Source organism: Equus asinus, chromosome 27, assembly GCF_041296235.1.
Source record: "Equus asinus isolate D_3611 breed Donkey chromosome 27, EquAss-T2T_v2, whole genome shotgun sequence".
NCBI lineage: Eukaryota > Metazoa > Chordata > Mammalia > Perissodactyla > Equidae > Equus > Equus asinus.
The window spans coordinates 5,305,761-5,594,118 of record NC_091816.1 but is presented as its reverse complement, the minus strand read 5'-3'; the positions used below and the strand labels follow the sequence as shown (position 1 = coordinate 5,594,118).

The 288,358-nt window shown below is 35.0% G+C and overlaps 2 protein-coding genes across 2 annotated transcripts in view; one reads left to right on the top strand and one right to left on the bottom strand.

Moving 5' to 3' along the window:
* ADAM2 (ADAM metallopeptidase domain 2) overlaps positions 1–90,058 on the top strand; it is a 151,009-nt gene extending 60,951 nt beyond the window's left edge. Inside the window, exons 8-21 of the mRNA XM_070499715.1 lie at positions 11,853–11,924; positions 12,359–12,525; positions 13,581–13,662; positions 25,736–25,872; positions 31,835–32,015; positions 33,722–33,814; positions 33,942–34,137; positions 51,274–51,379; positions 64,170–64,353; positions 82,942–83,019; positions 83,231–83,372; positions 87,772–87,931; positions 89,284–89,347; positions 89,751–90,058. Coding sequence (XP_070355816.1) covers positions 11,853–11,924; positions 12,359–12,525; positions 13,581–13,662; positions 25,736–25,872; positions 31,835–32,015; positions 33,722–33,814; positions 33,942–34,137; positions 51,274–51,379; positions 64,170–64,353; positions 82,942–83,019; positions 83,231–83,372; positions 87,772–87,931; positions 89,284–89,317 — 1,632 coding nt within the window. The 3' untranslated portion in view covers positions 89,318–89,347; positions 89,751–90,058. The remainder of the gene's footprint in view (positions 1–11,852; positions 11,925–12,358; positions 12,526–13,580; positions 13,663–25,735; positions 25,873–31,834; positions 32,016–33,721; positions 33,815–33,941; positions 34,138–51,273; positions 51,380–64,169; positions 64,354–82,941; positions 83,020–83,230; positions 83,373–87,771; positions 87,932–89,283; positions 89,348–89,750) is intronic.
* Positions 90,059–93,899: 3,841 nt separating this feature from the next.
* On the bottom strand, positions 93,900–281,362 carry LOC106832509 (disintegrin and metalloproteinase domain-containing protein 18-like). The gene is made up of 23 exons (XM_070499714.1): positions 281,252–281,362; positions 275,384–275,439; positions 272,763–272,841; positions 272,293–272,369; positions 271,119–271,296; positions 259,761–259,826; positions 252,136–252,207; positions 251,764–251,930; positions 250,831–250,912; positions 239,259–239,395; positions 235,980–236,163; positions 224,198–224,293; positions 221,063–221,261; positions 217,229–217,334; positions 199,800–199,989; positions 184,059–184,139; positions 170,951–171,069; positions 168,502–168,503; positions 141,736–141,889; positions 119,582–119,842; positions 107,448–107,580; positions 106,973–107,079; positions 93,900–94,179 (listed from the first exon to the last, which is right to left on the bottom strand). Exons 1-23 carry the CDS (start codon positions 281,360–281,362, stop codon positions 93,900–93,902), a joined length of 2,937 nt encoding a protein of 978 aa, XP_070355815.1.
* Between the last annotated feature and the right edge of the window lie 6,996 nt (positions 281,363–288,358).

Genomic DNA, 288,358 nt, shown 5'->3' with positions numbered 1-288,358 from the left:
TTTCACATTTTGAGGAACTGAAAAATGGTTTTCAAAAGTGGTTGCTGCATTTTTTGTTTCACCAGCAATGTATAAATATATGAGTTCCAACTTTTCCAAATTCTCAACATTTTTCTTTTGAGGAAGATTAGCCCTGAGCTAATGTCTGCTGACAGTCTTCCTCTTTTTGCCGAGGAAGACTTGCCCTGAGCTAACATCCATGCCCATCTTCCTCCACTTAATATGTGGGATGCCTTCCACAGCATGGCTTGCCAAGTGGTGCCATGTCCTCACCTGGGATCTGAACCGGTGAACCCCGGGCCACCAGAGTGGAAAGTGCACACTTAAGCACTGCGCCACGAGGCAGGCCCCTCTACAATATTTCTTATTGTTTGTCTTTTGGATTACAGTCATGCTAGTGGGTGTGAATTGAATTTAATTGTGCTTTTGATTTGCATTTCCCAATGTATAATGATATTGAGAATATTTTCATTTTCTTATTAGCTATTTACATGTTTTATTTGGAGAAAAGTCCATTCAAATTGTTTACACATATTTTAGTTGGGTTATTTGTCTTTTTATTGTTTACTTCTAAGTGTTCTTTATATATTCTGGATGCTAGACCCCTATCAGATATATGACTTGCAAATATTTTTACCCATCTGTGGATTTCCTTTTCATTTTATTGATGGTGTTATTTGAAGCATAACATTTTTAAATTTTGAAAACATCAATCTTTCTCCATTTATATGTTTTTGCTCTCTTCTTCAAATATCAGTTGACCATAAATATTGGAATTTATTTCTGGACATTCAATTCTATTTCATTGATCTATAAGCCTAATCTAATGGCAGTAGCACACTGTCTTGATTACTGCAGCTTTGTAGTTAGTTTTCAAATTGAGGAGTATGAATCCTCCAACTCTCTTCTTACTTAAAATTATCTTTTAATTCTGGATCACTTTAATTTTTGTATACATATTAAGATAAACTTGTCAATTCCTGCAAAAGAAAGGACAGTGGGAATTTTGATTGGCATTATATTGTATCTATAGATCAATTTGAAAATTATTGCCATCTTAATGATATCAGATCTTCCAATCCATGAACACAGGGATGACTTTCCATTTATTTTTGTCTTGCTTACTTTCTTTCAACAATGTTTTGTGGTTTTCAGTGTTTATTTTTCACTTCTATTTAAAAATTTATCTCTTGGCATTTTTTTGTTTTTTCGATGCTGTTGTAAATGGATTTATTTTCTTAATTTAATTTTTATATTATTTATTGCTGGTGTATGGAAATGCATTGGTTTTTGTTTATTGATCTTGTATCCTGCAACTTTGCTAAAATCACTTATTAATGCTAATAGTTTTTAATGGATTTCTTAGGACTTTTCTATATACAAATCTTTTTGTTGGTCAATAGAGAGTTTAACTTCTTTTCCTAGATAGACGCATATTATTTCTTTCCCTTGACTGAATGCCTTGGCTAGAACCTCCAGTGAAAGATGGAATAGAAGCAATAAGAACAGGTATCTTTCTTATTCCTGATCTAAGGGGAATAACATTCAGTTTTTCACCTTTAAGTATGATGTTATCTGTGGGTTTTTAATAACTGTCCTTTGTCAGGTTAAAGGAATTCCCTTCTATCCCTAGTTTATTGAATTTTTTAAATTATGAATAGGCATTGTATTTAGTCAAATGCTTCTTCTGTGTCTATTGAAAGGATCATGTGGTTTTGTCCTTTATTCTATACTATGTTGAATTACATTGATTGGTTTTCAGATATTAAACCAACATTGTATTTCTGGGGTAAATTCCACTTGGTTGCAGTGTATAATCATTTTTATATGTTGTGTACTTTGGTTTGTTAGTATTTTGTTAGGACTTTTACATGTATATTCATGAGACATATGGCTTTGTCTGTTTTTTTTTTTCTTGTTATATCTTTTCAGGTTTTGGTATCAGGGTAATACTGACCTCATTAAATGAGTAGCAAAGGGTTCTCTCCTATTTTATAGAAGAATTTGTGAAGAACTGATGTTAATTCTTCTCTAAATATTTGATAGAATTCACCAATGAGGCCTTCTGGAACAAGTCTATTCTTTGTGTGATTTTTAAAAAATGCATATTCAATCCTCTCATTTGTTATGTTTTCTATTTCTTCTTGTGTCAGTTTGATAATTTGTGTCTTACAAGGAATCATCCATTTCATCATAGTTGTATAAATTGTTACCACACTGTTGTTCGTAGTGTTCCCTTATAATCCTGGTGCTTTCTCTATGGTCAGTAGTTGTAGCCCTTCTTTCATTCTGAATTAGTAATTTAGACTTCTCTCTTATATTCCTGGTCAGTGTAGCTAAATGTTTGTCAACTATATGAATGTTTTTTTTAAAAAATCAACTTTACATTTTGTTCATATCCTATGTTGTTTTTTGGTCTATATTTTAATCATTTTTCTCTGATCTTTATTAATTTCTTCTATCTCCCTTTTTTGGGTTCTTTGAGTTTGCTCTTTCACTAATTTCATTAGTGGAAGTTTAGGTTAATAATTTGAGATGCTTGTGTTGTTTTGTTTTAAAATAACCATTTCCTGTAAGTTGCATTCTGAACACTGCTTTAGCCGAATACTGTAAGTTTTACTACATTGTGTTTTGAGTAATGTTATAGTACTTCCTAATTCCCCTTGTGATTTCTTCTTTGATTATTGATTATTTATGACATTGTATAATTTCCACATATTTTGAACTTCCCAAATTCTGTTGTTGATTTTTTATTTAATTCTATTGTGGTCAAAGAACACTCTTTTCTTCATTTAGATTTACTTCCTTTCTTGTTTTATTTACTCTTAAGTACTTTAGATTTTTCAGTAATGTAAATGAGATTTTTCATATCAAATGAGGAAAACATTAATTGTTGTAGATAGCTACCATATCCAGCCTCCATACTCTATTCTCTTAATAATTGCAGTAGTTTTACTAGCGTCTTATGGGTTTTCTAGTATAAAATATATCATAAGCCCAAAGACATAGTTTTATTTCTTCTTTCCTAATATTTGTGGCAGTTATTTTATTTTCTTGTGTTTTTGCATTCGTGAAAATTTTCCTCACCATGTTAAATAATGAAGGGAATAGCAAGCATGCCCTATACTTCCTAGTTTCAATTTAAAAGATTTTTTTCATTTAGAATAATGGTGATTACCAATCTTTAGTTGTTGATATTGGAGTTGTTGTGTCTAGTCTTTGTCATATTTAAGTAGTTTTGCTTAGTTTCCATTTTTTGTGTTGTTATTAGGAATTGCTGTTGAATTTTATCAAATGCCTTCTCAGCATTTATTATTATGACAATGCAGGTTTTCTTTTTCAGTTTGTTGATATAGTGGGTTATGTTTACGTATTTCATTGCTTTTGAACCTTAGTTTACTGGAAAACAACTCTGCCTCATCATCACATGTTATTTTTTTGATACATTGCTGGAATCTATTGACTAATATTTAGAACTTTTTCTTTATATTTATGAGTGCAGTTGTTTTAGTTTTGTTGAATAGATCACTTACCACAGAAGAAACCTGAAAATGATTAAAGGACTATTATTGAAAAACTCATCAGGAACTTATGAGCTCATGGCTGCATTTTATCTAATTTCTAAGTAACAGATAATTGCATTATATTCTAATCTAGTGGTTTTTAAACTTTTGTATGAACAAGAATCACCTAGGAAAACTGGTTAAAAAAAAAAAAACAGACAGCAGACCCTGCTGTACTTCAGCAAGTCTAGGTCTCTGTATTCTTTATTAGCTTTTCAGGGGATTCTGACATTACCGAAATCTGAGAACCACTGTTCTAAACTATTTAGAAAGCTTTCACTTCATCTGATAAAGACAAAAAAATTAATACTGAAATCTGATAAAGCTAGGACTTTTTTTTTTTTTTGAGGAAGATTAGCCCTGAGCTAACACATGCCAACAATCCTCCTCTTTTTGCTCATGAAGATTGACCTTGAGCTAACATCTGTGCCCATCTTCCTCTATTTTATATATGGCATGTTTGCCACAGCATGGCTTGTTAAGCAGTGTGTAAGTCCATGCTCAGGGTCTGAACTGGTGAACCCCAGGCCACTGAAGTGGAGCATATGAACTTAACGGCTATGCCACCAAGGCTCGCCCTAAAGCCAGGACAATTTTATCTTTTTAAAACTTGTCAGATTATATCAATCCTCTGCTTAAAACTTTAGAATAGTTTTCTTTTCTCTCTCTCTCTTTTTTTATTGAGGTATAATTGACATACAACATTAAATTAATTTCAGGTATACAACATAATGATTCAATATTTATATATATTGCAAAGTGATCACCACAATAAGTCTAGTTAATATCCATCACCACACATAGTTACAGAAATATTTTTTTCCTATGACGAGAACCTTTAATATCTACTCTCTTAGCAGCTTTCAAATGTGCAATACAGTATTATTAACCATAGTCACCATACTGTACATTACATCCCCATAACTTAGTAATTTTATAACTGGAAGTTTGTACCTGTTGGCTCCTGTCACCCATTTTGCCCATCATTCTCCACCTCTTGCAACCACCAATCTGTTTATCTGTTCTCTTATCTATGTATCTATGAGCTTGTTTTAAAAAAAATTCCATATGTAAGTGAGATCATACAGTATTTGTATTTCTCTGCCTGACTTATTTCACTAGCATAATGGCCTCAAGGTCCATCCATGTCACAAATGGCAAGATTTCATTCTTTTTATGACTGAATAATATTCCACTGTATATGTATATACCACATTTTCTATATCTATTCATTTGTTGATAGTCACTTAGGTTGTTTCCATATCTTGGCTATTGTAAATAATGCTGCAATGAATGTGGGGGTGTATATATTATTTTGACTTAGTGTTTTTGTATTTTTTGAATAAATACTCAGAAGTGGAATAGTTGGATCATATGGTAGTTCTATTCTTAATTTTTTGAAGAACAGAACTGTTTTCCACACAACCATACTGCTTTCCGTAGTGGCTGAACCACTTTACATTCCCTCCAACAGTGCACAAGTGTTCCCTTTTCTCCACATTCTTTCTGGCGTTTGTTATCTCTTGTCCTTTTGATGATAGCCATTCTAACAGGTGTGGGTGTGAGGTGATATCTTATTGTGGCTTTGATTTGTTGTTTTGATTTAAGTGATTTTTCCATTCATTTTTAATGCCATTATTTATATGTTTGTATGTATGTCTGCCATTTTGATTTCTTCTTTGTTTCATAACTATTTTTCTATATTTTGTAACTATTTTTTCTCTTGTATTGTCTCCTTTTGTCATAAGTGGATATTTTCTAGTTCTACAATGTTTTTTAAGTTTATCTTTTTATTAGAAGTAATTGTATACTCACATGCCATTGTAATAATATATAGAAGTCCTTGTCTGTGATGGATCCATTGGCCTCAGGACTTAGAATTTTATGGGTACCAATGGCAAAAACTTTTATTTTAGAGTTTTTACTCTTGAATCTCCCAAACCATCTGGTTCTTTCACCCAATCCTGAAGGATCTATAACTTTTCTTTATCCTAGTTTTAACACACTTTTAAACAACTAACCACCCAGTAACATCTTTGATGACTTTTCTGCCCTATCTGCTGTCCAAAAGTTATGTCCTTGGTCTTCTTTCTTACATGTGCATTGGTGGGTTCTAAATTTGGATTTGAAACATTTACCATAGCTTTGTTTTCTCAAATGTTGACACAGAGTGCTTAAACTATTGATGTTCATCTTAACTTATTTCTATGTGTTTTTGGATTTGTGTTGTTTCTATATATGTATTACCAATAATGTTGTTGTTGTTGTTTTTTACTGGGTAAAGTATGAATAAAATATATATTAAAACAAGAAAAGAACATACAGAGATTCTATGTATCCTTTAAGTGATTTTTTTCCAATTTGTAACATCTTAACTACTATAGTACAATATTACGTCTGGTATATTAACATTGGTAGTCAAGAAACAGAATAATTGCATCACAGGGATCTATTGCTTTTATTTTTCATAGCGACACCCACTTCTCCCTCACCCTGCTTTCCCTGATCTCTGGAAACCACTAATCTGTTCTCCATTTCTATACTTTTTTCTTATTTCCAAAATGTTGTATAAATGGAATCATTCAGTAAGTAACATTTTGGATTGTCTTCTTTCACATGGCCATTCTAGGAGTTTTCTTAGCATTAACTACTTAAACAAATATTAAGTCAGTCCATCTTCTCTTAGTGCAAACTTCTCTGACTTTCAGAGAAACCGATGTAGCCAATGGCAGTATTTTAGGGGTTTCAAGGTGAATTATAGTAATATACTGGTTTATAATTCAAATTTCTTAAATCTGCCAAATCATTTACCATTTATCTGTTCTTCATTTTCAAAATTTTGTCTTTGTTTTTCTTTTATTTGTTGTTCTTGTGAGCCTTTATTTTTCTATTGATAACTTTTATAATTTTTTAATAAGGTTTCAGGAAGGCATGGCTTTGAATGAGTATAGTCAATCTACATTCATTATTCTTCCTGTTTAAATCTTATAGTTTAAAGCTAACATTTTTTTCAACAACTATTATTAACTATTTTATAGTAACACTATATCTTATTTGTAGTGTCTTTTTAAAATTTAAGGTATAATTGCCATACAACATTATATTAGTTCCAGGTGTACAACATAGTGATTTGATATTTGGATATACTGCAAAGGAATTACCACAACAAGTCTAGTTAACATATATCACCACATATAGTTACAAGTTTTTTTCTTAACGATAAGAAATTGTAATATCTACTCTCTTAGCAACTTTCAAATATACAGTACAGTATTTTTAACTGTAGTCACTTCGCTGTGCATTGCATCCCCAAGACTTATTTATTTTACAACTGGAAGTTTGTACCTTTTGACCACCTTCACTCGTTTCACCCACTCTCCACCTCATGCATCTGGCAACCACCACTCTGTTCTCTGTATTTATGAGCTTGCTTTTTTGTTTTGTTTTATTTTTTGTTTTTAGATTCTACATATAGGTGAGATCACATGGTATTTGTCTTTCTCTGTCTGACTTATTTCACTTAGCATAATGCCCTCAAGGTCCATCCATGTTGTCACAAATGGCAAGATTTTCTTCTTTTTACAGCTAATATATATATTTATATATATATATATAAATAAATCACATTTTCTTTATCCATTCTTCCACTGATGAACACTTAGTTTGTTTCAATGCCTGGCCTTTGTAAATGATGCAACAATAAACATGAGTGTGCTCGAAAGGTATCTACCTTTCGAGTTAGTGTTCTTATTTTCTTTGGATAAATAACCAGAAGTGGAATTGCTGGATCATATGGTAGTTCTACTTTTAATATTTTGAGGATTCTCTATACTGTTTTCCATAGTGGCTGCACCAATTTACATTTCCACAAACACTGCATAGGGGTCTCTTTTCCCCACTTCCGTGACAATCCTTGTTATTTCTTGTCTTTATGATAATAGCCATTCTGACAGTTGTGAGGTGATATCTAATAGTGGTTTTGATTTGCATTTTTCTGATGATTAATGATGTTGAGCATCTTTCCTTGTACCTGTTGGCCATCTCTATGTCTTCTTTGGAAAAATATTTATTCAGATCCTCTGCCCATTTTTAATCAAATTGTTTGCTGTTTTTGCTTTTGAGTCATATGTGTTCTTTATATATTTTGGATATTAGCCCCTTATCATAGATATGATTTGGAAATATTTTCTGCCATTCAGTAGGTTGCCTTTTCATTTTGTTGAAAATTTCATTTGTTCTTTAGTGTGTTGTAGTCCCACTTGATTAATTTTGCTTTTGTTGCCTTTGCTTTCTGTGTCAAATCCAAAAAGTCATCGCCACCTGAGTGGAAGCTTTCCACCTGTGTTTTTTTCTAGGAGTTTTATGGTTTCAGGTCTTATATTGAAGGCTTTAATCCATTTTGAGTTAATTTTTTTGTATGGTGTAAGATAGTGGCCCGTTTCATTCTTTTGTATGTGGCTTTCTAGTTTTCCCAACATCATTTATTGAAGAGACTTACCTTTCTCCATTGTATTTTGTTGGCTCCTTTGTTGTAAATTATTTGACCATTATGCATGTGTTTATTTCTGAGCTTTCTATTCCACTCCATTGATCCATGTGTCTGCTTTTATGACAATACCATACTGTTTCAATTACTATAGTTTGAAAGCAGGGATCATGATGCCTCCAGCTTTGTTCTTTCTCAAATTTGCTTTGGCTATTTGAGGTATTTTGTGATTCCCTACAAATTTTAGGGCTATTTGTTCTATTTCTGTGAAAAATGCTATTGGAATTTTGTTACAGATTGCACTGAATCTGTAGATTGCTTTTAAATTTTAATAATATTAATTCTTCTAATCCATGAACACAGAATATCTTTCCATTCGTTTGTGTCTTCTTTAATTTCTTTCATCAATGTCTTATAGTTTTCATTATACAGGTCTTTCATTTCCTTCATTAAATTTATTATTAGATATTTTATGTTTGGTGTAAGATAGGTGTGTAATATAAGATTCTTTTTGATGCAATTTTAAATGGGATTGTTTTCTTAATTTCTCTTTCTGATATTTTGTTACTAGTATAAAGAAATGCAACAGATATTTGCATATTGATTTTATAGCCTGCAAATTTACTGAATTTTTAAATTAGTTCTAACAGTTTTTTGGTGGAGTCTCTAGGGTTTTCTATATATAATATCTTGTCTTCTGCAAGTAGTGACAGTTTTACTTCTACTTTCCAATTTGTATACCTTTTATTTCTTTTTCTTGCCTATTTGCCCCGGCTAGGACTTTCAATACTACATTGAGTAAAAGTGGTGAGAGTGACTTGAGGTTTTGGCCAGAGCAATTAGACAAGAAAAATAAATAAAAGGAAACCTAATTGAAAAAGAAGAAGTAAAACTCTGACTGTTTCTGGATGACATGATTCTACATATGGAAAACCCTGAAGAATCTGGCAGAAACTATTAGAAATAATTAACAACAATAGCAAAGTTTCAGGGTACAAAATCAACTTACAAAAATCAGTTGCATCTCTATATACTAATAAAGAACTAGGAGACAGAGAAGTCAAGAACACAATCCCATTGAGGCAGGCCCTGTAGCATAGTGATTAAGTTCACACACTCTGCTTGGCAACCCAGGTTTTGCAGATTTGGATCTTGGGCATGGATTTAGCACTGTTTGTCAAGCCATGCTGTGATGGCATCCCACATAAAATAGAGGAAGACTGGTGAGATATTAGCTCAATGAAAATCTTTCTCAAGCAAAAAGAGGAAGATTGGCAACAGATGTTAGGTTGGGGCCAATCTTCCTTACACACACACAAAAGAATACGATCCCATTTACAATCACAAAAAAAGAATAAAACATCTAGGAATAAACTTAACCAAGGAGGTGAAAGACCTATACACTGAAAACTATAAGACATTGTTGAAAAAAATCAATTTGAAAGAAACTGAAGAAGACATAAGGAAATGGAAAAATATTCCATGCTCTTGGATTGGAAGAATAAACATAGTTAAAATGTCCATACTACCTAAAGCAATCTACAGATTTAATGCAATACCAATCAGAATCCCAATGACATTCTTCATGGAAATAGAACAAAGAATCCTAAAATTTATATGGAACAACAAAAGACCCCAAATAGCCAAAGCAATCCTGAGAACAAAGAACAAAGCTGGAGGGATCACAATTCCTGACTTCAAAATATAGTACAAAATTCTAGTAATCAAAATAACATGGTACTGGCACAAAAGCAGACCCACCAATCAATGGAACAGAATTGAAAGCTCAGAAATACTACCACACATTTATGGATAGCTAATCTTCAACAAAGGAGCCAAGAACATACATTGGAGAAAGGAAATTCTCTTCAATAAATGGTGTTGGGAAAACTGGACAGCCACATGCAAAAGAATGACGGTAGACTGTTATATTACAACATATACAAAAATCCACTCAAAATGGATTAAAGATTTAAATGTAAGACCCGAAACCATAAAACATCTAAAAGAAAACAAAGGCAGTACACTCTTTGATATCAGTCTTAGCAGTATACTTTCAAGTACCATGTCTAAGCAGGCAAGGGAAACAAAAGAAAAAATTAACAAATGGAACTACATCAGACTAAAAAGATTCTGCAAGGCAAAGGAAACCATGAACAAAATGAAAAGACAACCCACAAACTGGGAGAAAATATTTTCAAATTATATGTCTGACAACAGGTTAATTTTCAGAACATATAGAGAACTCATACAACTCAACAACAAAAAAACAAACAACCTGATCAAAAAATAGCAAAGGATCTGAACAGACAATTTTCCAAAGAAGATATACAGATTGCCAACAGGCATATGAAAAACTGTTCAACATCACTAATTATTAGGGAAATGCAAATGAAAACCACAATGAGTTCTCACCTTACACCTGCGAGAATGGTTATAATTAACAAGACAAAAAAAATAAATTTTGGAGAGAATGTGGGGAAAAAGGAACTCATACACTGCTGGTGGGAATGCAAACTGCTGCAGCCACTATGGAAAATAGGATAGAGATTTCTCAAAAAATTAAAAATAGAAATACCATATGATCCAGCTATCCTACTACTGGGTATTTATCCAAAGAACTTGAAATCAACAATTCAAAGAGATTTATGCACCCCTATGTTCACTGTAGCATTATTCATGATAGCCAAGACTTGGAAGCAACCCAAGCAATTCCATATATATATGGAATACTACTCAGCCATAAAAAAGACAAAATTGTTCATTTGCAACAACATGGAGGGACCTTGAGGGTATTATGTTAAGTGAAACGAGAAAGAAAACACCATATGATTTCACTCATATGTAGAGGATAAACACACACAGAAGGATAAAGAGAACAGATTAGTGTTTACCAAAGGGGGAGGGAGTTGGGGGGAGGGTGAAAGGGGTAAAGGGGCACATATGTATGATGACACATAAAAACTAGACTATTGGTAGTGAGCACGATGCAGCCTGTAAAGAAAATGATATATAATAATATGCACCTGAAATTACACAATATTGTAAACCATTATGACCTCAATAAATAATTAAAAAGAAATAAACAAAAAAGTGGTGAGAGTGACCAGTCTTATCTTGTTCTTGATCTTAGAGGAAAAGCTTTCACCTTTTCACCATTGAGCATGAAGTTGGCTGTGGGTTTGTCATATGTAGCCTTTATTATGTTCAGATACGTTCCCTCTATAACCAATTTATTGAGTTTTATCATGAAAGGATGTTGAATTTTGTTAAATGCTTTTACTGCATCATTGATATGATCATAGAATCTTTATTCTTTATATTGTTAATGTGATGTATCACACTGACTGACTTGAACCATCTTTGCATCCCTACAATAAATTCCACTCGATCATGGTGTGTGATCCTCTGACTGTGCTGTTGAGTTCTGTCTGCCCATATTTTCTTGAGGATTTTTGCACCTATGTTCATGAGGGATATTGGTTTATAATTTTCTCTTCTTGTCATGTCCCTGTCTGATTTTGGTAGCAGGGTAATTCTGATTCTCACAAAATGAATTTGGAAATGTTCCCTCCTCTTCTACCTTTGAAAGAATTTGTGGTGTTTCTCTGGAATTTTTTAGATTTTCTATTTTCCACACTGAATGTATATTTTATTTCTATAATAATAAATAATGTTTAAAAACTAATAAATTGGTAATTTAAAAAATTTCTTAACTCATTATATCAAATTTTAGACAGAGTAGTAGTCATTAAATATTAAGCAACATATATATAGGTCTAAAAGAAAGTTATCTTTTTCAGTATAGTCATCTGGGTTCTGATACAGCTATTGTCACTCAAAAAGTTTTCCAGTTGGTTGGACTGACCAATGCCGTAAGTGTTCACTTTTTAGTACTTTTGCATTCACTTGTGTTACTTAAATAATTCTAATACTTCCTTTTATGACACTGCCTGAATACACATGTTATGTGAAATAGGGAAAGTCATACAACCATTTTAAATTTCAGTTTTCTAACTGTTTAATAGGAATAACAGGAACTGTATATACCCATTTAGATTATTGTGCAGATTAGATTAAATAAAGCACTTGAATGGAGCTTGCTTAAGTATAAGCATTTCAAAATGTTAATTATTGTTTTATTAGCAGTATTTATTACTTATTAATATACTTTATAAGAGCCAATCTAGACTTACAGTTCAGTTGTTTAATATTTGTCATCAGTATAATGTTTATTTTCACAGATAAATTACCAAATTTATTTAAACCATGATGTTTGAATATATTTTCTCGATGTTTCCTATTTTAGATCTTTACTTCATTTAATGTTACAATAATTCTATCTTCATTGGAACTTTGGATAGATGAAAACAAAATTTCAGTAACCGGAGATGCTAATGAATTATTACACAGATTTTTAAAATGGAAAAGATCCTATCTTGTTTTACGTCCGCATGATGTGGCACTTTTACTCGTGTAAGCATATCTTGGCATTACTAAATCTTACACAAAGAAAACATATCCAATTTGATATGGATATCATCAGGATGTCAAGCTTTTAGGGAAAAAAATCTTGTGCCATTTTTTCTTACATACAACATCATGTGAATATTAGTTTTTACAACACAGGTCTTATGGCAGAAATATTGATATCAATTATTCTATTTATTTTTTGTAGTACTGTAGTCTATTTATTGTTTGTAGTTACACCTCACTCCTTCAATTTTGTTACCATATGCCTTCTTAGAGTATATATCATTAAATGTGCCTAACTATACATACAATGGTAACAATATCTATCTGAAGAAACATACCTGAATGCTATGAATATAGTAACTTGAGCTTCTTTTTATGCTTTTTTTCCATAAAATAATAACAAAAATAACAAGGAAATCAAAACACTATGGTATATTTTAATATCTCTAACGTGCCATATTCATATTGTGCTGCATTTTTAAAAATATAAGCCTCTTCTTTATTATATAAGCTCTTTGTTTTCTCTTATCAATATTCAGGACCTATATATTATATATTATTATATTACATAAAATTCATATATATATAATTATAATGTTTCAAATTATTTCCTGTCCTACAAATATGCCGCACTTTTGCATGGCTGTGCCAGACTAATTCTATCTACTTAAGGGGAGCCTTCAGTTCATAAGGTGACTCTGCCCATTTATCAACTACATTACCTTAGCACTCTAATCTTAAGGAATTTTATTTATTATTTTGATATTTTAGGAATTACTTTAATTTTTAAAAAACACTACATACAAAAAAAATCTTTGTTATTTTCTAAAAATTCCATATGAGAATACATTTTCTAATATTTGTTTTTAAATCTACTGTTTTCAACAGAAGCTGACACAGTCGCTTCTTATGATTTGTTACCCTAATGGGGGTGGAAAGATCTATGAATTTATTATATAAGCACACAAAACAAAACATTGTATTAGGCAAATTCAATATTAATTGTGCTTAATTTTACATAATTATTTGATTATGATCCTTTTTTAAAACTTAAGTTACAGAGAAAAGTCAAATTATATTGGTGCAACCTTTCATGGGAAGATATGTGAGAGACAGTATGGAGGAGCTGTTGCTCTGGTATGGTATGGTTTAATTTGCTTGGCTAAGATGTATAAATAGAATGCTATTTAGATTAATATATAGTTAAATATTTTCTTATTTTATTATTTCTAAGTATGTTAAAATTTGCATGGTGATTCTAGGGTTCTTTGTCTCTGTTGCTGATAGAAATGTTTGACCTATAAGAAGTCTTAATCAAACTTAATACATATAAAATTTTTACCATTTTCCTCTCATGAATTCAAAATATCCTTTTTAAAAAGTTGACTGTGATGTATTTTAGTCTTATAAAATCCTCATGAATTTTTCATATACTCAATATATAATCACTAATTTATTTTAATTTCGAGCTTAAATTTTGAATTTTTAAAAAATTTATGTAGCTAACATAATTATGAACCAGATTAAAATAAAACTTTTTAGGGGCTGGCTCCATGGCCGAGTGGTTAAGTTTGCGTGCTCTGCTGCGGCAGCCCAGGGTTCGGATCCTGGGCATGGACATGGAACTGCTCATCAGGCCACGGTGAGGTGGCGTCCCACATCCCACAACTAGAAGGACCTGCAACTAAAAATATACAACTATGTACGGGGGGTATGAGAAGATAAAGGAGAAAAGAAAAAAAAAGAGATTGGCAACAGTTGTTAGCTCAGGTACCAATCTTTAAAAAAAAAAAAACTTTTTAAACTATTTATCAGTTGCCTTGAAGTGGTTTGTGGGGCATAGGTGAAGAATAACAGAATCAAATGTCCTAATCAGCATTATCTTAGTAGAAAATCTTAGTGTATTTAAAATTGCTATGTTTTTGCCCCTATTTCATAATGCTATGGGTATTCTGACATAGTGAACTTGACTTTTAAAATTTTTTGTATGTCTGCTGGAGTTTGAGGGAGGCAATGCACAATACTTGTTTCAGTGAACAAGAGAAGCTAAGTGAGGATATAAACAGATGAATCTATCAAATGGAGACACGAATTTCATTTTTAAAATTCAGAAATCATAGTTTGGAAAATATGGCTTATATTTATGGGCAAGTCATTACCTAGTGTGAAAATGAATAAAGGAAACCTCATTAAAATGGAGTCAGGAAGCCCTGAAGGGAAGGCTCTCCCTGATGTACCAGCCTGTGTAACCCTAGGAAGAAAGAAGATTAGAATTATTTTGACAAGGAGGAACATTAATCGCAGGGGACTTTTATCTCCTGCTTTGACGAGGAAGGAAGATCCCTCCCTGCCCCAGTAACAAGGCACTAATCACTGCTTGCAGCCAAGGAGAAACTGCCACACCCTCGAACTATTGTCCTTCTCCCATGAGGGTTCAAATCAACCCTTCCTGGTTCCTCCTAAACCTTAATAAAAGCAGACTCACCTGATAGCTTGGTACACTTTACTTTTACAAATTGCAATTCTTTGATTCCAAATAAACGCTTTGCATCTTGAACTGATTTCTTGTTTTCAGATTAACACTAGTTTCAAAAGGTGGAATTTGCCTAATTTACCCAGTCACATACAACATTGAAAAATCTTAAGACATATAGAGCAGGACCTTCATTGATTAACAAAAATGAGAGCAGAACTCATTCTTCTCTTGGTAACTACCAAGGGAAAGCGAATGCCGTTGTTGATTGGAAAGTGTGTGGCTCATGGGCAGAGGGCAGTGGCCTCTGTAGTGAGAGGACAGTCAGAGATGAGCTTTCCTAGTATTCTTTATTCTCCATGCTTCATTGTGCTAAGCATTGCCTGACCTTTCACCGGAAACATCAGCAGCAGCCAATGTTCACAGGAATGAGCTGTTGAGGAAAACACTTGAAGCTGTGCCCTCTGATGTTTAAACACCCACCACCCTGCCTACCTAATGCCTCAGGGCTGTGGAATAAGATCTAGGAACTATACTCTTCCAATGCTACTCTAACAGTTTATAGGTGAAACCATAACCCCAGGTAGTTTTGGGGTGAACAGAGGCAAGTAAGAATAAGCAGCAGGATATTTCTGATGTCTGCGCTCATCTGCTCACCTGTCCTGATACAAGTATGCTGGCTCACAGAAACTGACACAAGCTAGTTCTTGGCCTCAAAGATTTTATGCATTACAATAACCAGACATGTTATCTGTCGACCTCAGTTCATGGACTATGTAGATCCTGAGTATTAAACTTCAGAAGAAAACACATTACACAACAGAGACAAATTTCAGAATATATATTCACAGAACACTGTCTCCAGCCACTAGCAGTTCAACTAGGTGCCTTTGCCAGGAACTCCTTCCTGGAGTCTCCTCATGATTCCTTATGCTGCAAAATGTGGCAGGAGGGGAAAAAAGTGGGTTATCAGATGAAAAGCCACATGAAAATTACAAAAAAGAGGAGATTAAAATGCACACCAACAATGAAATGAAAATATTATAAAGAAAAATTGCTTTTTTTGGTCATTGTTTTTATCTTCTACTTATGATTGAGATTATATGGTATTTGACTTTCTCCCTCTGACTTATTTCACTCAGCATAATACCCTCAAGGTCCATCCATGTTGTCACAAATGGCCGTATTTCATCATTTCTTATGGCTGAGTAGTAGTCCCTCGTGTATAAATACCACATCTTCTCTATGGAGATTGAATTGGTGGTTACCACAGGGGAAGTGGGGAGGGGGGAGGGCAAAAGGGGTGATTAGGCTCACATGTGAGGGGATGGACTATAATTAGTTTTCGGGTGGTGAACAAGATGTAATGTACACAGAATTTTGTTGAAGTGTTGTCCCGTTCATATAAAATTCAATTGTCCTTTATAATATTGTAGAGATGTCAATGCAGTCCTGATCAAAATCTCATCAGACTTTTTTTGGTAAAAATTGATAAGCTGATACTAAAATCTTAAATATAAACATAAAGGAGAAAATAGATAAAGCAAGTTTGGAAATTTGGAAAAGTTGAAGATATAAATTTCTTGTAACACTACAGTAATTAAGATATTACAGTGTAGGTAAACTGATCAATGTAACAAAAAAATCTAAAAATACGTTAGGATGTATATAATCAAATGATTTTTGACAAGTTGCCGAGTCACTTCTAGTCATATACTAAACAAAAATAAAAAATAAAATTAAAATCAAGTATTCGTAGTAAACTTTAAGCCAAAGACATTGTTGAAATATAGGAGAGATCGTGATGGGAAATTTAAATATCTAAAGATATTACTAAAATAATTCACGATAAAATTTGAGGAGTGGGGGAGTAAAGGCAGAATAATTAAGGAAACTAGTGTCTAATGAATTTTGCAGAAAATAAACAACACTGAAAATCAGTGAGCTAATTATCCAATCTAAAATGTGTGAAAACAAAATAAAACTGAAACATGTGGAAGGCATGACATAAGATCAAAGCAGAAATCAATGAAAGACAGATTATGGGTAGAATAGAGATACTTAAAAAGGATATTAGGCTTTTAAAAAAACTGAAAACAAGCATATTTCTGGCAAAGCTAGTTTTTATAAAATAGAGTAAAAATACACTAATAAACATAAAAATAATAGGGAACTGCAGATATAGATAGCATTAAGGAGATAGAACAACTTATAACTTAAATTTGAAAACTTAGACAAATAGTACATTGTTAATAAGACCCCATCATTTACTAAAACTACACAAGAAGAACTAGAAATTCAGAATAACACTATTCAAGAAATTAATTTATTATTTAAAAGTCTTCTTACAAGGAACAAACAATGCTTTTAGGGGTGCATTCTACACAATTTCTAGGGAATTGAATATTTTAATCTCATACATTTATAGAGCATAGAAAAAGAGAAAACACAAACTTGGAAGTCAGAAATACCATAATAACAATAATAATATCAAATGATGCTACACAAAAGGAAATTAGAGGCTAATTTATTCACAAACTTAGAGGAGAGGTAGAAATTATAAATCAGAATACTAACCAACTGAATCCAGCAGTTTATAAAGATAATAGACCATGACCAAAGTGATCTTATCCAAAGAAAGAAGGATCATTTAAACTTAGAAAATCGATTAACATCATTAAAATAATGACATTTATATTACTTCAGTTAATGGCATTTGCTAATAAGAAGATACATTAAGATATTTTGGTAAAATTTGATGGAATGTGAAGTAGACTATTTTAGCCAGGGAGAACAGGGAAAAACTTTGAGGAGAAGATATTTATGAGGAGGCATGAATGGTGAGCCAAAGGCAGTCATGGCAAGGTCTTGGAAGTCAGAGATCATGAGAAAGATTGTCAGATTCAAGGGCTTTCTGATAGAATTGAATGTCATGAACAAGATGATTGGGAAAATATTAAGATTGTTGAAGTAAGAAAGAGTCTAATTATTTAAGGCCTTACAGATCTCGGTAAACAGTTTTGGATTTTATTCTCTTTTCATTGAAGAGGCACTGAAATATTTTAAACCAGAGAGAAATATTTCCCTAGTTGCCCTATGGAAAACTAATTGTAGAGGAGTGAAGATCCTAGGCTAGGAGCCCAGTTAGGAGACAAGCATAGATGAATGATAGAAACTGGTGTTTTATTCTTGGATATGTGAGAAGCAGATTTTATCTGGTATATGTTATGAAAACAGAACATATAGGACTTGCTAACTTAACAGATACATAGCATGTATGATGAAAAAATCAACGATTATGCCTAAGATTTGTCTTGGAAAACTAGAGAGGGAAAGGTGGGGAAAGATTTGGAAGCAGAGGGGCAATGGAAGGGTGGAGAGTTTTATTTTGAACCTGAAACTGTGAAGTTTGAGAGATGCTTGTGATGGTTAATTTTATATGTCATTTTGGAAAGTTTTTGATGAGATTAATATTTAAATCAGTGAAATCTGAGTAAAGCACATTACCGACCATAATGTGGATGGGCCTCATCCAATCAGTTGAAGGCCTGAATCGAACACAAAGATGGTATTCCCCAAGCATGATGGAATTATTAGCAGGCTGCCTTCAGACTTCCTCTGCACTATCAGCTTTTCTAAGTCTCCAGGCTGCTGGCGTTCAGACTAGAACTGCATCATTGGCTGTCCTGGGTCTCCAGGCTGCCAGCCCACCCTGTGATTTTGGACTTGCTAGCCTCCACAATTGTGTGAGCCAATTCCTTATAATAAATCTCGCTATATATATGCTATGGGTTCTATTTCTCTGAAGAACCCTGAGTAATGCAATGGCTAATTCTTAAACATAAATATGTACTTAAACATTAAAAGATAGGTGCATGATAGAGATGATAATGATGATGATGATAGGTAGATGATAGTTGATAAAAAGAGAGATAGACAGATATAGATGGTAGATAGGAGGACATATAAATAGATGGATACATCAATAGATAGGTAGGTAGATAGATAGATAGGTAGATAGGTAGATAGATAGATAGGTAGGTAGGTAGATAGATAGATAGATAGATAGATAGGTAGATAGATAGATAGATAGGTAGGTAGGTAGGTAGGTAGATAGATAGATAGGTAGGTAGATAGATAGGTAGGTAGGTAGATAGGTAGATAGATAGATAGGTAGGTAGGTAGATAGATAGAAACTGGTTTCCCAAAGTCACATTTCTCTGCTATCTCCCTGGTATGTTTCAGTTACTTGTGTTTGCCCTTTTTAGTTCCCTGGGCAGAATCTTTCCTTCTTCTGTCATTGCACCACCTCTGGACCCCAAGCAGTGGAGAGCAGAGTATGAGAAAAGAAAAGAAAACTACATTGTTTGGTCCCAAACTCTTGAACTGACAGCTCCACCAAAGGGAGAGGAAGCTGTCCCGCCTTCAGAGTTTTGGCTTTGTGGTTTCCCACTTTTAGTCACTTTGGTGCTGCTCCCCTATGGAAAAATTATCTAGGAGATGGGGTATAGGGGAACAGAAGGGAAAGGAGATAAATAAACATATTTACCCACTCTCCCTGAGATTTAAGAGTTTCCTTTTCTAGTCTTCAATCCAGAACTAGAGAATTTCTCCTGGTTCTCTGTCTGCACTACAGCGCTCACTTCCGAATTCAGACTACATTGCTGTCAGGCCAGGAGAGACAAGAGGTGGAGAGGGAGAATGATAATCTCATTTTCAACTCAGTGGTACTTTGAATTCTGTTGTCCTTCCCCATCTGACTGCTAATTCTTTCTCTGTTCTGCCCAGGTTTTATGGTTGAGTGCAATGAGAGAGAGAGACTGGTAAATGTTTACTCCATCTTTATGGAAATGGAATCTGTACCTTGAAATTTAACCAATGAAAATTTATGCCGTGTAAATACTAAACAAAAGCAATTTGCCTTGGCTATATTAATAGCAAATAAAATAGATGTCTCAGTCAGCTTGGGCTGCCATGCCAAATAACGTAGACTGGGTAGATTAAACAACGAATTTATTTTCTTACAATTCTGAAGGCTGTAAGTCTGAGAAAAGGATGCCAGCGTGGTCAGGATCTTGTGAGAGCTCTCTTTTTAGCTTGCAGACAGCCACTTTTTCACTGTGTCTTCACATGGCAGTGGGGCTGAGGGGAGAGAAAGAGAGAGAGAGGGAGAGATCTGTTCTTCCTTTTATAAGTCTACAGTTCTATCAGATAGGGCCCCACCTTTATGCCCATATTTGACACATTGAGAGTTAGGGTTTCAATATAGGATTTTGAGGGGGATATAATGCAATCCATAGTAGTAGCCTTTAAAGAAAGATGTGTAATGAGAAATAAAGAATATTTAATGATGATAAAATGAATAACCGAAGAGGAAGACACAGTGATTATAATGTTGTATGCACAAAATTACTTTGCTTCAAAATATATAAAGCAAATATGAGAGAATAAAGGAAAAAGGACATCCATAATAATATCTGAGAATGAAGAAAAACCTAACTCACTAATATTATTTTTCATTTTGTCAAAACATATTTAAAAAGATCTTATGCCAAAAAGCAGCAAATTATTATTTTATTTTTAATTTTATTGAGGTATACTTAACATAGAAAAACTTACATATATTTTGTGTGCATTTTGATGAATTTAACTTATGCATAAATCCATGATACCATCGCCACAAACAAGGCAAAAACATATCCATCACCTTCAAAAGATTTCTTGTGTCCCCTTGCTGTTTTTTAAATGTAGAGTATTTACCAAAATAAATAATATAATGGGAAATACAGCAGTATCAATATAAAATGATTGAACTCTTGCAGGGAATACTTTCTGACCATAGTGAATTTAAACTAGAACTAAATAATAGATTACTAAAAAATCTCTAAAGGCTTGCAAATGAAACAAGAAATTAATGCTCATTTTGAACTAAATAACACTTAAAATACAGCGTATCTAAACTTCTGAGATGCCAAAAAAGCAGAGCTGAGAGGTACATTTGTAGCTTTAATTGTACAAATTAAAATAAAATTAGTTTGATTATAAATTATCTAACTCCAAAAAAATATAGTTGTAGATTAAATTAAAAGACTAGAAAGTAGGAATAATAAGAAATAATATTGACTGCCAATAAAATACAAAACTTACACATAAGAAGAAAATCAAAGTCAAAAGTCAATCGCTTGAAAAGTTAAGTGAAAATGATAAGCCCCTAGCAAAACTGATATCCTACCACAAAAAAAGGAAAACAAATTATCAAAGCATTTATTGAAAAAAGAGACACCAGGAGATGGCCTGGTGGCGCAGTGGTTAAGTTCGCACATCCGCTACTTGGCGGCCCAGGATTCGCCAGTTCAAATCCCTGGTGCGGACATGGCACCGCTTGGCACTCCATGCTGTGGTAGGTGTCTCACATATAAAGTAGAGGAAGATGGGCATGGATGTTAGCTCAGGGCCAGGCTTCCTCAGCAAAAAAGAGGAGGACTGGCAGTAGTTAGGGCTAATCTTCCTCAAAAAAAAAAAAAGGAAGAAAAAGAAAAAAGAGACACCATCACCGCAGATCCTACACACATTGTAAATATGACAAGGTATATTCTCAACTAACTTATGGCAATAAATTTGGATAAAATTAATAAATTTCATGAATAATAAAATGTATCAAATGAATAGAAAAGAAAATCTAAACAGCCGTTGATCTACTGGTATAATTGAGTTGGTAAATAAGACTCCTTAAAAACAACCAACCAGAAACTCTATGATCAGATGGCCTCCCTGAGGATGTCTTCAAAAGTTTTAGTGCTGATGTTAAACAAATTCTTTTAGAAAATATAAAAGGAGGGGCTATTTCTCAACTTGTTGTATGGAATGAGATTTATGCTAACCATATGTTAGCAAAGAGGATTCTGCAATGTATCAAAATGGTAACACGACATGAGCAAATAGGAATTCCCCCAGGAATGCAAGGGGATTTTACATTTGGTAATCAATCATCATCTACCATATTAAAAAAAGGAATAGCTGCTGAAATACATTTGGTAAAATTAGAACCCATTCACAACAAAAGAAAAAGATAAAACTCTTGGGAAACTAGACGTAAAAGGGAACACCTTTAAGAAATTGTTGCCCACTCTAGGGTCGTGAAGCTATTCTTTTATATTTTCTCATACAAGCTTGTTTTTACCTTTTGGTGATAGATCTATAATCCACATTAAAATAATGTGTTTGATGTGAGTTGGGGGCCAGTATTTTTTAGGTCACATTAGGTAGGCAATTGCTTCATGACACTCATTTAACAGGTTATTTTTCTTTCACAGAATTACTGTGGTGCCTTTGTTGTATAAATCAAGTCATCACATTTCTAGAGCTTTCTGGGCTCTTTTATGATCATTGGTCTGCTTGTTTGTCCTTTCACCAACACCACATTGTCTTAATCATAGCTTTATACTAAATCATCAAAAATGTTAGTGTAAACCCTACTACTACTTCTTCAGACTGATTTCGATATTCAGTTAGCAGACATGTGATATCTGGTTGTATCTGCTCCTGTCTGAAATGTCCATGGAGACATTTGGTCCATGCCAAAAGGTCCTGTCCAAAAGCATTTGACACAGACCAAGTATACTCACCAATATTTTGGACAGGACCAAATGGCAAGGACCTTTTGGCCTGGACCACATGTCTGATGGACAAAATGTCTTATGGACCTTTTGGACAGGACCAAATATCAGGGACCTTTTGGTGTAGACCAAATGTCTTGTGGACATTTTCAACAGGATCAAATGTCCTGCAAGGAGGCATTCTAAGTCCTCTGCATTTCTGTTTTAAAGTCAGCTTGTCAACTTCAACAAAATCTGGTTGGATTTTGATTGTTTTTTTTTTTTTGAGGAAGATTAGCCCTGAGCTAACATCTGCCACCAATCCTCCTCATTTTGCTGAGGAAGACTGGCCCTGAACTAACATCTGTGCCCATCTTCTTCTACCCTACATGTGAGACACGTACCACAGCATGGCTTGCCAAGTGGTGCCACGTCTGCACCCGGGCCCCCAATTGGCGAACCCTGGGCCGCCGAAGCGGAATGTGTGCACTTAACCGCTGCGCCACTGGGCCGTCCCAGATTTTGATTGGTTTTGAGTTGAATTTTTAGGTCAATTTGAGGGAGATTGACATCTTAACAATACTGAGTCCTCCTATCCATGAAATGGATAAACATGTCTCGTAATAGTCATACAATGTAAGCAGTGAAAAGAGCCACTACTGTTACATTCAACATTGATGAACCTCAGAAACTATATGTCGAGCAAAAGAAACCAAAAATAAAACAGTATTTACTTCATGATGCCATCTTTATTGAAGCTAAAGTGTAGGTAGAGGTAAACAAGATTGTTAAAAGTCAGAACAGAAGTTGCGTTTTGTGGAGAGGTAATGCCTGTAAACCTGCTCACGAGAACTTTCTGAGTGATGGAAATATTCTGTATCTCACATCATGTGGTGGCTATGCAGGTATGTGTCACAAACACCCACTTTGCAAATATGTGTGTATATATATATATGCACATATAATGTGTATAAATAAATTATGTATATGAATGTATATATTTGTAAATATTCTATATTTACATATATGTATATAAAACTGCAACAAGTCACTTAAGATTTATGCACTCCACATTAAATTATTTAAAAGGCATGAAACCGTCACATGAAACAAAATGCTATTAATAACTTCAAATGGGCAATAATCAAAAGAGATAAAAATGTTTTAATTTCAATTATTAAAAATAAAAATTATCAGATTGCTTGCTCTTTGTTAGTTTCAAGCTCATATATAATACCACAGAAATTTTAACCCTAAAGAGTAAGAAAAAGAACAGAATATGTCTCCAAAGGAAAATTGATGCGTGAATATTAACATAAAGCAGCAAAATAGATTTTTGAATTTGAACTGATTCATTATTTAGGATGAAACAAAATTTTACTGGCTTTACATAATAAACCTGAACTCATATGTACCTAACCAAATACCTATAAAATACACAAAGCAAACACTAAAATCTACTGGCAGGAATAATCATACTTGGATAATTAATTTATTAGACCAAAAACTTAGAAAACGTGAGCAGTATTAAACAAACTTTATCTAAAAGGCATATGTAGAATCTTGATTCTTAAAATTAGAGACTGGAAGTTTTTACAAAGCATGCATGGCAGGCACATTTTTAGAAAGTAATCCTGTGTTGCACAACAAAGGAAGTCTCAATCAATACTTACTACTTGTCTGCAAATTTCTCAGTCTAGTGATTGGCAAATAAGAAAGCTTTAAAAATGTCAGTTGCTGTTATTATTATTTGGCAGCTGTTGTCCCAAGCAGGTATTATTAGCCAAGTAAACTTGTCTGCTTAGTTGTAATTTTTTTCCCTATATATATATATATAAAAATCCAGTGCTGAATTTTAATTATTTCATTACTTTATTTTCAAAAAGTAGTTGTAGCAACATCCTGTAGGAAATTCTTATACTCCAGTCCATACCTTTTTCAAGTTTTTCATACTTTACATACATTATGGACTAAATTGTGTCCCCCTAAAATTCATGTATTGAATCCCTAAGCCCCAATGTGACTATATTTGGAGACTAAGCCTTTAAGGAGGTAATCAACATTGAAGGAGTTTGCAAGAGTGGGCTCCTAATCAGATAGGACTGATGTGCTTATAAAAAGAGGAAGAGAACCAGAGATGTGTTATCTCTGTGCGTGCACAGAGGAAAGCCCGTGTGAGGACACAGAGAGAAGGCGGCCTTCCACAAGCCAGGAAGAGGGTCCTGCTGGCACCTTGATCTTGGACCTCTAATTTCCAGAACTGTGAGAAAATAATTTTTTGTTATTTAAGCCAATACAGTCTGTGGTATTTTGCAATGGCAGCCCGGTCCGGCTAATAAAAGTCCAATGTGAGATTGTCACAAGAAGAATGTAAAGAAATGTCATCTTGGGCTGGCCTCCTGGCCAAGTGGTTAAGTTTACCTGCTCTGCTTTGGTAGCCCAGGGTTTTGCCGGTTTGGATCCTGGGCGCGGACATGGCACCACTCATCAGGCCACCCTGAGGCGGCGTCCCACCTGCCACAACTAGAAGGACCCACAACTAGAATATACAACTATGTACTGGGGGCTTTGAGGAGAAGAAGAAGAAAAATGATAAAGGCATTTTAGTTTTGAAAATACATTTTAAACAACTGTGGAAAGTCAGCATTTTTATCATCAGTCATTATTACTATAATGTAAATTAATTCAATGGGTTAATTTATGATTTTTTAAAAATGTATAAAACATTCATATGAAATATCATCTCCAAATAATTAAATTACAAGTGAACACAACCTGCTAATGATTTGACACTGTATATGCACATGTGTGTGTCTTTAAAGATTTTATTTTATGAGTCCAAATATAATTATAACTATTGTTATATATAATTAACAATTTACTGGGGCAATTTTTTTCTTGGCCTGATGCCACCAAATGAACCATACATTTATGTTTTGGTAAAATTTCAGATTTCACTTTTCTTGTTTTTCTTATATTCTAATGGTACTTGTAACGTATTAGGCTGATATGAATGGCACTTCTGTGGTTAACGTGTTAGATGCCTCTATTCCATTTTATCATGTGACTATTTTTTATAACTATGTTATTCTCCAGGTAAATGAATTCTCTTCTAAAATGTACTATTATGGTTTTTTTCTAGCACCCCAGAGCCATAAGTTTGGAATCACTTGCAGTTATTATAGCTCAGCTACTGAGCCTCAGTATGGGGATAGCCTATGATGATATTAACAAATGCCAGTGCTCAGGAACTGTCTGCATAATGAACCCAGAAGCAATGTAAGATGCTTTACTTTTATATGCTTTACATATATAGTTTATATGAAAAATAACTGGTGTATTTAGTTTAAGAAAGTCTAGGCTGTTAAAATAATTACTAAGGGTCAAATATAAGCTGTGACCAATGACCCCTAGATGAAAATACATGTTCCAATGCCCATGCTGCATATTGATCTCAATATCTCTTGTAATCTATTGTCACACTTGCCTCCTCATATGTGATCTAACTCTGCATTTATCATTATGCTTACTTGCATGACTTTATTATTTAATGAATGATTTGATAAACCAAATACAGGCTTGTGATCACTATTTAAGAATAATTTATTAGTATGGCCTTGTCTGCATGCTTTCCTTCATTCTGCCTTGGCCTGAAGTCTTGACATCTATTGACTTCAAAGATGGTGTTATTTAGCCTTTTCTTTGTCACTAGAGAAGGGCTTTTGCACTATCCTTATTATGCCTCAAAGATCTAGTGACTTTGTTTGCTATTATCATCATTATTCTTAGAATAGACCATGAGATTTTATAGAATTAGGGCCAAATAGTCAGGGGATTAAGGGAAACCATCATCCAGTCAGTGACTGGAGCCAGCCTCTTATCTTTCTGATGGGCAATTCTTGAAGACGTTTTCTGCTTCTCAGATTTCTTAGAAAATCAAGCCCCATTGTCTACAGCAGCAAACTTGATAACATTTCACTCTCTCCATTCCTTCACTCCTGCTTCCACAATCATTTCCTAAAAATACTTGCACTCAATTTTTATCTCAGGCTCTGATTTGAGAGGAACCAATATAAAAATAGTTATCCCAGAAGTGGTTGTAGAAAACAAACTTTTATGAAATGATTGTGAAACTGGATCAATAAATGATCTGATGGCAATGAGGATTTCTTTGACTGGAGATGATGTTCAGAGAGGGTACTGGAACAGGTCCAGTCTGTGATGCAAGATGCTTTATTCTTTGGTATTTATGACCATTAAGATACAATAAAACTAAAGATATTCCTGGTAGATCCTGGTAGAATCTCTGAGAAGTATCAATAGGAAATTTGTGGTGCAGACCCCTAGCGTTCTCTTACAGCTCCTGGTGGGTGACTGGAACCTTGTAGAGTTGAACATGCATCCAGGAAATAGTAAGTAAGTGACTATGTTACCTAAGTTAAATATTTTCATCTTAATTTGGGTATTTTCAGGTCTACAAAATTGTAAGATCAAGTGAGCATATTAATCTATCTGATGACTAAATGGTATATCTGGGAGGAAGCTATAGATGGTCCCGAGAGCATAAGTAAATAACATGAACAGAGCTCCCAGATCCCCATGTCACCTACATCTGTTACATCTCTCTCAATATTTTTCAATCACTTCACACCAACAACCCAATGGGAGTTCCCTAAAACTGGCTGCTAGAGGAAGAAAAACCTGTTTTGTTTAAAGAACAGTTTCTCTCAATATGTTAACTGGAATATAAAAAAATTTACTGTTCCATAATATTCTCCAATTAGATTTTAAGACCTTAAGACAACTGGGAAATGGTAAATGTCCTAGTGAGCATATTTACAAACAATACATTTAGTTTTCCATCTTGTTTGAGAGAAGTACCAGAGATTGGGATCAACATAGCCTGAACAGTGGCAAATGACTTGGGTATTTGATCAAGGATCTAGGTGCTATAAGATTGGACATTTAGGGACAAGGAATTGTGAGAAAGAGGATGTGAGTTGATTTAGAGTAGGCACAAAGTATGTGGATCTTTATATATTAAGTTCAAGTCTCACCAGTGAGTATTTACTTCACAAGAAGCATTCAGTGACCTGGTCAACATATTGAAATCCATGAATGTCAACCAGCTTCTTCCCTAAGCTATCCATTAGTCATCCCCTTCACAGGAGCAACCTTCAACCACTTTATTGGAATACCAGCTTCCTGGCTGTCTAAGGACAGTTCCATTAAATAGTCTGTACACTTCTTTGTGGTCTCAGCAGACTGGAACCACTATTACCTTCTGAATAAAACATACTTATATTGACTTTTCCTCATTCTCTCTTTCTCCATCACTGTTCCCTTAACCCTGCTTCCGTGGGTTACATCCCAAATGAATTTCCCGTAAACAAGTTTATGCTTTGCTTTTTGTTTGTTTTTCTAGTTAATCTAAATAAAGATGGTTAACATTTTATATAGTTCATATTAATAATGTTGAGCACTGCTTATTAAATTTTTATTTACCTTTGATTACATTACAATGTTTTTTTGCAAGTTTAAAACAATTTTTACAAGTTTTTTACAATGATGATATTACATTGCTTATGATTCTGATTGTAATGATGATAATGGTTATAATGGTAAAGAAAAGATAGGAAGGATGAAAAGATCTTAACTGTTAATAGCTCTTTGGACCCTCTACCTCCTAAATATTGTCAAGGTATTCTCTGTTCAATTTTGAAATAGGTTATTTTGTTGGGATTCCTGAATTATTCTCATCATGGTCTGGTTAGAATCTTTCAAAACGCAATATTTCCTCAATCTTTTTCTTTGGAGAAATTATTAAGTGTAAATAGATTTGTCTTGGTTGTTTTTTCTAATTATATCTGTTTATATGACTTTGAAATTTCCAATGTTTGTGGCAAGCATGTAGAAATTTTATTGATTATTTTGTATTGAATTTATATCCTACAGCTCTGCTAAGTTAATTCTGGCACTTTTACTTTAGCTTTATTAAAATTTTACACGTGTAACAATCATATATTATACACACAGTTTTACATTTTCCTTTTAAGTCTTTATATATATTTTTTAAATTTCTATCTTTTTGTCTTATTGCAGTGGTTAGGACTTCCAACACAATGTAAAATGAAAGTGGAATATGTGGCTTTTTTGCTGTGCTTCTGATTTAATGGCAAAATCTTTCCTCCTTCACTGTTAAGTCTGTTAGGTGGAAATTTTTCATACAGGCTTTGAATCAGATTGAGGAAGTTCTTCTTTATTCCTTGTTTGCCAAAGTTTTCATCATAGATATATTTCGTCACACATTGAGATGATCATGTAATTTTTTTCTGCTTTATTCTGTCGGTATGTTGAAATACATTTTATTGATTTTCTGTTGTTTAAATAACCTTATTTTCTTGGAATGAACCACATTTGGCATGCTGCATTATCCTTTTAATGTATTTATCCTGTTTGTCGCTGGATTTTTTTTTTCTAACATTTGCTTCCTTATTTATGAGGGACATTGGTGTTTAGTTGTTTTATCTTTTAATTCCTTTGACTGATTTCATTGTCAGGGTAATTTGGGCCTCATGAAATTTTCTAAAAGTGATTTAGGAAAATTGATATTAATTCTTCCTAAATTATTTGATAAAATTCACCAGCAAAGCCATCTGGACTTAGACTTCTCTTTCAAGGAAGGAGTTTAGTAATTAATTTTTAAGATATGAGGCTACTTAGATTTTTATTATTTTTGTTTTTCTAATATTTTCATTGAAATTGCTTAATTTGTCATAAGGTTTTTTGTATTCTTCATTTATTTTCCTTTAAAAGTCACTAGAATTTATGGTGATATGATCTTTTTTTATCTCTGATACAGATAATTTGTGTTTCTCTTTTTCTTTCTTAATCACTCTAACTTGGATTTCATCAAACTATTTGATTTTTTCAAAGACTATATTTTCATTTTATTGACTCCTGCCCATCACTTGTCTACCTTATTTTTTCTTTATTTATGTATAGCTTATGGTAAATTTGTTCTTGTTATTCTCCATAGATTTTTTATGTGAAAGCTCAAATAATTGATTTTAAACCTTCTTTCTTTTTGTTTAAGAATTTTGAAGCTATACATTTACTTGTAACCAACATTTCAATTACTTACCACAAAATTTGATATTTTATATTTCTTTTTCATTTAGTTGAAATATTTTCAAACTTTCTTTGTGTTTCCTTCTTTGTCTAGTGGATTATTTTAGAAACATGTCAGTTATTTTTGAACATTTGTGGATACTCTAAATGTCGTTTTGTTATTGATTTCTGATTTAATTTTGGTTGTCATCCAAAAATATATATTTAGATGTACATCTTTTGAAGTTTATTGAGACATTTAACAAAAGTGTTTTTTATCTCTTTTCCATTTTTCCTTGATTCCCTTTATGCTGTAGAAGTTAAAAGTATGTATTGAGTGTTATTTTTCTGTTTTTGGTTAGTAATTGAGATCCCTCTGATAATTTCTTCAAAGTTATATTTGAAGACAGGTTTTATTCATTTCATTTCTGAGTGTTATTTCTTCTAAAAAATGCAAAATATTGGACACATGTTTACTTTATGGATTGAGGAAAAGATGCTCCATTCTATTATTCTCTATCTCATTGTGATGAGAACATTCCATCCTGTTGTCAATGTTTTGCAATTTTTTGGTGGGGAAATGAACGTCTGATTAAAACAGTAATGTCCTGATTGAGATCAATTATCTGACTGATTAGGCCAATTATCTGACCTTTCTACATGTCCACTCCTATCTTTACAAAAGGCTAAGAAATGTAGGCATCATACAATGAAGCCATGTATTAACTGAACATAAGAGGCTCTATTATCATAAGGAAGATGATGGGAGAATATGGAAGAATAGAGAATGGAAACATCCATCAAATCTGGGCAGAGATTCAAAATGCAAATAAATTCTCCAACTGGACATAATTATGGTTGATGTTTTCTTTCTAATGACAACATTAGTTTTTTTTACCAGAAAGCCTTTTTTACCCTGTAAGCAAGTTAACACGTAGTAAACATATCTTGCATTGCCTGGTTCTTAGTAATATTAAAGTTCTATTGCTTTTTCTCCTTTTGGTTTCTGGTATTTAGGTAGAAATCATCTGAATTATTGGCAAAGTAGTAATAAATCCATTATTTGTGGTTACTATAACAAATGAGTATGTTCAAGGAGGATGTGACCATGAAAAGAAAAATACCAAAATTGGTAGTTTGTTCAAAAATCTCTAATTTGTTTGAGGTCCTCATGGGAATAACACTTTCCTGTAGTAATCTAAATGACTAGGTTTTGAGTCTATTGCCTTAAAATTCACTAAGTCCATGTTATGTATATCTAATTACTAATTATATACATTCACGATTATATTTTTTACATGTTAATACTATTCAGAATAGTAGAAATTATAATGAAACAGCAACTAAAGAATCTACTATTTAAAACACATGGTTTCAACCATACACTCATTCATTTTTTAAAAATAATCATTGTGCTCTTAACTTTGTGTTAGTGAACAAAACAACTGGAATGTTTTTCTCCTGGAGCTAAAAATTAGTAGGACAAGCTAATCAATAAATAATTAAATAAATAATATTCCAGTTGTGGATAAATATTTTGAAGAAAAATAGTTGTCACAAAGGGAATAAAGAGAGGTAAAAGGGTGGCATCTTAGATTTGTGCTTAGAAATGTTATCTCTTTGTAAACACTGAGTAAAGAATTGGATATTGGACTCTAGAATTTAGATAAGTTTATATTAGAGAAATAAATATTTGAGTTGTCAAGTACAGCTGTTATTTAAAATATAGAACTGGATGAGATTGCCTATGAATAAATATAAAGAAGGGAAAAGCCCAATCTCTTTTGTTAATACAACGGTATTATAATATTTAGAAGTCATGAAAGGAAAAGGAAGCCACAAATGAAATAGAGATGGAGCACTTTGTGAGGTCAGATCTTCAAGAGAAAGCAGTGTCACTAATAAGTGTAATACAAAAACCAATAAAATTTATTGATTAGTTATTTCTAGTAAAAATATTTAGCATAAATTCTTGCTCAATTGACTTCCCATGCACACAAAATAAAAGTTTGACGCTAACAAAATTGAGCATTTTGTATGTTGTGGAATGCTATTAAATAACTTTATTCTGAGGCTAGGTGGTTTATGGAAGCAATGCTTACAAAAAAATTGAAGTTTGATGCATTTTTAGTCATTTCAGTGGTGTGAAGAACTTTAGCAACTGCAGCATGGAAGATTTTGCACGTTTTATTTCAAAGCCAAAGTCCCAATGTCTTCAAAATCAGCCACGTTTAGATCCATCATACAAAGATGCAGAGTGTGGTAATCAACAAGTGGAACAAGGAGAACAATGTGACTGTGGGAGTGAAGAGGTTGGTACTAATTTGGAAGAATATATGCCAGAATTACATAAAAATTATTAATTTTTGTAGTGTTACATTGCCATTTCCCCTAATTTGTCAAACTCACTTTTCTACAAAGAAGGCACTAGGGATTATAATAAACTAATGAGTGCACTTATATATTGGCATATGGACTCAGTGGTTTATAGATTATCTATATGGTGATTCTCAAGGTCATTAATCCCATAGCTGAGTTGACCTCGGTTTACACTTACCCTGAGTATATTCTTCCCTAGGATTTCTTCTTAACCTAAGATCCTCTGCCATTCAGAAAGACAGAAATAAAGCTTTTACAATTGAACAAGAAAACATAGGAGACACATTTGTGGCTTTGAATATTTTAAACCATGTCAATCTTTAAGTCAAAAAAATTTGAGCTATACATAAGCAATAAAAGCCAGTTTTTCCAACCCACAGAAATCTTAGTCAGATAAAGCTGCTAGATTGGAGGGAGGTGAAAGGGTAGAGATAAAGGGAATAAAATGAAGAAGACAGAGACTGTGAGACTAAGAGTGAGTGTTATGGACCTGACAGAATCAAGAAGACATGAATGGAGTTCAGTGTTCCCTACTGCAACAGTCAAGGTCATTCACGTGTACCCTCTCCAACATGAAAAGTGTGTTTTCAGATACTTAGTTGGGTGATGTGCTTTTTCAGGAATTATTCCCCAGTACCTACTTGTTTTTGCTTGTTTGGATCCAAACGAAAACACCTTGAAAGTTTCTAATAAAAATTGAGAGTAGTGTGTCTTAGCTCTGTTAAATGTCATCTAATTGAGTCCCACGCCCCTGTGATATAACTTCACCTCTGGAATCCCCCATAGTTAGCAATAGCAGTGACATTGATTTGGCAGAATAGTCCTGTAAAATAATGCAAATTTACTGTGCCCTAGTATCATGCTATAACTCATTCAGACTACTGAAATCCATGATTTACTTTTGTGTAACTCACTGAAATTTTTTTGCCCAACTAACCATATTTCAAATCCCTGGAAATTTAAAAATGTGAATGTGTGTGTGTGTGAATACACTGTCTCTCTAGCCCTCTCCTTACTTATTTGTTGCTTTTATTAAGCTTAATAATAGAATTTTTAAAAGCAGAATCACTGGGCATAGATAGATGAATTATAGCATTGAACTATACATAATAAGATACAGAGGAATGTTATAAAGGTGATCATTTCCATCATGTTCAGAAATACTATTTTCTAGCTCTTCATATTTCAAGAATTAAAAGTAAAGCAAACTTTGAATATCCCATAAAAGTTACAGACATTAAAATTGAATAGATTCATAAAGGTTGATTAAGAACTAGTCACTATAATGAAATTGTTAAAATCATAACTTCTGTTTATTTCATATCTTGTATTTAGCTATCTCTTTGTCTACAAGAGCCAGAGATCTTCTTGGTATCTTGGCTTTGGTGCACTCCAGGGCTTTGGAAAATCCTACTACCAATAGAGTGAAACCTACTCTAGGGACATAGCAAATACACAGTCTCACACATAGTAGGTAACCAATCAGTGTCTGTTAAATGAGTGAATAAGTGGCTTTTTTCTCTGTTTGCACACTTGTAAGTTAAGCATCTATTTGTATATTATATAATATGTTTACATCATTAAAATACCTATCCAATGTAAATAAAAGATACTTCAGAGCATTTGATTTTCTTTTCAGGAATGTGCTAGTGATGCATGCTGCGAAGCTGGTACATGTAGACTATCGGCTGATTCAGAGTGTGCTGGAGGAGAATGCTGTCATGAATGCAAGGTAAGGGCCTCTTCAAAATTCCATATTACCTATGTAACAAAGTTATCATTCTTTATAATATTTAATATATAATAATTATAATGTTCACATTCTGCTTTATTCAGTATCATTTGCTTGCTCCCATCAGTTTAAGGCGAAAGGAGAAGAGTGTAGGGCTACCTTTGATGAATGTGATCTCCCTGAATATTGCAATGGATCATCTGCATCATGTCAAGATAACTTTTATGTTCAGGATGGGCGCTCATGTTCAGAGAATCAATGGTTTTGTCTGGAAGGAAAATGTAGGAGTGGGTTAAAACAATGTGAGGATACATTTGGTGAAGGTATTTATTATAATTTGATTTTCCATATATGTGTTTTTCTGGAAACTGAAAAGAAATAGATGTTGATATATAATTGTGATTTTTTAAATAAATGTGACTTCTAGTTTAAATATTTTAAAGGATTATAGAAAGAGAAGAGGAATACTATAAGGAACAAAATCATGCAAGTTGTCTGGGTTTAAAATTCAGAATTATTTCCACAAAATAATAAAGAGAAACATTCAAAGTCTATGGGATCTGCATTTAGGACAGAAAAAGGAAGACTGAAAACCATCTACACTTCCCTCCCTCACCCCATCTCTATGGTTTTCTTAGTAATTATAGAATAAATACTTATGGCTATGGACATTAAAAGGGTCATAAATATAAGATGGCATATGAATACAATTTAAACCAAACATACAGACACCCACAGACAAATGCACATGTTCATACTGGGGAACTTCAAGGATGACTCATGAAAAACCCAAAGAGAAGTCATGGAAATCCAGGACCTATGAAATCATTTAAAAATGGTATGAACTAAGGTTGAAAACAAAAAGGAAAGCCATGGTACAAAATATACATAGAATCATTTGCTGAAGAAAATGGAAACAGCAGCAATGACAACAGTATTTCATGTCCATATCAGAAGAATCAAGAGCAATTGACAGAGGAAATATTTAGAATATTCATAGAAATAGCCAGGTGGGTCAATTCTATTTCAAGTGGAATAGGTAGCAATGCCAACTCTAATGTCTGTGTAAAAGGGAGTTGTAAAGTGATTATCAACTCCCAAAATGAACATTCAATCAGAATGACTATTGGTTTGAAGAAAGGCCACATAAAGACACAAGGAAAGAAACTTATAAAATGGGAAAGTGCTCTCCCGAGGAAATGGGTGATTTGGAACCACAGTGAGGAAATTTTGAAGAGAGAAAGACATATATATATATAGAGAGAGAGAAGAGATAGAGATAGACATAGAGATGAAATAGAGATAGACATAGAAATGAGATAGAAAGAGAAAGTAAGAGAAAGGAAAATAAGATTTTGAATTGAAAGGTATACTGTTAAAGTTTTTTTAGAAAGTACATTGGTTAAATCACTGAAAAGGTAGAACTTCTGTTTAATCTGACAGGTGGAATTGAGAAATTCACCCCAATACTAAAATGATAGATACAAAAATGGGAAGTATTTGCATTTACTTTCCAAATTCATCTCTGTAAGTATTGTCAAAAAAAGGGGAGACTAAACCAGGAGAGGGAATAATTAAGCCAAAAGACAGGATAATCATAGAAATTAGTAAAAGCCGTTGTTGACTAATATACATACATAGAGAAATGAAAAATTGGTATAAATCAAATATTCGTTTTATAATCTAACTACAAGAAGAATGATAAAATAATGTGAAACTAAAAGCTAATAAAGGGAACAAAATAAAGGCAATGAAAATATTTGATTAACACAAAAGAAGGCAATAGCAGTGAAAAAAAAGAACATAGAATAGGAAAACAAATACTAAGGCAGATGATTTATATTTAAATATTTAGCAATTACATTAAAACCTGTATTAAATATTAAAGTTATGGAAAGGATGTAGTAGGTAGTGACAGATGCAATCACAAGAAAATGACTAGAAAAATCAAGAAACATTGTGTTGATGACATTTTTAAAGCCATTAGAATACAGTGAAACCAAAGAAAACTAATGGTCTAAACTTCCACAGGAGGGAAACTTTGCATATATTAGGGGACTACTGTCAGCCATTTATGTTCCTAGGGACATTGCAGATTCTGAAAGTTGAAGATCAGGCTTGGCTTGGGCAGAAATCTTCTACTAGAAAAAATGATTAAAACGTTTTAGCAGTTGGAATTTAAGGGGTTGGAGGGGGGGTTGTCAAGACCGTAGACCATTGTTTTTCCATGAGGCATTCTTGGAGCTTGAAAGCTGCTCAGGAACTTGGTCAATTAGGTCAAAAACATTAAAAAGACATTACAGGGGCCGGCCAGTGGTGAAGTGATTAAATTCACATGCTCCCCTTAGGTGGCCAGGGTTTGTCAGTTCTCGTATCCCGGGTGCGGACCTATGGACCACATATCAAGCTATGCTGTGGCAGGCGTCCCACATATAAAGAAGAGGAATATGGGCACAGATGTTAGCTCAGGGCCAATCTTCCTCAGCAAAAAGAGGAGAATTGGTAGCGGATCTTAGCTCAGGGCTAAGCTTCCTCAAAAAAAAAAAAAAAAAGACGTTACAAACTTCCCTGTAGTCACAAGATGGTCAAAGACCCAATGGTGAAGGAATCTTGCATCCAGAAAATCTTAGTCTTTTCCTAAAAGCTTTTGTTACATTTTGAAGTACTTGTATTAGTGTAGGCTGGGAAATTGTTCTGAGATTCTCTAAAGGTTACATATTTATCCCTGGCAGACTTTCAGTGAAGAGAAGATAAATGCTTGCAAAGCTCTCAATCAGTAGCTTGCAAGGTCCATACCCAAAATAAAGAGGTAGATCCAGAATCAAACTACACATCAGCCCTTAGCCATTTAATTGCTTGATTGGATTTAAGTGATTACTACCTCACCCAATCTGCCCAACTCAGGAGAGGGAGTCATTAAAAAGATAAGATAGAGAATGGAAAGAAGCAATAAGATAAGAACCAATAATTTTCCAAATGGAATAGGTCAACTCCCAAATTCAAGATAGTCTAAGAATCTTAAGAAGGATGTCTTTAAAGAAAAAAAAAAACACATAAAGACATCATAGCAAAACTGCTAGAAAATAAACAGAGGAGAACAAAAACATCTGGGGCATTTGGAGGAGACACAATGCCTTTAAGGGAGCAAAAAAGAAACAGACTTCTCATTTCTCAACAATTACGAAGCCAGAAGACAAAATAAAGCCACCTCTCATGGGCTAAAAGAAAGGAATTGCCCACCTAGGATTTTGTAACAAGCAAAAATACCCTTCATGTCTTTTCAACAAATGTACTTGAACAACTGTATAGTCACAGGCGGAAGAATGAATTTGAACTCCTACCTCATACCAAACACAAGAATTAACTTGAAATGTATCATAGGCCTAAATGTAACAGCAAAAACCATAAAACTTTTAGAGGAAAACATTTGCATAAATCTTAGTGACCATGGATTAGGCACTGCTTTCTTAGATATGACACCCAAAGCACAAGAGCCAAAAGAAAAAGCCATGAATTGGACCTCACCAACATTTTAAAAAGCTTTTGTTCTTCTAAAGATATCATCAAGAAAGTGAAAAGAAACTCAAGGAATGGGAAAACGTATTTGCAAATCATATTTCTGATAATAGAATCGTATACAATATATGTAAAGAACTTGCTCGACTTAATAAAAAGACAAATAGCCCAAATTAAAAAATAGGCAAAAAATTTGAATAGACATTTTTCAAAAAAAGACAGAAATGGCCAGTCACAGGAAAGATGCTCAGAATCATTTGTCGTTAAGGAAATGCAAATCAAAACCACAACAAGATACTTGTTCACATTCATTGGGATGGCTATAATTTAAAAAAGACAATAGCAAGTGTTAGGATGTAGCAAAATCAGAACTATTGTGCATTACTGCTGAGAATATAAAATAGTGTAGCTGCTTTAGAAAACATTTTGGCAGTTTTTCAAAATGTTGAACATAGCAATTTTACCCCTGGTATGTACCCAAGAGAATTGTAAACATATATCCCCAAAAAACCTTATATACAAATGTCCATAGCACCATTATTCATAACAGCCAAACGGTAGAAACAACCCAAATGTCCATCAACTGATGGATAAGTAAACAAAATATGTAGTATTATTAGGCAATAAAAATTAATGAAGTGCTGATATTTGCTCAGTGTGGGTGAATTTTGAAAACATTACGCAAAGCTAAGGAAACAAGTCACGAAGGACAAGATATTCTACCATTCTATTTATATTAAGTGTACAGAATACACACAAATATATAGAGACAGAAAGAAGATTAATGCTTGCCTGGGACTAGGGAAGGGGGAGAGGGAAGGAATGTGTTTGTGTCTGTGTTGTTTGATATGTATCCAATTTAATGTTACGGCATATTGATAACCACCTTAGCTGTCACTATTTAATACTCCTGAATGGAGGGCAATGCAGTATCTGCTATATACTAAGAGCTTGTTTGGTTGGTTTATTGGCTGGTTATCTTTAAACCTAAATGTGTCAATGTCTCTCAGTTTTGTCTTCTATTCTCTTGGTTACTTTTCTCTACCTATGCCAGTCCTACACTGTTTTAATTTCTCTGCCTTTATAATTATTCTAACATCTCAAGGCAAGCCATCTTAGCTTTTTATATTTCTTCGTATATCTTGACTTGGCCTTCTGTTCTTCCAAATGAATTTAAGAACCAGATTTATAAATTAATTCATACATTAATTTTCATTGAGTTGATGTCCATGTAATACTGAGTTATTCTGTGATCTAAAGGCTGTGAAGTAGTATCATGTAGTTTTGATTTGCACTTACCTGATGACTAATGATGAGCATATGTTCACGTGCTTATTGGCCATTTCTATATCTTCTTTGGAGAAATGTCTATTTAAATCCCTTACCAAGTTTTTAATTGGGTTGTCTTTAAATTATTGAGTTGTAATAGTTCCTTATATACTCTGGATACAGGTTTTTTGCCTAATTCATGTTTTGCAAATATTTTCTCCCATTTTGTAGATTATTTCCTCACTTTCCTGATGACCTCTTTTGAAGTACAACGTTTGATTTTAATGAAGTTCAATATATTTATTTTTTTCTTTTGTGCTTGTGTTTTAGGCATCATATCTAAGAAAACATTCCCCAATTCAAAGTCCTGACTTACTCCTTTGTTTTCTTCTAAGAGCTTTATAGCTCTTGCTCTTAAATTTGGTTCTATAATCCATTTTCAGTTAATTTTTGTGTATGGCATGAAAAATTGTTCCAACTTAATTCTTTAGCATGTCCAGTTGTCTCAGCATCACTGTTGAAAAGTTGACTATACCCTCACCTAATTGACTTGGCACCTCTGCTGAAAAATCCTTGACCATAAAAGTAAGGGTTTATTTCCAAACTCTCTGTTCTATTGCATTGAGCTATATGTCTATATGCTTGTGTCAGTAGCACACTGCCTTGATTACTGTAGCTTTGTAGTTTGTTTCAAATCAGGAAATTTGAGTAATCCAACTTTTTTCTTCTTTTGAAGATTATTTTGGATATCTGGATCTCTTGCATTTCTTGAATTTTAGAATCAACCTGTCAATTGCAAAAAAAGGCAGCTGGAATTTTGGTAGTAATTGTGTTGAATCTGCGTATCAATTTGAGGTGTAATGTTATATCAACCATATTAAGGCTCCCAGTCTATGGACATGGAATGTCTTTCCAATTATTTGGATCTTCATTTAAGTTTTGTATAGTTTTGTAATTATCAGTGTACAAGGCTTATATTTCTTTTGTGAAATTTATTTCTTGATATTTTATTCTTTTTAATACTGTTATAGATAAGATTTTTCTTAACTTCATTTTTGGGTTGTTCATTACTCCTGTATAGTTATCAATTGATTTTTGTGTGTGTAGCTGTAGTTTATTTTATTTTATTTTTTATTGTGATAACATTGGTTTATAACATTGTATAAATTTCAGGTGTACATCATTATATTTCGATTTCTGTGTAGATTACATCACTTTCACCGCCCAAAGACTAATCACAATCCAGCACCACACACAGGTGTCTAATCACCCCTTTCACCCTCCTCCCTCCCCCCTCCCCTTTGGTAACCACCAATCCAATCTCTCTTTCTATGTGTTTGTTTGTCATTGTTTTTATCATCTACCTATGAGTGAGATCATACAGTATTTGACTTTCTCCAACTTATTCACTTAGCATAATACCCTCCAGATCTGTCCATGTTGTCACGAATGGCCAGATTTCATGGTTTCTTAGGGCTGAGTAGTATTCCATTGTATATATATATATATATATATATATATATATATATATATATGCCACATCTTCTTTATCTAATCATCAGTCGATGGACACGTGGGCTGCTTCCACATCTTGGCTGTTATGATAATGCTTCAGTGAACATAGGGGTGCATAAGTCTCTTTAAAATGTTGATTTCAAGTTTTTTGGATAAATACCCAGGAGTGGGATAGCTGGGTCATATATTTCTATTTTTAACTTTTTGAGAAATCTCCATACTGTTTTCCTTAGTGACTGCACCAGTTTGCATTCCCACTAGCATTGTGTGAGGGCTCCCTTTTCTCCACAAACTCTCCAACATTTGTTATTTTTTGTCTTAGTGATTATAGCCATTATAACAGATGTAAGGTGATATCTCATTGTAGTTTTGATTTGCATTTCCATGATGATTAGTGATGTTGAGCATCTTTTCATGTGCCTATTGGCCATCAGTATAACGTCTATGGAAAAATTTCTATTTGTACCCTCTGCCCACTTTTTGATTGGATTGTTTGCTTTTTTCTAGTTCAGTTCTGTGAGTTCTTTATATACAAGGGAGATTCACCCCTTGTCAGATATGTGATTTGCAAGTATTTTCTCCCAGTTGGTGGGTTGTCCTTTGGCTTTAATCCTGGTTTCCCTTCACCTTCCAGAAACTCTTCAGTCTGATGAAGTCCCACCTATTTATTTTTTATTTTGTTTCCCTTGTCTGCATAGACAGAGTATTCGAAAATATCCTTTTAAGACTGATGTCAGAGAGTGCGCTGCCTATATTTCCTTCCAGCAATTCTATGGTTTCAGGTCTTACCTTCAAGTTTTTGGTCTATTTTGAGTCTATTTTTGTGTATGGAGAAAGATAATGTTCTACTATCATTTGTTTTGCATGTGCCTGTCCAATTTTCCCAGCACCATTTCTTGAAGATTTTGCCCATTTTTTAACTGGGTTGTTAGTTTTTTTGTTGTTGAGATGAGTGAATTCTTTGTATATTTTGTATATTAACCCCTTATCAGATATATGGTTTGCAAATATCTTCTACCAGTTGTTAGGTTGTCTTCTGTTTTGTTGATGGTTTATTTTGCTGTTCAGAAGCTTTGTAGTTTGATGTACTCCCATTTGTTTATTTTTTCTATTGTTTTCCTTGCCTTGTCAGATATGACACTTGAAAATACGCTGCCAAGACTGATATTGAAGAGCGTACTGCTTATGTTTTCTTCTAGAAGTTTAATGGTTCCAGGTCTTACATTCAATTCTTTAATCCATTGTGAGTTAATTTTTGTGTATGATGTAAGACAATGGTCTACTTTCATTCTTTTGCATGTGGCTGTCCAGTTTTCCCAACCCCAATTATGGACGTTTCTTTTCTCCAATGTACGTTCTTGGCTCCCTTGTCAAAAATTAGCTGTCCGTAGACATGTGGGTTTATTTATAGGCTCGCAATTCTGTTCCATCGATCTGTGTCTCTGTTTTTGTGCCAGTACCATGCTGTTTTGGCTGCTATAGCCTTATAGTATATTTTGAAATCAGAGACTGTGATACCTCCAGCTTTGTTCTTTTTTTCTCAGGATTCCTTTGGCTATTCAGGGTCTTTTGTTGTTATATATAAATTTTAGGATTCTTTGTTCTATTTCTGTGAAAAATCTTGTTGGAACTTTGATAGGGATGGCACTGCATCTGGAGATTGCTTTAGGACGGATGGACTTATTAAGTATGTTAATTCTTCCCATCCAAGAGCATGAAACATCTTTTCATTTCTTTGTGTCTTCTTCAATTTCTTTCAATGATGTTTTATACTTTTCAGGGTAAAGGTCTTTTATCTCCTTAGTTAAGTTTATTCCCAGGTATTTTATTCTTTTTGTTGTGATTGTAAATGGGATTGTATTCTTAATTTCTATATCTGTGACTTCATTGTTTGTGTATAGAAACACAATGGATTTTTTATGTTGATTTTGTATGCTCCAGCTTGACTGTATTCCTTTATTATTTATGTAAGTTTTTTAGTGGATTCTTTAGGGTTTTCTATATATAAAATCATGTCATCTGCAAATGGTGACAGTTTCACTTCTTCCTTTCCAATCTGGATCCCTTTTATTTCTTTTTCTTGCCTGACCGCTCCAAGACTTCCAATACTGTGTTAAATAAGAATGGTGAAAATGGGCATTCTTGTCTTGTTTCTGTTCTTAGAGGGATAACTTTCAGTTTTTCTCCATTGAGAATGGTATTAGCTGTGTGTTTGTCATATATGGCTTTTATTATGTTGAGGTACTTATCTTTTATACCCATTTTATTCAGAGTTTTTGTCATAAATGGATGCTGTATCTTGTCAAATGCTTTCTCTGCATCTGTTGGGATGATCATGTGATTTTTATTCATTTTGTTAATGTGGTATATCATGTTGGTGATTTGAAGATGTTGAAGCATCCCTGTAATCTCTGGGATAAATCCCACTTGAACATGGTGTATGATCTTTTTAATGTACCATTATATTTGACTTGCTAGTATAATGTTGAGGATTTTTGCATTGACATTCATCAGTGACGTTGGCCTGTAATTTTCTTTTTTTGTGTTAGCCTTGCCTGGTTTTGGTATCAGAGTAATGCTGGCTTTATAGAATGAGTTAAGAAGCTTTCTCTTCTCTTCAATTTTTTGGAAGAGTTTTAGAAAGATAGGTATTAAGTCTTCTTTCAATGGTTTGTAGAATTCTCCAGGGAGGCCGTTGGCTCCTGGCCTCTTATTTTGGGGCAGGTTTTTGATTACTGTTTTGATCTCCTTACTGGTGATTTGTCTATTCAAATTCTCTATTTCTTCTTATTCACTTTTGGAAGGTTGTATGATTCTAAGAATTTATCCATTTCTTCTAGATTGTCTAATTTGTTGGCATATAGCTTTTCATATAATTCTTTCATGATCTTTTGTATTTCTGAGGTGTACGTTGTAATTTCTCCTCTTTCATTTCTGATTTTATTTATTTGAGGCTTCTCTCTTTCTTTTTGCTTGGTGAGTCCAGGAAAAGTTTTGTCACTTTGCTTATCTTTTCAAAGAACCAGCTCTTAGTTTCATTAATTTTTTAATTGTTTTTTAAGTCTCTATTTCATGTATTTTCATTCTGATTTTTATTATTTCTTTCCTTCTACTGATTTTGGGCCTTGTTCTTCTTTTTCAAGTTCCTTTAGCTGCTCTGTTAGCTTGTTTCTTTGACATTTTTCTCATTTGTTGAGGTAGGTCTGTATAGCTATAAACGTCCCTCTTAGAATCGCTTGGCTGTATCCCATAGATTTTGGCATGTTGTATTTTCACTTTCATTTCCTTCCACATATTTTTTGATGTTTCCTTTGATTCCTTTTGACCCAATTGTTTTTCAGTAGCATTTTGTGTAATCTCCACATATTTGTGGTTTTTCCAATTTTCTTCCTGTAGTTGCTTTCCAGTTTCATACCTTGGTGGAGAGAAAAGATGCTTGGTATTATTTCAATCTTCTTAAATTTGTTGAGACTTTTTTTGTGATCTAATATGTGATCAATCCTGGAGAATGTCCCATGTGCATTTGAAAAGAATGTGTATTCTGTGGTTTTGGGGTGGAACGTTCTATATTTGTCTACTAAGTCCATCTGCTCTAATGTGTCTTTTAAGGCCAATGTTTCCGTATTGATTTTCTGTTTGGATGGTCTATCCATTGGTGTAAGTGGAGTGTTCAAGGCCCCAACTATTATTGCGTTACTGTCTGTGTCTGTTAATAATTTTTTTTCTAGATTTAGGTGCTCCTTTATTGGGTGGATAGATATTTACACGTGTTGTATCCTCTTGTTGGATTGTTCCCTTTATCATTATGTAGTGTCTTTCTTGTCTCTTGTTATGGTTTATGTTTTAAAGTCTATTTTGTCTGATATATGTATTGCTACCCCAGCTTTATTTTCTTTGCCATTTGCATGGAGTATCTTTTTCTATCCCTTCACTTTCAGTTTCTGAGTGTCTTTAGGTCTGAAGTACGTCTCTTGTATGCAGCATATATATGGGTCTTGTTTATTATCCAGTTGACCACCCTATATCTTTTGATTGGAGCATTTAGTCCATTGACGTTTAAAGTAGCTATTGATAACTATGTACTTATTGCCATTTTGTTATTTTTTTTCTAGGTGCTTTAGTCGTACTTCTCTGTTCCTTTCTTCTCTTGCTCTTTTCCCTTGTGGTTTGATGGCTTTCTTTAGTATTATGTTTGGGTTTCTTTATCTTAATTTTTTGTGCATTTATTATAGGTTTCTGGTTTGTGATTATCATGAGTTTTCTATATAATAACCTATGTATATAGCAATCCATATTGAGTTGATTGCCTTCTAAGTTTGACCTCTTGCTAAAAGTTCTACTGTTTTACTTCCATCATCCCACATTTTGTTTTTGATATCATATTTGACCTCTTCTTCCTGCATGTGTATCCATTACTGTCTTATCATTGAAATAGGTAATTTTAGTATTTTTGTCTTTTGACCTTCATATTATCTTCATAGGTGATTGATCTGTTACCTTTACTGTATTTTTCCCTTTACCAGTAATTTTATTACTTTTTTTGGTTAATTTTCTTATTCCTATTTGTGTTCTTCTCTTTCCCACTTAAAGAAGGCCCTTTACCATTTCCTATAAAATTGGTTTCTTGGTAATAAACTCCTTTAATTTTTGCTTGTCTCTTAAACTCTTTATCTCTCCTTCAATTCTGAACGGCAACCTTGCTGGGTAGAGTATTCTTAGCTGTAGGTTTTTCCTTTCAGCACTTTAAATATATCATTCCACTCCCTTCTGGTCTGTAAAGCTTCTGCTAAAAAGTCAACTGATAGCCTTATGAGGTTTCCTTTATATGTCACTTGTTGCATTTCTCTTGCTGCTTTTAGGATTCTCTCTTTAACTTTGGACATTTTAAATATAATGTATATTGATCTGGGCTTCTTGGGTTTATCTTGGTTGGTGCTCTCTGTGCTTCCTGTACCTGGATGTCTGTTTCCTTCTGTAGGTTAGGAAACTTTTCAGCTATTATTTCTTCAGATATCTTCTCTGTCCCTTTGTCTCTCTCTTCTCCTTCTGAGACATCTATAATATGAAAGCTAGTGTACTTGATGTTGTCCTAGAGTTCCCTTAGCCTGTCCTTGTTCTTTCTAATTCTTTTTTCTTTTATCTGTTGCTTGGGTGATTTCCTCTATTCTTTCATTCAGCTCACTGATCCCTTCTTCTGTATCATCTATTCTGCTATTGAGTCCCTGTAGTGAATTTTTCATTTCCAGTATTGTAGTCTTCATTTCTGATTAGTTCTTTTTTATATTTTCCAATTATCTGTCGAAGCTCTCACTGAGTTCACCCATCTTCTCCCAAGATCAGTGAGCACCTTTATACCTTTTTGTTTGAACTGTTTGTCAGGTAAATTGTTTATTTCTGTTTCATTTCTTTTTCTAAGGTTTTTCCCTGTTCCCTTGCTTGAAATGCATTACTTCTCCTCCTCATTTTGCCTCTTTCTCTGTGCTTTTATCTATGTATCAGGTGAGTCAGCTATGTCTCTTGATCTTGTGGAGCCCTAGCACAGTTGGCTGCAAGGTCTGATAGCACCTTCATGTTGCAGTTTTTCTGTTAAGTGAGTAGGTCCCCAGTGTGGCTAGTTGATAGGCTCAGGGGCTTATAATTGCTGTAGGCCTCTGGCCTATAAGGCTGTTGTCAGCTCTCTCATGCTTGCAGCTAGTAGGGCTGGCCGCAGGCATTGGAGCCCCCAGTTGTTTCATGCTTTGGAAGGTGGGGGCAATCATTTCTGTGGCTTTTGGAGGATGCACAAGTCTCTGAAGCTGACAGGTCCCATGGCCCACTGGTCCACACACACTGTCAACACAGTCCTGGTCCTTGCACACATCCTTATCCCCTGAAGCAGACCAGTCACCCCACTGCAGAGGCCCCCACACACTCTACCAGGGCCTCATACACTCTACCTCTTCATAGCTCACACCCTACCCTGCAATGTTGGACCCACTTGCCTGCCTGTAGAGGATCCAGGCACCAGTCTATGCAGGCCCACAAGTTTCCCAAGGGCTTTCTATTGGGTGGGGCCAGTCCTTAGGGTGGGCCTCTTACTCTGGCTGAGCTGTATTAAATCAGTGCTCTAGGTTGCTGGGCAGACCCTGGGCTAACAAGCCAGTGGAAGAACTCCAATGGTGTCTGCCAGCTTCTGTGTCAGCACACCTATACTAAGTCACAATAATGGCTGTTGCCAATGTCTCAATCCCTGGAGAGGGCTCACCTCTCACTGAGATGTGCCCAGGGTGTATCAGGTGAGTCTCTTTTCAAGAAAGGGCTGTACACCTTTCTTTCTGGTGATTTTAGATTGCATTCCAAAATGGGTGAGTTTGTGCATGGGCCCTTTAAGAGCCAGCTTTTTTCCACTTACATCCAATAGCTTTTCTAGAGGTATTCCTCATTGTAGTTAATAGCCAGTAAAGCCAGATATTAGGACACTCATCTTGGTTGTGGTGAGTCCAAAAGTTGCTTATAGCAGTAACACTCCCCAGCTCAGGTTCCCCACTCCTCCAGGGAAGGCCACATACCTTGGTATTGCTCCCAGCCAGCCATAAATTTCTGTGACTCATGAAGGTGACGATTTTTCTTTCCAGAAAGGAATTTCCGCCTCTTCCACTTCAGTCAGAACTGCCCCTTATTGCAGGGGTTCTTTTTACACAGTTTCAATTCTCTCTCAGGGGTAATTTTTCCTTTGAAATTTGTTTTGAATTTCCTTTGAATTTTGTCTTGAAATCCTTTACTAGTTCTAATAGTTATTTTTAGTGGATCCCTACTATTTATATATATCAGAAAATGTCTGATAATTAAATGCACTCACATTATTTTGCAAACATCACCATCATCCATCTCCAGAATGCTTTTCATTTGCCCAAGCTGAACTCCATACCCATTAAACAATGTCTCACTCCTCTATTCACTCCTAGTAAACACCATTCTTTCTGTCTCTAAGAAACTGACTACTGTTGGTACCTTATTTAAGTGCTATCATACACTATCTGTCCTTTTGTGACTGCCTTATTGCACTTAGCATACTATCTTCAAGGTTCATCTATATGTCAGAATGTCTTTCCTTTTCAAGGCTGAATAATATTCCACTGTGTGTGTGTGTGTGTGTGTGTGTGTGTGTGTGTGTGTGTATCACATTTTGCTTATCCACTCTTCTGTCACTGGACACTTGGGTTACTTCCACCTTTTGGCTACTGTGAATGATGCTGCTATGGACATGGGTATATAGCTATCATTCAAGTCTCTACTTTCAATTCTTTTGTGTATGTACCCAGAAGTGAAATTGCTGAATCATATGCTAATTTTATTTTTACTTTTTTGAGTAACCGCCGCACTGTTTCCCACGGTGGCTCCATCATTTTACATCTCCATCAACAATGCACAAGAGTTCCAACTTCTCCACATCCTTGCCAACACTTGTTATTTTCCTTTTTTCTGATCCTGGCCATCCTAATGGGTATGCGATTGTATCTTGTTGTGGTTTTGATTTGCATTTTCCTAATGATTAGTAATGTGGAATATCTTTTCATGTGCTTATTGGCTATTTTTATATCTTCTTTGGAGAAATGTCTATTTTAGTCATTTGCCCATTTTTAATTATTTTTCAGTTGTTTTTTGTTATTGTTGAGTTGTACAGTTTCTTTATATACTCCAGATATTAACCCTTTATCAGATACATGATTTTCAAATATTTTCTCCCATTCTGTGGGCTGTTTTCACTCTATTGATTTCCATGCACAAATGTTTTTAAAATTTTGATCTATATTTTCTTTTGTTGCCTTTACTTTTGGCATCATATGCAAGAAATGATTGTCAAATTCAGAGTTAAAAAGCATTTCCTCTGTATCTTCTTCTAAGAGTTTCATAGTTTTTGCCCTTACATTTAGGTATCTGATCCATTTGGAATTAATTTTTGTATATCACATAAGGAAAGGGTTCATCTTCATTCTTTTTCATGTGGATATCCAGTTTTCTCAATATAAATTGTTGAAAAGACTGCCCTTTTCCAGGGAATGGTTTGGCATCCTTATGAAAAATTATAGCATCTATGGAAGGATTTATTTCTGAGATCTTTATTTTATTCCATTGGTATATATATATGTGTGTGTGTGTGTGTGTTTATGACAATACAACATTATTTAGAATACTGTAGCTTTACAGTTAATTTGAAAATCAGGAAGCATGAGATCTCAAAGTTTGTTCTCCATTTTTGAACATTTCTCAAACATTATCCTATTTGAGGTCCTTTGAGATTCCATATGGATTTTATGGTGAATTTTTCTTTTTCTGCAAAAACACATTGTGTATATTTTGATAAGGTTTTCATTGAAGCTGTAGATAACTTTCGGTAATATTGTCATCATAGTATTACTTTTCCAACCCATAAGCACAGAATGTCTTTCCAGCTATTTGTATCTCCTTTAATTTTGATCAGCAACATTTTGTGGGTTTCATTGTACAAGTTTTTTCACCTCTTTGGTTAATTTTGCTCCTAAGTATATTTTTTCTCTTTGATACGATGGTAAATGGAATTGTTTACTTAATTTCCTTTTGGTATTTTTCATTACTAATGTATAGAAATGCAACAATTTTCACATTCACATTTTCACATTAATTTTATATCCTGAAACTTTGCTGAGTTTATTTATTAGTTCTAACAGTTTGCGTATGTAGCATTTAGAGTTTTCTATCTTTATATAAGATCGTGGAGACTTTAACAGACATAATGTTACTTCTTTTGTTCCAGTTTAGATGCTTATTATTTCATTTAGTTGCCTATTGCTCTGACTACCACTTCCAGGACTATGTTGAATAGAAGTAATGAAATCCTGCATCCTTCTCTTGTTCCTTATCATAGAGGAAAAGCTTTCAATCTTTCACCACTGAGTATTATGTTAACTATGTTTTTTATAAATTGCTTTTATTATATCAAGGTACCTTCCTTCTACTTCTAGTTAGTTGAGTGATTTTATCATTAAAAGGTGTTGAATTTTGTCATATGTTTTTTCTGCCTCAATTGACATGATCATGTGGGGTTTTTACCTTCATACTGCTATTTTGTTGTATGACATTTGATTTATTTTTGTACATTGAACCATCCTTGAATTCCAGGAATAAATTCTACTTAATAATCGTGTATAGTGCTTTTAGTATGCTCTAGAATTCAGTTTAGTAGTATTTTGTTGAGGTTTTTAAAATCAATATTCATAAGGCATATTAGGCTATAGATTTCATGAGGATTTTTTATGTCTATATTCTTGAAGGATATTGCTCTCAAATTATTCTTCCTTGAAATCTAACAAACCCCTGAGAATAGAGATTTTCTAGGTAAGTGAAAGTTTGGATAATTCACTGTGCTCTGGGTATGGTGCTTTTAACAAAGCTCAAAATACGTCAGACCTCTTCATTAGCCATAAGGTTGCTGGCTTTGGGCTACCAAGCCTCTGAGGAGAGAGGAGAATATCTCCAAATTGAAACATCACAGACCCCTCTGTTCCACGACTGTATTAGCTAGGATTTTACCAGAGAAACAATATCTGTAGGATATGTAATTATACTCTCTATGTATATGTATATCTATAGATATCTATACATATATGTATTAAGATTTATCTTATGGCTTATGTGATTCTGAGGGTACAGCCTCCTTTCTGGGAGATACCAGTGAGCTGAAGTGAGGCAGAGGGAGAGCATAAACATGATGTCCACTGCACTTTATCTCCTCAAAGAACATTAGTAGGTTCTAGATGTGAGGCAAACCAGATGCCTTCCCCTCAGGCTGAAGTTCCAGGAAAATCAAAGGTGTCTCTTTCACAGAAAGACTGAGTATGTGTTTCAATCAGCTATCTGGCTGTGCACTGGAGGGGATAGCTGGCCAGGAACTGTCTCTGATTACCATCCCATGGGACCCAGGAATGAAAGCTCCCCTGGCCACTAGAGCCAGGTGATCTAGGACATACCTTGGAAGCAGCCATAAAATCAGGACTTTTTCTTCTTTTAGGTATCTAAAATGAGAAACTTATGACTTTAATTAAACCAGAAACTGATAGTTCTTAAAGTTTGATTAGAGTTTAGATAAGGCTCAGTTTACATCTAGTTCACTCTTATTTCAAGGGTGTAACTCTCCAGGGTTTTCAACTGAGAGTTGGTATATTTACTGAGACTCCTTCCCCTGGCAGGTATGTAGACAGAACTGCTGAAAAATCTGCACTGCTTTACGGAAGTCATCTCTTTATATTTTCATCTCTTTCTCTTCACATGTTTAGAAGTAGGAAAAACCCTTGAGGGGGGAAGAAACTATATGTTGAAGCCCCTTGAGTCTAATTTTGTCACTATAGCTATGAAAGATCCTCCAGCTTTTGCCTATTTTTAATGTCTACCAGCACTGGTCTGTTTCCATAGCTAAGCTTCTAATTTTGACTTCTCAGCTATAACCAGGTTTGCAAATAGCCCCTGTGACAAAATCAACTGCTTCTTTTCAATTTGCTACTGCCTCTAGGAGTTACAACTGAGATTCTAACATGTCCACTGGGCCTCTTCCTACAGTGTGTCATTTTTCTTCAGCATCATAATGCAGTGGTAAATCTCCCTATCAAAGGCTTTTGGTTTAGTCTTTCAACTAGAATAGAACTGATGGAGGTTATGGTGAATAAACTGCTCTTTAAGGAGGATGGATCTTATGAGAAGTAAACACATTATGTGTATAGGTTGGATAGTGAGTGTGAAAATGAAACAACTGTGACTCCAAAAATTTTTGATCTGAGGAAATTATGGTAAAAAGTAGTAAGTTTAGTGGTTTGACATTTATGCAGATTATTGACCAATAAGTCAATTATTTGTTTAAAAAGTTTCTTATATACTTATAGATATATATCTTTTGACTTACTAAAAATTAGAAGACAAATTGGTTAATTCTAAGATATCTGTTTCGATTTTAGATAAGAATGCTTTCCATTTTCAAATATTTCATTGAAGTGGTTTTGTGTGATCTTAAATGCAGTTTTTATTTTCAATTTTATGTTATGATCTTATTTTGCACCATATGTTTTAAACCATTTCAGAATTTTAAATGTATTCATTAATTATTTTAAATTAATATAAGTTCGATATGACTAACCACGTATTTTTTTCAGGTGCAGAGTTTGGTTCTTCAGAGTGTTTTGCTTACCTTAATTCTAAGGCTGATCAATCTGGGAACTGTGGTTCAGGTCCTGACGGATACCAACCATGTCGGCCTAAGTATGTTTTAAGAAATCTATCTCAGAAACTCTATTTATTGCCTCATATTTGAAAATACCACCACATAATTAAGTTTATATATTATTAAAATATTACCTGACCATGAAGTAAGACTATATTTAATCCAATTATAAATGTCTTAAATACAGATTGTCCGTACCTCTCTTTGTCATATATCCAAATTATCCCTTATTCCTTTCTACAGAGTGTTTTTTGTTTTTTGAGGAAGATTAGCCCTGAGCTAACTGCTGCCAATCTCCCTCTTTTTGCTGAGGAAGACTGGCCCTGAGCTAACATCCATTCCAATCTTCCTCAATTTTTTATATGTGGGACGCCTACCACAGCATGACTTGCCAAGCGCTGCCATGTCCGCACCTGGGATGGAAGCGGCGACTCCTCAGGCAGCCGAAGTGGAACATGTGCCACTGCACCACCAGGCTGGCTCCTACAAAGTGTTTAATTCACATATAAGTACATTAATTACCCTTTAGTTAGAAGGACTGATCATTTTTATTGTGCATGCTGTCACTTTAATTTTACAAAGGATGACCATTCTTATAGTGATGAAATGAAAATGCATGAATTTTTACTATCCAGGAAGTAAAGCGCTGTGTTTAAGAACATTTACTCTACAGCCAGACATCTTGGTTTCAAATCCTAACTCTGCTGCTTTCCTACTTGTGTGAGCTTGGACATGTGCTTCACTTTTCTGATATGTAAAATACAAATATCAATTGCACTAACGTCATTAGGCTGATTCCAGTATGGAATTTACATACTCTACAAAAAACACTTAGAATGGGAGTGACACATAGTATGCGCTATATGCATTAATTATTAAATATGACAATTAGTATATATGTTAGAACTAGAATGTTGCTGTTATTGTAATATTTTATTTTGATATTATTTCAAACTTGGTTTGACAGTAAAAATTCTGTAAAAAACTTAGAGTTTGCATGAATAGCACAGACTCCCTATATATGCTTTACCCAGATTTACCAGTTGTTTACATTTTTCCCTTTTGCTTTATCTTTCTGGTTTTTTTTTTTTTTGAGGAAGATTAGCCCTGAGCTAATATTCTGTGCCAATCCTCCTCTTTTTGCTGAGGAAGACTGGCCCTGAGCTAACATCCATGCCCATCTTCCTCTACTTTATATGTGGGATGCCTACCACAGCATGGCTCGCCATGCAGTGCCATGTCCGCACCCTGGATCCAAACCCGCAAACCCCACGCTGCCGAAGCGGAAAGTGTGCACTTAACCGCTGTGCCACCGGGCCGGCCCCATATCTTTCTGTTTTTATTTTTAACTCTCCTCTCTTCAAAATGATTTTTTCTAAACCATTTTAATGTAAATTGGATACTGTGCTTATTTACCCCTAAATAATTCGTTGTGTCTTTCTTGAGAATAAAGATATTTTCTTACATAGCTATATTGTAGCTGTCAAACATGGATCTTATAAAGCTTCATTAGTTGTCTCAGTAAAATATTTATAGCTGTTTTACCTTGTTCAGGAGCAAATCCAGAGTATTATGAACATTAGTCATGTATTTTTAAACTTTAATCTAGAACATTTCCTTTTTTTTCTTAGTTTTTTTTTTAATACTATAGGTTAATTATTTTGTAGAATGTCCCTAAATTTGGGTTTGTTTGATATTTTTCATAATTAGATTCATGTTATGCATTTTGGCATGCTTCTCACTGAAATGATATGGTACCCTCAAGTGCAATTTTTCAAAGGTACATACCATCCTCTCTACATACTGGGATATTTTAGGTTAAATTATTTGGTAAAGTTAATTTTCTTAAGGTCTCTCAATTGTAAAGTTATTCTTTCCTTTTGTGTTTAGTATGTATGTGTGAGGCATTATATTGAGACTATGGACATATTCTGTTCTTCTTCAAAGTTTCACCTACTTAGTTTTAAAATACATTCACGATTTTCTACCTCCATTACTGACTCTGCCTTTAAGCTAGAAGTTTACTGTAGGAAGAAGTATTCCCTTCTCTATATTTGTTTATGTTCTTATCTATTATTTATATCAGTTTTTTATTTAAATCAGATCAGACTCAGTAATTATTTTACTCAATAGTATAGACTATATTACTGCCATTATTTATTTTGATACTTTTTCAAATTGTCTCAATTTTGGCTAGCGAGAGTCCCTTCTAGTTGGCCACAATGTCTTTTTCAAAAGTCTGTATGACTCTTTAAGAACTTCCGAATTTTTCTAGCACAAAAAAGATGTTCTAGGCTCCTGTTGTACTTTTCCTATCCTTGCTCTGGATTCAGCTATTTATCCAAGAATCTCAGGTTTATTTTAGTAGAAAATAAGTATCTGGGCACCAAGTATGCTTACTTCCACTGGTTTTCATTACCCCTAAGCCCTCTCAGTTAACGGAGTTAGAACACACAGGCAATATATCCCCATACGTGTATCACAGATTTATTTCTGTATCCATTTGTTTATATCTCTGTATGTAAAACATGAATTTATAATGACAATTTTATTTCCAGTTAAACACCACAAAGTACATTTGGTACATTTATAAGTTGCTTTCTCATATGCTCAAGCCCAGAATGCACAGAAGTTTGTTTCACAGTTGCTAAAAGCGTATACTGACCAAGGGAAACATTCTAGCTGTTATGCCTATATTTTCCTTTAAGTCATTGAACATTTTTATATTAGTTGCTATAAAATGCTTCTCTGCCTATTGCAATATCTGTGTCATTTTAATATTGGTATCTAGTGATTTATTTGCTCCTTGACTATGTCACATTTTAATTATTTTTGGCAAGCCTAGCAACTTTTTTGCCTTATGTTGGATACTATGAATAACACCTAATGGAAACTTTGCATTCATTTATGCTTTTCTGAAGGCTATATAATTTTGTTATGGAAGGGATTTAACATAGCTTGACTCATACTATAAACAACACCTCTCTGTGAAAAGCAGTAGAAAACACTGTTCGTTTCTTTATGCCTACTCGGATGCTTTCTATGAACTCACTAGAGTCATGAGTGCACATTGCTGAGTTCACTGATCAGCCAGGATTTAAGGTGAAGTTTATATGCACATTTTAGTGCTCAGTCTCTCTTAATTTCCAGTAATCTAATTGACATTAGGCCCATCTTTTAATCCTGTCCTCTGATTATTCAAGCTAAGAAGATTGCTGTGCTGTCATGAATTTTAAAAAAAAGAAGCCACATTCCAAAATATCTCATGATGCAGTTCCAATTCTTAAGGCTCATTTACCATATAATCCTTCCCTTTCCAGTTACATTCCAAGGCCTTCAGGGTGTGTGTGTGTATGTATTCTACCTTTACCCACTCTTTAACAGTAGAAATTATTTTCAGACCAAGTTCTTTGTTAATGCCTTCCAGCCAAAGACCGCCAGAAACACACCCATGCTGAAAAAGTTGGGTTTATTACATGTTGTAGTCAGTGAGACTGCACTCTGTGGGAAAGTGTGGGATATCTTAGTTTTGGAGTTTTTAAGACATTATAGGACTTGGGCTTGTGTTGAGTGATTTTCAATAGGGTTTCGGGAAGTGCATCTTTGCTCTGAATTGGATGTTTTTAGGAAATGGAGGTAATTCTATGATTGGGTATCTTAATAATCTTAAATATGAAGAAGGTTGACTAGAGTGAAACTGACAGTGTAATTGGTAATGAAGCAACAGTCACTCATCTTAGCTGAATGAGAGGGAAGTTTAGTAATTTTGCCGCTGGACAATGTTTATGTTTTGTTATTCTATGTTCAGACATAATTTGTGGAGCGGGCTTGTTTTTTTCTTGATCATCATGGTCACAGAGTGACTTGGCCTAAAGTTGGTGTTCTTGAAATTGCTATGTTAACACATAAGCACCATGATCTAGCTATGAGTGCAAGTCAGCTTGCATCAACTCCAAGGCCTTGCTGTTAATACCAGACCTTCATCTGAATGTCAGGGGCTACTTTTCTCTTTTTCATTTCCCTCTTTTGTCCAAAGGCAGAAAAAGTCAGGCCATAGAAAAATTGCTCCAAGATTCCTAGATTTTTGTTATTGCTAAAGATTTACTGATTAGGAGGTTATTTAGAGAACATGGTATGTAGATGGGCTGGCATTAGTCTCCTCTTCCCTTTTGTTGTGGGATAATTTGTTGAATCCTCTGATGTAGCAATGGCTATGTGGTAGCATTTGAGACCTCAAACAGGATTCATGGAGCAGTTAAAAATTTTGTGGTATAACATCTGCTATAAGCAGACCCTCACATTAATCCATCAGACATAACTCTGAGGATATCCATTGTGTTAAAACATTGCATATACCTTAAATGATGGACATAGTGGTAACTCCACAGTATATAATTTATTTACTTTTATTAATTAATGTGACTTAGGCCTGAAATCTTAATTTTAAAATTACCCAATTAAAAGGTAAATAGACATTAAATTTATGTTTAACAAATTTCTATGAGTTCAAATAATTTGAAGTGATGGATTTAAAGAGAGTTTTTGTTTTTATTCTTCATTAGATAAAATGCAGTTTCCTATCTAAAATGTATGTAGTTCAGTTTCTTTGCTACAGCGTAGTATACATGGGTCTTGCAAAAGAAAACTACTTTTTTGAACACTTGTATGTGAAATGGATTAATCTTTTCTCTTTCTACCTCTTACGATTTTTTAAAAAATTTAATTTTTATGTTAAATACTTGAAAACACTACTGTTTTACCTTTATAAATTTTTGTTTAAAGTCCAAGTATAAACAAAGCACACTAAATATAGAGTATGTAAACTCCTGTTGAATTTTTTGATTGTCTTCATTTTGGTTGGTTTTATTTTATTTTTTTAATTTACATAGACTATAATAATTGAATGTACCTTAGGTATACAACTTGATTAATATTTCCATCATGCAAAAACGTTCTTTCCAATCTCTGTCCCATACAACCTTATCTTGATGATTATAGATAAATGTAGTCTGTTCGAAAACTTCATGTAAATGGAATCCTACAATACGCAATTTTTTATGTTACATTTAATATACTTAGGATAATTTTTTGAGGTTCAAATAAATTGCTCTTATATTACTATTTTATTTTTAATTGTTGATTAATTCTGAATATCACGGAGAATTATATATACGCTACAATTAATACAATTAGTTTATCCATTAACTTATTGATTCTCAATTATGTTATGTATTGTTTTTGGCTATTATGAATAAGGCTGCTATAAACCTTCAAGGTCAGGTGAGATATACTTTCATTTATGTTATGTAGATAAATCATAGGAGTACAATTGCTGAGTTGTATGATAAGTTCATATTAACCTTTTTAAGGAACTACCGAACTGTTTTCCAAACTGGCTGTGCAGTTTTACATTTACACTGGTAGAATCCAAGTGTCTAGTTTCTCCAAAATGTGCTACTACTTGGTATTGTCAGTCTTTTTCATTTTAGTCATTCTAGTTGTAACTTACTTTTGTTTTAATTTGAATTTATCTAATTAACAATTATTTTGAGTATTTTTCCAATGTTCACTTTTCCACATTTTCCAATGTGGGTATCTTCCTGTGTAGTGAATCTGTTCAAATTTTTTTCTATTGTATTTGCAATGGTTTAGTCTTCCTACCGTTGAGTTTTACCTTTGTATCTTTTTATTCTGAACTAATTGAGGATTCATGGGAAGCTGCAAAAATAGTAGAGAGAGAATAGAGAGGTCTCCTGTACCCTTCACCTGGTTTTCCCAAATGGTAACATTTTATATGACTTATATCATATATATCTTATCTGTAGAACAATATCAAAACCAGGAAATTGGCTCTGGTAAATTTACAAACTCTACCCCTCCTTGTTCATCAGTTTTACGTGCATTAGTGTGTGTGTCATATGTGTGTCTTGTGTGTATGTGTGTGTGTGGTGAATTCCCATCTTAACAATGTTGAGTTTTCAATTAATAAATACGGAATTTATATCTAAATTTATTTCAGTCTTCTTTAATTTTTTCTCATCCACATTTATTAGTTTTCAGCGTTCAAGTGTTGCATGTATTTTGTTAAATGTATTCCTAAACATTCTACTTTTGAAAATATTGTAAATAGAATGGCTTTCTAAATTTCATTTTCACATTGTTCTTTACTGACATATAATAATAATAATAATTCAAATAATATTTTATATTGATCTTTTATATTGTGTGATTTTCCTAAACTTTTTCTTTTTTTGCCATGAGTTTATTAGCATTTCTATGACCAGGATTGTGTCATCTGCAAATAATATCTGAATTATTTATTCTTTTCCAATTGGGATGTCTTTAATTTGTTTTTCTTGCTTGATTACACTGTGTACATATCCATTAAAATGTTGAAATACAAGTGTAGAAAGAAGAGACACTTGCTTACTCCCAATTTTATGGGAAAAATTCAGCTTTTCACCATTAAGTTTATTGTTAACTCTTTTGTTATTGTTAGGGTTTTTTGGATACTCTTTATCTGATTGAGAAAGTTCCCCTGCCTTCCTACTTTTTTGAGAGTTTTTAATCTTGAATGGTGATTGTATTTTTTCAAAGTCTTTTCATTTATCTATTGACATGATTCTATATTTTTTGTCCATTCTTCTATTCATATAGCATATTACATTATTTGTTTTTCAGATGTTAAACCGACTTTAGGTCATTTTTTTATTATCCACTCTGACAATGTCTGGCTTTTAATAGGTTGTTTAGACCATTACCAATAAAAGTGATTATTGATATAGTTGGACTCGTATCTTCTGTCTTCAAATGTAACAATATATAATATAGTAATAGTCCACCTTAATAACAGTGTACTACTTCATGTGTAGTGCAGGCGTATCATAAGAGTATCCCAATTCCTCTGTCCAGTCCCCTGCAACATCACTGTTATTCATTTTAATTATCATGTACTATAAATAGCCAATACGTTCTTTGTATTATTGCTTTAAGTAGACAGCTATCTTTTAGTTCAGTTAAGAATAAGAAAAATAAAACATTTTTCTTTTATTTATTCATTTTCTGATACTCTTCCTTTCTTAATGCAGATCCAGGTTTCTGAATCATGTCACTTTCCTCTGCCTCAAGACCTTCTTTTAACATTTCTTGCAAGACAGATCTGCTGGCAAAGGATTCTATTACTTCCTGTTTTTCTGAGAAAGATTATTTCTCCCTAAATTTTGAAGGATAATTTCACAGGACACAAAATTATGAGTTAGATTTTTTTCTTTCAACACTTAAAACTTTCTTCCACTTGCTTGTTAATTGCAAGTTTTTGATGAAAAGTCTACTGTAATTCTTATCCTTGTTCCTCTGTAAGTAAGATGTGAGCCCAAACTAGTTGCCTTCAAGATTTTCTCATGGGCTTTGGTTTTCCTCAGTTTGAACGTGATATTTTTGTGGGTGGTTTTTGTTTTGGTATTTATGCTGCCTAGTGTTCTCTGAGTTTCTTGCATTTGTGGTTTCATGTATGTCAATAATTTTGGAAAAATCTTGGCCATTATTTTTTCAAATATTTCTTCTTTCCCATTCTATTTCTTCTTCTTCATTTCTTATTATAAGTACATTACACTTTTTGATATTGTCCTATAGTTCTTGGATTTTCTATTTTGTTTTTTTTCTGCTATTTTTTATCATGATGTTTCAGTTTGAGAAGAAGTTTCTACTGACCTATCACTGATTTCATTGAGTCTTTCTTCTGCTGTTTTGATTGAGTTTTATTGATGGGCCCTTGGAAGGCATCCTTCATTTCTGTCACTTTTTTTGCTATCATTTCCTTTTGACTCCTATAGTTAATTCTTACAGTGTCCATATCTTTGATGATATTTTCTCTCTGGTCTTTCATGTTGTCAACTTTTGCCTTTAGAGCTTTTAAGATATTAATCATAGTTATTTTAAATTTCGTATCTAACAATCTCAATGTCTGTTTTATATTTGATTTGGTTCTGATGCTTGCTTTGTCTCTTTAGACTGTGTTTTTTTCTTGCCTTTTCACAAGTCTTGTACTTTTTTTTGTTGAAAGTTGAGCATGTTAATTTGGGTAATAGGCACTGAGGTAAATACTCCTTAACTGTGAGGATTTATGTTAATCTTTTTAGGGGCTGTGTCTAATGTTTGTTGTAGTTATAAGTACCAGAATCTTCAAATTTCTCTAGTAGGGTAGTTTCCTCCTCCTCTCTTAGAATTGAGGCTTCCTTTTGTTCTGCCCCTCAGAGGGAGTATGTGTCTTGCAGTTTTTCCAGATGTAATCCACTTTTATTGTTACAGGAGACTTGTTAGTATAGTGGTAGGGTGTGGGCAGGGGACCTTCTCTTGTTTTCATATAAGCCTCAGTCTTTAAATGTGCCTGTATCTCAAAGGAGTGGCTTTCAGAAGTGTTTCTGTCACTCTTAGGTATACAGCTTCCCCTCCCATGGTCACATCCTCTAGTCCCTGCCACAGCTACAGCATTCCCAACTATTTTCTTAGAAATTTCAGTATTATTGATTATGACTTTATTTATTATTTTTTCTTAGGTAAGACAGGAAGAGTGGAGTTGGCTAGAGTGGAATGGAATTCCCTTTCCCCAGCTAGGGATAATGTTTCCAAATTGCCCTCTGATAAAGTCCTTCCACCTGCAGATTAAGCCTTTGTGATGAAGAAGGGTCTGGGAAGGTTTTACAATGGTTACTCTTTTCTTTTCCCTGCAAGGTCTATATGGAGAGTTCCTGGAGAAAAGGCATGTAAAAATATGGTGGTGCCTTATGACTGTGCTCCCTGGGAGCTTCTCATTCTCACATTAGTCCCCACTAGGTCTCCAGCAATTTGTCAAAATCAGTATATATATTCCTACAGGCTTATGTAGTTCAGCAATTTCTGCTCCAGGTACACAAATTGCAGGTGCTGTAATTATTTTTTCTCCATGTACTTAGCTTTCCAGATTTATGTAGGTGGTTTTCTCTATAACCTCAGTTCTCTGATGGGTACAAGAAAAGTCACCGATTTCAGTTTGTTCAGCTTTTTCTTGTAATAACAGGAGACATGACTTCCAAACTCTTTTTGTAGCTGTTGTACAAAATTTTAAAGAACTTTAAGATAAAAATCACTTAGCTAAAAAGTAATTACTATGTTTTAAAGGGATATTTTATTCATTTTGTGATATATTTATAGAAGTGCAAACTCCAGAATTCAGAATCCCTTTAAATTTCCCTTTGTGCCAATTTGGAATCAATCCTGACTTCTGATCCCAGCCACAAGCAACCAGGGACTTGTTTTTTATCTTCATGCATTTGCCTTTTCTGGAAATTTTGTATAAGAAAAATCATACAATATGTAGTCTTTTTGTCTGGTTCTTTTAGTTATAATGTTTTTGAGTCATCCATTTTGTAGCATATATCAGGAGTTCATAACTTTTTATTGCTGAATAATATTATATGGTATGGATATAACATTTTGTTTATCATTCACCAGTTGATAGGCATTTAGAATGCTTCTGGTTTGGGGCTATTAAGAATAATGCTGCTGTGAACATTCTTGTGCATATTTTGTTTTGTAAAGCCATATATTTGTTTCTCGTGGGATACAACAAGTGATAAAGGTATAAGTCTTTGTGTTGATATACATTTTTTTTCATTTCACTTGGATGTACACTTAGCAGTGGAATTGCTGGGTCATATGGAAAGTGTATGTTTAACACTTTAAACATATCCAAATATTTTCCAGAGTGACTGTGACATTGTACATTTCTATCAACAGCGTATGGGAGTTCTAGCTTCTCTACATCCTCAGCAACATTTGGTATTGTCAGGACTTTTGGTTTTCTTGCTTTTTGCTTTTTGCCATTCTGAAGCATCTCATTCTGGTTTTAATTTGCGTTTACCTATTGATTTATGAAATGACCACTCTTTTATGTGAGTATTAGGTATTTGCATGTTGTCTTTGGTGAAATGTCTTGACAAATCCATAGCCCAGTTTTAAATTGGGTTTTGTTGATATTATTGAATTGTAAAAGTAGTTTACATATTCAGAATATAATCTTTATAAGATATATGAATTGTAAATATTTTCTCTCAGGCTATCTTTTGTCTTTCTTTCTTATGACATCTTTTGAAGGGCAAAAGGTTTCAATTTTGATGAAGCCCAGTTCATGTATTTTTTACAGATCATGGTACAGATCCATATAGTATCTAGGAGATCTTTGCCTCATTGCATAAAAGTTATGAAATAGAAATGTTTGTCATGTTCCTGATTGAAGGGTGATAGCATTCAATCTTTCAACAGTAATCATAGTGCTACTAGTAGATTACACATATAGCTCTCTCAGTTTGAGGAAGTTCCTTTCTATTCCTATTTAGATGAGAATGTTCATCATGAATCAGTGCTGAATTTTATGAAATGCTTATTCTGCATTCTTTGAGATGATTATATGTTTCCCCCCCTATATTCTATGAAATGGCTCTTAGATATGAACCCAGTCTTGCATTCCTGAGTAAATCCCACTTAGTCATGGTGTATAAATTACTTTTATATAGTTCTAGATTTGATTTGCTGATTTTTTGTCAAGGATGTTTTTTGCCTATGTTCATTATATTGTGATATCTTTGCTTGGCTCTGATATCAGGATAATATTTGCCTCATAGAATGAGTTGGACAGTGTTTTATCCTTATCATTTTCTATAAAAGCTTGTGTAGAATTAATATTATATTTTCTTTATATATTTCATGGAATTCACCGTGGAAGTCATTTGGCCTTTGGTTTTTCTTTGTGATAGCTCTGTTTATGAATTGGAAAACACATTTAGATTTAGGCAAATTTAAAGTTTCCTCCAGTGTTGCCTCCCATCAGTCTTTCTCAAGTATCCTGGCACATGCATGTAGCCTTCCAGTCAGCCAAGGATGTGGTGTAAAAAGAGCTCATCACCACCCTTTATGGAGCTGTCATTTCCAGGATCATGCCTTTAATTTCTGACTGGTCTGTCACTAACCACAAATGGGACCTCACCCTTAGGCTAACAGTGCTACTGGTTTTAGATTCATTCCCTACCAACTTTGCTACTTTTATTCAAAGTGATGCTGGATGAGTTTTTTTTTTCTCTCTGCACCAAATCACAAGTGACCCCTCTGTGGCCAGCCCCAGTGGCCTAGTGGTTAAAGTTCAGTATGCTCCATTTCACTGTACCAGGTTCAGTTTCCAGGCACAGAACCACACCACTCATCTGTCAGTGGCCATGCTGTGGAGGTGGCCCATATAAAAAAAAAAAAACAAAAAAAAAAGAAAAGGAAAATTTCCAACAGACGTTAGCTCAGGGAAAATCTTCCCTAGCAAAAAAAAAAAAAAAAAAAAAAAAGAATGACCCTTCTGGCATTGAATTTATTGGTTTTCATGGCCAGCCCTGCCCTAGTAAAATGACAGCCCCAGCTGACCTGGGAGAGGGCAAGGGAACAGACTCAGGCAAAAAGACTACAGCCTCTCACTATTCTTATTTGATTTTATAGCATCTGTTCATAAATGCTTTTCAATTTATTGTTTACTTTTGATCCGTTTTCCTAGCGCTGGAATGGTTGTTTTGACAAATTTGCTCAGTTTTATACTTGTTTTGGGGGAAGATGATTTAATTGTATCTTCTCTCTCTCATAGCCTCCTCATTCAGATTTATCTATGCCATTTTATTTATTTTGTGTCTGATTTATCACAAAATCTAGCAGTGACCCAAGATAAACACTCTCATCTAACTAGGAATACAAACAACTTCTTCAATCTGATAGCTATATGTATTTTGTACTTCTACAAGTTTACATCTAAGATAAATTCCTTTCAATGGGAAGAACTCAGTTTACATTTTCTTTAGTCCAGGACTGCTGGTGACAAGTTTTCCTAATTATTGTCTGAAAACACCATAGTTCATTTCAAAAGACATTTTCTCTGCAGAGAGAATGGAAAGGCAGTAGTTAGTTTGATTTACCTTTGAATCTGTCATTCAGTAATCTTTTGGTTTCCATTGTTTCTGTTGGAAAGTGAATCTTAGGTTGTATTATTGATCTTTGCTGTTAATCCTTTTTCATTTTCTGGTTAATTTCATGATTTTTTTTCTGTGGTTTACAGCAGTATCATTATGATGTATCTTAGTGATTTTATTTTAATATTTGTTGCATATAATGCTTGAGTATGGGTCTCATTGTCCTGTCAGTTTGGGACCCATAATGATGAAAGTAGGCATTATGTTTGAAAAACTGAAAAGGAAATCCAATAAGACTGGTAATTAGATACACTTTATTAAATTTTTAGGATAGAATAAGCTTGAAATTGATTATGTTTAAGAATCAGGGGCCAGCCCGATGGCGTAGCAGTTGGGTGCATGCCTTCTGCTTCTGAGGCCTGGGATCTGCTGGTTCGGATCCAGGTGCTGACGTGGCATCCCTTGTCAAGCCATGCTGTGGTAGGCATCCCAGATATAAAGTAGAGGAAGATGGGCACAGATGTTAGATCAGGACAAGTCTTCCTCAGCAAAGGGAGGAGAATTGGCAGCAGATGTTGGCTCAGGGCTGATCTTCCTCAAAAAACAAAACAAAGAATCAAGAAAAGAATGAAGAAATATTTACAAAAAAGTGATCAGGCTAGCTAGCAAGTAGTTCATAATTATTAAAATGTTCAGTTATTATTAACATTGCAGGCAAGGCCCTTTTTTTTGGTGTTTCACAATTAATTACATAAATCTTTTTGCAAACTTTCAATGCTTTAAATATTTTTGCTTTAGAAATGATATTCTCTGTATTGAAAACTAATGATTTTCATTTATTGGTAAATTATAGGGATCTTCAATGTGGAAAATTAATATGTAAGTATCACAAAGAATTTCTAGTTAGTGTTCCAAATGCCAGTACTATTTACACCAATGTACAGGGAGACATCTGCATCGCATTGGAGTTTCCACACGATTATAAAGAGAGCCCAAAGATGTGGGTAAAAGATGGAACTACTTGTGGCAAAAATAAGGTATGTAGTCTTTTATTCCCAAATAACTTCCTAACATTTTATATTCTATTTTTAAAACGCTTATTTGGTTTTTCCTTATAATTTAAGTGCACATTTGATTTCAAAAGTAGAACATTTTGAAAATAAGAAAAAGTTTAAGGAGAAAAAAATGTAATCTACGTTCATGCATAGATGATATCACTAGAATATTTCATTGGCTATTTAGGACATTTTTGTGGAAATTATGTATATTCACTGAATTGAGAATCATACTGTTAATTCACTGTATTTTACTAAATTATCTTGTATTACACAGATAGTACTTTTAATGTCATGAATTATCTTTCAATATAATTACTTTAGAATAGCTGTTAAAATAATATATGCCCATTTTAGCAATCAAAATAATAAAGAACGCACAGTGTAAAGCAAAAATCAATCAAGGACACATATCTGAGATGTAACTACTTTTTCCATTTTCATGAGCCTTACAAGAACTCTTTATTTATATACATATATACACAAATATTGAATACTTATCTAGCCATATTAACTGTAAATTTTTCCAAAAATAATCCATCCTCTTATCTGATATTACTCTTTTATCATTCCATGTAGTACATATGAATATGTATCAACATTTTCTGTCTTAGATTTTTTCCTCTGTGAAATATATACTACTTATGTATACATACATAAATTCACAACAAAGCTCAAGCTCAAATTATTCTCATGTCCAAATTTTAAATTATAAAACATCTTTGGTCTAATAAGAAATAAATCATTTATTTAAATCACTTATTGAAGAACTGAGGGAAAGGTAAACTATAACTGACTTGAAAGCAGAAGATGTCATTTTGTGAAAGAGGAGTAAAAATTCCATGTTTTGGTTGTAACCAGGTATAAATGAAATCTCACAATTTTTTACATCTTAATTGTATATCATTATAAATGTATACATATTTAAAATATATTATTTTTATCTAATAATTATGGAGACATTTGCCTTACATATTGAAGTCCTAATTCAGCCTAATTTTACTAACATTCAGTTAGAAAATTGAGAAGTAAAAAGGGATACAAAAGAAAAATTGTCAGCATTCTCAAATAAAAATTCAGTCATTTTAAAACTTTTATAATTTTGCTTTCCTGAAATTTACTTTGCAAAATATTTCCCAAATTATTGCCTAAACTCTTTAATTTTTAGCTCTCTGTTATTTCTAAACAATCTAACATCTAGTCTGTATGAGTTAGGAATTGCACAAGAAACAAGAACCACCAAGTATGGCCTAAACAGTTTATGGTTTATTTTTCCTCACCATGTGAAAAAATTGAGGAGATTGCCCATCCAGAGAAATGTGGGCTTCTACCAAGGCATCAACGATCACGACTCAGTCTAGTTTTCAGCAATAGGTCCTCTACAGTGATACTCTTTCTTATGCTTTCGAGATGGTTTATGGAACTCCAACTATCCCACAGTTCAAGGATTATTGGAAAGAGCTAAGGGAAAAAAAGGGTGCATGCCATATTTATTCACCGCCGTTAGTGAACAGGGATATTTGGCAGTCACCACTGTGCTAAAGTATTCATAACCAAGGTGATGCTTCATCAAATAGTCATCTACTTCAGCAGCTTTAAAACATGCTACTGTTCAACATTAAAAAAGCAATTCAGAGGACCAGCCCCATGGCCTAATGGTTAAGTTTGGCATGCTTCACTTCAGTGGCCCGGGTTTGTGAGTTCAGATCCTGGGCTCAGACCTATATCACTTATCAGCCATGCTGTGACAGCGACCCACATATGAAATAAAGGAATATTGGCACAGATGTTAGCTCAGGGAGAATCTTCCTCAGCAAAAGAAAAAAAAGCAATACATAATGATGTTGGAGATGTTGCTCTTCCAAGGTAGGGAGGTAGAGGGGCTGGGTAGAGATTTTGAGAAGTGGTCACAAAACTTTGGCTTCATATAAATCATATATTTCTATTAGAAAAAGATGATCAAGCTACACGTGTATTAGTGCTCTAAGAATTTTTATGTATTCTGCAAATTAGACTGCCAATGTTTTTTAAATACTTTATATATAAATATTCATTTGGATTAGGATAAACACATTATCACAAGGCATTTCAAAATTCCTTTTGTCGACATAGAAATAGCAAGAGTTATTGGATCCTATACATAATTGTTTCAATTCTCAGAGATTAGTGACTAAGTATAAACAAATAATTGTACAAATTACCAACTACTTGTACATAGTTAATCCTAAAAGGAATCTAACAAGAATTTTCTAAGATCTGTATTTAAAAATCTTGATGTTGAAATTCAAGTGGAAATTATAAGCATAAAACCTGATTTAAAAATGTTTTGTCAAAATAAATAAGCACAGATCCTCATTAAAATATTTCAGGGGGCTGGCCCAGTGGCTTAGTGGTTAAGTTTGCGCACTCAACTTTGACAGCCCAGGGTTTGCTGGTTCGGACCCCGGGTACAGACTTATGCACCGCTCATCAAGCCAAGCTGTGGCAGGTGTCCCACATATAAAATAGAGGAAGATGGGCACAGATGTTAGCTCAGGGCCAATCTTCCTTAGCAAAAAGAAGGAGGATGGGGGGCAGATGTTGGCTCAGGGCTAATCTTCCTCAAAAAAAGAATATTTCAGGAAGATGAGAGTAGGAAATATCAATGCGTGATTCTGAGGGAGCAACTGAAGGAGTCATAAAGGGATATGATGGAAACAAGAAATCCCAGACAGCTGCCATAATTCTCAATGTCTAGCATCTTCACTATGGCTAACCACAAGGGAACATGTGAGGAATGTGACATCACCACTGAAAACAGAAATGATGATAATTATGAACACTCCAACTCTTTGGTTTTATACTTTTTTCCTTGAGTAAAAAATGTAGAAGATTACGATATGAAAAGATGTCTCAATGTGCGTAGGGTAGTATTTATTTGCTTCATCTTCCAGAATGGAAAAGAGAAACTGGTTTCAAGTTGCTAAAACATGAACAATTTGTGTGGTTATATAAAAGAATAAAACCCTGAAGATATACATAAATCTACTGATGGAATCACACTATTGATGGAAATGAAGTAGAGGCTTGGGAGTGACTTTGCTAAATAGAAACTCAGTCATAATCAATTTTAATTTTCAAATGTGTACAACATTTAAAACTGTGTTCCTTAAGGTTGCCCCTTTATTTCTTATTTAAAAATTTTTATTATTAATTAATGTATTTCAAATTGTTTCAAAAAATTTCTGTCTAGATTGATTTGACTTAACTTGTGTTTTATTCACATTTAATCTCTTTATTGTATTAAATAAATTTTCTGCTTCCCTTTATGCTGTCAACCAAAGAAAATAATTCAGTTTGCTCAGACAGTATATTCCTCATTTACTAAAGAATTGAATATACTATTTTTTAGGGTGCCCTTGGCTCATATGGATAACAGTATATACCATAGTCATAACATGAGTTTAGTGATTTTACCTCTTTTCCAAGTGTCTAAAGCACTGAATATGAAATACATACTATTTTTTGTGGTAAAATATGCATAACATAAAATTTACCACTTTAACTGTTGTTAAGTGTACAGTTCAGGGAGATGAGTACATTCACATTATTGTGCAACCATCATCACTATCCATTTCTAGAAAATTTTCATCATCCCAAAGTGAGACTCTGTAAACTATAAACTATAACTCCCCAAGGACACCTCTTCACAGTCCCTGGTAATCACTATTCTACTGTCTGTCTTTATGAATTTAAATATTCTAGATACCTCATACAGGTAGAATCATACAATATTTGTCCCTTTGAGTCTGGCTTATTTCACCTGGCATAATGTTTTCACATTCATCCATGTTGTTGCCTGTATCAAAGTTTCATTCTTTTTTAAGGCTGAATAATATTCCATTGCATGTTTATACTATATGTTGTTTATCCATGCATCCATCAATGGAAATTTGATTTGTTTCAACATTTGGCTATTGTAAATAATGCTGCTATCATCATTGGTGTACAAATGTCTGTTAAAATCCCTGCTTTCAGTTGTCTTGCTTATATACCTAGAGGTAGAATTACTGGATCGTATGGTAATTCGGTTTAATTTTTTGAGGAACTTTCGTACTGTTTACCACTACTTACATTCTTTTTTTTCCACTCTACAGAGTTTATTAAAGAGACAAGCATTAACAACAGGCACTCCTATAGCCTATTCTGTTAGCTTTCTAAAGCCCCAGTGCTCAAGCAGATGCTCCATCTTCTAGACTAAGAGGCAGGAACTGGTACCTGTAGGGTCTGCATTAGGGTCCTGATCCAGGATCAGTGTACATAGCATTGCCCAGGAATTAAACCTTGGGCGCCTTTCCCAGGCATAGAGGCTATAGACCTAGGGAGATTTTTTTTTAAATTATTATTTTTTTTTATTGAGTTACTGATAGGTTACGATCTTGTGAAATTTCAATTGTACATTAATGTTTGTCAGTCATGTTGTAGGTGCACCACTTCACCCTTTGTGCCCACCCCCCACCCCACCTTTCCCCTGGTATCCACTAAACTGTTCTTGGTCCATAGTTTTAAATTCCTCATATGAGTGGAGTCATACACAGATTATATTTCTCTTGCTGGCTTATTTCACTTAACATAATTCTCTCAAGGTCCATCCATGTTATTGCAAATGGAATGATTTTGTTCTGTTTTGCAGCTGAGTAGTATTCCATTGTATATATGTACCACATCTTCTTTATCCATTCGTCTGTTGATGGGCACTTAGGTTGCTTCCACATTTTGGCTATTGTAAACAGTGCTGCAATGAACATTGGGGTGCACAGGACTTTTGGGATTGCTGACTTCAGGCTCTTTGGATAAATACCCAGTAGTGGGATGGCTGGATCGTATGGTAGTTCTATTTTTAGTTTTTTGAGGAATCTCCATACTGTTTTCCATAGTGGCTGCACCAGTTTGCATTCCCACCAGCAGTGTATGAGGGTTCCTTTTTCTCCGCAACCTCTCCAACATTTGTTGCTATTAGTTTTAGATATTTTTGTCATTCTAATGGGTGTAAGGTGATATCTTAGTGTAGTTTTGATTTGCATTTCCCTGATGATCAGCGATGATGAGCATCTTTTCATGTGCCTATTGGCCATCAGTATATCTTCTTTGGAGAAATGTCTGTTCATGTCTCCAGCCCATTTTTTGATTGGGTTGTTTGATGTTTTGTGGTTGAGTTGCGAGAGTTCTTTATATATTATGGATATTAAGCCTTTGTCAGATATATGACTTGCAAATATTTTTTCCCAGATAGTGGGTTGTTTTTGTTTCAATCCTGTTTTCATTTGCCTTGAAGAAGCTCTTTAATCTGATGAAGTCCCATTTGTTTATTCTTTCTATTGATTCCCTTCTCTGAGAAGGCATGGTGTCCGAAAAGATCCTTTTAATACTGATGCCAAAGAGTGTACTGCCTACGTTTTCTTCCAGAAGCCTTATGGTTTCAGGTCTCACCTTTAGGTCTTTGATCATTTAGAGTTTATTTTTGTGAATGGTGAAAAAGAATGGTCAATTTTCATTCTTTTACATGTGGCTTTCCAGTTTTCCCAGCACCATTTGTTGAAAAGACTTTCTTATCTCCATTGTAGGCCCTGAGCTCCTTTGTCGAAGATAAGCTGTCCATAGATGTGTGGTTTTATTTCTGGGCTTTCAATTCTGTTCCATTGATCTGTGCACTTGTTTTTGTACCAGTACCATGCTGTTTTGATTACTGTAGCTTTGTAGTATGTTTTGAAGTCAGGGATTGTGATGCCTTCCGTTTTGTTCTTTTTTCTCAGGATTGCTTTAGAAATTCGGGGTCTTTTGTTGCCCCATATGAATTTTAGGATTCTTTGTTCTAATTCTGTAAAGAATGTCATTGGGATTCTGATTGGGATGGCGTGGAATCTGTAGATTGCTTTAGGTAGAATGGACATTTTAACTATGTTTATTCTTCCAATCCATGTACATGGAATGTCTTTCCATCTCCTTATGTCGTCATCCAATTCTCTCAGAAAGGCCTTGTAATTTTCATTATATAGGTCCTTCACTTCCTTAGTTAAATTTACCCCAAGGTATTTTATTCTTTTTGTTGCGATTGTGAATGGTATTGTATTCTTGAGTTCTTTTTCTGTTGGTTCATTACTGGAGTATAGAAATGCTACTGATTTATGCAAATTGATTTTATACCCTGCAACTTTGCTGTAGTTGTTGATTACTTCTAACAGTTTTCCAATGGATTCTTTGGGGTTTTCTATATATAAGATCATGTCGTCTGCAAACAGCGAGAGTTTCACTTCTTCCCTCCCTATTTGGATTCCTTTTATTCCTTTTCCTTGCCTGATTGCTCTGGCCAGGACCTCCAGTACTATGTTAAATAAGAGTGGTGATAGAGGGCATCCTTGTCTCGTTCCTGTTTTCAGGGGGATGGGGTTCAGTTTTTGCCCATTGAGTATGATGTTGGCTATGGGTTTGTCGTATATGGCCTTTATTATGTTGAGGTAGTTTCCTTCTATGCCCATTTTATTCAGAGTTTTTATCATAAATGGCTGTTGGATCTTGTCAAATGCCTTCTCTGCATCTATTGAGATGATCATGTGGGTTTTATTCCTCAGTTTGTTGATGTGGTGTATCACGTTGATTGATTTGCGCATGTTGAACCATCCCTGTGTCCCTGGTATGAATCCCACCTGATCCTGATGTATGATTCTTTTGATGAATTGCTGAATTCTGGTTGCCAAAATTTTGTTTAGAATTTTTGCATCTATGTTCATCAGTGATATTGGCCTGTAGTTCTCTTTTTTTGTGGTGTCCTTGTCAGGTTTTGGTATCAGCATGATGTTGGCCTCATAGAATGTGTTAGGAAGTGTTCCATCTTCCCTAATTTTTTGGAATAGCCTGAAAAGGATAGGTATTAAATCCTCTCTGAAAGTTTGGTAGAATTCCCCAGGAAAGCCATCTGGTCCTGGGATTTTATTCTTTGGGCTGTTTTTGATTGCTGTTTCAATCTCTTTCCTTGTGATTGGTCTGTTCAAATTGTCTGCCTCTTCTTGAGTGAGCTTTGGGAGATTGTAGGAGTCCAAGAATTTATCCATTTCCTCTAGGTTGTCCATTCTGTTGGCATATAGTTTTTTGTAGTATTCTCTTATAATCTGTTGTATTTCTGCAGAGTCTGTTGTTATTTCTCCTCGCTCATTTCTGATTTTGTTTATTTGAGCTTTCTCCCTTTTTTTCTTTGTAAGTCTGGCTAGTGGTTTGTCAATTTTATTTATCTTCTCAAAAAACCAGCTCTTTGTCTCATTGACCCTTTCTACTGCCTTTTTCGTTTCAATAGTACTTATTTCTGCTGTGATTTTTATTATTTCTCTCCTTCTGCTGACTTTGGGCTTCATTTGTTCTTTTTTCTCTAGTTCAGTTAGGTGTGCTTTAAGGTTGCTTATTTGGGATTTTTCTTGTTTGTTAAGATGTGCCTGTATTGCGATGAATTTTCCTCTTAATACAGCTTTTTCTGTATCCCATATGAGTTGGTATGGCATGCTATCATTTTCATTTGTTTCCAGGTATTTTTTTATTTCTTCTTTAATTTCTTCAATGATCCATTGCTTGTTCAGTAGTGTGTTGTTTAGTCTCCACATCTTTGTGCCTTTCTCAGCTTTTTTCTTTAATTAATTTCTAGCCTTATAGCACTATGATCTGAGAAGATGCTTGTTATTATTTCACTTTTTTTAAATTTGTAGATGCTTGCCTTGTTTCCTAACATATGGTCTATCCTAGAGAATGTTCCATGTGCACTTGAGAAGAATGTGTATTCAGCTCCTTCAGGGTGGAGTGATCTATATATGTCTATTAAGTCCAATTGTTTTAGTTTTTCATTCAGCTCCACTATTTCCTTGTTGATTTTCTGTCTGGATGATCTGTCCATTGATGTGAGTGGGGTGTTGAGGTCCCCTACTATTATTGTGTTGTTTTTACCATCTTCCTTTAGGTCTGTTAATAGTTGCTTTATGAATCTTGGTGCTCCTGTGTTGGGTGCATAGATACTTATAAGCGTTATTTCTTCTTGATGAAGTGTCCCTTTGATCATTATATATTGTCCCTCTGTGTCTCTCTTTACCTGTCTTATTTTGAAATCCACTTGGTCTGATATGAGAATTGCAACACCTGCCTTTTTTTCCTTGCTATTTGCTTGAAGTATTGTCCTCCACCCCTTCACCCTGAGTCTGTGTTTGTCCTTGGGGCTGAGGTGTGTTTCCTGGAGGCAACAAATTGTTGGATCTTGTTCTTTAATCCATTTTGCCACTCTGTGTCCTTTTATTGGAGAGTTCAATCCGTTCACATTGAGAGTGATTATTGATGCATGTGGACTTAATGCTGTCAATCTGTCGCTCATTATCTTGTTTTTCTGTGTTTCTTTTCCTGTGTGCTTTAGACTACCCATTTAATACTGCAATTTCTTATGCTGGGTTTCTTAGATTTTTCGCTATCTATGATTTGTGACTCTGTTCTGTACTTTATTTTAGTGTCTACCTTGAAGTTTGTATTTAGAATCTCGTGTATAATATAGTCTATTCTCTAGTGGTCTCTTACTTACCAGACCAATACTGATTTAGACCCTTTGCTCTTCCCCTCCTAAATAATTATTTTCATTTTTTATTCCAACTCGTCTTATTAATTTGTAGTTAGAGTGCTAAGATCGTCCTTGTTTTGGTAGTTTCCTTATTTTTACCCTAATGCTATAGTTGAATATTTGCTATCCTGTTCTGGTTCTATCCATCGGTCTCCCTAGTCTGTGGATTGTGTCCCCTTTCTCCCTTTTTTCTTTTTTCAAGTATGAGAGCCTTCTTGAGGATTTCTTGTAATGGAGGGCTTTTAGTTACAAATTCCCTTAACTTTTGTTTGTCTGGAAAAGATTTAATTTCTCCCTCATATCTGAAGGAAATTCTTGCTGGATAGAGTATTCTTGGCTGAAGGTTTTTATCCTTTAAAGCTTTGAATATATCACTCCATTCTCTCCTAGCTTGTAGGGTTTCTGTAGAGAAATCCGCTGACAGTCTGATAGGGGCTCCTTTATAGGTTATTCTCTTTTTTTTCCTTACTTCCCTGAGTATTCTTTCCTTATCATTCCTATTTGCCAACTTTACTATTATGTGCCTTGCGGTGGGTCTTTTTACATTGACAAATCTAGGAGATCTAAAACCCTCCTCTACACACATTTCTCCGCTGAACCCTAGATTTGGGAAGTTCTCTTCAATAATTTCGTTAAGCACACTTTCTGCTCCATTTTCCTTTTCCATATTCTTGGGAATTCCTATGATCCTTATGTTCTTACTCCTCATTGAATCCATTATCTCTCGGAGATTTTCCTCATTTTTTAAAATTCTTAGTTCTCTTTCTTCCTCTGTCTGGCGCCATTCAGCCTGTCTGTCCTCGATTATGCTGATTTTCTCCTCTATGTTGTCTATACAGGCATTCAGGGAATCCATATTCTGTTTTATCTGGTCCATTGTGTTTTTCATCTCAAGTAATTCTGTTTGATTCTTCTTTATGATTTCAATCTCTTTTGTGAAGTAACTCCAGAACTCGGCTTGTTTCTCTATCTTTCTCTCTACCTCATTGAGTTTTTTGATTATAGCTGCTCTGAATTCATTATCACTTAGTTTACCTACTTCCAAGTCCTCAGGACTTAATTCTGTGTTTTTATTGTTTTCCTTCTGGTCTGGGGCTTTTATAAATTGCTGGATGGTAGAGGAGCGGTTTTTTCTCATGGTGGTAGAATTCAGTTGCAGTTACAGCCTGTCGCCACTAGGTGGGGGTTGAGAGCGGCGTGTTAGCTCTCCGCCTTGGGGCAAGATGGCTGCGCCCACTGGCTTTGCTGGCGGGGAGGGGCTGTTACTCACACGCGCCGGTCTGGGTTCACATCAGTTCTGTTCTCTGGTCTCCCAAGGCCCTTGATTTATAGGGTCCCCATGGACGGAAGCTTCCCCCCCCCCCCGTCAGCGGGTCTCCACTGAACCAGCGGCAGGAGTCCTGGATGATCCCCCGGTCGCGCGGGCCTTCCCCCGCTCCTTCCCGACCCGCGCCACAGCTAACGCAGACTCTAGGGGAGGGAGCGATGTTCTCTCCTACCGTTCCAGCGCCTCCGAAGGGGTAAAGCTAGGTTTATGATCTCCGCCTTCTTGGTATTGTAGGTCTCTAATGAGCTGGCATTATGTTTATTCTCTGAAATTCAGTTCTTCCAATCTTTTGTTGTATTTTGGAGGGGAGAGAATCCCGGGTCAGCTCACCCTGCCATTTTGCTCTGCCTGCACTCTACATTCTTATCATCAATGCATAAATGTTACAGTTTCTCCACATCCTCACCAAAATTTGTTCTTTTCCATTCTTTCATAATAGCCATTCTAATGGCTGTGAAGTGGTTCCTCATTATCATTTTGAATTTTACTTCTCTGATGATTAGTGATATTGAACACATCTCCATATGCTTACTAGAAATTTGCATATCTTCTTTGGAGAAACGTCTATTCACATCCTTTGCCCAATTAAAAAAATTTTTTTTCTGTAAACTAGTTATTTTTTAAAAATTTTTATTGAGTTAATGATAGGTTACAATCTTGTGAAATTTTAGTTGTACATTATTGTTTGTCAGTCATGTTATAGATGCACCCCTTCACCCTTTGTGTCCACCCCCCACCCCACCATTCCCCTGGTTGTCACTAATCTGTTCTCTTTGTCTACATTTTTAAATTCCTAATATGAGTGAAGTCATACAGAGATTGTCCTTCTCTATCTGGCTTATTTCACTTAAGATAATTCCCTCAAGGTCCATCCATGTTGTTTCGAATGGGACGATTTTGTTGTTTTTTACAGCTGAGTAGTATTCCATTGTATATATATACCATATCTTCTTTATCCAGTCATTTGTTGATAGGCATTTAGGTTGCTTCCACATTTTGGCTATTGTAAATAATGTTTCAATGAACATTGGGGTTCATGGGGCTTTTGGAATTGCTGACTTCAAGCTCTTTGGATAGATACCCAGTAGTGGGATAGCTGGGTCGTATGGTAGTTCTATTTTTAATTTTTTGAGGAATCTCCATACTGTTTTCCATAGTGGCTGCACCAGTTTGCACTCCCAGCAGCAGTGTATGAGGGCTCCTTTTTCTCCACAACATCTTGAACATTTGTTACTATTAGTTTTAGTTATTTTTGTCATTCTAATGGGTGTAAGGTGATATCTTAGTGTAGTTTTGATTTGCATTTCCCTGATGATCAGCGATGATGAGCATCTTTTCATGTGCCTATTGGCCATCAGTATATCTTCTTTGGAGAAATGTCTCTTCATGTCTCCTGCCCGTTTTTTGATTGGGTTGTTTGATTTTTTGTTGCTGAGTTGTGTGAGTTCTTTATATATTATGGATATTAAGCCTTTGCCAGATGTATGACGTGCAAATATTTTTTCCCAGTTTGTGGGTTGTTTTTTTGTTTCAATCCTGTTTTCATTTGCCTTGAAGAAGCTCTTTAGTCTGATGAAGTCCCATTTGTTTATTCTTTCTATTGTTTCCCTTGTCTGAGAAGACATGGTGTCCGAAAAGATCCTTTTAATACTGATGTCAAAGAATGTGCTGCCTACATTTTCTTCTAGAAGCCTTATGGTTTCAGGTCTCACCTTTAGGTCTTTGATCCATTTTGAGTTTATTTTGGTAAATGGTGAGAAAGAATGATCAATTTTCATTCTTTTACATGTGGCTTTCCAGTTTTCCCAGCACCATTTGTTGAAAAGACTTTCTTTTCTCCATTGTATGCCCTCAGCTCCTTTGTTGAAGATTGGCTGTCCATAGATGTGTGGTTTTATTTCTGGGCTTTCAATTCTGTTCCACTGATCTGTGCACCTGTTTGTGTACCAGTACCATGCTATTTTGATTACTATAGCTTTGTAGTATGTTTTGAAGTCAGGGATTGTGATGCCTTCCGTTTTGTTGTTTTTTTCTCAGGATTGCTTTAGCAGTTTGGGGTCTTTTGTTGCCCCATATAAATTTTAGGATTCTTTGTTCTAATTCTGTAAAGAATGTCATTGGGATTCTGATTGGGATGGCATTGAATCTGTAGATTGCTTTAGGTAGAATGGACATTTTAACTATGTTTATTCTTCCAATCCATGTACATGGAATGTCTTCCCATCTCTTTATGTCGTCATCCATTTCTTTCAGAAAAGCCTTGTAATTTTCGTTGTATAGTTCTTTCACTTCCTTAGTTAAATTCACCCTGAGGTATTTTATTCTTTTTGTTGCAATTGTGAATGGTATTGTGTTCTTGAGTTTTTTTCTGTTAGTTCGTTATTACAGTATAGAAATGCTAATGATTTGTGTAAATTGATTTTATACCCTGCAACTTTGCTGTAGTTGTTGATTATTTCTAAAAGTTTTTCAATGGATTCTTTGGGGTTTTCTATATATAAGATCATGTCATCTGCAAACAGCGAGAGTTTCCCTTCTTCCCTCCCTATTTGGATTCCTTTTATTCCTTTTTCTTGCCTGACTTCTCTGGCCAAATCCTCCAGTACTATGTTAAATAAGAGTGGTGATAGAGGGCATCCTTGTCTCATTCGTATTTTCAAGGGGATCACGCTCAGTTTTTGCCCATTGAGTATGATGTTGGCTGTGGGTTTGTTGTATATGGCCTTTATTATGTTGAGGTAGTTCCCTTCTATCCCCATTTTGTTCAGAGTTTTTATCATAAATGGCTGTCGGATCGTGTCAAATGCTTTCTCTGCATCTCCAATTTTTAAATTTAATTGAGTTTGGTTTTTGTTGTTGGTTTTTAGGAAATTTTATGTATTCCAGATATTAATCCTTAATCAGATATATGATTCAAAAATATTTTCCCTTATTTCATGAGATGCTTTTAACTCTATTGATAGCATCCTTTGAGTTACAAAAGTTCTTAATTTAGATGAAGTCTCATTTATTTATGTTTTTTTCTTTTTTGCTTGTGCTTTTTGTGTCATATCCAAGAAATAATTACGAAATTCAATGTCATGAGGCTTTTCCCCTATATTTCCTTTTAGGAGTTTTACAGTTTTAGCCCTTATGTTTAGGTCTAGGATCCATTTTGAGTTAATATTTGGATATGGTGTAAGGTAAAGTTCCAAATTCATTCTTTTCAATAGATGCTCAATTTTCCAAGCACTATTTCTTGAAAAGATTGTGCTTTCCACATTGAATTTATGTAGCAACCTTATTGAAAATCACTTGCCCATATATTAGAGACACTATTTTGGGGCTCTTTATTCTTTTCCACTGGTCTCTATGTCTGTCTTTATATCAATACCACACTTTTTATTACTGTAGCTTTGTAGTAAGTTTGAAATTAGTAAGTGGGAGTCCAAATTTTACCTTCTTGTCTAAGATCATTTTAGCTACCTATGGTCTCATGAGATTCTATATTTTCTAGGATGAACTTTTTTCTATTTCTTCAGAAAACATTGGGATTTTACAAGGATTGTGTTGAATCTGCAGGTTGTTTTGGGTAGTATTGACATCTTAACAATGTTTGTCCTCCAATCCATGAACATGGGTTATCTTTCCATTTGTTTGTGTCATTTTTAATATCTTTCAGCAATGTTTTGTAGTTTTCAGTGTAGAAGTCTTTCACTTGAGTTTATTCCTAAATATTTTTTGATGCTATTGTAAATGGAATTATTTAACTAATTCCCTTTTCAGAATGTTCACCCTTAGTGTAGAGAAATGTAACTGATTTTTCTGTGTTGATTTTGTATTCTGGAACTTTGCTGAATTTCTTTATTAGTTCTAATATTGTGTGTGTGTCTGTAATATTTATAGTTTTCTACATATAAGATCATGTCATCTGTGAACAGAGATAATTTTATTTCTTCATTTCCAATTTGGATAATTTTTATTTCTTTGTCTTGCTCTGGATAGCATTTCTAATACTATGTTGAATAGAAGTCATGAAAACAGTCATCCTTTTCTTGGTCCTGATCTTAGAGGAAAAGCTTTAAGTTTTCATCATTATATATGATTTTAGCTGTCTCTTTTTTATAGATGGCCTTTATTACATTGAGGTTGTTTTCTTCTACTACAACTTTGTTGGATGTTCTTATCATTAAATGGTGTCAAACTTTGTAAAATGATTTTTTCTGCATCAATTGAGAGGGCTGTATGTTTTTTCCCCTTCATTCTTTTCATGCGGCATATTATATTCATAGATTTTTGTATGTTGAACCATCCTTGCATCCCAGGAGTAAATTCTACTTGGTCATGCTGTATGAACTTTTTAAACTTCTGCTTAATTTGGTTTACTAGTGTTTTGTTGAGGATATATATGGTTATGTGCCACATAATGACATTTTGGTCAATGATGGACCACATATATGATAGTGGTCCCATAAGATTCGTACTACATAGCCTAGGTATGTAGTAGACTATACCATCTAGTTTTATATAAGCACACACTATCCTTTTTGCACAATAACTGAATTGCCTAATGATGTGTTTCTCAGAATGTATCTGTGTGGTTAAGTGACATATGAATGTGTTTGCATTAATATCCATTAACAATATTAATTTGTAGATTTCCTTTGTTGTAATGTCTTTGTCGGGCTCTTTTATTAGAGTAACACTGGTCTCATGGACATCTGGAAGTGTTTGCTCTTGTTCGATTTTTTAGAAGAATTTGAGAATTCTGTCTGCTTCATATGTTTTGGAGCTCTGATGTTTGGTACATATGGGCTTATAAGTGGCATGTTTTCTTCCTGAATTGATCCATTATCAATATAAAATGTCCTCTTTTGTCTCTTGTAATAGTAGTTGATGTAAGAATTATTTTGTCCAATATTATTATAGCCATTTCTGTTCACTTTTGTTACTATTTGCATGGAATATCTTTTTCAACTCTCTTACTTTCAACCTATTTGTGTCATTAGATATCAAGTAAAACTTCCTTGATATCTTGCAGAGAGTGTCTTTCAGCATATAGTTGAGCACCATTATCCATTCTGCCAATCCATGCCATTTGACTGGGAAATTTACTCCATTAACATTAATGTAATTACTGATAGAGAAGGACTTGCTTTTATCATTTTATTATTTGTATTTTGTATTTTGAATAGCTTTTTTTGTTCCTCAGTACCTCCATTACAAACTTCCTCTAAGTTATTTGATGTTTTAAGTTTAGTTGATGCCTTCTCTCTCCTTGCAGGTTGACCTCCAACACATTTTGATTTCCTTCTCATTTCCTTTTGTGTTTATTCTATAGATATTTTCTTTGTGGTTACCAGGGGTTTACATGTACATCTTTAAACAATCTATTTTGGAATTGATAACAAATAAACTTGAAGCACATACAAAACCTCCATTTCTTTACAGTTTTGCCCTTCACACTTGTTTTTGATGTCAAAAATTGCATCTTTATACATTATGTATTCATTAATGTAGATTTACAATTGTTTTTTTATGCACTTGCCTTTTAAACCACATAGAAATTTTAAAAATGAAGTTATAAATCAAAATTAAAATAATACTCATTTTGATATTCCTCCACTTAACTTTATCAGAGATCTTCATTTCTGCATATGACTTCTAGTTACAGACTAGGAAACTTTTACTCAAACTGACAAATTCCTTTTAGTATTTTTTGTAGGCCAGGCCTCATGGTAATAAGCCCCTGCAGCATTTTTGTTTGTTTTTTAACCTGGGAATATCTTAATTTCTTTATCAATTTTAAAAGACAGTTTTGCTGGATATAGAATTCTCAGTTGGTAAATTTTATTTTTTTTCAGCACTTCAAATATATATCAGCTCACTGCCTTCTGGCCTCAAAGGCTTCTGTTGAATAATCTGCTATAATCTTATTGAGGATCCCTTGTGCATGATGATTCACTTTTCACTTGCTGCTTTCAAGATTCTGTCTTTTTCTTTGACATTTGACTGTTCGATTATAATGTGTCTCGGTATGAGTCTCTTTGTGTTTATCCTACTTGGCAATTGTTGATCTAGGATTTGCAGATCCATGTCTTTCTTTAAATATGGGGCATTTCCAGCCATCATTTTTCATATAATCTCCCTCCTCCAGACAAAGACCCTGCCATGTAAGGGAAGGAGTGGGGCAAGAGTGAGCAAAAATGCCACAAACTTTTCTACCATTTTGAATACAGCTTTTTCTTGATTGGGCATTTGCTTGGTTGCTGTAGACCTTTGGCTTCCAGAGCCCCTGTAGGTTATTTTAGCCAGATCTTCTTCTTATTTTTAAAAACATCTCCAAGGAAGAACAGGACATGGTGCTTCCTGGTGCACCATTTTGCTGATGTCACTGTCTAGTATTTTTTTCAGGATTTGGTAAAACCAAATCTGTCACTGGCGTAGGGTGCACATGATCATTTAAATCCTACATGCTTGGCCACAGACAGCCACTAAAGGAATGCTGGCTCCAGTTTTTTATTACTTTTGTGGAATCACATTGTCTCACATTTTCTGAACCTAAAAATAATTTTTTGCTTTTTCTCCAGTACAACCATGTGTTTTTTTCAAAATATAGATGCACACATTTTTTATTCACCATTTTAGGTTCTGCATCTAAGAAACTTTCTACAGAAACTTATTCCACCCTAGTGACAGGAATAGGAACCTGCATTATCTTTCTTATCTCAAAATAAATTAAAAAAATCTATTTCAGACAGTTTGGTGAAGAACCATTATTTTCATTATATTATATTATATTATATTATATTATATTATATTATATTATATTATTCCTGTGTGGTGTTAAGTTCTGTGGTTTTGTAGCTAGAGTCCTGTTAAAGAAGTACACCTGTTAAAGAAGAAAAAATTCCATTGCACAAAAAGAATACCAATAATACCAACAATCCCTTCTTAACTTCTTTTTCTCTGACTCAAAGAATTTATTTAATGGTTATGAGAATCAGGTTTATCTCCTTCTGGATAAGAGCTCTGAAAATTATACATGTAACTTCTCTGCCCTAGTTCTAGTTAGGTGTTAAGGCATCATTCTAACAGAACAGACATGTTTCTGACTATAGCAGCACTAGTCTTTATCCAGAGCTAGAACTTTTATACTATTACCACAACACTCAAAATAACCTGACCATGTTTTTATCATCATTATATTTCCTCCTAAGTCTTAAACAGAGGTGTGCATTTCCATAATTATCAGACACCATTAATAATGTATTTTTCCATATTCAGTAATGTTTAGCAAAACCTATGTGAGCAGATTCACTCTCTGATTTTAAAAATTAGTATATTATGATCATATATTTTCAAGAGGGAAGGATTCCAAAGAAATATTGACAATATTATTTAGAAATATTTTTGATGAAAATGATATTTCCAATTACATGTTTTTTGGTTTATCATCAGTCACTCTGAGTCTATGAGTGTAGTAAACGTTTTTGAAAATTTGAAGCATAGTATTATTTGATATTACAAACTGAAAGAAGTCTCAAAAAATAATATTTATAAATGTTTAAGCTTTATGCTTAGCTTTCCCTTTCTCAGTTAATTGTGCCACCACCAGAGAGTTAGACAAGCCAGAAACCTTGATATCATTGACCCATCTCTCTTTTCATCCTCCATATATAGTCCATCCCTAAACTTAGGTGGATTAAACCTTTTAACTGTATCTCAAATACAACCACTTATTTCCATCTACACCACTACTATGCAGTTTCACTCTATGGTTACCATTTTCCTGGACTATTGTAATGACATTCTAATTTGTCTCTTTACATTTTCCCTTGCCCTTTCCATCCTCTTTTCCAAAACTACTTTTATCAGCTTTCCATCTTCCAATTAAATCTCTAAATACAACCAATTGCTTGTAGGTTATAGGCTCACATTCTGATTAAGATTGTAAGACCTTACACAATACCGCCCTAACAACTCCTATCACATCTCATTTAGCTTTCTTGTTTGTGTGTTTCTATATATTTTACTACAATATGAAATTTTTGTTTTTAACTGCTGTGTTCTCAGGGCCAGGAATATTGTAGGACTCAAATATTTAGTAATTAATAATTGAATAACTGTTTTTTGTGTAACAACTACACTCAATATTTTTTAAAAATTTCATAACATATTTCATTGTAGGGTCATTTTAAATATTATTTCTTTTCCTATAAGTATTTCTTTTTTCATTTCTATGCTTCATTAAGTCCTGCTCCACATCAGGGCTCAATAAGAAAGTTCTACTGTTCTCATATTAAGTAAATTCCCTGTATTTCATTCTTTTCTTTCATAAAACTATGCTTTTCTGTAGCATTTATCACAGCTTTATCTTTCCTTTTATTTATTTCATGTGTGTACCTCCTATCCCAGTATTAAAAAGGAAGATGCTTTATTGTTTTGTTTACTCTCAGATAATCAGTTTCTCATCTAGTACTGGAAATACAATAGCAGTGTAAATTAATCACTTATTGTTAGAATATTAATATTTATTGTTAAATGAATACCTCTTATGTCAATATAATATGAAATATTTTAAGTTAAATGCCAAATACAGATGGCATTTCAGTTAACTTACTTCAGCCTATTTCCTTTTTAGGTTTGCAGGAATAAGGAATGTATAGATGCTGCATACTTGAATTATGACTGCACTGATGAAAAATGCAACAATAAGGGTGTAAGTACTCAGTACTCTGAGGCAAGAATAGAAGTAATTGACAGTGATTCAAGGAGAGCAAACACACAGCTAAATACGTCCACACACACACTCATATACTCATAAACCATATAAGAAAACCATTCTTATCTGACCTAAGTATTATTTTAAAATTCAACTTGAACACAAATATTTCTAGCTACTTATAAAATGATATTTCTCCTGGTTTCAGACATGCAATAATAAAAGAAACTGTCACTGTAACCCTACATTTTTACCACCAAATTGCACATCTGTAGATGGTTCATGGCCTGGTGGAAGTGTTGACAGTGGCAATTTTCCACCTGCACAAAAACCTTCCAGAAGCGTTTATGGTAAGTATTAATATCAAGTTCAAAACATAATTAAAACAACATTTTAATTGATTAAATTTAATCAAATAAATAACACTTTACCAATTTATATCTAGATTATGTTTGGATACCAAATAATAAACATATGTGGCTATTTAATTTATGTTTTACTTCCAGAGAATAATATATTATAACATAGGTAACATAAATATGTCAGTATGAGCCAAGGTAGAAAAATAGAAATCAACTTAGTCCTTCATACAGAAAGAATTCAATATAAGGCATCTGGTAACACATAATGGCAGAGATAAAAGCCAATCAGAGAATGGTGAAGCAACCCAGAGATTAGCAACAACAGGAATCTACGACCACTTCTTAGGGCTGGAAGGACAATAAAAGGAGATGGTATTACTAGGACGAGAATCTGAGCCATCTAACATGATATACAACTATGGTCAGGGCTACATACTAGGATATAGACCACTAGGAGAGGTACTGTCTTGCATGAGGTAAAGGTATAGAATATACAGAGCCACTTATTGGAGATGCTGGAGAGGAAGGAGGGTAAATACCCTAGATCTTTCACTCTTCTGACCCTCCAAATTTTATCCGGTGATTTCCATTGGCCAGATCTAACTAAAAGAGAGAAGATCAAGGAGCTTGGGTAATATAGTTTCCCATAATTTTTTGTGCAAAGCAGGGATAGATTTTAGAACAAGCCAGCATATCCAGTGATGCTTAGGGCCAGACTGTCTTTATATAAAAACCTAAATTTACAGATAAAACAGGTTTTTTCTCAGATGTTGAGCCAGAGGTCGTTCTTAACATTTCCACATTCATTCTAGCGCTTGAAATGTTATATTTAAGGCCATATGGTAATAGATTATTGTTAAAAATATTATAACGTATGTAATGCTATTTCCATTTTAGTAGTAACAGTTGTCTTGTAATAGCTTATCTTCAAATCGACTGCAATTTGTTGCTTCTGTCTATACTCACACATGGCATTTCCTCAGTGAGCAGAGGAGACTACTCTTTTCCTAGAACCCAGGTTGGCCTTAGTGATGTGATTGATCAATAACATGTATGGAAGTAAGTTTCTGGGACTTCTGTGGTCCTCCTGCAGATTCTCACTGGGTCTTTTAGAATACTAATTCTTGGAACTCCCATTATTATAATACTCATTCTATTGAAAATCATTTGCTCTCTATAAAATTTGGCTACAATGAGACACAGAAAAAAACAACCATGCAACTAAGCCTTCCACCAAATGCATGACCTACAAAATTAAATAATTTTATTGTTACTAAATTTGGGGATAGTTTCTCGCACCTTTCTCTCTCTTTCTCTCTCTCTCTCCCTATATAATAGAAAACAAAACAATTTGGTATCAAGATGGTGTATTTATATAACACGAATCTAAAACATGTGGCATTAGCTTTGGAATTGGATGGTGTGTGGAAGGTTGAAAGACCTCTAGGAAACTGTTGAAGCCTCTTAGGATACATTGAATTTGTCTTGAGAAAACTATTGGTGAGCACTTCAAAGACACCTTAAAACATGTTATTAGAAGTTGGAGAAATGAGGACATTTAGTGTGAACTGGTGAATTGTTTGGCATCACTGCTGCCTGTGGTAATGTGGAAAATAGAATTCGTGCTTCTGGTCGGCAAGATTTCCAGGTAGATTGTAATGATTTCCTGGTAGGTGACTTAAGCTACTTATGATAAAATACAAGAAGACAATAATAATTAAATGAAATAAAACAATCTATTAAAAAATTAATGAAATTAAAGGAGAAGTTCAATTTTTAAGTAAAATGTAGAGCAAATATAAAAGAGCTAGGATTTTTGTTTGTTTATTTGAAAATAAAACTAATTATCATCCTTGGACTCTTCCAGGAAAATGTTCTCAAAGCAGGAAATGACCAATAGCTTAATTTGAGATATTGAGCAATAAAATTTGATCTCAGATAAAAGTTTGCAAGCATGTGACTGAAAACCTCTTTGTTAAAACCTCATAAAAAGTTAAATTGATGACTCTTAGACACCTTCATCTGTATGAAAGGGCTTCTAAGTATTGTATTGGAATGCCTCATAAAAACTCCCCAAAAATAATGCTACTAAGAATCTTAAATAGGGTAAATAGGCCTCACAGGATCCCATATAGAAAAAAACCTTTTTTCTGTATGTCAAAGCTATTCGTGTGTGTGGCCTTTGTTTAATGGAGTTTATTTTAATTTGATACATATGAAATCTTCATGTTTTTGAAAGAATTATATCAGCTCAGACTGAAAGACGTCAAGACAATATGTGTGCACTTTTAGTCCTAATCAATTACGGGCAAGAAGCAGGCTGATAAAGCTACTCATATGTAAAAAGAGCTACTCCTTATAGAAAAGGAATTACAAATCGAAGGGGATAGCTGAGAAACCAGAACTCAAAACTTCTTTGATCTGTGGGTTTATGATTTTTTAAAATCAACACCAAGAAAAATAAACAAAAAAAGTAAAGGTCTAGATGATTTCAGAGGTTAATTCCACCGGATTTTTGGAAGGAAGAAATACCACTTTAAAAAACAGTTCTGGGAGGGACTCCTATCACCTTATTGTATGAGGAAAACATAACCCTGAAGCCAAATCCAGACAAGGAAGTTAACAAAAGAACAATATCTTTAACAAACTTAGATATAAATATTCTCAACAAAGTATTAGCTCATTTTATATAGCTATATATATTACCAGGATAATAATCCATACTAATTGGGGTTTATCCTAGGAATGCAAGACTCTTATCACTTGAAAATCACTTGAAAGTCAATTAGTGCAATTCTCCAAATCAAAAATTTTTTTAAGGTATTAGTTTTTCATTTGATGCAGAAAAATCATTTGACAAAATTCAACATTAGGAAATTTTAATAAAGCAGCAAACGACTGACAGAAGTAGTAATCATCTGATAAAAAGCATCAACAAAAAACATAGCTAATATATCTTATGATGAAATACATTGTTTTTCACAAAAAAATTGGGAGCAAGGCAATAACCTCTGTTCTCATGATGTCTATTCAACATTTTACCATAAGTCCTAGCCAGTGCAGTAATGAAAGAAGAAGAGATCAGGAGCATACAGATTAGAAAGTGTGAAATAAGACTGTAGATGATATGATTAATTACATAGAAAATCCTACGGAATCTACAGAAATACTACTACAAATAATAAATATCTTTTGAGAGGTCAAAGGAAACAACATGCACAGGTCAGTAGTATTGTTATATAATAGCAGCAGTAAATGGAAATCTACTTAAAATCAGTACTATTTACGATACTATCAAAATATAAAATATTTCAATAAATTTAACAAAAAATATGCAAGACCTTTACACTGAAACTAAAACAAAAAATGCAGATAGATGTTAAACATACAAATAAATGGAGAAATATGCCATGTTCACCTATGGAAAAGTTTGTTATTGCTAAGATGTCAGTTCTCGCCAAATTAAATCTATAGATTAAAAAACTCAATTCTTAAAGCATGCAATTATTTATATAGTAACAATTTGATTCTAAAATACACACAAGAGTGCTTAGAATAGCCAAACAACCCTGAAAAAGCAGAACAAAGAAGGACAACTTAGTCTGTTTGCCTCATATGAAATTTAGTGTAGTATAGATTTAGTAATAGTTGCAGTAATCAAGACTGTGGCATTGGCAAAAGATATATGAATAGATCAATGAAAAGGATTAGAGTAGTTAGAAATGTATTGATTAATTCCTCGTTAGTCAGTTTTTCAAGAAAAATACAAAGCTCCATGGAGAAGGAAAGTCAGTTCAAAACATTGTACTGTAACAACTGGATATCCACAAAGACCAAATGAACCTCAAAGTCTCAACTTACTTAACAATTCATATGGAATAGATCATGAGTCTAAATGTAGAAGCTAAAACTACATATCTTCCTGAAAGAAACATAGGGAGATTACTACATGACCTTGGAATAAGCAATAATTTGTTAGATAAAACATGAAAATACATATGAATGCAATAAAAGAAAAGATAATTTGGACTACATTAAAATTTTATTATTTATACGGTATTTCTTACTAAAAGAGTATTGCGAAAAAATTCAGTTCTTACAGGGATCACAGTTTAATTCTTTTCATCTACATTATTAGATAGTTCTGGAAAGAAACTTATGGAATAGAAAGTTCTCAATAAAAAAGTAGGGGATAGGACTATTATGTTAAGAGAGGACTCTCTTCGGGCACTTATGCTGTCAACTTATCTACCTTATATAAAGATGTGAAAATGATAAAATTATTAAATTGTTTAAATTTTTATTCCAATAGTCATATTAAAATATAGAAATGTCTTAGCTATATTCCTGGTAATTGCTTTAAAATCACTCATGTTTTCTCTCCTAGAAAGGCGCTTTATTAAGAGTACTTACCATTCCAAACCTATGAGATGGCCATTTTTCTTACTCATTCCTTTTTTCATTGTTCTTTGTGTACTGATCGCTACACTGGTAAAAGTTTATTTCCAAAGAAAAAAATGGAGAACTGAGGAATATACAAGCGATGAGTATATTGATTTCATATTTGATTCTTTACTTTTATAATTTCTTGGCATACATATAACATTAATAAATAACATCATGATAATGTAACCAGTAATAATTTAGATCTAATTCTTACCTTTATATGGAAATTTAGTACTTAATATATTAATGATTAATATAATGAATAATAAACAGAATTTTTTAAAAGGTCAGCAATTTTAATTTTATAACAACTTGTACTCTGTTCAGGGTAAAATTAAGTGGAAATGATTTCTAGTTAATGTTTATCTACCTCCTTTTATTATTTGATCCTAATTATTAAATGCATATTAAATATTACTTTACTTTTTAATATTTTTATATTTCAAAAAATTTTGCATATGTTATTTTATTAAAAGGTAGCAGGAAAATCTGGGAGAGTAATTAGCATTGAGAGAGAGGCAGCCAGAGGTGGAAAAGTTTAAAAATTAATATATAATAGTTCAGATTATAGCCATAGCTAATCTACAGAAAAAATAATACAAATGATTTTCCATTAAAAAGACTTTAGAAATATCTGAAAATATGCATCAAGAATAAAAATATTAGGGGCTGGCCTGGTGGTGTAGTGGTTAAGTTCATGCACTCTGCTTGGGCAGCCCAGGGTTAGCAGTTCGGATCCTGGGCACAGACCTAGCACTGCTCATCAAGCCACACTGTGGTGGCATCCCATATAAAATAGAGGAATACTGGCACAGATGTTAGCTCAGGGCCAATCCTCCTCACAAACAAATGAAAAGAATGAAAATATTAAAATTGGTTTACTTCTCTTCAGAGAAACTGCTATAAAATAATTTCTGCCTTTACTTAAAATGAATTGAATTTTATCAAAATATTTTGTTGATAAAATAATGTAAATTAAAATGGAATACATTTTCTGGAAATATTTTGAAAAGTTTATGTAAAATTGCTGAAATAATATGCAGTGTATAAAATATTTAACACAATCCAGTTAATACTGAAACATATTAAAGGGATTTTCTTGTATTAGATGACTTTATTGTGGGAAAACTGCTGTCAAATATCTTTAGGAGAAAAAGTAGCTAGTAAAATTAGTAAAAAGCAGAAGATGAATGGCAAAAAAAAGTTTAAAGCTATCTGAGTACATTTTCAGGTAAATTTATATTACTGTGTTTTTTCTCATGTTAGTCTTGATTACCAGTTGAGATTTATATATACCAGTTATAAATGGTAAGATATTCTCAAGTAGTGGCTGCTCCCAGATCTCATGTAAGAATTCAAACTGTTTCAATACTAGTAGATAGTGCAGAGTTTTATAGACCAATCTTGAAGAAAATATAATTTTAAGTGATTATTTTTATTTTTAAACATGTAGGCAACTTGAAAGTGAGAGTGAACCCAAAGAATAGCCTGGAAAACAGAGAATCCATGATATCACAGTGAGTATCAAATATTTTAAGAACAAGCAGGAGAGACAGAGAAGCAAAATTTTTGCATTAGATAAATATAAATACATATTAAATGGTGATATATAACTGCATATAATAAAAATTAAATTGGAGAATATTTTTCAAAATTGTAAGCTATATATCATAGACACAGTAAACTAGAAATGACATTTCAATTTGTCATTTAAAAAATTTCTTGCAGTATCTTTTAAATTTTTTCTAATAATTTTTAATCCTTTAGCATTTGTGTATTCAAAATGTTGGTTAAAAATAAATTACATGATATAACTCTACTTTGTAATAAGACTACCCTCATACTGTTTGTTGAATTAGCCATAATTTTTAACTTGATTGGTCATCTAGGTGACTTTTTCTCCTTTATTTATTCCTCCAGAGTAATTCTCTTCGATGGACAGGAAAAATGGAAAATAAAAAATACATGCATTGCCTGATTGCCTGGGCTTCAAAACTTGCATATTATGGTTTTGAGCTGACCAGAAAAGATAGAAGTTTTCTAATATAATGTAATATAACATAACATATTTATATATACACATAAGTCCACAAAAACTATTTGTAAGAAATGCATGTTTATGAGTTTTTATATTACATATCTCTTATTTTTAAAGTTATCTCATACTAACTCTGTTAATCAGTAGGCATCAGATAAGGAAATGTTATAATAAATGCAATGTCATGATTAACGGTCACTGTCATATTTTAAATTGAGATGGTGCACAGTTGTGTTATAATCTGATGGTTCATAACCAATCAAAAGACAATGATCCTAAGATTTGGAAAGAATTCTCAAATATGTGCTGCTTACAAAAGACACAATTTCAGTTATATAAAAGTTCAAAGTAGAGGATGGAAAAATATATACGATGGAACTATACAAAAACTTTGTACAAAAGAAAGCTTGATAGACTAACATGGAAAGCATTAATAGAGGTAAAGAAGGATATGTCATAATGCAAAGGGTCAATCTAAGAGGAAGCTATAATAATACCAATCTGTTAGGGTTCTCCAGAGAAGCAGAACCAACAGGAGATATAGATAGATAGATACATAGATACATAGATACATAGATACATAGATAGATAGATAAATGAGTAGATTTAGTATAGAGATTGGATCCCATAGTTAGGGTGGCCAAGAAGTCCCATAATCTGCCATCTGCAAGCTGGAGACCCAGGAAAGCTAGTAGTGTAATTCTGTATGAGTCTGAAGGGCTGAGAATTAGGGAGCCAATGGTGTAAGTCCAAAAACTAGAGAACCAGGAGAGCCAATGGATGTCCAAGAACAGGAGAAGATGGATGTCTTAGTTCAAGCAGAGAGCAAATTCGTCCTTTCTCCACCTTCTTTTGTTCTGTTCAGGCCTTCGATGGATTGGATGATGTCCACTCACATTGGTAAGGGTAACCTTCTTCACTCAGTCTAATGATTCAAATATTGATCTCTTCCAGAGACAAACTGACAGACCCACCCAGAAATAACGTTTTATCAAATATCTGGGCATCCCTAAATTGACACATGAAATTAACCATCACAAGTCTACCCCTTGACAGCTTGGCACCCATATATGTTTCTTTAAGCCGTACTTTATCTCCAAATAAAGTTCGTAACTCTTTCTAACATGATATAACTAACCTGCATACAACAAAAAATGCGCTAATCCCTTCCTCAGAAGAGGAAATAAAATCCTGATAACTTAAATACTATGATGTGAAATTAACAATACTTAAATACTAATATAAAATTAACACGTTACATGAAATGAGAGTTAGAGGGACAAAAACCCTCTAATATTTGCTTGATATATGTATATATACACATATGTATTCATAACAAAATAAGGAAATACTCATGACATTACAGTCCATGTTTCTGTAACTGGTCATATAGTTGTAGCTGGTATTTATAACTACCTTCTTCTATGCATTCTGTATTTCTTTGGATTGCACAAGCACCTGAGCTGGTTTAGTGGCCCAAACCTTCACTTCTAAAGGGTGTGGACCATCAGTAGTCCTGTCTGGATTGAGTTGTTGTAGTTTTCCATTAACCTTAATTACAGGGCATAGTAATACAAAGAGACATCCGAAAGGATCTCCTGTATTCCATACATACTCTTCCTTACCTCCATTGTTTAATAGTAGTCTAATTTCCCCTTGTGAGTCAAGACAAATCACCACAACAAATACCTTAGCTCCCTTCTTTTCCTGTTGATTTAGAGTCATGAGGAGTCAAGACTTCCATCTGGCCACTTGAACTTAAGTTCCAGTTCAAGGAATCATTGTTTTGTTTCCTGGAGAAAGCATTCCTCCATCTGGCACTAAGATCTCTAGGCCAGCAGAGCTTAAAGTGGAAACAGGAATCAAAAATTTGCTCACAAGTTGCATGGGATATTAGTAAGTGGTGCCACTCATATTTCCACCCTTCAATTCCTGGACCCATGAATCATGGCAATTGGAGAAATAGTACCATATGCTGGACATTGATTCGGAGCATATACAGTCTTCTGGAGAACCTTGCCCCAGCCCTGAAAGGTATTGACACCTAGCTGATATTGAGTGTTCAAAAGGCCATTCCACCATTCTACCAAGCAAGCTGCTTCAGGATGGTGGGCAAACAGTGAATTTCATGAGTTTCATGGCAGGGCCATTGCTGCACTTAATTTGCTGTGGAGTTAATTCCTTGACCAGAAATAATGCTGAATATAATACCATGATGGTGGGTAAGGCATTCTGTAAGTCCACGGATGGTAGTTTTGGCAGAAGCATTGCATATAGGGAAGGCAAATTTGAATCCAGAGTAAGAATTTATTCCAACAAGGAAAAAACACTGCCCCTTCTATGATGGAAGTAGTCTAATGTAATCAATCTACCATCAGGTAGCTGACTGATCACCCTGGGAAATGGTGTCATATCTGGGGCTCGGTGTTGGTCTCTGCTGCTGGTAGATTAGGCACTCAGGGGTGACTGTAGCTAGGTCAGACTCAGTGAGTGGAAGTCCATGTTGCTGAGCCCATCCATAACCTTCATCCTTGCACTTTGTTCATGCGCTCATTGAGTGATAACAGGCATGGCTAGGGAAAGACTAGTTTTTACAGAATGGGTCATCCTCTCCACCTGATCATTAAGCTCCTCTGCTGAAGTCACCCTTTAGTGAGCATCCACATGGGACACAAATATCTTCACATTTTTTGCCCATTCAGAGAGGTCTATCTACATGTTCTTCTCTAAATATTTTTGTCACCAGTTTTCCATTCATATTCCATCCAAGTCCCTGACCATACAGCCAAACCATCAGCTACAGCCCATAAATCATTATATAGTCCTGTGTCTATTTCTTATTAGAAGAAAAGTGCACAACCAGGTACACCGCCTAAAGTTCTGCCCTTTTGGGAGAATTTCCTTTCACCATTGCCTTTCAGCGATGTCCAAGAGAGGGACTACAGTGCTGCAGCTCTCCACTTTTGAGTTGTGCCTGAATACTGCAGAATCATCTGTAAACAAGGCCCAAGTCTTCTCTTCCTCTATCAACTGATGGTAGGGAACTCCCTATGAGGCCATAAATGTAAGCTTGGAGAGAGAAAGGAGTGTAGCAGGAGTGGGGACCACAGGAATTTAGGCCACTTCTTCATGTAGTGTACCTGTGCCTTCAGAGCCTGCTTGCACATGATAACATAGTTACCATTTCCATTTGATGATGCAGTGTTTCTGTCCATGATCAATTTTACAGCTTGGTGGGACAGAAAACACCCAGTTCATGATGGGCTCAGGTCTCATGCTAAATTGGTGGCTCGTGGTAACGCGTCCAGTCTCTACTTAGGACCAGTAGCAAGCCAAGATCTGTTTCTGAAAAGGAGACTAGTTATCTGTAGGTTATGGCAGTGCTCTTATCCAAAATCATAAATGCCTGCACTGTGATGCACCTATAGGGCCTGCCAAATGTTCCAAACAGCATCCCTATCTGCCACTGACAATTTAAGAAACATTGGATCTGCTGAATCACATGGCCCAAGTGCCAGAGCAGCTTGCATTGCAGCCTGGACCTGTTGCAGAGCCTTCTTTTGCTTTGGGCCCCACATAAAACTATCAGCTTTAGGGGTCACTTGGTACATGGGTTGGAGTAACACACTCAAATGAGAAACATGTTGTCTCCAAAATGCCACTACACATTGTGCCTCTTTCTTGGTTGTAGGACACTCCAGATGCAACCATTTATCCTTCACCTTAGAAAGAATATCTAAACATGCCCCACACCACAAGACTCCTAGAAATTTCACTGGACATAGGGATAGAAGTCCCTAAACTTTTAATCACATTTATTTCCTACTGTCTGACAGCAAATGTCTTATTAATAAGCCTAGAGTACTTGCTACTTCTTGCTCACTGGGTCCAATCAGCATAATGTCACCAATGTTACAGACCAGTATGATATCTTGTGGAAGGGAAAGGTGATCGAGATCTATATTATGACATAGGGCTGGAGAGTTGATAGACCCCTGAGGTAGGACAGTGAAGATGTATTGCTAGCTTTGTCAATGGGGCCTCATGGGGAAAAATTCATCTGCCAGATAAATCGCTGCATACCAGGAACCAGATGTGTTAATTTGCTCAAGCAATGAAACCACATCTGGTACAGCAGATGCAGTTGGAGTCACCACCTGGTTAAGCTTAATGTAATCCATAGTTATTCTCCAAAAACCATCTGTCTTCTTCACAGGCCAGATAGAAGAGTCGAATGGGTATGTGACAGGAATCACCACCCCTTCATCTTTCAAGTCCTTGATGGTGACGCTAACTTTTGAATCCCTTCCTCTACATTAAACCAATGGACATTGGACATTTACAATTTGCTCATGGTGGGCCATAATTTGGTCCATGTTTCAACCAACCCAACAAACTGTTACAGCACTTTTAACTCTCTGAGCTACAGCATTAAATGAAGAATCTTTGCTTAGAGAGCCCATATTAATAAATTTGGCCTGATTCAATTTTATATTCCTTCCACTATTATTCCACACCCTTACTATCCATTCCTACACAGGTTTCCCACTTCTGCTTGTATAAATTAGAAAACTCTGTTAGTTCTTTTGGAGTATAGCTCACCTCTTCACGGGTCACACTTTGTATCTTATCTTTACTGAAACTTGAGTCTAGTTATAGATCTAGAAGCAAAAAACTGTGGTGAGGGTGAGTCCTGAGGAGAATCAGCATTGCTTTGATGTCAGGGGAGGCCATTTACCATTTTCTCAAGGCTAATCCCCTCAAATGGAGGTGGAAACTCTGACACCACTGTGGATGGAGATGCCACTGTGGGTGATGAGGTCACTACCACTGTGGTCGAGGAGGAAAATTTTGCTGAAGATGGGGAGGCCAATTCCACTGAGGGTGGGAGGCCTCTTCCACAAAGGAGACTCATCAGAATTTAGGGATTCAATGTTCCCATACATCCCCATCTCAACTTACAAGAGCCCATTCTTTCCCAGTCAGTGCCTTCACTTAAATAGTAGACACCCTGCAAGCCTGGGAGTATAACTTGGATTATAATTCAGCCAATCAGAGGATGAGTTTCTCCATTTAGCTTTCAGCAATTTCAGTCCTTGAGCTGCAGGAGATAAGTCTCTCTTAGGGCACACCTAGGATCTCTTAGATCATTTATGCAATGTGTGATCTTGGAATTCAAATCCCAAGATCTTCCTTTTTCTTTCCCCACATTGTCCAGTGACATTAAGAGCAATCAACCAATGTTGTTATATTCTTTAGTTTTCAAAAATTATTCAAAGCTATCATATTCAGAATCACTTGGCTCCTCACTTCTTATAAGTGATTGATTAGGAGTATCCAATGCAGATATTTTGCATAATTCTGGAAATAGTTGATGCCATGAACTATCAGTGCTCTCTTTATGAATGGAAATAGAGTCATTAGCATTTTTAATCAGATTAAAAAGCCAGTTCCAGAAATCCCAGGACCAATTCAGAAAACTCATCTTTAAAATCCTCAAATCTGTATTAGTCAGAGTTCTCCAAAGAAACAGAACCAACAGGTTATATGCAAAGATACATATGAAATTTAATATAGGAATTGGCTCACATGGTTATGGAGGCCAAGAAATCCCATTATCTGCCATCTGAAAACTGGAGAAAAAGAAAAATCTGTAGTATAATTGAGTCCAAATCTGAAGGTCTAAGAATGGAAATTGGGGGATGTTATAAGCCCCTGTCTGAGAACGAGGAGTACCGATGTCTGAAGGTGGGAGCAAATGGAAGTCTCAGCTCAAGCACAGAGTGAATTCAAGCTTCTTCTGCCTTTTTGTTCTCTTCAGGGCTTCGGATTGGATGATGCCCACCACCATTGATAAGAGTGACCTTTACTCAGTCTTCTGATTCCAATGCTAATTTGTTCCAGAGACACCCTCATAGAAATGCTCAGAAATAATGTTTTACTGGCTATCTGTGTCTCCCTCAGCCCAGTCAAGTTGACACATAAAATTAACCATCACAACAAATTATGACTTTTAATATAGAGTCAACATATCTGAAGCAAATACAATCAGAAAAAAAGAGATTTAGAAAAATTATCAAGTATAGCAAGGGATTTGAACATGATAAAATACATGGCCTACTTGACATAGACAACACTGTACCCAACAACTGAAAAATGTACATTTTAAGTACACAGGAAAGATTTGCTGATATATATACCACATTCTTGGATATAAAACAACTCAATTTCTCATGACTGAAATATTTCAGATTATGTTCTCTGTCTAAAAAAACTACAAAAATCCCCTAATATTTGAAATAAGCCATACATTTCCAAATAATCCATGCACTAAAGAAGAAAATTCAATGAAAATTCAAATATACTTTGAACTATATTATATAAAAATACTATAGGAAAAAATCAATATACAAAACCTAGTGTGTTTCTATAGACTAATATGGAATGATCAAAAAGAGAAATTAAGAAAACAATCCCACTTACAATTGTACCAAAAAGAATAAAATACCTAGGGATAAATTTAACCAAGGAGGCGAAAGCCCTGTATGCTGAAAACATTGATGAAAGAAATTGAAGAAGGTACAAGTAAATGGAAAAATACTCTGTGTTCATGGATTAGAAGAAAGAATATTGTTAAAATGACCATACTACCCAAAGCAATCTACAGATTCAATGCAATTCCTATCAAAATTCTGATGGCATTTTTTTTTACAGAAATAGAACAAACAATCTTAAGGTTTGTGTGGAACCTCAAAATATTGCAAATAGCCAAAGTAATCTTGAGAATGAAGAATAAAGCTGGAGGCATCACACTGCCTGATTGTAAACTATGTTAGAAAGCTATAGTAATAAAAAAAAAGAAATAAAAATAAAAATGGAGGGGCTGGCCTGGTAGCATAGTGGTTAAGTTGGTGCACTCTGCTTTGGTGGCCCAACATTTGCAGGTTCAGGTCCCAGGTGCAGACCTACACACCACTCATCAAGCCATGCTTTGGCAGCATCTCACATACAAAAAATAGAGGAATATTAGCACAGATGTTAGCTCAGGGCCAATCTTCCTCACCAAATTAAAAAAAACCCACACAAATGGACACCTAGATCATTGGAATGGAATAGAGAGCCAAGAAATAAACCAACACATATAAGGTCAATTAATTTAAGACAAAGAATTCAAGAATATACAATGGGGAAAGGACAGTCTCCTCAATAAATGGTGTTGGAAAAAGTGGACTGTCACATGCAAAAAAATGAAATTGGACCACCATCTTACACCATACACAAAAATTAACTCAAAATTGATTAAAGACTTGAAAGTCACACCTGAAACCGTAAAACTCCTAGAAGAAAACATAGGCAGTTAACTCCTTGACATCATTCTTGGCAATGAGTTTTTGGATTTGACACCAAAAGGAAAGGTAACAAAAGCAAAAATAAGCAACTGGGATTACACTCAGCTAAAAAGTTTCTGCACAACAAGGGAAGCCATCAACAAATGAAAAGGGAACCTACTTAATGAGAGAAAATATGTGCAAATCATTTATCTGGTAAGAGGTTAATATCCAAAATATATAAAGAGCTCATACAACTCAAGAGCGAAAAAACAATCCCATTAAAAAATGGGCGGAGGATTTGAACATTTTTCCAAAGAAGACATACAAATGGCCAAGAGATACATGAAAATATCCTCAATATCACTAATCATCAGGGAAATGCGAATCAAAACCACAGTGAGCTATTACCTCACACCTGTTAGAATGGCTATTGTCAAAAAGACAAGAGAGAACAAGTATTGGCAAGGGTGTGGAGAAAAAGGAACCCTTGTGGGAATGTAAATTGGAAGCCACTATGGAAAACAGGGCAGAGGTTCCTCAAAAAGTTAAGAGTAGAGGAGAGGCGGATCCAAGATGGCACCGTGAGTAGTCCTCTTTGTCTCTCCCCCTTCGAGTCTACAAATATTTGGACACTTATCGCTTAACAAAGGATATCCAGACAGCATCTCAGGACGTCTGAGAGACCCACGCGACTATACATTGGAAGGCAGATGGACTTTCCTCTGGGAGGATGTGGAAATAGGTGAAAACTCTCCGACCCCGACCGAACAGCCTAGTACCCGCAAGTGGCTTTCTTCCAACGGACGCCCCCAGAAGATCAACACACATCTAGGGCAGGAGCGAGCACACAACAGAGGAGCGACGGTGGAAACAGGTGACCAGTACCCTACCTAAACACCCCGCAATTACTCCTAAACGCAGAGGGAAACTTTGGAGTTGCACATCTGGGCCTGCAAGGAGAGTCTCTCCCCACCATTGGCGGGGAGATCCCGCCTGGTGTTTGCGGTGCCCGGAGGGTCCCAGAGAGAGTCACTGAGGGTACGGAGGTCTCCTGGCTGCCACTGCCGGCACAGTGGGGCTAGGGATTGCCAGAGATCTCCGAGCGGACTGGGGCTGGGTGAAGCTCCAGAGGCCGACTCCACGCCCCGGAGGGGAAGCTCCAGAGTTCCGCCTGGGCAGCAGACAAAACTCTCTGTCTGCCATTAGCAGAGGGGCCATTCCCAGCATTCAACTCCGGGAAAGTCCCAGAGAGAATCCCAGAGGGCAGGGTGACCTCCAGCTGCCATTGCCCGCCCTGTGGGGCTAGGGATTGCCGGAGATCTCAGAGAGGACTGGGGCTGGGGGAATCTTCAGAGGCCCGCTCCACGCCCCAGAGGGGAAGATCCAGAGTTCTGCCTGGGCAGCAGACAAAACTCTCTGTCTGCCATTAGTGGAGGGGCCACGCCCAGCATTCAAGACTCCAGGAAGGTCCTGGAGGGAATCCCAGAGGGCGAGGTGACCCCAGGCTGCCGTTGCCTGCCACGCGGGGCTGGGGATTGCTGGAGATCTCGGAGATCTCGGAGAGGACTGGGGCTGGGTGAAGCTCCAGAGGCTGGCTCTGCGGCCCGGAGGGGAAGCTCCAGAGTTCTGCCCAGGCAGCAGACAAAACTCTCTGTCTGCTATTAGCGGAGGGGCTATGCCCAGCATCCACAATACCGGGAGGGTCCCAGAGAGGAGAATATCAGGCAGGGTAGCAGCTGACCAGCTACCACTGAAATCAGGATCTCTGGCTATCCCCCCAAGACAGGGCTCCCCGAGTTCCTGGGGAACAGGACTGGGGCTGGGGGGAGTTCCAGCGACCCAGCTCCGTAGCCTAGGGGGAAACCCTACAGGCTCACAGCAGCCTCAGGGAAATCCTCTACACAGCACTAGTAGAAAGCACCCATCTGGCAGCCACAAGGCTGGAAGACCCCGGGACAAAAGTAGCATAGCTAGGTGAACTAACCACAGACTGTAGAAGATGCCAATAGCTCTCCTGCGACCCATAGTGGACAAGTGAGATTTTGTGGGTGCCGACAGTGATGGAGCGACAAATATAAGTGATCCCAACCCTGGCTGCTGGAAAAGCCCATAACACCGTTGCAGACCCCAAGGAGGGAGCACGTCTAGGTGGGCTGCAACAGTACGCACCAGCAGCCTGAAGCCCCCCTGTGACGGCCCCCATGGCAGAGGAGGGAATCCAAAGGACCACTGTGACTACGAGGAGGGGCCCAGGCCCAGTTAGCAACTGCGGACAGGGTTCCTGGTTGGTGCAGTATAAACAGCTGCTCCCCCACCGCAGCAGCTGAAACAAGTGAAAGGAGCAGCTAAACTCTATCTCTATGTGGAGGCACAAATCAACAACATCAAGCAATATGAAAAAATACATTAAATTTCCAGAACAGAAAGAAAATAACAAATACACAGAAAACAATCCTAAAGAAAATGAGATATATAACCTAAATGATGATGACTTCAAAACAGCCATCATTAAAATACTCAATGAGTTAAGAGAGAATTCTGACCAACAACTCAACGAGTTCAGGAGCTATGTCACAAAAGAGTTTGATATGATAAAGAAGAGCCAAACAGAAATATTGGAAATGAAGAACACAATAGAGGAGATTAAGAAAAATCTAGATGCTCTGAACAGTAGGGCCAATAATATGGAGGAAAGAATTAGCAATTTGGAAGATGGCAATATAGAATTGCTGCAGGTAGAGGAGGAGAGAGAAGCAAGACTAAAAAGAAATGAAGAAACTCTCCGAGAATTATCAGACACAATTAGGAGCTGCAACATCAGGATTATAGGTATACCAGAGGGAGAAGAGAAGGAGAATGGGGCAGAAAGCCTATTCAAAGAAATAATGGCTGAGAACTTCCCAAATCTGGTGAGGGAGATGGATCTTCAGGTGACAGAAGCCAATAGATCTCCAAACTTTATCAATGCAAGAAGACCAACTCCATGCCATATAGTAGTGAAGCTAGCAAAAGTCAACGACAAGGAGAAAATACTAAGGACAGCCAGGCAAAAGAAACTAACCTACAAAGGAACCCCCATCAGGCTATCAGCAGATTTCTCAGCAGAAACTTTACAGGCTAGAAGAGAGTGGAATGATATATTCAAAAATCTGAAGGACAAAAATCTACAGCCGAGAATTCTCTAGCCAGTGAAAATATCCTTCAAATACGATGGAGAAATAAAAACTTTCCCAGATAAACAAAAATTAAGGGAGTTCATTGCCACAAAACCTCCTCTTCAGGAAATCCTCAGGAAAACCCTCATTCCTGAAAAATCCAAAAAAGGAAAGGGGCTACAAAACCAAGAGCAGAGGAGATAAGTAGAAGGACAACAACAGAGAGTAGCAGCTCTTCATCAGAACAGATTAAACCATGGGACGAGAAACAAAGGAAATTGAAGAAAACCAGAAAACAAGACACAAAATGGTAGTGGTAGGCCCCCACATCTCAATAATCACTCTAAATGTAAATGGATTGAACTCCCCAATCAAAAGACACAGAGTGGCAGGATGGATCAAAGAACAAGATCCAACAATATGCTGCCTCCAGGAAACACACCTCAGCCCCAAAGACAAACACAGACTCAGAGTGAAGGGATGGAGAACAATACTCCAAGCTAATAATGAACAAAAGAAAGCAGGTGTCGCTATACTAATATCAGACAAGGTAGATTTCAAAGCAAAACAGATGAAGAAAGACAAAGAGGGACAGTATATAATGATAAAAGGGACTCTCCACCAAGAAGACATAACACTTATAAATATATACGCACCCAACACAGGAGCACCAAAATTTGTAAAGCAACTCTTAATAGAACTAAAAGAAGACATCAACAACAATACAATAATAGTAGGGGACCTCAACACACCATTAACACCAATGGACAGAACACCCAGACAGAAAATCAACAAGGAAATAATAGAATTAAATGAAAAATTAGACCAGATGGACTTAATAGATATATATAGAACACTTCATCCAAAAACAGCAGGTTACACATTCTTCTCAAGTGCACATGCAACATTCTCAAGGATTGACCATATTTTGGGAACCAAAGCAAACATCAATAAATACAAGAGAGTTGAAATAGTATCAAGCATCCTTTCTGATCATAATGCTATTAAACTAGAAATCAACTATAAGAAAAAAGCAGAGAAAGGTGCAAAAATGTGGAGACTAAACAACACGCTTCTGAACAAACAATGGATCATTGAAGAAATTAAAGAAGAAATCAAATATTATCTGGAGACAAATGAAAATGAGAACACGACATACCAAATCATTTGGGATGCAGCAAAAGCAGTCCTAAGAGGGAAATTCATCACAATACAGGCTCACATCACTAAACAAGAAAAAGCTCAAATAAGCAACCTCAAACGACACCTAACAGAACTAGAAAAAGAAGAACAAACAAAGCCCAGAGTCAGTAGAAGGAGGGAAATAATAAAAATAAGAGCAGAAATAAACGATATTGAAACAAAAAAGACAATAGAAAGGATCAATGAAACAAAGAGTTGGTTCTTCAAAAGAATTAACAAAATTGACAAACCCTTAGCCAGACTCACCAAGAAAAGAAGAGAGAAATTGCAAATAAATAAAATTAGGAATGAGAGAGGAGAAATCACAACAGATACCAATGAAATACAAGAGATCATAAGAGAATACTATGAAAAACTATATGCCAACAAATCGAACAACCTGGAAGAAAAGGACAAATTCCTAGACTCCTACAACCTCCCCAAACTGAATCAGGAAGAAATGGAGAATCTGAATAGGCCAATCACAAGTAAGGAAATAGAAACGGTAATCAAAAACCTCCCCAAAAATAAGAGTCCAGGACCAGACGGCTTGTCTGGAGAATTCTATGAAACATTCAAAGAAGACTTAATACCTATTCTTCTCAAACTGTTCCAGAAAATTGAGAAAGATGGAGTACTCCCTAACACATTCTATGAAGCCAACATCACTCTGATCCCCAAACCTGACAAGGACAACACAAAGAAGGAGAACTACAGGCGGAGATCACTGATGAACATAGATGCAAAAATCCTCAACAAAATTCAGGCAAACCGAATACAGCAATACATCAAAAAGATTATACACCGTGATCAAGTGGGATTTATACCAGGGACACAGGGATGGTTCAACATCTGCAAGTCAATCAACGTGATACACTACATCAACAAAATGAAAAACAAAAACCACATGATCATCTCAATAGATGCAGAGAAAGCATTTGACAAGATCCAACACCCATTTATGATAAAAACCCTCAATAAAATGGGTATAGAAGGAAGGTACCTCAACAAAATAAAGGCCATATATGACAAACCCACAGCCAACATCATACTCAATGCACAAAAACTGAAAGCCATCCCTCTGAGGACAGGAACAAGACAAGGGTGCCCACTTTCACTGCTCCTATTCAACATAGTACTGGAGGTGTTGGCCAGAGCAATTTGACAGGAAAAAGAATTAAAAGGAATCCAAGTAATGAAGAAGTAAAACTCTCGCTGTTTGCAGACGACATGATCTTATATATAGAAAACCCCAAAGAATCCATAGAAAAACTATTAGAAATAATCAACAACTACAGCAAAGTAGCAGGGTATAAAATCAACATACATAAATCAGTAGCATTTCTATACACTAACAATGAACTAACAGAAAAAGAACTCAAGAACTCAATCCCATTCACAATCGCAACGAAAAGAATAAAATACCTTGGGATAAATTTAACCAAGGAAGTGAAGGTTCTATACAATGAAAACTACAAGACTTTCTTGAAAGAAATTGACGACGACATAAAGAGATGGAAAGACATTCCATGCACGTGGATTGGAAGAATAAACATAGTTAAAATGTCCATATTACCTAAAGCAATCTACAGATTCAATGCTATCCCAATCAGAATCCCAAGAACATTCTTCACAGAAATTGAACAAACAATCCTAAAATTCATATGGGGCAAGAAAAGACCGCGAATTGCTAAAGCAATCCTGAGCAAGAAAAACAAAGCCGGTGGAATCACAATCCCCGATTTCAAAACATACTACAAAGCTACAGTGATCAAAACAGCATGGTACTGGTACAAAAACAGGTCCACAGATCAATGGAACAGAATTGAAAGCCCAGAGATAAAACCACACATCTATGGACAGCTAATCTTCGACAAAGGAGCAGAGGGCCTACAATGGAGAAAAGAAAGTCTCTTCAACAAATGGTGCTGGGAAAACTGGACAGCCACATGCAAAAGATTGAAAATTGACCATTCTTTTTCACTACACACCAAAATAAACTCAAAATGGATCAAAGACCTAAAGATTAGGCCTGAGACAATAAGTCTTTTGGAAGAGAATATAGGCAGTACACTCTTTGACATCAGTTTCAAAAGAATCTTCTCGGACACTATAACTCCTCAGTTGAGGGAAACAATAGAAAGAATAAACAAATGGGACTTAATCAGACTAAAGAGCTTCTTCAAGGCAAGGGAAAACAGGATTGAAACAAAAAAACAGCTCACTAATTGGAAAAAAATATTTACAAGCCACTTATCCGACAAAGGGTTAATCTCCATAATATACAAAGAACTGACACGGCTTAACAACAAAAAAACAAACAACCCGATCAAAAAATGGGCAGAGGACATGAACAGACATTTCTCAAAAGAAGATATGAATATGGCCAATAGACATATGAAAAGATGTTCATCATCGCTAATCATCAGGGAAATGCAAATCAAAACTACACTAAGATATCACCTTACACCTGTTAGATTGGCAAAAACATCCAAAACCAAGAGCGACAAATGTTGGAGAGGTTGTGGAGAAAAAGGAACCCTCATACACTGTTGGTGGGAATGCAAACTGGTGCAGCCACTATGGAAAACAGTATGGAGATTTCTCAAAAAGTTAAAAATAGAAATACCCTATGACCCAGCCATCCCATTACTGGGTATCTATCCTAAGAACCTGAAATCAGAAATCTCAAGAGTCCGTTGCACCCCTATGTTCATCGCAGCATTATTTACAATAACCAAGACGTGGAACCAGCCTACATGCCCAGAAACTGATGATTGGATAACGAAGATGTGGTATATATACACAATGGAATACTACTCAGCCATAAAAAAAGACAAAATTGGCCCATTCACAACAACGTGGATGGACCTCGAGGGTATTATGTTAAGCGAAATAAGCCAGTCAGAGAAAGACGAACTCTATATGACTCCACTCATAGGTGGAAGTTAGAATATTGATAAGGAGATCTGATCGGTGGTTACCAGGGAAAAGGGGGGGTGGGGGGAGGGCACAAAGGGGGAAGTGGTGTACCCACAACATGACTAACAAAAATGTACAACTGAAATCTCACAAGGTTGTAATCTATCATAACATTAATAAAAAAAAAAGTTAAGAGTAGAACCACCATATCATCCAACAATTCCTCTTTCGAGTATTTAGCTAAACATGAAAATACTAACTCAAAAAGATGAGCACCTCCATGTTCATAGCAGCATTATTTACAGTAGCCAAGATATGGAAACAACCTAAGTGTCCATCAGTGGATGAATGGATTAAGAAAAGTGACATATATACACAATGGAATATTATTAAGCCATAAAAAAGAAGAAAATCTTACCATTTGCAACAAGATGGATGGACTTTGAGGGCATTATGTTAAGTGAAATAAGTCTGACAGAGAAGGACAAATGGTGTATGATCTCACTTATATGTGGAATATTAAAAAAAAAACCTAATAGATACAGAGAACAGATTGGTTGTTGCCAGAGGCAAGGGGTGAAGGGTAGGAAAAATGGGTGAAGGGAGTCAAAGGTAAACAAACTTCCAGTTATGAACGAAAAAGTCATATGCATGTAATGTACAGCATGGTGATATAGTTAATAATACTCTATCACATATTTGAAAGTTGCTAAGAGAGTAGATCTTAAAAGTTCTCATCAAAAGAAAAACTTTTATAACTATATACGGTGAAGGAGGTTAAGTAGTTTTATTGTGTTGATCATTTTGCAATATATATAAATATGAAATCATTATGTTATACATTTGAAACCAATATAATGTCGTATGTCAATTGTATCTCAATAAAAAAGATAAGAAAGTAAATCAGTAAAAATATAGAAGTTAGGTTAATAAAAATGTATATCTAACATATGAGTGGGTAAATAAAGATTGTTTTTAAGAAATAATTTGGTTTATTTGATACTTTAAATCGTTTGGGTAGACATTGTCAAATAAGAATTGATGCTTAACCTTCCCTAGGTTATATTTGTATGGATAAAATGTTATTACTCCAGAATTTGTATGAAATTCATAGGAATTTGATATGCTAGTATAATGTTACAGTCATAAATTCAGTTATTATTTTAAATGTCGTATGCCACAGAAATAACCAAATTTACTTATCAGACCTTTAACCTCAAACATTTTAAGTCTTTTTTCACCCACAGATAATTTTTGTTTTATTTTCATTTTTCTCTGAAAATATTTGAAATTGCTTAACCAAGACAAGCAGAATAAGAATTATGAGTGATTGAATGAGCTGATAAAGGAAGACACTGTTTTTGTTTGGAACACTGTTGGTTTTTCAATGCTACATTTTCTTGATGTAAGGATATCCTTTCCCCTTTTTTTTTTCAAGTTATCTCTAGCTTATAACAATTTAGTAGACTATATTTTTGTAAACAAAAGTGAAACATTTATTTTTTCTCCCTCCTGATCCCTCCAAAATTCAGGGACTCATTGAGTATTCTTATTTCCATTGCAATGTAGAGATTTGCGTAAGTTCAATAAGAATCTGTTCTCCTTATAACAAGCCACAAGTGGAAACATGACTGGAATGTCATATTTGAGAATGATGTGCAAAGAATACAGTTTAAAGAACTAAGTTTGACTTTATGGGGCCAGTGTTTACACGGCCCTTTTGGAAAAATCAGCCTTATCTTGCAGGTGAGTGAGAGAGTGAGTTTCTGGTAGGCTCAAGACACTGAGGATATTTAGAGGACCTTGAGAAGAGAGGAATTCAACCCAAACCTATAGGTATTGTAGGCAAAATCTGGTGGCAAGTTCTTGGCTTATCTTCCTAGCCTTAATAGGCTTTTGAAAGTCTAATCCGAGATTTCTTATGGAAAGTTCCAGCAAAGCAAACTAAAAAAGACTTATGTGGCCTGTTACTATTCTTATGGCACTCTTGTAAATAATCCCAGGCCACATCTAATGAGAACAGACTTATTTGTAAAAGAGAATCAAACAGGGGGATGACTATAGAGAAAAACGTTGTTTCAATGGAAAACTATAGTGCACCCTTGTGGGTACTCAATTCTTTTATTTTCCTCCAATATTTGATTACAATGTTCAAACTAATGTTTTCCATTTTCTCCCACCATCCTGTGAGGCTCCTCTGCTAACCTGGAATCACTAAGAACTTTTCCTTTTCCCGAAATCCTACAAGCTGAAGCTGGACACATTGATGTAAAGTTCAAAGAAATCACAATAGATTATGCATAGGAAACTGTTGTGTCTGTTGCTGTGTGAGCCCCTCAGAAAGCTCACTGAAACACCCAAAACCCTCACCAAAGACACTCAAAGTGCAAACAGGGAAATTTGTCTGATTGCTGCTTCCATTCTTACTTCACTCTCTGAAGATGCTTCAAGCTGAAGTCTAGAAATCTTAACTGGCCTCCCTCTGGGTTCAGAGGCTGAGTTTACAACTATTACCTCGTTTTTCTTTTGTTGTCACAGAAAGTCCCCTTAAATGCCTGGCTGCTTGCACCATTAAGCAAATATCCTCCACTACTAAGTCTCCAGAGATAGTTCAGCTGATCCTTAATGAACAAAATGCAACCAAATGAGAAATGACCTTATATTGATAGGAAGAAAAAAGAATGCCTCTTCTTTTCTTGAACAAGAAGGAGGACAGATGATTTTATTTTTGATCAAACCCTACTCAGGCTCCCCTGAACTTTTCAAATAGACTTTGACTTTTGAACTTCTAATTTCATGTCACATTGTCCAATTTTAGCAATAATCCTGCTCAGTTGGTTTAATCATAATCCCCTTCCTCCATATCAGATCACCCTCGATATCTGATCAGGTTCTTCATCTTTCAGCATTCCCCAGGTGATGTCTGATCACCTTGGCATGCCTTCAGCAAGAATCTAACTAGGTTGGTTTAGCCGGAATACCCTCTTACCATGAGGTTTCTTGTGAGTAATTTTCCATCCCCTGACTCCTGTTCCTGGGCTATAATTTCTAACTTGCCCGTAGTGTATTTGAAATTGAGTCTGGTTCTATACTGAGGTCTTTTTTCCTCTATTGCAGTAGTCCTGAATAAAATAAGTTTTTACTGTTCTAATTATTGTCTAGCTCTGATTTTTTTTAACATTCACTATGTCAAATTCTTGGAGCAAGGCCTTAATGTATCCATAAAGTACTGATGGTGGGAGAAGCCTGTGAAAAAAGGAAAAAGAAACATTAAAGCAAAATATTGGAGATTATGATGTATGAATTGGAAGAAAGGGAAATGGTAAGCTCTGTATCTTGTCCTAAAACAGGATAAGTAAAGGTAGGTGGGAGTGGAGTTCAGGTGAAGAAACCCAGCATGAGGTTAATGGAAAGATCTGAGGAGGCAGTGAACTAAGTGCCAAAATTCTCACCTAATATGGAGGGACAGGGGGCTTTGCAAAAGTTTTATATATACAATAAAATCAAAGAGCAGGTAGAGATTGGTTTAGAGATTAGTGGCAGATGAAGACACAGACTCATTTACTTACCTATCAATCAAAAGTCAGATATGTGGGAAGGGCAGATAGATAATTAGATGAACTCTTGGTCTCTGTTGAATTGTTGCGTTTACTCCCAGTGAAAGGCCTCCTAACAAGTCAAATGTCATTATTTATTTATATATAAGAATTAATTCTTTGAGAAATATATTTGGATGCCTACACTATCCCATCTTATTATAAAGAATTGTCTTCCTGGCTTGGAGAAGGTGCATTTAGCATTTTCCCCAGCATCTGATAAGATGCAATGTAATATAATCTAAATTCAATTTCCTATTCACAATGTGTGTATCTCAGGATACATATTTCAGGACTGTGGAGTTCTTAAGTACTTAAACTTTGGAGTCTGATTACCTTAATTTAACTCCAACTCCCAAATTTACTAATTCTATAAACATGAATAATTTTTAAAATTCTCAGTTTCTTCATTTCTAAAATAAGGGTAACAATATCCACGATGTCTTAGTGAGAAAGATATGTAATGTAGAGAGACAATCTGTGTAAATATGCCAACTGGAATCTGACACATAGTAAGCACTCAGGAAGTATTGAATAAGTTGGCAATATTACTAAAATTATAGAATTAAGAATGAGAAATTAATAGTGAGGGGGTCGAGTAAGTGAGGATGGAGTCAAGATGCATGATTCTTCATAAATACTTTTAGATATTAATAATTCTTTTGAATAATTTCTTATAACAATTTTGGTTAAATCTCTGGCTAATATTAGTTAATATCAAATAGTTCTAAATTAACATAAAAACACAACATCAAAATGCTTTACGTTAGTCCTTGATTTGACACATGAAATTGACAAACTAGAGTCAAGATGATAAATTGTGAGAATAATAATATGTCTCACACCGGGTACTTTTAAAAATAAAAACTGATTTGATGAATCGCAACATTTGTTCACAATTAAATTCCTTTAATTCACCTTTAACTCTACAGCAGATTGCTGTTACTATTGCTCTCTTCTGATATATAACTGTGTACAAAAAATAGCATGGTGATAGGAAATATTGTAATTTTGAGCATAACCAAGAAAAAGCAAAATTTGTGCTGACTATTCAATTCATATGTCTCAATATTTACTTTACTTCCCATATCCAACTGAAAGTTCTTATATATAACTATAGGTCTTTTTCTAAAATTGGTTAAAATTTTTAAGAGGTTAAGCACTTTTTTGATATCAAACTAAAAATCCTTTTATTATTTTTCTCTATCTTGTCAACATGGAATTTTGGATAAAATATGAATATATATGATAATACTCTAAAATTTGATGAATTGCATGTAAATCTTCGAATTCTTAAATTATCACCTCTCTAGTTTATGTTTCCATCAAATACCTACATAAATGACTACTTGGGTTATAATTCCACTTTTATTCTTCCTGAATTCGGCCTCTATAAGTTTTTCAGCTACATTTACTCATATTTTGTATCACTTACACAGCCTCTCCTGTCTCTTTGGTATTGCTTATACAGTTTCTGACCAGATTTTGCTGGTTTTAACAAAGTAATCCCTTATTATAACATCTCTTGCAAAAGTCAGGGTTACTTTCTAGAAATTGTTGAGATTTTTTTCGAGATGTTTTATGAAAAAGCTCAGAAAAGACCTATACCCAAGTATCATTCAATTTTGTTAATTTATAACAATTTGATGATTATGTGAGTGTCTCTATAAATTAGACAGAAGGTGAGGATGTTGGCCTCATAGAATGTGTTAGGAAGTGTTCTGTCTTCTTCAACTTTTTGGAATGGTTTGAGAAGGATAGGTATTAAATCTTCTTTGAATGTTTGCTAGACTTGTCCAGGGAAGCCATTGGTCCTGAACTTTTATTTTTTTGAAGGTATTTGATTATTTCAATCTCTTCACTTGTCATTTGTCTATTCAGATTCTCTATTTATTATTGATTCACTTTTGGGAGGTTGTATTTGTTTAAGAATTTATCCATTTCTTCTAGATTGTCCAATTTGTTGGCATATATTTTTTCATAGTATTCTCTTATAATCCTTTGGATTTCTGTGATGTCTGTTGTAATTTCTCCTCTTTAATTTCTAATTTTATTTATTGGAGCCCTCTCTCTTTTTTTTCTTAGTGGGTCTCGCTAAGGGTTTGTCAACTTTGTTTATCTTCTCAAAGAACCCGCTCTCAGTTTCATTGATTCTTCCTTCTGTTTTTTGGTTTCAATTTCATTTACTTCTGCTGTAATTTTTATTATTTCTCCCCTTCTGCTGACTTTTGGCATTGTTTGTTCTTCTTTTTCTAGTTCTGTTTGGTGTAGATTAAGATAACATTTCAAATTTTTCTTGTTTGTTAAGTTGGGCCTGTATTGCTATGTATTTCCCTCTTATGACCAATTTTGCTTCCTCCCATATGAGTTGGCATGGTGTATTTTCATTTGTCTCCAGATATTTTCTGATTTCTCCTTTATTTCTGCTATGATCCATTGGTTGTTCAGTAGCATGTTGTTTAGTCTCCACATATTTGTCACTTTCCCAGTTTTTTTTCTTCTGGTTGATTTCTAGTTTCACAGCATTATCATCAGAAAAGATGCTTGATATGATTTCAATATTCTTAAATTTCTTGAGGCTTGCCTTGTTTCCCAACAAATTGTCTATCTTTGAAAATGTTCCCTGCACACTTGAGAAAAATGTATATTCTGCCTTTTTTGGATAGAGTATTCTATATATATCTATTAAGTCCATTTGGTCTAGTTTTTTGTTTAATTCCACTATTTTCTTGTTGACTTTCTGTCTGCATGAGCTATCCATTGATGTAACCGGGGTGTTAAGGTCCCCTACTATTATTGTGTTGCTGATAATATCTCATTTTAGGTCTGTTAATAGTTGTTTTATGTACTTTGGTGCTCCTTCTTAGGTGCATATATGTTTATATGTGTTATGTCCTCTTGGTAGACTGCCCTTTTTATCATTCTATACTGCCCCTGTTTGTCTCTCATTGCCTTTTTTATTTTGAAGGCTACTTTGTCTGCTATAAGTATGGCAACACCTACTTTCTTTTGCTTGTTGTTAGCTTGGAGTATCGTCTTCCACTCTGAGCCTGTGTTTGCCTTTAGAGCTGAGATGTGTTTCCTGGAGGCAGCATATTATTGGGTCTTGTTTTTTAATCCATACAGCGAGCCACTCTGTGTCTTTTGGTGGAGAATTCAATACATGTACATTTGGAGTGATTATTGATATATAAAGTCTTGATATTGCCATTTTATCACTTTTTTTTCCCTTTTTTCTGTATTCCCCTTTTGTTTTTTTCCCATGTATTTCAGACTGTCAATTCAGTTTGGTGGTTTTTTATGATGGTTTTATCAGTTTTCTCTTTACTTATCATCTGTGTCTCTGTTCTGATTTTTTGTTTAGTGGTTACCATGAGGTTTGTATAAAAGATCTCATAGATGACATCATCCATTTTCTGAAAGCCTCTTATATCCTTAGTCTAGGCAGGTTCCATCCCTTTCCTCATCTCTGTCTAAGTTGTTTTCACAACTTATTTCATTTTGTGCTGTGAGTTAGTGGTTAAAATGAAGTGATTATAGTTTTTTTAACTTTTCTTTCCCTTTATCTTTAATGTTATGACTAAGTGTTTTCTCACCTGTTCTGATAAAGAGCTGCAATGTTCTGATTTTTTCTGCCTGTTTATCTCCTTGCTCAAGGCCTTGAATACTCTTTCTTTTTTTCAGGTATGCAGGCCTGCTTGATCATTTCTTGTAGGGAAGGGGTCTTGTGGTGATGAACTCCCTCAGCTTTTGTTTATCTGGTAAAGTTTTTATTTCTCCATCATATCTGAAGGATATTTTTGCTGTATAGAGTATTCTTATCTAAAAGATTTGTCTTTCAGAATTTTGAATATATCATTCCACTCTCTCCTAGACTGTAAGGTGACTGCTGAGAAATCCACTGAAATCCAGATAGGTATTCCTTTGTAGGTTATTTTCCTCTTGCTTGCTGTCCTTAATATTTTTTCTTTATTGTTGACTTTTGCTAGTTTTACTAATATATGCCTTGAAGAAGGTCTTTTTACATTATGCAATTAGGAGTTCTATTAGCTTCTTTTACTTGTAATTCCAGCTCCTTCCCCAGGTTTTGGAAGTTCTCTGCTATTATTTCTTTGAACAAGCTCTCTGCTCCTTTATCCTTCTCATCTCCTGTTGGGATACCTATAATCCTTTTGTTGCATTTCCTAATTGAGTCAGATATTTCTTGGAGAATTTCTTCATTTATTTTTGGTCTTAGTTCTCTCTCCTCCTCCATGTGATGCATTTCTATATTTCTGTCCTCTAATATCACTTATTTAATAATATCTGTTATTTAAAGACCCTAGATTTTTCTTTATCTCATTCATTATGTTTTTCATCTCCAACATTTTTGATTGGTTTCTTTTTTATGGGTTCATTCTCTTTGGTGAAGAATTCCCTCTGTTCGTTACTTTTATTTTTGATTTAATTGAGCTATCTTTCTGAGTTTTCTTGTAACTCATTTTCTTTATGATAGCTAGTTTGAATTCTCTGTCATTTACATTGTAAATTTCTATGTCTTCAGGATTGATTTCTCAGTACTTGTCACTTTCCATCTGGTTTGGAGTGTTAAACCACTTCATACTATTTGATGGGGTGGATTTGTGCCTTGGCATAGTGGTAGTATCTGGTCACAGAGTCCACCTCCTGAAACTGCGGGGGGGGGGGGCTGTTGCAGGAGCCTCTGGATCTGCCATGATCCCTGCTAGCCATGCCTGTCCTTTGGAAACTATGCTGACAGGCCCCATCTGTGTTTGCATGCTTGTGTCACTGCTTTACAAATGTATACCCAGGGAACTCTGGTGGTGGTCCCTTGCTCTGATCAATAGGTCAAGCTCCTGCTCCAGGCAGGGGAAGTAGTGCTTTTTTTCAGGTGTGTACTCCCAGGGGTGCCTCCCTCTGCACTCACTCTCTGCCATCCTGTGGTGCTTAGCTTGGTGAAGATGCCCTCTCAATTAGTTAGCCTCCTCAGTTTGGAGCTTTTCCATGGGCTGGGAGGCCACTCAAGAGCAAACGCATTCCCATGGAGGGCAGCCTCCTCCCACCTCTCCTCTCAGAGGCAAGTGTGGTCCTGCACCCTGGGTTGCTGCTACTGGGGGAGGGAGAGGAGATCCCCTTATCTCCTTCCACTGCCTCCCAGGGGGTGCAGCACCTCTGCCTTCCGATGTCTGTCAGTGTGGATCTCTCAGATATCTATTGTGTTGTGTGAATGTCCTCTGTTGGTTTGTGAGTGTTTTTTTCATTGTATCTTAGTGGGGAGAGTCTAAGGGAAGAGCTCACTCTGCCATGATGCTGACGTCACTCACCAGTACCCTTCATTCTTTATCATCTGCTTTCTTACTTTCTACTCAGAAAATTAGTTTCCATGATTTTTTACCTTATTAATCTCCTTGAAACAACTGAATGTCAATGCAGGATAAATGGGGCTGCTTGGGAAGTAGACAGAACCTCTTAAAACAATCATAGGCAACACAGCTTCCTATTTGAAAGATGTTGATGATTTACTGAGTAGCTTTGGTTGTTCTTGGGTTTATAAGAACATTAAGAATATCTAAGTGCCTGAAATCTGAAAATAAAATTGGCTTATATCTGAGACATTCTTGCCCAATATTTCTAAACATTAATCTAATCCAAACAATAATCTGGACCTGTAATATTGTGAATTGCACTTGAATACTCCTTATAATGAATTCTTAACATTAAATATATAATTTTATTTAAGATTCACTTACAAGTTCCTTCTCTTCCATAATAACATAACTTTATTCCATGTCAGACCAATGATGGCATTTAAAGTGAGGAAAAATAGAAAAATGCCAGCTTTTGAATAGAAGTACGTTGTTTTATAAAGAGAACTATATTCTGAGTTGCATATATCAGAGTACCATTTAACATTTTCAAAAGTGATCTTCAATGGGAATGCAAAATGGCATACCACATTGGAAAACAGTCTGGCAGTTTCTTTCAAAAACAAACTTCTCTTGCTATATGATCCAACAATCATACTCCTCAGTGTCTACCCAAATGAATGGAAAACTTAAGTCTACATAAAAAACACACAGATGTTTATAGCAGTTTTACTCATAATTGCCAAAATTGCATGCAATCAAGAATTCTTTCAATAGAGGAATGAATAAACTGTGATATATCCATCAAATGGAAAGTTATTCAGTGATTTAAGAAAATGAGCTGTCAAGCCAAGACATGAAAGAGTCTTAAATGAATATTACTAGGTGATAAAGCCAATCTGAAAAGGCTACATACTATATGATTCCAACTATATGATATTCTGGGAAAGGCAAAACTATGGAGACAGTAAAAATCAGTGGTTACCAGAATTTGATGGGGGAGGAAGGACGACTAGGTGGAGTAGAGAGGCTGTTTAGGGTGGTGATGCTGCTCTATATGATAGTGTCCTGGTGGTACATGTCACATGTCTGTGAAAACCCACAGAATTTATAACACCAAGAGTGAATCCTAATGTAAATCTTGAACTTTGAGTGATAATGATGTGTCAATTTGGTTAACTGATTTTAATAAATGTACTACTCTGGTGTGTAATGCTCATAGTGGGAGAGGCTATGCATGTGCAGAGGCAGGAGTTACATGGGAATTCTGTTTTCCATTCAATTTAGCTGTGAATCTAATATTGCTCTAAAAAATAAAATCAATTTCAAAATGTTATTACAATGTTCTAATTTTTGCCAGTATTGGATATATTTTTTCACAATAAATCTGATTAACTTGAGTTCCTTAAAGTCTATTGGTTTAACTTATTAACGTCACTTTAAGTTTATAAAATTAAAAAATTATGTGTTCAACTAAATTAGCTTATAAAATGTAATTTCTTTATAAAAAAGATATATAATATGTACTTGTGGACAAAAGTAGTTATATTGTTCTTGGTCTCCTGCTTTCAAGTTTTCTGTGTCCATAGAAATTAAAAACTGATTGTTTTGGTTAAAGATAGCAATTAATAAATAATGATGAGATTATACTGGTATAATAGTTTAAAATATAAATGATATACAAAAATGACATTCAAAGCATACTAGTAATAAGAATTATATAAATTTGGAACTCAAATGATAAAGTCATGGAATGAGTAAAGTTGAATTTAAAAGAGTGTTTTCCCATTTCTTATGACTATGTCTCAGAGTGAATTATGCAATTTTTAAAGTAAATACCTATATAAATACAATTAGTATAATTTATTTTTAGTCTATTTTGTATATTATCTTTTACTTTAATCTATTGTGATGTACTCTACTTTATTCTATCATCCAGTCTATAAGCTTCTACCTAAAACTCAGTAATATTGATATTATTATCCAATAATTGGCTTTTGACTTTTAGTTTAAAAAAGGGAACAAAAAGAAATAACTTTCCAAAATGTTATATTCTATGAAGATTGTAAAAAAATTATTGACATACCTGATATCTCATTTAAATAAGCCTTTCATGATAGTTACTAGGCTAAAACTCCACATGTCCAGTATCAGATGATATTGTTATAAGTTTGACTATTTTAATTAGAAAAATAGGTGTTCATGTAAGTTTTATAAAACAAAAGAATTAGAAAGAAAATTAAATTCTTTGGAAGCTTTGTCCAAATGAACAAATAAGCTAGATTCCTAAGACAGAATTAATAAATTAAGCAATCAAAATTAGAACCAAAATAACTGTTATAATAACTATCAATAAATTTAACATCCTAATTAAGAGACAGGGATTCTGTAATTTAAAAAAAAAATCATATGCACAGTCCAATTGATTAAAGGAGATTTACCTAAAAGAAGCTTTAATGTCTTATAGAAAATGAACTGGAAATGCATGTCTAAGAATATTGTGATTAAGCTAATGTGAATCAGTCACACTGTAGTAGAGCTTGCTTTTAAAGCTCTGTTCTTCCCTGCATCATCCATCTCCACTAAAGATACATCAGACACTGGGCTTCCTTTTCATCGGCTTAATTACTCCCAAGGCAAATTTTAAAAATTGGACTTCGTTGTTCTTTGGATCAACTATGAGATATCTATTATTAAAAGATGAAGGACATGATGGCCCTTATAAATTTAACTGACCTTACCACTATAAAAATTATAAAACAGCATAAAATAATTGAAAGTTAAATGAAATATTTCAATAAATAAAGCTGTCCACACTTCCTATTTTTAAGTTAGAATTGTGATATTGCTGCAATATTATTTAAAAGTCAATACTTTCTGACATAAATACAGCTCTTATATAATATGTATATCTAAAGCTGACATCATTAAAGAAAACTAAAGATTCTAGATTATAAACATGATATACATTTCCATTAATGTAGGTTGCCTTTGATTTCTTTTAGTTTTGTAAGATGCTTTTAACTGTGGAGGAGTTGCAAGCCTTTTATTTTGGGTATTTGGATTTTTTGATAATAGTATAAATGATGTTTTTAAACATAGTTTTCCATTTGTTTTTTGCCAGTATATAGATATTCAGTTTGGTTGTTGACCTTGCAACAGAGAACTTGCTGAACTGCGTGATTAATTCTTATAGAATTTTATGTAGATGTTTTGATATTTTACCCATGTCATCATGTCTCTACAAATAAGGACTTATTTTCTTCCTTCCTAGTCCTTGGTAATGTCAGTAAGAACAGTGAAGTAAAGACCTCTGAAAATCGTCCCTCTGACAAAAGCAATGAAAATGTTGGCAAAAAACAGGTTTAACTTTTTCAGAACTCTGGAAAATAAAACTCTTGAAGAAACCCAGGAAAGCATTTATTCAAGAAAAACTGAATCTCAGTAAGAACAGCAAGTTTTGTGGCATTTTTTACTTCGTCTAGTTCCATCTCTTGCTCTCCAGTTAAATGGTAGCCTTGAAAATAACAGCCTATATTCCCAGTGCAGCTTGGCAGTCCATGGCGGGAGCAGAACAAAGTTGAAGTTGTTTCAAAGCCTCCTTCTCAAAAAACTGTAATTGTTTGGCATTTCTTAGAGTCCCAGAAAGATCTCTCTTAACAAGGCAGACTTGAAGCTTTACCCAGGGCTAAAAGTCTTCTATCCAGGTGCATTTGTTGAAAACAATTACAGGCAAACACTGGATGACATTTGGGCAAACAGCAGACTAACCAAAAACTTAAAAGGAAAAGCTAGGGAATTAGGTATCCAGAGCAGCTTTGAAAATTTCCTACATATTTCTGTGAATCTAGAAGGCCACAAATATGTGAAAGGCTACGTATTTGCTCAGGATAGAGGATAAGGCCCTCAACTCTCACCTAAGGCTGATCTGGAGTCTCTGAACAAGCAGAAGGGAATGCTACGGCGGAGTTGTAAACTGCCTGGATGACTGTTGAAGGCAGGCCCCAACATACACAGAGACACTCACCAAAATCTGGGCGATCACTGGCTCCAGGCATTCAAGGAAATCTCTGTTTAATCATCACCCGATCACTAAGCTAATAGTATACAGCAGAGTATACAGACTGTACGCATTAGTTCAGAAAAGTCATTAACAAACAAACAAACAACTACTACCAAAAGTAGCAATAGCAACAGACCCTGGAGAGGAGGGAGAATCTGATTCCAGAGATGTCACTTCATATTATTTTAAATATCCGGTTTTCTTTAAAAAAATTACTGGATAGGAAAAGAAACAAGAAACTATCATTCACAAATGGGATGAGGGACAATCAATATTAATAGCAATATTAATTATCTCCAAGGCAGCCCAGATGTTGAACCAAGTAGACAGAGAATTTAAATCAGTTATTTCAAATAATTTCAAAGAGTTAAAGGAAGCTATGTTTAAAAAACTAAAGGAAAGTAAAAGAACAATGTCTCACCAAATAGAGAATATTAGTCAGGGGATACAAATTATAAAATGGAACCAAACACAACTTCTGGAAAAGAAATGTATGATAGCTGAAATGAAAAATTCTCTAAAGGAGTTCAACAGTAGTCTTTCACCATTGAGTATAATGTTAGCTATAGGTTTTTCATATACATCTTTTATCAACAGTAGTCTTTCACCATTGAGTATAATGTTGGCTATAGGTTTTTCATATACATCTTTTATTATTTTGAGGTAGTTTCCTTCTGTTCTTAGCTTGTTGAGTATTTTTGTCATGAAAGCTTGTTGCATTTTATCAAGTGCTTTTTTTTGCATCATTGACATGATCATGTGGTTCTTTTCTGTCATTCTGTTAATGTGGTGTACCACATTGATTGCTTTTGTATGTTGAAATCCCTGATGGATTTTATAATTATAGTTGCTACAAACTGCATGGGAAACACATCAACAAAATATTTCTTTTAGTACCCTTCCTTTATTCTATTGTTTGAGAATAAAAATGTATAATTTGCCTCCTATATGCTAGATATCGTGTAATGACATCACTATATACCATTACTCGAGGCTGAGATCTATTTTTCAATGACATAACGTACCTGTACTTTACCAATTACAACAAAAAATGCAAAAAATAATTTTTTTGCATTATAGCTAAGCACTCTATAAAATACCTCTTAAAGTCTCACAATATATTTATGTACTAGGTATGGTTCTATTTGACCCATTATATAATTAAGGGAACTAAAGATACAGAGAAGTTAGGTTTATTTTGACACCTAACTAGTAAGTGATGAAGACTTGAAAACTTCCTTTAGCACATTTCAGCTTTTTCACCACTATTATACATGCTAATCTATTTTGCACTGCCCAGGCATCCTTTCCTGAACTTTCTAATTCTAAGAATTTTATGTAAAATATCTCAAACTCTCAATCTAAAGAACCATATAATCTGCAATAAATTAGCCGATTTATCCTTTTAAATTTTACTCGTTTTATATTTTTGAATCATGTTACAAAATAAATGTAGTTAATCAGTATTATTCGACTATTCTATATTTAAAAATTTGCCTACTTGCTAAAGATTTATTTGTAACTCTCAAATCAATATTCGTAGCTCTGCAATAAGGAAACCATGCGTGAGCATCTTCAGTGCAGGAAGCATCCTTAGTCCTCACTTGTTCTCTTATATCACATCACTCTTGGAACTTCCAAGCCCCAAAACACACACACACACACACACACACACACACACACACACACACACCACAAAATCATACTTTGTAGGATTCCAGGAAGAGCCTCCTCTAGAAGTGGCAGTATTACCCTAAGACCCTCCAGAGACACTAAGGGGCTTGTTGACCTCAGCCCTGAGTGGGTGAAGAAGGCTGGCCTCAGGACGCTATCCAGGCTCTCTCCTTTCCCACCTCCCCAGGAGATGGGTGCCCTGTCCTGCAAGTGCAGGGTCAGGTAAGTGAGGGACAGCTGTCCCAGTCCTGCTCTGAACCCTCCAAACACCAGGCCAGGCAGGACCCTGAAACTAGGCGGGCTCTGACAGGACGCTGGGCTCTCCCCAGCCTTGCCTGGGGTTTTGGAGCAAGGAGGGCGACGCCCGCCACTCAAAGAGGCTCTGAGACAGGCAGTCCTCCTAGCATCAGGGTCCTTCACTTACCATGAACCGCGGAGGTCACCCAGCCCAGGCCTGAGAGAATCAGCAAGAGAGACAGCATTGTGTGGCCTGCCAGCCTGGCCGCAGCGATAGCGGTTGGCTGTTCGAGCGCTGGGGAGGCGGCTGGAGGGAAAGGGCGGTGGGAGTCGGGGGCCCGGGGCCCACCTCTGCGGACTGGACGCCCGGTTGCAGCCCCAGGGGCGCCCAATCACGGCCCTCTGCACACGGGAAGCACGCTGGAGCCTGCGCTTCTGGCCACGTGGGCTTTATTTTCAAAAAATTTGACTTTCTAAACATATTTCGGGTAACATAAGGGTTATAAAGCATACTTTCTCCTCTGGAAACAGACCATTTGTTGGTGAAGTTCCTGGCAGTGTTAATAGTGCACCTGACAGCTTTCCGGTACAATGGCTGAATTACTGTAGCGAAAGAAAAAAACGGAAAGTCACAATATGTTTAGCAGCAGACAGTTGCCTGTTTTATCCAAATCTACTGCCGAATTTCTCTTTTAAGTTTCAGGTCAAATACACATACACACAAATACACATAGACGCACACTCGTAGATAATGTAAAAAGAAACATCTAAATCAATTCTGTTGTAAAGTTTCTTAGAAAACTAGGTTTCCAAATAAAAAGCCAAATATTAAATGTCCATATGTGTTTTATTACTTTAGAATTGATCTATAATTTAAATATGAGGCAAAATAATTACAGCTATGAAAGTGATTGAAAAACAATAGAAATCCATTTATTTATTCGGTTTTGTACACTTTTGGTTGTTAGAAAAATCTATAGCTTCAGGAAACTAAGTGAGAGACTACATAGAAAATTTTCGCAATCAATATGGAGTTCACACAATGAAAGTCAACAGAGTTAACTTGGAAAGAATGTTCATTTCATGTTTTAATATACAGGTTGGTGACTTGCTTAATTTCAGTATTTTTTCAAAATTTGTTTTTTTATGATAATTTTTTTGGTGTGGTGAAATACACATAACATAAAATTTACCATCTTAACCATGTTTAAGTGTACAGTTTATTGCTATTATTTTAAGTAATATATTAATTATTATTATATATTAATATATTAAGGATATATTAAGCATATTCACATTGTTGTGCAAACACCACCAACAACCATCTCCAAAATTCTTTATCTTGAAAAACTGGAACTCTATATCCGTTAAACTATTAAGTCCCTATTTCTCCCTTCCCGAAACCAAATGGCACCGACCATTTTAATTTCTCTTGAACTATGTGGGAGATTTTGTGCAATGTTAGTGTTGTTTCTTCCTTTAATGTCTGATAGAATTCACCAGAGAAGCTATCTGGGCCTGGAGACAACTTTATAAATAGATTTTGAACTACAAAGTCAAGCTGTTTAATAGATATAAGGCTGCTCAGGTTATCCATTTCTTCCTGAGTAAGCTTTGATAGTTTTAGTCTTTCAAGAATTTGTCCATTTTGTTGTCAAATTTATTGGTATTAACACTTTCTTGATATTTCCTCGGTATCTTTCTATTGTCTACAGGATCAGTGATGAAGGATCATCTCTCATTCTAGATATTGGTAATATTCATCTTCTCTCTTCATTCAAATCAGTCTGAATACAGAGCTGGTAATTTTATTGATCTTCCCAATGAAACAGCATTTTGGTTCACTGATTTAATTGATTGCTTTCCTGTGTTCTATTTTATTTTATTCTATTTAATTTTTATTTTCTATTACTAATTATAAATATTGGTTTATAACATTGTATAAATTTCATGTGTACATCATTATATTTTGATTTCTGTGTAGATTACATCACGTTCACCATGCAAAGACTAATTACCATCCATCACCATACTAATGTGGCTAATTACTCCTTTCCCCATCCCACCTTCCCCTCTGGTAACCACCAATCCAATCTGTCTCTGTGTTTGTTTGTTGTTGCTGTTATCTTCCATTTATCAGTGAGATCATATGGTATTTGACTTTCTCCCTCTAACTTATTTTGCTTAGCATAATACCCTCATGGTCCATCCATGTTGTCACAAATGGCCAGATTTCATCTTTTTTTATGACTGAGTAGTACTCCTTTGTGTATATATACCACATCTTCTTTATCCATTCGTCCCTTGATGGCCACCCAGGTTGCTTCTAAGTCTTGGCTATTGTAAATAATGCCACAATTTCTTCTTTGGAGAAATGTCTGTCAGATCTTTTGCCCATTTTTTTTTTTTTTAAAGATTTTATTTTTTCCTTTTTCTCCCCAAAGCCCCCCGGTACATAGTTGTGTATTCTTCGTTGTGGGTCCTTCTAGTTGTGGCATGTGGGACGCTGCCTCAGCGTGGTTTGATGAGCAGTGCCATGTCCGCGCCCAGGATTCGAACCAACGAAACACTGGGCCGCCTGCAGCGGAGCGCGCGAACTTAACCACTCGGCCACGGGGCCAGCCCCCAGATCTTTTGCCCATTTTAAAACTGAGTTGTTAGTCTTTTTGTTGTTGAGATGTATGAGTTCTTTGTATAGTTTGGATATTTACTCCTCATCAGATATATGAATTGCAAATATCTGCTACTAATTGTTATGCTGTCCTTTTGTTTCATTGATGGTTTGTTTCCTTTGCTGTACAGAAACTTTTTAGTTTGAGTAGTCACATTTGTTTCTTTTTTCTTTTTTTTCCCTTGCCCCGTCAGACATGGTACTTGGAAATATGCTGCTAAGACCATTGTCAAAGAGTGTACTGCCTATGTTTTCTTATAGAAGTTTCAAGGTTCAGGTCTTAAATTCAAGTCTTTAATCCATTTTGAGTTAATTTTTGTGTATGGTGTAAGATAATGGCCTACTTTCATTCTTCTGTATGTGGCTGTCAAGTTTTCCCAACACCATTTATTGAAGAGACTTTCCCTTCTCCATTGTATGTTCTCGGTTCCCTTGTCAAAAATTAGCTGTCCATAGATGTGTGGGTTTATTTCTGGGTTCTTGATTCTGTTCCATCAATCTTTGTGTCCGTTCTTGTGCCAGTCCCATGCTGTTTTGGTTACTATAGCCTTGTAGTATAGTTTGAAATCAGGGAGTGTGATGCCTCCAGCTTTGTTCTTTTTTCTCAGGATTCCCTTGGATATTCGGGGTTTTTTGTTGCTCCATATAAATTTTAGGATTCTTTGTTCTATTTCTGTGAAAAATGTTTTTGGAACTTTGATTGCATTGAATCTGGAGATGGCTTTGGGAAGTATGGACATTTTAACTATGTTAATTCTTCTAATACAAGAGCATGGAATATCTTTCCATTTATTTGTGTCTTCAATTTCTTTCCACAATTTCTTATAATTTCCTGTATATGGGTCTTTCACCTCTCTGGTCGAATATATTCCTAGGTATTTTATTCTTTTTGTTGCAATTGTAAATGGGATTGTATTCTTAATTTCTCTTTCTGCTCCTCCCTTGTTAGTGTATAGAAATGCAACTGATTTTTCTATGTTGATTTTGTATATTGTAATTTTGCCATATACATTGATTATTTCTGAAAGTTTTTTAGTGGGTTATTTAGGGTTTTCTATGTATAAATTCATGTCATCTGAAAATAATGACAGTTTCACTTCTTCCTTCCTGAAGTTATATAGCAATCAGGATTTGATATTCAACATCTTCTGTTTTTAATTGGAGTATTTATACTATTTAAATATATTGACTCTTTCTTTTCTTTTTTGAAAGATTGGCACCTGAGCTAACAACTGTTGCCAATCTTTTGTTTTCTACTTTTTCTCACCAAATCCCCCAAAAGTACATATTTGTATATTTTACTTGTGGGTCCTTCTAGTTGTGGCATATAGGATGCCGCCTCAGCATGGCCTGATGAGTGGTGCCTTGTCCGCGCCCAAGACCAGAACCAGAGAAACCCTGCGCTGAAGCAGAGCATGAGAACTTAACCACTCAGCCACAGGGCCGGCCCCCGTGTATTGACTCTTGATATGGTTTTCAACTTAGCAACTTGTTGTATATTATTGTTGTTGTTCTCTTTATCCTCTTTTTTAGGTACTGGGAATCACTTTATAGGCTTTTGGAGAAAAGAATAATTTTATTTGATTTTTTCAATAATCATGGATTACAGGAAGTTTAAAAAAATTTACAAGGAGGTATCATGAGTGTACCCTTCGCTTGGTTCCCTTGATGATAAAAATTTTGCATGACGATACTACATTATCAAAACCAGAAAATTTTTAATTCATGCCATCCATAGAGCTAACTTGAATTTCACCAATTTTTACATCTACTGATTTGTGTTTGTGTGTGTGTAAAAATGTATGCAATCTTATTACATGTATAGATTAATGTGTCCAACACCAAAATCAACATATAAATTGTTTCATCACCACAAGGAATATTCATACTACCCCTGTACAAAACACTTGCCTGCCTTATTTCCAATTCCTAATCCCTGGCAGCACATAATCTGGTCTCCATCTCTGTAATTGTAATTAGAGTACTTTGTATAAATGATATCATACAGTAGCTCTTGAGATTGCTTTTTCTGTCACATAATTCCCTTGAGATCCATCAAAGATGTTTCATGTATTAATAATTTATTCCTTGTTATTCCTGAGTAGCATCCATGGTATGAATGTTCCACAGTTTGCTTAACCAGTCATTCATTAAGGAGTACTTGGGTAATTTCCAGTTTTTGACTATTACAAATAACATTGCTAGAAAGCTTGTGTACATATTTTTGTGTGAACGTAAAATTTCTTGACTGTAGGATAAATACCCAAGAGTGAAATTGTTGGGTTGTATCATAAGGTCTGACAAATTTTTTGTTGCAATAGCTATACCATTTCACGTTTCCTCCAGTAATGTATGAGTGATTCAGTTTTCTCCGTCCTCATCAGTATTTACTATTATCACTATTTTTTTAATCGTAGTCATTCTGTTTGGAGAAATGTGATATCTCATTGGTTTAATTTTCATTTCCCCTGTGACTAATTATCTTAAGCATATTTTAATGTGCTTGTTTGCCATCTGTAAATCTTTTTAAGTAAATTCTCTGTTTATGTTTTTGCCCATTTTCTAACTGGATTTTTTTCAGCTGTTGAGTTTGAGTTATTTTAGTGCATTCTAGATCTTTGCCAGATACATGGTTTGCAAATACATTCTACCAGACTTCAGCTTGTCTTTTCACCCTCTTAACAAGGTCTTAATCAAATGTCTTTAATTTTGACCAAATATAAATTTTTCTTATGGATCATGACTTGTTCTCATGTGAAAGAACTCTTGGTCTAGTCCTAGACTTACAAAATTTTTCCATATTTTGTTCAAAAAGTTGCATAATTTAACCTTTTACACTTCTGTCTATGATTCAGTTTTTTAACTTTCTAGTTTTTAGTTTTATATTCACAGAAAGTTGCAAATAAACATACAGACAAGTCTCATGTACCCAATGCCTAGCCTCCCCCATGTTAACATTTTGCCTAACTATACTATAATATAAAAACAAGGAAATCTACATTGACACAGTCCACAGAGATGACTCTTATTTCACCATTTCCACATGCACTCATGCATGTGTGTGTATAGTTCTAAGCAACTTGATCACATGTGTAGTTTTATGTAACTATGATCACATCAAGATAGAGTACCGTACCAAGAACACTAGGCTTTTTGTTGCTGCCCCTTTATGGACATACCCACCCACTCTCCTCATTATCCCTAACTTGTTGGTAACTACTCATCTATTCTCCATATTTTTAATTTTTGATATGACTTGAATTTTATATAAATGAAATCACACAGTATATAAGTTTTCAAAATTGGCTTTGTGTCACTTAGCATAATTCTCTTTAGGGTCTTCAAAATTTTTACTTCTATCAATACTTTGTTTCCTTTTATTACTGTGTTGTATGTGTTGGTATAGATTTACCACAGGTTGTCTAACCATTTACCCATTGAATGACATTGATTTCCAGGCTTTGGCTGTTATGTATTAAGGAATTATGAACATTTGTATCCAAGTTTCTGTGAGAACATAATTTTCATTTCTCAGAGATAAATGCACAAGAGTGACATTGCTGAATCTGTAGTTCTCCAAAGTAAATGATTTATTTGGAACAGAAGGTGGAGAAGTGAAAGACAAAGGGCGCTATCAAATACTTTGGAGATTGTGGTGGTAAGAAATTAAGAGATTGGCAGCTCCTGAGAAAAACAAGCTAAATTAAAGACCAGCTAGAAGTTTAACAGAGAGAACCAAAGAAAGAGACAGCTAAGAAGAGTCCTTTTGGTATCAGAGAGAAACAAGCATCAAAGACTACTCCTGCAAAGGCACTTGGATTTAACTGGATCAGACTATAGAGTAAATTATGCCTCTGAGGAACAATATTCTAGGTGTCACATTAAAGGCAAAACTTATTTCAGTGAAATAATCCAGTCAAGTCACTAAACTAATGAAAAATCAAAGAACAACGACAGGAAACTTTGGGTGAATATGGGCGGGGGTGGGTGCTGGGACAGGCATTAGCATCCAGAATTGCTAAAATATATTATCTAAAATTTCCAGTTTCCAATGAAAATGTTACAGACTGCAAAGAAACAGGAAAGTGTGACCTACACCCAAGGAAGAAAGCAGGTAACAGAAACTGCCTGTGTGAAAGCAGATATTTGACCTAGCAAACAAAGACTTCAAAGCAGCTATCATAAATGAGTTCCAAGAACTAAAGGAAACCATGGAGAGAAAAGGAAAAGAAAGCATGCCAGTAGAGTCTCATCCTATATAGAATAATAATAAAGAGTTTGAAATTATAAAAAATAAACATGGAAATTGTAGAGTTGAAAGTACAACAACTAAAGTGAAAGAGTCAAAAGAAGGGTTCAGCAGTAGGTTTGAGCTGGCATAAGATTCAGCTAACTTGAACACAGATCAATACAGGTTAATAATTTGAAGAACAACGAGGAAAAGCAAGAAAAATGAACAGAGCTTTACATATATGTAGGACACCTTAACTGCACTGGCATACATCTAACAGAATCCATAAAGAATAAAGAGATATAGGAGCAAAACATCATATCTAGAGATTTCATGGCTGAGAATTTCCCAAATTTGATGAAAAGCATTCATAATCCAGAAGCTCAATGAATTCCATGAAAAATAAGCACAAAGGGATCCATATCTAGACACATAATAGTCAAAATATTGAGAGACAAAGAAAGAATCTTGAAAACAGTAAGAAAAAAATGACTCATCACATACCAAAAAAAACTTAAATAAGATTAGCAGCTTATTTCCCATCAGAACAAAATGGAGGCAGGAGGCAGTGTGATGATGTACTCAAAATGTTAAAAGAAAAAATCTATCAGCTAAGACTCTTGTATCCAGCAATGTTATTTTTCCATGATGATGGTGAAATAAAGACATTCCTAGATTTAAAAAAAGAAAACCTGGGAGAATTTGTTGCTAGTAGACACATTTTAAGAAATAACATGAGATTCTTCAGGCTGAAGCAAATTACCCAAGACAGTAATTAAAATTCATATAAAGAAGCAAAGAGCTTTGGTAAAGACACTTACGTAGATAATTAAAAAAACAGTATAGTCAAACTTTGGGTTTCCAGTCTGGCATGTAGGAAGTTCAGAAGTTGTCATTTTATTACTCCCTCTTAACCACAAGTAAAAAACTGAACAAATTGAAAATTAACAACTCTTCTTAGATTTGTCAGGGAATAGAGGTCACAGGGCATATGGGTACCACATAAATTGGAGAGACAGACAGGCAGGTACAGAGAATCACAACTTACTAGAACAGAGACTCACAAGTTGGTTGTCCATGGGAACCAGTGTCAGGGTAGGAAAACCTATATAATTTAGGAATGGCTAGAAACTCTGTGTGGACAATTAGGATAATTAAAAACCCCAAGGAGGCCCAGTCTTAAGGGTCCCCAAACTATTGTGAATTTTACCTCTAGGGATCCCATTAGGTTCTCACAGTCAAAATCAGAGAAAAATCCCCCTATGTTTTCAGAAGGGGGATAGGAAAAGTAGCTGTTTTGAAATATATACAGATTTTTCTGTTCTTCCTACCAAGGCTTGCCTTCAAGAGAAACTATTTTACTCTTTTATCAGAGTCTAACTGACCTGGGGGGAGGGAAATACTCTAGCCCCTTCTAGTCATCCTCCCCCATCTGAGGGGGCAGAAAACTGAGAAGTACTTGTGAAAGTCACAGCCCAGAGGTAACAGGCTAAGAGACTGAGACCTAATCATAAGATTGTAGAATTATTCTCCTCCCTTTGTGCCTTACCACAATATCACTAAAGGCCTATTTACCACAGTTCCTTTTACCAAGTATATCATGTTTGGCTTTCAACAAAAAATTAGAGGTCATACTAAAAGACAAAAAGCACAGTTTGAAGAGACAAGCATCAGAACCAGATTCAGATATGATAGGGATGTTGGAATTATTAGACTGGAAGTTTAATACAGGTTTAAAACAGGTATGGTTAAGTGCTCTAATGGAAAAAGTGGACAACATGAGCAGATGGATAATGTAAGCAGACAGATGGAAAATCTAAGATAGGATAAAAAATAAATACTAAAAATAAAATCTGTAACAGAACTGAAGAATTCCTTTGACAGGCTCTGTAGTAGACTGGACACAGCTAAAGAAGAAATCAGTGAGCTTGAGAATATGTCAATAGAAACTTCCAAAACTGAAAAGCAAAGAGAAAAAAGGCTGAAAGAAAAAACCCAGTACAGAATATCTAAGCACTGTGGAACACCTACACGTGGGGTTATATAGGCATGATGGGAATACCAGAAGGAGAAAAAAGATAAAAAGGAATAAAATAATTATTTGAAGTAATAATGACTGAAAATTTCATAAAATTAATGTTAGACACCACATCACAGATCCAGAAAACACCAAGCAGAATAAATACAAAACATGTACAATTAGGCGTATCATATTCAAACTGAAGAATATCAAAGATAAGGAACAAATCTTGAAAGAATCCAGAAGAAAAGAATACCTTTCCTATGGAGGCACGAGGAAAAGGTCTATGTCCAACTTATCTGGAACCATGCAAGTAGGAAGAGAGTGGAGTGAAATATTTAAAGTGTTAAGAGAAAAATATCACCAAGCTGTAATTCTGTACTGTGTGAAATTATCCTTCAAAGTGAAAGACCAATAAAGACTTTCTCAGACAAACAAAAATTGAGGGAGTTATTTCCCGTAGATTTACCTCAAAAGGAAGAAAAGTTTGAGGAAAGGAGTGAGTGGTCAACAAAGTGAAATACTGTTGACAAAACAAGCAAAATGCTCAAAAAAATGCTAGTCAATTTTGGCTACTAAGATTTTTGGTGACTTTACAGAAAGCAGTGCAGAGGAAGTGGTGAGCATAAAAGCCAGAGGGACTTGAGTAGGATGAGGACTGAAGGAAACAAAAATAGTGAAGATAGACTTTGTTTTAGATCGGGTTTAACCTCTCTCTGCCTGTGTAATCCTGGAGAAATTAATTAATCTCATTGAACCTCAATGATGTCATCTTTAAAGTGGAGATAATCAAGTGCTTATGATAGTGTCTGGACAATGACAGGCGATTAATTAAATGTTGACTCCCTTCCATTGTCTCTTTTCTTTTCCCCAATAGTGAAAATGCAAAAAGGGCCTCTGGGTTGTGTTTGATGCTGCCTCAAACTCTTCAGCACAAAGATGCACTGATAGTGTAAAAAGTGGTACACGAGAAGGGAACATTACATAACTTCATTATAATTTGCATGTGATATCCAGATAATTACATAAGTCATCATATCCAGGCAATGTTTTATTTTTCTCTTTTGTTAACCAGGTTTCCTTACCCAACAATTATTCTCACATTAACTAAATGTAATTACACAGTGACTGGATAAACTCTCTAAATGTATTTTCTAATACTGTTCATCAGTGAAATTGACTAGCATGCTCACAGCCTTTACTTAAACTTAACTCCTTTTGACTTCAAAGGATCCTGTTTTGATTTGGCTGTAAAATTCTGTATTTCTCTAATGAGGAATTATTTATATAGTTTGTGGGTCCTAGTAAATAACCAGTCTGCTATTTTTCTTGCTCAAATGATCTTGTTTTTCTGGAGACAAAAAAGGACTCAGTGGCCTCCTTTCCCTTCTTAAGCATCCTGCTTCAGGGAACTGAAAGAAAGAGCAAGAGACTACATTTCTCCAACTCCAGAGCAGAATCTCAGAGTATTCATTTCTTATCAGTCTCCCTGGGAAAAGGAGATCCCTTTGTTCTTCTTTTGGCAAAGTCAGAGCTAAAACACCCAGAAGAAGCAAAATAAAAGTTTTCCTCTTTGGTTATTCTGGTGTGCCTAGTCTTTGCTTCAGTGTCTATTTGCACAGTAATAAATTCCGAACTCAGGAGGATAACCCCAGCCAAAGTCTACATGTGCCAGATACCATAATATAAACTGCATATTCTGTGATAAGCTGTTAAATGTAATCAGTGAATGAAAATATGGCCAGCCTGATGTTTTGGCCACTGGATTTCTTATTGTCTGTAAACCAAAGTCTCTCCTTTCAATTCCAACTTCCTGACATGCCCATAAATAAAAATCTGAATAGATCTATAAAAAAGTAAGAGATTATGTAATTAAAAAAAAAGAAACTTTCCTAGTTGAAAACTCAGGCCCACTTGGCTTCAAGAATGAATCTACAAAGCATTTTAAAAGAATAACAATTCTTCACAGACTCTTCCACATAATATAAGATGGAACACTCTCCAATGCAATCTGTGAGGCCAATATTACCCTCATACAAAACAAGGCAAAGATGTTAAGAGAAAAGAAAACTATAGGGCATTTTTTCTTGTGAATATATGCACAAAATTCCTCATAAAAGACTGACAAGTCATATCTAGCAACATATAAAATGGACTATATAACATAACCAAGTAGTATTTATCCTGAGAATGCAAGGTTGGCTCAACACGTGAAAATCAAACAGAGTAATACACCTTATTAATAGAATAAACAGGGGAAAACACAGGATCGTCTACCTCAATAAGTGCAGGAAAACATTTGACAACATCTAGCACACTTTCATGATAAAAACGTTTAACAAATTAAGAGCAGAAGGAAACATCCCCAATCTAATTAAAGGCATCTACAAAAATCCCACAACTACCATCATACTTAATGGTAAAAGACTGAATGCTTTTTCTCTAAAATAAGGAAGACAAGGATGTCTGCTCTCATCACTTTTATCCAATATTGTACTGGAAGTTTTAGCCAGGACAATTAAACAAGAGAAATAAGAGAATATATCCAAATTGGAAAGGGAGAATTAAATGTTCTATTTGCAGATGTTATGCTCTAGTATACAGAAAATAATGTTAAAATTCTCTAAACTACTAGAGCTGATAAATCAGTTCAGCAGGTATAAAGGATACAACATCAATATACACAAAATCAGTTATAATGCTATCCATTAGCAATGAGCTTTTGGAGCATAAATTTTTTAAAAAGTTTCAATCACAATTACATCTAAAATAATAAAACACTTACAAAGAAATTTTTCAAAAGGATATTAAGACTTGTACTCTGAAAAGTACAAAATATTTGATTGAAAGAAATTAAGGAAGACCTGAATATGTAGAAAGGCATCTCATGCTACCATTGGAAGACGTAATGTTGTTAATGTGGCAATTTTCCCCAAGTCTATCTACAGACTAAATGTGGTCCCTATCAAAATTCCAAGTGGATTTTTACAAAAATTGACAAGCTGGTCATAAAATTTATATAGATATGCAAGGAGTCTAGAATAGCCAAAACAATTTTGAAAAAGAATAGCAATATTGGAGAACCATACTTCTAATTTTAAAAATTACAAAGCTAAAGCAATCAAGAGAATGAAGTACTGGCATAAGGATAAACATACAGATAATTGAAGTAGAATTGACAGTCCAGAAATGAACTCTCATTTTTATGGTCAATTGTTTTCAATAAGTGTTCCTGGACAATTCAATGTGGGAAGAATAGTCTTTTAAACTAAGCTTGCTGGGAAAAGTGGTTATCCATATACAAATGGAAGAAGTTAGATCTTTTTTTAACGTCATACAAAAAAATTAATGCAAAATGAATCATAGGTCTAAATATAAGAGCTAAAACTATAAGCTCACAGAAGAAAACATAGGAGTAAATCTTCCTGACCTTGGGTTAGGCAAAGTTTTCTTTGATACAACACCAAAACCATATGCATAAAAGGAAAAAGAACAGATAAATGGTAATTCTTTACAATGAAAAAAAATAACTACTACTTTAAAATAAATCATAAAAAAACTAAAAGCCCACATCACAGAATAGGAGTAAATGTCTACAAGTTATACATCTGACAATGGGTTAGTATCCAGAATATGTAAAAAAAAAAACCCTTTTCACTCAATAATTAAAAGACAAAAACCAACTTTTTTAAATCCAAAGATCTAAATAGACATCTCTTAAATGAAGATAAACAAATGGCCAATAAGTATATGAATATTATCATCCAATATTATTATCCATGAAAGAATGGAAATCAAAACCACAATAAGATACCACTTCACATCCACTGGATGGCTATATTCAAAAAGACAGAAAATAAGATTTGGCAAGAATATTAAAAAAATTGAAATCCTCACATATGGCTGCTAGAATTGTAAAATGGTACAGCTGCTTTGAAAACAGTATGACAGTTGTTCAAAATGTTAGGAGAGTTAACATATGACGCAGGAATTCCTGGCCTAAATACATACTCAAAAGAAATGGAAATGTATATTCATACAAAAACTATAATGAATGTTCTTAACAGCATTAGCAATAATAGCCAAAAAGTGTAAACAATCCTAATGTCCTTAACTGATGCGTACATAAATAAAATATGACATACCCTTAATAGAATATTTGCCAATAAAAAAATGAAGTACTGATACATGCCAAAAACATTGATGAAAGAACCTTGAAAACGTTATTCCATGTGAAAGAAGCCAGTCACCAAAGAGTGTAGATTACATCTTTGCATTTACATTAAATATTCAGAATAGAAAAATCTAAAGGCATGGAAAGCAGATCAGTGGTTCTCTAGGCCTTAGAGAGTTACAGGTAAATAAATAGTAACATTTTTTTTCCAGCTTTATTGAGAGATAATTGACATACAACGTTATGTACGTTTGGAGTGTATCACGTGATGATTTGATACACATATATACTGCAAAACAATTCCCATAATAAGGTTAGTTAACACATCTATCTCCTTATATAATTATATTCTTTTAATTTATTGTGGTGAGAATATTTAAGACCTACTCTCTTCACTTTCAAGTATAATATATGGTATTGTTGACTATGGTCACCATGCTGAATATCGGATCCTTGAAACTTATTCATCTTATAACTGGAAGTTTCTACCCTTTGACCAACATCTCCTCATTTCGCCAAACCCCAGCCCCTGGCAACCCCAGGGAGTAACTTTTAACGAGTACAGAATTTCTTTTTGAGGTGATTAAAATGTTCTAAAAATGTTCTAAAATCATGGTGATAGTTACACAACTCTGTGAATAAACTAAAAAAATTGAATTGTATGCTTAAATGAGTGAATTGTGTGGTATATGAATTATATCATAATAAAGCTGTTTCAAAAGGATAATTGACTGCTTAGACAAAAATAAGTATAGTTTATGACATATACAGTTATAACACATGAATTTATTAAACCCAAGTGGAGAACCAACTGAACATTTTATGTGTGAAGTGCATGTCTCTGAAATTTGTTTCAGCAACAGTGTATTGTATTTGAATAGAAGACTTATGTGAGCATACTTTATGGTGTTGTGTGAGTCCTTTCAAATGTGCAAACTTGTGAAATCATTGAAAGTCAAAAACGGTAACCTAGACAAATAACTGAAACTGTCTATGGTTTTATCTTGAAACATGTAGGGGTGAGTGAAATGCTGCTAATGATTTGAGATTAAAAGATTGTAAATTTACAATTTCTCCTTCTTAAATAGTCATTTATTTAACAAAGTAAATTATTCTATGCCCCAGTGTCACTTAACATAAAAGTTTAAGTTCTGAAGACTGAGAAATTGTTACTTGTTAACAAATAAATAGGTGGATTAATAGAAATACATATTATTATTAGTGAAACAGAAATTTCTGAGAAACGCAATTCATTTCATACATAAAATTTCATGTTGGTTCCAAACTTGGGTTCAAGAAATTACCCTATTTTCATGCCTCTTTTGTTATGTATATATATATATACAAAACAGAGTTACATAACTATATATATTTGTTATATAATGTATATATATATCACAAAAGTTACATAACTGTATATACATATATATATATATATGCTTTCTTATATATAAGCATGGAAGTAGTATTTGCTAATTAATTTGCTGTCTTATATGCATTTGCTAATTAGTTTCAAGAGAATCCATATCAGGTATGTGGTCTGGTCCATTTAAGATGATTTTGGTTGATAATAATAGAAAAGCTTGAGTGTCTCCATTTCTCTAGTCTCAGCTCAACCCTTCATCTTCAAATAGACTTTTGTTTTGGTAAGAAGGTAGATGACAACAGCAATTGTATTTATGTGTTCCTTTGTTTACATTCAGTAAGAAAGATTTTTATTTCCCACAATCAAGAAAAGAATGCCATTTTGCACAACTTGGGCCTCTTGTGAATCTAGTCTCCCTAAATGAAGAAATGTTCTGTGCTGATTGAGTTAGTCCTGGATTACGTGACCACTCAGTGTTATAAGTTAGACAACATTATCCTAATTGGTACAAATTCTCCATGGCCCACTCCTGGGGACATGGGATCTATCAATTCCTCTCAAACAATGTAGCTATTACACAAAGGAGGAAGACAGCAATGGATATTGGATATATCATTATGTTAGATAGCCTTAAGAACATTAGAACACCTTAAGCAACATTGTTAAGCAACTCTCTCCCTGTATATATATAATATCAACATAAACACACACAAACACACACACATTAGAATGCCTGCAATTATATCAAATGGCCTCTCCTTATCCTTAAGCAGATAGATCAACCTCTCATCCAGTTCCTATGGATTTGTGAATTGCGGGTGTAAATCATCTTATTCATTAATTTTTTTCTTCATTTCTAAAATTAAGGTAGATCTCATCAAGATGGTGGCATAGGCAGACTCTGAACTCATCTCCTCCCATGAACACAGCCAGGTTACAACTGTTTTTTGAAAAATTACCCTGGATAGAAAACTGAAAACTGGATAAAGAGAACCCCCACAATAAGGGACCATCCGGACTAAGGCAGAAGAGGCAGAAATTCCTTCTGGAGAGAAAAAAAGCCACCTTCACAAGCAGTGGATCTTCACAGCTTGCCAGGCAGGAGCCAGCCTAAGGTACACAGCCCTCCCTGGAGGAGTGAGGTCCTGAGCAGGGGCCCAATACTGCTATAAGCATCCTTCAGACTCAGCACAACTGAGAAGAGGGTCTTACTATCTGGCTTTGCTGGCTATTAACTGAACGGGGGGACACCCCCCAGAAAAGCTATCAGATGAAAGCCAAAAAGACATGGGTCTTAAAGGGCCCAAGAACAAACTCACTCCTCTCAGAGTGCATCTCAGTGAGAGGAGAGACCTCTCTGGAGACTGCAACACTGGTGGTGGCCATTGTTGCCACCAGGAGTGCTGTAGTCCAGGAGTGTTGATACAGACCCTGGCTGACACCACTGAAGTTCTTCCCCTGGCCTGTTAGCAGAGGGTCTGCCACACCCAGTAGAGTGCAGATTTAATACAGTTCAGGTAGGGCAGGCAGCCCACCCTAGGGGCCAGACCCACCCAATAGAAAGCCCTTAGGCTACTTGTCCACCTGCATTGACTGAGTGCCTTGACCTTCTACAGGCAGGTAAGTGTGTCCACCTCTGTAGGGTAGGGCCTGTGTGAGGACCAGGTGAACTGTGGGGGGTCTTGGTAGAGAGGTGGGGGCCTCTGCAGTGAAGAGTTGGGGTATGCTTGAGGAGATTGGGAAGTGTGCATGGACCAGGACTGTGTAGATGGTGTGTGTGGACCTGTGTGGGCTTGGGCTTATCAGGGGCAGAAGACCTGTGCTTCACAAATAGCCATAAAAAGGATCAATCCAACCTTGCAAAGCCTGAAATAACTGATTTTCCCATGCCTAGGGCCAGTCCCACTCAGCTGTACTCCTAAGAGAACTGACAACAGCTTCGTAGGTCTGAGGCCTATAGTAACTGTAAGCCCCTGAGCCTAGCAACCAGCCACACTGGGTACCTACCCAATTAACAGGAAAACTGCAAGAGGAGTGTGCAGTTAAACCTTGTAGCCAATGGTGTTGAGGCTCCCCAAACCAAATCAGTTTTACAAACAGCTGGCCAGGGAGGGAAAGACTAGACTCCCTGCACACCTGCATTAAAAGCAACCCAGCCATAGCAAAAGGAGACAAGTAGCCCACTAAAAAGGTCACTCCTGGATCATTTGGATTGGTGATGAGAGGGAAGCACACTGCTGGGCCTCAAAAGGTGTCTCTTACATAAGGCCACTTCTCCAAGATCAGCAGATATAGCCGACTCACCTAATACATAGTATAAGCACAGAAAACGAGGCATAATGAGGAGACAAAAGAATGCATTCCAAGCAAAGGAACAGGACAAAACCTCAGAAAAAGAACTAAATGAAACAGAAATAAGCAACCTACCTGACAAAGAGATCAAACAAAAACTCATAAGGATGCTCACAGATATTAGGAGAAGACTGGATGAACACAGTGAGATCAACAACAAAGAGTTGGAAAATATAAAAAAGAACCAATCAGAAACGAAGAATACAATACTGGAAATGATAAATTCACTAGAGGGACTCAATAGCAGAGTAGAGGATGCAGAAGAACAGATCAGTGAGCTGGATGAAAGACCAGAGGAAATCACCCAAGCTGACCAGATGAAAGAGAAAATAATTAAAAAGAAAGAGAACAGTCTAAGGGAACTCTGGGACAATATGAAGTGCACTAACATTCATATTATAGGTGTCCCAGATGGAGAAGAGAAAGACAAATGGGCATCAAAATCTATTTCAGGAAATAATATCTGAAAATTTTCCTAACCTAAGGAAGGAGACAGGCATCCAAGTACAGGAAGAACAGAGAGCAACAAATGAGATAAGCCCAAAGAGGCCACACCAAGACACATTATAATTAAAATGACCAAAATTAAAGAGAAAGAGAGAATCCTTGATGCAGCAAGAGAAAGGCAACAAGTGACATAAAAAGGAAAGCCCATAAGGCTATCAGTGGACTTCTCAGCTGAAACCCAACATGCTTGACAAGAAGAGCATGACACATTTAAAGTGCTGAAAGGAAAAAACCTACAGCGAAGAATACTCTATCCAGCAAGGTTATCATTCAGAGTGGAAGTAGAGATAAAGAGCTTCCCAGACAAGCAAAAATTAAAGGAGTTTATCACCAAGAAACCAGTTCTACAAAAATGCTGAAGGGACTTATTTAAATGCAGAAATGATGACCAGAAATAGAGATAAAAAATTATCAAAAAGAACCCCCCAAAAACAGGCAATAAAATCACTGGTAAAGGTAAAAATATAGTAAAGGTAGCGGATCAACCACCTATGAAGATAATATGAAGGTTAAAAGACAAAAGTACTAAAATTAACTATTTCAATGATAAGAGGGTAATGGATAGACATGCACAAAACAAGAGATTAGATATGATTTCAAAAACATAAAATGTTGGAGGAGGGGAGTGAAAAAAGTAGAGCTTTTAGAAAGAGGTCAAGCTAAAGAGCCTATGAACTCAATATAGACTGCTATATACATAGACTATTCTATAGGATCCTCATGGTAATCACAAACTAGAAACCTACAATAAGTAAGCAAATAAGTAAGAGGAAAGAAATCAAACATATTACTCAAGAAAGTCATCAAACCACAAGAGAAAAGAGCAAGAGAAAAAGAAAAGAAAAGAGATGAACTACTAAAACATCCAGAAAAAAGTAACAAAATGACAATAAATACATATTTATCAATAGCTACTTTAAATGTCAATGGACTAAATGGTCCAATCAAAAGGCATAGTGTGGCCAGTTGGATAAAAAAAAAAACAAGACCCATATATATGCTGCATACAAGAGACACACTTCAGGCCTAAAGACACTCACAAACTGAAAGTGAAAGGATGGAAAAAGATATTCCAAGCAAATGGTAAAGAAAAGAAAGCAGGGGTAGCAATACTTATATCAGACAAAATAGTCTTAAAAACAAAAACTGTAACAAGAGACAAAGAAGGACACTGCATACTCATAAAGGGAACTTTCCAACAAGAAGATATAACACTTGTAAATATCTATGCACACAACATAGAAGCACCTAAATATATAAAGCAATTATTAACAGACATAAAAGGAGAAATAGACAGTAACACAACAATAGTGGGGAACTTTAACACTCCACTTACACCATGGATAGATCATTTAAACAGAAGAACAATAAGGAAACACTAGCCTTAAACGACATATTTGACCAGATGGACTTAGTAGATATATACAGAGCATTCCATACAAAAACCACAGAATACACATTCTTTTCAAATGCACATGGAACATTCTCCAGGACTGATCACATTTTAGGCCACAAAACAAGTCTCAATAAATTTAAGAAGATTGAAATAATACCATGCATCTTTTCTGACTACACAGGTATGAAACTGGAAATCAACTACAGAAAGAAAACCAGAAAAGCCAAAAAAATGTGGAGATTAAACAAAATGCTACTGAACAACGGTCAGGTCAATGGAAATATCAAAAAATTCCTGGAGACGAATGAAAATGAAAATACGACATGCCAAAATCTGTGGGATACAGCAAAAGTGGTTCTAAGAGGGAAGTTTATAGCAATTCAGGCCTACATCTACAAGGAACAAAAGTCCCAAATGCACAGTCTAACAGTGCTTCTAAAGGAACTGGAAAAAGAAGAAAAAACCAAGCTCAAAATCAGCAGAAGGAAGGAAATAATAAAACTCAGAGCAGAAATAAATGAAATAGAGACTAAAAAACAATAAAAAAATTAATGAAACCAAGAGCTGGTTCTTTGAACAGATAAATAAAATTGACCAACTCTTAGCTAGACTCACCAAGAAAAAAGAAGAGAAGGCTCAAATAAATAAAATCAGAAATGAAAGTGGAGAGATTACAACGGACACCTCAGAAATACAAAAGTAATAAGAGAATACTATGAAAAACTATACACCAACAAATTGGATAATCTAGAAGAAATGGAGAATTCTTGGAAACATACAACCCTCCAAAACCGGACCAAGAAGAAGTGGAGAATTTGAATAGATCAATCACCAGTAAGGAGATCGAAACAGCAATCAAAAACCTCCCCCAAATAAAAGTCCAGGACCAGATGGCTTCCCTGATGAATTCTACCAAACTTTCAAAGAAGACCTAATACCTATTGTCCTCAAACTCTTCCAAAAAGTTGAAGAGGAGGGGAGGCTTCCTAACTCTGTCTAGGAAGCCAACATTATCCTGATACCAAAACCAGACAAGGACAACACTAAGAAGAAAATTACAGGCCAATATCACTGATGAACGTTGATGCAAAAATCCTCAACAAAATACTAGCAAATCGGATACAACGATACATTAAAAAAATCATAGATCGTGATCAAGTAGGCTTATTCCAGGGATACAGGGATGTTCAAGGTCCGCAAATCTATCAACCTGATACACCACATTAACAAAATGAAGAATAAAAATCACATGATCATCTCAAAAGATGCAGGGAAATCATTTGACAAGTTACTGCATCAATTTGTTATAATAAGTCTAAATAAAATAGGTATAGAAGGAAAATACTTCAATATAATAAAGGCCATATATGACAAACCCACAGCAAATATTCTCAACAGGGAAAAACTAAAAGCTATCCCTCTAAGAACAGGAACCAGACAAGGATGTCCACTTTCACCACTCTTATTTAACATAGTATTGGAAGTCCTAGCCAGAGCAAGCAGGCAAGAAAAAGAAATAAAAGGGATCCAAAGTGGAAAAGAAAAAGTGAAACTGTCACTCTTTACAGACTATATGATTTATATTTAGAAACCCTAAAGAATCCACTAAAAAACTTTTAGAAATAATAAATGGATACAGTCAAGTCACAGGATACAATGTCAACATACAAAAATTGGTTGTGTTTCTATACATGAACAATGAAGAAGTAGAAAGAGAAATTAAGAATACAACCCCATTTACAATTGCAACAAAAAGAATAAAATACCTTGGAATAAACTTAACCTAAGAGGTGAAAGATCTGTACACAGAAAACTATAAAACATTGTTGAAAGAACTCGAAGGAGACACAAAGAAATGGGAACATATTCCGTGCTCTTGGATTGGAAGAATTAACATTGTTAAAATGTCCATACTTCCTAAAGCAATCTCCAGATTCAGTGCAATCCCTATTCAAATTCCAAAAACATTTTTCACAGAAATAGAACAAAGAATCCTAAAATTTATATGGAACAACAAAAGATCCTGAATAACCAAAGGAATCCTTAGGAAAAAGAACAAAGCTGGAGGTATCACACTCCCTGATTTCAAAATATACTACAAAGCCATAGTAACCAAAACTGCATAGCACTGGCACAAAAACAGACACACAGGTCAATGGAACAGAATCGAGAGCCCAGAAATAAACCCACACATTAATGGACAGCTAATATTTGACAAGGGAGCCAAGAGCATACAATGGATTATGGAGAGTCTCTTCAATAAATGGTGTTGGGAAAACTAGACAGCCACATGCAAAAGAATGAAAGTAGACCACTATCTTACACCATACACAAAAGTTAACTCAAAATGGATTAATGACTTGAATGTAAGACCCAAAACCATGAAACTTCTGGAAGAAAACATAGGTAGTATGCTCTTTGACATTGGTCTTAGTAGCATATTTTCATGTACCATGTGTGACCAGGCAAGGGAAACAAAAGAGAAAATGAACAAATGGGACTACATCAAACTGAAAAGCTTCTGCACAGCAAAGGAAAAGACAACCTAACAATTTGGCGAAGATATTTGCAAACCATATATCAGAGAAGGGGTTAATATCCAAAATGTACAAAGACCTCATATAGCTCAACAACAAAAAAACCAACAACCTGATTAAAAAATGGGCAAAAGATATGAACAGAGATTTCTCCAAAGAAGATACATGGATGGCCCACAGACAGATGAAAAGATGCTAAACATCATTAGCTATCAGGGAAATGCAAATCAAAACTACAATGTGGTATCACCTCACTCCAGTCAGAATGGCTATAATAAACAAGACAAGGAAACAAATGTTGGAGAGGATGTGGAGAGAAGGGAACCCTTGTACACTGCTGGTGGCAGTGCAAACTGGTGCAGCCACTATGGAAAGCAGTATGGAGTATCCTCAGAAAATTAAGAATAGATCTACCATATGATCCAGCTATCCAACTGCTGGGTATTTATCCAAAGAACTTGAAAAAGCAAAGGCATAAAGATACTTGCACCCTTATGTTCATTGCAGCATTATACACCATAGCCAAGACTTGGAAGAAACCTAGGTGCCCATGGCGGGATGAATGGATACAGAAGGTGTGGTATTTATACACGATAGAATACTACTCAGCCATAAGAAATGATGAAATGTGGCCATTGTGACAACATGGATAGACGTTGAGGGTATTATGCTGAGTGAAATCAGTCAGAGGGAGAAAGTCAAATACCATATGATCTCACTCATAAGTAGAAGATAAAAACAATGACAAAGAAACACACAGCAATGGAGATTTAATTGGTGGTTACCCTAGGGGAAGAGGCGGGGAGGGCAAAAGGTGTGATTAGGCTTACGTGTGGTGATGGACTATACTTAGTTTTTGGGTGGTGAACATGATGTAATCTACACAGAATTTGAAATATATTACGATGTACATCCGAAAGCTATATAATGTTATAATCCAATGTTATTGCAATTAAAAATAAATAAATATAAATAACATCTACTTAGGGATAAATATAACAAATGTCATGTAATATAATGATGAATTTACGAGTGTTCAATGACCATTACACTTTAAATACTAAATTATTTTTACAATCATATTTACCCCTCATATTCTGCATTTTCTCTGTTGCTTGATTTCCTCATTTCATTTCGTTTCATGATCATAATGGTGAAAATTGTGAAAAAGGGCAGAACAATGTAGAAACTCAGAATAAGCCAGTTGTTCCGATGTGTATCATAGCCTTTTTTAATAAAAACTATATCTATAAATGAAACATAGAAATCAGTGGATATTCACTGAATATTTAAATAAATTTGTATTTCTTTCACTTTAATCATATGTATAGGTATCCCTATATAAAACATAATTGAAATTTTAATACATCGCAATCTCCTACAGAGAAAAACAAAAGGACATTTAAGCTTATAACCCAAAACTACAATTGTATGTTTTTCATAGATTTCTTATTTATCTTTTATATATGTGCGTTTAATTATTATGATAGTGTGTATGTGTTTTGACTACTGCTTACTATATTCAGCTTATTTATGACATCAGCATACTAAAAGTAATACATTAATAGGGCCTCAGCTAAAAATTTAGAAAAAGGCATACTGTGAAAAATCCCTATCCTCACTCCCCTGCCAAGCCACGTAGTTTCTCTCCCCAGAGGCAACCATTTTTAAATGATTCATGTTTCTCCATCTGGTATTTATATTTTATGCATATAAATAAAATCCATACCGATACCTATGCTTGTATCTGAATCTATATCTATATACCTATATGTAATATGTGTGCATTTTTCCCCTACCATTGACATTTAATAACATATTATGACCTTTTATTATTTCTTATACCTAAAAAATTGAAGTATTGCACAATTCAAAAAAGTATACAATATATAAATATATTAGCAATGATCTAGCAAAAACCATCCAGATCTGAAAACAGACCCTGCTAGAATCCCAAAAGTATCCTCAGCACATTTTCTAATCATCATTCCTCTCCAAAGGTTACAAGTTTATCCATTTCTTCCATTAATATTTATTTAGTGAATTTTTACTGAAGTCAAACATGTTAACAGAAATGCATGCATGCCATAATTATACAATTCAAAGAATTTTCCAAATTGAACACATCCATGTAACCAGCATCAAATCCAGGAAATTTAATGTTATCAACACCTCAGAACCCCCAGTCGGCTTTCTTCCAGTCATTCTCTTTTCTAAAGATAATCACTAGTTTGATCTCTAAGAGCATAGATCATTTTTGGCATATTTTAAACTTTATATAAATAGAGTTATATTGTATACACTTTTTTCTGTCTGTCTTTTTGCTTGATATTACCTAATTTGGGGATTTACCTGTATTGTTGCTTATGGTTGTAAAATGTTCATTCTCATCAATGCATACTATATCTTTGTATAGAAATAACAGCCATTAATGCAGTCTATTCCTTATGAACAATGTGCAATCATGAGTATTATCAATAGTGCTGCTGAATGAATATTCTACTAATGTGGTTTAGTCAACATATGGACACGTATCTCTCAGAAACATGCCCTTGGGAGAGGCAATGCTTATTCATAGCATATGCCTATATTAAACATTAGTAAATTTTCCAATGATTTTCCTAAGTGGTTATAGCAATTATCTTTCCATTAGCAGTGGATAAGGGTCTTGGTTGTTGTATATATTTGGTTTTACCCTTCTTTTTATTAAAATGCAAACGTTTTAAATGTACAGATGGATAAGATTTGACAAATGTATACCCAATGATGCAAACATTTAAAAAACTGTTTTTGCTTTGCCAGCTGTGGATTTTCTCCATTTAGTGTAAAATTCTTATCATTTTTTATTTGCTAAGTAAAAACATGGGTTTAACTAGTGCCTGAAGTTTGACAACAAAATAGTGTGAATATCATCTTACACATTATTTAAATGTTGTTATTTTAGAGCTTTCTTGAGGTATTTTTTGGCACATAATAAATGCACATACTTAGCATCTATGATTTGATAGGTTTTATCATATGTATGAACCCATGAAATAATCACATCAAAATAATGAATATATCCATCATCTACAAAAATTTTGTCTTGCCCCTTTATGATCCTGGAATGTTGCCACTCCTCCCCGTAGGCAATCATTGATCTTATCTGCATTCTCCACTATAAATTAGTTTGCATGTTCTACTATTTAATACAAATAGAATCAGACAGCATGTATTTTTTTTAGTCTTGTTTCTTTCACATAGCATAAACGTTGAGATTCATCTACATTGGCACATATAACAATAGCTTGTTCCTTTTTTATTGTTAAATAGTATTCTATTGTTTGGATATACCACATTTTCTTTATCCATCACCTTTTGATTTAATTTGGGTTGTTTCCAGGTTCTATTACAAATAAAGCTTTTATGAACATTTGTATACAAAACTTTGTATGGGCATAAGCATTCTATTCTCTTGGGTAATTAGTGGAATGAGAATGTTTACCTTTTCAAGAAACTATGAAACTGTACAATTTTACATTCCAACAGCAGTGTATGAGACACTATCCTACACCTTTGCCAAACTTCATGTGGTTAGTCGCTTAAATTTATACAATTTTTAAAGGAATGTAATGGTATCTAATTGTGACTTTAATTTGCACTTCCCTGATGAACAATGAAGTTGGGCATATTTACATGTACTTATTTGCCACCCTTATATCTTTGCTGAAATATCAGTTCAAATATTTTGCCCATTTTTTATAGAGTTGTTTTCTATTAGTAAGTTTCAAGGACTCTTTATTCTGAATATAAAATTTTTATGTATTATTACTACAAATATTTTATTAATACTTAGTGACTTTTGAAGAGAAAAGATTTTTAAATTTGATGTCAAATTTATCACTTTTTCTCTTTGGATTGTGTTTTTGATGTCATATGTAAAAACTCTGCTTAATCCAAAGTCACTAAGGTTTTCTCATACATTTTCTTTTAAAAGTTTTCAATATTTAGGCTCACATTTTGGTTCATGATTCACTCTGAGTGAATTTTTGTAAATGATGTTAGATAGAGCTCTAAGGGTTTTTTTCCTGCATATGAATATTTAATTGTTCTAACACCTTTTGTTGAAAAGCCTATACTTTATCTACTTAATTGCTTTGCACTCGTATAGAAAACCAGTTTTCCATATATCTGTTGATGTACTTCCTGTTCTCTATTCTGTTCCATTGATCTACATGTCTATGTTTAAGGTCAGTGTTACACTGTGTTGGTTATGGCAGCTTTATAGAAAGTTTTGAAATTGACTGGTGTACTTCCTCCAACATTGTTCTTTTCCAAAGTCATTTTGGCTACTCTAAGTTCTTCGAATTTCTGTATAAAGTTTATAATCGGCATGTCAATTTCTGAAAGAGAACCTGATGGATGATTTTGATAGGAATTTTCTTTAATGAATAGATAAATATGGGGAGAACTGCCCTTTTAGCAATAGTGAGTCTTCCAATCTATGAAAATGAAATGCTGCTCCATTTATTTAATTTTTTTAAACTTATCTTAGCAATGATTTGAAGTTTTCAGTTTACAAGTCATGCAATTTTTGTCTAAATCTATTCCTGAGGATTTTATTTTGAATAAAGCTGTTTTCTCTATGTCACTGTTGGATTGTCTCATTAGTTTACGGAAATACAATTGCTTTTTGTATCTTGTTTTCATATCCTGCAACCTTGCTAAATATGCTTATTAATTCCAGCAGGGTCTTTTGTGGATTCCTTAGGATTTTCTGTGTATAGGATTATACCACGTGTATATCAAGAAGGATTTTTCTTTTTCCATTCTCATTTAGATGCCTTTTTTTTTCTTTTGCCTTGCTGTACTGGCTAGAACTTCTGGTACAATACTGAGTAGAATTGACATTAGTGGACATTCTCTAGGAAAAAACATTCAGGCTTTCATCATTCAGTAATATCTTAACTACAGATTCTCTATACATCAAATTGACAAAGTTCTTCTATCCCTAATTTATTGAATGTTTTTATATTGAATAGATATTGGATTTTTCTAATACTTTTGATATATCTATTGAGTTGATGATATTAATAAAATATTAATTTATTGTATTATTATGATACATCACATAAATTAATTTTCAGAAAAAACAACCATGAATTAGAATATTCCACATGGGCACAGTATTTAATCCCTTTTGTTTGTTGCTAAAATTGTTTTGCTAAGGTTTTCTTATGAAATTGGTGTTGGAAGGGCAGAAAAAATGAGACATAAGAGAACCTAGCTTCCCTATTCCCCACAAAAATCAATGATTGGACAGCTATCCATGAACAAAACCAGGTCTGGGAGGCCTCTAGTGTGCACACAGGAAGTTTTAGCAACACTGTGGAACCAAAAAGAATTGAGAATAACCACACAGGACGGAAAGGAAGATAGCTTCATTTTTCCTATATCATCCCATTCCCCAGGTCAGTGTTGTTCAGTGCCAAGAATGATCTTTCCAACTAGAAAGAGATTCTTTCCCCAGGAAAGGAAGGGCTTCTTGAATGACCAGCTTCTCTAGCCTTTCAGGATTCTGCACAAAGTTCTTGCTTCAATTTTACCCCACCCGGACCAGCAAAACTGAGACAGATAGAACTGGCTAGGAACAAGAAAGTAAGTCAGAGGGTATTATTAACAAACACACAGTGGGGGTGATTATGGTTCACAGAAACCTGTCCTGTAGACAAACTCAGCAGCCCACCACTGATGAAGTCACTAGCCAGCAAGGTAACTGCCGACCAACTGTCCCCCACAGGTATTTGCATTCACTAACACCAGCAGCCTTGGTTCCTCCACGATCCTCCTCCCCCTGCCCTTCAGGGTCTAGACCCATGCCAGTAGCTATCCAAGCTCTCTGAGGCTGCACAAGTGAAGATGCCAGGTGCCTTACTCTTTCCCTCCTGCCACCAGAGCCCAGGAGCTATGTTTGCAGCCTACCTGGGCTTCTGCAGCTCTATGAGTGCAAGACACCAGCCTAGTGCTCTGGGGTGACCCCCACTGCTGTGCTCACACTTAGGGTTAGTCCTTATAGATGTTTACCTGTAGACCACCAGCCTAATGCTTGTCATTGGCCTCCACTGCAGTACACAAGCAAGGTGGGGACTGTGTGCAGCAACAGGTGAGCACATGGACAGCCAGGAATCCCCACAGATGCTTGTGGGAAAGCTCAGACCCTGCCTTCTGTCACTGGCCAGCCTTACCACATCCATGTGTTGATAGTTCCTCCAGCTGTGCACCTGTATGCCCGTAACCTGATTCACATCACTGGCTTCCATGGCAGTGCTCACACCCAGGGGAAAAGAGTACAATCACAGGGGAACACACTGACAGCAAGAGTCCCTGCAAACATTTGTGGGCTCAGATCAGGCCCTGCTTCCTGTCATTGGTCAGTACCACCATGCCCAGTTGTAACTAGCCCTTTCAGCTGTTTACCTGCACACCCTTAGCCAGACCTCTATAATCAGCCTCCATGGCAGTGTACACACCCAGGGGAAAAGAGTGCAGCCACAGAAGACCACACCAACATGCGAGGCCTGTGAAGCTACTTGTGGGTCCAGATCTGGCTCTTCCTTCTGACTCTGGCTGACATCACTGGGCCGATCTGTAAAAAGATAGCCCCTTTAGCTATGCACCTGCATGCCCCAGCCTGAGCCTCATCACTGGCCTCCACTGCAGTATGCATACCTGGAGGTAGAATGTGAAGCCTTAGAAGAGCACCCTAACACCCAGTGCCACTGGAGTTTCTCTGAGTGAACCCGTATTTGGCCCTGGACCTTGCTAGCTACCCTGGACCTGATCACTAAGAGGGTGCCTGAAACTGACCTCTGCCATTACCTAACACATGTAGTTGGGCTTTGCAGTCAAGTGTGTGCACACTGCTGGCTTTAGCCACCATGACTGCCTGAACTTGTCCCTAGCTACTGGTCCTAGATGTGCCACTTAGGACCTCAAAAGCCCTTGTAGCCACCATGGATGCACAAAGTGCTCACAAGCACCACACATTTGTTGATAATGCTGACCCTGGTGGCCCGAGCTGAAGAGACATTACATCCCCTTGGACCTAGTGCCATCAAATGTCCCAGCACCTGATGCCCTTCACCACTAGACCCAGGGTCACAGCACAATTGAGTGTGCCCTCATCCACAGGCAAAAGGCTTCCCTTATTGCAATCAGTCCATAAAGTCTGGAAGAGGTGACTGCATTTTCAATTGTGCAGACAATTATGCAAGGCTACAGGGATCCTGAAGAATCAGGTAAATGTGTCCATCAAAGGAATATAGTAAACCTCCAGTAACTGGCTCCAAAGGAATAAAGATCCAGAAATTGCCCAGCAAAGAATTTAAAGTAATTGTTCTACAGATCCTCAGAGAACTACAAGAAAGCACAGATAAACAATTTAACAATATTGGGAAAAAATACAAGAATGAAATGAGAAGCTAAACAAAGAGATAGAAAACATAAAAAAGAACCAAACAGAAATTGTGGAGCCAAAGTATACAATGACTGAACTGAAAAATTCAATAGAGAGCTTCAACAGTAGACTTGAACAAGCAGAAGACAGAATCAGTGAACTAGAAGACAGATTAACTGAAATTACACAATCAGAAGTACAAAAAGCAAAAAGAATAAAAACAGTGAGGGAAGCCTATGGGAATCAGATGATAACATGAAAAGATATAGCGTACTCATTATTAGACACCTGGAAGGAGAAAAAAGTAGAAACCTTATTTAAATAAATAATGGCAGAGAAGTTCCAAAATCTGGGGGGAGACTTGGGCAACCAAGTTCATTACTCTAATAAGTCACCTTAAAATTTCAATCTAAAGCATTCTTCTCCAAGAAAAATAACAAAACTGTCTAAAACCAAAGACAAACAGAGAATTTTAAAAGAAAGAGGAAAAAATCTCTCAGTCAAGGGTTAAAAGACAAAAGTATTAAAAATAGTTACAGTTTCAAAAATTTGTTAATGGATACACAATAAGAAAAGATGTAAATGGTAAAATCAAAAACATAAAAGAGGGAGGAATAAAAGGATAGAGGTTTTGTATGTGATCAAAGTTAAATTATTATCAGAGTAAAATAGAGTAGAATAAATGTAAGATGTTTTTTGTAAACCTCATAAGAACCACAAAGCAAAAATCTACTGTAGATACACAAAAGATAAAGAGAAGAGAATCAAAGCATACTACTATGAAAAATCATCAATTTATAGAGAACGTGATCAAGAAATGAAGAAAATAAAAATAGAACTGCAAGGCAGCCAGAAAAACATTAATAAGATGGCATTAGTAAGTCCTTACCTATCAGTAATTACTCTAAATGTTAATAGGTAAAATTCTCCAATCAAAAGGCAAAGAGTGACTGAATTGTTCAAAACAAGACTTAAGTATATGGTGCCTACAAGAGACTCACTTCACCTTTAAGGATATGCATAGATTTAAAGAGACAGCAAAATACATACCATGCAAGTGAAAACCAAAAGAGGGCAAGGTAGCTATACTTATATCAGACAAAATAAACTTTAAGCCGAAAATGGTAACAAGAGATATAGAAGGTCATTATATAATGAGAGAGGGGTCAATTAATCAGGAAGATATGACAATTATAAATATTTATGTTCCCAATAAGAGTACCTAAATATATTAAGCAAATACTAAACAGATCTGAAGGAAGAAATAGAAAACAATACCATAATAATAGAGAACTACAATTGCCCACTTTGGGCAGTCATCCAGACAGAAAATCAACAAGGAAACAAACTTGAATAATATTTAGACCAAATGGATCTAACAGACATATACATAAATTTCCAACCAAAAGCAGCATGTATTCTTCTCAAGTGCACGCATTCTCCAGGGTGGATCACACGATAGGTCACAAAACAAGTCTTAGTAAGTTTAAGACAAATAAAATCATACCAAGTATCTTTTCCAACAACAACAGTATGAAATTAGAAGTGGATAACAGGAGGAAAGATGGAAATAAACAACCTCATTTTATATCTCAAGGAACTAGAAAAAGGAAAACAAACTAAGCTCAAAGTTAGTAGAAGGATAGGAATAACAAACATCAAAGCATAAATAAATGAAATAGAGACAAGAAAGACAATAGAAACTTACTCAGAAAAACAGACAGAGGATTCAAATAAATAAAATCATAAATGAAAGAGGAGACAATACCACTGATACCACAGAAACAAAGAATCTTGAGAGAATATTATGAATAATTATATGCCAACAAACTTGGTAACATAGAAGAAATGGATAAATTCCTATAAACATATAATATACCAAGACTGAAACATGAAGAAAGATAAAATCTGAACAGATCAATAATGAGTATGGATGAATCAGTAATCAAAAACCTCCCAAAATAGAAAAGTCCAGGACCAGGTGATTTCACTGATGAATTCTACCAAACATTTAGAGAAGAATGAACTCCAATCCTTCTCAAACACTTCCAAAAATTGAAGAGGAGAGAACATTCCCAAACTCATTCTACAAGAGCAGAATTATTCTGAAACCAAAGTCAGACAAGGATAGCACAAGAAAAGAAAATTACAGATCAATATCCCAAAGGAATATAAATGTAAAAATTCTCAACAAAATATTAGCAAACCAAATTCAACAGCCTATTAAAAGGATTATTCACCATGAGCAAGTGAGATTTATCTTGGGATGCAAGGATATTTCAACATATGCAAATCAATAAATGTGATACACCATATAAATAGAATGAAATATAAAAATTATATGATCATCTCAATAGATGCACAAAAAGCATTTGGCAAAACACAACATGTTTAATGATAAAAAACCTCAACAAATTGGGTATGTAGAAGGAACATACCTTATAATAAAAGCCATTTATGACAAGTCCACAGCTAACATCACTCAATGGTGAAATGTTGAAAGGTTTTCTTCAGAGATCAGGAACCAGACAAGTGTGCCTACTCTCACCATTCTTATTCAATACAGTACTGGAATTTCTAGCTGGAGCAATCAAGCAAGATAAAGATATAAAAGGTATCCAAATTGTTAAGGAAGAATTAAAATTATCTTTGTTTGCAGATGATATGCTCCTATATATAGAAAACACTAAAGACATTACCAAAAAACTATTAGAAGTAACCAACAAATTCAGTAAAGCTCAAAGATACAAAATCAATGTACAGAAAACAGTTGTGTTTCTATACTCTTACAACAAAACATCTGAGAAATAAATAAAACAATTCCATTCACAATAGCATCATAACCAATAAAATACTTAGGAATAAATTTAACTGAAAAGGTGAAAAATCTGTGCACTGAAAATTCAAAGGTGTTCATGGAAGAAATTGAAGACAAAAACAAATGGAAAGATGTCCCATGTTCATGGATTGGAAGAATTAATATTGTTAAAATGTCCATATTACCCATAGGTTCAATGAAATCTCTACCAAAATTCCAATGGAATTTATCACAGAAATGGAAAAAACAATCCTAGGGTTTGTATGAAGTCACAAAAGACTTTGAATAGCTAAAGCAATATTGAGAAAGAAGAACAAACTAAAGGCATCAAACTTCCCGATTTCAACCTATACTACAAAGCTATAGTAACCCAAACTGTATTGCAGTGGCATAAAAATAGACAATTAGGCCAATGGAAAAGAATCAATAGCCCTGACATGAACCCCTGCATATACAGTCAAGTAATATTTGGGACCCAAAAATACTCAATGGGTAAAGGACAGTCTTTTCAAAACTGTTGTGGGGGAGAACGGGATAGACACATGCAGAAGAATGAAATTAGACTCCTATCTTACACCACGTACAAAAATTACTTCAAAATGAATCAAAGACTTAAACATGACACGTGAAACTATAAAACTAGAAGAAAACATAGGGAAAAAACTCCTTGACATTGCTGTTGGCAGCAATTTCCTGGATATGACAGGAATAGCACAAGCAACAACAGCAAAAATAAATAAGTGGGACTAGATCAAACTAAAAGTCTTATGCATAGCAAATGAACCAATCAACAAAGTCAAAGGCAGCCTATAGAATTGGGGAAAATATTTGCAAACCATATATTGAATAAGAGGTTAATAGCCAAAATATACAAAGAATTCATACAACTGGATAGCAAAAGAGCTAGCAACTCACTTTAAAAATAGGTAGTAAAACTGGATAAACAGTTTTACAAATAAGACATTCAAATGGCCAACAGGTACAAGAAAATGTGCTCAGCATCACTAACAATCAGGAAAAAACAAATAAAAACCATAATGATATATCACCTCACGTCTGTAAAATGGCTGTCATCTAAAGGACAAGAGATAACAAGTATTGATGAGGGTTTGGAGAAAAGGTAACCCCAATGCACTGTTGGTGGGGGTGCAAATTGGAACAGCCACTATGGAAAATAGCATGGAGGTTCCTCAAAAAAATTAAAAATAGAACTACCATATCCTTCAACAGTCACACTTCTGGGTATATATCCAAAGGAATTGAAATCAGGATCTTGTAGAGATAATTGCACTCAGATGTTCATTGCATCATTATGATAGCCAAGATATGGAAACAGCCCATGTGTCTGTCAACAGACGAATAGATAAAGAAATTGTGGCATATATATATATATATGCAATGAAATATTATTTAGCCATGAAAAAGAACGAAACCCTTTCGTGGCCATTTGTGACAACTTGGATGAACCTTGAGGGCATTATGCTAGATGAACTAAGTCAGACAGAGAAATACAAATACTGTATGCTATCACTTGTATCTGGAATCTAAAAAAGTGAAACAAGAAAACAGGGACGAGGCCAGCCAAGTGGTGTAGTGGTTAAGTTTTCGTTCTCTGTTTCCTCAGCCTGGGGTTCACAGTTTTGGATCCTGGGCATTGACCTACATGCTGCTCATCAAGCCATGCTGTGTTAGCATCCCATATGCAAAGTAGAGGAATATTGGCACAGATTTTAGCTCAGGGACCATCTTCCTCAAGCAAAAAGAGGAAGATGGGCAACACACATTAGCTCAGGGCCAATCTTCCTCACCAAAAAAAAAAAAAAAACAGAAAGAAAACGAAAACAGGGAGTAGAGTGGTGGTTACCAGAGGTCAGGGATTGAGGGAAATGGTGAGATATTGAACAATGAAAAAAACTTACAGTTATAAGATTAACAAGTTGGGGATCTAAAGCACAGCTAATAGTAATAGCTAATAATATACTTGAATGTTGCTAAGAGATTAGATCTTAAATGCTCACCACACACAAAAAAATGGTAATGGTGATGGGATTGAGGTGGTAGCTAATGCTATGGTGGTGATAATTTTGCAGTAAATAAATGTGTTAAAGCAACACATCATACATCTGAAATTTACAGAATGTTAAGTGTCAACTCTATCTCAATAAAGCTGAAAAAAGAAATTGTGTCTACTTTCATAAAGAAATTGTGTCTACTTTCATGAGTGATACTGGTATGTACTTTTTTGTGTGTCTTTGGTTTTGGTATCAGGGTTACGTTTGTCTTATCGAATAAACTCAGAAGTACATCCTATTCTATTTTCTGAAAGAGTTTGTTAATGATAGTATTATTTCCTCTTTAAATATTTGGTAGAATTCATCAGTAAAGTCATAGGAGAGTCAGATTTTACTTATGAGAAGGTTTTTAACTAGTAATTCAATGTATTACTTTTTAAAAGTTTATTTAGATTTTCTATCCACTTTTGACTTTACTTTGGCAATCTGTTTCTTTCTAAGAATCTGTCCATTTCATTTAAGTCATCTAATTAGCTAGAATAAAGTGGTTCATAACATTCTTTTATAATTCTTTTAGTTTTTATAAGCTCATTAGTGAAATTTCCTCTTTTACTCTTATTACTGGTAATTGAGCTCTTCACTATTTTCTTGAATACTATAGCTAAACTATGGTCAATTTTGTTGATATTTCCAAAGAATTAACTTTTGATTTCATTGAGTTTTTTCTATATTACTGTTCTACCTTTCCATTCATGGATTTCTACTCTATTCATTACTACTTCTTTCTTTCTGCTTGCTTTCAATTTAGTTTGCCCTCTTTTTCTAATTTCTTAAGGTGGAAGGATAGGTAATTTATTTTAGACCTTTCTTCTTTTCTGATATAGGTGTTTAAAGCTACAAACTTTTCGCTAATCACTCCTTTAGCTTTATCCCATAATTTTTGATATGTTTATGTTTTCATTTACATTTTTTAAAAATTCCTTTGTTGACTTCAAAATATATTGGTTATTTACAAGTGTATTTTTTAACTTCCAAATATTTGATGTTTTCCCAGACTTCTTCTTGTGGATATAAAATATAGTTTTGTTGTGGGCTCAGAATATATTTTGTATGATTTTAGTTCTTCAATATTATTGAGACTTGTTTATTAGCCCATCATAGGATCTATGTTGAATAATGTTCCATGTGCTCTTGAAAGTAATGTGCATTCTGCTGCCATTCAGTGAAGTGTCCTATGAATATCAGTTAAGTTAATTTGGTTGATTTTGTTTTCTGGTTATCTACATCATTGCTAATTTTCTATCTGTTTGCTCTAGCACTTACTGAGATTGGATTGTTAAAATCTTCAACTATTATGTTTTGGTTGTGTATTTCTCCTTTTAACTCTGTCAGTATTTGCCTCCAGTATTTTGGGGCTGTGTTTTTAGAAGCATATAAATTGTTTCATCTATCTCACATAATGACCTGTTAGTCATCATGAAATAGCCTCTCTGTCTCTAGCCATATTTCTTATTTTAAAGTGCAATTTTCCAACTGTTAAGTCCTTTTCATCTAGGTTATCCAACTTGTTAATACAGGATTGATCATATTTTTTAAAATATTCCCTTAATGTCCATGGAATCAACAGTATTGACCCTCTTCCACTTTGATAATAGTAATTTTTGTCTTTTCTCTATTTTTCTTAGCCTGTCCAGCCGGTTATCAAATTAATTGATGTTTTTCAGAGAACTAGCCTTTGGATTCATTGATTTCCTATTTTCAATTTTACTTTTGCTCTAAATTTAATCTTTTTCTTCTGCCTACTTTGCATTTAATTTGGTGATCTTTTTCTAGTTTCCCAAAATGCAAGCTTAGATTACTTACCTTAGATCTTTCTTTTTTCTAATATATGCATTTAATATTATAAATGTGCTTCTAAGTACATCTTGTATCATATCCTATAATTTGTGTGTTGTGAGATTGGCCCTGAGCTAACATCTGTTGCCAATGCCCCTCTTTTTGCTTGAGGAAGATTGTCCCTGAGCTAACATCCTTGCCAATATTCCTTTATTTTGTATGTGGGATGCCACCACAGCATGGCTTGATGAGTGGTGTGTAGGTCAGCATCTGAGATCCAAACTCACAAACCCAGGCCACTGAAGCAGAGCACACAAATTTAACCAGTACGCCACCAGGCTGGACACTTATATCCAGTAAATTTTGATAGTTTATATTTTATTTTCATTTAGTTAAAAATATTTTTAGGGGCCAAGCCCTGTGGTCTAGAGGTTAAGTTCACGTGCTCCACTGTGGCAGCCCAGGGTTCACCAGTTTGGTTCCTGGGTACAGACCTACATACTACTCATCAGGCCATGCTGTGGTGCTATCCCACATGGAAGCACTAGAACGACCTAAAACTAGATATACAACTATATACTGTGGCTTTGGGGAGAGGAACAAAAGAGGAAGATTAGCAACAAATGTCAGCTCAGGGCCAAATTTCCTCACCAAAAAACATATTTGAAAAATATATATATATTTTTAAATTTCTCTCGAGACTCCTTTAACACATGTGTTATTTAGAAATGTGTTGTTTAATCTTCAAGTATTTTGGGTTTTACAGTTACCTTTCTGTTATTGATTTCTAGTTAATTTATTTTGGTCTGAAAGTATACATTGCATCATCTCTATACTTTTACATTTATTAAGGTTTATTGTATGGTAAAATGTGGTCTATCATGGAAAGTATTCCATGTCATCTTGAGAAGTATTTTGCATTTTCTGTTGTTGGATGGAGTCTTCACTAGATGTCAATAGGATGAAGTTGATCATGCTGTTTGGTCAATTATATGCTTACTGATTTTCTGCATTCTATATCTGTTAATTAGTGATGCAGGGGAGTTGGAGTAGAATAGCATTCCAACTATTAATAGTATAACTAGAATAGTGAACCCATCTATTTCTCCTTGAAGTTCTATCAGATTTTGCCTCACTTATTTTGACGCTCTGTTGTTAGACACATACACATTGAGTATTATTTCTCTTTTTTAAGAGCTGACCTTTTTATTATTATGAAATGCCTCTCTTTATTCTGATAATTTTCCTTGCTCTGAAGTTTACTTCACCTGAAATTAATGTAGCTACTCAAGCTTTCTCTTGATCAATGTTAGTGTGATTTATCTTTCTCCATCCCTTTACTTTTAGTCTATAAATGTCTACATTTAAAATGAGTTTCTTGTAGACAACATAGACTTGAGTCACACATATATATATATATATATGTCGCATATGTATATACACTCTCTTAATTGGTTCATTCAGAATATTAATATTTAAAGTGAATATTGATATATTTGGATTAATATCTGCAATATTTATTACTGTTTTCTATGTGAGGCCTTGTTTTTAGCTTCCTTTTTTGCCCTCAATTGTTGGTCTGATGTCTCTGGTTTTAATTGAGCATTCTACATTATTTCAATTTTTTATTCTTAGTATGCCAATTACATTTGATTTTTAAATATTTTTAGTGTTTTGTCTCATTTTTAGTGCTCGCCCTATACATTTACAACTAATCAAAGTCCACTTTCACATAACATCATACCACTTCATGGGTAAGCATATATCTTATAATGGTATTCCAAATTCTTCCCTCCACTTATAACATTTTTGTCACTTGTTATATTTATCCATAAGCTATATTCACAAAGTACATTGTTATTATTTTTGGCAAACTGTTAGATCAATTAAGGTAAGAAAAAGCTTTATTTTACGTTTTTTATTCTTTAATGTTATTCTTTTCTTTATATAAATCTGGATTCCTTACTTATACCATTTTCCTTCTCACTGAAAAATTCCTTTTAACATTTCCTGCATAAAGGGTTTGCTGATGACAAATTTCCTCAATTTATATTTTGGCAAGTTTTTATTTCTGCTTCAATTTTGAAGGAAAATTTCATGGATACAAAATTCTTGGTTGGTGGCTTTTTTTTTTCTTTCAATACTTTAAACATTGCACTCCACCATCCTCTTGGTTGCATTATTTTTGAAAAAAATTCTCAAAATATTTTTATTCTTGCTCCTCTCTAGGAAAGATGTTTTTCCCTTCTGGCTTCTTTTGAGATATACTTTTTCTTTTTCTTTGATTTTCTGCAGTTTAAATATGATATGTCCAGGTGTAAACTTTTTGGAATTAGTATTCTCTGAACTTCCTGTATCTGGAGTTGGGTGTCTGTCACTAATTTGGAAATGTCTCAAACATTTTTATTTCAACTAGTTATTTTGTTCCCTTCTCACCTTCTTTTCCTTTTGGTATTCTCATTATACATATGTTTGCCTTTTGTAATAGTTCCACTGTTCTGCATATTCTGTTCCATTTTTTTCATTCTTTTTCTCTTTCCTTTACAGTTGAAAAGTTTCTATTGCCATACTTTCAAGCTCACTAATTTTTTTCCTTAGCTGTGTTTAATCTGATGCTCCCATCAAAGGCATTCTTCATTTCTGCTACAGTGTTTTTGATTTTTAGCATTTTCTTTTCTTTCCTGGAGTTTTCCTTCCTTTACTTACAATACCCACCTGTTTTTGCCTGTTATTTACTTTTACCCTAGAGCCCTTACCATATTAATCAGCATTATTTTAAATTCTCAGTCTGATAATTCCAATATGTTTGCCATATCTGAGTCTTCTCTGTCTCTTCAAATTGTATTGTTTGCCTTTTGTATGCACTGTAATTTTTTATTAAAAGCCAGATCTGATGTTCTGGTTTGAAAGAACCTGATGTTGCCTACTAAAGTGGCCTTCTGCTCCTGAGCTTCTGTTCTGGTAAGCTCAGATACTTTTTATCTTCCTGTCTGTCCAATTTTGGTGGCAACAGTTTGCCTTGTTACTTAAATTCTCTAATGGATCTAAAAGTTGTTGATTTTGAGTTTTTCCAGCTTTTTTCTTGTTGTGAGGATGGGACTGATCACTTTTGGCTCCTTTCATGTTGGATCAAATTCTTCTTTTTTTATGTAGGCATTTACAGATATATATTTCCCTATGATTACTGCATTTGCTGCATCTCATAAGTTGGTTATGTTTCGTCACATCACACATGTCTAAGCATTTTCTAATTTAGCTTGTGATGTCTTCTTTGATCCATTAGTTAAGTGTTGTTTAATTTCCACATACTTATAAATTTTTTAATTTCTCTCTATTATTGATGTCGAGCTTCATTCCTTTGTGGTTAGACAGGATTTGTGTGAATTCAATCTTTTAAATTTTGATTTTAAATAAACTAATAGACTTTTTTTTTTTGGTCTAACATATAATCTGCCCTGGAGAATTTTTCATATGCATTTGAGACAAATGTGTATCTTGTTGCTGATATGAAGAGCATTTTATAAATATGTGTTAAGTTCAATTGGGTCACAGGGCTGTTCAAGTCCTCATTGCTATCTATCTAGATGTTTTAGCCATTATTGAAATTGTGGTATTAAAGCCTGTATTATTGTAAAATTTTCTCCTTTTACACTGTTAATGCTGGCTCCACATATTTTGATACTCTGCTTCTTGTTGAGTATATGTTTATAGTTGTTACATATTCTTTTTGAATTGACCATTTGATCAATTTATAATGTTCTACTTTGTCTTTTATAACAGCTTTTGGCTTAAATGTTTTTTTTTTTTCTGATTTCAGTGCATCTTTCTCAGCTCTCTTTTAGTTCCTATTTGCCTAGAATATATTGTTCCATCCTTCAACTTTCAACTGACTTATGCATTGGGTCTAAATTGAGTGTCTTGTAGACAGCATAGAGCTGCATCGTGGTTTTTTAATCCAATATGCTAATCTCTGCTTTTCACTTAGAGAATTTAATTCATATATACTTAAAATAACTTTTGAAAGGGTATGACTTACTTTTGCAATTTTTATGTTTCTTTTCTTCTAGTCTTATGCCAGTTTTGTCCCTCATTTCCCCAATTATTGCCTTCTGTTGTGTATAGCTGATTTTTATAGTAAACCATTTTCCATTCTATTCTCATTTTCTTTTGTGGATAATCCTTACATATTGTCCTTGTCTTTGCCATGAGAATTACTTTTAAATTTATAACAGTCTCACTTGGGGGCCAGCCTCATGGCATAGCAGTTAAGTTCTCATGGTCTGCTTTGGCAGCCTGGGGTTCACCAGTTCACATCCTGGGTGTGGACCTGTGCACTGCTTATCAAGCTATGCTGTGGTGGCATCCCACATATAAAGTAGAAGAAGATGGGCACAGATGTTAGTTCAGGGTCAATATTACTCAGCAAAAAGAGGAGGATTTGAAGTGGATGTTAGCTCAGGGCTAAGCTTCCTCAAAAAAAAGTAAATAAATAAATAAATATAACAATCTAATTAGAATTAATACCAAATTGACTTCAACAGCATACAAAACCTCTGCTTTGGAGTGATGTCAGCATCATGGCAGAGTGAGCTCTCACCGTAAACTTTCCCCTAAAAAATGCAATGAACAGGATATCCACACATAACAAAAGACATCCGAGAGACTCATGCAGCCATACATCAGAAAGTGGAGGTGCTGGAACCCCCCAAAGAAGTTGAATCAAGTAAGAGAACACTTCTCTTCCTCCCTGAAGGACAGCAACCCAGAGAGTGAGAACAGCCTCCAGGAGGAAAGGGAGGAGGGGCAGCCCTCCATGGGAACACCAGAGATCTCTGAGGTCCCTCACAGCCTGGGGCAAAGCCCCCCACAGGAGGGATTAGCTATTGTGGGGGTGTCTTCATCAAGCCAACACCCTCAGGGAGCATACAGCAAGGGCAGAGAAAGAAGCTGCCAGGATCGTGCAGAAAAGAAAGTGCCCCTCCACTCCACCTGGATTCCCAGCCCAGCACCTTGGAGACGTCTCTGTGGATTCCGATCTATTCTGAATACTCAGCTCTTGACCCCCACCCAGTGGCAAAAGTTGGAAGTGGCAATCATGTAATACTACAATGCAGAAGCACAAATCCATGTCTTTGAGCAGTGTGAAAAAAATATCAAATCTCCAGACCAGATGGAAAAAGGCAAGTACCCAGGAATCAAACCTAAAGACACAGAAATCTATAACCTAAATGACAGAGAATTCAAAATAGCTATCATTAAAAAATGCAATGAGTTAAAAGAGAATGCAGATAGACAATTCAATGAGTTTGGAAGCTACTTCACAAAAAAGACTGAAACAATAAAGAAGAACCAATCAGAAATATTGGAGATGAAAAACACAATGAATGAGATAAAGCAGAATACAGATGCCCTGAGTGGTAGAGCTGATAACATAGAGGAACAAATCAGCATCATTGAGGACAGAAATATAGAAATGTTTCAGATGGAGGAGAGAGAACTAAGACTAAAAAGAAATGAAGAAAGTCTCCAAGAAATATCCGACACAGTTAGGAAATTCAACATAAGGATTATAGGAGTTCCAGAGAGAGAAGAGGAGAAAGAGAATGGAGCAGAAAGTGTACTCAAAGAAATAATAGTGGAGAACTTACCAAACCTGGAGAAGGAGATGTAAATCCACGAGAAAGGGCCATCAGATCTCATAACTATGTCAATATAAAAAGACCAACTGCAAGACATATAGGAGTGAAGCTGGCAAAAATCAATGGCAAAGAGAAAATACTAAGGGCAGCAAGGCAGAAGAAAGTAATTTACAAAGGAACCCCTACTATCAGGCTTCCAGCAGATTTCTCAGCAGAAACCTTACAAGCTAGGAGACAGTGGAATAATATATTCAAATCTTTGAAAGACAAAAACTTTCAATTAAGAAAATATCCTTCAGATATGATAGAGAAATAAAAACTATCCCAGATCCAAAAAAGCTGAGAGAGTGCATCACCACAAAACACCACTCCTTACAAGAAATCCTCAAGAAGGCACTCATACCTGAAAAGAAAAAGAAGAAAGGAGTTACAAAGCCCTGAGTAAGGAGAATAGGTAGACAAAATCAGAAAATAGGAGCTATTTAGCAGAACAGGTTAGCAAATACTCAGGTAAAACATTAAAGATAAAGGGAAAGAAAACACCAAAAACAAAGATAATCTTGTCATTTTAACCACAAACTCACAACACAAGATGGAATGAGATGTGACACAAGCAACTTAGGAGGAGAAGAGGGAAGGGACTGAATCAGCTCGGTCTAAGGAAATACGAGGTCATCAGAAAATGGACTATCTCATCTACAAGATTTTGCATACAAACCTCAGGTTAATCACTAAACAAAAAAGAAGATCAGAGTAACAAATAATATATAAGGAGAAAACTAAACAATCCAGCATAAAAAACTACCTAATCGAATTGGTAATCTGAAATACATGGGAGAAGAAACAAAGGAAATACAGGAGAATCAGAGAATGAGCAATAAAATGGCAGCATTAAGCCCTCATATATCAATTCACTCTGAATGTGAATGGAGTGAAATCTTGAATAAAAAGACACAGAGTGGCAAGATGGATTAAAGAAAAAGATCTGACAATCTGTTCCCTCCAGGAAACACACCTCAGCTCCAATGACAAACACAGGCTCAGAGTGAAGGGATGGAAGGTGATACTCCAAGCTAAGGGCAAACAAGTGAAAGCAGGTGTCACAGTCTTATATCAGACAAAGTAGATTTCAAGATAAGGCAGGTAAAGAGAGACATAGAGGGTCATTATATAATGATCAAAGGGACACTACATCAAGAAGAAATAATGCTTATAAATATCTATGGACCCAACACAAGAGCACCAAAGTTCATAAAGCAATTATTAACAAACCTAAAAAAAGTTATCAAAAATAACACAATAATAGTAGGGGACCTCCACACCCCACTCACATCATTGGACAGATCATCCAGACAGAAAATCAACAAGGAAATGGTGGAATTAAATGCAAAGCTAGAACAGTTGGACTCAATAGACATATATAGAACACTCCATCCAAAAACGGCAGAATACACATTCTTCTCAAGTGCACATGGAACATTCTCAAGGATAGACCATATGTTGGAAAACAAGGCAAGCTTCTATAAGTTAAAAAAATGTAAATAATAACAAGCATCTTCTCTGATCATAATGCTATAAAGCTAGAAATTAATTACAAGAAGAAAGCTGAGAAAGGGACAAACGTGGGGACTAAACAATATGCTATTGAACAAGCAATGGATCATTGAAGAAATTAAAGCAGAAATCAAAAAATATCCGGAGACAAATGAAACTGATAATAGGCCATTCCAATCATATGGGACACTGCAAAAACTGTATTAAGAGGGAAATTCATTGCAATACAAGCACACATTAACAAGCAAGAAAAATCCCAAATAAGCAATCTCAAATTACACCTAACCGAATTAGAGAAAGAAGAACAAAGCCCAAAGTCAGCAGGAGAGAAATAATAAAAATAAGAGCAGAAATAAATGCTATCAAAACAAAAAAAAGGCAGTAGAAAGGATCAATGAAACAAAGAGCTGGTTCTGTGAGAAGATAAATAAAATTGAGAAACCCATAGCCAGTATTACAAAGAAAAAAAGAGAGAGAGCTCAAAGAAAAAAAATCAGAAATGAAAGAGGGAAAATAACAAGACTTCACAGAAATACAACGGATTACAGGAGAATACTACGAAAAACCATATGCCAACAAAATGGATAACCTAGAGGAAATGGATAAATTTTTAGACTTTTACAATCTCCCAAAGCTAAGTCAAGATGAAGCAGACAGTCTGAACAGACCAATCACAAGGAAGGAGATTGAAACAGCAATGAAAAGCATCCCAAAGAATAAAACCCCAGGACCAGACAGCTTTCCTGGGGAATTCTACCTAACTTTCAAAGAAGATTTAATACCTATACTTTTCAAGATATTCCAAAAGCTTAGGGAGGATGGAACACTTCCTAATACATTGTACGAGGCCAACATCACCCTGATACCAAAGCCTGACAAGGACAGCACGGAAAAGGAGAACTATAGGTCAATAGCGCTGATGAGCATAGATGCAAAAATTCTCAACAAAATTTTGGCAACTCGAATTCAGCAATATATCCAAAGGATCATACATCATGATCAAGGGGATTCATACCAGGGACTCAGGGATGGTTCAACATCCACAAATCAATCAACAAATTGAGGAACAAAAACCACATGATCATCTCAATAGATGCAGAGAAAGCATTTGACAAGATCCAACAGTCATTTATGATAAAAAAAAAAAACTCTGAACAAAATGGGGATAGAAGGAAATTACCTCAACATAATAAAGGCCATATATGACAAACCCACAACCAACTTCATACTGAACGGGCAAAAACTGAGTGTCATCCCCCTGAAAACAGGAACAAGACAAGGATGCTCTCTATCACCACTCTTATTCAACATAGTACTGGAGGTTTGGGCCAGAGCAATTAGGCAAGAGAAAGGAATAAAAGGAATCCAAATAGGAAAGGAAGAAGTGAAACTCTCACTGTTTGAAGATGACGTGATCTTATATATAGAAAGCCCCAAAGAATCCATTGAAAAACTTTAGAAATAATCAACAACTACAGCAAATTTGCAGGATATAATATCAACTTACATAAATCAGTAGCATTTCTATACTCTAATAACGAACTAACAGAAAAAGAACTCAAGAACACAATCCCATTCACAATCACAACAAAAAGAATAAAATACCTCAGGGTGAATTTAACTAAGGAAGTGAAAGACCTATACAATGAAAACTACAAGGCTTTCCTGAAAGAAATGGATGAGGTCATTAAGACATGGAAAGACATTCCATGTACATGGACTGGAAGCATAAACATAGTTAAAATGTCCATACTACCTAAAGCAATCTACAGATTCAAAACAATCCCAATCAGAATCCTAATGACATTCTTTACAGAAATAGAACAAAGAATCCTAAAATTCATATGGGGCAACAAAAGACCCCGAATTGCTAAAGCAATCCTGAGAAAAAAGAACAAAGCTGGAGGCATCACAATCCCTGACTTCAAAACATACTACAAAGCTACAGTAATCAAAACAGCATGGTACTGGTACAATAACAGGTGTGCAGATCAATGGAACAGAATTGAAAGCCCAGAAATAAAACCACACATCTATGGACAGCCAATCTTTGACAAAGGAGCTGAGGGCCTACAATGGAGAAAAGAAAGTCTTTTCAACAAATGGTGCTGGGAAAACTGGAAAGCCACATGTAAAAGAATGAAAATTGACCATTCTTTTTCACCATTCATAAAAATAAACTCTAAATGATCAAAGACCTAAAGGTGAGACCTGAAACCATAAGTCTTCTAGAGGAAAATGTAGGCAGTATACTCTTTGACATCAGTATTAAAAGGATCTTTTTGGACACCATGTCTTCTCAGACAAGGGAAACAATAGAAAGAACAAACAAATGGGACCTCACCAAACTAAACAGCTTCTTCAAGACAAGGGAAAACAGGATTTAAACAAACAAACAAAAAAACCCCCACTAATTGGGAAAAAATATTTGCAAGTCATATATCTGACAAGGGGTTAATCTCCATAATATATAAAGAACTCACACAACTCAACAACAAAAACTCAAACACCCCAATCAAAAAATGGACAGAGGTGATGAACAGACATTTCTCCAAAGAAGACATACAGATGGCCGATAGGCACATGAAAAGATGTTCATCATCACTGATCATCAGGGAAATGCAAATCAAAACTACACTAAGATATCACCTTACACCCATTAAAATGGCAAAAATAACCAAAACAGAAAGTAACAAGTGTTGGAGAGGTTGTGGAGAAAAAGGATCCATCATACACTGCTGCTGGGAGTGGAAACTGGTGCAGCCACTGTGGAAAACAGTATGGAGATTTCTCAAAAATTAAAAATAGAAATACCATATGACCCAGCCATCCCACTAGTGGATATCTATCCAAAGAGCTTGAAGTCAGCAATTCCAAAAGTCCCATGCACCCCAATGTTCATTGCAGCATTATTTACAATAGCTAAGGTGTGGAAGCAACCTAAATGCCCAATAACTGATGATTGGATAAAGAAGATGTGGTGTATATATATAAATACAATGGACTACTACTCAGCCATCAAAAAAATAAAATCATCCCATTCACAACAACATGGATGGACCTTGAGGGAAGTATGTTAAGTGAAATAAGCCAGATAGAGAAGGACAATCTTTGTATGACTCCACTCATATGAGGAATTTAAACATGTGCTCAAAGAGAGCAGATTAGTGGCTACCAGGGCAAAGGGGAGGTGCGTGGTGGGCACAAAGGGTGAAGGGGTGCACCTACAACACGACTGACAAACAATAATGTACAACTGAAATTTCACAAGATTGTAAACTATCATAAAGCCAATTAAAAAGAACCTCAATTGGCAAAGTTTTCAGAAGAATTTACTCTCTCATAGCCAAAAGCTCTTCCACTAGTGCTCCTTAATCTTAGGTCTACACATTTTGGGAAACATTGGTTGTCTCCTTTTGAAATAATAATGGGACAGCCTATGCAATTAGATGAGGAAATATATGAACAAACTTTGCATAAGAGAGATATACTAAATTACTATCAGGGTCTCATTGAGATATTTAATAGAAATGAAAGAGTTTGTAACTGGTTTTTTTCACAGAGAGCTCCCAGACCTTAGGGATCATGGACCATAACCTGGAGAATTTATTCATCAGAAGACGCATCAAATAAAAGATTCTTTGCAAACTTGTTGGAAAGGACCATACCAGGATGAGAAGAAGATGGCATTGATTGTAGACAGCTGTCCCAAGACTTTGGACCAGGCCTGTATGCCCAATATTATATCCCCTCATTTAAACCTTTGTTATGCTTAAACCGTATGCCTATTTTATAATTGTTCCATTTGAGGTTTCAAAATACTATCATACTTAAAGAACATGATTTATTTGGAACAGATTGGTCTTGAAGGCTAGGCATTTATCGGGTGGGTTCTAATGGAACTCAGTGATTATGTAGAAAATATCTCTGGCCTTGGCTACTGCCTGGATGGCTAAAACGCTGCACCCTGGGTTTCCCTTGGAAGCAGGGAAGGAGTCACACTGAGCTAACACCTGTTGCCAATCTCCCTCTCATTAAGGCCAAATGGGCTCATTCAGTGTTCCACTGGAATGGCCACCAAGTGGCTATATTTGTTGCTTCTTTGGGGCTAGAAGATGTCATTATCACATGTGGAAGCCCTGACTAAATTTACTCAAAAAGCTCTTAATGATAATCAAGCAGGAATAGCCTTATTAAATACTGAAATGTCTTTAATGAAAAAGGCTGTCCTTAAAAATAGAATGGCTTTAGATATTTTAATTGCATCCCAAGGTGGTACATAAGCAATCACTCAAACTGAATGCTGTGCTTTTATGTGTGATGAATCTTCCAGTGTGTCATCTCTGCTAAAGCACAAGAATAAACAGGTGAATGCCTTAAGCAGTCCTACACCCAGTCTTGATTTGTTTGGTGGCTCCTTTCCAGTATCAGTTCCCTTTTTTGATCCAGCTTGAAATTCCTATTTCTATTATTTCTTGGAATTCTTGTACTGGTTATAATATTCCAACTAATTGCTGTTTTCTTTACTCAGTGTTGTATGACTGGGGGCATACATGCTAGACTAATGGTTGCTTGGCAACTTGAGATAGTTGATTGATCTTACAATCCTGGATGAATTTCCTTTTCTGATAAGCACTTTGCCTAAGATCTCACTTTAAACGAATATTTTCAAATACATTGAGTTATTATCATTGTTACTGTACTTGTTCTATAATTGTGAACAATCTAAACATAAGGAGTCATAGAAAAGCACATGTACAATGTTTGTGCCACAATCTAAAATTAATTGAAAGTTATATAACCTATGAAATGCTTCCTTTGTTACCTCTACGTGTGTCTGACTATATACACCCAACGTGGACAACTGGGCAAATAAATGAGATAAAAGCCTAGCACCAAGAGACATGATGGACCCAGGGCAGACAGAAACCACTCTGGCACCAAAGAACAATATTTTGATCATCAATGCTTTCTATCAAAAGATTATAGATCAGAAGAGGAAAAATGATAAACAAATGGCAAGCAATAGGATATATTGGAGTATATGAGGATGCCATTTGGTGTAAAACTAATTTGGCCTGACCTTGTTTTTACAAAAGGGCCTGACATGGACATTGAGCATGCATTGTGTACCTGTTTTAAGCATTTGCTTTGTTCCCAGTACAGGAACAAATGCCCTTAAGATAAAGATGCCACTTCCCCCACATTGGCATTTCCTTAAGGATAAGCATCTTTCCCTAGGCTAGAAATTGATTGCTGAAATCATCCTGTGACCACCCAGCTTGAGACAACAGACCTGCTACCTGTTGTGTTTGTCAAGACAGCAGACCTGCTACCTGCTGTGTGAATCACTTACCGGCTAAGTGATCTCAGGACTGTTGTAAAAGGGGCATTCCAATCACATGCAATACATGCTCTTTGATGGTATATAACGACTCTGTACACCCCACTTCTTTGGTGCCCTTCCTCCCTTGGGGAAGCAAGGTCCCTGGTTAGCCCTCAGATCTGGCTCATAATAAACTCACCACAATTTTGATTTATAGATTGATTATGGATTATGTCAACATTTCCAAAGTATAGTTTTACAGGATATAGAGTTTTTGACTAAAAGTTTTTTCTTTCAACATCTGGGTATTTTATTTCAGTGACTTCTGCTCTCCATTATTTCTGATGAGTGGTCACCCATTAATCATCATCAATTAATAATTAATTAATTTTACCCTATATATGATGAATTATTTTTCTCTTGCTGCTGACAAGACCTTATCTTTGTCTTTCATATCAGGAGCTCTCTATGCTATGTCTGGATGTGTATCTCTATTTGTTTATTTTAGTGGAGTATATTGGTGGATTTGTGGAAGATTCATCACATTTGATAAGTTTTCATCCATTCTTTCTTCTAATATTCTTTTTGCCCCTTTCTCTCTCCTCTCCTTCTGGTATTACCATTATGTACACACAGGAATATGTAGGTATAGTCAATCTTGGCCAACTGGTCTCTGAGGATCTCCTCATTTTTCATTTATTTCTCAGTCTGATTCAATCTTCTTTCAGAATAGAAAATTACTATGGATGTATCTTAAATCCCCAGGTTTTTTTTTTTTTTTTGCAATCTCAAATCATCTTTTTATCCCTCTAGTGATTTTTTCAATTCTGGTTTTGTACTTTTCTACTCCAAAATTGGATAAGGTTCTTGTTTATAATTTCTATCTTTTTACTGAGGTCCTCTATTTGTTGTCATTATCTTCACACTTTCCTTCCATTTTTAACCTTGATTCTTTTTATTCCTTTGAATATTTATAAAAGCTGCTTTGAAATCTTCACCTGCTTAATCCAACAACTGGGAACACTCATTGATTATATAGTCTCACTTTTTGTTCCTGAGAAATTGACACAATTTGCTTATTTGCATATACTTATTTTTTCCCTGAATACTGGAAATCCAAAATAATATATCATAGTAATTCTGGATTTTCATTTATTCCTTCTGAGAAAATTTTTTTTGTTGCTGCCATTTTATTTCATTATTTTAGTCACTTTCCTGAACTAAATTTGCAACAGCTTTCTACTCTGGAAAGTATGGCTGCTGTATATGTTCAGTTTAAAAAAATTTTTTTCTTCTGTTTAATTTTAAGTTTAGCTTTGTCAGGGTCATCCTTGTGTCTTCAGTTTAGTTTTCAGTCAAGGATTAATCAGGGGTTGTGCACAAATACTTGTCTTGCCTTTCTGTTACTGGATTTTTTTTTTGTGGGAAGGACATTCAAATTTCAGGTCATTTTCAAGTTTGGCCTGGATTTTACTTTCCATTCAAATCTCTTGCATCTTTTCTGTGTTGTGCACAGGCTCCATCAGTTGAGGATGCATTGATGGATGTGTGGTGGGTTAGGCCTGCCCTGGTATCTTTTCTTAGCATTTGCAGTCTCCCGTCACCATGGAATGCACTGAGAGTGCATTATTCCTCTTATGACTGTCTCATCTCCTGACATTCCCTATTAAATGCATGGCTATTTCCTGGTTTGTTTTTTGTTCTAAAAGGCCTTCTATCTCAGTTTAGCAAGGCAGTAAGTCCTTGTGTTCTCCTGACAAAGTGATTGCTATAGTAATTGACAATACTACAACAAATCAAGTAATCCCCTTTCCTCTCACCCACCCTGAAGCAGTGGCAGCAAAGCTAATGGATTTTACACCTTGCTGTGTTCTGGTTGAATTACCATGTTGACAGAGCTGTGACAAAAGAGATAGAAGCATCCTCAGGGAAGGAAGCTACATTCATTTTCTTGTTAAATGAGGTAGTTTTTATGAATAAACACTTTTTAATCTGCTTTTTGTTGATTTCCAGAGTACTGAAATGGTGGTGTTTGACAGTTTTTGTCCACCTTTTTAGTTGCTTTTAGGGGAAAGCTTTTGTTGACCTCTTCCTTCCATATTGCAGGATATCAGAGGTTTATCTCAAGCTATTTTAAATTTTTTAATTTATCGTTGTTTTCAGAAGCTTGATTGTAATTTTCCTAGTTGTAAATTTCTTTATATTTATCTTGCTTGAGTTTCACTTAGCTTCTTGTATTTAAATTTAAATGTTGGGTGTTTTTATCTTGTTTAGGAAATGTGGGGTCATTATTTTTTCAAATATCTTTTCTGTACACTTTTCTATATTTTTCCCTTTCATCTGAAACTCGCATTACACATATGAAAGAATGGTAGATACTGTCTCACAAACATACAATGATGAATCTCATGTGTTTCTCTTATCTCAAAGATCATAGTCCTATACCATAACCTGGTAGCAAATACCTCATATAATTTTCTAGTGTTATTCTGTCATGGCAAGAAGCAGAAGTCTTTGTGACTACTTCTTTTTATTGTCTTTCAAGAATTAGAAGTAATCTCAGAAATTATGTCTGAAATACTGTTGCTTCCTGAAGTTATATTCAAATCTCTTATCTCATCTCACATAAAATATATACATTTTTACCATTCCATGAATTACCTTAATTATAAATTAACTGTAAGGTAAGGATTACCAATTATTGATGCCCTTACTTAGTTGAAAACGTTATTATCAAATTCCCATGAATTACCATAGACTGCTTCACATGAACTCTTTCACAGGTAACCCAAACTCTATCCAAAATTAAGTTCACTATCTTCATGCTTGGTCCATCTTCTGATTCTTTTACTCCAATATGGATATATCATCATTACCCATTCTTCTCCATGTGCCAAATACAACGTATCATCATGCCTTATTCATTGTCGCTCACAAATATTTGATATTATGTAGCAGCTTATTTATCTCCTTTTTTGTTGTTTACTTTGGGATCTTATAATTAAAGCTATTGGTTTCCAGGTAATTTACTTTCATTCAGACTCACAATATAAAACTCATTCTCCACATTGCTGCTTGAGTGGTCTTCTATGGGGATCTCAATTTTATTGCCTTACCAGACACTTGATAACATGTTTGTGGAGGGGATGTATTAATGAATGAAAGAGTAATTGAATCAATGAATAGCCTATGACACTTGCCTTCATCCATGAGAACAAGAGAATACATAAATATGTATTCCATCAGTCAAAATATGATTTACTATTGTTTCCTAATAAATACATACATTTATATTTTGCCACATTTTTTCCAAATTTCATTCAGAATAAACACTTTATCCTACAGTTGTTTTTTTTAATAACTTACAAAGCTTTTAATGATATGGAATGCAAATAATTTATGCAATATTTATTCTCCCATATTGAATTTGTTTTGAATTCATCCTATAACATTTATTGAAACTTGAGTACTATATTCTAACTTATTTAATTAAGTTGATTAAAACTGAGTGTCTCTGAGAAAATCTCATTACAAATATTGTGTACCATCAATTTAATTAAAGCCACTATTCAAGATAACTTTTAACTACTTAGGAGATCATTAAACTTTTGACTTGGAAGTATATTTCTTTAATTATTTCATAAAATAACATTTTATTTTGTTTCAAAAGTTTAATTTCTACTCACCAGATTTCTGAACATTTCCATCATCAATACTTCCCCCTGGTGAATCAATCTGAAATTCACAATCTGGAGGCTTATAACCAGGAAAGCAATGACAATTACCCAAATTATTACATATCTGAAAGAGAAAAACAATAATTATTATAAATCATGTTAGTCTTTACATCTTATAAATAAATACTTAATTTCCAAAGAATAAAATCACTATTTTTCTAGGTTTATTAATACTATATGAGAAATAGGTGAGAAAAAGTAGTGAAAATTTTGACAACATAATGGTCAAGGAGAAAATCATGACCTATGTGATAGTATATTTCTGGCCTCTATATATTGACTTCGATAAGTACTGTGTCTTCCCTCATCATTTTTTAATAAATGGGATTCAATAAAATTATGGCCATTATATTCACAAAAGACAGCATGTCATTGGTTGAATTTAGAATTTTTCACAAATATCTCATTTAGTTATTGTGAATATATTGGCTGTCACCACTTCCACATTTCCTATTTATGCACTTTAATTTCTATATAAAATATTGCAATAAAATTACTATTAATTGACTTAGTCACTTTAATTTCTTAACCTAGCCCTTTTCTCAAAATTTGTTACTATTGATCAAAGATTTGTATTTCATTTTTGTGAACATATTTTCCAAAGTGAAATAATACGGAAGTAAAAAGTATTAAAAATAGACAATAAAATGAAGCTTTATGATAAGCTTGCATTTCAAACAGTTTACATCTGTGGAGTTTACATGTTATTTGTGCTTTTACATTTCAATAGTTTAGTATTAATTTTCATTTTATAGTAAACCAAATAAGTAATATTTTGTAAATTGAAACATTTAAAATGCACAGAACTAAAAGAGTCCTCACCCACTAATGAAGTCCCACTCTCCACTGCTAAGCATTTTCTTCATTTCATTCATATATACATATGTAAACATGTGTACCCACACCACAAACACATGTAAACAGACATGCACGGGGTTTTGCCAAACTAATATCAATAATGTTATACCATGAACTTATTCCCATTTCTATATTTATAAATATAGGAATGGAATATTTTTAAAAGTAGACATAATGTTCAATAATATAGATATTTCCTTAAGTTCTGCTATAGATATTGTTTCCTGTACATTTACATTCATACTGCTAAGTTGATTGTTTAAAGTTTATTAAAATTTTTAAACCTACTTTCCCTACACATCAAAAGTGATTTCAATAAAATGAGTTTTAATTATAGCCTTGAATTCCATAAGTTACTCTTATGTTTTATATACACATATCTCTACTTTAGGATACATAGTGCACTGGCTATAAACATGTTAATATAAAGTTTTGAAATTAGGATGGGAATGTCACTTATTTATCATTTAAACCTAATCCATAATTGTTTCCCCTTCCTTAATTTACAATATCTAAGCAACATAAGAAAACAGAGGATACTGTCACTGTATTTTGACTATTCATGAAAGAAGATCGTCCACTAGAGCAGAAGCAATAACTGAATAAATAATATTATACAAATTTTCCTAGATGAAGAATGACTTGATATTTCAGACTGGATGTGTGACTCTTTAATGGGAAAAATGAAACAAAAAACAAACTTTAGACACTTGTCAGCAATATTTCTAGGCTCAAAAAAAACACAAAGAAAAATAGTCTCACAACATTCTGCCCAAAGGAAGGAGAATTAACTTAACATAACTTTCCTCTCCAACAGCACCAAAAGCAACAGGACAGCACAACAGATTTTACAAAGTTTTGGGAGAGGTCAAGTGAAATTTAATAATCCTGTGACAACAAAGAGATCTTCTATGTTCAAGGGCAAAATTTTTGCATTATTGATATGCAAGGTCTCTAAATATTATCTACCACATACATTTTCTCTCTACTTTTTGAAAAAAAAGTATTATTCCAGTACCCTATCCCTTCCATTAAAGTAGGAGAACAATGTCATGTTAGAAAGAACACTTTATCTAAAATATCAAATCTAAATAGATTATAATATCCTTTACAACGTATTTTTTAGAAAAAATTAACGTAATGCATAGAATCTCTGAGGGACCACCAAGTCAAAGTAGCTACACAAAACACAGAAGTTAGAGACAAAAAGCAAAGAGTATGTAAAAGTACAAAAATGAGACAGACTTAATTGTGTGTGCAAGGAGCCATAGTCTTTTTTTTTAAGTTTTGTATAAGGATAGAGGAAAAAAGATATAAGACAAACTGCCAAAATGGCAAGGTAACAAGTGACAAAAAAAAGCTATACTACCGAATTTTCTTTGTATTTGGGCAAGGCAGGGCAAAGGAAGAAATTAAAAATGATTCATCAAAAAGTGAGGAAATGTATAAAGGGGAACTACAAGAAATAAATAGTATACAATGTAAGGAACAAAAGAAAGAATATTAATAAAAGACCACAATTATCACAATGGACTAAATAGTGAAAATTAGGAACTAGACCAACATACGTATAACAAAATACAAACGAAAATGTATCAATTATGCACATACCAGAAATCATGATAATTTTTGCAAACACTTATTACAGACTTAAACACTAAAGTGATAAACATAAGACATATGAGCACATATAAGTTTTAAACAATGAATTTGGAAATATGGATAGAATTTTTTAAATAAAATGCATTTTAAATAAAATACATTTTTAAATAAAATACAAATAAGCAACTCCTGCCACAGGAGAAATTTTAACCTAATTTTTTTGTGAGAGAATTGCTTTGTGAACATGATATCTACATATCACATTTTTGTGCTTAATTTGTCACATACATTTTTTGATCCAGAAATACTAATGATAATCTGCAAAATTTCCAATGTGGCAATTGAAAATAAAATAAAATTTTTGTACATCCATTTAAAATTTCTGACAACTGAAATTATATTTTAAGCTTTAAACAGTATTCTTTTTATTGATATATTTGAATAAAAATGATATGTATTTAACATGTACAACATTAAGATCTGATAAAAACATTAATAGTGAAATTATTTTTACAGTCAAAATAGTGAAATGATTATTATAGTAAAGCTAATTAACATATCTCTTCAGATAGTTGCCATTTTTCTATGAGTGATGACTGCACCTGAAATCTACTCTCTTGGCATATGTTCAGAGTTTAATACAATATCATTAAGTATAGTCATCATGCCTGTATATTAGATCTCTAGAGTTATTAATCCTACATAATTGCAACTTTGTACACTTTGACCAGCATCTCAGTGTTTCAACCACAGCCTCCATCTCTGGTAACCACCGTTCTGCTCCCAGCATTCTACTCTCTCCTTCAGTGACTTTGACTTTATTTTGAGATTCCACATAAAAGTGAGGTAATACAGTATTTGTCTTTCTCTGTCTGGCTTATTTTTCTTTGCATAATATCTTACAGATTTATCCATGTCGTCCCAAATAGCAGGCTCTCCTTTCTCATGGCTGAATTATATTCTATTCTGTGTGTATGTATGTGTGTGTATATATACATCTCACATTGTTTTCCATTCAGGCATCAACAAACACTTGAGTTATTTCCAAAACTTGGCCATTGTAAATAATGTTGCAATGAACATGGGAATTTCTTCAAGATTCTGATTTCATTTACTTTGAATATACAACCAAAAGTGAGACTCATAGATAATATGCTGTTTTATTATTATTTTTGAGGAATCTCTATACTTTTTTCTATAGTAACTAATAATTTACATTCCCACCAACAGTGAACAAGGGTTACCTTTAAGCCATATCCTCGTCAACACTTATTATCTTTTCCCTGTTTGATATCAGATATTCTAACAGATGTGAGGTGATATCTCATTGTGATTTTGATTTGCATTTCTCTGATGATTAGTGATATTGAAGACGTTTTCAAATATGTGTTTGTCATTTGTAAGTCTTCTTCTGTGACATGTCTACTCAGGTCCTTTGCCTATTTTTTAAATTGTGTTATTTGTTTTCTTGCTACTTGCGTCTGAGTTCCTTAGATATTTTGGATATTAATTCCTTATCAAAAGCATACTTTGCAAATATTTTCTCCCATAATGTAGGTAGTCTCTTCACTCTGTTCTAAAAAAGAGAGTCTTACTAGTAAAAGTTGTGTACATATGATGAATCAAAAAGAATACCACTACCATAATTGCCAACCTGTCACAATTAATGAGATTTCTGAACAACCTCATGCTCATAAAATTGGACAGGAATTGTAAATGATAGAGCTGTAAGTTAACTCTATCAATTGAAAATAAAAGACTTGCCTATCTGTTGAGATGTCACTAGAAAGTAAATAGAGCTTCTCCTGGATTCAGTTAAGATTTTACTTGACATTTTAATTACTGTTAAAGAGTTTTTCTTTTCAAAAATTTCAATTGAATTTTTCAGAGAAAAATCCAAATTATAGACATTTTATCTTATTTCATTCTTTTATGTATGCCATATTTCACAGTGAAAAACTTTATTGAATGAAAAAATACATCCAAAATGTCTAAGTAAAGTAAAAATAGAATCTGATAATAGATTAAGAAAAAAAATTGTATCCAATAAAACAAAGCATCAGTAACCTACAAGGGGCCAGCTCCATTGCTGAGTGGTTAAGTTTGTGCGCTCCACTTCTATGGCCAGTTTGGATCCTGGGCACAGAGCTATGCACTGCTCATCAAGCCAGGCTGTGGCAGCATCCCACATAGAAGAACTAGAGCAACTTGCAACTAGGATATACAGCTATGTACTGGGGCTTTGAGGAGAAAGGGGGCAAAAAAGAGGATGATTGGCAACAGATGTTAGCTCAGGACCAATCTTCCTAAAAAAAAAAAAAGGTGGTCTTTTAAAAAAAAAAAAACCCTTACAATCCATAACTTTTTTTAGATTTTATGAAAAATATTCAGGCTTAAGACATAAAACAGATAATTGAACAAAGGAAAGAAAAAGATCAGCCCAACAATTGTAGCTATAGACAATAAAAAACAAAATATGAAAATGTAGCTGTCTTGTTTGTTAACAGCCCATAGAAAATTAAAGATGATGCAGTGACATTTTATATCTTCTAAATCCAATCAATCAAAAATTATAGGTTGAGAGCCAGTGTCATGATGGTGGTGTAGGTGGACTCCGAACACAAGTCCTGCCATGAACACAACAAATTTACAACTATTCTTGGGAGAATTACCCTGAGAGAGAACTGAAAACTGAATAAAAACAACTCCCACAACTAGGGACAGTGTTGACTGAGGAGGAAGAGGCAGGACTTTCTTTCTGGAGAAGAAAAAGCAACTTTCTAGATGCAGCAATTCACTGCTGGCTGGGAGCAATCCCAAGGTATGAAGCCTTCCCTGGAGGAGTGGGGGATCTGAGCAGTGGAGTGTCACAATAATAAGCAGCTTTTGGGTGCAGCACAACTGAGACAAGTGTCATAATGTCTGGCTTTGTGAGCTCTTAAGAACAATGGAGAATATCCTCAGTAAAGCTATCAGACATGGGGGGAAAGCCTGCTCTTAAAGGGCTCATGCACAAATTCACCCATTTCAGAAAACAACCTAAACTAGCCGGAAAGAAAAGTTCACAGTTCTTTGGTGAAAAGGGACTCACTTGATAGGCTCTGAGTGGGCTTAGTGAGAGTTGAGGTCCCAGGCTGGATCTACCTCCAGAGGGACTGAGACATTGGCAGCAGCCATTTTTGTGACCTAGTTCAGGAGTGCTGACACAGATGCTGGCAGACACTACTGGAGTTCTTCCCCTGGCCTGTTAGCCCAGAGTCTGCCCCACCCACTAGAACATCAATTTAATCCAGCTCAGCCAGGGAAAGCAGTCCACCCTAGGGAATGTCCCCACCCAAAAGCAAGCCCTTGGGCAACTTGTGGGTCTGCATGGGTGGGGTGCCTGGAACCTCTGCAGCCAGGCAAATGGGGCCACATATGCAGGGCAGGGCATGAGCAAGGCACAGGCCTGCATTGGTGGAGTGTGTGGGGCCTCTGCAGTGGGGCAATTGTGTATGCTTCAGTGAGTCAGGGAGTGTGAATGGGGCAGGACTGTGTTGACAGGGTGTGTGGTCCTGCAGGCAGTGGGGCTTGTGCTTCTCAAACAGCCACATAGGGGATCAGCCCCACTTTCCAAAGCTTGAAAAATTGGGTGCTCCCATGCCTCCAGCCAGCCCCACTCAGCTGCACTCCTGAGAGAGCTGACAACAGTCTTACAGGTTGGAGACATACAGCAATTGTAAGTCCCTGAGCTTAGTAACCATCCATGCTGGAGGCTTACTTACTTAACAGAAGAACTGCAACAAGAATGTGCTATTAGTCCTTGAAGCCAACTGTGCTGGGGCTCCCCAGACCTGATAAAGTGACTGAAGGCACCACAGCAGCCACACGCAGTTGGGCATTCCAACCAGCTGCTAGGAGGACAGTCTACATCTGCATCTGCAGCAAGAGTAACTCTTCCACAACAGGACACATGTGGCCCACACAGCAGACACTCCTGGAGTATTTGGAATTGGTGATGAGAGGGAAGCACACTGCTGGACCTCATAAGGCATCTCTCACATAAGGCCAACTTTTCAAGATCAGGAGACATAGCTGACCAACCTAATGCATAGACATAAGCACAGAGAAAGAGGCAAGAAGAGGAGACGAAGGAATATGTTACAAAGAGGGGAACAGGACAAATCCTCAGAAAAAGAGCTCAATGAAACTGAGATAAACAATCTACCTGACAAAGAGTAAAAACTAATAGCCATAAGGATGCTCACTGATCTTGATAGAAGAAGGGATGAACACAGTGAGAACTTCAACAAAGAACTGGAAAATATAAAAAAGAACCAATCAGAAATGAAGAATACAATACTGGAAATGAGAAATTCACTAGAAGGCCTCAATAGCAGAATAGGTGATACAGAAGCACAAATCAGCAACCTAGATGAAAGTCTAGAGGAAACAACCCAAACAGAACAGATTAAAGAAAAAAGAATTAAAAAGAATGAAGACAGTCTAAGGGACCTATGAGACTATATCAAGTGCACTGACATCTGTATTATAGTGTGTTCCAGAAGGAGAAGAAAGAGAAAAAGGGGCAGAGAATCTATTTGAAGAAATAATAGCTGAAAACTTTCCTAACCTACAGAGGGAAATAGACATCCAGGTACAGGAAGCACAGAGAGCACTAAAGAAGATAAATGCAAGGAGGCTCACACCAAGACACATTATAATTAAAATGTCAAGAATTAAAGATAAACATAGAATCCTAAAATCTAAAAATCATAAAATCAGAGAAAGGCAACAAGGGACATACACAGGAAACCCCATGAGGCTCTCAGCTGACCTCTCAGCAGAATCCTTACAGGATAGAAGGGAGTGGCATCATATATTTAAAACACTGAAAGGAAAAACCCTACAGCCAAGAAAAATCTACATGGCAAGGTTATCATTCAGAATGGAAGTAGAGATAAAGAGTTTGCCAGACAAGCAAAATCTAAAGGAGTTTATCACCAAGAAATCAGCCTTACAAGAAATGCTAAAGAGACTTAAGTAGAAAAGAAGACCACAAATAGGAATAAAAAAATTATTCAAAAAAAGCAATAAAATCACTGGTAAAGGCAAATATGCAGTAAAGGTAGAAAATCAATCACCTATGAAACTAACATGAAGGTCAATAGTCAAAAGTTTTAAAATTATCTACTTCCATGATAAGAGGGTAATGGATATACGTGAAGAAAAAAGAGGTTAAATATAATATAAAAAGCATAAAATGTAGGAGGAGGGGAGAAAAAGAGTAGATCTTTTAGCAAAATATCAAAGTAAGAGACCATCAACATAATATAAATTGCTATATATGTAGGTTATTATATATGAACCTCATGGTAATCACAAACCTGAAACTTATAATAGATACACAAAAAATTAAGAAAAGGGAACTCAAACATAATATTAAAGAAAGCCATCAAACCACAAGGGAAGAGAACAAGAGAAGAAAGGAACAGAGAAGAACTACTAAAACACCCAGAAAAAAGTAACAAAATGGCAGTAACTACATTGTTACCAATACTTCTTTTTTTAAAAACTCTTTTTTTTCTTTTTCTCCCCAGAGCCCCTAGTACATAGTTGTATATTTTTAGTTGTGAGTCCTTCTAGTTGTGGCACATGGGATGCCACCTCAGCATGGCTTGATGAGTGGTGCCATGTTCATGCCCAGGATCTGAACTGGTGAAACCCTGGGCTGCCACAGCAGAGCATGTGAACTTAACCACTTGGCCACAGGACTTGCCCCATCAATAACTTCTTTAAATGTCGATGGACTAAATGCTCCAATCAAAAGGCATAGGATGGCCAATTGGATAAAAAACAATACCTATATATATATGCTGCATACAAGAGACACACTTCAGACTTAAAGACACTCACAAACTGAAAGTGAAGGGATGGAAAAAGATACTCCATGCAAATGTCAAAGCAAAGAAAGCTTGGGTAACATTACTTACATCAGACAAAACAAACTTTACAACAAAAACTGTAACACAAAACAAAGGACACTACATAATTATAAAGGGACCAATCCAACAAGAGGATAAATACTTGTAAATATCTATATACCTAACATAGGAGCACTTAATATATAAAGAAATTATTAACAAGCATAAAAGGAGAAATAGACAGTAACACAATAATAGTAGGGTAATCTAACACTCTGCTTATACCAATGAATAGATCATCCAATGAGAAAATCAATAAGGAAACATTGGCCCCAAATGACCCATTAGGTCAGATGGACTTAATAGATATGTACAGAATATTGCATCCAAAAACTTCAGAAAATTCCTTTCCAACGAACATGGACTATTCTCCAGGATAGGTCATTATTAGGCCATAAAACAAGTTTCAATACATTTAAGAAGATTGAAATAATACCAAGCATCTTTTCTGACTACAACAACATGAAACTAGCAATCAACCACAGGAAGAAAATCAGAAAAGCTATAAATATGTGGAGATTAAACAAAACACTTCTGAGTAACTACTGGCTCCACGAAGAAATCAAAGGATAAATAAAAAAATAACTGGAAACAAATGAAAATGAAAATACGACATGCCAAAACTTATGGGATACAGAAAAGTTGTTCTAAGAAGGAAGTTTATAGCAACAGGCCTACCATAACAAGCAAGGAAAATCTAAATAAACAATGTAACAGTGCTTCTAAAGGAACTGGAAAAAGAAGGACAGAGCCAAAAATCAGTAGAAGGAAAGAAATAATAAAAATCAGAGTGGAAATAAATGAAATAGAGAAAAAAATCAATGAAACCAAGAGCTGGTTCTTCAAAAAGATAAACAAAATTAACAAAACTTTTGCTGGACTCATCAAGAAAAAAAGAAAGAAGGTTCAAATAAATAAAATCAGAAATAAAAAAGGAGAAACTTCAATGGACATCTCAGAAATATAAAAGATTACTATAAGAGAATACCACAAAAAGCTATATGTCAACAAATTGGATAATCTAGAAAAACTGGATAAATTCTTAGAATCATATAACCTTCCAAAACTGAATCATGAAGAAATAAAGAATTTGAATAAACCAATCAACAGAAAGGAGATCAAAACAGTAATTAAAAACCTCTCCCAAAATAAGAGTCCAAGAGCAAAGAGCTTCCCTCATGAATTCTACCAAACACTCAAAGAAGATTTAATACCTATGCTTCTCAAACTCCTCCAAAAAATAGAAGAGGAATGAAAGTTTCCTCTCTCATCTTACAAAGCCAAAATTACCCTGATAGCAAAACAAGACAAGGACAACATAAAAAAAGAAAATTACAGGCCTATATCAGCGAAGAACATTGATGCAAAAATCCTCAACCAAATACTATTGAATCAAATACAACAAAACATTAAATAGATCATACACCATGAAGAAGTGGGATTTATTCCAGGGATGCACGTATGGCTCAACATCCACAAATCAATCAACGTGATACACCACATTATCAAAATGAAGAATAAAATCACATGATCATCTTAATAGATGCAGAGAAAGCATTTGACAAGATACAGCATCCGTTTATGATAAAGAAGGAAAGTACCTCCAAATAAGAAAGGCCATGTATGACAAACCCATAGCTAATATCACTCTCAATGGGGAAAAATTGAAAACTATTCCTCTAAGAACAAGAACCAGACAAGGATGCCCACTTCCACCACTCTTATTTAGCATAGTATTGGAAGTCCCTGTCAGAGCAATCAGGCAAGAGAAAGAAATAAAACGATCCAAATTGGAAAGGAAGATGTGAAACTGTCACTATTTGCAGATGACTTACTTTATATATAGAGCACCCTAAAGAATCAACCAAAAAACATTTAGAAATAATCAATGAATACAGTAAAGTTGAAGGATACAAAATCAACATACAAAAATCACTTGTGTTTGTATACACTAATAATGAAGTAGCAGAAAGAGAAATTAAGAATATAATCTCATTTACAATTGTAACAAAAATGATAAAATACCTAGGAATAAATTTAACCAAAGAGGTTAAAGACATGTACACTGAGAACTAAAAAACATTGTTGAAAGAGATAGAAGACACAAAGAAATGGAAAGATATTCTTTGGTCTTGGACTGGAAGAATTAACATAGTTAAAATGTCCATACATCCTAAATTAATATACAGATTCATTGCAATCTCTATCAAAGTTCCAACAACATTTTTCACAGAAATAGAACAAAGAACCTTACAATTTATGTGAATCAATAAAAGACTCTGAGTAGCAAAAGCAATCCTGAGAAAAAAAGAACAAAGCTGGAGGTATCTCATTCCCTGATTTCAAAATATACAACAAAGCTATAGTAACTAAAACAGCATGGTACTAGCACAAAAACAGGCACAGAGATCAATGAAACAGAATCAAGAGCACAGAAAGAAACCCACACATTATGGACAGCTAATTTTTGACAACAGAGCCAAGAATATACAATGGAGAAAGGAAAGTATCTTCAATAAATGGTGTTTGGTAAACTGGACAGCCACATGCAAAAGAATGAAAGTAGACCATTAACTTACACCATACACAAAAATTAAGTCAAATAGATTAAAGACTTGAATGTAAGACCAGAAACCATGAAACGCCTACAAGAAAATATAGGCAGTACACTCTTCAACATCAGTCTTAGCAGCATATTTTCAAGTACCATGTCTGACCGGGCAAGGGAAACAGTAGAAAAAATAAACAAATGGTAATACAGCAAACTAAAAAGCTTCTGCACAGCAAAGGAAACCATCAACAAAAAGAAAAGACAAGCTAACAATTGGGAGAAGATATTTACAAACTATATAACTGATAAGACGTTAATATCCAAACTATATAAAGAACTTACACAATCCAACAACCACAAAACTAACAACCTCATTTAAAAATGGGCAAAAGCTCTGAACAGACATTTCTACAAGGAAGCTATACAGATGGCCAAAAGGCACACGAAAAGATGTTCAACATCACTAATTATAAGGGAAATGCAAATCAAAACTACAATGAGATATCACCTCGTGCCCATCAGAATGGCTATAATTAACAAGACAAGTAATTACAAAGGTTTGAGAGGATGTAGAGAAAAGGAAACTCTCATACACTGGTAGTGGGAGGGCAATGTGGTGCAGCCACTATGGAAAACAGTCTGGAGATTCCTCCAAAAATTAGGAATAGAACTACCACAGGATCCAGCTATTCCACCGCTGAGTATTTATCCAAAAAACATGAAAACAGAAGTGAGTAAAGATATAGGCACCCTTATGTTCACTGCAGTGTTGTTCACAATAGACGAGACTTGGAAGCAACCTAGGTCTCTATCAGTGAGCAATGGATAAAGAAGATGTGGTACATAGACACAATGGAATACTACTCAGCCATAAAAAGTGATGAAATCTGGCCATTTGTGATGGACCTGAGGGTATTATGTTAAGCAAAATAAGTCAGAGAGAGAAAGTCAAATACTGTCTGATCTCACTCATAAAGAGAAGATAAAAACAACAACAACAAAAATGCATAGAGACAGAGTTTGGATTGGTGGTTACCAGAGGGGATGGGGAGGGAGGAGGGCAAAAAGGATGATTAGACACATACATATGGTGATGGATTGTAATTAGTCTTTTGGTGGTGAACATGATGTAATCTACACTGAAATCGAGATATGATGATGTATACCTGAAATTTATGTAATGTTACAACCCATTGTTACTGCAATAATAAAATACAAAGGATTTATAAAATTAAAGACAGTAATTTGGTGAATTTGGAATCATTCTTATAATGATACTGTATCATACACTTATTTTCTTTTAGGAAAATAATTTTTAGAAAACCAAAATTATAAATTTTAAGAAATTAAAATTGAATGTAAAAGTAACTATAAACTTATATTACCAGATTAACACAGGTAAGCAGTTGAGAAGAAATAAAAGGTTTTTTGCACGGGAGTACTTTTCCTATTAGGAACCTCTTTATAAGAACAATCACAAAATTCTCTAACATGTCCACATGATTTTTTGTTTTTATTGTTGAGGAAGATTGTCTCTGAGCTAACATTTGTGCCAGTCTTCCTCTATTTTTTATGTGGGACACCACAGCATGTCTTGATGAGTGCTGCAAGTCTGTGCCTGGGATCTGAACCTGCAAACCCCACATTGCCAAAGTGAAGCAATTAATCTTAACCACTATGCAACTTGGCCTGCCCCAGCAACATTTTATTTAAGTATACTCTTTGTAAAATATTATACAGTCATAAATTTCAATTATAAAGAGTATGAGGAAGAATGAAATATGTTAATATAAGTAGACCATACATTTATTTGCATAATAAAAGAAAAAATGTTTTCCATTTAAACATGTTACTAGTTCATAAGTTGTAGGTACTTAGAATAAATTCAATACACATATAGTACAATTTGTTTAATAGTGCTTGAATTAGCTTAGCTGATCTTTATGTTAGCTATTCCTAAGCAAGGTCAATTTAAAAGTAACTTGGACTCTCAATTCTTCAAAACAGGATAAATTTTTACTTTGAATTACCCACAAAAATAACATTCAATTTAGAAATTCAAAAAGAAAAGTTACTTACCCCATTCCCTTTGCATTTTGTAGTGGCATTGCAGTTATATCCCATTAAATGAACTCCTTTGCAGGTTTTATTTACACAATACTAAAATGAAACGTACAAAAAAACCCAAAAATGATTTCATAATCATTCACAAATTTGATATAATATGAGAAAATAATTAACCTTTTGTTATATATGCATAAGAAATGATCAAGTTGAGGGGTTTTTTTTCCATGTTACTCTTGATTCTGCTAGAAAGATTCTGGAATTCCAATATAAAAATTAATCATGATAAATTTAAGAAAAAAACCTCTAAGGGTGTTAGCCTTGACATGGTTTATCTAATGATGTCATATAATTTTTGTTTGACACTTACAATTGGGAATTGAATTGAGAATACTTATCGGGGAGATTTCTATATTATGTTGATGTTCTTTTATGAATAATTGGTTGGATAATTGTTAATGATTTTTCTCCTCAAAAATTGGAACATAATTCATTAATTTTGGGTTTCAAATATAAGTTAATATTTTGGATTATAAATCAGCATGAATCATTGTTACAATATTGATCAGAATAACCTGGCAAGAGAACTATTTTAACTTCATTTTTATCCGTTGTAAAATCCTTGTTATGTTAAACTGGGAAATTCCGTGGTAATTAATCATCTGGATATGTGCCTTTTTGCCTTATTTGCCTTTTTATATTTTATTAACTGCCCTCCTAGCTTGTATTCTTTTGTTTTCTTAAAAAATATTCGCATCATATATGATTAAATCATTTAACTATGAAGATATCAAATGAAAATGAAAATTAGCATTTTGGAATTATTTCCTCGAAATTAACACACAGTCAATAAGTAAATGATATCGCCTATGCCAGCCCACTATTACCCGTTCTCTTCAACATAATATTGGAAGTTCTAGCCAGAACAATTAGGCAAGAAAAATAAATAAAAGGTATAAAAATTGTACAGGTAGAAGTAAGATTATCTCTACTTGCAGATGACATGATCTCATTTGTAGAAAACTCAAAATACTCCAGACACAATAAAAGCCTGTTAGAACAAATCAATGAGTGCAGTAAGGTTGCAGGATAAAATATTAACACACAAAAATCAAATGTATTTCTTCTTTTTTGTGTGAGGAAGATTGTTTCTGAGCTAACATCTGTTGCCAATCATTCTCTTTTTGTCCAATGAAGATTGCTGCTGAGCTAACATCTGTGCCCATCTTCCTCTATTTTTGTGTGTGGGACACTGCCACAGCATGAGTTGGTGAGATGTGTCTACGTCTGCACCTGGAATCCAAACCTATGAAGCCACGGCTGCCAAAGCGGAGTGCACAACTCAATGGATATGCCAGCAGGCCAGCCCCTCAAATTCATTTCCTTTCAGTAACAATGAACATTCTAAAAAGGAAATTAAGGAAACAATTCCATTTACAATAGCATCAATTATTATTACCAAGCAAACTTAGCCAAGGAGACAAAAGATGTATACTTTGAAAACAACAACAAATACTAAAAAAAAAAAAAAAAAGGAAGATATAAATAAATAGAAAGATATCCTGTGTTCATAGACTGGAAGGCATAATATTATTAAAATGTCAATACTGCCCAAAGCAATCTACAGATTCAATGCAATCTCTATCAAAATTCTATTGATGCTTCTTTTACAGAAAAACAGAAAAATCCATCCTAAAATTTATATGGAATCTCAAGAGACTTCAAATAGCCAAACAATCTTTAAAAAGAACAGGACCCACACTTCCTGATTTCCAAACTTACTACAAAGTTACAGCAGTGAAAACAATGTAGTCTTGGCAAAAATTCAGACATATTGACCAACGGAATAGATTAGAAAGCCAGAAATACACTTTCACACATATGGTCAAATGATTTTCAATAAGGCCGTTTTCCTTTTAATGGGAAAAGACAGTCTTTTCAACAAATGGTGCTGGGAAAACTGTATATCCACATGCGAAAGAATCAAATTATACCCTTATCTTACACCACAGACAAAAATTAACTCAAAATGATCAAAGACCTAAACATAAAAGCTGAAACTATGAAACTCTTAGAAGACATAGAAATTTCATAACGTTAATTTAGAAACGATTTCTTGGATAGGCTACCAAAATCATAGACAACAACAACAAAATGTATACGCTGGACTTTATGAAAATTAAAAAGACCTTTTTTGTTTTGAGGAAGATTAACCCTGAACTAACTGCTGCCAATCCTCCTCTTTTTTCTGAGGAAGACTGGCCCTGAGCTAACATCCACGCCCATCTCCTCTACTTTTTGGGACGCCTGCCACAGGATAGTGTGCCAAGCAGTGTCATATACACACCCGGGATCCCAACCTGCGGACCCAGGGATGCTGAAGTGGAACATGTGAACTTAACTGCTGAGCCACTGGCCGGCCCCTAAAAAGACTTTTATATGTTAAAAGACACTATCAAGAGACTGAAAGGCAACCCACAAATGAAAGAAAATATTAACAAATCATATATGTGATAAGAGATTAATACCCAGAGTATATATAGAATTTCTAAAACTCAATAGCATCACACACTGATGTTCACTGAAAATGCGCAATGGATACGAATACACATTTCTCTAAAGATATACGGATGGCCAACGAGTATGTGAAAAATGTTCAACGTTATTAAGCATTCAGAAAATAAGAATTAAAAACACAATGAGATACCACCTTACACCTGTCAGGATAGCTGTTGACAAAACAAAGACAAAAGAAAAAAAAACCCAGAAAATAAGTGTTAGTGAGGATGTGGACAAATTGGAACTTTTGTAGATTACTGGTGGGAATGTAAAATGGTACAATCACTGTGAAAAACAGAATAGTTGGTCCTTCAAAAGTTAAACATATAATTACCATAGGATCCAGCAAATCCATGTTTAGGTATATACCCAAATAATTAAAGGCAGGGGCTTGAAGAGGTATTTGTACACCAATGTTCATAGCAAAAGGTCCATTGACAGATAAATGAATAAACAAAATGTGGGATATACATACTATGGAATATTGACCCAGCCTTTAAAAAAATGAAGTACTGATACATGCTGCAACATGGGTGAACCTTGAAAACAATATGCTAAGTGAAATAAAGCAGCCACAAAAGGACAAATATCCCATGACTCCACTAAATAAGGTACCTGGAGTAGTCAAATTCATAGAGTTACAAAGTAGACTAGTGGTCATTGAGGGGAGAGAGAAATGAGGAGTTATTGCTTAATGGATATAGAGTTTCAGTTTGTGAGGATGAAAAAGTTCCAGAGATGGACAGTGATGGTGGTTGCACAACAATGTGAATGTACTTAATGCCACTCAATCATACACTCTAAAACAGTAAATTGTAAATTTTACATTACGTATATTTTATCAAACATGAAAGTAAAAAAAATTGTACATGCCATGTGAAAATGATAAATTGTATAAATTAGACAAATGAATGTATAGGGAGATAGGAAATTAACACTAAGTTCATTGATTATTATTCTAACTGCCATTTCTCACTGGATTTTAGACATGATCTTAAGTTGTACATTGCTAATCAATATAAGAAAATGAGGACAGGAGACATCTCATCAAGATGGCAGCATAGGCAGACTCTGAAATCATCTCCTCCCATGAACACAACCATGTCACAACTATTTTTGGAAGAATTACTCTGGATAGAAAGCTGAAAACTGGATAAAAAGAACCCCCACAACAAGGGACAGTCCTGACTAAGGTGGAAGAGGCAGAAATTCTTTCTGGAGAGAAAAAAACTCACCTTCAGGAGAAGCAGAGTTTCTCAGATGGCCAGGTGGGAGCCACCCTAACGTACGCAGCCCTCTCTGGAGGAGCAAAGCCTTGAGCGGGGGCCTGATACTACTGTAAGCATCCTTCAGTCTCAGCACAACTGAGAGGAGGGTCTTACTACCTGGCTTTGCTGGCTATTAACTGCAGCAGGTAATACCCCCCAAAAAGCTATTGGAGAAAAGCCAAAAATACTGGGGTTTTAAAGGGCCCAGTCACAAATTCATCCCTCTCAGCAACCTAAAATCACCAGAAGAAGGCTGACAGTCCTTTGGTGAAAAGAGACTCACCTGGTAGGCTCTCAGTGCATCTTGGTGAGAGGAGAGACCTCTCCAGGGACTGAGAAATTGGTGATGGCCATTGTTGTGACCTAGTCGAGGCATGCTGACAGAGACCCCAGTAGATGCCAGTGAAGTTCTTCCTCTGGCTTGTTAGCCCAGGGTTATGCCACACCCACTATAATGCAGATTTAATCTAGTTCAGCCAGAGCAGGCAGCCTGTCCTAGGGACCAGCCCCACCCAAAAGCAAGCCCTCAGGCTATTCATCAACCTGCATCGACTGAGTGCCTTGGTTCTCTACAGGCAGGCAAGTGTGTCTGATTCTGGGGGGAAGGGCCTGTGTGAGGACCAGGTGAACTGTAGGGGGCAATGTTGGAGAGGTGGGGACCTCTGCAGTGGGGCATTGGGATACATTCAACAGGGTTGGGAAGTGTGCACAGACCAGCACTGGGTTGACAGTGTGTGTGGACCTGTGGGAGATGAGTCCTATCAGTGGCAGAAGAACTGTGCTTCACAAATAGTCATAAAAAAGATCAGCTCCCCCTTCCAAAGCCTGAAACCATTGAGTGCTTTCATGCCTAGGGCCAGCCCCACTCAGCTGCACTCCTAAGAGAACTGACAACAGCCTCATAGACCTGAGGCCTTAGCAACTGCAAGCCCCTGAGCCTAGCAACCAGCTACACTGGGTACCTACCCAATTAACAGGAAAATGGCAACAGAAGTATGCAGTTAGACCTTGTAGCAAGTGGGGCTGAGGCTCCCCAAACCAGTTTTACAAACAACGGGCAAGGGAGAGAAAGACTAGACTCCCTGGGCACCTGCATTAGCAGCAACCCTGTCATAGCAGAAGGACACAACTAGCCCTCAAAGGGTTCACTCCTGGATCATTTGGACTGGTGATGAGAGGGAAGCACACTGCTGGGCCTCAAAAGGTATCTATTACATAAGGCTACTTCTCCAAGATCAGAAGACACAGCCGACTCACCTAATACATAGTTATAAGCACAGAAGAGGAGGCATAATGAGGAGACAAAGGAATGCATTCCAAGCTAAGGAACAAGACAAAACCCTAGAAAAAGGACTAAATGAAAGAGAAATAAGCCACTTACCTGACAAAGAGTTCAAACAAAAACTCATAAGGATGCTGACAGATATAGGGAGAAGAATGGATGAACACAGTGAGCTCATCAACAAAGAACTGGAAAATATCAAGAAGAACAGATCATAAATGAACAATACAATATAGGAAATAAATAATTGACTTGAGGGACTCAATAGCAAAGTAGGTGATATAGAAGGGATCAGCGAGCTAGAAGAAAGACTAGAGGAAATCACCCAAGCTGAACAGATAAAAGAAAAAAAATAGAATGAGAACAGTCTAAGGGAACTCTGGGACAATATCAAGCACACTAACATTTGTATTATAGGTGTTGCAGAAGGAAAAGAGAGAGAGAAAGGGGCACAAAATCTATTTAAAGAAATCATAGCTGAAAGTTTTCCTAACCTAAGGAAGGAAACAGACATTCAAGTACAGGAAAGACAGAGAGCTCCAAACAAGATACAACCAAAGAGGCCCACACCAAGACATATTATAATCAAAATGTCCAAAATTAAAGAGAAAGAGAGAATCCTAAAAGCAGCAAGAGAAAGGCAACAAGTGACATACAAAAGAAAGCCCGTAAGGCTATCAGCAGACTTCTCAGCTGAGACTCTACAAATGAGAAGAGAATGGCATGACATATGCAAAGTGCTGAAAGGAAAAAATCTATAGCTAAGAATACTCTATCCAGCAAGGTTGTCATTCAGAAAGGAAGGAGAGATAAAGAGCTTCCCAGACAAGCAAAAATTAAAGGACTTTATCACCAAGAAACTAGTTCTAAAAGAAATGCTAAAGGGACTTATTTAAGTGGGAAAGCGATGACCACATATAGGGATAAAAAAATATCAAAAAAGACCCCCCTCCCAAAAAAACAGGCAATAAAATCACTGGTAAAGGTAAAAATATAGTAAATGTAGCAGATCAAACACCTGTGAAGACAACATGAAGGTTAAAAGAAAATGAACTAAAATTACTTATTTCAAAGAAAGAGGGTAATGGATAGACACACACAAAACAAGAGATTAGATATGATTTCTAAAACACAAAATGTGAGAGGAGGGAGTGAAAAAGTAGAGCTTTTAGAAAGAGGTCAAACTAAAGAGTCAATCAACTTAATATAGATTGCTATATATATAGAATATTATATAGGATCCTCATAGTAATCACAAACCAGAAACCTATAATAAGTAAGACAAAAGAAATCAAACATATTACTAAAGAAAGAATCAAACCACAAGAGAAGAGTGCAAAAGAAAAAGAAAGGAACAGACAAGAACTACTAAAACATCCAGAAAAAAAGTAACAAAATAGCAATAAATGCATTTTTATCAATAGCTACTCTAAAGGTCAATGGACTAAATGCTCCAATCAAAAGTCATAGGGTGGCCAATTGGATAAAAAAACAAGACCCATATATATGCTGCATACAAAAGACACACTTCAGACTTAAAGACACTCATAAACTGAAAGTGAAAGGATGGAAAAATATATTCCATGCAAATGGCAAAGAAAAGAAACCGGGGGTAGCAATACTTATATCAGACAAAATAGACTTTAAAACAAAAAATGTAATAAAAGACAAAGACAGCACTACATAATAATAAAGGGAACAATCCAACAAGAAAACATAACACTTGTAAATATCTAAGCACTCAACATAGAAGCACATAAATATATAAATCAATTATTAACGGACATAAAAGGAGAAACAGACAGTAACACAGTAAGAGTACGGGACTTTAACACTCCAATTACACCAATGGATAGATCATCCAAACAGAAGATCAATATGGAAACACTGGCCTTAAAGGACACATTTAACCAAATGCACTTTGAATATATATATAGAATATTCCATCCAAAAACCACAGAATACACATTCTTTTCAAATGCACATGGAACATTCTCCAGGATTGATCACATATTAGGCCACAAAACAAGTCTCAATAAATTTAAGAAGATTGAAATAATATCATGCATCTTTTCTGACCACAAAGGTATGAAATTAGAAATCAATTACAAGAAGAAAAGCCACAAAAATGTGGAGATTGAACAAAATGCTACTGAACAGTGATTGGGTCAATGATGAAATCAAAGCAGAAATAAAAAAATTCCTGGAGACAAATGAAAATGAAAACACAATATGTCAAAATCTGTGGGGATACAGCAAAAGTGGTTCTAAGAAGGAAGTTTATAGCAATTCAGGCCTACCTCAACAAAGAAGAAAAATCCCAAATAAACAATCTAACAGCACATCTAAAGGAACAGGACAAAGAAGAACAAACAAAGCCCCAAATCAGCAGAAGGAATAAAATACTAAATATCAGAGCAGAAATAAAGGAAATAGAGACTAAAAAACAATAGGAAAAATTAATGAAATCAAGAGATGGTTCTTTGAAAAGATAAACAAAGTTGACAAACCCTTAGCTGGACTCCCCAGGAAAATAAGAGAGAAGGCTCAAATAAATAAAATCAGAAATGAAAGAGGAGAAATTGCAATGGACACCTCAGAAATACAAAAGATAATGAGAGAACACTAGCAAAAGCCATATGCCAACAAATTGGATAATCTAGAAGAAATGGATAAATTCTTGGAAACATACTATCTTCCAAAACTGGACCAAGCAGAAGTAGAGAATTTGAAGAGACCAATTGCCAGTAAAGTGATCGAAACAGCAATCAAAAACTTCTCAAAAAATAAAAGTCCAGGACCAGATGGCTTCCCTGGTGAATTCTGCCAAACATTCAAAGAAGACTTAACACCTATCCTTCTCAAACTCTTCCAAAAAATTGAAGAGGAGGGGAGGCTTCCTAACTCATTCAACAAAGCCAACATTATTCTGATAAACAAAAAAAACCAGACAAGGACAACACAAAAAAAGAAAATTACAGGCCAATATCACTGATGAACACTGATGCAAAAATCTCCAACAAAATCCTAGCACATCGAAGAATACAACAATACATTCAAAAGATCATAGACCATGATTGGGTGGGATTCATTCCAGGGATGCAGGGATGGTTCAACATCCACAAGTCTATCAACATGATACACCACATTAACAAAATGAAGAATAAAAATCACATGATCATATCTATAGATGCAGAGAAAGCATTTGACAAGATACAGCATCCATTTATGATAAAAACTCTAAATAAAATGGGTATAGAAGGAAAATAACTCAACAGAATACAGGCCATATATGACAACCCACAGCAAATATTCTCAACGGAGAAAAACTGAAAGCTATCCCTCTAAGAACAGGAATCAGACAAAGATGTCCACTTTCACCACTCTTATTTATCATAGTATTGGAAGTTCTATTGAGATCAATCATGCAAGAAAAAGAAATAAAAGGGATCCAAATTGGAAAAGAAGTGAAACTGTCACTCTTTCTAGACCACATGATTTTATGTATAGAAAACTCTAACGAATCCACTAAAAAACTTTTAGAAATAATAAACGAATATATTCAAGTCGCAGGATATAAAACCAAGATACAAAAAAAGGTTGCATTTTCTATACATGAACCACAAAGTAGCAGAAAGAAAAATTAAGAATACACTCTCATTTAAAATTGCCACAAAAAATATAAAATACATAGGAATAAGCTAACCAAAGAGGTGAAAGATCTCTACACTAAAAATTATAAAACATTGTTGACAGAAATTAGAGAAGATGCAAAGAAATGGAAAGATATTCTGTGCTCTGGGACTGGAATAATTAACATCATTAAAATGTCCATACTTCCTAAAGCAATCTATAGATTTGATGCAATCTCTATCAAATTGCAAAAAAAATTTTCACAGAAATAGAACAAAGAAGCCTAAAATTTATATGGAAAAACACAAGACCCTGAATAGCCAAAGGATTTCTGAGAAAAAAGAACAAAGCCAGAGGTAGCACATTCCCTGATTTCAAAATATATTACAAAGCCATAGTAAACAAAACAGCATGGTACTGGCACAAAAACAGACACACAGATCAATGGAACAGACTCGAGAGCCCAGAAATAAACCCACACTTTTAGGAACAGCTAATATTTGACAAGGGAACCAAGAGCATATGACAGAGAAAGGAGAGTCTCTTCAATAAATGGTGTTGGGAAAACAAGACAGCCACATGCAAAAGGATGACAGTAGACCATTATCTTAACACCATGCACAGAAATCAACTCAAAGTGGATTAAAGACTTGAATGTAAGATCTGAAACCATGAAACTTCTATGAGAAAACATAGACAGTATGCTGTTTAACATTGGTCTTAGCAGCATATTTTCAAGTACCATGTCTGACCAGGCAAGGGAAACAAAAGAAAAAATGAACAAATGGGGCAACATCAAACAAAACAGCTTCTGCACAGCAAAGGAAACCATCAAGAAAATGAAAAGACATCCTAACAATTGGGAGAAAATATTTGCAAACCATATAGCAGATAAGGGGTTAATATCCAAAATGTACAAAAATCTCATACATCTCTACAACAAAAAAACAACCTAATTAAAAAATGGGCAAAAGATCTGAACAGGGATTTTACCAAAGAAGATATATGGATGGCCAACAGGCATATGAAAAGATGTTCAACATCATTAGCTCTCAGGGAAATGCAAATCAAAACTAGAATGAGGTATCACCTCACTCCAGTCAGAATGGCTATGATTAATAAGACAGGAACCAACAAGAGTTGGAGACTATGTGCACAGAAGGGAATTGTTGTACACTGCTGGTGAGAGTGCAAACTGGTGTAGTCACTATGGAAAGCAGTATGGAGTATCCTCAGAAAATTAAGAATAGATCTACCATATAATCCAACCTTCCACTCCTGGGTATTTATCCAAAGAACCTGAAAACACAAATGCCTAAAGATACATGCACCCCTATGTTCATTGAAGTATTATTCACAATAGCAAAGACTTGAAAGCAACCTAGGTGCCCATGAAGTGAATGGATAAAGAAGATGTGGTATATATACATAACAGAATACTACTCAACCATAAGAAATGCTGAAATCCAGCCATTTGTGAAAACATGGATGGACCTTGAGGGTATTATGCTAAGTGAAATAAGTCATGGGAGAAAGTCAAATACTGTATGATCTCACTCATAAGTAGAAGATAAAAACAACGACAAACAAACACATGGCAACACAGATTGGTTTGGCAGTTACCTTAAGGGAAGTGGGGAGGGGAGAGGGTAAAAGGGGTGATCAGGCTCAGATGTGTATTGATGGACGATAAGTAGTTTTTGGGTGGTGAACACGATGCAATCTACACAGCATTCCAAATATATTACGATGTACATCTGAAAACTATATCATGTTATAATCCAATGTTACTGCAATAAAAAAATTTTTTTAATGGAAAAATGAAAAAAAATTAAAAACAAAATGAGAACAAATAATGTATCATAAATAATTTTGGAAACATAAAAAACATACCATATATGACACTTTAATGACACCACCAACTTCTCATTAATATTGTATAGAAATGTTCTCAATATTTGTGATATTTTATTGTCATATTCTGAGTAGCACAAGAATTTTCCATATACAGACACAAGAGACAACAAAGGCATTTCAATAATACCTTAACTTTATATTACACTGTATACAAATATTGTAATTGAACATGCTAGACTTCATATCCTGGATTCCTGCAATCCACTTTGGAAGGCTAGTTGGATAAGAAATACTTCTATTAAAAAATAAGAATCTCAATTTTTTAAAAAAGAAATCAGTATCTTCCACATCCTGTGATAAAGCCACTCTTCGTTGCATTTCAGCACACTGCCCTTATATTGCTGGCTCACTATGTGTGTCAAGCAGAGTTATGGAAGAATACTTTTAATCAAATAATACACCACAAATGATGTACAATAACTAGTAGTTTTACAAAGAAATTTGTTCACACAGAGTTATGATTTTTATGCATTTTTAAGAGGAAAATATGAATCAAAAATATTGATAGTCTGAAAATATTTTCCTTAAATGATCAATGCTATTATTTGTATGGGAGAAATTGTAGTCATTTAACAACAAAGAAAATAAGCAATAGCCATTTGAGAAGTGAAAAATAATACTTTAACCAAAATATCAATATATTTCACACATCCAAATATAATTTTCCTGCAATAATATAACACACATTGTTACCACTGTAACATTTCTCATCCAGCTTGGTTAAAAATGAGACCCAGTCATCAGTGGAATCTCGGAATAACAGAGGTGCTGAGCACTTTTAAGTCTCCTAGATTGTTATGATGAAAGTCTCTGGCAATTTTGAACAATTTTCCAAAATTCTCCAAAATTTAATCACTTGTGCTTCCAAATTGCTATCAGGCTACATTAGATAACATGGACTAAGGGAAAATTTACTATCTTCAGAAACTCTAGTTTTTCTTATTAATCTAGATAACTCAAATGCCACCAGTGAACTCCCACATATTGGTTTTTAGATGATTTGGATAAAATAGAACTATAATTCCAAAGAAAACATTGCATGGTCATATCAATAGACATAGAAAAAGCATCTGATAAAATTCAACACCTATTCACGATAAAAAACAAACAAACAAACAAACAACTCAGCAAACAAGGAATAGAAAACAACTTCCTTAAGTGGCTAAGGATCATCTTCAAAACATACAGTTAACATAATATTTGATGGTGGATGACTGAATGCTTTCCCCTAAGATCAGGAAGATGGCAAGGGTGTCCATTCTCACAACTCTTATTCAACATAAGATGTGAAATTCTAGCCAGTTCAATAAGGAAAGGAAAACAAATAAAAAACATATAGACTATAAAGAAAAAAATATGATATGATTGTAAGCATCCAAAATCCTAAGAAATCTACAAAAAAGCTCTAGAACTAATAAAAGTTCAGCAAGCTTTCAGACACAAGTTCAACTCATAAAAATCACCTTTCTGTATACTAACAACAAACATGTGAAAAGGTGAAAATAAAAACACAACACCGTTATACCTACTCCAAAGTGAATAAAATGCTTAGATATAAATCTAACAAAAGATGTATGGGATCTATATCCTGAAAATTATAAAATGCTCATAAAAAATCAACGACTACCTAAATAATTGAAGAAGCTTACCATATCCAAGGATTGGAAGATTCAATATAGTAAAGATATCAGTTCTTTCCAAATTGAACTATACTTTTAACATAATCCTTATTAAAATTCCAGAAAAGTCTTTTTGTAGTCATACACAAGTTTACTCTAAAATTTATATAAAAAGATACCTAGAATAGCTAAAACAATTTTGAAAAAGGAAAATTCAATGGGAAGAATCACTCTGCCTGTTATTAAGGGTTACTACATTGTGAAGTAATCAAGAGAATATGGTATCAGTGGATGGATAGACATTAAATCTATTTAACAGAGTAGACGATCTAAAAATATGCCCACAAAAACATACCTAATTTATTTTTGACAAAGGTACAAAAAAAGGAACCTCAACTTAAGCCTCACACCTTATAAAAGAGTTAACTTAAAATGGAATAAAGACTTAAATGTAAAACACAATATTATACATTTTTAGAAAAAAAAATTAAAACATGGGATAATATCTCCATGACTCAGGGCTACATGAAGAGTTATTAAACTTGACACCAAAAGTATGATCTATAAAAGGAAAAGATGCTGTACTGGACACTAGAAAAATTTAAGAGCTTTTGCTCTGTGAAACTCTGTGAAGAAGATGAAAACACAAGCTACAGAATAGGAGAAAACTATTTGCAAACTTGAGTGTAGGATATATAAAAATTAAAAGTCAGCATTGAATAAAAGGCAATCCTATTAGAAAATTTGCAAAAGATGTGAGTAAACATTTCACTGAGGAGGATATATTGATAGTATACAAGCACTTGAAAAGATTTTGAATATAATTAGCCATTAGACAAATGCAAATTAAAAGCACCATATCAGTACATACATATCAAAATAGCAGAAAGCAAAAATAGTGATAGCACCAAATACTGGTGAGGATATGGAGAAACTTGATCCCTCCCCTGTTGCTGGTAGAAATGTAAAATGGTACAGCCATTCTGGAAAGATTATAGCGGTTTATTACAAAACTAAATGTACTTATCATGTGAAGCACAAATTGTACTCTTAGGCATTTGTGTTAGGGAAATGAAACAACATGCATTTATTATCTCAGTTTCAGTGAGCCAGGAATTCTGGTCATAGCATAGGTTGGTCATTTGCTTCAGGATTCTCAAAAGGTTGCTATTAGAGTGTCAGCCAGTTTCAGCTGAAGGTGAAATCAGGCAGATCTCCTTCCAAACTTGTCACGTGGTTGTTGTTGGGTTGTTGGGTTAATGTCCTCACTTTCAAGGGCTGTTGGCTGGAAGCTATACTGAGTTCCTTCCCTTGTATTTCTCTCTTACATGACAGTTTGTTTCATCAAAGCAAGCAATCCAAAAATGTGAAAGGGTGAGAGAGAGTGCAAGGAAATGGGAAGATACCATCTTTTATAACCTGATGTCAGAGGTGACATTCTGTCACTTTTGCCCTACTCTACTTTTGAGAAGCAAGTCACTAGATCCATCCCTCCCAGAACAGCATGTAGGAGGATGTATTTTTAGAGGGGAGTGAATAAGAAAAGGTGAGATCATTGAGGTATATTTTAAAAGCAGATTATCACAGTCCATCCTCTGTCTTCTAATGTTATGTATGCAAACTACATTCATCCTCAAGGTCTTCAAGTCTCATCCAATTATAACATCTGTTCAAAGCCTATTGCTTCATATAAGTTACCTCCAGCTGTGAATTAGGCCCCTGGATCTATTTCTTTGAGTACAGTTCCTTCATCTGTAGGTCTGTGAAACTGGCAAATTAAGTTATCTGTCCCCAACATCACCAAAATACAATAGTAGGACAGGCATAGACATTCCTATTCAAAATGGCAGGAAGATGGCACATAAAAGGAATCATTGGTCCATAGCAATTCTGAAATCCAGCAGGACAAACTTTGGGAGTTCCTTGGTTAGGTTTTGAGGCATGTGAATAATCATTCTTGGCTCTTGATTCTGCCCTTTCAGCTCTTGTTTTATCCTCAGTATTTTTTCCTTCTTTACAAAAGGTAGCATGTGTTAACAGCTGAGCAATTGCTTCAACCTGCTTCCTCCCAGGAGAATTTGGGGAGTTCGATAGCCTCTTTACACTTTATATTCTTTGTCTCTGTCATCCTTGCTGGTAGGGTGTCTGCTGATATTTCTCAAAAACTGTGTGGACCTCCTATGAATCTCTTCGGAGTTCATTCCATTATACAAAAGACACATTTACAAATCTCTTCAAAATAAGCTTTTCTCTACTTTGGACTTTTGCTGGGATGGCTGAAAGACAAAGCCCTAAAGCTTTTTAGAGGCTTCATTTTTTAATTTTTTCTTTAGGGGATCTGTGATGCATGCCCTTAATCTCTAAGGGGAACATTTGCATAACTGAATAACACTGTGATCCTTTGATGTTTTTGAGCCCTTAGTTAACATTTGTGCAGTTTCACTCCTGGCTTTATCTGTACACATTTTCCTGACTTTTCTTGAATCCATTTCTTAATTTTTTAGCATCTTTTTCTGTGTGATGAAGCTGAGAATTTTCAAAATTATCAGGTTATGGCTACTTTTTGTTTAAGAGTTCTCTCTTTTTAAATCTAATCTTATAAGTGACATCCCATAACTCTTGCCATATTCTATTCATTACAAGAAAGTCACTTTATCCAGCCCACTCACAAAGGAAGGGGATTACACAAGGAAGTGAATACCAGGAAGTGGGAACATTGAAACCATTTTAGAACCTGCCAACCACCACAAGAAAGTTTCCCAAGGGAATAGAATTGCAGATCCCAGGTATATGAATCGGCTAATTGATTCACCATTTCAAGGTTCTGTTTTATTTCTAATTCAGCAAGTAAGTGCTGAGTGCCATTTACATGCAAAACATCTGATCTCAGATGCCTTATATTTTCTTAAATGTGTGCACTCATACTTCCAGATCAACTAACTCAACCCCTGAACCATTTTTGTTCTCCCATTATTTTAGGGCTACATGAGTATAAATGCTCATATGTATGCAAATATGCATACATACACAGGCTTGTTCATCACTGCTTTCTTAGTACAGATTTCATGTATGGTTCTTACAAACTTCTCACACTTATATTTTGATTATATACATAAGCAGATGACTTAAGAAATATAAAGGCTCAATTATGTTTCTTTGTCAAGCAGGGAAAATTGAAAAGTCAAAACTAGAATTTTATGATTTAAAGCTGTTGGAATTCAAAAATCTAAAAAAATCACCTGTCAGTGCTTAAAACGCATACATATCTTCTCACACAAGAACTGATAACAGGTTAATCCAAAAAGCAATGCTATTGGATAAGTGAGGCTTAGTTTAATTAACTTTCAACATTGTAAGGCAAATAAGTGGCAGCACCAGGCTCAAATCCATTCAGTACAATTGTGATAGTCATCATGGAATATGATATCTAATAATTACATAATTTAATACAGCTAAATATAAATGAAAGTTTTGTTACCATTTGTGCACCACACACAGTGCCATCAGCCACATAGACATAATCTCTTCCATCTGATCTCACTGAAGACCCAGTAGCTACGGATATGCATACATGCCCTGGTATATATGAATAAACTGCAGACTGAACAGCACTTTTATATGTATTCTTATCTGGCCAAACACAAGCTAATTTTCCACAGAGAACATCCCTGGAAATGGAAAGCAGAAAATCCCTTATCATCTTGTGTTTCAATGATAGCAAGTTTCAAATAATTATTATATTACATGGGTGGTAACATGAATGTTCAATTGATGGTATAAAACCAGAATAAATGCCAAAATAACACTATTTTATAGTTTTGCAGCAACTGAATGCAATTTAATTAATTGGCACTATAGCAGAATTGAAAACTATACACTGAACTCAAATGTCCAGACATGACTTCATTTCCTATTCCAGAACTCAGCTTTGTTGTCTAGTCTCCAGTTGTCTTAGAAGACTCATCATATTTTATCACATTCTTTGGGAAAATTCACCACCTGCTCCCACTTTGGTATAGCTTAGCCAGTCTGATCATTCATTACCCAACATTTTCTGACAGTAGCTGATTGCATTTATTTACTCTTGGTGCATCTTTTGAGCCCCTTCTGATTATGCCCATTGTCCCTGCCATGGTCTCTAGTCAGTACACCTCTGTAGTGTATTTTGGCATTTGGCAAAATGACTCTTTTATTTTGATCCCAAGATTCTTCCAATAAGCTAATACTTCCAGAGATTAGGGAACTTTTAGATCCCCCTTATGCCACAAGTATAACAAAGATTATCCCATAAACAGTTTGTTTAGCCGTTTATAATCTATCATTGGGTAGAATATCAGCTTTTCTCTAAAAGGCTTACAATATTCTTAAACAATGACCTGGAAAATAATCTATGTCACCTCTTTCTCTTGGAATCACTCAAATCTATCAACTCTAATCCTCAATAGAAACAACCATTCTTAGCTATTGAGTATATGTCTGTTTAGCATGTCATTACTATTTCTCCAAAAGTCTCCCCTTAGGAAATTTCATCTACTTATCCTAGAAGACCATTTTTGGCTCTTTTAATATCACAGGGATTAGCTTGATGGCATCAAGAAGTGAACAGTGAAATGAGGTTTGGAGCCAAAACCTAAATCTCTTTCCAAGTTTTCTCCCCTCCAGTCTATTTTTTCTAGTTTCTCAGATCTAGATGTTTCTTTCGACTGTGGCTCCACTCTCTTTCTATAGAATATATCTTAAAACAGCTTTGCATGGTAAGTGTCTTTCCAATCTGGCTACGGAGTACAAACTCTTCCTCCAAAGTCTGTTCTCTCAAAATTTTCACATGTGGCTGAATTCTTAGAAGTGATTTTTCTTTTCTGAAAAGGGACCACAGTCTGCTTACAGCAAATGAATTGTGCTATAGAATTCTAGTCTCATCTAGTGATTTTATTTCAAGAAAATTCATGTACTCTTATTATCTCAGATGAAGTTCAGATAAGTCACAGTTGCTGACTTTCATGGTTCCTTCCACTTTTCCTTTTCCTTCTCCCGTGGATAATCTTAGACCAAGGGCAGCAGACGTGCCTCTGGCCATCAGGGAGAGAGATTAAGTGTGGCTGGTTTACCACTGTCTCCTGCCTTTGTTGGCATCCCCTTAGCATAACTCAGTCTGCCTGATCACTGGTGCTCTATATTGGGTCTAACAAGGTGTAGCAGATTATACTTTGTCTTTTAATGATTATAAAGTTCTCCTCATGAGATCTCCCCTCAAATGCATTCACTTTGTGATTTTAGACCTATTTCAATCCATTAGTCTTCCCGTGTTGAGGTATGTGGAAAATTCTGCATCCTTTACATGTCATACTTAATCCATAATAAACTCATGTGTAAAGGCATGTGGTGGAGGATACTGTCTTAATCCTACCCAACACCTTCTTCAGCCATTTATAATCTCCATAAAGGATCCAAGTGTTTTTTAACTTTGCTGAGAGTGGTGATTACCCAAGGATTTTGCAATTTTTTCTGACTATGTCTCAGAAATTAAAGAAAGTCCTGCATCTCTCTGGATCACTTGACCTTATCTGGGTGTTTTCACATTCTCTTCCCACTCCCTTGGTTCTTGAATTTGGCTCTGTTACAATTTTTTAAACCACTTTAGGGTATAATCAACAACTGAAAAGCTGTTCATATTTAATGTATACAACTTGCTGAATGTGGGGATAAGTACACACTGGTGAAACCATCAACATCATCAAGGACATAAACATATCCATCACTTCTCAAACTTTCCTCCTGCCCCTTGTATTGTTATCATCATCATCATCATCATTGTTATTATTATTATTGCGGTAAGAACACAACACAAGATCTACCCTCTTAGCAAATTTTAAGTATACAACACCGTATTTTTAGCTATAGAACTAGGTTGTATACCAGATCTCCAGAACTTACTTATCTGCTACTATTTTTTTCCACATTTATTGAAATATAATTGACAAATAAAATTGTAAGATATTTAAAATATAAAATGATGATTTGATATACATATATATTGTGAAAGAATCTCCCCATCAAGTTAACACATTCATCATTTCACATATTTATCTTTTTCTGTTTGTGAAAACATTTAAGTTCTACTCTTTTAGTAAATTTCAGTTATACAATACAGTGTTATCAAGTATAGTCACCATATTATACATTAGATCTTCAGACCTTATGTATCTCATAACTAAAAGTTTGTATCCTTTTACCAACCTCTCCACATTTCCCACTGGCAACCACTTTTCTACTCTCCATTTCTATGAGTTTGACTTTTTATTTTTTTGCTTTAGATTCCACATATAAGTGATACATTTCAGTATTTTTCTTTTTCTGTCTAGCTTATTTCATTCAGCACGCTGTCCCCCAGGTTCATCGTGTTGTCAGAAATGACAGAACTGCCTTCTTTTTTAAAGCTGAATAATATTCCGTTACATATATGCCACATTTTCTTGATCCATTCATTCGCTGATAGACACTTAGATTGTTTCCATACCTTGGCTATTATGAATAATGCTGCAATCTCTTCAAGATACTGATTTTATTTCCCTTGGATATATAGCTAGAAATAGGATTGGTGGATCATATGGTAGTTCTATTTTTAACTTCCTGATGAAACTCCATATTGTTATCTATAGCAGCTGTGCCAGTTTATACTCCCACAAAGAGTGTACAATGGTTCTCTTTCCTCCACATCCTCACCAGACTTTGATATCTATTGTCTTTTTGATAATAGCTATCTTAACAGGTGAGGTAATAGCTCGTTTTGGTTTTGATTTGCATTTCCGTGATGATTAGTAATGTTGCACATCTTTTCACATACTTGTTGGCCATTTGCATATCTTCTTTAGGAAAATGTTTATTCAGGTCCCTTGTCCATTTTTAAAAGGTTATTTGTTTGCTATTGAGTTGTAAGACTCCACTGTGTATTTTGGATGTTAACCCCTTATCAAATCCATGGTTTGCAAATATTTTCTCCCATTCCACAGGTTGCCTTTTCAGTTTGTGGATGGTTTCCTTTGCTGAGCAGAAGCTTTTTAGTTTGTTGTATTCCTATGTGTCTGTTTTTTTCCTTTGCTTTTTGTGCCAACCCCCAAAATCATTTCCAAGACCAATGTCAAGGAGTTTATTCCCTATATTTTCTCCTAGGGGTTTTACACTTTCATTTCTTACATTCAAGTCACTTTTCCATTTTGAGTTTATATGTATATGGTATAAAATAGAGGCCACGTTTTAATTTTTTCCAGTAGCAATCCAGTTTCCTTGACACCATTTATTGAGGAGACTATCCTTTCCCCATTGGATAACGCTAGCTCTTTGTCAAAAATTAATTCACCATGTATGCATGGGTTTGTTTCTAGATAGTCTATTCTATTCCATTGATATGTTTCTGTTTTTATGCCAATATTATACTCTTTTGGTTAGTACAGTTTTGTGATATAGTTTGAAATCAGGAAGTGTGATGTCTCCAGCTTGTTCTTCTTTCTCAGTATTGCTTTGGCTATTCTGGGTCTTTTATGGCTCCATACAATTTTAGAATAGTTTTTCTATTTCTGTGAAAAATGCCATTGGAATTTTGATAGGGATTGCATTGAATCTGTATATAGCTTTGTATAGTATGAACATTTTAACAATATTAATTCTTCAAATCCATTAGCAGAGAATATTTTTACATTTATTTGTGTTTTTCTTCAATATCTTTTATCAATATCTTATAGTTTTCAGTGTATACATCTTTCACTTCCTTGGTTAAATTTATTCCCAAGTATTTTATTCTTTTTGATGTTATTATTTTTTTATTGTCTGTCTTTTATTTTTTTTTAATTTTTCGGATGTGCATCATATTTCGAATTCTGTGTACATTACATCATGTTCACCACCCGAAAACTAATTATAGTCCATCCCCTCACATGTAAACCTAATCACCCTTTTTGCACTCCCCCCTCCCCCCTTCCCCAATGGTAACCACCAATCCAATCTCCAATGCTATGTGCGGTTTTTTTTTGGTCGTTTTTATCTTCTACTTATGAGTGAGATCATATGGTATTTGACTTCCTCCCTCTGACTTATTTCACTCAGCATAATACCCTCAAGGTCCATCCATGTTGTCACAAATGGCTGGATTTCGTCTTTTCTTATGGCTGAGTAGTAGTTCATCATGTATAAATACCAGATCTTCTTTATCCATTCATCCCTTGATGGGCAGCTAGGTTGTTTCCATGTCTTGGCTATTGTGTATAATGCTGCAATGAACATAGGGGTGTAAGTATCTTTATGCCTTTTGTTTTCAAGTTCTTTGGACAAATACACAGCAGTGGAATAGTGGGATCATATGGTAGATCTAGCCTTAATTTTCTGAGGATACTCCATACTGCTTTCCATAGTGGCTGCACCAGTTTGCACTGCCACCAGCAGTGAACAAGGGTTCCCTTCTCTCCACATCCTCTCCAACATTTGCTGTTTCCTGTCTTGTTAATTATAGCCATTCTGACTGGAGTGAGGTGATACTTCATTGTAGTTTTGATTTGCATTTCCCTGAGAGCTAATGATGTTGAGCATCTTTTCATATGCCTGTTGGCCATCTGTATATCTTCTTTGGAGAAATCTCTGTTCAGATCTTTTGCCCATTTTCTAGTTGGATTGTTGGTTTTTTTGTTGTTGAGCTGTTAGTTCTTTGTATATTTTGGATATTAACCCTTTATCTGATATATGATTTGCAAATATCTTCTCCCAATTGTTAGGATGTCTTTTCATTTTGTTGATGGTTTCCTTTGCTGTGCAGAAGCTTTTTAGTTTGATGTAGCCCCATTTGTTCATTTTTCCTTTTGTTTCCCTTGCCTGGTCAGACAAGAGACTTGAAAATATGCTGCTCAGACCGATGTCATAGAGCATACTGCCTGTGTTTTCTTCTAGAAGTCTCATGGTTTCGGGTCTTACATTCAAGTCTTTAGTCCATTTTGAGTTGATTTTTGTGCATGGTGTAAGGGAATGGTCTACTTTCATTCTTTTGCATGTGCCTGTCTGGTTTTCCCAGCACCATTTATTGAAGAGACTCTCCTTTCTCCATCGTATACTCTTGGCTCCCTTGTCAAATATTAGCTGTCCATATACTTGTGGGTTTACTTCTGGGTTCTCAATTCTGTTCCATTGATCTGTGTGTCTGTTTTTCTGCCAGTACCATGCTGTTTTGGTTACTATGGCTTTGTACTATAATTTGAAATCAGGGAGTGTGATACCTCCAGCTTTGTTCTTTTTTCTCAGGAATCCCTGGCCTATTTGGGGTCTTTTGTTGTTCCATATAAATTTTAGGATTCTTTGGTCTATTTCTGTAAAAAATGTTGTTGGAACTTTGATAGAGATTGCATTGAATCTATAGATTGCTTTAGGAAGTATGGACATTCTAACGATGTTAACTCTTCCAATCCAAGAACACGGAATATCTTTCCATTTCTTTCAACAATGTTTTATAGTTTTTGGTGTACAGATCTTTCACCTCTTTGGTTAAGTTTATTCCTAGGTATTTTTTTCTTTTTGTTGCAATTGTAAACGGGATTGTATTCTTAATTTCTCTTTCTGCTACTTCGTTGTTAGTGTATAGAAACGCAACCGATTTTTGTACATTGATTTTGTATCCTGCAACTTGACTGTATTCGTTTATTATTTCTAAAAGTCTTTTAGTGGACTCTTTAGGGTTTTCTAGATATAAAATCATGTCATCTGCAAAGAGTGACAGTTTCACTTCTTCTTTTCCAGTGTGGATCCCTTTGATTTCTTTTTCTTGCCTGATTGCTCTGGCTAGGACTTCCAATACAATGTTAAATAAGAGTGGTGACAGTGGTCATCCTTGTCTGGTTCCTGTTCTTAGAGGGATAGCTTTCAGTTTTTCTCCATTGAGAATGATATTTGCTGAGGATTTGTCATATATGGCCTTTTCTATGTTGCAATATTTTCTTTCTATACCCATTTTATTTAGATTTTTTATCATAAATGGATGCTGTATCTTGTCAAATGCTTTCTCTGCATCTATTGAGATGACCATGTGATTTTTGTTCTTCATTTTGTTAATGTGGTGTATCACGTTGATAGATTTGAGGATGTTGAACCATCCCTGCATTCCTGGAATGAAACCCACTTGATCATGATGTATGAATTTTTTAATGTATTGTTGTATTCAAATTGCTAGTATTTTGCTGAGGATTTTTGCATTGATGTTCATCAGTGATATTGGCCTGTAATTTTCTTTTTTTGTGTTGTCCTTGTCTGGTTTTGGCATCAGAATAATGTTGGCTTTGTAAAAGGAGTTAGGAAGCCTCCCCTCCTTTCAATTTTTTGGAAGAGTTTGAGAAGGATAGGTAGGAAGTCTTCTTTGAATGTTTGGTAGAATTCACCAGGGAAGCCATCTGGTCCTGGACTTTTATTTTTTGGGAGGTTGTTGATTGCTGTTTCGATCTCCTTTCTGGTGATCGGTCTATTCAAATTTTCTACATCTTCTTGGTCCAGTTTTGGAAGTTTGTATGTTTCTAAGAATTTCTCCATTTCTTCTAGATTATCCAATTTTGGCATATAGCTTTTCATAGTATTCTCTTAGTATCTTTTGTATTTCTGAGGTGGCTGTTGTAATCTCTCCTCTTTCGTTTCTGATTTTATTTGAGCCTTTTCTCTTTTTTTCTTGGTGAGTCTGGCTAAGGATTTGTCAATTTCGTTTATCTTTTTGAAGAACCAGCTGTTGGTTTCATTAATTTTTTCCATTTTTTTTTAGTCTCCACTTCATTGATTTCTGCTCTGATTTTTATTATTTCCTTCCTTCTGCTGATTTCGGGCTTGGTTTGTTGTTCTTTTTCCAGTACCTTTAGGTGCCCTTTTAGTTTTCTATTTGGGATTTTTCTTCTTTGTTGAGGTAGGCCTGAATTGCTATAAACTTCCCTCATAGAATAGCTTTTGCTGTATCCCTCAGATTTTGGCATGTCGTCTTTTCATTTTCATTTGTCTCCAGAAATTTTTTTATTTCTTCTTTGATTTCTTCATTGACCCAATCAATTTTCAGTAGCATTTTGTTCTGTCTCCACATTTTTGTGGCTTTTCTGGTTTTCTTTCTTAGTTGATTTCCAGTTTCATACCTTTGTGGTCAGAAAAGATAGATGGTATTATTTCGATCTTCTTAAATTTATTGAGACTTGTTTTGTGGCCTAATATGTGATCAATTCTGGAGAATGTTCCATGGGCATTTGAAAAGAATGTGTATACTGTGGGTTTTGGATGGAGTGTTCTGTATATATCTACTAAGTCCATCTGGTCTAATGTGTCCTTTAAGGCCAGTGTTTCCATATTGATCTTCTGTTTGGATGATCTATCCATTGGTGTAATTGGGGTGTTAAAGTCCCCTACTGTTATTGTGTGACTGTCTATTTCTCCTCTTACGTCTGCTAATAATTGCTTTATATATTTAGGTGCTTCTATGTTGGGTGCATAGATATTTACAAGTGTTATATCTTCTTGTTGGATTGTTCCCTTTATCATTATGTAGTGACTGTCTTTGTCTCTTATTACAGTTTTTGATTTAAAGTCTATTTTGTCTGATATAAGTATTGCTACCCCCGGTTTCTTTTCTTTGCCATTTGCATGGAATATCTTTTTCCATCCTTTCACTTTAAGTTTGTGAGTGTCTGTAGGTCTGAAGTGTGTCTCTTGTATGCAGCATATAAATAGGTCTTGTTTTTTTATCCAATTGGTCACCCTATGGCATTTCATTGGAGCATTTAGTCCATTGACATTTAAAGTAGCTATAGATAAATATGTATTTATTGCCATTTTGTCACTTTTTTTTCTGGGTGTTTTAGTGGTTCTTCTCTGTTCCTTTCTTTTTCTCTTGCTCTCTTCCCTCGTGATTTGATGGCTATCTTTAGTAATATGTTTGATTTCTTTTGTCTTACTTTTTTTCCTGCTTGTTATAGGTTTCTGATTTGTGGTTACCATGAGGATCCTATTTAATATACCATGCATATAACAGTTTATATTGAGTAGAACGACTCTTTAGCTTGACCTATTTCTAAAAGTTGTACTTTTTCACTTTTTCATGGTGATTTTAGTATGTGTCTTTTACTCTTCATATTATTTTCACAGGTAGTTGATCTGCTGCCTTTACTCTATTTTTACCTTACAAGTGATTTTCCTGCCTTTTTGTTGTTGTTGTTGTTGTTTTGTGTTTTTTAATAATTGTTTTCTTTTTATCTCTATTTGTGGTCATTGCTTTTCCACTTAAATAAGTCCATTCAGCATTTCTGGCAGAACTGGTTTCTTGGTGATAAAGTCCTTTAATCTTTGCTTGTCTGGGAAGCTCTTTATCTCTCCTTCCATTCTGAATGACAACCTTGATGGATAGACTATTCTTGGCTGTAGGTTTTTTCCTTTTAGCACTTTAAGTATGTCATGCCATTCTCTTCTCGCCTGTAGGGCCTCAACTGAGAAGTCCACTGACAGCCTGATGGGCTTCCCTTTATATGTCACTTGTGGCCTTTCTCTTGCTGCTTTTAGGATTCTCTCTTTGTGTTTAATTTTGGACATTTTGATTATAATATGTCTTTGTATGGGCCTCTTTGGGCTTCTCTTGTTTGGAGCTCTCTGTGCTTCCTGAACTTGGATGTCTGTTTCCTTCCTCAGGTTAGGAAAATTTTCATCTATTATTTCTACAAATAAATTTTCTGCCCCTTTGTCTCTCTCTTCTCATCCTGGGACGCCTATAATCCAAATGTTATCATGCTTGATATTTTCCCAGAGTTCCCTTGCACTGTTCTCATACTGTCTAATTCTTTTTTCTCTTTTCTGTTCTGCTTGGGTGATTTCCTCTAGTCTTTCATCTAGCTCGCTGATCCGTTCTTCTGCTTCCTCTACTCTGCTATTGAGTCCCTCTAGTGAATTTCTCATTTCGAGTATTGTATTCTTCATTTCTGATTTTTTTAAATATCTTCCAGTTCTTTGCTGATGTGCTCACTGTGTTCATCCATTCTTCTCCGCATATCTGTGAGCATCCTCATGATATTTTGTTTGAATTCTTTGTCGAGTAGGTCGCTAGTTTCTGTTTCATTTAGTCCTTTTTCTGGGGTTTTGTCCTGTTCCCTTGCTTGGAAAGTATTCCTTTGCCTCTTCATTATGCCTCTTTCTCAGTGCTATTTTCTTTGTTTTAGGTGAGTCGGCTATGTCTGCTGAGCTTGGAGAAGTGGCCTTATGTATGAGATGCCTTATGAGGCCCAGCAGTGTGCTTCCCTCTCCTCACCAGTCCATAAGAACCAGGAGTGACCCCTTTGTGGGATACTTGTGTCCTTCTGCTGTGGCAGGGTTGCTTCCACTGCAGGCACCCAGGGAGTCTGATCTTTCCTTCCTTGGCCAGCTGTTTGTAAATCTGGTTTGGGGAGCCTCAGCTCTGTTGGTTACAAAGTCTATCAGCACACCCTTATTGCAGTTGTCCTCTTAATTGTGTTGGTAGGCTGTGTTGTAGTTGGTTGCTAGGCACAGGGGCTTACAGTTGTGATAGGCCTCAGGCCAACAAGGCAGTTGTCAGTTCTGTTAGGAGTGCAGCTTAGGGGGGTAGCCCTGGGCATGGGGGCACTCAATTGTTTCAGGCTTTGGAAGGTGGGGTGATCCTTTTTATGGCTATTTTTGAAGCACAAGTCCTCTGCCGCTGTTAAGCCTCACCCCCCACAGGACCACATACACCGTCAACACAGTCCTGGTCCGTGCATTCTTCTCAACCCCCTGGAGTGTACCCAAATGCCACACTGCAGAGGACACTACCTCTTCCCAAATGCCCCCCACAGTTCACCTGCTCCTCACACAGGCCCTGGCCCCCCAGAGGCAGACACCCTTGGCTGCCTGTAGAGGATCAAGGCACCCAGTCAATGCAGGCTGAAAAGTAGCCTGAGGGCTTGCTGTTAGGTGGGGGCAGTCCCTAGGGCGGGTTGCCTGCCCTGGCTTGACTGGATTAAGTCTGTGCTCTAGTGGGTGTGGCAGACCCCTGGGCTAACAGGCCAAGAGATGAACCTCAGTGGCCGTCACTGGGGTCCGTGTCAGCATGCCCGAACCAGCTCAGAAAAATGGCCCCTACCAATGTCTCAGTCTCCGGAGAGGTCCCTCCTCTCACCAAGATGCCCCCAGAACCCACCAGGTGAGTCTCATTTCACCAAAGGACTGTCAACCTTCTCTCTGGTGATTTTAGGTTGTTGTAGTGAATAAGTTTGTGTGTGGGCCCTTTAAGACCCAGTTCTTTTTGGCTTTCAGGCAATAGCTTTTCTGTGGGTGTCCTCACTACAGTTAATAGCCAGCAAAGCCAGACAGTAAGCCTCCCCCCGTCTCAGTTGGGCTGAGTCCCAAGGATGCTTATAGCAGTATCACCCCCACTCCAGACCTCACTTCTCCAGGGAGGGCTGAGTACCTTAGGATGGCTCCCCCCCTGGCCAGCTGGGAAGTCCGCTGCTCCCAAACCTGGTTTTTTTCTTCTCCAGCAGGAATTTCTGCCTCTTCTGCCTTCCTTAGGACTGTCCCTTGTCATGGGGGTTCTTTTCATCCAGTTTTAAGTTTTCAATCCTGGGTAATTCTTCCAAAAATTGTTGTAACCTGGTTGTGTTCATGGGAGGAGGTGAGTTCAATGTCTGCTCACAGTGCCATCTTGAGGAGATGTCCCTTTTTGATGTTATTGTAAGTTGGATTGTTTTATTAATTTTTCTTTCCAATAGTTCATTGTTAATGTGCAGTAATTCTACTCATTTTTGTATACTGAAATTGTATTCTGCAACTTGACTGAATTTTTTCACTAGTTCTAACAGTTTTTGGTAGAGTCTCTAGGGTTTTTCACATATAAGATCATATCATCTGCAACAAAGACAGTTTTACTTCTTTCTTTCTGATTTGGATGCCTTTTATTTCTTTTTCTTATCTAATTGCTGTGGCTGGGTCTTGCAGTGTTATATTGAATAGAAGTGACAAGAGAAGGCATCCTTTTCTTGCTCTTGTTCTTAGAGGAAAAACTTTCAGTTGTTACCATTAAATATGATGTTAGCTGTGTTTTGTCATATATGACCTTTATTATGTTAAGATACTTCTCTACTAATATGTTGAGAGTTTTTATAGTGAAAGGATGTTGGATTTTGTCAAGTGCTTCTTGAGCACCTATTGAGATTCTGTGTATGGTGTTTATCCTTCATTTCGATTGATTTGCAGATGTTGAACCATCCCTCATCCTTGTAATAAATACCACTTCATCACGGTATATGATCCTTTTAACGTACTGTTGCATTCAGTTTGCTAATATTTTGTTGAGGATTTTTGCATCTATGTTCATCAAGGATGATGGCTTGTTATTTGTCTTTTTGTAATGTCCTTACCTGGCATTGGTATTAGGGTAATGTTAGCCTTGTAAAATGAGTTTGGAAGTGTTCTCTCCTCTTCTAATTTTTGTAAGATTTTGAGAAAGATTGTTATTAATTCTTCTTTAAATATTTGGTAGAATTCACCAGTGATGCCATGTGGTCTTGGACTTCTGTTTGTTGAGAGGTTTTTGATTACTCATTCAATCTCCTTATTTGTTATTGGTCTGTTCAGATTTTCTATTTCTTCATGACTCAGTCCTGGTAGATTGCATGTTTCTAGGTATTTATGCATTTCTTCTACTTTATCCAATTTGTTGGTATATAAATTCTCATAGTTACTTCTTATGATCCTTTGTATCTCTCTGATATAAGTTATAATGTCTCCTCTTTCATTTCTGACTATAGCTATTTGAGTCCATCTCGTTTTTCTTGGTAAGTTTAGCTAAAAGTTTGTCAATTTTTTCTTTTCAAAACACCAACTCAGTTTCATTGATCTTTTCTTTTGTCTTTTTAGTCTCAATTTCATTTATTTCCACTCTATGTTATTTCCTTCCTTATACTAATGTTATGCTCAGTTTATTCTTTCTTTCCTAGTCCTTGAGGTGTAAATTAGGTTGTTTATTTGAAATATTTCTTCTTTTTTTTTTTTTAAAGATTTTATTTTTTCCTTTTTCTCCCCAAAGCCCCCGGTACATAGTTGTATATTCTTCGTTGTGGGTTCTTCTAGTTGTGGTATGTGGGACACTGCCTCAGTGTGGTTTGATGAGCAGCGCCATGTCCGCGCCCAGGATTCGAACCAATGAAACACTGGGCCGCCTGCAGCGGAGCGCGTGAACTTAACCGTTCGGCCACGGGGCCAGCCCCTATTTCTTCTTTTTAATATAGGAATTTATCACTATGAACTCTCCTTTTAGAACCATTTTTGCTAAATCAAAAGTTTTGGTATGTATCCATTTTGGTATGGTATCCATTTTCATTTGTTTCAAGATATTTTTTGATTTCTCTTCTTATTTCTTCTATGACCCATTGATTGTTTGGTAGCATATTGATTAATCTCCAAATATTTGTAAATTTTCCAATTTTCTTGTAGTTGATTTCTAGTTTCATATCATAATGGTTTGAAAAGATGCTTGATATGACTTTGGTCTTCTTAAATTTACTAAGACTTGTTTTGTGGCCTACGATATGATCACCTGCAGAATGTTCCATGTGCTCTTGAGAAGAATGTGTTCTGTTGTTATTGGATGGGATGTTTCATAAATGTCTGTTAAGTCCATCTGGTCTTAACTCATAGTTTAAGGCCAATGTCTTCTTATTGATTTTCTGTCTGGATGATCTATCCATTGTTGAAAGTAGGGAATTAAAGTCACTTATCATTATTTATTGCTGTATGTTTCTCCTTTCATATCTGTTTATATGTTTTCTTTATATACTTTGGTGCTCTTAAGTTGGTACATAAATATTTACTCATGTTATATTCCTTAATTTGACCTTATTATCATTATATAATGATCTTCTTTGTCTCTCTTTACAGTCTATGGTTTAAAATCTGTTTTGTCTCATATAACTGCCTGTGCTTTCTTTTGATTCCCATTTACATATTTGCACTGTCTTTTTCCTTCCCTCACTTTACATGTGTTGTAAAGCTGAAATGAGCCTCTTTTAGGCAGCATATAGTTGAGTCTCGTTTTATTATCCATCCAGCCACTCTATATCTGTTGATTTGAGAATATAGAACACTTACATTTAAAGTAATTTTTGATAAGTATAGACTTAATATTGCAATTGTGTTAATTGTTTCTTGGCTGGTTGTCATTCCTTTGTTCCTTTTCCTCTGTTGCTATCATCTTTTGAAATTTGATGATTTTCTGTAGTGTCATGCTTTGATTCCATTCTCTTTATCTTCTTTGTATCTATGTTAAGTTTTTGCTTTGCATTTACAATGAGGCTTACATAAAACATCTTATATTTACACAATCTAAATTAAGTTAACAATGTAACTTTGAACACAAAGCTCTACATTTTTACACTCCCCTCACACATTTATGTTTTTGATGCCACAAGTTACAATTTTTTACATTGTGTATCAACTAACACATTATTGTAGTTAATAGTCATTTTTAATACTTTTGTCTTTTAATCTTCATACTGGAGTTATAAATGATTTTCCTACCACCCTCACAACGTTAGAGTATTCTGAATTTAACTATATTTTTACTATTTGCAGTGGGTTTTATACTTTCGTATGTTTTCCTGTTTCTAATTAGCATCCATTCATTTCAGCTTGGAGAACTCCCTTTAACATTTTTCATAAGGCAAGTCTAATGGTGATGAATTCTTCAGCTTTTGCTCGTCTGGAAAACTCTTTATCTGTCCTTAAATTTTGAAGGATAAGTTTGCTAGGTATAGTATTCTTGGTTGGCAGTTTTTCTCTTTCAGCACTTTGAATATATCATCCCACTCCCCTCTGGCCTGCAAAGTTTCTGCTGAAAAACCTACTGATACTTTTATGGGGGTTCTCTTGTACATAACAAGTTGCTTTTCTCTTGTTGCTTTTAGGATTCTCTCCTTGTCTTTAACCGTTGACAATTTAATTTTAATGTGATTTGGTTTGGATGACTTTGGATTCATCTTATTTGCTTCTCCCTGGGCTTCCTGGATATGGATGTCAGTTTCTTTCTCTAGGTTAGGGAAGTTTTCAGGCATTATTTCTTTGAATAACTTTTCTTACCTTTTCTCTCTCTCTTCTCATTCTAGTACACCTATAATGCATATACTGCTATGTTTGATGGTGTTCCATAAGTCCCTTAAACTGTCTTCACTCTTCATCTTTCGTATCTTGCTTTCTGATTGGATGAATTTTACTGCCCCGTCTCCTAATTCATTATCCTTTCTTCCTGTTGAGCTAGTTTGCTATTGAACAGCTCTGTTGAATTTTTCAGTTCAGTTATTGTATTCTTGTATACTTTGTAATTTCTGTTTGGAACTTTCTATATTTTCTATCGCTCAGTTGAAATTCTCAATTTGTTTGTGCATTGCTCGCCTAACCTCAGTAAACATCTTTATGACCGTTATTTTTATCTCTCTATCAAGTAAATCACTTATCTCCACTTCATTAAGATCTGTTTCTGGAGATAGCTTATTTCGTTTGGGACATATTCCTATATTTCTTCATTTTCCTTGATTTCTGTCTTGGTTTTTGTGCATTAGATAAAAGAGCCACCTCTCCCAGTCTTGACAGAGTGGGCTCATTTAGCAGGCAAACCTTATCAATCAGCCTGGCCTGAGTTCCAGTTTGCCTCTGAAACTTTGTGATTGTCCCAGATGCCTTATTTGTTCTTGGTTGCTCCCAGTAGTTGAGTGTGTGCCAAGATCCATCAGTGTTCCAAAGGGGAGGATTGCATTCAGCCCCTAGAAGTTGTCTGATTGGAACCAGAATCCTCAGGCAGCAGCTGGGAGATGGGCATTTTTGCCTGCTTCCTCTGAGCTGGGCCTGGGTGTATAGCCGCAGGGTGGGGATGGAAGGATACTTCTGTGTCTGTTAAGAAATTCTTTTTTGCTACAGTCTGGTAGGACTAATGAATGGAAGTCCCATTAGCTATTAGATCCAGGTGGCTTGGGAACCTGTTCCTTGGGTAGCAGCTGAAAAAGCTATGGTACAAACATGTATAAGCTCCTTTCAGGAGATACTGATGACTTGAAGCAGGTTATGGAGAGACAGTGAGGGGAAAAAGCTGATGGCTTCCCAGGTCACTTGGAAGCATTAAAGCCAGCCCCTAGATGCATTCTAAATTAGAAGGCTGATCCTTGTCAAGAACTTTTAAAGTATGCATATGGATCCCTTTCAGGGAAAGCCTGGGAGATAGGTATTTTAGTCTGCTCCCTATATGCTGAGCTTTAGGGGGATCGCCATTTAAGAGCTCCTTCTGTGTTTGCTGCAGACCTGTGGGACATGTGAATGGAAGTCCCTGTGACTATCAGAGCCAGGTGGTCTGAGGACCTGTTCCTTGGGCAGCAGTGCAAAAGCTGGAGCACAGACATGTGTGCAAGTTCCTTGCAGGGAGATACTGATGAGTTAGAGTAGACTACAAGGAAATGAGGGGGAAGGTGTCCACCACTTTCCTGAGTCCCTGGGGAGAGTTACAGTCAGTCTCCAGATGTGTGCTAAATTAGAAGCCTGACCCTCAGGTGGCAGTTTTCTAAGTATGCAGATGGACCCCTTTCATGGAAAGACTGAAAGGTAGGTGTTTTGCCTCCTCCTTCTACAGTGAGTCCTGGGGGGATATCCACAGCATGTGCTTACACTCCCATTAACACTCATTCCTTTGTTTGCTATAGTCTTGTGGGTCTCGTGGATGCAAGCCTCACTGGGTTTCAGAACTAGGTGTTTTGTGATCCTGTCCTTCAAGTGGATGTCTTAAACATTGGGGCACTAAATGTGGGGTCTAAACTCTTTTCTCCTCAGGGAGAAGCTGGGAGTTTCCTCCTAATTGTATGGTGCTGTGCCAGGGGGTGGGGTTTATGGTATAGAGTGTGTATCTACCTGTTTCAGTATGGTTATTTTCTCATTTACCTAATGTGCAGGAGTTGCTCAGCTATTTTCTGGATTTTGTTCAGAGATAATTGCCCCATGTGTACCTGAACATTCAGCATGTCTGTGGGAGGATGAGAATTCAGGAGCCTCCTATGTTGTCATCTTGGTCAACCTCCTACCTGTTACGATTTTTGTGATTCTTTTAATTTCAATATTCCCTTTGAAATTCAAGAAGCATTTGTTACAGGATCAGCACTTCCTTTATTCAGTTTTATGAATCCTTTTATTTATGGCTTATAGTAAAACAATATTCTAGCACTCCAAATTTAGCTATTGACAGGTACTGCCATGCTTTGCATATCATTGTTTTGGAAACAAACAACAAAAATGACAAGGAAAACTTTGCTCCTCTTGACAATCCTACATCTTAAAAATCAAAGCACTTTCTTTAGGATTATTATCATTTATCAACTTAATAAAAAACTCAATAGTAGAGGCCAGCCCCATGGCATAGTGGTTAAGTTCAGCACATGACACTTTGGTGGCCTGCGTTCAGTTCCCGGGTGCAGAGCCACACCACTCATCAATGGCCATGCTGTGGCAATGACCCACATAAAAATAGAGGAAGATTGGCAATGAATATTAGCTCATAGTGAATCTTCCTCAGCAAAAAAAAAAAAAAAAAAGAAAAAAGAGAAAAAAAAAACCTCAATTTTAATTCTCAATATAAAGCATAAGTTTCTAATTGGGGGAAGTTTATGCCCATTCCTACTTCTGGAAATAAACATCAGTTTTCTTTCAGTTTAGTCTCATTATTAGAACATAAGGGGAGAAATGAAGACACAGAAGCTGAATTGCATAGAGGGAAAATACATACACTGCTATTTGAAAATATTCTAACATACAATTTACTGTCCATTATTATTTAGCATCTCTTGACTAGAAATATATAATTTTTATGACTCAATGAAACAATCATTTCTGTATACATACTTCTGTTCACAAGGTAATGGTTGTGAATTTTTAAAACCACTGTTTCCAAATCTATCACGCAGAGAATTAACTTCTTCAAAACAGGCAAATGGAGCACCTTGAGCACCTTAAAATGCAAATACATCTGTTAAATTATTATTCTTAGTAAAAATTAAAATTTTTATCCATAAAAGCTAATGACACTCTTATTGCATAAACAAAAATGTCATGATCTTGATCATGTTTTTTTTTCTGTGTGTACCTTGTCAATACAAGTAGAAAGAGACTATTGTTTAACAGAAAACAGAAAAAGATTATATCTATTGTAGTAAATTATATTACTGTTAAAAACGATTTGCTGGGGGCTGGCCCAGTGGCGCAGCAGTTAAGTGTGCACATTCTGCTTCAGCAGCCCAGGGTTTGCCAGTTTGGATCCTGGGTGTGGACATGACACTGCTTGACAGGCCATGATGTGGCAGGCGTCCCACATATAAAAACGTAGAGGAACATGGGCGTGGATGTTAGCTCAGGGCCAGTCTTCCTCAGCAAAAGGAGGAGGATTGGTGGCAGTTAGCTCAGGGCTAATCTTCCTAAAAAACAAATTGCTACCCCTCCTTGTGGTACCCCTCTCATCAGAACATATTGATTCTGCTACCCCTCTCATCAGCACATTCCCTATGGCCTTGGACCTTCCAGTTGGGAATTATTTGGCCTTACATACATAGTATGTGCATTACAGTATATCTACTTCCCTGAGTCTTTTCTTCCTTTCCTCCAATATCTGTTACGGCAATTCTGTCATTTAAACCTCCCTTAGAGTAGGCCATCATGTTTTTTCCCATGCTTCTGGAAACAATCCCAGTGGAAATTTTTACTGTCTTGTAGGATCCTTGCCATGATGTTAAATCCTATATCTTTGGAGAGTGCCCCCAAAACAATAAGCTCTTTCCTGCTAATCTTATATTCTATCCAGTTATGATCAAGCATGCTCACAATCCAGTTCCATGTTTGCTCCCTTGATTCTGGTAGTAAATGCTAGCTAGGACGTACAGCGCCATTTGGGTAAACTTCTTTTATTCCCTTAAAAGTTACAGCATCTCCTTTCTGTGCTTTAACTGTATTTTCAGCTAGTGCCCAGGAGGGGTAGTGGGAAGATCCTAATGGGGACACAATTTATATTATGAGTTACAGGCTTCTGCATTATCTTCAAGCAAGGGTAACATACTTATGCCATTCTTAATTGGGAGCAGTTGGTGGTGTGACAGGACAGGTCTGTACCATTCTATAGATTCAGAAGTTTCAGAAAAGCCTACAGACTCAAAATTTGGGGGTGGGGGTACATATTTTCAACTGTTCCTATCCTGAGTACAAGCCCTGCTCTTTTCCCAGCCAGAACCTTAACCCTGGCAAAACAGACTTGATTGAGAATGTAACCTTCTCTGGTGTTCCTTCAACTTGATAATTAAGGCCTCATCTTTCTCTAATTTCCTATTTCAAGAGATGAAAGCCTCTTTATAAGTTAAAGTGGAGTGGGGTCATTCCAGCTCATACTTTGATTTCAAATGCACACCTCTTTGTTATCTTTTCCTAGATTTCAATGCTCCTTAGTAATTGCCATCCAATCCCACATCCTTATAGTTTCTACTTCCTCTGTACATTTCAATTGTATCAGTTAATGCATTCTCTTTCACTAGTATACCATCCCAGTTCACTCAGTGAGTGTATTATCAATTTTACCAGTGATAGGGTGCTTATTGACAGACTGGCAGCAAGTGATTTAGTTCTGAAAATTTAGCTTATAGGTTGTTTTTTCACACCATTCTCAGTACCAACTCTTAGCAGTTGGAGCCTCTAGAAGCCAGCATCTAGATGAAGTATGACATGCAAGCTATTTATTAGTGATCAGAATATCCAGAAGTGAGAACGAAGAAACAGGAGGGAGCAGAGAAGTTAAACTGAGACAGAAACTCAACAAAGACTTGACCAACCCCATGAGTGGCCGTGGAGCAGAAATATCCTGCCACAGTATAAACTGTGCCTGATTGGGCCAAAATGGGCAGGCGTTTATAATCCACTTCAATTAATCATTGGATATATGCTGCCCTGGGAAGGGTGTGCCCTTGGGTGAGATATCTCCATGTGGTTGAGACGAATTCTGAAGGAGTGAGCTGACAGGTGGAGACTATCTGATGACAGCTGGAAGTATTTTCCTTGTCTGCTACACCTCATTTTTCTTTCAGCATTCTATTTTCTTTCCACTAACTGCACTTATCACAATTACAGGTTTTATATTTCTTTTGTGTTTATGTATTTACTGTCTTTGTGTCTTGATCATAAGCTCCTTGAGTACAATAACGATGTGACTGTGTCTATCTTGTTGAATAGTATCAGATCTGCGCACATACACACTCAGCATATAGTTTTTAATGGACAAATATGATTAATCAGATTAAACTTCTACAGTTGCTTTAAAAGTTTAAATATACTTAGAGAAATAATGCAAAATTTAAGCAACTATTTGTTAATTCATATGTCTCATGTAGTAAACCACCATAAAAACAGCCTTTTGCCCTATAGTTTTGGGGTAACATAAGAACAAGAAAAAAAACACCTGCTCCAGAGCCAAATAAATAAATAAAAGAGGAATGAATGAATGAATGAATGACCTGAATCAAAAGATCAAATTTTCACCCATCTGGTTCTGTAGGGATACTAGAGCATATATTACAGGAGATTAAGTCTTACCTAAATATCTTTGTTTTAATTACAACTCAAAAGGATGTCAAATGTCAAGTATCTCAATTCTGGGACAAAGATTTACTTAATTAAAAAAAGATGTATGTCCTAGATTCTCCTTAACAGATCTTACAGAGAGTATTAATTAATGTTATTTTTAAATGATGTATTAAACCTTGATCAAATGTTACAAATAATATTTTTAAATACAAATGAGCATTGAAAAAGAAAAACAAAGAAACAACCAAATAAGAAGTAGCATCCTGAAAACACAGCCCTGACCCATGATCTAGAAGATCATAGCTCTGCAGCTCTGGGCGAATTTTGGTTAAATCACCCAATCTGAAAATTGTTATCAACAACAAGTTTCAAATAATTAGGAAGACAATATGAACCACATACCACGTCATTTGGCACAAACTATACTCATATACTGCTGGACAAATAACTGAAATTTCTTTTATATTACCTTTCCTCAATTAGCAAAGGATTATATTTGAATGCATTTCACTGAGTAATTTTGATCTATTCAAATTTTATTTAATTCTTATAAAAATACAAAGTCATGTCAAGGAATTATGAATAATTTCTGCCTAAAAGCAAGCATATATGCATGAGTACTATTTGAATTACTCCCCAAAACTGTTTAAAAAGCAAAACATAAAAATCCATTTTAATCAGTGGCTTATGACTCCTGTTATCCCAGCAGTCCCTCAGTGAGGAAATATGATTATACCTAAACGAAATTCACTCTGAACTTTTAAATTCTGTGTCATTAAAATTAGATCATAAATCTGTGAAGTAAAAGAAAATTAAGTAAAATTTCAGAATCTGCTGACTTGCCATTCCAATCTGCACATAAATTGTGAGCCATAGACTTGGATTTTTGCACAGGTAGCTAACTACCAAAACCAAAAATCAAACCATGAGAAAAGGAATGTAGAACGCTCTCCTGGAAAATCTCAAACACTCCTACAAAACTAAGCTTCTTAGTTCAAATTTAATCTTTACTGAGCTTGTGATTCAGGTTCTTCCACTTCTAGAGTTGTGTAATATGTATTATATCCACTTGAGGGATCCAAATTTAAGTAAAAAGACATATAAAAGAGAGATGAATACCTTTTCCAAATATCTGGGCACACTGGTTATCAGTAGTCTGGCATTGTCCATTATAACAATATGCAGTTCCAAACCTGCACAACTGGCCATTCAATGCATAAGTATCAGGAACACAATTACTAGAAGTTCCATTGCAGTACTCTGTAAAATCACACTCTTGATCAATACTTTTTCTACATGGAGTGCCGGCTACTGATATCTAGGAGGAAAAAGCAAAAGAAAATCAGGTTCTGTGAATGACTATCCTCAATTACTTACTGAAGAGATTTACTAAATAAAATGTGCCTGATTATTGATACTTAAGGGAATCACAGAGTTCCCATGGCTGTGAGCTCTCTGAAGGAAAAATTAGGAACAGTATTCATTAAGAAGCCTGAAGAAAAGTAACTGTCTCAAAGACATTAAAGGATCCCTTCTGACAGAGGGTTTGCAACTGCTTTCTGTTCTACATTGGGAGGCCACATGACTCAATCAGCATTTGGAGGACGATTAAACAGATTAAATACATCTGTTCCTCAAAATCGAAGGAACATTGCCTGTAACTTTCCGTTCTACCCACGAGCCAAACTGCCTGGTTTCAATCTCTTGCTTGGACTTTTACTAGCTTATGTGTGGGTGAGACACATAATCTCTCTGTTTTGCAGTTTCTTCATTTGTAAACTTTGGATACTGATCATTCTCTCATTGAGTTCTTTTTAGTATTAAACTGAATTATTGTAAATGTGCCTAGAGCAACACATGGTGAACAATGTACGTAATAGCTATCATCATGGTCATCATAATCGTCATCATTATATTTATTGTTATCCGAGAGCAGAAAGGCCTCCTTACATAGCTCAGATAAAGTACAGTGATTGTCACATTTTTATGGTCTGCTGACTAAATTGGCCATCCATTGCCTTCTGTGGTGAAGTTCACCACGCCCAAAGGCTGGCCCTTTATATGTATTGAAGTAACACACACACATACACACACACTTGACAATCCAGTTTGATTGAATTAATACTTAATAGATTGAGACAAGAGGAGTAATAAATGAAGTGGCACCTTAAAAGTGATGAAATAAAAAAAAATCCTTTCAATCTAGAATTCCATACCTTGTAAATATATATTTCAGAAATGAATGAGTAATAAAGACTTCCCTAGGCAAATAACAACTGAGAGAATTCATTTTTAGCAGATCTAAATTACAAGAAATAATAAAAGGAAGTCGTTAGGCACAAGGAATACAATACTAAGCAGAATCTACAAAAAGAAATAAAGAGAGCCAGAAATGGAATAAATGATGTTAATTATAAAATTCCTTTTTTGTTCTTATTTTACTTGCTCTAAAAGATAAAAGACATATAAAGCAAAAATAGTAACAATGTACTTTGTGTTTATAGCATACAGGAGCATTCTAAGATCCATTCACTGCACACGAAGTGGTATATTATGTAAAATCAGACTGATTAATCAAAAAATTGTAAGCTGTGGGGCAACCTGTAAAATGATTTTTGAAGTATAGATAATAAACCAAAAGCAGAGATAAAATGAAACCATATGTTGTATAGTTTTAGAGTTTACACATAGTTTGCCGAGCAACTGTAAGTCTGTAAATGGCTGGTGGCAATTCAAAACAGTAGAGCCACTTTGAAAAGCAGATTTTCAGTGTCCTATAAGGTTCCATATACATTTACTATATGACACAACAATCTCACTTGTAGGAATCTATCTAAGAGAAATAAGACTCTACATTCATACAAAATCTGCTTATGAATATTATTTTTGGCAGCTGTATTTTTGTCATCAAAAACAAAACATCCCAAATCTCCCTCAAATGGGGAAGGTATTAACAAACTGTGGTACATCCTTACAATGCTTGCAATACTATTCAGCAACAAAAGAGGAATGAACTAGTGATAAATACTACATGAATGAATCCCAAATGTATTTGCTAAGATGCCTAATTACAATGTTCACACATATTATGTGATTCGATTTATGTTATGTTTTCTCAAAAGCAAATTTACAGATGCACAAAACAGATCTGTAGTTACCAGGGTCTGTGGGTAGAGGGATGGATTGACGACAAAGAGGTACAGGGGGATTTTTTGAAAGTGGTGATAAAATCGCCTATCCCTTGATGCAGTGCTAGTTATAAGACTAAATATGATTGTCATAATACTCAGAAGTATTCACTAAAATAATTTTACTATAATAAATTATACCTTAATTGGAAATTTGGGAAAAAAGAATGCACGGAATATTTACGTGTATGTAATTTCCCAGAATTGTAATTATAAAATATTTGCATTATGGAACTTGCTTTCTTATCCAAACATATGTCTTGAAGATAATATCATATTAGTGCATATATATTTAGCCTACATTTATTAACTCTTGCACAATAATTTATGTAACCATTCCAATACCAATAAATATTATTTGCCTTTATGATTTGCTATTGCAAATAATTCTGTAACTAATATTCTTTCCTGAGCTTTCCATTCATGTGCAACTTTCTAGGGTATATACATAAGAGAGAAACTCATGATAATCAATTAACTTGATAATTTACACTCTATTCAGAGATATGCAAATACTGCTCACCAAAGGGATTATAGCAATTCAAAATTCCACAAACACTATCCAAAAAAGATCTCTAGTGCCACTCCTTAGCCAATATCTAACATTGTTCTTTTCTAAGATTGCCATTTGGATGACTGCTCTATGATATTGTATTATTATTTTTATTTATATTTACCTTAATTACTGTAGACAATCAGTGTACACATTGAACAATTCTACTTTCATTGTTGTAGAGTTTTTTCAGTCGTTTGCCATTTGACTTTGATTTCCTTGGCAGTTGACAGTTGTTTGATATAGTAATGCATATGTTTGTTCTACTCTTTATCTGATAATTTAGAATATGGTAAACTGTAGTTTCAACGCAATAGAATAATCAGTACCAATCTGAGATGCCTTCTTTTTTTCATAGTAGTTTTCCTTATGTACTGGTGGGTTTTTACACACTCTCTATTTTGCTCCACTGAATTACTTCTATATTCCTTTTACCAATTCCACATTAATTTAATTAATATAGCCTTCTATTATCGCAGTTCAATTTCCTTTTCATAAATGGTGGAAACTTACCTCGCATTTTGATGTACAGCATGGTCCAGAGCCACATTTTACTGACCCTTTCAGTTTACATGTGCTATAATCACAGCACTTCTTAAATTGACATTCCTGAAATTTCATAAGAAATATTATTCTAGTTTAACCACTTGATAATTAAGCTGTTTGTTAATCCTAACTTCTATTTAATACTCTCTTGTGTTCAACTTTTCAATTATACAATAATAGTTATATTCAATGAAGTTTTACTATTTTACTATTTCTAGAATACCCAAAGGCATATACAACTATAAGAACTAAATAAATAGCATGTAAAATAGCAAATAGTAATATTTATTACCTAAAACATTTCACAGTTAATTCATAAATTACCAAATATATCCTTGGGGAAAAAGTGTGATTTTTCAAGAGAAACTTTCCCCAATTGCCTTTTTAGTAATTTGTTTACTGAAGTTTCTGTTTGTGAATAAAGTTAGAGTTGGGCAATATATATAATAAAAATACATTTAGTATATTAATCCAGTTCCATGTTTTATTATAATGGAAATAAACATAAAAGGATTGTGTCAATACATATATATTTTTACAAGGTAAATGAGAGTCAACTGTTATTCAAATTAGGTGATATTTAAATAATGTTAACAAATCAACTCTTGTTTTTATATAAATATATTGCATTTATACAATTATTTAATTTTTTATATTCTTAACATTTTTTAATCAAATCATTTCCCTTTACTCAAAAATCTAGTTTCAAAGATCTTTTCCTTTAATATGAAGGTGGGATTCTTCTTCATTTTTAATTTTCCTTTTGTTTCCACTTTTTCATGTGTTTATGTGAATAGATAAATAGATATGTATTTGCAAATATTCCCGTCCTAGAAATAATATAGAAAATATAGAGTAAAAGTGGAAGTTGCAGGTAAACTCCACAGATTCCCCAGGGGCAATCACTTTGTATATTTCAGTGTGTAATGATTCAAAGTTCACTGTCATAATACAAGTGTATGTGTGTGTACATACATTCTGTCATGAACAGTGAATGAGAATGCTCTCCCAACCATGTTTATCAATGGACCTTTTCCCCATATATAATTTTGTAACATCATGTCTTGGTTATTTGGAAAATATTGGTTCACGGAATGATGAAAATTTTTTAAATGTTTACATATTTCATTATAAAATATCAAAACTTCACATTTATTAATATTATTGCCAATATCATTGGAATGTTCTTTAGGTTATGGGAACGTAAAGTTCCTGTTGGTGGATAAAAGTTTTCCAAAATTCTAATACTCATTTGAAGGATTGAATTATGTCAGTAGCAGCAAATTCGTTTTCCTTGAAGTAACAGGCATACTTCATTTTTAAGAAAATGTCTGCCAGATAACTAAGCCTGAGTAACCACGGCTTTTCCTGTCTATTGTACTTTCAAATAAAAACTTATTTTCCATGATAAATGTGACTAGTTATATCTGTAACTCAATAACATAAGGGCTTTTACTTGAGAATATATTGTGGGTATGCATGAAAAGAGCTTATACATACTTTCCATTTGTCACACAGAATTTTAAAAGAAGGGTATCCAAGGATTAAAATTCAGCAAATTAGTGATTATTTTTATGGTTTCATTACAGACATTCTTAAAAGAAATTGGGTTTTTTTTTTTAGAGTGCGTGATGGTGACTACTAGCCTTGATTCATACCAGGGCACCAGCTGTATTATCCACTACTACTTTTGCATGATCATGCAAATGACAGCACAGTAAAAAAGGCAAATAAAGTCTAATTATTATTAATAAAATTATTTTGACCTTATAGACACACTAAAAATATCTTTTTTTAAAAAAAATTTTCCAATGCTTTTTTAAAATCTTTCTTTGTATGTATACAGATCCACAACAGTCCAATGTCTGTTGGACATCTTTTGCACTATATTCACATTAAAATAACATCTTAGAGAGCCCCTGAGGTCTACCGAACACATTTTGAGAACTTCCTATTTGAAATAGTTGATAGACAATAAAGATATAATTTTCAACTAATTTTAGCAGTCTTTAAGATTCAGTCACACATACACAATAGTCTAGTGTAACAAACATAGATGCAAGTTTCCTATGATAAATATTAACAAGTAAACCCATAAGTATAATCAAAAGAAAATATGCCCATCTGAGGTTTATCCCAAAGAAGGCAAACTTAGTAAATTTATTCATGTGATTATTATACTAAACAAAGAAGAAAACATATTCTTACCACAACTGATTGAGAAAGAAACCATAACACTGTATAACCAAGTGTGTTCATCTATTTTAATAATTTGGAACAATGATCATACATAGCAAATTAAATACACTGTGCACACCCACATACACACTGATTAAAACAAGGTAGTATTGGCAAAAACCCAAACAATACAGAAAATTAAAGTGAATAGGTAGTCTGTGTCTTCACTGCTACATCACCAGCACATAGGACAGTGTCTGGTACATGCTAGGTGCTCAACAGATGTTTGTTGATTGAATGAATGTCTGGGTAGTCTAATGATATTTATAATAATATATAGTTTGTATCAGTGGGCAAGGATTGACTGTTTGGTGTATTTAGAATACTCCATGAATAATAATGTTACTTAGAAGGTTTATTTGAAAGTTTACTTAAGGAGAACGAAGGAAAAATACAAAGAAATTTTTTTTAAAAAATTGATTTGGGGGAAATCTTGCCTTGTAAAATACCAAAACATTCTATGAGGCTGTTTAATTTCATTCCCTGTGATATTGGGCCATTGGTTTAAGAAATGAAAGTTGACATCTATATATCAGTATCTATTTATTTATCAACATTTATATCTATCAAGTGATCTAACAATCTAAATATGTAAAAGTTATATATAAAATTTATTTCTGGGATGGAAATAGTTAATGTCACAAGTGTTTATATATAAATCCAGTGCATTCCCGATGAGAAGGGGAGAAGCATCCCTGAGATGCAGGATCTGGCCTAATCATATCAGCTGGGCCTTGGAGTTGCTAAGAGCTGACTCGACTCTCACAGATGGGCTGCGGTGTTCTGCTGTTGAACAGGAACAATTTCATAGAAGGTCGATATCTTTAATCAAGATGAATGAAGAAAAAAAGCAAGGCCACTCTTTAATTATGTTCAAATACAGGTAAAACTTGAAAGTTGTCCAAGTCACAGAAATGACCAAACACCTCCTATCCTGGCTAATAGGAGTGATTCCTGCTGCTTTACCAGTGTCAAGGTTAGCATCGGTATAGTCTTTCCTCTTCTAGATGAGAATTATTAAAATACCCAGTCATAGATGGACCCCTAGTTTCTGACAGCATTTAATCTAGCAAAGTACAGATTCCTTAAACTCTCCCCTTAGACACCTAACGTGAGCCCAGATCCTGTAATTACACCTTCTTATTGAGAGGTACCACAGCTCCCCATGGTATGTCCTCCTTTGATGAAACTAGTAATAAATCCAACTTATTCAACTACAGATGTGTTCCAAGTGGACTTTGGCGCAATCGCATTGACACATATATCTTCATAAATACCCCCCCCCCATTTTAGACAAGTGGAAGCTCTGTTTTATGCCCTCACCCACACACATGCAATGCACAGATAAAATTATATATGGGGAAAAGGTCCATTTTAAGTGTAATATAAACTACTAGATTTTAATGTAGCGGGGTATAAAAATCCAATAAATTTGGCTTCAGATTTGACAAGGCAACTAGCTTTTTTGGTGTGGTATCAAGGTAGAATATGCACAGTTTTCTGAAAGGCTATTAAAATTTCCTCCCTTTTTCTAACTATGTATTTGTTTGAAGATGTATTTTCTTCCTACTGCAACTTTCTTCACATTACAATGGAATGAATGGAGAAGATGATTTGAGACTCTCGGTATCTTCAATGAAACCCAGATATTGAAGAGATTTGCAAAAATGCAAAACAGTGCCACTGTTCTTAGCATATTTTATTTTGTTTCACAAAATGTGTTATTTTTATCAAAATATGTTATTTATATTAACATGTAGTGGATTTATTCTTTTTTCAAAATGAATTATTAAACAAACATGTTTACATGTCTGTTTTATTTCTAACAGATCAAATATAACTCAAAAATCAAAATCTTTTTTGAGTACTCAATAATTTTTAACAAGTGAAATTTCAAAAAGTTTGAGGATCATTTTTTTAAACAAATATGGATTATATCTTCGCTACTAGATTGTCACAAATACACTCAGGGAAAGAAATGTACCACTGATGCTTTAAATCTTCACTGTACTGTTTTGTATTTATTAACATTCAATTTTTCCATAGTAATGTAATATTGCTGACTTATGAGTTAATATTTTAAATTTACATTTCTTATAAAATCAGCAAATTTATGAAGACATTCAGATGTATTAATAAAATCTTAAATAAAATATTCTACACATCTCTAGCTGTATTCTCTTTATTATTCCACATTTTTTTAATGTTTCCTTGGTTTTACATCAATAAGTATGCCAATGATTAGTCCACTGCTGTTTTCAGAGTCTCCAACACCATACACACATCTAATGCTTAGCTGGAAACATTCATGGGACTTAGCATATAGCTGTCTTTACAGGTAAGATTTATTAGAGCAACACTGCAAGAATATACAACTGGAGTAGTAAGGGAAAAACTCGTATCAGAAGTCTGGAGAAATACACACACAGGTGGTTTCTTCTTCCCAGGAGAAGACACACTGAGTGTGATCCTTTATCCAGCAGCAAAAAGGTGGTATTGCATGAAACGTTTTTGCCTCTGGAAGCCCATGTGAGGCTCAGCATTTTTATGTGGGTTTGGTCTTACAGACACCCTCTGTCCACATGGAGGGTCACAATCGCCAAAATCCTAGATACCCAGAAGGAAATCAGGTGTCCACCATAAACCATATTGTTCGTATAAACAGCCTAGAAGATGCAAGGCAACATTATCAGCTAGAGAACATTTCAAACAACATATTCCCAGATGCCAACCAAAGACCAACCCTGCAAGTAGGCCCTTCTAAAGACAGCAGCCCCAGGCCTGCTAAGTTAACTCTCTGGTTGAACAATTGCATTGATATTTTCACAGATTATAAAATTTCGAGTTTGCTCATACTGATTAAAAATGGCTATTTTGTTTATGATTTAAAATATTTTTTCTAATAACAGGACTGTGATGTTTACATCATTCTTTTAAAATAACACGTTATCTAATAAATGTCTTTAAAAACAAAGAATTTCTCCTACTTAGTAGATGGATTTTCAGGAACAGTGTTTTTAGGTTAATAATTAGTTTCATTATGCTGTGAGAATGGGTCATACTTATTTTCAGATTTTCAGTTTCTGTAATTATTCCTCCATGGTCTAATGCATGACTGACTTTTAAAAATATCCCATGGAATTTAAAAAATTATGCATATTCCCTTTTGGTTATAAAATCCTTCAATATTAGACTATGCTTGCTAGTTATTGATTCTATATGTCATTTTATGATTAATTAGCTGTTTGTTAGCCTGAGAGAAGTAAATTAAAGCCTTATTACTCTTGCTATGTATGCATTTCCATGTATTTTATTTTATATATTTTAGAGATATCTCACTGGCCACATTGTTTAATATATTGCCCATCTTAATCAGTTTTATCTTTTTCAGTAGCAGCTATTGCTTAGTTCTTGTTTAATGCTGTTGGTTTAGAACTTGGCCTGGTTTCCTGTTAATATATCCATACACACAGCTTTTGTCATATATAAGTAAAGAAAATATCTTCTCTCCCATTGTGTGGTCTGCTCCCTCACTCTCTTAATGGTGTGTTCAATCGCTGACATTTCATTTTATCAAAATCCAAGTTAATTTTAGAAAATTATGAGATTTAGAAAAACTTTAAATTATATATTCTCCTATGTTTTCTGCTATTTGTTTTCCCTTTCACACATATATAAACAGTACATGTGGAATTAGGTTTTGTGTATTACTAGAATAGGCAAAGACCTTTTTCTTGTATACATTTAATTGTTTCAAAATCATTTCTTGCAAACACATTCTTTCCTCAGCATTCCTATGTCCTTTTTGTCACAAAATGGTGACAATGTGTTTGTGGGTCTGTTTCTAGATTTCATTCTGTTTGATTTGTATATGTGTCTGTCCATGCACAAACACCACACTGACTTAATCACTATAATTTTATACTGAATCTTGATGCCTGATAATTTCAGTGCATCAAATTTTTTCCTTTTCAAGAATACCTTGACTAATATTACACTTTTCATGTTTCCATTTGTTTTAAAACCAACTTGTTTATCTACACACACATGAACACGCACACACACACATACACAAATTCCTGTTAGCATATAGTTTGGGATTGCAACTGGGGATGATGAATTTGGAAAAAAATGACGTTTCATCAATATGAATTCTTCTGATCTTAAAATATGGCATGTTCCTGAATTTATTAAGTCCTTCCATAATTTCTCTTAGCAGTGCTTTGCAGTTTTCTATTTAGTGGTTTTGCACATATTTTAAGATACCTTCCTAAACATTTTATGTTTCTTGGTGCTATTATAATGCTATTATTTTAAAATTTTATTTTCTAATATTGTTGCTGATATAAAGAAGTCTTTTGACTTTTGTGAATTGACTGACTATGTAAACAATGAAGTTACTAAATACACTTACACATGCAAATTATAATTTATTTCTAGATTATTTGGGTTTTCATTGTACACAATAATATTATTATTAATGACAAATTTTGCCCTTCCAATTGTTATACATTTTCTTGCTTTGTTTTGCTGGCTAGCTTACCACATTCAATATTAAGTGGAAAAGATCCCACTAGGGCATCACTGCCTCCTTGCTGACCTCAGGGATAAAGACCATTATGTATGAAGTTAACTATAAGATTTTAAAGATACCCTGTCTTAAATATAGTGAGTTCCCTTCTATTCTCTGTTTACTAGAAGATTATTATCTATCCTCTGAGATAATCACTTTTTCTTTTATTCCTGAAATGAATTCCCACTAGTCAGATACAATGTGTGTGTTTGTGTGTGTGTGTGTGCATCATTACACTCAATTTGTTAATCTTTTACTGAGGATTTTGTGTTCATGAGAAATACGGACATATATAAATCCATTTTTGAGATATTCTCATCAGATGTTTTTATCAAGATTATTTTATTCTTAAAAAATGAGTTAGGCCTTATTACCTCTTTTCTATATTCTAGAAAATGACATATAAAATTACTATAGTTTCTTAATTTACAAAAAAATCACCACTAGAGCCATTTGGCGTGGACTTTTCTTTGATGAGAAGTTTTGAAATTATAGATATGATTCCTTAATATGTATAAAGCTATTCACATTTTATGTCTATTCGTGTTGGTTTTTGTAAATGCTATTTTTCAAGGAATTTGTCCATTTTACCTATGTTGTTAAATTTATTAGTATAATGTTTGTGATATCATCTTATTATTTTAGTGGCATATTATATAAGATCTATAGTGATGTTCTATCTTTACTGTTATTGTTGAATTTTTTTCTTTACTAGTGTTAGTAGGGGCTTACCCATTTAATTAACTTATTTATACAAAGAACTTACATTTGGTTGCAGGATGATTGGCTACAGAATCTATGCTAATGATGATGATGTTTTGGGTCTTCTGATGTCAGCAGCACTGTTAGTACAAATTCTGCATCCAATCATTTTGTAATGATCTTGGCTTTCATTTCATTTCATTTTCACATAGTTCAAATTACTCTCTACTTTCCTTTTTGATTGCTTCTTCCAGGATATGTTACTCCTTCTTAATTTTTATCTTGGTAGTTTTGAATGTTTCCACTTGGCTTTTCCTATTCTTATAGCTTTTACTCCATAGGTTGGGGGAACAGTGTGAGGGTCTGTCAATTTTTAAGTATCTCGTCACAATGTGTCACCAAAGAACTAGCAAAATGACCACAAGTTAGGACAATGAGTCCATTGGACTTATTGTAAGATGGATTTTTTTAAGGACTTAGGGTATTATCTGAATTCTCTATACCCCTACTCTACCCATGATGGTGTTTTGGGTCCTCTTATGCGAGCACCACGAGCAAAGATTCTATACTAAATCATTCTACAATGATCCGGGTATTCCCCTTTCTCCAGCGTACAGTTTTTCTAGTTAATAGCTGTAGGTCACTTTGTGGGGGAATGATTGAGGGAATTGCTACTTTATATTCTTACTGGGGCATTGTGAGGTCTCGTCCTCTACTTGAACAATGAGCTCTGGCTCTGAGACTGTCTTGGATCAGGAAATTTAGCAAGGTATTGTGAATTTCCACTTGTAGTAATTGACACTGGTCCTCTGCTCATCTCTTCTTAATTTTTAGTTATATGCATCAAGCAATATCATCATCGACTACCCAGATCTCTCTTAACCATTCCGTATAAACCCACGCAGGCAAAATCACTAGTTGTCATCTATGCATCTCTTCTGAATTACATCCACCTTGACTGTTATGATTAAGTGCTGCCACTTGGCCTCTGACATTTTGGAATTCAATTATCCCTAGTGACACCAGGATGCCCAGCTCCATAATGGCACTTTCAACCATAAACTCTAGCCTATGGAAGAAAGCTGCCACTGAGATTTTAAATAATGTTAAGACCTCCTCATTGCTTTAGCATGAGGGCATTTCCTCATTGCTTTAGCAAAAGGAGTGTTCTCTGGGCCACCCAAATAATTGGATGCTGGATTTTTTATTCTTATTTTCTATTATAATATGACCACCACTCTGAACTTTTGACTCCTTTCATATTACTTTGTTAAAGTAGTTCTGGCATATCTACCTCATTTATCATAGGCCAGATTGTTTCCAATCTTCAGTGATCCACCCAGCAGCAAATCAAGACTGGCCTAGGGTTTCTTTGCCAAGGTATTAAATCTTCATTCACCAGAGAGCTTCCCCTATCAACAAATACACTATCAAGGCCTACACTTTAATATCTTGGAGTCAACATCTTTAACATCCACTCCTGGAATGTTCTCCATGGTCTTGTCCATACATATTTGCAAATTCTACAAATTTTAAAAAATAATCTCTTTAGTCCAACAGCAGAGAGTACTTCCTCACTTGGGCTAGAACCAATGAGAGAAGGCAGGGACAGATCTGGAGAAGATGAAGCATCATCTTGTGAGATATCCATCTCATGTAATGTCTCTGCACGGTCCAGGCAATGTGAGGCTGTTCTCATCCATCCTGGGGATAGCAGTCACTTCACAGCTAAGGGGGTTCTAAGGAATATGAAGGTTTAAGTCTCTAAAGTGCATCTATTCAAATGTCTCAAACCCAGAAATGTGTACATTTTACCATCTGGCCAGGAAGAAATCCACTTGCAGAATCTTATCCTGAGGGTCTGCTTCCTATGGTAACTTTTGGTACCAGCTGATGTGGTTTCAGTTACCCCAGAAACAGACTGAACCGTGAATGCATATGAGTAATTTATTTGGAAGATGTATTAGTTCCCTATTGATGCTGTCACAAATTACCATAAACTCAGCAACTTAAAATAACACAAATCAGTTATTTCATAGTTTCTATGGGTCAGAAGTTCAGATAGGTAAACTAGACTTGGTCATCTGCTTACAGTCTCACAAGGATAAAATCAAGGTGTCAGTAGAGCCATGTTCCTTATTGGAGGCTCCTGGAAAGAATCCACCTCAAGGCTCATTCAGGTTGTTGGTCCTGTTTTTACAAGACTGAGGTTCCTGTTTCCTCCGCAGCTGTCAGACAAGGGCTTGTCTTTTCTCCTAGAAATTATCAGCATTCCTTCTTGTGCTTCCATGTGTCTTCCTCCAGCAACAACAGGTTGAGTCCCTCTCACCCTCCAAGTCTTTGTGATTGTCCTTCTGCCACATCTTTCTGACTTCACCTGAAGAACGTTCTCTGTTTTTAAGGGCTCATGTGACTAGACTGGGCCTACTCAGATAACACAGGATAATGTCCCTATTCAAGATACATAATCTTATTTACTTCTTCAAAGTAACTTCTGCCATGTAATATAACATATCCACAAGTTCCAGGGATTCCAGTGTGAGGAAATCTTTAGAAGTTCCATTCTGCCTATCACCAAAGCACTGGTGTGGGAATGTGGATGTTAGGGAAGAGAAGCAAGCCAATGCGTGTGGGTTTGTGAGCAAGTTACTGGTCTTGTAAGGTAAAGCTATTTCCCACAAGTACCTCTGGGAAATGATATAGAATAGGGGACAGCAAAAATTTTCTGTAAAGGATGAAATAGCAAATATTTCCAGCTTTGCTGAAATGGTGCACCATATGGTCTTTGTTGCAACAGTTCAATTCTGCCTTGGTAGCACAAAAGCAGTCATAGACAATATGCAAACATATGGGCATGGCTGCATTCCAGTAAAGTTCCATTTACAAAAATACATGGCAGCTGAATTTGGCACAAACTGACCACAGTTTGTATAACTCTGATGTAAAGCATGCTTCATAGAATTTCCTCATAAGGAGCAAGGAATCTGGGGCATCTATCCACCAACTACCCATCATAATTATCTGAGGGCTGATCATTAGTCCTGTGCACATTTAACCCACCCTACTAATGGCTGAGCATGCTACTGAGGCCAGAAGAACTCCAATAGAAAGTACTTGATTGAAAGTACAATACTTGAAGCAAAAATACTCTACAGGAACAATCAATGCCCAGGAGATACTGGTAGGGCACTGAAAATATCTCATATAAGTGTCAATCTTCCTAGAGCCTGCAGGTATGGAAGCTCACAACGTACAGACCTAGCCCAAGATTATATTGTTTTATTCTAATCTTCATTAAAAGTAACCAGAGTTTTTGGTAGGTAATTGGCACCATATTTAGGGGTAGATGAATGCAAGAAAACATAGTACCACTTATCAGAAAACTAAGATGATACTGGAAAATCTGAGATAATTGGAAAATCTGCATACATATACAAACACACAGATATATATATGTGTGTGTATGTGTATAGACATATATGTGTATATATATAAAATTTGGGGTAATGGCACATAATTAAGAGAACTTGTAGGGATTTAATGTTATGTAAACAAGTGGTAGTCAGCTTTCGTAGGTGGATAAGAAATTCATGTAACTGCTGGGGGAGTAATCACGAAGAAACTCTATTTTATTTAAATGGACGGAAGTTGTTAAATATTATGCAATGGTGATGTAATAATAGAAGAAATATGTGATCCCAGCTGTTGAGAAGAGTATATGTTGAATATTTGGTCGATGGAACTACAGTAGACTACATACCTATATTTAGAAATGAGCAACAGAACAAATTTTAATCATCCTGAAACTTGGAAATGTAGAAATGTTTGAGAATGATTAAGAAAAACCCATTATAATGTTTCAATATTCTTGAAACCACAAGAGGTAGGGAAAAATTTGGTCCAAATTGAGAATTTTGTAGAGAAAACAGAGACTGAGTTCATATGAGTCAGGAAATAAGTTGTGGATTAAAAGAAATTCATTTAGTTTATTGTATATTCAAAATCTCTCCCCAGGAATAACTGGGAACTGTGTGTGCCAACCAAGCTTTCATGACTCATTTGTCTTTTCAATTGAAGAGGTGTGGGAAAGTGATTCATACATCTTAACTTATCCTCATTTTAATATCTCACTTCTATATTGAAGACAGAGTTGCATACAGTATTCCATGTATACCAAGACAACCTCTTATTAGAAACACAAGAAGTTATGCTCAAATATCAATCTTCATTACTCACCTCTTCGCTGCCACAGTCACATTCTTCATTAGGTTCCAAAATCCCATTACCACACACTGATTGATTTTGGTATAGTGGTTGCAAATTTGAAAAGTTCTGAAGACATTTAGCCTCAGATTTTGAAACAAAATATCTATAGTCATGCATGCTACAGTTGCTAAAAATCTTTATACCACTGGAACCCCTAAAATGAAATAATATTCCTCAGATAAATAAACTTGGCTAACAAAGCCACATCTAAATAACGATCCATATTTAACAATACGAATTGCAAGATGGCTCAAATAAAAAACTTGTACCTTAGCAGAGATGAAGTCAACCATGATTAAATGTCAATTTATCATTGCTTATCTTTAACATTCTTTTTTTAAAAATTGGCACTGAAAATGTATCTTTTCAGGACAGCAATAAGGTGAAATGGTTAAATCTATCTATTTATCTATCATCATCTTTCTCTCTACCTAACATCTTCTTCTCTCACATATCCAAAGCGTCTTTCTCACATTTCAGTCAGATGTCTGTTCAAATGTCACTATCTAAAGACATCTCTCTTGACAACATTATCTGGAATTGTGTCCCCTCGTACCTTCTCCTTCTGCTTTCAATATTTATTATTTTATATAGCATTTTTGCATAATGTAAAAGTAAGCTTCTTTATTTGTATTTTTAAGTTTATTTTTATTTGACCTAAAGTTTGTAATAAAATTTCAGTTCCATGAAGGTCTTCATTTTCATGTTCACAGCTATATTTCCAGTGGAATGTCTAATAGATGTCCAATAGACATTTCAAATATACTATGTACAATATTGAACCGATCTTCCCATCCAAACCTGCTCCATCCACTGTTCTCAGTTTCTGGCAACTCTGTTCTTCTGGTTGCTCAAGTTGATAACACTGGTGTGATCCTAGACTCTTTTCTCTCTCACAGCCTATACCGATACACACACACACACGAATATAACATATCCAATTAAAATTTTATATTTATTCTATGTTGAAATGATAATATTTTGGATATATGAGGTTAAATAAAATTATTATTAAAATACATTACTTTGGGGCTGGCCCCGTGGCACAGTGGTTAAATTCAGTGCACTCTACTTTGGCAGCCCGGGTTCATAGGTTTGGATCCCAGGCACAGACCTACACCACTCATCAGCCATGCTGTGGCAGCAACCCACATATAAAATGGAAGAAGACTGGCACAGATGTTAGCTCAGGGCTAATCTTCCTCAGGAAAAAAAATATATATATACATACTTATATATATAATTGCAATTAATTTCATCTGATTCTTTTAATTTTTTAATGCAACTACTAGAAAATTTAAAGCTACATATGTGGCTCTCACTTTTTTCTATTGCACAGTGCCACTCTAAGCAATCATGTCTGAACTACTAATACCTAAAAAGCTCTATCTGAGATGACAGAGGTGGGTTGTCTCCTGAGCCTCCAAGAAAAAAAATGCATGACTGGTAAGGTTTTGGAATTGGAAGAGTGTGAGAAAAAAAGAGAAATGCTTTAGCTTTTACTGACATAGTCATTTGTAATGGGATAAATAGGGGAAAGTGGGAGGAATATCACAACGAATAATCCTTTTTAAGGAAATTTCTCTATTACTTTTAACTACTTTGTTTTAAAAGGCGTCAGTGCTCCTCTGCTTTTGCATGCCACTCTCATACAAAAACCTAAAAACTTTGAGCAACAATATCTTTTCACACAAAATTAGACAGGGACTCATGTTATTTTCTACTTGGACCACATGATTTTTTAGTGAAGATTAAAATAATTAATTAGAACTTGGAAATTTTGTATAAGCTGGGTACAAAGCAATTTTTCTTTAAGTCCCTGCTTAAAAGACATCCATGGCAAGGAAGAAATGAATGTGTTAGCTGTATATGGTATACACAGTGTGGGATAAGACAAAACTGAAATAATTATTTTCAGAGAACACAGCTTCCCTTGCAGCCCTAACTCTTTCTGAGTCCCACGGACGTTGACTTGGGAAAATCTCAACTGTCCACTTTCTTTGAAGATGCATGTCAGTAGCTGTAATTAAATGGACCAAAATAAGCATGTTGTTTGAATTCATACGAAATTTATAATTACACATTCTAAGTATGTTTTCAAAAAAGCCCAATAATCCTATAACATTTCCTAAGTCACTTCTAATTTCCAGTCTCCAAGGCAAGTGTTTCACATCTCTATCAAAGCTCTTATACCCCTTGCTCTCAGCTTCCCATCAGAAGAAACTGTCCTCATCTTTAACCTATAGTAACCAAACTAACAACCACACTACTACTATTTACTCTCCTAACATCCTATCACAATAATTGGAAATACTTAGCTCTAATAAGAGCCAGCCCCTCTATTTATGCACTACATCCTAACCTCTCTAATTTATTCAATGATTTTTCTGTTGTCTTCATTATATAAAACATCATCTTTTCACCCTCATCTCTCTATTTCTATCAGTCTATAGATAATACGTAGTGTCTCCCATCAATAAAGTCCTTCCTTTGATCATAAATTCCTCAAAAAAATTCCACACTCCTCAAAATGTTGTGTTTATTTACCATCTCCATTTTCTCACATCCTGTAGAGTTTATTAAGTTCCTTAAGAAATAATCTGAAATATCAATTGAGATTGTACTAAATTTATAAACCCTCTGGAAAAATTAACAATTTTATAAGATGTCATCTATTTTCTTAATGCTGGTATACACATAGCAATGTTTTCTAGATTGATCATCATAATGAATTTCTTTATGCTATTGTTCTTCTAATTTGTACTGATTCCGTTGATTTACATAAGTAGTCAATAATAATACCTGCAAGTAAAGATATATTTTTCCTCTTCAAATCCTTCTTCCTTTTGCTTTCCCTCAAAATACTAGCCAAGGTCACCAGTACTGTGTTATATTATTAAGGGTGAATTTAGACATCTTTGCCTTGAGCAACAAATATTATAACAACTAAAACAACAATAGCATCATATGTTTATACAATGTACATAGTCTCATAAATCTTAAAATTTTCCTTCTATTTTTCTGAGTATTTCTTAATCATGGGATTTATCATTTTCTGGAGTCTTGCATCACTTAGACAAATTTGTTAGTGTGGTATCTATTCATATAGATACCATATAGATATAGCACAAAATACCAGTCCAATTTTTGATGTGGAGTTGAATATAAAGAATAAAGAATTCATCACATCTTATAAACAACCTCACAAATATATATATGAAATTAATTTAGAAGAAAAAAATGCCTTACACTGCTTCACGATTCATGATGCATGTAGCTCTTAGACAAGAACACTTATTGTTGTCATTGTATGTTAATCCTATTTTAAGGCCAAGTAGTTGAGCTATAATAACTGAAAAACCCTCCAAAGTTATTGCATCTGGATACTAAAATAAACAATATTGAAGAGAAAACCATTATATAAGAAGAAAACAAAAGCAAGTAATAAAATAAAACATTTTTATTCCTATGAAATTTTATATTTTAATGCTTTTGCGTTAAGCATATTTTGCAATACTTTATTTTGATGTGTCATTGACATGAATATCCATACTAGTTAGTCGATTAAGATGCATGAAAAATGTAAAAAACAATCAAACTACCAATATTCTCTGGTTTAAAATTTGGCATGCCCCAATTCTATAGCCTTAAACACACTTAGTATTTCTGAAATCAATATAAAATACATTTATTTAACTTTCTCATTAAATCAATTCATCCAATTAACAAATATTAATTCATTATATGCTTGTGTCAGGCACTATGAGAGAAGATGGGAATATAGTGGCATGCATGAAAGAAATGGACTTTGCCCATACCTGGAACTTATATAACAGAAGGAGAGAAAGAAAATAAACAGGAAATTTACAATGAACTTACCAACTATAAAGAGATCATGACAAATGCTCTGAATAATATTAAGTACAACAACAGAGAACTTTGAGGAAAGGTGTAACTATTTAGATAAGGTAGTTAGAAAAACTTACTTGTAGAATTGATATTCAGGCTGAGATACAAAGTTTGGGAAATGACCCAGCCATATGAATTAAGGGTAAGTGCTTGTATGGGAACCTGTTCAGAGGTTATAGTATAACAAGTGAAGTGAAGAAATGACAAAAGTTAGAGATATAGAAAAAGCCATGATAAAGAAATTTGGGGGGCCGGCCCTGTGGCCAAGTGGTTAAGTTCGTGCACTTTGCTTTGGCAGCCCATGGTTTTCTGCTTTGGATGCTGGGCGTGGACATGGCACCACTCATCAGGCTATGTTGAGGCGGCATCCCACGTGCCAAGACTAGAAGGATGCACAACTAAAATATACAACTATGTACTGGGGGGATTTGGGGAGAAAAAGCAGAAAAAAAAAAGATTGGCAACAGTTCTTAGCTCAGGTGCCAATCTTAAAAAAAATAAAAATAAATAAATTTGGAATGATAAGTTATTTTAAAAAAGGTTGGTGGCAGTACAGAATGGCATTTCATATTATTTAACTTTGATGAATAAATTGTGATACTTTCCTTATCCCTTTAATCATTATAAGCAGAATTCTGAGAACGTCTCTATTTTTTTACATCAATTGAAATTTACAGTGAGAAAAATTTAAGCAATTCATAGCTAGAAGAAAAAAAGATTGTGTGTATGTGTATGCATGTGTATGAATGAAAATGGAATATTATCTAGCAATATGGAAAAATGAGTTAATAGATATCGTCTCCTGTTATCCTCTAAGAGCTAAGCTTGCAAGACAGGGAAAATCCAAGTATCAGAATTTGAAAGGAGGTTAAAGCCAGAGCAGATATCATGAGAGATGATATCTGGCTGTCGAAAATGTAGGAACAAGAAGCTGGACTTTTAATACCAGCTAAGAGAAAGGAGACATAGTCTTGGACTTCTCCAATTATATAGTTGAAAATAAATCCCCTGTATAAAGTCATGCAACAGAATAAAACAACTCCCTAGTTATACTGTGCAGGAAAAGAAGTCATACAAAATATTAACAACAGGAATAAAAAAGAAGACATCATTACAGATCCTGCCTATTAAAAAGACCTATAATGTGCAAAAGGATAAAGCTGAACCCCTCTCTTACACCACTTACAAAAATTAATTTGAAACGGATCAAAGACTTAAACATAAGACCTGAAACTGTAAAATTTTTAGAAGAAAGCATAAGTGAAAAGCCTCTTGACATTGGCCATGGCAATGATTTTTTGGATTTCACACAAAAAGAAAAGGCAACAAAACCAAAAATAAGCAAGTGAGAGACTACATCAAACTAAACTGTTTCTGCACATGAAACAATTAACAAAATGAAAGGCAAGCTATGGAATGGGAGAAGATATTTGCAAACCATATATCTGATAAGTGGTTATATCAAAAATATGTAAGGAATACTGAACTCACTAGCAAAAAAAACCAAACCCAAATAACTCAATTAAAACATAGACAAAGGACCTGAATACACATTTTTCCAAAGAATATATACAAATGGCCAAAAGGTATATGAAAATATGCTCAACACTGCTTATCACCATGAAATGCAAATTAAAACCACAATGAGCTATCACCTCACAATAGGTAGGATGGCTATTATCAAAAAGACAAAGAGATAACAAATGTTGGTGAGGACGTGGAGAAAAGGGAATCCTGGTATACTGTTGGTGGGAATGTAAACTGGTACAGCCATTATGGAAAATAATATGGAGGTTCCTCAAAAATTAAAAATAGAACTACCAGGGCTGTCCCCATGGCAGAGTGGTTAAGTTAGCATGCTCTCCTTCAGCGGCCCGGGGTTCACCGGTTCAGATCCTGGTTGCAGATCTATACACCACTCATCAAGCCATGCTGTGGTGGCATCCCACATAAAAGAATTAGAATGACTTACAACTAGGATATACAACTATATACTTGGGCTTTGAGAGGGAATAAGAGGATGATTGGCAAAAGAGCAAAAGATGTTCGCTCAGGGCCAATCTTCCTCATTAGAAAAAAAGCAAAAAAAATTAGAGCTACCATATGACCCAGCAATCCCACTTCTGGGTATATATCCAAAGGAAATAAAATCAAACAAACAAAAACAGAATGTCTCATCAAAGAAATAGATAATAGAAATAAGAAGCAAATGAAAATTTTAGAACAGAAAAATACAATAATCTAAAAAATAAAACCCCACTAGATGGACTTAGTAACAAAATGGAGACGTCAGAGGAGAGAATCAGTGAACTTAAAGATTGATTAATATAAATTATCCAATATGAACAACAGAGAGAAAATAATTTTAAAAAATTAACAGAGATACAGGAAGCAGTGAGACAATAACAAAAAAATCTAAAATTAATGTCATTAGTGTCCCAGAAGAGAAAAAAGAGAGTAGAGCTGAAAAATATTTGAAGGAAAACAGCTGAAAAGTTCCCAAATTCTGCAAAAGACATAAATCTACACATTTAATAGGCTCACAAAACTTCTAACAGAACAAACTCTAAGTAATTCATGGCCAGACATATCATAATTAAATATAGCTGGAGAAAAAATTTAAATGTCTTGAAATCAGCCAAAGAAAAACAACACACTGCTTATAGGGGAAGAACGGTTCATATGACAAGAGAATTTCTCAACAGAAATAATGGCATACAGAGGATGTAGCACAATATTTTTCACGTGCTGAAATAAAAGAAGTGTTAACCCACAGCTTTCATCCAGCAAAAATATCCTTCAAGAATGAAGAAGAAAAGACATTCTAAAGTGAAGGAAAATTAAGAGACTATGTTGCCAGTCGTCCAGCTTTAAAAGAATGACTAAAGAAAGTTCTTCAGACAGAAAGGAAAAGATAATACAAGAAAACTTGTAGCATCAGGAATGAAAAAAAAGGAACAGAAAGGGCACATATACGGAAAATAGACTATTCTTCTCCACTTGAGTATTTTAATAATTATGTTGCATATTTGAAAACAAAAAGTATAATTTTGAGTGACACAGTTCTAAATGTATTTAGAAGTAATATTTAAGTAAACTGAACCATAAAATTCCCTATTTTATAGTTATATGATATGATTTGGGACCTAAAAGATGGTGTTAACATTTCTACATTCTACTTGAAGTGGTAAATTGTTTATAAACACACCTGTTTGTGTGTGTAGTTGTGTGTATGTGTGTGTTTAATCTCACTACAGAAAACATTAAAAATGTTTACCAAAGAGAAACACTGAAAAACACTAAAAATTAGAGGTTGACAGTTTCTATAAAAAGGAAATATTTTAGGCTTTGTGGACCATGTAGTCTCTGTCATGAATATAAATTCTGATGTGGCAGGAAAGAAGTCACAGACATTAGGTAAATGAATGGATGTAGCTCTGTTCCTATAGAACTTTATTTACAATATAGGTGGTAGGCCAGATTTAGCTTATAGGTCATGTTTGCTGATGTCCGCTATGGATAAATCAAAATGGAATACCAAAAGAATGTTCCAGTAACTCAGAAGAAAGCTGGAAATTGCAACACAGGACAAAAAAACCAGAAAGATAAAACAGAAAACAAATACTAAAGTGACAGTCTCAAATACCAACATATCAACAATTACGTTGAATGCAAGCTGTCTAAACATACCAATTAAAAGCCACAGATTGATAAAATGCAGAGGAAAAAAACATGACCCAACTATATGCTGATTACGACAGTCTCACATAAAATATAAAGATAAAAATAAGTTAAGAAAAAAGATATAACATGCAAACATTTATCACAAGAGAGCTGTGGAAGGCTATATTCACAACAGATGGAGTAAACTTCAAATAAAAAATTATCATGGGCAAAGGATATAATAATAATAACAAAAAGATTCAATGTACCACAAGACATAACAATCTCAAATGTTTAGACACCAAACAATTGAGCTGTGAAAAATATGAAGCAAAACCTGACACAATTGAAAGAATAAATACACAAATACATAATTTACTTGAATTAATCAAAAGAAACACTAGACAAAAAATAAGAAATTGTTTACAAGACATGATCAACAACCATAAAACAATGTCTATAAACTGGCATTTATAAAACACTCAACTACAACATAATATACAATTTTTTCATGTTCACATTGAGTATTCACCAAGAGAGACCATATCCCATTCAACAAAACAAAACTTAACAACTATAAAAGAATTGAACATACATTCTCTGATCATAGAAGAATCAAGCTATAGTAAATAATATAAAGATGACAGGAAAATCTCCAAATACATGGGACATAGATATTAAACAAGGTTTTGAAACAATTTATGGTCAAAAAGAAAGTTCTTTCTATTTATCTATTTATTTATCTATACCTATTATCTATCTATCCATCTATCTATCTATCTATAGTATCAACTCTTACCTTCCCATTCAACATAGTGTTGGAAGTACTAGTCAATACAATAGGCAATAAAAGGCACACATATTAGAAAGGAAAAAACAAAATTGTCCCTATTTGCAGAAGACATGATTATCCATGAAGAAAATCTAAGGATTTATTAAAAATAAAAACTCATAGAATTAAAATGTGAGTTTAGAAAGGAAGCAGGTTCCAAGTTCAACAAACAAAAATCAATCATATTTCTATATATCAGCACTGAACAATTAAAAACACAATACTATTTACAATTTTTCCTAAAGAGTAAAAATATTTAGGTCTATGTATTAGTTTGCTAGAGCTGCTGTAACAAAATACCACAAACTAGACAGTTTAAACAACAGTAATTTATTTCCTCACAATTATGCAGACCAGAAGTCCCAGATAAAGATACTGGTATAGGTGGTTTCTTCTAAGGCCTTTCTCCTTGGGTTATAGATGACCATCTTATTCTGATGTCTTCACATGGTCTGTTCTCAGTGTGTGTCTGTGTCCTAATGTCTTATAAGAACATCAGTCATATTGGATTAGGGTCCCCTCATATGACCTCATTTTACTTTAATTACCTCTTTAAAGGCCATATCTCCAAAATACAGTTACAGTCTGATGTACTGGCCATGGGATTGTGACATGTTAATTTGAGGGGAATACCATTCAGTTCATAATAGTATAAATGAAACAAAATATGTACAGAAATTATATGCTGAAAATTAGAAAGTATTGAAGAAATAAATCTAAAAGACCAAAAGAAATGGAGAAACGTAGCACATTCATGGTTTAAAAAACACAACAAAGCAAAGATGTCAGTTCTTCCCAGACTGATCTATAGGTTTAATGCAATACCTATCAAAACACCACCATGTTTTGTAAAAACTAATTCTGAAGTTCAAACGGAAAGGCACAGAAATTAGAATGGTGAAAAAATTTTGAAAAAGAATAAATTTTCCCAACTTTGAGCCTTATCATATATTTAAAGTAATCAAAGCAATGTAATTTTGGAAAGAGAAGATAAATACACCAATGGAACAGATAAGAAAGTCCAGAAATAGACCCAGACAATATGACCAACTGACTTTTGACAATGTTGCAAAATCAATTTAATGCAGAAAAGATAGTCTTTTCAACAAATGATGTTAGAACAATTGGAAATCCATAGCTAAAAAACAAAACTTCCTAAATAATGAACAACTTAAATCTCACTCCTTACATAATTATTAACTCTAAATGGACCCTATATCTAAATGTAGATTGTAAATCTATAATAATTTTAGAAAACAAATGAAAAAGTCCTATGAGTTGGATAATGTGTTATGCTTATTTAACAAGCCTTCATTGGGGAAATCTGGATAAAGGCTACATAGGGACTCCTGTACTGAATTTCTTATGAGTCTTGATTTTTTTCAAAGAAAAAGTCTAAAGTAAAGAACAACACTCAGAGAGATCATGACACTGTTGGATCAAGCAGTGGAACTCTCCTTATTGAACTCTATCAGAGGTAGTAAATCCAACAATCACCACAAAATGTCTCAGTATCTGAGGAGAATTTAAGAAAACTTTCAGTTGAAAGCAATAACAGTTTTTTATCATTAACATATTATGGTTATAATGCACTTAATTACTACACCTAGATTTTAGTGAGAGCTAGCATAATTTGCTGGACCAAACATCAAAAGAACCATCCACTTAATATTTTAGTCATTTACTTTGTAACCAGGAAGAGTGAAGAAATAATTTAATGTAACATTCCTTTGTAAATTAACCAAGGTTTGAAAGTAAACAAGTGAGAACAAACTTGAAAGCAGCAAGAGATAAATGACAGATTACACACAAAGGAACAGCAATTCAATTATTGGTTGAATTCTCATTAGATAACAAGGAAGACAGAAGGGTATGGAATAATATCTTTTAAGATCAGAAAGAAAAAAATTATCATCCCCAAATTATAAATTTAGCAAAAACATGCCCCAAATTAGATTGAATAAAGATATTGTCACATAAAATGCTAAAAGAATTCATTGAGTGGACATGAACTACAAAAATTGCTGAAGAAAGAGATTTAGATTGAAGGTAAATTATTCTAGGTGGAAATTAAAATACTCAGAAAATTAAAGAGTATGTATTAGAAATGATAAGTATGAGTACATATTGGTAAATAAAGAGTATGTATTGGAAATGGAAATCTGGGTAAATACAAAAGAGGTCTGTTTTTTCTTAAGAGTTCTGTAACAATTATGACTATTTAAAGGAAAATGAATAGCATTATCTTCTGGTTTTATCACTAAACTAAAGAATAAAAACCATATTAGTGTCTCAATAAATACAGATTAAGATATTTGACAACATTCAACATCCATTTCTGGTAAAATAAGCAAACAAATGAAAATCCATCAGCAAAGTGGGAATCAAAAGGAGCTTCCTTAACCTGATAAAGGGCATCTGTAAGAAACCTACAGCTAACATCATACAAAATGGTGAAAGACAATGCGTTTCCTCTAAAATAGGGGAACAAGGCAAGATGACCTAATTATCTACAGAGAAAATTGAAAAGTCTATCAAACAACTCATATAACTATCTTTCCCAGCCTACAGAGGACAGTGACCACAGGATGTAGAGTCAAAAGATGGGTGAGTTTGATGAAAATAATAAATATATTCCAATATCTCCATGTCTATATATCTATGAATTCCCTTCTTTTCATTATGCCAACTTCATTGCAAGTAGACCACCATTCATCACATATTTCAATTAACCAATGAAACTGTTAAAGCCACTCCCAAATGTTTAAGCTGGCATAATAAATCCAAAATCTCAAGTATTTTCCCCTATATTAATAAATTTAGTATGAACCAAAGATCTTTCTGCCCTTCTTTGTTCAGAACCCTTAGTATCTATTCCTGCACTTCTTCCCAGGAACATGTCAATATAGAATAGCAGGATCTTGTAAGTTGTTTTGGCTTGTAAACTGTCACCTTCCAGAGGAGCCCTTACAACAATTATTATTAATCTGTGGGCATAAGGGCTGTTGAGAATAGAGCAGGTGTCAGTCAACTATGGTCCACAGACCAAATCTGGCCTGTGATTTTGGTTCAGTCTGTAAATAAGAATGTTTTTTATGGTTTTAAATAATTCAAAAAATCAAAATGGTATTTTTTACCATTTTGTGACAAATGAAAATTATATGAGATTCAAATTTCAGTATTCATAAAGTTTTATTGGAACACGGTCCTGCTCATTAATTTATATCCTGTCTAAGTTGAGTTTTGCATGACAGTGCCAGAGTTGAGTCCCTGTGACACAAATCACATGGCCCGTAAAGCCTTAAAAGAGTTACTATCTGGACCTTTATATAAAATATTTGCCAATCCTTGAGATAGAGTTTGAAGTGAATAGGTGTCATTATAAGGCATTCCACTCAAATGATGTCATTACAGATCTTTAAGCAAGAAAAGCGAGAAAGGTCAGCTCACCAGACAGATGAAGATCGCCTACTTCAGTTAACAAAAAATTCTTAGAAGAAATCGGGGTTTCGAATTGTCAGATTCATTGTAGTTCATCCAATGTTACTATCCCAAATCTGAGGTTTCACTCCATTCTAATTAATGCCCTAATTATAAAATAACAGACTTGGTCCTAACTTTCATTGATAATTCTGCAACATAAACAATTAACTTTTGGCATGGTTTTCAGCTATATTTGTTTAGTGGTTACAACAAAAAATAGATTATTTTAAAGCCACCACAGGATCCAAGAAGAAATAATTTAATAAAAGAAACTGGTTAACAGGTAACAAATTATTGAGGAAGGAACAGAGGATGATGAGGCAACTCTGAGATTAGAAAAGCAGATGTTGCTACCAACATCAGGAGAGGATGTAGAAATGAGGAACTATTATTAGAATCCAAAAACAAGTGCTATTCAGCAGGAGTTAACCCCACAGTAGGAGGAGCTGTTTCCCAGGGCCAGGAAGCAATTGTTCCGAGACAATGCTCCAAGCAGGGCCAGGATGTAGAGACATTATGACATTTCTCCTCCTCCCTCCAATCAGGCACATTTGCTGAACATACCCAAAAGCCAGAAGTAAGAGAAGCCCAGGGAATATATAGTTCCCTGTGAGACAGAACAGAGTAGAGGATAAGGAGGAAATGGATCTGAGAGCACTTAGTTGAGTGAATGATCCCAAATATCAATATAAAGAAATATTAGAGGATGTAGAAATAAAAAAATTAAATAAGGGAAAAGAAATTAGATGATGACTCAAAATGCTCTAACATAGAATTAAAGTTCCAGAAAGAAAGGGAAAAGAAAAAAATTATTAAATAAATAATATAAGAAAATTTCTCAGATCAGAAGTAAACTAGTATCCAGATTAAAAAGTCTTCAATACAACCAGCATACCTGATGATGAAGGACACTGTGCAAGGATAAAAAGACCTTAAATGTTTCCATTGAGAAAACAAGCAGGCCACACACAAATGAATGAGAATAAGAATTCCATTAAATTTCTAAAGAGAAGCTAAAAGGCAAAGAAGAAGACTTTTAAAATTCCAAGGTCCAATTATTTTAAAACTAAAATTAACCAAACGATATTTTCAAAGAATTAAATACATTTTCAATCATGCAACTCTCAAACAATTTACTACTCATCTACTTTTCCACTAAATTTTAGGAACACGTATTCTAACAAAACGAGTAAGCAAGTTATGAAAGAAGAATATCATATGCCAAAGAAGAAAAGATAGAAGCTTCTTAAACAGCTATGCAAAAGATCTAATATAGATTGATAAAAAGATATATCTCCAGAGTTGAAAAGAGTAATTTCTGAAACATGTAGAAAAGTAGAGGCAATTTATAATTTTATTAAAGAGTTTGGGCAAAACCGGTATGACACAATTACTAATTTGGAAAGAACCAAAAGTTATGCAGTAAAGGCAATTTAATCTTAGTTCATTATTTGGCTCATCAGAGAATAAAATACAATTCTAATAATCTGTATAATTATAGAGGAAGAATGAAAGAGGCAGAATGTAGAAGTGATGAGCTATTAGGATGTTAAATTCTGACTTCAATAATAGGAAGTCAATAGGTAACGTCTAAATTTGAATACTCAAGAAATGTCATGGGTGGGGCCCTGCCCTGTGGCATAGTGGTTAAGTTCTGGTGCTCCACTTTGGCAGCCCAGGTTTGTGGGTTCAGATCCTGGGTGCAGACCCATACCACTCGTCAGTCATGCTGTAGCAGCAACCCACATATAAAGTGGAGGAAGACTGGCACAGATGTTAGCTCAGGGTTAATCTTCCTCAGCAAAAAGAAAAAAAAAAAGAAGAAGAAGAAGAAAAGAAAAGACAAGAGAAATGTCATGGGCATATCAGTCAGAAATATAAAGAATAAAAAAAAAATTCCTAGACATATAAACATGGAACTTGCACAGACATAATTTTAAGCAAATAAATGGCAGACACAAGAATACACACTGTGTTATTTCGTTTATATACAGTTCGAAAAGGTCAAACTGAGCAATGACAATAGATGTCAGGATAGTGGTTTTCTTTGGTGTGGGTAGCAAGTGGGAAGATGTATGATTCATCAGGGTCTTCTGCAGAGCTGATAATATTCTACTTGATCTCTGTGAAGTTTATACCTATGGATTGACTTGGCCCAAATTAATTGTGCTATACACTTATGACTCGTGTAATGTTCTCTATATATGATGTACTTCAATAAAACTTCAATTAAAAAGAAATAGACATGAAGTTATATGCCAGGAGGAAAAGTTAAAAAAATGAGAAATAGGATTCAGGGGGTATAGATTATGTAAGGGACTGATTTACTTTTTTTCAGTATTAGTCTTATAAAACCATTTGTATCTATAATAAGAATATGTGCAGCACTTTGTAAAATAAAAATTTTAAAAGAAAAAGTAATTGTAGTAGAGTTGTATGCATCAATATGTATACATATTTTAAAAACCTGTTCTAATAGTTCTGAAGTGATACATAAAATAAAGACAATGCAGAACAATAATATATAGTTAATGTATACACACATTTGTAAAAACAGTATAAAGTATGCATAAAGTGGAAGCACAGATTCAACACTAGTGCTATTTCTTGAACTTGAAGGAGACACACAGGAGGTTTTAACTTTGCTCTAATGTATTATGATCTTAGAAAATCTGATGCCAATGTTAGGATCCATCATACCTAGTTGGTGAATGAATATATTAATGTTTATTCATATTATTGATTTATGTTTGAAATTTATAATTAAACTTTCTAACATTAAAATACTTTTGTCCCAACAAAACAATAATAAATATACATATAGAGAAAAAAATCAAGTTATTATACACTACATAACTACTTAAAATAATACTTATAAAATATAATAAAATGTTTAGAAAAATAGCAATGTAGAAATAGATTAAAATTACATACCATAACAATGTCTGCATCATAGCTTTTATTGCATATTGTGCCAGGAATTGTTGCTCCCAAATATTTAGGCTGTTTCCTGTAACTACATCATTATAGTATTGCCTTTTTTATTAGCATAGTTATTCAGAACAATGAATTTGCTAGTTTAGTTGTTAAATTAAATCTCTCATAAAATTTAAAATGGTTTTTCAATCATACAAATTTTTAATCTGGATAATATCTAATATATTATACAAAATGCTCAAATCAATGAAAACTATAATTCACTTTAATACCAATGTTCTTTCCTCACCTAACTCCTTGACTTCATATAGTTTTACTATCACAAATTCTCCTCAATTTCCTTTATTCTTCATTCACTGGTTTGATAACAAAGAGTTAAAACACAAAGTGTTTTTAATTTGTGAATTAAGCAAGCTTGCCTATCCTAAAGACAAGCCTTTTTTTTTTTTTCCTGCTTTATTTCCCAAAACCCCCTGTACATAGTTGTATATCTTAGTTGCAGGTCCTTCTAGTTGTGACAAGCCTTTTTTTAAAATTAAATATTAGCAAAAAAACAAACCTCTCTTAGTCAAATAGTAGACATGAAATGTATTGACATATTATAGCTAATGTTAACTGAATAATGTCAATTTTTACATCATTAATAAGCTAAGGCTTATATATATTCTGTAGTATAGTTGACATCACAAAAGTTTAGGAAAGGCTGATCTTTTCACATAATTAGATTCCAAAATATATTGTTATATAACTAATTCATGTTATTTTTATTTTTATCGTAGTCCAACTACACTGTCACCTCCATGGCAGCAGCAACATTTTAAAATTTTTAAAGGGGCCTACAGAAAGAAGAACACAATAAGTGCATTAAATTATCAAATTAATGGAATTATTTATGTATATCTCTTTATTAATGTAGGACATTGTACTTACACAAGTAAGAATGCTATGTCATGAGGCCGTAGGATAAGATAGTCCTGTTTCCATGCCAAAAATCTTTGTAATAAATCATCAGCATCCCCATTGGCTGAAATTTGGTTTTTTTCTGACCACAGTTCCAAGGAGGACAGTATCACAGTCAATTTGAACTGAGTAAACATCTAAAAATAAGATTTATGGTATATTTATTCAGCTAACATAAATTATTATATCAAAACAGTATAAAAAATAAAGAAAAAGTTCAGTTGATTATTTTGGATATTAAATCAATTAAAGGCCATTAAGTCATTAATTTGTCATGATAGGATACAAATTATTTTCAACAATTTTTCAAAAAATTATAAATTTAAAAAAGGTAAAACTTACAGTGTTAACAAGGCCAATAATCTGGATAATTTTCTGTGTTACAGCCATCATTTCTGATCCCATATAATCATACTGAAAAAGAAATTTTTATGGTTCTTTTAAAAATGTGAGCAATAGCAATTTTTTTGTATAGTGAATATATCTTGATGATACCAGGCAGAAAAGCCATAGGACTTGTCAACTGATTTAAATCATACTAATCTAAAAATGACAACATTTATAGTTAAAAAAAACAAAGAAAAATCATACTTGGGCATTCAAAATAGATTCTCACTTATATATATATTTGATGAGGAAGATTTGCCCTGAGCTAACATCCATGGCAATCTTCATCTACTTTGTATGTGAGATGCCTCCACACCATGGCTGATGAGTGGAGTAGTCCATGCCTGGGATCCCAACTCACAAACCCAGGCTGCCAAAGCAGATTGCGCAGCACTTCAACCACTCAGCCATGGGGCCCACCCCTCACTTGTTATATATTTTAAAGACAGTCTCGAGCAGAAACAAATGAAATCATCAAGAAGTACTAAAATAACTTCACGGATTTCTGCCAATTATAAAGCGATTTCTTGCACTAGAAATTTTTAATGATATGGAGGAAATCATAGCACCTCCCATTGCATGCTTAGTAAATAAAGAAGAGCAAATTAAAAAAACCAATAAAACAATGATCAAAATGCTCAAATAATATCTACAGGAAAAAAAGACAGAAAACACAATGATGTAAAGTAAAAATTATGTAGAATGTATGATTCAAAAATTTTGAGAAAGAATAAGATGAAATAATGTAAAGGAAAACAGAAAGGAAAGCAGTTTTCCTCTGAAACTGGTAAGTTCTTAAGAGATATGGACTTATTTTGGGAGCTTAATGAAAACAGTGTTCTTTGAGTCATTATAAAATGCTTAATACCTCCGCAAAAGTTGCCAAATTCACAAACTGACAATAAGAAATCCCTACCAAGTCTTAGAAATCTGTGTAGCTTGTTCACTCGCAATTGTAACAGTTATTGAAATTGATATACTGCTTAGAAATGCTAATAAAAGAAGAAATGTAAAATTAATTACAAATTTCTTTTGGATGAATTAAAAATTAAATACATTCTAGACAAAATGTGTTGTCATACAAAAGACACTGCATTATGCAAGTGTTAGATATATGAAATATATTCCTATAAAATACACAAATAAGAAAAATCTTTATTTATGACATTCTGTTTGCAAATACTCAAGATCATCAAATAGTAGAAGTATAATTTCCTATACTAAATGTCATGACATTTTGGAAAATATCACTAGTTCCAAAGGTGTATTTCACACAGACAAAATTCTCAATATATGAGGAAGACATAGCAATGTTTGATTTGGACGTGTCATAAAAATCTGGAAAACAAAATTGACACAAATCAAGAATTTAAGAACTCCACAATAATAGTTCAAGATATTAACATAACTGTCTTAGTAACTGATAGGACAAGAGGGGGAAAACTCAGTAAACACAGAAGCCCTGAACAACACAATTAAAAGATTTGACTTATAAATATGCATAGAGTGCTGGGAGCCATGGCTACATCATTTGATCGGCTGTTTGACAGGGTCCAGCCGATTAACGCCAAGGGGTGCAGGGTCGCCCCTTGGTGAAGAATAACCGGCCAGCCCCTCACATAGTTCTGAAACCTGTGCTGCTTCTAACTGCCCTTCATTCCTTTTCCTTTCTTAACCTCCAGTTTTCACTCCTTTGGGTGGCTGCTTGGGAGGCACTACCTCCCGGGAAAATTAAATATAGTAAGAGAATGTGACCACCTGCAGGTAACTTTCAAGATATTTTTCAGTTAATTATTGGAGGAGCACACAGTCCCATTTGAGACAAGCAGAAAGGAATCCTGTCCAGATAAGATGTCGAGTTAGGTTTATGGCCTCTATCTGGTTAATGTTTCCTTCTCCCTCCAGTTCTTTGTCTAAATATATATATATATGCATCGTCCTTCTAAGTTTGCTGGTTAATTGGATGATCAAGAAGTATCTATATATATTCTTGACCTTCTGCTTTCTGTTAAAATGTTATAGAGGTTTTCTCCTAAAAGCAATAAATAATAAATAATTGATGAGTAGGAGGGCTGAGGGGTGCAAGAATGCCCCTCGGTGAAGAATGGCCGGCCGACACCCCTGATATTTTCTGAATTATATGCATGCTTTCTAGCAAGGTTATGTCTATATTTATTTCTGTTTTTTATTCTTGAAGATATACAGTTTAGCTTAGCTTTTCAGCCCTTTACTTTACCAACAAAATGATACTTTCTCCGCCAGTGTGCTTAAGGGACTGTTAGCTCTACAATCTAAAAGACAAAGGAATGCTTCCACCCCCTAAAGGGCGCGAAAAAGTAAAGATGTTTAACTGCCCGCTGAGAATGCAGATAGCCCTGGGGATAAGACACCCTGGAGTCGCCTTTTGTTCCCATTAACCGTCTACACTAATGGCTTAAATGATTGAGGGAGGCAGGGATGGCTCCACCAGGATGTAACCAGACAGACTGCTGTCCTGTCCAGAGGCCTGGACCTTCTCTCTTTGATTTAACTTTACCATGAATCACAACGGACGCCTAGGTACCTATCTCCTTTAGCTTAGAGACAACAAACACTAGCTAATTGCGGAGAAGACTACCATTAACCTTATGCTCTATAGAATAGAATGCTAATAAATATTCTTGTGCTCGTTCTGTACTTCCTTATCTCTCTGAGAATATTTGTAGAACTGTTTCTGTACTAATCCTGAAAAATATATAAACGACACTTGTGCACAGTAAAGTCGGACTTGCTAACACCAACCCAAGTCTCACGTCCCCTTTATTTTCCCCTCATTGCGCCGACGCCGTCCATCCCTCAGGAACCTGGACTCCGCCGGGGCGGGACCCGGGCAATAGAGCACTGCATCCAACAAGGGAAGAATATAATAAATCCTTTCCAAATGCATAGGGAACATTTACAAAACTGACCATGTACTGGGCCATAAAACGAAGTCACAATACATTTCAAAGAATTTACATAATTCAGATAATGTTCTGTTACAAATATGTAATGAAACTAGATATGAACAAAAATATAACTTGAAAATCCCCAAGTATCTTGAATTTAACTAACGTAATTCTAAATTAGCCAACGGTCTAACACAAAGATACACACACACAAGTGAACTAGAAAATAATTTTTTTAAAAACTAAATGTTTATAGAAATCAGACATATGAAAACTTGTGTTACTAGAAACAAATGAAAAAACCTTGTATTGTAAAGACACTTTGGTTAGATATAAATTTTTAACCATGAATATATCATAAAATAAGAAGTGCATAAAATTAATGATCTTAACATTCAAACCAAAGAAACTGGAAGGGAGAAAATGCCAAAGGAAACAGAAGAAAGCAATAAAATAGGAAATGAACATAAAAACCCCCCAAAAATCTAAAAACAGGTTCTTTGAAAAGATGAATACAATTGACAAACCCCTAATAAGTACCATCAAGAAAATAAGATATATAATATGAATTACCAATATCAGGAATGAAAGGGAGACCAAACTATACATCCTATAAGATATTAAAATAGCAATGGTGTATAAAAATGTTTATGCCAATAAGTTTTCAAATTTTGATACATTTGAAAATACCATTGAAAAGACTACTTACCATACCTAACTCAGGTAAAGTTCAAAAAATATAATCATATAACTATAAAAAATGGAATATGTAATAATAAACCTTTCCAAAAATAAATCACCAGGCTGAGAGGGCTACAAAAGTGAATTCTCACAGACATTGAAAGAAGAAATAAAAACATTCATACACAAAATCTGTCAGAACATAAGAAAAGGGTTAAAGACATCCTAATTTGTTTTATGAAACCGGTGTTACTTTAACAACAGCTTAAGAAGAAAGGATCACTTTTAAGGGCCAGCCACAGTGGCCTAGTGGTTAAGTTTGCTATGCTCCACTTTGGTGGCCCAGGTTTGGTTCCAGGGCATGGACCTACACCACTTGTCAGCGGCCATGCTGTGGTGGCAGCTCATATACAAAATAAAGGAAGATTGGCCACAGATGTTAGCTCAAGGTGAATCTTCCTCAGCAAAAAACAGGAAGATTGGCAACAGCTGTTAGCTCAGAGCAAATCTTCCTCAGCAAAAAAAAAAAAAAAAAAAGAGAAAGAAAGAAAGGAAGGAAGGATCACTTTCTTGGTATTCTTCTCAAAAATATAGATTCTCAATCTAATCATGAGAAAACATCAGGAAACTCATGTTGGGTACATCCTGCAAAAGAACCAACTGGCAGTATTTTCCAATATAAGAAAAGTACCAAGAAAGACAAAGAAAGGTACCAAGGGACAAGAAAGACAAAGAAAGACCATAGTTTGCTAACAGATTGGAGGAGAATAAAGACATGACAACTCAATGGAATGTAGGACTCTGGATTGGAGGCTGGACTAGAAAAACAACATTTGTGGGGAAACTGTCAAAATTCAAACAAAATCTACAGACTAGTAAATGGTATAGTAAGCATGTTAATTTTCCTGTTTTGATGACTCTAGTGTAAAACAAAAGAGCAAAGAGAAACCATCAATAGAAATGGTGAGCAATAGAAATGGTGAAATCACTACAACTTTAAAAATTTTTAAATGATAATAAGAGGATATTATGAACACCTTTACTCCAATAATTAGAAAACTTAGATAATATGAAAAACTTCCTTGAGAATTTAACTTAGAGAAAGTGAAACAAAAATTTAAAAATCTGAACTTCTCTATTCATGTCAAAGCAATTACATCTGTACTTAACAATATTTCCTCCAAGAAAACTTGACATCTATATGGCTTCAGAGGTGAATTCTTCCAAATATATATGGAAGAGATCAAACCCATACTGTTAAATTCTTGAACAGAATACTGGAAGAGTAAAACTAATTCATTTTATGAGGCCTGCATAATCTTGATACTGCAATGAAACAAAACATTATAAGAAAGGAATATTACATACCATTATTTCACAAAGATAAACCCTAAAATCCTAACCAGAATATTAAAGATCCATGACTTGTAAAAATGGATAAAATAAATTGAATAAATAGGATATATTTTAGAAACACAAGGGTGGTTTTAAAAAATATATAATCATCTCAATGGGTACAGAAAAAAGCATTTGATAAAATTCAACAACTGTCCACGATTTTAAAAATCTCAGAAAACCAAGATTTCATGGGCACTTCCTCAATATCATAAAGGTTATCTACCAAAATTAATAACTAACATGTACTTATAGAAAATGGCTACCCTATAATGCAGGGAAAAGGTTAGTAATGTACACAACACATTCATATGTATTGGAGAGCCCAGCTAAGACAATAAAGGAAGAAAAGGGAACAAAAGCAAACAACAAATATACAAAAGCAAGAAAAGGAAATCAAAAATTAGAAAAGGGGAATTAAAAGTGTCATTATTCACAGATATGATTGTGTACATAGAATTTTCAAAGAAATCTACCAAAAGAACCCCTCCTAAGAATTAACAACATATATCACAGGATATAAGATGAATATATTAAAAAAATCAGCCATATTTTATAAACTAGCAAGAAAAACTGAAATGTTAAAGTAAAAAAAACATTTACTAGTAAAAAGTACCCATTTGATAAACCATCAAACACAACAATAAAGCCAATAAGGATGTTCAAGGTCACTACAGGACACTGATGAAAGAAATTGACAAAAAATGTCAAGCTATGTGTGTACATATGGATTGGGAGACTCAATACTGTTAACATGACCACTCACCTCAAAGTGACCTAAGCATTCAAATCAATCCCCAAATCAAAATCACAGTTATTTTCCACGTTTGTATGAGTGTGTGTGGAAACTTGTAGAGCAATTCTAAAATGTGTTTAAATGTGAAGGACCCAGAATACTCAAAGCAACGACGAAGAATAAGAAGAGAATTTAAACAAATAAACGAAACAGCAATAAACGTACAGCAATTACAACAGTGTAGCATCGATTACACAAAACATAAACAGGCCAATGAAAAAGAATAAAGATTCAAGAAATAGGCCATGCATATTCCATTACCTGACTTTTTCAAAATTACCACCACGATTGAATAAGATAAAATGGATCACTTTTTACAAATGGTGCCGGAGCAAATGACGTGGAAAAGAATCAGTCTTAACCTCAATCTCACACCACATACTTTTATCAATCAGAGATGAATCAGAAAAACTATATGTGAAAAATAGGTGCATGAAAAGGTGTTCAACATCACTAATCATCAGGGAAATGGAAATACAAACCACAATGGATATCACCTTTCACCCGTTAGAATGGCTATTATCAACAAGACAAGAGATATCAAATGTTGGCAAGGATGTGAAGAAAAGGGAACCCTTGCACACCATATGGGATTGTAAATTGGTACAGCCATTATGGAAAACAGTATGCCAGTTCTTTAAATACTAAAAATAGAACTACCATATGATCCAGCAAAACAAAATCAACATTTCAAAGAGATATCTGCATTCCCATGTTCATTGCAGTATTAATCACAATAGCCTAGATATGGAGACAACCTAAGTGTCCATCAATGGACAAATGGACAAGGAAAATGTGGTATATATAGAAAATGGAATATTATTCAGTTGTAAAACCAAGAAAATCCTTCCATTTTCAACAATCTGATGAACCTGGAGGGCATTATACTTCGTGAAATAAGCCAGACAAAGAAAGACAAAAACTGTATGGATCACTTATATGTGGAATCTAAAAAAAAAAAATAAAGCCAATTTCATAGAAACAGAATAGAAAGAATGGTGGCTGTCAATGGCTGGAGGAAGGGGGAAAGAAAGATGCATGTCAAAGGATACAAACATTCAGTTATAAGAAGAAGTTCTGAGGATCTAATCATGAGGACTAGAATTAATAATATGATATTGTATACGTGAAAGTTCCTGAGAGTAGATCTTATGTGTTCTCAACACACACACACACCCCCAAGAAAGGAAAAGAGTTAATTATGTGAGGTGATGGATGTGTTAATTAGCTTGATCTTGGTGATCAATCCACAGTGTATATGTACATCAAATCATAAGTTGTATACTTTAAACATATACAATTATATTTGTCAATTATTCAACAAAGTTGGAAAAATATTAAGTGGATTGGTAAGATGGTAAATACCTGCTATGTTCAAAGAAAACAATGAGACCAGAGATGCTGGAGCAGGTTAAGGGAAGGGCAAGGCTGCTAGGAAGTGACGTCAAAAACATACTGAACTGAGTGGGGTGGGAGGCAGGTAGATTGTGTAGGACGGTCCTAGGCTGGTTTGGGCTTTTAGTCATAACTGAGTAACGTCTAAAATGAAATATCTCTGTTTGTAAATGATTAAAAAATCCATTATGTCTTTGAAATTAAGGAAAAATTGTCATAAGTTTAAAAAGAGACAGAGAGGGAAAGAGGGAAGGAGAAGGGAGGGGGAGATGGGGGAGAGAGGGAGGGAGACAGAGAGGGAGGGAGAGAGGGAGGGAGGGAGAGAGGGAGAGAGAGAGGGAGGAAGGGAGGGAGGGAGGGAGTGGGGGAGGAAGGGAAGGACTTACCAAAGCTTTTTCCACTATAATGTGCATTTCTAGATATTGGGGTAATAGTTTTGAAAGAGTTTTCTTCTGGAAAAAAAAAGAGATTTATCAAATGTTAACATGTATTGAATTTAAAGTGCAAAGAGCGACGTGTAAAGATGGCAAAGAAGATGCATATAAAACTCTCATGAGGACTCAAATATAAAAATTAATTGAAAACCAGAAAATTCCACTTTCAAACATATTCCCGCTTTAAAAGAATCCTAGGAGCCTGCTAGAGTAATGCAGGAGGCTAGGTACTCTCTACCAACACCGAATGAGAAAGAAAGCGAATATAAAGATACATATTCTGTTGTCTTCAACTTATGACAAACCTACAGTACCAGTTTACACTTGAGAAATCTTCATGGACTATCTTCCTAAAGACCGTGGGAACACCAGCTGTGCCACACTGGAAATCTTCCATTCATTGAACAGAAAAACCTAGGAAACATTTGAGAACTCATAGACTACACAGAAATTCAGGTAAATAGTGTGACTTGTACTATTAACCATATGGCTACACAGGAAGGAATAGGATGTAAAATATCAGAAATAATTCTGTAGCTCCAGAGCTTAGGTTGTATGTCCCATTTGGTATCATGTAATAATCTTTGTGCTAAGTCAGTCAGCTATAAATCACCAATTTATTACGTCATCATTTAGCACTTTCATGGTCATTTTCACATGAGCTATATTTCTAAAACATTGAGATGCCATTTCACATATAGAAATTTCAAAGAAACCAAAACTTCTTCCTTGATTCAAGTATAATGATCACTAAATGTAAGAGTTTGGAGGGTACAAAGACTGGGTCTGTCATAAAATAGCCTAGGTTAAAATAAACAAGCAAACAAACTGGACTCAGCGTGTAGGGCCTGGGTTTAAAGGCTTGTTTATATTTCCATAGGTAAGGAAAGTTATGCCTGCACCCTCTATGTCTATTGCTGTCATTATCTGTCTGTCTGTCTGTCTGACTACATGCATATATGCAATTTTGTAGGAAAGGAAGTACTCTTAACTCTCGTATTCATAAAATGCTGAAATATGTGGGTTTGTTCTCCTAAGCACTGTTTTATTATTTTCTTCACGACTTTTCAACACTTGCTAGAGTCTTATAACAATGGTGATCATATAATTTATTGCTGCAACTGGAATAATGTGGATGGTACTAAATGCACTGGGGGGGGCACTAAAAATAATCTATATTATATAATTATTGTAATTGATATTCAGTTCAATTTTATTACTTCAGAAGACCCAAAAATCTTTCTACTCAAAAGTTATTACCCAAACTAGATTTTTGTAAATATCTATATATGCACACACAAAGCCAAAATTTTTAAAGCTTTTCACTGATTAAAAATAGCAAAGGCAAAATAATTATTCTTGATAAATACCCATGTACTCTAGTTTCTTATCTATATCTCCCTCTAATATTTCTGATAATATTGGAACAGCATTTATTAATATCATCTTAATATTTTCATTATTCTGCTTATGATTTTGTTCAAGGTTTTATTTTGTGGCTAATGTACTTGAAACTGTTGACACCTTCAATTGACTCTATTATAAACAATAAAATATATGTTTAAGTTAATTTTTATTGTTTATGATAGGTTACAATCTTGTGAAATTTCAGTTGTACATTATTGTCAGTCGTGTTGTAGGTGCACCCCCTCACCCTTTGTGCCCACCCCAATCCCCCCTTTCCCCTGGTAGCCACTAATCTGTTCTCTTTGTCTACATGTTTAAATTCCTCATATGAGTGGAGTCATACAGAGATCGTCCTTCTCTATCAGGCTTATTTCACTTAACATAATTCCCTCAAGGTTCCTCCATGTTGTTGTGAATGAGACGATTTTATTCTTTTCTATGGCTGAGTAGTATTCTATTGTATATATATAGACCATATCTTATTTACCCAATCATCATTTGATGGGCACTTAGGTTGCTTCAACTTCTTGGCTATTGTAAATAAATAATGCTGCAATGAACATGTGGGTGCATAGGACTTTTGGAATTGCTGACTTCAAGCTCTTTGGATAGATACCCACTAGTGGGATGACTGGCTCATATGGTATTTCTATTTTTAATTTTTTTTAGAAATCTCCATACTGTTTTCCATAGTGGCTGCACCAGTTTGCATTCCCACCAGCAGTGTGTGAGGGTTGCTTTTTCTCCACAACCTCTCCAACATTTGCTACTTTTTGTTTGGGTTATTTTTGCCATTCTAAGGAGGGTAAGGTGATATTTTAGTGTAGTTTTGATTTGCATTTCTCTGATGATCAGTTATGATGAACATCTTTTCACGTGCCTGTTGGCCATCCATATTATCTTCTTTGGAGAAATGTCTGTTCACGTCTCCTGCCCGTTTTTGACTGGCTTGTTTGATTTTTGGTTGTTGAGTTATGTGAGTTCTTTATATACTATGGAGATTACCCCTTGGCGGATATATGACTTGCAAATATTTTTTCGCAATTAGTGGGTTCTTTTTTTGTTTCAATCCTGTTTTCCCTTGCCTTGAAGAAGCTCTTTAGTCTGATGAAGTCCCATTTGTTTATTCTTTCTATTGTTTTCCTTTTTTGAGAAACATGGTGTCTGAAAAGATCCTTTTAATACAGATGTTAAAGAGTGTAATGCCTATATTTTCTTCCAGAAGCCTTATAGTTTCAGGTCTTACCTTTAGGTCTGTGATCCACTTAGAGTTTATTTTTGTGAATGGTGAAAAAGAATGGTCAATTTTCATTCTTTTACGTGTGGCTTTCCAGTTTTCCCAGCACCATTTGTTGAAAAGACTTTCTTTTCTCCATTGTATGCCCTGAGCTCCTTTGTCAAAGATTGGCTGTCCATAGATGTGTGGTTTTATTTCTGGGCTTTCAATTCTGTTCCATTGATCTGTGCACCTGTTTTTCTACCAGTACCATGCTGTTTTGATTACTGTAGCTTTGTAGTATGTTTTAAAGTCAGGGATTGTGATGCCTCCAGCTTTGTTCTTTTTTCTCAGGATTGCTTTAGCAATTCGGGGTCTTTTCTTGCCCCATATGACTTTTAGGATTCTTTGTTCTGATTCTGTAAAGAATGTCATTGGGATTCTGATTGGGATGGCGTTGAATCTGTAGATTGCTTTAGGTAGAAGGACATTTTAACTATGTTTATTCTTCCAATCCATGCACATGGAATGTCTTTCCATGTCTTAATGTCCTCATCCATTTCTTTCAGGAAAGCCTTGTAGTTTTTATTGTATAGGTCTTTCACTTCCTTAGTTAAATTCACCCTGAGGTATTTTATTCTTTTTGTTGTGATTGTGAATGGGATTCTGTTCTTAAGTTCTTTTTCTGTTAGTTCGTTATTAGAGTATAGACATGCTACTGATTTATGTAAGTTGATATTATACCCTGCAAATTTGCTGTAGTTGTTGATTATTTCTAAAAGTTTTCCAATGGATTCTTTGGAGGTTTTTTTTTCTGCTGTGTCTCCCCAAACCCACCCCCCTGAACATAGCTGTATAACCTAGTTGCAGGTCCTTCTAGTTGTGGAATGTGGGACGCTGCCTCAACATGCCCTGACGAGGGGTGCCATGTCTGCACCCAGGATCTGAACCCTGGGCTGCCGCAGTGGAGTGAGCGAACTTAACCACTTGGCCACGGAGCCGGCCCCACCTTTGGGGTTTTCTATATAGAAGATCATGTCATCTGCAAACAGCGAGAGTTTCACTTCTTCCCTCCCTATTTGGATTCCTTTTATTCCTTTCTCTTGCCTAACTGCTCTGGCCAAAACCTCCAGTACTATAAGAGTGGGGATAGAGGGCAACCTTGTCTCGTTTCTGTTTTCAGGGGGATGGCACTCAGTTTTTTCCTATTGAGTATGATGTTGGCTGTGGGTTTGCCACATATGGCCTTTATTATGTTGAGGTAATTTCCTTCTATCCCCATTTTGTTCAGAGTTTTTATCATAAATGACTGTTGGATCTTGTCAAATGCTTTCTCTGCATCTATTGAGATGATTATGTGGTTTTTATTCCTCAATTTGTTGATTTGTGGATGTTGAACCATCCCTGAGTCCTGGTATGAATCTCACTTGATCATGATGTATGATCCTTTTCATGAATTGCTGAATTTGGGTTGCCAAAATTTTGTTGAGAATTTTTGCATTGATGTTCATCAGTGCTGTTGGCCTGTAGTTCTCCTTTATCGTGCTGTTCTTGTCAGGCTTTGGTATCAGGGTGATGTTGGCCTCATAGAATGTGTTAGAAAGTGCTCCATCCTCTCTAGTTTTTTGGAATAGCTTGAAAAGGATAGGTATTAAGTCTTCTCTGAAAGTCTGGTAGAATTCCCCAGGAAAGCTGTCTGGACCTGGGGTTTTATCCTATGGGATGTTTTGATTGCTGGTTCAATCTCCTTCCTTGTGATTGGTCCATTCAGACTGTCTGCTTCTACTTGACTGAGCTTCGAGAGATTGTAAGAGTCTCAGAATTTATCCATTTCCTCTAGGTTATCCATTTTGTTGGCATATGGTTTTTCATAGTATTCTCTTATAATCCGTTGTATTTCTGTGGAGTCTGTTGTCATTTCCTCTCTTTCACTTCTGATTTTGTTTATTTGAGCTTTCTCTCTGTTTTTCTTTGTAAGTCTGGCTAGAGGTTTGTCAATTTTATTTATCTTCTCAAGGAATCAGCTGTTTCATTGATCCTTTCTACTGCCTTTTTTCGTTTCAATAGCATTTATTTCTGCTCTTATTTTTATTATTTCTCCCCTTCTGCTGACTTTGGGCTTTGTTTGTTCTTCTTTTTCTAATTCAATTAGGTTTAATTTGAGATCGCTTATTTGGGATTTTTCTTGTTTGTTAAGATGTGTCTGTATTGCGATGAATTTCCCTCTTAATAGAGCTTTTGCAGTATCCCATATGAATTGGAATGGCATGTTATCATTTTCATTTGTCTCCAGATATTTTTTTATTTCTTCTTTAATTTCTTCAATGATCCATTGCTTGTTCAATAGCATATTGTTTAGTCCCCACATCTTTGTCCCTTTCTCAGCTTTTTTCTTGTAATTAATTTCTAGCTTTATAGCATTATGATCAGAGAAGATGCTTGTTATTATTTACATTTTTTTTGAATTTATAGAAGCTTGCCTTGTTTCCCAACATATGGTCTATCCTTGAGAATGTTCCATGAGCACTTGAGAAGAATGTGTATTCTGCTGTTTCTGGATGGAGTGTTCGATATATGTCTATTGACTCCAACTGTTCTAGCTTTTCATTTAATTCCACTGTTTTCTTGTTGATTTTCTGTCTGGATGATCTGTCCAATGATGTGAGTGGGGTGTGGAGGTCCCCTACTATTATTGTGTTATTTTTGATATCTTCTTTTAGGTTTGTTAATAGTTTCTGTATGAACTTTGTTGCTCCTGTGTTGGGTCCATAGATATTTATAAGCATTATTTCTTCTTGATGTAGTGTCCTTTTGATCATTATATAATGACCCTCTATGTCTCTCTTTACGTGCCTTATCTTGAAATCTACTTTGTCTGATACAAGTATTGTGACACCTGCTTTCATTTGTTTATTAGCTTGGAGTATCGTCTTCAACCCCTTCACTCTGAGCCTGTGTTTGTCATTGGAGCTGAGGTGTGTTTCCTGGAGGCAACAAGTTGTTGGATCTTGTTCTTTAATCCATCTTGCCACTCTGTGTCTTTTTATTGGAGAGTTCAGTTCGTTTACATTGAGGGTGATTATTGATGCATGAGGGCTTAATGCTGTCATTCTGTCACTCGTTTTCCAGTTTTTCTGCATTTCCTTTGTTTCACATCCAGTGTGTTTTGGCCTACCCATTGAATTCTACAGTTTCTTATGCTGGTTTCTTAGCTTTTTCCTTATTTATTTTTTGTGTCTCTGTTCTGTTTTTGAGTTTAGTGGCTACCCTGATGTTTGTATTCAGAATCTCGTGCATAACATCGTCCATTTTCTGGTGGCCTCTTATTTCCTTAGGCTAAACTGATTCAGACCTTTTCCTCCTCTCCTCCTAATTTATTATTTTCATCTCTTATTCCAACTTGTGTGGTGAGTTTGTGGTTAAAGTGACAAGATTGTCTTTATTTTTGGTGTTTTCCTTCCCTTTATCCTTGTTCTATAGTTGAATATTTGCTATCCTATTCAGATTCTATATATTTGTCTCCTTACTCTGTGTTTTATGACGCCTTTCTCCCTTTTTTTTTCTTTTTTCAGGTATGAGGGCCTTCTTGAGGATTTCTTGTAGGGGGCTCTCGTGGCTACAAAGTCCCTTAGTTTTTGTTCGTCTGGGAAAGATTTCATTTCTCCCTCAGATCTGAAGGATATTTTTGCTGGATTGAGTATTCTTGGCTGAAGATTTTTATCTTTTAAAGTTTTGAAAGTGTCATTCCAATCTCTCCTAGCTTGTAAGGTTTCTGCAGAGAAATCGCTGAAAGTCTGATAGGGGTTCCTTTGTAGGTTATTTTCTTCTGCCTTGCTGCCCTGAGTATTCTCTCTTTGCCATTCATTTTTGCCATTTTTACTACTATATGCCTTGCAGTAGGTCTTTTTCCATGACATATCTAGGAGATCTGAAGGCTTCTTGCACAGATATTTCTCTCTCATTCCCTAGATTTGGGAAGTCCTCTGCTATTATTTCTTTGAGCATGCTTTCTGCTCCATTCTCCTTTTCTTTGCCTTCAGGGATACCTATAATTCTTATGTTGCATTTCCTCATTGAGTCAGCTGTTTCTTGGAGATTTTCTTCATTCATTTTTAGTCTTAGTTGTCTCTCTTCCTCTTTATGGAGCCATTCAACCTGTCTATCTTCGATTATGCTGATTTGCTCCTCTATGGTGTCCACATGGGCATTCAGGGAATCCATATTTTGTTTTACCTGATCCATTATATTTTCATCTCTAGTATTTTTAATTGATTCTTCCTTACAGTTTCAATGTCTTCCATGAAGTAATTCCAGAACTCTTGACTTGTTTCTCTATATTATCCTTTACCTCATTGAGTTTTTTGATGATAGCTATTCTGAATTCATTGCCATTCAGTTTACTTATTTCAAGTAAGTCCTCAGGACATAATTCTGTGTTTTTATTGTTTTCCTTCTGGTCTGGAGCTTTTATCAATTGTTTGATACTAGAACGGTTTTTCTGCAGAGTGATATTATTCAGTTGCAATTACAGCCTGTCACCACTAGATGCAAGTCGACAGCTGTGTATTCTGAGCCCTCTGCCTTTAGCTGTGGGTTGTGGGGGGCACTTTCTCTTGCAAGCAGACCCAGGTTTCCCAATCAGCTCTCTCTATCTGGTCTCCTGTGGTCTTGTGGATAAGGTCACCCCACATGAAAGCTTTCACCCTGTTACAGGGCTTCCCTCTATGCTCCAAGCATGCTAGGAGGTCCTGGGTGATCCTGCTGACATGCAAAACCTCCCCCACTCCTTCCCTAATGGAGCTGCCCATGGCAGTGATCCCAGTCTTTATGGGAGGCAGTGAAGTTCTCTCTTACCTCATTCCAGCTCCTCCAAGGGGGGCTCCACCTCTCCACCCTCTGTCATTTGGCTGCTGTGGGTCTCTGAGGATTCCTGTGCTATTAGGATATTTTCTGTTGGAATATTGTTGCTCCTTTCTGTTGTACATTGGAGGGGAGAAAGTCCTGGGCAAGCTCACTCCGCCATGATGCTGACATCACTCCTCCAAAATATTTTTAATTGGAAAAAATACTCTCTCTGAAGGTTATGATATATCTGTTAAACTCAGAGTAAATTCTGGCTACTATAAATGAAGCTTGACCAACATTTGTGTATAGGTTTTTGTATGGACATAAATTTAAATTTCTTCTGGATATATTCCCAGATGTTTGATTGCTGAGTTGTGTGATAAATATAGGGTTAGTATTTTTTAAGAATACTTTCTTCCATGGCTGTATCATTTTCATTACTTTTAGCAATGCATGAGAGATCTAGTTTTCCTAAATCTTTGGCAGCATTTGATATTGTCACAACTTTTTATTTTAGCTGCTCTAATAGTTGTATAATAATATCTGATAATGCTCTTAATTCACAGTTTTCTAAAAGGTAGTGATGATGTACATCTTTTTTTTTGTTTTGAGGAACATTAGCCCTGAGCTAACATCTGTGGCAAATTCTCCTCTTTCTTTGCTGAGGAAGACTGGCCCTGAGCTAGCATTCATGCCCATCTTCCTCTACTTTATATGTGGGATGCCTGCCAAAGCATGGCTTGACAGGTGGTGAGTAGGTCCACACCCAGGATGCAAACCAGTGAACCCCAGGCCACCGAAGTAGAACATGTGCAATTAACCACTGTGCCACTGGGCTGGCCCTGATGTATATCTTTTTATGTGTTTCATTTTGCTTTGTTGGCATCTGTATATCCTCTTCAGTGAAATGTGTCTTCAGGCTTTTGCCTATTTTCTGATTATATTCCTTACTTGCTAATGTTGAATTTGATAGTTATTTATGTAGTCTAGATATCAGTCCCTTGTCATATTCTCCCATTCTGCAGCTTGTCTTTTCATTATGATCACAGGGTTTTGTTTTTCAGATAAAAACACTTTAATTTTAAGGAAGTCCAATCATCTTTTCTTTTTTTTATGGATCATGTGTTTGGTGTTATGTCTATGAATTTTTTGCCAAGTCCTACATCCTACAGCATTTTTCCTATGTTTCTTCTAAAAATTTTATAGTTTAACAGTTTGTGTTTAAATCTGTGATCAATTTTGAGTTAATTTTTGTATATGATGTGAGATTTAGGTCAAAGTGCATTTTATTGCCAACAGATATTTAACTGTTCCAGTACCATTTGTTGAAAAGACTATCCTTCCTTGATTGAATTGCTTTTATTTTGTGTAGTAGGTCTATTTCTGAGTCCTCTAATCTGATCCATTGCTGAATGTGTCTATTCTTCCACTCATACCACACAGTCTTGCTTATTGTAGCTAAATAATACATCTTAAAATCAAGCAGAGTAGTTCTTACTACTTTATTAGTTTTTCAAAATTATTTCAGTTATTTTAGCTTCTTCAACTTTCCATTTACTTTTTAGACCAAGCTTACATATAGGCTTATATATAGCTATAAAACTTCCTGCTGGAATTTTGATAGTCAATATGTTAAAACTATATATTAATTTGGAGGAAAATAGAATATCTATTATGCTGAGTCTTCCAGTCCATGAACATGGTATGTCTCTCCATTTGTCTCTCCATGATATGTCTACTTTGATTTATTAGATCAGCATTTTGTAGTTTTCAGTATACAAAGCCTGAATATGTTTTGCTAGATATCTATTTGCAATGTTTGTGTCCCTCCAAAAACCATAGTTTGAAACCCTAATCCCAATGCAACTGTATTTGGAAGTGAGACCTTTCAAAGGTAATTAGGTTATGAGGCTAGAGCTCTCATAAATGGGATTAGTGCCCTTACAAGAAGAGACCAGAGAGCTAGCTAGCTCTCTCTCCCACCATGTGAGGACACACCAAGAAGACAGCCATCTATATACCAGGAAGAGGGCATTCATCAAGAATCTGAAGATGCTGGCACCCTGCTCTCACTCTTCTAGCCTCAAGAACGGTCAGAAATAATTATCTGTTGTTTAAGCCAGCCAGTCTATGGTAATCTGTTATAGCAGTCCAAACTGACTAAGACACTGTCTATTTCATTTTTGAATGATTTTAAATTGTGTTTTCCCCTACAGTTTCCACACAGTTATTGCTAATATATAGACATATCATTGAGTTTTGAACATTCATCAAGTATTCTGTGACTTTGCTGATTTTACTTACTAGTTCTAGAAGTTATTTTGTACATTCTCTGATATTTCTAAGGAGACAATCATGTCATCTGAAAATAGGAAGATTCTTAGGTCTTCCTTTCTGATCTGTATGCCTTTTATTTCCTTTTCTTGCTTTATTATCCAGCCTAGGAATCCAACACTATGTTTAAGAGTGGAAAGAGTTGGCAGCCTTGCCTTGTACCAAATCTTAAGAGAAAAGTACTCACTCTTTCTTCATTAATATCATGTTTGCTGTAGGATTTTATGGGTAGTTTTTATGATCTAGAACAAGTTCCTCTTTATTCTAAGGTAACTGAGAATTTATATAATAAATTGATGCTGAGTTTTGTATGGCCCATGCACAGGAAAAAGACCATCAATAGAAACTGTCTTTAAGGAAGATTACATGTTTGATTTACCATAAAAATTCTTCAAATTAGAAATTTTAAATAATTTCAGAGAGCTAAAAGAAACCATGTATAAACAACTAAACGGATTATAATAATGATGTCTTACTAAATGGAGAACATCAATAAAGGCTTAGAAATTCTAGTATCGAAAAATACAATAAATGAAATGAACTATCCATTAGACAGGCTAAACAGCAGATTTGAGCAGACAGAAGAAAGAATCAGGGAACTTGATGATAGGTCAATTAAGAATACACAATTTGAGGAAGACAAAGAAAAAAATAGAAAAAATTGAACAGAATCTAATAGACCTTTGGGGCACTATCAAGCATACCAATATACACATAATGGGAATATCAGAAAGTGAGGAGACAGATAAAAGGACAAAAAGAATATTCAAAGAACTAATGGCCAAAATTTTCCCAAATTTGATGACTAACACTAATTTACACATCCAAGAAGTTCAATGAACTCCAAGTTGAATAAACTCAAGAGAGCCTCTCAAAGACACATCATAAGAAAACTGACATAAGGAAAAGACAAACAGATAATCTTGAAAGAAGCAACACAGAATAGACTCATCATGTATAAAGAATCCTCAATAAGATTAACATAGCTGATTCTTCCTCAGAGACCATGGAGGCCAGAAGAGAATGAATTGAAATGTTCAAAGTGTTGAAAGAAAAAACACTGTCAACCAAGAATTCTTTCGCCAGTGCACAGGTAAATCAAGAGAGTTTAATACTATACAAATGAGTACCTATTTTGGAAACATATGTTCCAGTAGTATATAAAGCAAAATATCAAAATATTGAAAGGAATTTTACAAGAATAGTGGTAATTAATGATGACTCTACTCCTCCTGCATTTCTAAATTGTATTTAATAATATGCATTTGTATTTGAATAAAAATAAAAAATAAGAAATGTTACATAATACATCATAAAATAAGTTTGAAATACATATTATGTAATTTTCCACATATTTTAGATGGAATATGGATGTTTTGTTTAAAGGTATAGAAAGAAGATAGCAAACTCAATATTCCTGCTCAACAGCTTAGTTCCTTTTTACTAGTAACAAAATTCTACAGAAGTAATTTCATAGTATGTCATAACATCAGAAACATCACAGTTACCTGTGAGCTTAAATGAACCTTATAGGGCTTGTCTTTCTGCCAAATATCACTGTAATTTTCTGATAACATTGGTATGTCTGGATTGTCATTTTTCACTTGATAAATTATGTGCTCAAATCTTGCTGAAGATTCCAACGGCTCAATTCCATAGCTGATATTTTCAAACTGAAGGAATCCCCTGAACATGTAGAAAGCAATGATATAAAAATCCTGGAAATGATCCCATCAAAGCTATAACCTAAAATGTTGTGAGAAATGAGCAATCATAGTAAGGAACATGTTTAAAGGCATTTTCTTTTCCTATTATTTTTCAGTCTACCATTAGTAACTGAGTCACCAGATCTGCCTTAGTTTTGCTCACATATTAAAAATCTAAACATAGTGAAAAGTATTTTTTATTTTCTGTATAGTAGTCACATTCATTCAAGATATATTAAGGCCAAGTACTAGCTGGGAAGCAGGACATTTGCTGAGAATTCCAGGAACAAAGTTCTTGTTCTTACAGAGGTGAGAATAAGGGAAAGCAGGTTTATAGAGTAGATACCTGAAGAGGTTGATATCTATGAAAACCACATTCAGGGAATGCCAATTTTCTGATTTTAAATGAGTAAATTCTGGAAATCAGGCAAAAAAAAAACCCAAAAGGGAGTTAGGAGGAGCCTTTTTTCTGTGCTCTGGACCCATCTGCTTCTGATAAACTTACCACCTTCCTCCTGCCACCATCAATGATGAAAATCACTCATCCCTGCCCTGTACTTCTGAGGGAGCTTCTTAATTAGTTGCTTTATGTCTGATACTGGGTGCACCCAAACTGACAGCATATGGTATGTGCCTATTTAAATAACTAATTAATGCCATTTTCCATAACTGATAGATAACTGATAGATAATGTGACAATACTTAGAGAGATGTTCTAAAGTTCCCTTTACTGAAACCATCCCCTTCTGCACTGTGTCCTGAAAATACCTCCAGTCAGGATTCCCAGATGGATTTCATTTGAGTGGACACTAAGGTCTAGCTACTAATACTACTATAAAAAGGAGGCCATCATAAAGGAAGCTTTCAGACTCGAATTCCCCTTAACCCTCTACAGTTATGTCTCCTAGCCACTAAGTTTCATTTTAAAGTATGCCCTATGTTTTCCATGTATAAATGTCCTCTAAGATGCTATTACCTGAGTCCAGAACAGATGCTGAGTGTCGCAACTGAATTTGGAAAATCTGCAATGTATCCCTGGTAATGGCAATGCGTCTGAAAACAGTATAGAAAGGCAAATAAATACATTCTTTATGAATAAAATATGTATTGGTAAACATTACAGAAGACTCAAAATGTTAAAAGAGTTGAAAATAATAAGATCGTGTACCAGATAGATTTATTAATGCAGATTCTCAGGGAAAAATGTTTTTGACAACTCTACTTTGTACCACCTAGGTGCCCAAGAATATTCTCTCAGCCTGAGTTTCATGTCTATCACATGCTGTTTCTATGTACAACAATCAACCAAATAACAGGTCATAATTATATGGAACAAAATATTTGTGTTAAATTGTCAACACGGAACAAAAATACCCAATGGTAATGATATGTCTGCTTCAATAAAGAAACACATAATACTAAATGTCTAAGACATGTGAGTCTTACCTTAAAATATGAAGACTCAGCATGCAAAGATCCATTTTCACTGTATGCATAAACCAAAAAGTTCTGGGATAAGAATGAGCTAAGAAAAGCAAAAATAAAAAGTGTTTGAGTTATCAATTTAATATGGATGTAAACAGTAAAATAATAAAAATAAATGTGAAATATATGATTCACATAATAATCTGCTTTAATTAGAGCAATTTTAATGTGGCATACCAGTTTAAATTCATAGAACGGCTGTATCAGAGAGTCCAGGCATGGTTAACACTGGAATAGACTCCAAATCCTCTGTTAGATAATTGCGTGTGTCTGTTTACATCTGCAGTCAACCAATATTTACTGAGTGCCTACCATCGGACAGATCCTCTTCTAGACACTGCAATACAGCAGTAAACAAAAGACAAAACCACTAGTCTTCACGACAGTGAGGGCCACACACTGCTACCACGTTAGATGGTGATAAACAGGCCTGGGTGAGGGAGATTGGTTGCAAAATGTAGATAAGATGGCATGAAAAGGCTCACTGAATAGACAAAGACATGAAGATAAGCCACATGGATCTGTACAGAAATGTTATTTCAGAAAGAGTTAGGAGAAAATGCAAAGACCCTGAGGGAGATCTATGCTTTGTGTATATAAAGAATAGCTAGGGGGCAATGTGTCTGGAGTGGAATGGGACTGAGGATGAGAGACAGTAGTAAGAGATGCTGTCACAGAAGTAAGAAGTCATTGGAAGTTTTTGAGCAGATAAGTGATAGAAACAGACCAACATTTTAATAGAATCAGACTGAATGCTGTGTTGAGAAGCATTTGTAGGGCAAATAAGCAGAAGCGGAGAGTGCAGTTAGGCTGTTGCAGTCATTCAGGCAAGACAGGATGGTGGTTTGAACTAGGATAGGAGCAGTAGTGGAGGACCAATTCTGGATGTATTTTTGAGGTGGAAAACATGGGACTTAATAATCCATTGGATATGGGGGAAAACAAAAGAAAGATGTCAAGGATGACTCCAGGTTTTGTTATGAGAAACTGGAAGAATAGAGTTACCATTTACTGAGATGATTGTGGGAGGATAATTTTTGGAAGAGGATCATAAGTACATTTTTGACATGTTAAGTGTCAGAATTCAGGTAAACAATTGGTTATCAAATAAGCAGTCAGAAAAAGGAATATGGTGTTCTTTGGGAAAAAATAAAGTAGAGATGTAAGTTTGGAAGTAATCAATATAAATGGTATTTAAAGCCACAAGACTGGATGAAATAACCAGGTGATTGAATATAACTAGGAAAAAACAAGATTCAAGAAGAACACCATGCAGTACTCTAAGATTGGAGAGATGAGGAAGAATCCATAAAACAAACAAAAACAACAAAAAACTGAGCAAGAGTAAGCACAACGGTGAGAGTCAAATCAGGAGTCTATGGTATTCTGGAAGCCAAATGAAGAAAGTATTTTATGGAGGAGACACCGATCAGCTATACAAGATGCTGCCAATTGGTCAAGAAAAATGAAGACTGAAAAATAACTGGCATTTAGGAACATGAAGATCAGTGATGGTCTTATCAAAAAACTTTTTTTTTTTTTTAAAGATTTTATTATTTCCTTTTTCTCCCCAAAGCCCCCCGGTACATAGCTGTACATTCTTCGCTGTGGGTTCCTCTAGCTGTGGCATGTGGGACGCTGCCCCAGCGTGGCTTGATGAGCAGCGCCATGTCCGCGCCCAGGATTCGAACCAACGAAACACTGGGCCGCCTGCAGCGGAGCGCGCGAACCCAACCACTCGGCCACGGGGCCAGCCCCCAAAAAACTTTTTAATGAAGTTGGAGAGACATTAAAGACCAACATGGGTTTCATTGTCATGAACTAGGTGAGAACAGTCATGAATTAAGCGAGGATAATTTTCTCCAGCCTTGTTCAACTGCAAAGATGCAGGCAGACAAAATGCAGGTGTTATAAATATATGCTTTCAAAGATGCAATCAGAGGAGAGGCTGTTTGATTTCATTTATACGAAATGTTGAGAAAATGCAAACTAGGAGACAGAAAGTAGACTGATTGTTGCCTGGAGTAGTGAGTGGAAATAGGGATTAAATGTGAAATGGCATGAGGGATCTTACGTGCGGAATGAAAGTTCTAAAACTGATTTATGGTTGATGGTTGCAACACTGCATAAAGTTATTAAAATTATTAAATTATATACTTGAGTGACTTTTATGATATATAAAACGTGCCCATAAAATTTAAAAAAATAAATATATATATAATTAATACATTCATAAAATGTATGCCACTAGTTAAGCTTCCCACCAATAACCACTTGATGTGTAACTATGTTTGATTTCACCTGAGACATGCTTAATATATAACTTGCAGTTCTTGGGTTCAATGGCTTTATACCCAATTGAAGATTTACAAATATGTAGCTTATTTCTTAATTTGAAAATAACAAGTTGGAAAATTTATAATGCAACATTGTTATAGCTCTAATATTCAAGATCTACTGAATTCTAAATTGAAAAATGGGTTGATTAAACAATATACATTATACTGCTATCCTGAATTTAAATAGCATACAAAAATATTTAAAAAGTAAAATCTAAGCTCAAAGGGAAAATCATATCTTACTGTTTTCTGAGATGCAGAGTACACGGTTTTTCATCAATTGTAATGATATAAATCACCTAAAATAAGCAAATAAAGATGATTTAGTAAATCAGAAATATATAAAGTAAAACAGGATTTTTCACCCATGTCAAGAAAACTCACTAGATCCACTTAAAAATTAATATATTCTTCAGAATTTATTTTTCTATTTTCCTAAATAGTAATAATTTATTATTCTAATAAATTCAAGACTATGATAATGAATTTAATGTGTATCAATGCTTTTTGGGAAAGAAATGAAAACGATCTTTTGAAAAAACATAATTTTAGCATTATTAATACTATATATTAGTTTTCTTTACTTAGAAAAACATACACATTTTCTAGTCAAGATGAATGAGACATGGTTGTGGGCTTACATTTTACACCAAATATAAGGAAACAATAGCACATTTATAAATACATATATGCATTCCACCATGGACACCCAGAGCCACTTAGCAATCCTCAACATATAAAAGTGTGAGGAAAAAAGACCTGAGAGACGGAAGCCAGCGAGGAATGTGCAGCTCCAGAAAGAAGACCTCTAATCCAGCAGCACTGAGCTCCAGCAGCGCTCCAGGAACAGGAGGGGGCTCTGGGGATGTTCACAGAGTGAGTCACTGCACTATCTCCACAAAGGCAGACGGGCACCTCTCCTAGGAAATGCACATCTTCTTTTCAAGACAACCCAGTTTCAAGAAAGATCTCAGATTTTAAGCTGGAACAGAGTCTGTGCGTTTGGGAGAGGGCAGTGCCGCTTATGACTGGAAACAGCCAAGAACTACAGCGAATGCACACTCGGAAGATCAGATGCCTAATAACCCAGAACGAAGGCAAACCTTATCCCTGCCATTCCCCTAAAACGACTGTTATGTCCACAGCAGATCTGGTGCATTCTCTTGGACTGGATGCAAACAGAGGAAGAAGAAAGTCTGACAGAATCTCAACTGCAATGCCAAGTGCACACTAAAAACACTTTCACCTTTGAGGAACGTCAACGCCAAGAAGGAAAGACAACAAATTCAACAAACGAAATGAATTACTCCTGAGAAAACAGGAAAGTGAAAGACAGGACCTGAAAATAAGGACATTCAATAGCCTTAGAGAAGTAAGAGTGGGTATTACACCCAAGGAGCAGAGATTAGGGGTAATGGAACACTATTTCTAAACATTTCTAGCACTCAGTGAGTGCTTGTCACATGCCTAGCACTATCTTAAGTGCTTTCAATGTTCTTTTAAAAACATTTTTACCCTCACGACAATCATAATTTTTATTTTGAGACAAAGAGATTAAGTGGCTCTCCCAAGATAACGCATGTAACGGGTATCAGAGCTTCGCAGAAGGGCCATGTGCTTTGCCACTATATTACACTGCTAACAAGTGAAGAGCAGACAGGGATCATCGATGGAAGAACACACTGTTATGAAATTAACCAATTATAGATCATATAAATGAAAATGTAATTGTCGATTTTTAAGTAAATCCTTATCCTGAACAAGAGATTGGATATATCTGAAGCATGGATTGGTGAGGTTGAACGTCAAAGCTAAGATAGCTTCTGAGACTTAAATACAAAACGATTTTAACAGTGGAAGATCTGCAAGAATAAATAAGAGACAGAGAAGCTATTTCCAAAACTTCCAACATCAGCTAAAAAGAATTTAAGTAAGCAAAAATAAAGATAACAAAGAGAGAGCAATAGTTAAGAAATTTACTTAAAAATTGCCTGAAAATGGAGATTTCAGTATTCTTATTTCATGTGCTCACCATGGGTCATGGAGAAAATTAAAAACAAAGAATTAACAAAAAGTGAAGGACCCAGTATAGTGAGTCATCAGAATTCTAAGGAAAAACAAAATTGAAGTAATCACATTACCCAATGTCAAGATTTTCCATACAGCTACCATAAACAAGATAGCATGGTATTGGCAAACAAACAAAATAGACACATTGACCAATGAAACAGAAAAGAGAGCTCAGAAATAGACTCACAAAAAATATAATCAACTGTTTTTTTAAGAAGGTGCAAAGGTTATTCAAAGGAAAAATGACAGTCACTTCAACTGATGGTGCTGGGAAAGTTGGATGTCCACATGCAAAATGATGAAACTCAAAACACACCTCACACCTTACGCAAACATTAACTGAAAATGGATCATAGACCTAAATGTAAAATGCAATAGTATAAAACATCTAGAATGAAACATCAGAGGAAACCTATGTGAACTTAGTGTTGGTGTTAACTTTTTGTATATGACAGAAAAATACAACCCATGAATGAAAAGTAATAACAAATTGGACTTCACTTAATTAAAAATCTTTTGTTCTAAGAAAGACAATGTTAAGACAATGGAAAAAACAAACTTTAGACTGGAAAAAAATCTTTGTAAGTCACATATCTGATAAAAGACTTGTACCCAGAGTATACAAAGAACTTGTAAAACACAAGAAGAATGAAATAGACAACCCAGTTGGAAAAGGGCAAAAGATCTAAACAGGCATCTTACCAAAAAAGATATACAAATGGAAAATAAACACATGAAAATATGTTCAACATTATTTGTCATTAGGGAAACACAAATTCAAACCTCAATAAGATAATACTGTATAACTATTGGAAGGGTTAAAATTGAGTAACCTCATAATACCAAATGCTGATGAGGATGTGGAGCAACAGAAACTCTCATTCATTGCTGGTGGAAATGCAAAATGTACAACCACCTTGGAAGACAATTTTCAAGTTTCATAGAAAACTAGCAAATCTATGTAATCTTAACATACAATTCAGCAATCATTTTCCTAGGCATTTATCCGACTGATTTGAAAAGTTATGTCTACAAAAACCTGTACAATAATGTTAACAGCAGCTTTATTCATAATTGCCATAAACTGGAAACCACCAAGATGTCCTTCAACAGGGAAATGGATAAACAAACTTTGATACATCTATACAAGAGAATACTATTCAGCAATGAAAGGCATGAATTATCAAAACATGAAACCAACCTGGATAAATTTTAGCATATTGCTAAATAAAAGAAGCCATTCTACAAAGGCTATAATCTATGATTTCAACTATATGACATTTGAGAAAAGGCAACACTATAGAGACTAAGCAACAGATCAGTTTCCATGGGCTACACAGAGGGAGGGTAGTATAAGTGAAGCCCAGGGGATACGTTAGGGAAGAGAAACTCTTCTGTATAATTCTGTAATGCTGAATACATGACATTATGCATTTGGCAATACCCATAGAACTATACAGAACCAACAGTGAACTTTAATGTACGCCAATTTTAAAAAATCATTCAGAAGGTCAGGGGATCCCAAGTGAAGGGCAGATGATGACAAAAGAATCCAACTTTATTACAAAAGTATGACATTACATCACTGAAAAGGTAGGGGACAAAATGTTCTGACCTAAGTAATTTTAGAAATAAGTGGAGATCTGTAAGACTTTATAAAGGCAAATGAAGTCCACATGGCACTAGTCTAGTTGGTAAAGTCTTTTCCCACTAGTGTATGGGTTAAAAAATTCTGAAACCACTGTCCATCTAGACTGGGATTTAGAACAAATAAATAGCTTGGTGATGGACGACGGGAGTCAGATTTCTCACTATTGGTCATGTAAGCAACTTCTGCCAAGGACGCACCAAAGTGACAGAAAAGAATTCTAGAATTGTAAATTATCTTCAACAAACTCATCCAAACAAAAGATACTTTTCTTCATGTAGTAACGCAGTGAGTTTACCACCTATGGATATGCTATGAATGAATCACTGTAAGATGAACTTCAGCAAGAAGAAAAGTGAACTGAAAACGAAGGACAGCATGCAAGAAGCAGTGACAGTGACAACAATTCCATTCCTGCCATATTAGAAAAGCCAGCACTGAATGTGCTCTTCAGCTGCAAATAACTAGAAAACTAAACACAATGAATGAAACACATGCTTTATACACTAGAAAATAGGCAGTACAAGGTTGTGATCACAGAGAGAAGGGATGAAACTGAGGTGGGCACTACAAGTGCCCTGGCTTTCAGTCTCAACGAACTTTCTAGATTATACTAAAGAGGAGGTATTCCCTTGACTCTATTAATGAATAAAATCATACACAGAACACATACATAGAGTAGAATTTCATGAGGCTGGTGTATTAGTTTTCTATTGCTGCATACCAAATTATCACAAACACAGAAGCTTAAAACAACATACATGTATGATCTTCTAGTTTCTATGGGTCAGGAGTCCATGTGTGACACAGCTGTGTTCTCTGCTGCAAGGTCCCATCAAGCTGTAATCAATGAGTCAGCAGGACTGTATTCTCATCTGAAGGCTCAATTGGAGAAGAATCTATTTCTATTTGCAAGTTCAGTCAGGTTGTTGGTAGAAGTCATTTTCTTGCAGCTATAGGACTGAGAGCTTTAGATTTTTGCTATTGGCAAGAGGCCCCAGTCATCAACCAGAGGCCACTTCCAGTTATCTGCCTCTTGGCTGCTGCTATGGACAGCACACAATATGGCTTTTACAAGATCATCTGGTGGGTGAGAGGATGTCTGCTGGCAAAGTAAAGTTTTATACGATATTAACAATGATGGGAGTGAAATTCAACATTTGGCATATAACATAATGTATTCAACGGGGTTACATCCATCAACTTGGCCACATCCTATTGGTTAGAAGGAAGTCACACATCCCTCCCACACTCATGGGTGGAGCTTATTCAACAGCATGAACACCAGAAGGTAAGAATCACTTGGTCAACTTAGGGTCTCTGCAACACAATGGGCAAAGAACAACTGGGGCACCGAGGAATAACTCCCACAGCTCACATACTGCTGAGAGGTATTCAAGGTCTGATCAACCAGAGAAGAGAGATGTCACTGAACACCCATGCCATTCTGTAGAAAACAGAGAATGATCAAATTTTAGTGTTAAGAAGAAACTGGCCTTAGAGTAAGGGCTACGCTAATATTCATCCGAAAAACGTTAAAAGCCAGCCTGAAATTGTCAATGTGATTCATAAGTAACTTAACTGCCTGCCAGAACAAAGTATAACACACTTTAAAGGAAAATCACAAAAGCAAGAAAAGAAATGAGCCAAAGAAAATTGGCAAGGTTAATCCAATGAAAACTAAATATACATGGGGGCACGAAGTCAGAAAAATGGCAGGATAAGAGGCTCCTGACTCATCTTCCTCCCAATGATGCACTGAATATACAGTTTCACATGGATCAATTCCCTCTGAGAGTAATCCAGAAACAAGGTGAGAGACTCCTAAACATCGGACGACTGAGAAAATAGCCACATTGAAACATGTAGGAGGGGCTGATACACTCTCACCATAATACCCACCCCTGGCACAGTACCTTACTTTCAGGAGGGAATACACAGCTCTCAGTTTCTCTCTCAGGACTGAAGTGTTTGGACCACACATCTAGCACCCCAGCTTTTAAAGCTGCCACCAGAGGGATTGGCTTCTAAATCTTCTAGTTCAGTGAGCCAATGGTGCTTAGCATTCATGATCCCCCAGATCCACGTTAAACAGAGAAGCAGTTTTTAAGTAGGTGCATGGGTACTTCACATGGTTATCCACCCGGGCTCCTTACAGAGGAACAGGCAATAGCACCCAACTCCTAGTTTCTCTCTGGAAGGAGTTTGGCTGCATACTTTCCCAGTTGCAGCTTGAGGGTCCAGCTTCTAATCAGATAGCATGAGGGGGCTGACTGGGAACTTCCCAGTAGCCTGAGAAAGCCAGTGGGCACTTCTCTTGCCTTCTCCCCATTGGATCAATCCAACAGTAAAACTAAGTCTTCAGCTTCTTCCTGGCAGGAGTTTTTCCATACATCTAGACCCTCAACTTTTATGTCTGCCGCCTGAGGGCCTGCATCCAAATCACTTAGCTCTGAGAGCTGACAGGGCTCCGGGAGCTGACGGGACACATAGTTAGTAGTCATCTGGGAGCCTCAATAGACATGAGCAAACTCTCTGTGCTTTCTCTCCCAGCTCATTCCAACTATAAAACTAAGTCTCCAGCTTTTCTGACAAAGGAGTTTGCCCATAAGTCTAGTGCCCCACCTGCTATAGCTGCCAGCAGAGGCTGGGTCCTAAGTCACCCGGCTATGAAAGTTAACAGAGCTTGGCATTTGTGAGTCCCCCAGGACACAGCACAATAGGTGGAAGAAGTAAAACTGTCTCTGTTTGCAGATGACATAATCTCATATATAGAAAACCCTAAAGACTACACCAAAAAGCTGTTAGAACTAATGAATGAATTCAGTAAAGTTGTGGAATACAAAATCAACATAAAAAAATCAGTTGTGTTCTTACACACTAACAGGGGACTCTCAGAAAGAAAAATAAGACAACAATCCCATTTACAATAACATCAAAAAGAATAAAATAATTAGGAATAAATTTAACCAAGGAGGTGCAAAAGTTATTCACTGACAACTATAAAACATTCATGAAAAAAATTAAAGAAGACACAGATAAAAAATATTCCATGTTTATAGATGGGAGGGATTAATATTATAAAATTGCCCATAGTACCCAAAGAGATGTATGGATTCAATGCAATGCCTATCAAATTCCAACGGCATTTTTTCATAGTAATCGAAAAAACAATCTTCAGGTTCATATGGAAACACAAAAGACCCTTGTAGTTAAAGCAAACTTGAGACAGAAGAGCAAAGCCAGAAGCACCACACTGTCTGATTTCAAACTATATTACAAGGCTATCATAATCAAACGGTATGGTATTGGCATAATAACAGACACATGGACAAAAGAAACATAAAAGAAAGTCCAGAAATAAAACTATTCATAAATGGTCAGTTAATTTTCAACAGATTCCAAGAATACAGAGTGGGGAAAGGACAGGCTCTTCAATAAATTGTTTTGGGAAAACTGAATATCAACACGCAGCAGAATTAAATTCACCCACTATCCTACACAAAAATCAACTCACAATTGATTAAAGACTTGACCATAAGATCTGAAACCATAAAGCTCCTAGAAGAAAACAAAGGGGAAAATCCACATTAGTCTTAGCCATGATTGTTGGACTTGACACCAACAGCACAAGCGCAAAATAAAAAATAGAAAACTGGGACTACATCAAACTAAAATATACCTGCAGAGAAAGGAAATAATCAACAAAATGAAAAGGCAAGCTTTTCATTGCCTTAGAGAATGGGAGAAAATATTTGCAAACCAAATATTTGATAGGTATCCAGAATATATAAAGGATTAATATGACTCAAAAGAAAAAAAATAATTAACCCAATTAAAATATGGGCAAATAATCAGAATAGACATTTTTCCAAAGAAGACACATGGACGGCCATGTGGTATGTGAAAAGATACTCAACATCAGTAATCATCAGGGAAATGCAAATCAAATCATGATGAGATATCATCTAACAACATTTAGGATGGACATTATCAAAAAGACAAGAGGTAACAAATGCTGGCCAGTATGTGGAGAAAAGGAAATACTTGCACAATGTTGGTGGGATGTAAATTGGTACAGCCATTATGGAAAACAATATGGAGTTTCCTCAAGAAATTAACAATAAAACTACCCTATGATCCAGGAATCCTACTTCTTGGCATATATCCAAAGGAAACAAAATCACTATCTCAAGAGACATTCATACTGCTATGTTCACTGCAGCATTATTCACAATGGCCGAGGTATGGAAACAACCTAAGTGTCTGTCAACAGAGAACAGGTGAAGAAAATATGGCATACATATGCAATGTAATATTATTAAGCCTCAAAAAAGAAAGAAATTCTGCCACTTGCAACAACAAGGATGAACCTGGAGGGTATTATGCTAAGTGAGACTCGACACATACTGCATGCTGTCACTTCTGTGTGATACCATCATCAGATTGCCACATAGGATATACACACACAGGCTACTCATACACTCGTACAAACTACATCAAGACAAAGAATCAGATTGAAATAAAAAGTGCTCAAAAAAATCATATACACAGGCAGAAAAAAATATATTAACTATTTTCAGAGTAATACTAAGGATGGCCTGAGACTTTTCACCAGAAAATATGCAGGAACAAGATAAAAGATTTACATGTTTAGAGGCTAGCTCCATGGCTGTGGTTAAGTTCGTGAGCTCCACTTCAGTGGCCCAGGGTTTTGCTGGTTCGGATCCTGGGTGCGGAAATGGCACCACTTAGCAAGCCATGCTGAGGCAGCATCTCACATAGCACAACCAAAAGGACCTACAACTAGAATATACAACTATGTAATTGGAAGCCTGGGGAGGAGGAGGAGGAGGAGGAGGAGGAGGGGGAGGGGGAGGGGGAGGGGGAGGGGGAGGGGGAGGAGAAGGAGGAGGAGGAGGAGGAGGAGAAGAAGAAGAAGAAGAAGAAGAAGAAAAGAAGATTGGTAACAGATGTTCACTCAGGTGCCAACATTAAAAAAAAAAAAGATTTACATGTTTAAAGTGAAGAATTAAAAAAAAATAAGAAAACCCCACAAATGCTGAGAAGTTTCATCAACCACAAAGCTACACTAAAGGAAAATTTAAAAGATCTTCTTCAGGAAAAAGAAAAACAATATTACATGAAGCGTGATCACACAAAGTAGCAAAAAGCACCAGGAATATTATAAAAGGGGATAAATACGTAATTTTCTTCACTTGAAATCTAAGGATAATTTACAATTTAAAAGAAAAATAATGATACATTCATGGGTTTATAACAAAGGGAGAAATACAATGTATGACAACAGCACAAAGAATAGGAGAATGCAAATAATATTATATCATTTGAAAATTCTATGTTATGTAACATTGTATTATATTATTTGAAGGTAAATCTTTGATAAACAAGATCCAAATGGTGAAACAATGATCAATCACTAAAAAGAAAACAGAAAAAACAATTGAAAGTAACAAGGAGTATCAATGAATATTCAATAATTCACAAGAAGTTAAGAAAGGAGGCCTTGACTCAAACCCACCCACTCAACAAGTTCCTGGGGCAAACAGTGCAACTGGCTTTGCTCTGCAGACAATCAGCTCTGCCTCTCCAGCTCTCTGCTTAGCATTCCTGGGCTATGCAGCTTCTAGGTATTCTTTCCAGCCTTTATGATCAGGCAGGACTCAGAGCTACACTCAGCACTGAGCTGGGCTATGACTCAGCTCTCCTGCCCGGACAGAATGGGAGGGCCGTCTCCTAGTAGCCTCCCAGCTGTTCCCATTCAGGCTTTCTGGTCAGGAGAGGCCAGGAGCTATACTCAGCAATGGGCCAGGCCACCAAAAACTGTTAAAGCTAATCAATGAATTCAGTAAAGTCACAGGAATACAAAGTTAAAACACGAAATCATTGCTGTTTCTACACATTAACAACAAATTATCTGAAAAAGAAATACAGTGGTCTCCCGTTGTCTGCTGTTTCACTTGCCATGGTTTCAGTTACCTATGGTCAAGTGTGGTCTGAAAATAATGCTACATCACAATGCCCACATTATTCACCTCACTTCTTCTCCTCATGTAGGCATGGTATCATCTCACATCATCACAAGAAGAAGGGTGAGTACAGTACAACAAGATATTGTGAGAGAGAGAGAGACCACATTTCACATAACTTTTATTACAGTATACTGTGATAATTATTCTAGTCTATTAGTTATTGTTAATTTCTTACTATGCCTAATTTATTAAACTTTTTCATACCTATGAAAAAAACATAGTCTATATAGGGTTTTGTAGTATCAGAGTTTCCGGCATTCACTGGGAGTCTTGGAATGTATCCCCTACAGATAAGGGAAGACTATGATAAAGAAAAAGATCCCATTTACAATAAGATCAAACAAAGAAATACTCAGGAATAATTTAACCAAGGAGGTGAAAGATCCCTACAGCGAAAACTACAAGACATTGATGAAAGAAATCAAACACACAAATAAATGGAAAAATATCCCATGTTTATGAATTGGAAGAATTAATATTGTTAAAATGTCCATAGTCTCCAAAGCCATCTATACATTCATCGCCATCTTTACTAATATTCCAATGGTACTTTTTATAGAAGTAGAAAAAACGATCCCCTAATTTGTAATGAACCACAAAAGACTCTGAATGGTCAAATAATCCTGAGAAAGAAAAACAAAGTGAGAGGCATCATACTTCCTGATTTCAAGCTCTATTATAGAACTATGGCAACAAAAACAGGATGGTGCTGGCATAAAAACAGACACAAAGATCAATGGAACATAAGAGAGCCCCAAAATAAACCTATTCATGTGTGGTCAACTAATATTTGACAAGAGAGCCAAGGGAGAGAAGGGGCAGAGCAAAATGGAAGGGTGAGCTGACCTGGGATTCTCTCCCCTCCAAAATACAACAAAGGATTGGAAAAACTGAATTTCAGAGAATAAATCTAATGCCAACACATTAGAGACTTACAATACCAAGAAGGTGGAGATCACAAACCTTACTTACTGCCTCAGAGGTGCTGGAATGGTAGGAGAGAACATCGCTCCCTCCCCTAGAGTCTGCCATCGCTGCTCCGCGGGTCGGGAAGGAGCGGGGGAGGGGCCGTGTGACTGGGGATCATCCAGGACTCCTGCCGCTGGTTGAGTGGAAACCCACTGACGGGGGAAAGCTTCTGTCCGCGGGGACCCCATAAACCCAGGACCTTGGGAGACCAGAGAACAGAACTGATCTGAATCCAGACCGGGTATGAGAATAGCAGCCCCTCCCTCCCAGCAAAGCCAGTGGGTGCAGCCATCTTGCCCAAAGGCGGAGAGCTCATAACACACGGCGCTCGACCCCCATCTAGTGGCGACAGGATGTAACTGCAACCGAATTCTACCACCATGTGAAAAAAACCACTCCTCTACCATCCCGCAATTTATAAAAGCCCCAGACCAGAAGGAAAACAGTAAAAACATAGAATTAAGTCCTGAGGACTTGGAATTAGGTAAACTAAGTGATAATGAGTTCAGAGCAGCTATAATCAAAAAACTCAATGAGGTAGAGAGAAAGATAGAAAAACAAGCCGAGTTCTGGAGTTACTTCACAAAAGAGATTGAAATCACAAAGCAGAATCAAACAGAATTACTAGAGATGAAAAACACAATGGACCAGATAAAACAGAATACGGATTCTCTGAATGCCCGTGTAGACACCATAGAGTAAATTAACATAATTGAAGATAGACAGGCTGAATGGCTCCAGACAGAGGAAGAAAGAGAACTAAGAATTAAAAAAAATGAGGAAAATCTCCGAGAGATAGTGGATTCAATGAGGAGTAAGAACTTAAGGATCATAGGAATTCCCGAGAATATGGAAAAGGAAAATGGAGCAGAAAGTGTGCTTAATGAAATTATTGAAGAGAACTTCCCAAACCTAGGGATTGACGGAGAAATGTGTGTAGGGGAAGCTTTGAGCTCTCCTAGATTTGTCAATGTAAAAAGACCTACTGCAAGGCACATAGTAGTCAAATTGGCAAGAAGGAAAGATAAGGAAAGAATACTCAGGGAAGTAAGAAAAAAGAAAAGAATAACCTATAAAGGAGCACCTATCAGACTTTCAGCGGATTTCTCTACAGAAACCTTACAAGCTAGGAGAGAATGGAGTGACATATTCAAAGCTTTAAAAGATAAAAATCTTCAGCCAAGAATACTCTATCTAGCAAGAATTTCCTTCAGATATGAGGGAGAAATTAAATCTTTTCCAGACAAAAGTTAAGGGAATTTGTAACTAAAAGTCCTCCATTACAAGAAATCCTCAAGAAGGCTCTCATACCTGAATAAAGAAAAAAGGGAGAAAGGGGTCACAATCCACAGACTAGGGAGACCGATGGATAGAACCAGAACAGGATAGCAAATATTCAACTATAGCATTAGGGTAAAGGTACAGGGATTCCCAAAGCAAGGATGATCTTATCACTCTAACTACAAATTCATAAGACGAGTTGGAATAGGAAATGAAAATAATTATTTAGGAGGGGAAGAGCAAAGTGTCTAAATCAGTATTGGTCAAGTAAGTAAGAGACCACCAGAGAACAGACTACATTATACACAAGATTCTAAATACAAACTTCAAGGTAGACACTAAAATAAAATACAGAACAGAGTCACAAATCATAAATAAGGAAAAATCTAAGAAACCCAGCATAAGAAATTGCACTATTAAATGGGTAGTCTAAAGCACACAGGAAAAGAAATGCAGAAAACAAGATAATGAGCGACAGATTGACAGCATTAAGTCCACATGCATCAATAATCACTCTCAATGTAAACGGATTGAACTCTCCAATAAAAAGACACAGAGTGGCAAAATGGATCAAAGAACAAGAGCCAACATTTTGTTGCCTCCAAGAAACACATCTCAGCCCCAAGGACAAACACAGGCTCAGGGTGAAGGGGTGGAGGACAATACTTCAAGCTAATAGCAAGGGAAAAAAGGCAGGTATTGCAATTCTTATATCAGACCAAGTGGATTTCAAAATAAGACAGGTAAAGAGAGACACAGAGGGACAATATACAATGATCAAAGGGACATTCATCAAGAAGAAATAACGCTTATAAATATCTATGCACCCAACACAGGAGCACCAAGATTCATAAAGCAACTGTTAACAGATCTAAAGGAAGATGGTAAAAACAACACAATAATAGTAGGGGACCTCAACACCTCACTCACATCAATTAACAGATCATCCAGACAGAAAATCAACAAGGAAATAGTGGAGCTAAATGGAAAACTAAAACAGTTGGACTTAATAGACATATATAGAACATTCACCCTGAGAGAGCTGAATACACATTCTTCTCAAGTGCACATGGAACATTCTCAAGGATAGACCATATGTTGGGAAACAAGGCAAGCCTCTACAAATTTAAAAAATTTGAAATAATAACAAGCGTCTTCTCTGATCATAGTGCTATAAGGCTAGAAATTAATTACAAG

Bases quoted from the DNA above. Each gene is read 5' to 3' on its own strand.
- LOC106832509 (XM_070499714.1), bottom strand. From the start codon at position 281,362: ATGACTACTAACTATGTGTCCCGTCAGCTCCCGGAGCCCTGTCAGCTC. The intron at 272,370-272,762 runs GTAAGACTCACA...TACTGTTTTCAG, and splicing joins CTGAGTCTTCATATTTTAAG to ACGCATTGCCATTACCAGGG. The intron at 236,164-239,258 runs GTAAGGCATTTT...ATTTCATTTTAG, and splicing joins ATCATGAATCGTGAAGCAGT to GGGTTCCAGTGGTATAAAGA.